Here is a 205,187-nt window from a genome sequence, read left to right on the forward strand (position 1 = left end):
TGGACCCTGGTCTTGGGAGGGGGACGGAGAGGGGAAGGAGGGGGCGGGGAGGAGGGAGGAAGAGGGGCTGGGAGGGGGAGGGGGAAGAATTGTTCCCTTTGGGTTCAGGGTCCGGGTTCCCGTCCAAGGAGAACCTGCAGGGCTCCCGTAGCTTGACTTTCCAGAAACCTCCAGAAACCTCCAGGCCCGAGCTGCAGTCTGGGAAGCTGAGGCAGCAGAGCAGGGAGGTCAGGCGCCCCCTGGCAGGCAGGGTGGCAGCGGCCGGGCCAACCCCGGGCCTGAAGGGTGTGGAGCTCAGGGCCTGCCCTCTGAGCTGATGCCACAGCGCGGGGGCAGGGGCCCTTGGGGGCCTCCCCGGGCTGCTCACCCCAGCCCAGCCCAGGCCCAGCAGGGTCACCTGGTCCTCCGACGGAACCTGAGGGAGCCTGAGGGAACCCGACACAACGCGGGGAATCCGACCCAACCTGACTGAACCCTCTGAGGAACCTGGTCCAGAGCTGGTCCAAGCTCTCCCGCCCTCCCCGGGGGCTCACGGGGGCACCAGTGAAGGTCCCCCCAGCAGGGCGGGCCCGCGTGGCCGCTGCTCTGCGGCTGGAGCTGTGTCCGGCTGTATCCGTCCACCTGCTCGGAGGGGGTCGCAGGTGGGCACCTTGGCTGTGGGTCTTGGCAGGGCGTCTGCCTGTGGGGCTCACCGTGCACCCACCTGGGGTCCCCCGCAGACGTCTCAGCCCGTCAGCTCCCGGGGTTCAGGCCGTGAGGCTCAGGGCGGCGGGCTGGTCCGGTGTATCCATCTCCCTCGGGCTGCCGCTCCGTGGGGCCTCCGGAGGAGCAGCCTCAGTTCCGGCTGCCTGCCTGGTGGGTGGAGTGCCCTGGGGGTGAATGTCGCCCCTCGCCTCCTGTTCACTTCCTGCCCAAGTACAATCTCAGCTGCTGCCCAGCCCTGCCAGGTCCCACAGGGCTGCCGCCCCTGACCTCGGGGGAGGTCGGGCGAAGGTGCAAGCTTGGGGTGCTGCACCGCACACAGGATCCCTGGAAGAGGCGTGGGGGAGGGGCGGGACAGAGGCAGCCCACCCCCACCCCCAGCAGCGCCTGGGCCCTTTCCTCGCTCTGAGCCCCAGGTGAACATTCCTGCCCCAGCATTTGGCATCTCCCTCCTCAGAGCCTGGGCTCAGCAGGACCAGAAACGCCAGGGAAGCTGCACCCAGGCAAACACCCACAGTTCAGCCCCCACTGCCCCTAGCTCCCCACAGCCACCGCCCGGGGAGGAACAGTCTCAAAGTAACACAGAGGGAGCTTTGCTGCCTCTGAAACTTCGCTTATTTCAGCAAGAGACGGGTAATGGACGGCTTCTAACAGCAAAGCAACTCTTGAACTGAAAACCCAGGAGCCATGCCCAGAGAAGATTCCAAGGTGAGCTGGGTGGGCGTTGGCGTCTGCCCGGCCGCCTCCCCCGGGAAGAGGCGAGGGCAGCCGAACGCACCACGCTGAGCGGTCATGTTGCAGTGAGGTCCCGACACCTGCCGGTCCTCTAAGATGCCCCTGTCTCTCCCCGGGAAAGGCCCTGGCTGGCGGAGTGGAAGCTTTCAGCCAGGAGGCCTTCTGCTCCGCCCCTCCCCCATCCCCCGTGCTCCTGGGGCCCAGGCCCCCGCCTCAGGCCCTGCTCCCAGAGCGAGGCGCAGGGTAAGCATGTTTGTCCTGTCCAAATCTGCTGCTTTGTCTCGGGGAGCACTGAGCTGCTGCCCGGCATTGCTGTTGGCAGGTTGCTGCAAGAGCTCCTGGCACTGAGTGCCACAGGCAGGTGGGCAGCAGTGCTGTCTGGATGGGATGCTGAGTGGAGACTCGGGTGTCAGGTGTCTGGGTGGGCAGTTTCTGGGCCAGGTGAGAATCAGTCTACAGGATAGAGAAGGTCGCCTCTGCCCCCCACCCCACCTTGCCACTATCAGGACATCAGCCGCTCGCCCGAGGGCCACAGGACCGGGAGGTGGGCCCTGGACGCTGTGTTATGTCCTCACCCTCAGAGCCCCTGGATCTTGTGGCCTCCAGGCCTTGGGCATTCTCCTGCTCCAGTGGTGTGCCATGGGGCGTCCCGTGGCTAGCAGGCCCGGAAGACATCTCTGTCTTACAGTCCCCATCCTGGAGGACGATCGCTTCACGCCAGCCTCTCGGGGCCTGCTGTGCACCTGCTGAATAAATGAACGGTTTGTCCAGGGAGGAGGGACACAGGGATAAACTCTAGGACTGGGAACCCCACTAGGTGCAGAACAGGAAGCTCTACCGGCAGCTGCAGCAGGAGCTTGTCCACAGCATCAGCAGGATGGTCCTGGGGCAGAGGCAGGCTGGGCCCTGGGCAAGACGCTCAGGAGGCCGCAGACTCTTACTTGCCTGAGCACTTTGAAGGGAGTGGCACGGGTGGGATGAAGGGGTCCCCTAGGCCTGCTTAGCTGACGGCACTGTGAGGAGGAGGCTCAGGCTTGGAGCTTGGGAACGTGAAGGGCTCTTCAAGGAAAGAACTCAAGCCTCGCTCATCCAGGTCATGAGCTCCTGCTGGTCAGCGCCTAGGGCGCAGGGCCCCCACGTCCCAGACAACCCCCCTTGCACGGTGCAGAGTAGCCTTCCCTCTGCCTGTTTTTTTTTTGGAGATTTTTATTGGACAGTCAGAATTACAACCTGAAGGAGAAGAAAAGATCTTCCATCCACTGGTTCACTCCCCAAGAGGCCGCAACAGCTGGCCAGAACTGAGCCAATCCGAAGCTAGGAGCCAAGAGCATCTTCTGGGTCTCCCATGCAAGCACAGAGTCCAAAGGCTTTGGGCCGTCCTTGACTGCCTTCCCAGGCCACAAGCAGAGAGTTGGAAGGGAAGTGGAGTAGCCAGCATATGAACTGGTGCCTAAATGGAATCCCAGGTGTGTAAGGCAAGGACTTTAGCCACTAGGCTACCATGCTGGGCCCTTCCTTCTGCTTTTGCAAAGCTTAAACTTATGCAGAATTAAGGCTGACCTTAGCAGTGACCAGCACTGGGCATGCGTCCTACCCAGGGGCTGTGGGATCACACAGGATGTGCATGTCCCCATTTACACTGATCTGTCGGAAGCCCGGGGTCTGTGGCCCTGTGAACTTGGATCTGCCCTGAGCCTGCTGCTTCTTAGGAAAACACACAGATGGTGAAGGGCAGTGACGCCCTGGCGGTAATGGGGCGCAGGAGTGAAGACGCCACAGGGAAGTGCTCTGCCAGCCACTGGCCTCTGCCCCACACTCTTCTGTGCCCCCCTCTGCCCTGGGCTGCCGGAACATCCAGGCTGGCTCCAGTGTGGCCACCCTGACCACAGGCATGTGCTAATCCTGACAGAGACCAGCCCATGGTTAGGAAGGGCAGCCGGTGTGTCGCCAGAAGATTCCTCCAAGCAGAGAGAAGGTGCTTGCCATCTCCCAGGCCTCTCCGATGAAGTTGGGCTGTAGCATTTCTGTGTGCAGCAGCCATTTGCTCACCCTCTCAACCACAGGCATGCCAGCCTTCTGCTTCCTGCCCGCCTGCTTACCTAGGAATCTCGTGGGGGCCTGATTTGAATTGGGAACCTGGGGAGTGGGGAACCCCGCGAGGGGTCAGCAGAAAGAGACAGCTTTAGGGAAGAGGCTGCTTGCAGACAGCTGGTTGAGAAAGTGACATCTGGGCAGTCCTGGCTCTGTCAGTCAGAGGTTCAAGTCCCAGCTGCTCCACTTCTGACCCAGCTCGCTGTTTATGACCTGGGAAGGCAGCAGAGGATGGCTCAAGTGCTTGGGCCACTGCAACCGCGTGGGGGCCCAGAAGGGCTCCTGGCTCCTGGCTTGTGCCGTACCAACCCTGGCTGTTGCAGGCATTTGGTGAGGGAACCAGTGGATGAAAATCCCTCTCTCCCTCTCCAATTCTGCCTTTCAAATAAATAAAAAATAAGTCTGAAAAAAAACTGGGCCTGGCACAGTGGCCTAGCAGCTAAGGTTAAAATCCTCGCCTTGAATGTGCCAGGATCCCATATGGGCGCTGGTTCTAATCCCGGCAGCTCTATTTCCCTTCCAGCTCCCTGCCTGTGGCCCGGGAAAGCAGTCTAGGACGGCCCAAAGCCTGGGGATCCTGCACCTGCGTGGGAGACCTGGAAGAGGCTCCTGGCTTCGGATCGGCATAGCATCGGCCGTTGCGCTCACTTGGGGAGTGAATCATCGGACGGAAGATCTTTCTCTCTGTCTCTCCTCTCTGTATATCCGCCTTTTCAATAAAAAAATAATAATAAAAATAAATCTACAAAAAAAAAGAGTCAGTGCTTCCCTATGATGCTTAAAGGTCCTCCTGTCCCTTCTCAAGAACACACTGGGCCCGGCGGTGAGGCCTAGCAGCTAAAGTCCTCACCTTGAACGCACCAGGATCCCTTATGGACGCCGGTTCAAATCCCGGCAGCTCCACTTCCCATCCACCTCCCTGCTTGTGGCCTGGGAAAGCAGCTGAGGACGGCCCAAAGCCTTGGGACCTTGCACCCGTGTGGGAGACCTAGAAGAAGTTCCTGGATCCTGGCTTCGGATCGGCACAGCATCAGCTGTTGTGCTCACTTGGGGAATGAATCATTGGACAGAAGATCTTCCTCTCTGTCTCTCTTCCTCTCTATATATCTGACTTTCCAATAAATAAACAAATCTTAAAAAAAAAAAAAACTCACTGCTGGGTGGCCCAAGGGCTTTGCCTGGTGCCATTGGCAGCCAGGTCATCCAACCTGAGCCTCGCCGCCTGCAGTGACCCTAGAAGGTCAGCAAGCACAGGATTACAATTGATTGGATAGTAATTGTATGAAAACAACCGAATGGCTACCTTTTGTGTGCCTGATTGGATATCCTTTGTATGAGAACAGCTGAGTGGACGGCACGTGAATGAGAACACTTGGTGGAATACACAAGACAAAAGGAGTTCCAAACAAAAGTATGGAAACAGTTGATGGGTTTTGCTGATGAGCTCAATACTTCCTCCCGTATCCCATTGGACCCTCAGTGTATAAAGTCTGATGCCACCAATACATTTCAGCTATCGGCCATCAGTCAGGGTCCACGCATGTTATTATCGGCTCCGTGCACCAAGTCCATCGCTGCGGGACAGTGACACCCCAGGGGCTAGCCAGCCCCTCCATCTCTGAGAACCTGGCAGGCTGATGGGCCTGAGCCTTTAGACCCAAGCCCCACCCCCAGGACAAACCAACCCACCTGGCTCTGAGCACATGGTGGACTGGTGGGCCTGAGCCACCAGGCCAGGAGCCCCCCGACCCAGGAGCCTGACCCCAGGGCTAGCCAGCCCCTCTGCCTCCTCCATCTTGATTTTTATGCCCTCCTTGTCATGAAGGTCCCTTTCCCAAGTCGAAGCTGGTCAATCATGCGTATGATCCAGTTGTCCCTTGCTGCCAGTGGGATTTGACCTGGTTGTTGATCCAATTCCACGTCGGGAGGGAAGCATCTGATGACCAGGAGTCAGGGCCAAATACCCTTCCAGGCCACATTCAGCAACAGAGATTCTAGAAGAGACGGTCCTTACGCCAATGTGACCTTATGCTCACACCAACCTTAGCTTCATCTATTCTGCAGGCGTGAATCCGAGAGTGCCAGGCCAGCGTTTCCCTGCTAGCACTTGTCCTGTGTGATTCTGACAGGCAACTGGCACAAACCTCCAACAGAAATTAAAACCGATGAAAACATAACAAGTTTGTATCAGTAAACAAGGCTCAGCCGAGATTAAGTGGCGTCTTTTAAGCGCAGTTCTGAGAGAGAAGAAACCAGCACGGCTAAGAATCACAGGCTGGAATTCTCGCCCTGTCCAGCCTGCCCAGCACAAAAGGCCATCTAAGGGCTGTGGCCAGCAGCCTCCTCCTCCCCTCTCAAGATAAGCTGTAGCCTCAGGTCCCACCTCCTTGCTTCTGCACATTAAAAAGTGAAAGAGTCGGGCCTGACACTTTGATGTAGTCACACACAGCTATGGGAGGGAGGGCCTTTGCATTCCCCAAGGCCTTCCTGACTCGGCTGGAATCCAGGCCAATGCAATCACACTCAACTAGAGCGCCACTGCCGGGCAAGACAAGGACCCAGAAGGTCACTCCTCCAGGGCAGAGACCCCAGCAGGCCTTGCAGCAGCAGGGCTGGCTGCAAAGGGGCATCTTCACCCACGCCGGCACTCTGTGTGTAGTTCCAGATACACTGATGTTTTCTAACTCCATCCCGTGTGACAGCCAACTACACACGGACCCATGCGAACCAGCACACTGCCAGAGAGAAACCAGCAACCCTCCGAAAAGCCTTCCTGGGTTTGGGGGAACAGGACGGGGGAAGTCACACACTTTGATCCATACACAAGGTATCCCAAAGCACTGACAGTGACAGCAATCGCAGAAAATGGCTTTTTCTGACCAGGGCTAGCTCGCAGCCCAATAAGCAGTGAGGAGGGCAGACGGTGGGAAGGACAGGAAGGTGCTGGCGGCGGGTCAGTGTGGCACTGAGGACAGGGCAGGGCAGAGCTACAGGAATTCTGTAGGCAACCACATGCAGAATGGCAGTCAGGACTTCCCAGCCCAGCAATGCTGACACTGGAATGTTCCCCTTGGCAGACACATTCCAGAAGCCATTGGAGTCACCTGAAACGTGTTGCAATGCACTTGAGACGTCACGTGCTCTCACGGTGCACAGCAGCAGAACCAGGGCTCACCCAGGCGCTCAGATGGACGTGGGATTGGGTACCCCTAGCAATGCCAGCCCCTCCACTTTGCATATGAAGAGTTCACAGAAGGTTAGAGTGAATAACAGCACAGTAGGCCAGGTGTGGGTCCCCGGAAGCCTTGAGCCTGCGGATCTGCACAGCTGTGGGTCCCCGGAAGCCTTGAGCCTGCGGATCTGCACAGCTGTGGGTCCCCGGAAGCCTTGAGCCTGCGGATCTGCACAGCTGTGGGTCCCCGGAAGCCTTGAGCCTGAGGATCTGCACAGAGCTGCCCTGTCTGTTCTCACGCAGGGTCCCAGCGCAGCCCCAGTCAATGCCAGGAAGCACACGACATAATGGAGCAGAGAACTGGTGATTTTCAGAAATAAAATCCATCAACACGGTTCCAGTAACCTCTGCATGTCCAAAAACGCACATCGAAAAGAGGAAAGTAGGGGGTTCAACGTGGTGGCCCGAGTCACCCCTCCAGGCCCCTGAGTCTCCCTGAATCCCCCTGAGTCCCCCCTGGACTCCGGAAGCCACCAAGGACCCCGGGGACGGGGCTGAAATCTCAAAAAAGTGACCAAGAAGTCACTGTGGGGACACAGGATGCTCTCAGTTCCGTTCCCTTCAAAATGAGCGAGCTGTGAGCTGGACGGAGAGGTGGAGACGCGGCTGGCGGGGGCCCGGGGTGGGTGGGCGCGGGTTAGGCAGGACCACAGGTGACCAAGGAGAAGGAGAGGCGGCTGGGGGCGCAATGTCTTCCAGTTTCAGGCAAGCAGCTCCTTCAGGGAATCTGGAAGCAAGAAGGCATGTTTGCCAGCAGGGGAGGGGAGTGGCAGAAGGAGTGAGCAGCCCCCCAAAACAGAAACGGCTTGAGGAAATGGAGAGAACCACGAAGGTTCTCAGAGGGGCACCGGGGTGACGGCGCCTTCAGTCCAGGCTCTGGAGAAACTGACTCCAGTGCAGGAGGGCGCGGGGCTGGAAGCCGGCCATGGCTCCATACAGAAGTAACATACAGTTCAGCTTTTTGATACACAACTGGATTGCCTGCTGGAACTCACTGCGGACTTTGAACCGTGTCCAGCCCTGCAGGAAGACCTCAGCTCAGCCTCCAGAGCCGCCAATGCAGCTCGTAGCTCAGACTCAGCGCCCAGTGTCACACTGTGAGGCACTTACCTGTCAACAGATCGTGCCACAAGCCCAGAACCCCTGGCCCTGGCTGAACAAGCCACAGGAGCAGCTCCTTCAAGGCTCTGTGAGGTGCCACCCAGCCAGCACTGACCGTAGGGGGTCATGGGATGACAGTTACTGTGCATCACCCCATGTCACCGTTCAGCCTTCAGAGTTGGAGCCTGGCCAAACTCCAGGCCCTGCTACAGAGGTCGGCCCTTCCAAAACCCTGCAGACTACAGCTCCACCTCTGTACCCCAAAGTCAATGCTGCTGAAGAGGGCACCCCCCAAAAGGCTTTCCTGGAGAACGCACCCCCGGCAGTCCTGACATCCACGACTTGGTAGACGGCCTGGCTATGAAGAACTTACGAAGCAATGAGAAACAATCCACGGAACCCCTGAATATCAGCTGCAGGGGTTCAGAGCTACAGGAAGATCTGTGCGAGGGACTTCATCTCTGCTGGTTCAGCCCCCAGATGCCTGAACGGCAGGGACTGGGTCGGGGGAGCACTGCCGTGGATTTGGGCATCGCCCGTGGCCTTTGCAGGCGCAGAGCACCAATGCAGAGGGGACTCCAAGCAGGGCCCGTATGGGATGCTGGCACGGCGGGGCTGTCTTACTGCTGCGCCTCAATGGGCCCCAAATACCATCAGCCTTACTAGGCAGATTACTGATGCTCTGTGGCAAACAGAGTCTTTTTTCCAGTGTAGACAGCGGGAGGAAAGCAGGTGGAAAGAGCCTTATGTGACACAATCCTTTGAACGGCCAAGCTCTCTGGGCCTCAAGGGGACAACCGCTTCCATCTTTCCCTGCTGGGCTCCCAAACCTTATAGACCTGGTCTGGAGAAAAACAAGAGCAACAACTGCTCCCTACAACAGGCACTCCTCGCTTCTAGCAGGAAGGTCTCTGTCAACATACATGTTCTCACTTTTTAAAATGCCAGCCAACTTTTAAAGCTGAAAGAGAATGAGGTTAAAAATAGAAGGAAAACTACCATGCTCATGCAGCCTCTCCTAGGTCTCAAATCGAAACGCCAAATCTTCCTGAAGAAGCTAAAAAGTGCCCGAGCGCCCAGCCCTAGCACAGGGCCGAGGCTTCAGGGAGAGACAGCAGCCATCCAGGGGCTGGAGCACCTGCAGAAAAGGAGGCAGAGCGTGCGCCCCCTAGCGGAAGGCACAGCGCAAGGCAGGCTGGGGCGTGCAGGAGCGGGGTACCAGGAGAAGCTGGGGTGGGCGGGGCCCTGGCACCTGGTGGCCAGCTCCTCCCGCCCAAAGAACAAAGAGTTAACTAACATGATGCTGATTTAAGAAAAAGTGAAAGCTCGAGCGGAAGGGGCGGAGGCGGCAGAACCAAGCTCGTACTCCAGGCTGAATTCCCTCTTACACAGAGTGGAGCCCCATCCTGTCTTCAGAACCCCCAAAGCCAAGCAGACTGAAGTGGAGAAGGCAGAATTCCCTCGAGGCACAGAGCTCTGTAAAGGGGCAGAGTCTCATCGACTCCCTGCCCTGAGCGCCCGCTCCCTCTCCTGGAGCCCCTGGTCCTCAGGGAAGTCCTTCTCCGGGAGCCATGGCTGTCTGGACACCTGCTGCAGAAGACGCTCCTGAAGCGGCCTGGCTGCAGGAAATGACTTAGGCAACTCCCTGGCAGACAGCGGGGCTCTGCCAGAACTGCGCCGTGCCAGTGCGGCCCAGGGGCTTCCAGTGGCTGCAGCTTCCCCTGAGACTGTTACCACAAGGTTGCAACGGGGATACCCCGGCATGGGCAGGGACGTGCCCTCGACGCCCACAGGCATTGCTCACCCCTCACAGCCATCCGCAGGAGGGCAGCTGGGAAGTTGGCTGAACCGGCAGCTATGGTCCCTCATCCCCAACCGTGCCGTGAGAAAGCTCATCTCCCGCGTTATCAGGACCCTGCAGGAGCCTGTGCCAGGCTCGTCTCCCGAACAGGCCTCCTCCCGAAGCTGCTCAGTGAGCAGCAAGACAAGGCGGCCATGGCAGGCTGGGACCCTGAGCAATGGGAAGCAGAGAGCTACCTCAGCGAGAGCCCAGGAGCCGAGAGGGATGCGAAAAGGACCGAGTCTAGATAAGTTCTATTGGCTTTGCCATAACTAGGCACCCCTCACTAGTTCGTGCCTGGTGAATCTTTCAGCTGGAGAACACTCCAGCCTCACCCCTCGGTGGTCTCGGGGCCTGCTGGCAAGAATTTCCCTGGGACTGTCAATTACCATGTCCTGTCTTGTCGACACAAGCAGAATTACCTCAGGTTTCTAGAATACACCCTTTCTTTTTTTTTTTTTTAAAGATTTATTTTTATTATTTTTTTCATTGGAAAGGCGGATATACAGAGAGGAGAGACAGAGAGGAAGATCTTCCGTCCGATGATTCACTCCCCAAGTGAGCGCAACGGGCCGATACTATGCCGGTCCGAAGCCAGGAGCCTCTTCCGGGTCTCCCACGTGGGTGCAGGGTCCCAGAGCTTTGGGCCGTCCTCGACTGCTTTCCCGGGCCACAGGCAGGGAGCTGGAAGGGAAGCGGGGCTGCCGGGATTAGAACCGGCGCCCATATGGGATCCCGGGCGTGCAAGGCGAGGACCTTTAACCACTTGCGCCACCGCGCCGGGCCCACACCCTTTCTTTACAACAGATTCCAATGTACAGCGTGAGCATCAGAGCCACTTGCCTGCTCCCGCCAGTCGGCATTCCTCCTCAGTCACTGAGACACGCTCAGGTTATGAATCACAGCTGCGGGACTTGTATTGCTAAATCCACCACATGCGTATGTATGTATGTCCCTACCTTCGCCGGGTCTTGCCCTGTGAGCGTAAATCTGGTGTGGAGGAGGACGCGGCCATTGCTTTGCAGCACAGTGACAATGATGTCCGGGTCATTTACATAACTTTTGTGTTAATTCTCACATGCCTTAAAATTAGAACATTTTTAAGGGCATACATTTCAAAGAGTTCATTTATTTTTATTGGAAGGGAAGATTTACAAAGAAAAGTAGAGGCAGAGAGAAAGTTCTTCCATATGCTGGTTTCCTTCCCAAATGGTGACAACAGCCAGAGTTCAGCTGATCCCAAGTCCCTGGCCGGGAGCTTCTGGGTCTCCCGCAGGGTGCAGGGTTCAGGCTTTGGGCCGTCCTCGGGGCCCATCCTTTGGGCCAGTAGCCCTGTTTGTTCTTTATTCCCCTGTGCGTAAAAGCCACAGGCCAGCTCCCACTGCCACCTGTGCGGTCCCATCGTCGCCCTGTAAGTCAAGACCCTCTCACTGTGAGGGTACCAGGGTTCCCCTTTCCCCTGTGGTTTCTCACTGACCTGATCCGGCACCGTCTAGAAGGCATGGCCTCCCACTGAGAACAGCCTCCGGCAGAAGCAGGCCCTTAGCCTCACTGGTTACAAAAGGGAATTTACCCATGAGACTGTGGGAACTGGAGACAAGCATCTGCAGGCAGATTTTGTGCTTACCTCTTGGGGAGTCCAAATCTTCGACTGCAGTGTCCGCTCTGCTTCTTGCTGTGCCCCCGCCCCAGGGGCGGCAGGTCTGAAGGTTCCGTTGGCTCGGTCCCTGGCACCGTCATGGGATACCCAGATGGACTTCCTCCTGTCCTACGTCTCTGTCCTGCCCTCTTTCTGCTTCTCAAGTAAAACAAGGAAAAAGGAATGTAACATCAAACGGAATAACGAAGCGGCGTCGGGGAGGACATGAAACGTGGCTTCAGCACAGCATAACGGAATGACCTGACGGTGACCATAGAAACTCCATCTGGGACCAACCAGCCCTGTGGGTGTCAGTCGAGAGGCACGGGTCACTTTGTAAGGACAACACGGACGAGTTGGGACATTCGGGAAAGAATTAAATTGTGGTGGCTGCTGTGGCTATATGGGATATGGCCGTATGGGATGCCGGTTCAAGGAGCACGCGGAGGAATAACACGCTACGTCCCAGGGTGGGACACAAATCTCTTAGTAAATAAAGAATTTGAAGACTTTAAAACAGCCAATGCTGTGAGCCCAGCCCTGTGGCCTAGCGGCTAAAGTCCTCGCCTTGAACGTGCTGGGATCCCATATGGGCGCCAGTTCTAATCCCGGCAGCCCCACTTCCCATTCAGCTCCCTGCTTGTGGCCTGGGAAAGCAATCAAGGATGGCTTTCATCGGACAGAAGATCTTCCTCTCTGTCTCTCCTCCTCTCTGTATACCTGACTTTGCAATAAAAATAAATTTTAAAAACAAACGGACAAACAAAACACCAGCCATGCTGTGTGTGATGTGGTTGGGGCTCAGATGGATAACACACGTGAGGGTGGGCTTTGCCCCTCTGAAAGACGAAGGCGCACAGCACTGTGTGTTCAGGACATTTTCACATTTTTTCTTAAATGTCATGCTGTTGCTTATCATAAAATATTTCCCAGACCCAGCATGGAGCGTTCTCCGGGCAGGACACGTGCAACAGGGCAAGGAGGACGGTGCTTCCCACTCGGCGCCAGGGCCACAGTCTGAAGCCCTAGCCCCTACCTTGGGGCCTCTGCGACTTAACGGAGGCGCCCCCCTACAAGCACCGCCAGAAGCTCGCGTGGAACGCTGCACGGCCTCCACGACGTTCCCCCTTCAGTGGCCCTCTCCGGGATGGCTCCCGCACTGGAGGGAGAGAAGGCAGCGGGGACCCCGACTAGGGAGCGGCAGGCAAACACCGCCGCCTTCCAGGACGCGGCCGGCCCGAAGAGCCACGAGACAGAAAACGAGGGTCCACGCACGAGAGGAAGCAACCCGCCACCATCACCTCCTCCCAGCAACGACCGCAAACTACAACTCCCAGCAGCCCCCGCCGCCGGCCCCAGCGCGCAGGCGCAGGGCGGAGCCTGCCGGGAGCGTCCGCCGGCGGCCGGGCGGAAGTCGGCTACCCGCTCGGCCCGGCCCTCCACACAGCCAGCCCGCCGCCCGGGCACCGGAGCCTGGCGCGCCCCGGGTGAGTGACGGCGCGCCCTGCTGGGCCTGCTGGCCCTGTGCCCTCGGCTCCTCCCGCGCGCCTCGGCCCCCGGGGAGCCTCCTCTCCCACCGGGTTGGTCAGCTCTGCCCCCTGCCCCGCGCAGGCACACAGCGCTCCGGGCACCCGGGAGTCCTCCGTCCCCTGGCCAGTGCTGGACGGCCGCCCGCCACCCCAAAACACGGGCCACCCCGCTGTGAGGAGCGTGGGCGCCCCGCTTGTGACCGGCAGGGACGCCCCTTCTGACTGGCAGGGACTCCCCTCTGACCGGCAGGGACGCCCCTCTGACCGGCAGGGACGCCCCTTCTGACCGGCAGGGACGCCCCTCTGACCGGCAGGGACGCCCCTTCTGACCGGCAGGGACGCCCCTCTGACCGGCAGGGACTCCCCTCTGATCAGCAGGCATGCCACTCCCCTCTGATCAGCAGGCATGCCACTCCCCTCTGACCGGCAGGGACTCCCCTCTGACCGGCAGGGACTCCCCTCTGACCGGCAGGGACGCCCCTCTGACCGGCAGGGACTCCCCTCTGATCAGCAGGCATGCCACTCCCCTCTGATCAGCAGGCATGCCACTCCCCTCTGACCGGCAGGGACGCCCCTTCTGACCGGCAGGGATGCCACTCCCCTCTGACCGGCAAGGAACACTTCCGTTTTCTTAGCGACACTCCTTCTCCCGCTCTCCCCCAGCCCCGGGGGTCAGCCCCCCGGCTGAGTGCCCCTGGCCCTCCCCTGACCTGTGCATGGCAGTACGTCCCCTCTGCAGCAGGCACACCTGTCTGCCCGCCCTCCTCGGAGGGCACCTTCACGCTGACAGCCCCTCAGCCCTGCAGCCTGGGCCCTTCCCACCAGGGCCTGGCTAGCCCCCTGCTGGGCGCTGCCCTGGCGGCCTCAGAGAGCCCACGTGGGTGCCCGAGCTGCTGGCTGAGGCCACACTGCCTCCCTCACCCCCACGCACACGCGGCCTGCACGCGCCAGGTGTCCTGCCTGCTGCAGCCCTGTGTCTTCAGGGTGAGGCCGCTGCATGGTCTGGGGGCAGAGTTCCTGCCCTGTGCATTGTGCCACCCTGTGAACATGGGCACGGAAGCAAACGCTGCTCTCAGGCGGTGGGCAAGCCATGCCCCTCCTCTGAGGCCTCCATCCCCTCCCTCATGCCTCGCCCCGGCAGCTTGGGGATTTCGTTTAAGCTGTCAGGCCTTGGGAGTGCCCCTTTACGGTGCACCGGGTCAGCTAGGCCAGGGGCCACAGCAGCAGCATTGGGGGCAGCCACGTGCGGAGCCCAGAACCCCCACCCACATCCCGCGTGGTGCAGGGGCCACTTGGGCCATCGTCTGATGCTTACCCAGGCCGTTAGCTGGGAGCTGCATCAGAAGTGGGGCAGCAAGGACTCAAGCCTGTGCTCATATGGTATGCTGGTGTCCCCCAGGTTAGTGACTTACCCAGCTGAGCCACGACGCTGGCGCTCCTTGCCCTGGCGCATCAGCCCCCTTCCGTGCAGGGCTGGGGACTCCCGAGGGGTCCTGGGCCTTGGGGTCCCAGCGCTCCCCGAGCAGCGGCATGGGCATGGAGTGTGGTCAGGGCAAGGCTGGTGCCCCAGTCCTGGAGCAGCTGCAGCCTGGGCAGGGAGTCAGCCACCCTCTTCGCTGGGTTGGCACTGGGGACGCAGCGCTGGCCCCACTGCCCTCGGGGCTCCCTGGGCCGTGGGTCCCAGAGAGCTCTGAGCCGAGGCCAGCAGCGGAACTGGCACGGTGGGCTTCCCTGCTGGGAAGCGGGGCCACGGGCAGGGAGTAACCTGCGAGGTGGAGAAGCCAGCTCGGCTTTCTCCCAGCGTCATCCCTCCTGGGCGGCCTGTGTGTGCACGGAGCTGAAGCCGGGGCCACGCGTGTGAGGGTGGGAGGCACAGGTGGGCAAGGAGAGACCAGAGGCTTCTGGGGTTGAAACGGCCTTGTGGTACCACCTGGCGCGGGAGCCCAGTGCCAAAGGAATGCCAGCTGAAGAGGGTTGGAGCAGGTGACAGTGAGCCCCGACCAGTGGGGTAGACGGATTGTCACATTCCTTCATTTCCAGGCATTTTTGGGGCGCACGGTGTGGTGACGTTTGGGGAGTCACTTGAGCGGGAGGGTTGCTTGGGAATCCCGCCCTGTGTGGCCTGGGTGGCCCGAGTCACGTGGCACGGCCCCGTTGTGAGCCTGAGCGCAGGCTGCCTGGCGTCCTGGCGCTGGCCGCCCCCTGGGGTGACACGGTGTCCCCGTCCTAACCCTCTGTCCTGAGTACGTGTTCCGTCACTGGCGAGGGGGCTGGGTGGCCGGTCCTGCATCTCTGCTGAGCCCCGTGTGGTCACAGGTGGCTCCACGTGGAGGAGAGCAGCGCAGGGCACCGAGGGCCCAGAGGGTACACAGGGCCAAGGACGCAGGTGCCTCTGGGGCAGGCTCTCCCATGAGACCCGGATCTGAGGGTGTCCCGCAAGCCAGCAGCGTGGTGTGGAGGGCGCCACATCTGCAGGCACGTGTTCCCTCTTCCGTGGGGTGAGAACGGGAACGGTGTCCGGTTCCGCGGTGGCGGCACTGCGTGCTGAGTTGTGCGGAGCTGCTAAGGAGGGTGGGGCCGAGGTGTCTGGGAGCAGGAACTGCCTCAGGGCTCCCTAAAACAAGTGCCTCCCGCTCCTTCCTGGCCTCTGGTGCGCCCCCTCACGCCCCCTCACGCCCCCTCACGCCCCGTGGCTCCCAGATCCAGTGTGGCCTTCTCATGTTGAGTGTGAGATCCAGTGAGGGCTTAGTGTGAGCCGGCCTGTGGGGCATGCCCTCCCCTAGCCCCTCTCCTTGGGTGCCGTCCGTGGCCCGTCCCTGCTGCGTGGGGCAGTCTGCAGGAGCAGTGGGTTTTGCCCTGCCCTTGGGGAGGAAGCAGAGTGGGTACCCTGGGGGGAGTGTGTGGGGACTGGATGGTGGCTGGGGCAGGGGAAGGGCACGCCCAGGGCTTGGAGCTGGCAGTGAGGAGCACACCTCCCCAGGTCGCTGTGGCTTCCTGCTCTGCCGGATCCTGGGAGGGAGGAGCCTCTCAGAGCCTGTTGATTCTGCCACCTGCCACATTTTCACTGCTGAAGGAAGTGGAGAAGGAGGCTGTGGTGGCTGTGTGAGGAGCCTCCCCCCAGTTGTGGGAGCCCTGTGGCAGGCTGGGATACGCCCCACAGGTAAGTGGCCTGGGTCTAGGCCTGGCCCCTGGCCTGGGGCGCTGCTGCTTCTGCCTTCCACAGTGGCCCTGCCGGTGTGTGCTTCCCAGCTGCGCTGCTGCGGGCCTCGGGAAAGGTTCCCCTGGAATGCTCAGAGTTGCCATTGTCATCGGGTCCGTAAAAGGACCAGGAACAGCACAGCCGTGAGCCTGTCCCATGCCCATGTGAGTGGGAAGGGGTGGCAGGCTGCAGAGTCTCCCCCATGTGTCTCCTGCTCACCATGGTCACCCTTCCTAGGATCTTGCCCCCGGACGATGGGGACTGGCCAGGGAGGGCTGGCAACGGGCAGCTGAGGGCCAGGAGCCGCTCCCAGGCATGTCAGCGCTGCCAGCCAGGCTTGTCCCTGGGCCAGAATGCAGGCTGTGTGGCCAATGGACTTCAATCCCAGTGCAGCCAGTGGTTGATTGCCTGGGTGCAGGGGCGGGAGGGGGGAGGCCTCAGTCAGCCCTTCCTGCCTTGCCACTTCATCCCTGCCCACCTGCACTGGCTCCTGTCTGCTGTTCACAACCCTGCCGTCACCCCAACCCCGTTTTAAAGAAGGAGCAGTTACTTACCTGAAAGATTTAGAGAGAGGAGAGACAGCAAGTGGAATCTCCCCTCTGCTTGTTTGCTCCGTCTGAAGCCGGGAGCATCTCCCAGTCTGCCGCATGGGTGCAGGGGCCCAGGCACCCGGACCATCGCCCTCTGCTTTCCCAGGACACTAGCAGGGAGCTGGATCGGAAGTGAGGCAGATGGGGCTGCAAGAAGCACGGCCATGTGGGATTGGGCACGCTGCAGGCTGTAGTTCTGACTGCTGTGCCACAGTACCAGGCTGGTGACTCCATTTTTTTTTATGGGAACATCAGGTTCTGTCAGTTTTAGGGGTGGAGCAGCCTCAAGCGAATTCATGTTACTTGCTGCAAAAGTAATTTCCTGAGATGCCAGTGGAGACCAGAAGGGAATTTTCTGGGAGGCAGGTGGAATCCTGTGTCGGTGGGTTCTGAATCCCCATCGTCCCTCAGGGGCCCTCCCTGCAGGAGCCCATGCAGGCTAGGGAAGGGAGACTTGGAGCAGGCAGTGGGGTGTGTCCTGGCTGGCTGAGGGCGGACCAGGGACAAAGGTGGCCCAGTGAGCGCCACGTCAGGAGGGTGTATGTGCTGGCGCTTGCTGTGACGAATGCCCATGTACCCTGTGGCTTGGAACCGCACCTCCTGAACCTAGTGTCCGGTTCCTGGGGCTGGGTCCTGGGGCTCAGGGCTGCACCCGCTCTCAACAAGCCAGGGGAGGGTTCACCTCTGTAACCTTTGGGGCCTCTGGGTATCCCACAGCTGTCCGCTCCGTGGTTCTGTCCTTCATATGCTGGGAGCCCACCTGGATGCTTCCCCACCCCAGGCCATTGGTCACATCTGCAGAGGCTGTGGCCCTGGCGACAGGGGACCCAGGATGGCTGTGGAGGGTGGCTGTCTAGGTCGGGAGCCCCGTGCATAGGTCTGGGTGTGCAGAACAAGGACCCCGAGGGACTCAGTCCGCAGGAGGGCAGGCCAGGCACTTGGTGAGTCTCCTGTCACAGCCCCAGGGCTGGCCACGTGGCCACAGGTTGGAGACCCCACCCTGCCAGCATGTGGAGGGAGGTGTGAGGTGGTCGTGGGCAGGGGCCTGCAGGGACGGGAGGTAACATCCTGTACCTGTGTACCCCGGGGGTTTCCACCAGCCCACAGCAAGCGCAGGCCTGTAGGCAGGTGCCTAGGGAGACTGTACGAAGGTCTCCCCCATGTGGAAGGACCTCCCCCAGAAGCTCAGGTCCGTCCCCTGAGCATCTGCCGCAGCCGGCAGCACAGCTCCATCCCACATACCTGAGGGCTGGCAGGTTTGGGTGGCAGTGTTGCTGCCGAGGGCTGGTGTTCCGTGGGCCTGTCCGGGGCTTCCAAGCCTTGGGTCTGAGAGGGCCTGGCAGAGCAGAGCCTGGCGTCCTGTGGAGTTGTGTGCGGGGAGGGCTCAGTGACAAGCCCTGTGCCACTGCCTGGCCAGGTGGCAGCAGCCCGCAGAGACCTGGAATCTCCTCTGAGGGCCCCGACAATGTGATCTGCATTCTGCCCCCACAAGAGTCTGTCTAGAAAGAGGAGGAGGGAGGCCTGCGTCCATGGGGTCTCAGGGTCCTGTATCTGCCCTCCCTGTGGACCAGAGGTCTATGTGAAGAGGGGCACCTCTGGCCACTGCAAGCCAGGCCCAGCTCCCTTGCCCAGGCTGGAGGCCCTGCAGTGTGACCACATTGCCTCCTGCTAGATACCTCTGCCAGCCAGCTTGGGAAGAGCCTTCCCACTGACCCCGGGTGGCACTTGGCCATGTCCCAGGGTCATCTGGCTCCATCCAGTGCCTCAGCAGCCACCCGAGCTGTCATACTCCGTGCCCATAGCACTATGGCTGGGACAGAGCAAGGAGCTATGGCTCCTGGCAGCCACCAGCACTGACCCTGGAGCCCGGGAAGTGGCCAGGGTGAGCCCAGGGAGCCACTCTGACCCTGCTCCCTGTAAGGGACAGGCTGCCCATGTACTCCACCAGCCTGTCTCTCTGGTGTTGAAATGTTGCAGGGTCTGGCCCTCAGGAAGCAAAGGGCCCTTCCCTGAGGCCGGGCACTGTGCTAGGAGCCAGACCCTCTGAGGTAGGCAGAGGGGAGCCAGCTGTGAGGTCCTCACCAATGCTGAGGGCTGGGAGGTGGTCAAGCAGGCCAGGCAGAGGGCCTCCTGGTGGGGGGACACTGACCCTGTCCCCACCCCCCATTTGGAGGGAGAAAGTGCCAGTTCCCACAGAGCTGTTCCCTCCCATTCGGGTGGCTGTCCTGCTGCCTGGGACCGGCCAGTTGAGGGGTTTCATGTTGAAAAACCTTCCCGCCATGCTGACTCAGAGGAAGCAGACGAGGCTAGAGCAGGGCCTAATTGAACCGTGGATGCAGTTGTCCTGGAGCCTCCCTGCTGCTGGCCAAGCCCACGGCCCGCGAGTGGCCCCAGCCCGCTGACCAGCCTGCCGTCTCCCGTGGCCCGCTGACCGCCCTGCGTCTCCCGCCATGCAGGTCCCGTGGCCTGAGCACGCTGATGCCCGTCCAGCCCGCGGAGCCCCTGCCATGGAATGACTCTATGCACTCCCTGCGGATCAGCGTGGGGGGCCTTCCTGTGCTGTTGTCCATGACCAAGGCTGCAGACCCCCGCTTCCGCCCACGCTGGAGGGTGATTCTGCCATCTGTCCTGGTTGCTGCCATCCTCTGGCTGCTCTACTCCCACCGGCCCAGCCCAGGCAGGCCCCCCGCCAGCAACGCGCACAACTGGAGGCTCGACCAGGCCCCCGTGTCCCGTTACAATGACACCTACCCCTTGTCGGCCCCGCAGAGGACGCCGGACGGGACTCGGTACCGCATTGCGGTCATTGCCGACCTGGACACAGAGTCGAGGGCCCAGGAGGAGAACACGTGGTTCAGTTACCTGAGGAAGGGGTACCTGACCTTGTCGGACAGCGGGGACAAGGTTGCCGTGGAGTGGGACAAAGAGCACGGGGTGCTGGTGTCTCACCTGGCAGAGCGGGGCCGGGGCATGGAGCTCTCGGAGCTGGTTGTCTTCAACGGGAAGCTCTACTCCGTGGACGACCGTACCGGGGTCATCTACCACATCAATGGGACCAAGGCTGTGCCTTGGGTGATCTTGGCGGACGGTGATGGCACCGTGGAGAAAGGTAACCGCCAGCCGGGCTGGCCCCACAGCTCCAGCCAGCACTGCTAGCAGCAGCCCCGACCGCCTCTTCCCACTAGGCAGCTTCTAGAAGCAGGAGCCGTTAACCATGGGCCTGCTGGAGAATATGTTCCTTCTAGAATGTTCTGTCGGTCACAGTGACCCATAAGTGGAGAGTCCTCGCTCAGCCTCCTGTGGTTACCAGAGCGTAGCAAGCAGGGCCGCCTCTCAGTGGGAGCCCGGACAGAAGGGTGTGGGGCAGTCCTAGGTCTGGGCTCCCAGGGGTCTGCTGGCCAGCCAGTGGCTTCTGTGAAGACCCCGGGAGACAGTGGACACAGTTCCTAAAGTCATATGGGGAAGGGGCGCACACTCTAGGACCCCCTCTGGGACAGGCACTCTGCATGCTGGCCTCAGGAGGCGTGGGGGTCCAGGGGGTCAGCTAGCACGGTCCCACAGGGAACCCCTGGCCTGTTCCCCAGGCGGACCCACCCCTCCCTGGAGAGTGGAAAGAGGAGAGGCCCTGCTGGCAGCCTCCCACCCCCGTCCCCCCGGCAGGATGATGGGCAGGCCTGAGGGCGTGCCGGGGGTCTCAGGTGCCCCTCTTCTCATTGCCCCAGGCTTCAAGGCTGAGTGGCTGGCTGTGAAGGACGAACACCTTTACGTGGGTGGGCTGGGCAAGGAGTGGACCACAACCACTGGGGAGGTGCTGAACGAGAACCCCGAGTGGGTGAAGGTTGTGGGCCCCAAGGGCAGTGTGGAGCACGAGAACTGGGCAGCCAGCTACAGCGCTCTCAGAGCCGCGGCCGGGATCCGACCACCAGGTGAGGCCTGGGGTGTGGAAGGGAGCAGGTCAGGCAGGTGCCTGGTGAGGCCCAAGGCGGGGGTGTGGGTCAGGCAGGTGCCTGGTGAGGCCCAGGGCGGGGGTGTGGGTCAGGCAGGTGCCTGGTGAGGCCCAGGGCGGGGGTGTGAGTGCAGGTGGGGGAGTGAGTGCAGGTGCCTGGTTCCCGTGGCCATGCCCTTTGCCTGCCTCCAAGACACGGTGCTGCCCCTTCCTTTCTGCTGAACACTACCTGTAGGCCAATGGGTCCTGTGCTCCCGTCATGCGCCCTGACCACATGGCCACTCTTCCAGCCTTCCTCAGCCAGGTCCTGGGGGATGAGGGTGCACGTTCCTGGCTGCTTCTTACTCCTCCCAGTGTCCTTGTGGGCAACATTTGGAGACCTGCTCAGCTCCCAGCCTGGCCACAAGTGGCCCGAAGTCCATCCTTCTGGCTTCAGAGGCGCCGTTCCCCTGCACATGCAGCCTGGGCTCCTTGGTCTCTGTCCCTCTGTGGACAGGAAGCCAGGGTACACACGTGTCTTGGTGGCTCCTGCAGCGCCACAAGGTGGCCAGGATGCAGGTGCTGGGGGTGAGGGCCCCAGGCACCCCGCCAGTGAGCAGGGTGGCCAGGATGCAGGTGCTGGGGGTGAGGGCCCCAGGCACCCCGCCAGTGAGCAGGGTGGCCAGGGTGCAGGTGCTGGGGGTGAAGGCCCCAGGCACCCCGCCAGTGAGCAGGGTGGCCCCTGGCAGCCCAGCGCCCTGTGTGTCCCCAGGCTACCTCCTCCACGAGTCGGCCTGCTGGAGTGACACGCTGCGCCGCTGGCTCTTCCTGCCGCGCCGGGCCAGCCAGGAGCGCTACAGCGAGAAGGCCGACGAACGCAAGGGCACCAACCTGCTGCTCAGCGCCGCCCCCGACTTCAGCGACGTGGCCGTGAGTCGCGTGGGGGACATGATCCCCACACACGGCTTCTCGTCCTTCAAGTTCATCCCCAACACTGACGACCAGATCATCGTGGCGCTCAAGTCCGAGGAGGACAGCGGCAGAGTGGCCACCTACATCATGGCCTTCACGCTGGACGGGCGCCTCTTGCTGCCCGAGACCAAGATCGGCAGCGTCAAGTATGAAGGCATAGAATTCATCTGAGGGGCACCAGGCCCTGGGTGCCCAGGTGGCTGGAGCGGCCGGGCTCGCTGGAATCTATAAACACGGACGACCCACTGCTGCTGTCTGGCTTCCTCCTGCGGCGTCTGCAGCCGGCCACCCCTCCTCCTTTCCTGCCAGCCCCCTGCCCTTTCCCCTCCCCTCTGGCCTTGGACCCCCAGCCTGCCCCCAATGCCTGGAGAGGGAGACATCTCCCCTGAAGGCCAGGCCTGGCCGCTGTGAGCACAGCTTGTGCCCGACAGAGATGGCCCTTGTGGCCGATGGATGCACAGCACCGCTGTGCCAAGCAGCCTGCGGAGTGAACCTCTTGAGGCTGTTGGACAGCTGGATTCTGCTTGATCCAGGAGGGCCCCGCGGCCATGTCCTGAGATGGCTTTCATGCCCTCCTCCTCCCACCATTGGCCTCAGAAGCCTCTCCCCCAAAAGTTCTTAGCTCAGGCAGCAGCCCCATGCTAGCCCACCACCTCCCTCTCCGTGCCAGCCCACCACCTCCCTCCTCATGCCAGCCCACCACCTCCCTCCTCATGCCAACCACCTCCTCCCTCCCTGTGCCGGCCCGCCATCTCCCTCAGTGCAGGCAGGGGATGGGGCTCTGGCCGGGCTGGGCAGAAGCGTTGGCACCCTCATGGCAGCTGCCTCACCCTGCAGTGGCGTCTGGCCTCCGACACGCCTCTTCCACCGAAGCCCCAGGGCAGGGGGCAGCGGGGAGGCAGAAGCAGCTGCTCACACAGGCTGGCTCCCTCACTGCCCACTGGGCTCTAACAAGTGTCCCTGAGGGCAGGGCTGGGTTGCCCCCCTTCTGTGGAGGCCTCTTAAGTGGGCTTACATGGGTGCTAGAGGCCCGGTCACCAGGCAGGAAGGCAGATGCTGTAGAGCAGGGCTCTTCAATGTCACCCCTTCCCGAGCAGACAGTGAAGTGCCCAAGGGGACCCTGCCTCCCTGGAGTGTTTTCCCCACTCCTCCTAGATAGGGGGGACACACCTGAGAGTGACAGTCCCCCACCCTGCCCACCTGGCCCAGCTGCCATTGGCTGAGGCCCCATGAAGAGCTGCCAAGAGGTGACCTGGGCACAAAGGAAGGATTGCTGCCCAGCTCTCCCCACAGGCCAAAGAGGCCAGAGGAGGAGTGGGGCAAGGGGCAGGCTCACACAGCTCCTCGGGGTCCTCCCCAGCTGCCACCATAGGCTTGCTGTTCAGTGTGGAAATAGAAGGCCGAAGCAAATGGGAGCAAAGTGTGACTGACATGCGGCAGGAGCCGCCCCGGGGGTGCCCACGGGAGGGTCACCACAGGACCAGGCTCAGGCATGTCTGTGCCACACCAGCTCCTCGCTGGCACACACAGAAGGGGTTAGGTCAGGTCCATGGGCCCAGGCCCTTCCGTTACGGCCACGGCACTGACACACACACACATACAGCCCTTACGTTAGGGCCATGTCTTAAGGCCGTTAGGTGTCAAGCTGGGAACAGGACAGCCTATCTGCTCCAGATCTCAACACTTTGCCATCCCAGCCTTCCACCCCCACCCCACCCTGGGCATTGGGCCAGCCAGGAAGCATGTTTGTACTAGAATGCAGCTGGGGTTGCCCTGCCCCTCACTGGGCAGTCCAAATTTGGGCCATTCCACCCTCACTCCCTGAGCCAGAGCAGGGAGGGAGAGGGGCCCCCCAGAGCCATCACAGCCAATCCCGGAGGAGACTGCTGTCAGGTGGTTTGTGGGAATCGAAAGTAAACACAGTTCCCCAGAGCATTTCCTAGAACCGCCTGAACTCACTGTACTGGGGAGGCTGCAGTCTGCACGTTAGCCACAGGAGCCAGCCCCAGCAGGTAAGGCCCCAACCTCTCCCTTGGCACCCAGGCCTCCTGACATCTCTGGCTTAGTGCAGGGACCATGGGGCTCTGTGTGTGGTTGGGCAGGTTGTTCAGAGAGGGAGCAGGAGGGGTTGGCATCAAGCCCTCAGCCCATGCCCACCGCAGAGAACACCTGTACCCAGCGGTACCATGGCACATAGCATGGTGAGATGAAACCACATAAAGGCTGCCCAGACTTCCTGTCCCCCAGAGGACAAGCAGGGCTCCCGCAGCGCTCCAGGAAGTAGCAGCAGGAGGCACCCCTTCCGGTCATCGGGCGGTGCAGAACCTCCTTGGGGTCAGGGTTCCCGGGTGCCCCATGTGAGGCCGCCAAGGCCCAGAGCAGAGTGGAGCTCGCCTGCATGGAGCTTGTGGACGCAGAAAGCTGTCCAGGGCCCGCTCCTGGCTCTGCACAGCAGGAAGAAGGGTGCCCACTCCTTGGGTAGGCCTTCTAGCCCAGCTGCCCAGCCTCCTCCTGTCCCCTACCTCCTGTCTGTGGCCACCTGTCTCTGACCACGGAACCCGCTCGTGGCCTGGGCCCTCTGTCTGGTGGGCACAGGGTCTCAGTCCCACATCCTTCTGCAGGGTCGGGGCTTCCAGCCAGACCATGTTTCTGCCGTGGCTCTTCTGGGCGTGGCTGCTGCTCGCAGGGACACGAGGTGAGCCGGGCCCCTGGAGGTCACACACTGTAGCCCTGTCCAACAGGTTTAGTCCCTCCAAGACATGGGAGCCGCTCCACCCTCTGCGTGAAGCCAGGATCAGCCAGCTCCACTGTCTGATGCATCCAGGGTGTGGGGTGATGCGGAGGTACCCGGGGCACTGGGGACAGACACAAGTGAACTGGCCAATTGTGTCAGTGTTGCAAGGCCAGCAGCCTCTGGACACAGAGGCTTACCATGATCAGGCCTTGTCTGTCCCAGAGCATCCTGAGACCTCTTCGCACAGATAACCCCAGGGTCAGGGCATCTGGTGGGCTGAGTTGGTAGGAGAGCTCTCCCACTCCAGTGCTGGGCATCTGGTTCTTCATCCCTGTCCCACCCAGGAAAGGGCGGGCGAGTCAGCCAGTGGGGGTTGGGAGGCAAGATGGAAGTCATCCTAGTCACGGACAAGGACATGGGTAGAGTGGCTGGGCAGGTGCAGCATCAAGCCGACCCTTGGGAAAGCCAAGATGGCAGAATAGGATAAGGACACGTTTAAACAGATGGAGAAATACTAGCCAGTGTGAAGCAGAGAGGGCACATGCCAGGAAATAAGAGGACAGAACAACAGCAGACGGGCACCTGGACACTGATAGATACAGGAAAGCAGCAGACACGACGGTATGGCGTTGCAGTGACACACCCCAGCAGCATTCAGCAAGCGGCGATCTGAACTGCACCAACAGCCAGAACTCCACCAGCAACAAGGTGGGAAGGGGAGTTCAGTGGGAGCATGGGAGGTGAACCCAAAGAACTGCTTGTCCTGCTGGTCTGTTTGATTTGACCAGGAGCAGAGACAGAGCAGCAGGTCCCAGAGGGATGGTGCAGGAACAGGGTGGATTTCATAGTCCAGGCCAGTGAATCAGGTACCATTTTGTGTAGGGAGATCAGGACTGTGGGTGCACTGAGCTGGGAGTGAACTCATTTCTGGCTCAATGAACTGCAATAACGTGGCATCCTACAGGTTCCACCCAAGAGAGGTCCAGGTAGCCCTCAGACCTGACGGCCAGCAGATCAAGAACTCTAGCAGTGGCACATCAGGCACCATTTTGTACGGCGTGGCAAAGAACTTAAGACTGTAGGGACAACAATGAGCGACACGTGTGCTGAGCTGGGAGCAAACTCACTGAGCTCAGTGCATTGCACTGGTGCCACAGGGAGAATGGTACTGACTGTGGCATCGTGCGTGTCAAAACAGGTCCGTGTGGCCCTCAGACCTAATAGCCAACAGGTTCTGGCAAGATCAGCACCACCAACAATGTAGTTATATAGGACACTTGGTTTTTCCCTAATCCTGGGCACTGCTCGAACCAGAAGTGGGAAAAAGGTTGTGCAGACAATGGTGCAGCCTCAGCACGGTATCGCAGGAGGTGGAGAATGGGAAGCCAGGAGCTGGGACTATGGAGACCTTGGTGGAAGTCTAGCATAAGAACCCAGACCTGAACTAGCTGGAAGGAGTGGTACAAATAACTGCAAACAAAGAGCCATATACTAACCACAATAAGTACAGTCAAGCTGTAGACCTGTGGGTGACAGCTTAGAAACCTGCCCCAAGGAGAAGAATCTGCTAAGCAGAAGTACAATGACCAAGAGCAAAAGCAGAGACAGAGGCACAATGAATATTACTGAAGACTCCCCTGCAAAGGAGCAAAACCTTTGCCAAACTCAGAGTTAACTGAGGAATACATCGAGAAAATGGGGGATACAGAATTCAAAACACTTGTTATAAAGCTTCTTATCAACCATGAGAAGCACATAAAGGTGTTCAAGGAATTTAAGGAACATGTCACACAGGAAATGAATTAAATGAAAGCTGATACATTAGAAATGAAGAATACAGTGGAGCAAAATAAAAGTACAGTGGAGGGTCTCCAAAATAGAATGAAGCAGAATAATCTAGGAACTGGAAAATATTTCCTGTCACCAGGGGGAAACAAACAAAAAGCTGGAAGCAGAGCTGAATCAGGCTAAAAAAAAAAAATATTCAAGAATTGAAAGACACTATTGCAAGGCCAAATATAAGCATTATGGGAGTCCCAGAAGGTGCAGAAAGAGAGGCTGGGTTTATAAAACATATTCAATGAAATAATAAGGGAACATTTCCCTAATCCGGAGAAAGAATTGGGAAACAACATCCAGGAGGGACACAGAACTCCCAACAGGGTTGACCAAAGGTGATCTTCACCTCGACACATGATCACCAAGCTCTCTTCAATCAAACAGAAGGAATGGATCGTTTAATGTGCGCATGGAAAAATCAACTGACATATAAAGGAATGCCAAGGAAACTCACAGGAGACCTCTCACAGGAAACTCTACAGGCCAGAAGAGAATGGAGCGACGTATTCCAGATTCTAAAAACCAAAAATTGTCGGCTCAGGATAGCATACTAGCAAAGCTTTTTTTTGTCTTTGAAAATGAAATAGAATTCTTCCACAGTAAAGAAAAGTTAAAAGAATTTGCCTCTTCCAAACCTGCCCTACAAATGGCACTTACAGATGTTCTCTTGACAGAGAAGAGGAATAGCACCCACCAAAACCAAAGGTAAATTTGAAGAACATCCCAGTAAAATGACAACAGAAGACTAAATCTATTAACAACCCATTGCTAAAATGACAGGATCAAATTACCACCTATTTGTATTAACCCTGAATGTAAATGGCCTAAACTCATCAATCAAATATCATAGATTAGTAGACTGGATTAAAAAAAACAAAACCCATTTATTTATTGCCTACAGGAGACATATCTCACCAATAAAGATTAGCAGAAACTATATCTCATGGATTTTATTTTTTTAATTTAGTTTTATTTCTTTTTTTTTAATTTATTTTATTTTTATTGGAAAGGCGGATACACAGAGAGGAAGATCTTCCGTCCGATGATTCACTCCCCAAGTGAGCGCAACGGCCGATGCTATGCCGGTCCGAAGCCAGGAGCCTCTTCCGGGTCTCCCACACGGGTGCAGGGTCCCAAAGCTTTGGGCCGTCCTTGACTGCTTTCCCAGGCCACAGGCAGGGAGCTGGAAGGGAAGTGGGGCTGCCAGGATTAGAACCTGTGCCCATATGGGATCCCGGGCGTGCAAGGCGAAGACCTTAACCACTGTGCCACTGCGCCAGGCCCAATTTAGTTTTATTTCTTCAAAACACTTTCTCATTGAATTCTTCACTGACTCACAGATCACACAGCAGCAGCATTTGCAAGAAGGTTCTTGATTTTCCTTCACATTTCTTCAGCGACACATTAGTCATTCAGTAGCACGTTATTTAACGTCATGGCGTTTTCAATTACTTCTTTTCTTCCTCTTGTTGATTTTGTTTTGTGGTTTTTATTTTAAGGCGGATATACAGTAACTGTGTGATAGACTATCATATCCAGTAGCGTGTTATTTAATTTCATGGCATTGTAAATTTCTGTTTTTCTTGCTGTTGTTGATTTTGTATTGTGGCTTTTCATTTAAGGGGATGTGTGGTAACTGTGTGATGGAGACTGTCATATCCAGATGTGAAGATACAATGCAGGATGCATTTCCACTTCCAGATCAAAGATGGACTTACAATGAAACTGTTTACTGTGTCTTGACAATAGGATGCTGGACTCTGCCATTGTCCATGCCCGCAGTGATGCACATATGCCTTTTTATGAAGAACTATACTACAGTAATAATATATTGGCACTCAATGGAAGGGAGAAACTTGGGAGGGGGTAAGGGAAATCCCCAGGGCCTATGGAAATGTATCATAAAATGATAATAATAATACAAGTAAAAAAAAAAAATCAAGCTGACCCTTGCTCTCTCTGCAGGCCAGAAGGATGGGGACATGCGGCTGGCCAACGGGGACTCGGCCAACAAAGGCCGCGTGGAAATCTTCTACCAAGGCCAGTGGGGGACCGTGTGCGACAACCTCTGGGACCTGACTGATGCCAGCGTGGTCTGCCGTGCCCTGGGGTTTGAGAATGCCACCCAGGCGCTGGGCGGAGCTGCCTTCGGGCAAGGTGGGGCCTGCTGAGCCTTCTCTCTGCCCAGCCCCGTTCCCTTCCCCCAACAACCTCTCCCTCCCCGCCCTGCAACCCTGCCAGGGCCTAGGACCCTGCTGGTGAGTGTCTCCTGGACCTGGGCCCTTCCCTCTGGCCTCTGTGTCAACCTGTGGCATTGATCTTGAAGCAGCTTCCCAGCACCCCAGGGGCGGGGATGGGGTTATGGGAAAGCAGTTTCCACTGAGGTAGTGATCGTGAGTGGGGAGTGGGTGGGAGAGCCAAGGTTTCAGTGGTGGAAGCAGGTGAGCTGGTCAGACAGCCCCGATCCATCCACCACAGGGCCAAGGGCCGAGCCTGGGCTCCCTTGTTGGCTGTGGGAGAGCCACAGCCCAGCCCATGCGTGACTGACTCCATGACTGTGCTTAGGAACACAGAACCACCTTCACAGGGCACAACATGGCTTTCTGCACTGTCCTGTGGTTTTGAAGAGTTTATTCCAAAGATATGTGACAGTGCAGAGGATCCAGCTGGCCCTTGGGGACCCTGCATCCCATCTGCACTTCCCACCCAGCTTCAGAGACAGTGAGGATGGGCCCAGAACTTGGGTTCCGGTCCCTGCAATGTGGGACTCCATGATGGAGTGGCTGGTACCTGGCTTCAGCCTGGCCCAGTCCTGGGTGCTGCTGCCACTGGGCCAATGACATGCTCTCAAGTAAGAAATAAGACAATGTTTTTAAGTCAGTTGAGCCATTGCCTGCTTCCTCTGCCATCTGTATTGATGAGCCACCGGAAGGAAGCAGGAGCCCTTGCTGGCAAGCGGCACTAAGGACCGTGTGGGACACGGGCCTCGCGCCCAGCATTCCTGGCGCCCACCCCGGGAACCGCCCCCTGACTGGTTCTACTCTGACCTTCCCATTACTGTGCCCTGGGTGGGGCCGCCTGTCCCGTGCACGTGCCCACAGGAGCCTGCCTCGAACCCCTGGTGCCCCTGTCTGCTTTGCTGTGCCAACAGGAACAGGTCCCATCATGCTGGACGAGGTCGTGTGCACGGGCACGGAGTCCTCGCTGGCGGAATGCAGATCCCTGGGCTGGCTGAGGAGCAACTGCAGACACAAGCAAGATGCCAGTGTGATCTGCACCAATGGTGCGTGGCCGTCCTCCCGCCCAGAGTGGGGCGGGGGACCCCCAGAAACAAGGGGGCGTCCGTCCCTGTGCCTGCCCCTCCCAGTACCTGCGCCCATTCTCCGACAAAGGCCGGGGAAGCTGGGGGCATTCGCGCCCATGTGCTTGCCTGCCCTTCCCTGTACCAGCCTCCTGCCCTTGGGGAGACCCGCACATGGGGAGCTCATCTGAAATAAGGCCAGGATCCCACCGAGGACATCTGAGCTGAAACCACAACTCAGCCTGTGGGACATGTCCCTGTTCCCGTGAGGTGCAGCCCCTGGGCAGCCAGCAAGCACCTTCCCTGCCCAACCCCACCCGCAGGCCGCCCTGCCGGTGTGACCCAGCCCCACGCCCTGTGGTTGTTCCTGCTGCCTGGATTGGCAGGAGGGAGTTGCAAAGGACAGGCTGTGGGGCTCGGAGGTGCTGGATATGGCGGGCGGAGCGGATTGTGGGGACAAACACACGGCTCTGCCTGCTTGGAATGGGAGTGGGGACCTGTTCTGGGGCGCAGCACCGGGTGTTTCTGGCTTGGGGTGCACCCAGCCGTGTCCTGCCCCTCCGTGTCGCCCGCTGGGAGCAGAGGTCCCCGCCCTCACGCTCGCCTCCTTCGTCCCTGCAGAGACCAGCAGTGCGCACACCCTCGACCTCTCCGGGGAACTCTCCTGGGCCCTGGGTGAGATCTTCGACAGCCAGCGGGGCTGTGACCTGTTCATCCAGGTGAGGGGGCAGGAGGAGGAGGAGCAGGCCGTGTGTGCCCACACGCTCATCCTGGCGGCCAATCCCGAGGCCCGGGCCTTGCAGCAGGAGCCGGGCAGCAACCTTACCATGAACGTGGACTCCGAGTGTTTGCCCCAAGTGCAAGACTTCCTCAGGTGAGCACTCCAGGGCACGCCCACTGGGCACAGAGTGGGCGGGGCGGGGCTGGTGGCTCAGTGCCACCTCACAGCTGTGCCCACCCCTGCACTCCGCCACGCAGCTTCCTCACGCACACCGTCACACTTGCCCTCACGCATGCGCGTGCACACACGTATGAATTGTCTTAAAAAGATCTCACATGGGAAAGCTGATGCCACAGTGCTGCAGGAACATCCCGACGGACAGTGGGGGCCCAGGAAGGCCTCACCTGTGTGCCTGCCCTCAGGTACCTGTACTCCCGAAGGATTGAGGTGACCTTGACGTCGGTCAAGTGCATGCATAAGCTGGCCTCCGCCTACGAGGCCCACCAGCTGCAAGACTTCTGCGGGCGCCTCTTCGCCAAGCTCCTCCCGCAGGACTCCTCCTTCCGAACCCCGCTGGACCTGTACGCCTACGCGCTGGCCACGAAGGACGCTGTGCTGGAGGAGCTGTGCGTGCAGTACCTCGCCTGGAACTTCGAGGCCCTGACGCAGGCCGAGGCCTGGCCCAGCGTCCCCGTCGCCCTGCTGCGGGAGCTGCTGGCCAGAAGCGAGCTGGCTGTGTCCAGCGAGCTGGCTCTGCTGCAGGCTGTGGATGCCTGGAGCCGGGAGGCAGGCTCATCCCCCGAGCAGGTGGCAGGCCTGTTGGAGGCCGTGCGCTTCCCGATGCTGCTGCCCACGGAGCTGTTCGAGCTGCGCTTCAACCTGTCGGTGTACAGCAGCCACGAGGCGCTGTTCCGCAGGAAGATGCTGCAGGCGCTGCAGTTCCACACGGTGCCCTTGAGGCTGCTGGCCCGGGACCAGGGCTTCAACCTCACCGACGAGGCCTACATGCCACGGCTGTACACCTCGGCCACCTGGAGCGCCTCGGTCTCGGCCGGCTCCCCGGTCTCGGCCGGCTCCCCGTGGGGCCGCAGGGACCCCTACCTGACCAGGGGCTATTCCCTGAGATACACTGCTGTCCACAGGCCCCCACGTATCTACAGCACCTCTTACTACCCCTCGCTGTCCTTCCAGACCCCACCGCACCCCAGCTTTCTCTTCCGGGCCAAGCTGCTCCCCTGGTCCCTCGCCTACCTCCCCAGCGTCCAGCGATGCTGGGACTTCGGCTTCTCATGCTCCGCTGAGGAGCTGCCCGTCCTGGGCCTCACCAAGGCCGGCTCCTCCGACCCCACCATTGGCTACGAGAACAAAGCCCTGACCATCTGCGGGGGGCGCCTCATAGTGGACGTCACCGACTTCCAGGACGCCAAGGCCCCCCTCCCCAGTGCAACCAGCACCAACAGCTCCCGGAGGGCCTCCCCCTTCTCCTGCCCCTCGGGGTCCTTTAGTAGCTTCAAGGCTGTCGTCCGCCCCTTCTACCTGACCAACACCACGGGCGTGCACTAGCCGGCCAGACCCCCCGCCGGGTGGGTATGGGAGTGCCACAGGTGCCCCCTGTGTCCATGCCTTCCTGCACTGCCAGTCCTGGCCACCAGGTGTCCCCGTGCCTTCACTGTGCACCTCCTCAGCTTGAAGAAAGTACTAGAAGTTTCCTGCCAGGGCTCCCCGCCCAGATCTGCAGCTGCCTGGCCCGCTTCCCCCGTCCCACCACCACCTCAGGTCCCCTTCCTGAAGTGCCCACCTCGTGGTCTCTGGGCTGAGTCAGTAAAGCCGTCCCTAGCTCTCCGCTCTTGTGTCTGCTCACTGAGCAGGGTTGGGTGTCACCGTGCTGGATGGGGGTGTGAGCTGGAGGCCTGGGAAGCTGCTGGCCGCTGGGTGCCCGCTGTGGCTGGCAGAGCAGTCTGCCCAGAGGGTGCTCCAGGGCAAGGTGAGGGAACCGGTGCCCTGGGGTCAGAGAGAAAGCAGAGAATGGGGAGTTTCCGGCCTACGGAGGGGCAGCCCCAGGCTGGGTCCCAGCCTGTGCCTGTCGGTGTCGGCGCTCAGGGTCCCACGCATGCTGCGTCTCACCGGAAAGCAGCCCTCGGAGTTCTGGCCTTCCAGGAGAGGTTTATCGGCTACACGGGACTGCAAGTCCCACTCGGCTGATGCCACGCCCCATTTCCTCTGCTAAAACAGGACCCAGGGACTGGGCCCAAGGGGAGCGGGTGACTAGGGAGGGGCGAGCGGGGGGGGGGGGGAGCCTGACCCCTTCGTCTATCTCCAGTTTTTAAAGATCTATTTTATTTTTGTGAAAGGCGGAGAGAGATCTTGCATCTGCTGTCTCACTCCACAAATGAGTGCAGCCGCCAGGGCCGGACCAGGCCGAGGCCAGGAGTGGCCGCTGAGTCCCACGGGGCACCTGGGGCATCTCCCCCTGCCTTTGCAGGCCTTCCAGCAGGAGGCTGAGATCGGAACTAGCTGATGTGAGATGAGGTTTAGGTGTGGGAGAGGAGCAACTCTTAAACGCAGGTGGAAGAACGCCTGGTGGTCAGTCAGCTCGAACCTGGGCATGGCCAGCCAAGCTTGAGGACCTAAAATGTCTGCACAGAGAGGGGTCTGTCATGCCACGGCCTCGGGCTGCCGGGGACATCTGAGTTTGTTTTCCAAGCATCAAGGTTTCCAGAAGTTTCTAGGGCTTGCAACTTTGTTTGGTAAGAAAAGTGTAAGTATGAGAGTATGTCCTTGGTGGAAAAGGTCGGAGACCAAGGACAAGCAGGAGGAAGGTCATGGGCTTTGGAAGTGAAATGCTGTGGGTGGCCGACCCAGTGGGGGCTCAGAGGCCCCCCGAAGCAGCGGGCTGGCCCTGCACTCCGTGCTGAGACACCCTGCAAGGTCGAATCTCCCCGACTCAGCCCAGAGAAGGGTTCATGTGTTTTTGTTGCTTTTTTTGTTTTTGTTGGGCCTTGACCTGGTGGTTGGAAGCTCTGAGGGTGATAAAATAATGCCCCTGGGGAATTGATATCGCCATCACGTTCAGACCACGGTGCCCGGGAATCCGAGCCGTCGCTGGGCGGGTGGGTACGGGTCATGGCCAGAGCGGAGGAGGGACCAGGCGGCGGTGTGCTTGCCCTGTCCCCTTAGCTGGGCGGGCACCTGCTGAGTATCTCATCTGTGCCTGTTGCCCATCCAGGCCTTTTCTTTGGCAAAAGTTCTGTTCACATATTTGGCCACCTCGTTCACAACAATGCAATTATTGGGGCCAGCGCTGTGGCACATCAAGCTAATCCTGTGGGCTGGCATCCTCTGTGGGCACCAGTTTGAGTCCCGGCTGCTTCACTTCTGCTCCACTCCCTGCCAATGCACCTGGGAGGCAGTGGAGGATGGCTCCAGTCCTTGGCCCTGCCCCCACCTGGGACACCTGGGTGGAGTCCTGGGCCAGCCCTGGCTGTTGCAGGTATAAATTGTTTGGGGAGCGAACCAGCAGAGGGAGGTTTTGTCTCTCCCCCCAACACTCTCTCTGTCAGATACACAGATAAATCAATCTTAAGAAACAGACCCGGACAACCCACCCTCCTTGCCGGTGTCTGGGTTTGGGTGCAGTTGAGGGGAAGGGCTGTGGAGCTGGTGACGCCTCAGCTGCAAGGAGGGGCTCCAGCGCTCCCCACCCTGAGACGTGGCCACGGTGGCACAATGATTCGCTCAGCACCCTCTGAGATGGCAGGGACCCCGGTGATGTCCTCGTGTGGCCCAGGGAGGGTGGCAGCCCTGGTCGTCATGAGTGAGGGACCAAAAACGTCTGATGTGGTGGCAGCTGCGGGGCTGACTCAGCGGGCTCGCATGACCAGCGGGCGGAAATTGCCCAATAGCAGAGCAAGTCCGCAGGCCCTCCTCCTGGCCCTGCTCAGACACAGGTGCCCACGTGTTCTCGGAGCTGGCTCGGAGAGGCTGGGGGAGGCCCTGAGGACGGGGTATGGGGACCAGTGACAACACTGGGAGCCCTGTCAGCGAAGGTCAGTTGAAGTCGTGGTCCCTGAAGCCTGTAGGGAATTCGCCTTTTGCCTCTTCCCTGGTTTCCAGCAAGGGGACCGCAAGGCCATTAGGACTCCCTGGGGACACGACTGGAGGCCCGGCAGGTGCACCTCAGTGACTCCACAATGACCAAGGTCTCCTCCCGGGAGAGGCAGGGAGCACCTCACCTGTGACCAGTGACATTGTCAACCCCTGCTCCTGGTCTTGGAACCCCTGAGCAGGGGCTGAACACAGCTCCCACCTGGACCCCACTCCCAGCCGTGGGAGACTGCTGGGAGGGGGGAGAAGGGAGTGTCAGGCTGTCCACCCCTGTCCTGGCTGCCATGGGAGGCCCTGCCTGGCTCTGCCTCGCCCCTCACAGTCCCTGCACCAGGTCCTGGCCTCCAGTCTTGCCTGCCCCTTTGGGTGTCTGGGCCTGGCTCCTGAGGGGATGGGAACTGAGTGTTGGTAGCTTCCTCAGGGGGGTGGTTCCTTGCCACAGCTCTGGGGGTCCCGCGCCTAGGTCTGGCTCCTTCTGGTGACTCTGATGGAAACACTGCTGAGGCCTCTCCCCCGGTCTCTGTGGGCCCCACCCCTCCTTAGCATCCTGGCTGCCTGTGCATGGACCCCATGTCCACCTGCAGTCACCTGGCCAGCTGCGTGAGTGTGTCTCTGTGTATCTCTGTCTCTGTGTGTGGCATGGGTCTGTGTGTGTCTCTGTGTGTTGCATGGGTCTGTGTGTGCATGTGTGTTGCATGCGCCTGTGTGTGTCTCTGTTGCATGGGCCTGTGTGTGTCTGTGTGTCTTGCATGGATCTGTGTGTGTGTCTGTGTGTGTTGCATGGGTCTGTGTGTGTCTCTGTGTGTGCATGGGTCTGTGTGTGTCTGTGTGTTGCATGGGTCTGTGTGTGTCTCTGTGTGTGCATGGGTCTGTGTGTGTCTGTGTATTGCATGGCTCTGTGTGTGTCTGTGTGTGTTGCATGGGTCTGTGTGTGTGTCTCTGTTGCATGCACCTGTGTGTGTCTCTGTTGCATGGGTCTGTGTGTGTCTGTGTGTGTTGCATGGGTCTGTGTGTGTCTGTGTGTGTTGCATGGGTCTGTGTGTGTCTGTGTGTGTTGCATGGGTCTGTGTGTGTCTGTGTGTGTTGCATGGGTCTGTGTGTGTCTGTGTGTGTTGCATGGCTGTGTGTGTGTCTATGTGTGTTGCATGGGTCCGTGTGTGTCTGTGTGTGTTGCATAGGTCTGTGTGTGTCTGTGTGTGTGTCTGTGTGTTGCATGGGCCTGTGTGTGTCTGTGTGTGTTGCATGGGTCTGTATGTGTCTCTGTGTATTGCATGGGTCTGTGTGTGTCTGTGTGTTGCATGGGTCTGTGTGTGTCTCTGTGTATTGCATGGCTCTGTGTGTGTCTCTGTGTGTGCATGGGTCTGTGTGTGTCTATGTGTGTTGCATGGGTCTGTGTGTGTGTCTGTGTGTGTTGCATGGTGTGTGTGTGTGTCTGTGTGTTGCATGGGTCTGTGTGTGTGTCTGTGTGTTGCATGGGTCTGTGTGTGTCTATGTGTGTCTGCATGGGCCTGTGTGTGTCTGTGTGTGCCTGTGTGTTGCATGGGTCTGTGTGTCTGTGTATCTGTGTGTGTGAAACATCCTTGCTTTTTCCCATACAGGGACACCTGTCACCGGATTTGTAGCTTGCTCAGGCTGTATCTGCTCAGGACACCCAATTTGGTCACATAGACAAAGAACCTAGCTCTAAGCACGGCCCAGGCACAGGTTGGCGCTGGGCACTCTGGGAGGATGTGGTCTGCCCTCTATTGGCAGGTGGGTGTTGGTGCATGTACAGACTCCTGGTGGGGGCCTGGGGCTGGCTCTTTCCTGCCACAGCCCTTGGACACCCAGAGCCACAGGTGTCTCCCACATGTCTCCCACCTGCCCCTATGGTGCCTAATCTCCCCCAGCCCTCTTCTGGCGCAGCAGTTGGCACCACGTGCCCCCACACCAAGCACCTTTCTGGTTTTCCAGGAGACAGCCCAGCAGACCCAGGCTCCCAGCCTTAACTGCAGCAAACCCCTCGTCCACGGGCCACTGCTTGGCCATGGCCACCTCCGGCTACAGGGACCAGCACCGGCTTCCATGGAAAGCCACCGGGAGCTGCCCCCGACCCAGGCCTTGGGGAGCGATGGCCAGGTCGCAGTCTTGGTGGATTACTAGGAGCCCCAGCAGGCATGTTCGTGAGACCCTGGGGCCCAGGGAGGGGGACGGTGCAGAGGCGCGTATGTACACTCTAAGAGCGGGATGGGCAGTGACGAGGTGGCAGCTGGCTGGGGCTCTGAGCTCCTATCCCCCCTTTTTGAGCAAGATCCCCTTGTGCCCCTGTCCCCACCAGGGCACCTCTTCTGTAAATGGTGGGGGACACTGCTCTTGTCTCTGGTCCCCAGGGTATCCCTAGGTGACATGCTACTGGAGCCCAGGCATGAAGACCACCAGCCACGCTCACCCGCCCCTGCCAGGGCACAGGGAGAAACAGGTGACCCACGTGGACTCTCTACCCTGCTGACCTTCCACTGGCTCCTGAGCCCACCCCAAGGCCCGGGTGTACCCCTCCCGCAAGACCCAACTCAGCCGACAGTCACACTTGAGCTGGCCAGTCCCCATCAGCTGGTGGCCTGGTCGACTACCAGCTGGTTTCACCTACGACCCCATGCAGTCCTGTGAGTCCCAACCCCCAGTGGCGACCCCACCAGGCCCCACCAGGTACCCCGGAGTTGCTGTGGAGAAGCCCAGAAGAGCCAGGTCAGTGAGAACTGACCCATGAGCCTGCCCACCAAGCCACCCCTGGAGGCACACCTGTGGCTCCCTTTTCCAGAACATTCTGCTCCCCTTCTTCTCAGGTTCCTATTCTGGGGCCTGTGCACCTGCATTTCCAAACAGCTGGCAGTCATGCTGCTGTGGACCTATGGCCACACGTAGGGGGATGGGCAGAGGCCCAGGGTCATGACCTCTGAGCTCGCATCTGCTTCCCTGGGATCCAAGTCCCTGGCCTGAGACCACAGCCCACTCCCCACCTCCTCTTAAGGGCATTGGTTCAAGTCCCACCTGCTCCACTTGCAATCCAGCTCTCTGCTGTTGTACCTCGGAAAGCAGTGGAGATGGCTCGAGTGCTTGGGCCCCTGCACCCACGTGGAAGGGAGCCACCGTGCCCTCCTGGGCATGTGTGCCCCGCCTGGCAGCCGCCCTCTAACCAGCCCGTCCCCAGGCCCTGCTAAAGTAGCTTCTTGCTTCTCGCTTCAGTCTCAGCAGACCCGCTGCGTGGGGGGCATGGCGCTCCCGCAGTAGCGTTGCCGTGGCAACGTGAAGATGGGGTGGGGGGTGGCTGGTGATGGCAACCAGGGCTGTGTGTGACCTTGCTGTGTCCTGGTCCCGAGTCCACAGTCTTTCCCAAGCCTCTGATGATGGTCACGGTCATGTTCAGATCCCAGGACAGGCCAAGGAACCCCTGCCTCCCACCTGCTAGTGCTGGAGGGACTGTGGGCCCACCCTCCCAAGTCCCCACTGCAGCTCCCCCCTCGGCTAAGCGGCCTCAGGTGGGAGACGCCCCTTTGCCTCAGGCTGGAGCTTCTCCTGCAAGTCTGTCCTGGTCCGCCCTAGGCACTCGGCCTGGGCCAGCAGGGACTTTCCCACTGTAATCCTTGCTGTTCTGGAGGTGGCTGTTGGTGGTGTCGGCATCCCACCCCAGGGTGCTAGCTCTGCTTCTAACCCAGCTCCTTGCTAATGTGCCTGGGAAAGCAGTTCAGGCCCCTGCCACCTACATGGGAGACCCAGGAGGAACTCCAGGCTCCTGTCTGCAGCCTGGCCCAGCCCTGGCTGCCTTGATCCTTTGGGGAGTGAACCAGCAAGTGCAGGGTCTCTTTCTCCTGCTCTGCCTTTCCAATAATCTGTTTAGAGGCTGAAACGCACAGTATGGGCAGGCTGCCTGGCTATGGACCTGTTTAGAGCCAGCACGATGGCTCAATGGCCACATCCTGCTCTTGCATGGATCAGCATCCCATATGAGAGCCGGTTCACATCCCGGCTGCTCCACTTCCCATCCAGCTCCCTGCTTGTGGCCTGGAGAAGCAGTAGAAAATGGCCCAAAGCCTTGGGACTCTGCACCTGCGTGGCAGACCCGGAGGAAACTTGTGGTTCCTGGTTCAGCCCTAGTTGTGGCCATTTGGGGAGTGAACCAGTGAATGGAACATCTTTTTTTCTCTGTCTCTTCTTCTCTCTGTAAATCTGACCTGCCTTTCCAATAAACATAAATAATAAGATGGCGTGGCTAGGCGTGACTGCATGCCATCAGCTCTCCTCTTGTCCCCCAGGGTGCAGCAGCAACCATACTCAGGGGACCCCGGGGTGCAGCAGCAACCATACTCAGGGGACCCCGGGGTGCAGCAGCAACCATACTCAGGGGACCCCGGGGTGCAGCAGCAACCATACTCAGGGGACCCCGGGGTGCAGCAGCAACCATACTCAGGGGACCCCGGGGTGCAGCAGCAACCATACTCGGGGGACCCCGGGGTGCAGCAGCAACCATACTCAGGGGACAGGTTCCACCGAATCCCAAGGCTGCAGCTGCCCGGGGTCGGGGGGTAGGGAGGGCTGAGTGAGAAGTTGGACCCTGCTGGCTCCAAGTACCATCACTGCCCAGGCCAGGGGAGCGGTGTGTGTGGATTCACTGCCGACCCCAGGCTGAACACCCTGCTCAGCCGACTGGGCCCTGCAGCTATGCCTGCAGGCCACGTCCATAGCCAGGCAGCCTGCCCCCACTCTGCGTTGACAATCTGGCTGGTGGGGCCAGAGTCCAAGAGGTGAGAAAATTAGCGGGTCCTTTTGAGAGCCTGGGCTGAGGGGCTGAGTGAGAAGCCCTGGGTGGGCAGCTGAGCCCGCAACAGCAGCCAGGACCACAGCCAGCGGGGGGTAGCCCCTTTGGGTGAGGGGGGCACTTGCAGTGTGTGTGTGCTGGGAGCCCTGGCAATCACTTTGTGACCTCAAGGTGACTCAGGCTGGGAAAGAAGCAGGTGGCTCCCACAGCTGATCCCACAGTGCCCAGGGTGGGTCTGGGTGCCCATCTGAGAACAGGGTTGCCACAAGGAGAGGCAGTGAGGGCAGAGGGGATTGAAAAGCTGCTGTAGCCCCTCCACCCCCCTGGCTGTGGGTCACCAAGGAGCCTGTGCCTTCTCCACCTTGCTGAGCCATCACCCTCCGCCTGACTTGCTAACCTTGAACTGTCTTCAGGCTTCCAAGGCTCGAAGTCACCTGCTCTCCCTCCCTCCCCCCTTCTGTCCCTCCCTCCTCCATCCCTCCGTCCCTCCCCCCCCCCGTCCCTCCCTCCGCCATCCCCCCTCTGTCCCTCCCTCCTCCATCCCTCCGTCCCTCCCCCCGTCCCTCCCTCCTCCATCCCCCCCCCCGTCCCTCCCTCCCCCCCTCTGTCCCTCCCTCCTCCATCCCTCCGTCCCTCCCTTTTTCCCTCCCTCCAGACAAGTGGATGAGCTGGTGGAGCCACATACCAGCATGTCACCCAGCCACAGGTCTGACGCGTGCCTCAGCATCTGCCCCAGTGTGTGACCATACACAGGAAAGCTGTGCGAAGGACAGGAACTGGGCCTTGCTGAGAGCCGCTGTGGGAGCTGGTGTGTGGGGACCCGGGCTGACCGAGACACACTGAGTGGCAGTGTTGGTTTGTGTGTGTGTTTTTTTTTTTTTTTGGTGTGTGTGTGTGTTTTAGGATTTATTTATTTATTTATTTGAAAGGCAGAATTACCAAGACAGAGGTCCTGTATCCACAGGTCCAAGCCTCAAATATGTGCAATGGTCAGGGCTGGACCAGTCTGAAGCCAGAAGTCACGTGGGGGCAGGCCCAAGCCCTTCACATCTTCCGCTGCTTTCTCAGACCATTGGCAGCGAGCTGGGCAGGAAGCAGAGCAGCCCCGGCCAGGACTATGAGCTCGTCCACCTTGTAGAGCAGGGGTCTGAAGCATACATGCCGGAGGGTGTGATGGATCCCGATGGTGGGCTCCCGTCACTGGGGGTCTTCCCCAGCTGCCCCCTCCCTCTTCCGCTCCTACTCTCAGCAGGCCTGCCCTTCCCACCCCAAGGCTCTGGTTAACTAGTTGCCTGGTCCTAGTTGGCATGACGACTTGAGCTACAAGAGCCGGTGAGGACAGGGTGCAACCAGCCACCCCGGGCTGGGGAGTAAGAGGAAGGACCCTGCCGGCAGCAGGTTGCTCCCCGTGCCCCTTGGATTCCCGGCACCTTCACGTGGGGCCTACTGTGACTGACACATCTCATCTATCTGCCCTGGGCCGGGCCCACCTGAGAAACCCCTCGGAGGGCTCAGCTCTGCCCACGCCTCTTCCTTCCTGTTGGCGGCATACTCCCTCAACTGCCAGTGCCCACAGGCTTGGAGAAGGCACTGCTCCAGGCAGAGACCCCTTGCGTCATGGCCACAATCCCCCATGGGAGGGCTGGCTGGGTGCTGGATGTTTTCCTGTCAGCACCCTTAGGCAGGAGCTAGACGAGTAAAAGCAGAGGATGGGGGTCAGGTTACACAGCCAGGGCGCAGGGAAGCCCGGGTTCCCAGCTGCACAGCTTGGGGAGACAGCGGCCAGAGCAAGTGACCACTGACCACCCTCCCTGCACGCCCTGCACCTGCGCCGGTAAAGGTCGCCACGAGCATCGGACGTGCCTGGAGGCAGTGTCGTCACTCAACCAGCACTCCTGACAGCTGCCTTTCAAAGAACACTAAAGTGAGTACATTGCTTTTGAATGACCAGGAGAAGGTTCTTGCAATCTTGATGACTGGTGACTACTTCAGGGGAACCAAACACGGGCTGTGGCCACGCGGCACTGGCCGGCCGGGCCCATGACGTTTGAGCTGCTGGCGGGCCGTTCTCTCCCACGTTGCGTAATCAAATGCCTTCCCTGTTGCCAGGAACAGAATACCCAGCCAGAGCTGGACCACCCCAGGCCCTGAGCTGGAGAGGCGGAGACGGCAGTGACAAGGAAGGGGCCGGGAGCCCCCTCCCCACGGCCCTGCCCAACCGCGCTCCCTGCCCCCCTCCCATCCCCAGCCCCTGGTCAGCCCAGAACCTCAGTCTGAGTAATGAGGGCTCCTCGGCGGGCATGTGTGTTTCCAATCACGCGGCTCCTCAGTGAGTCACTGCCCAGGGCCGCCGCCGGCTCCAGGCATGCCCCTCACCTTCAGCCGTGCCCTGTGGCCAGCCGCCTCCCAGCGCGACCGTCTGAAGGGCCACCCGCCCTTTCCTGGACACCTCAGGCACCGACCCCACCCTCGACTCCTGGAGTGCAACCTCGTGGGCACCTGTCCCCTGTCGCGGCGCCCGTCACACTGGGTCTGTCTGCCCTGACAAGGGGCCGTTGGTGCTGCAGGAGGGCACATCCCCAGACCCACCCAGGCCTGGCACAAGGCTGCTGCCCGCCGGGTACACACCTGCTGTAACAATGCTGGAGGCCTCAGCCATGAAGCCCCGGGCGAGGAAGCTTACATGACCACTGACACGAGGCCACCTGTGTGCAGCCTGGGCGACTCCACACAGCCCTGGCTGGGCCCCCTTCCCACAGTGCCGAGGCTGCCTGGGGCCTGGGTGGCGGGACTTGAGGTTAGGTGTCAGTTTGGTGGAGCAGGCACGCTGGGGGTGCAGAGCTGGGACACCTGGGGGGTGGGAGGGAGGTGGGACCGAGCTCATGGCTGGGACATGCTGTCCCTCCTGCCACCCTGCCACAGGTCAGCAGCACAGGTGGCGTGACTGTGACGGGTACCCCTATAGGCTGCGTCCCCCTCCCAGACTGGCCTGTGCTGCCCCAGGGGGCTTTATGGTCAGATGGGGGACTGAGCAGTGACCAGGGTCGCACATAGCAGAACAGGCCCAGTGTGGCTTGGGGTGGGCCCTGTGAGTGGCCCTCTTGCCCTGCACTCAGAGTTGGGACGTCCCGGGGAGATCTGGGTGCCAACGGTGCCCATGGCTGGGCTGGGAGGCGTGGGGGCGGGCAGCGGGTGGGCCACATGAAAAATTCCTGACATGGCGTGGAAACGCAAGCTCGCTTCTCCTGGGGCTGTCATCGTCATCTCTGGACCCTGGCTGCAGGGTTGCCACCCTCCCAGCCTAGCCCCCCACCCCGGGGGGCAGGCGGCAGCCGGGACTGAGTCAGAGCAGGGGTTGGAGGTGGGGCTTGGCTCTGGAGGTGCCGCTGGCCGCAGGGCTGACGTCACTGGATGCTCCAGCATCCCCAGAGAGGCGAGCGGGAGGGTAGGGCAGGGGAGGAGAGACTGGAAAGCAAGAAGAAAAACAGGGCGAGGCAGGGCCGGGCCTGCTGGAGGAGGCCGCTGGGAAACTGGAGCCTCCCAGCCAGGCTTCCAGCACCGAGAACCTGAAAGCCCCAAGAAAGCTGGGTTACTGGCTCCACTTACTGGACCCAGGCCCCGGCCCGCCCAGGAAAGGAAGCACATGACCAAATGGCCAGGGGCGGGGAGGGAGAGTGTGGGCATGAGGAAGTCCGGAGCTGCCGTCACTGTGGGGCATCTCCCACAGTCAGCATGCCCTAGGAAGGGCTCTGCAGGAAGGGCCCCAGCGTGGCAGGAGCCTGTCTCCCCGACCCCCACCCCCACGCAGCCGCACTCCTGGGAGGAGGGAGAGGGTCCCAGCCTGGGCTGGCTCCAGAGGGACCCGGAGGCTGAGTCAAGCCAGGGACACAAGGTTGTGAAATCCTGGTGGTACCCCATATAGCTCCTGGGGCTCCTTCCTGCCTCACCTTCTCTCTCTGCACTCCCTGAAGACCTGGTGGTGACAATCAGGGTGCAGGAAGGTCACTGAGGGACCACAGGCAGGTTTGCACAGAGGGCACCTGCCCGCAGGTGGAGGGGAGGAGGTGGAGAGAGACAGCAGACTGGGGCACAGAGCCCAGCAGGGGACACGAAGGGATGTGGGGTCACCCGCAGGCAAGGCCTGCCAAGAAGTGCCCATCTGCCACAGGGTTGTTAGCTCAGGCGGAGCTCACTGTGGCTCTCCTCCCCAGACATGCCCACGGCCGTGGTGGCCGTCACCTTGGTCCTCCTCTGCCCAGAGGTGCCCAGCGTCCAGTGGGTGGGGTCCTGGCTCCCACTGGCTCTCTCTTGGGGTATGCACCCCTGTCCCATGTGACTGCGGCTCATTCACTTGTCCACTTTTAGGGGTGCCTGTCTCCTGCTCCTCCCAGCCCAGAGGTGCCAGAGGTTCCTCTCGGCCATCAGCTCTCAGCCCGTGGGCATTCTCAGTGGGCAAAAAGATGCCCCTGGCAGGCCTGGCGCAGTGGCTAAACCCTTGCCTTGTATGCGTCAGGATCCCATATGGGCATCAGTATGTATCCTAGTCACCCCGCTTCCCATCCAGCTCCCTGCCTGTGGCCTGGGAAAGCAGTCGAGGATGGATTAAAGCCTTGTGACTCTGCACCCGCATGGGAGACCCGGAAGAGCTCCTGGATCCTGGCTCTGGATCAGCTCAGTTCTGGCCATTGTGGCCACTTGGGGAAAGAACCAGAAGATGTAAGATCCTTCTCTCTGTGTATCTGCCTTTCTAATCCAAATAAATAAATATTTTTTTTTAAAAAAGATGCCCTGGCACATGTGGGCAGTGCCCAGAGTGGCTCATCATGAAGTGGCTGGCCCACACGTCCATTGTGCCAGGACAAAGCTGAATGGCATGCCCTTCCTTCCACATACACCCTGCCCACTGCCAGCCTGCCCTGTGTCTCCGGACTGGGCACGCTGGAGACAGACAGCAAGGCTGGCCCTGCAGAACTTCACAGTGTCCTGCATGTCGGGGGCTGCTGTGATGCCCATCACCCACGGGAGGGCCTGGTCCTCTGGAAACTGCCGGAAGCAGCATGGGCGAAGGCTGGAGAGGAGGGTGGACATAGCCCGGCCCAGGTCACTGCACCCGGTCCAGCCCAGGACGTGTGTATGGCTGCCTGCCCCAGGTGGGGCCTGCTGGAGATTGGGCCACAGGCACCGCACTGCACATGTCCTTCCCCCACCGAGCAGGTGCCCACAGTCTCTCAAGTGTGTCCTGGGAGTCTCTGAGGGTTGGCGCCCTCGCCTTGGGGCCATCACTGCTGCCTCGCAGGGTCCACAGAGGCAGGAAGCCGGCCACCGGAGCTGGGGGTCAAGCTCAGGAGGCAGGCATCTTTAAAAAGTGGTGCTCATAATGTGTTTTTCCTTTAAAAAATTTTTTTGAAAGGCAGAATCCCAGGGCGATGGGAGAAGGGAGAGAGAGAGAAAAGCAGATACCTGCCACCCACTGAATGACTCCCCAGATCGCCACCACACCTGGGGCGGGGCCAGACCAAAGCCAGGGGCCAGCTACCCCAGGCTCCCTGTGGCAGGGACCCAGCTACTGGGGGAGCGCAGCACCTCAAGTGGGGTTAGCACCCTGATACGGGGTGCAGGCACCCCGGCGGCCGCCCCTGGGTGCAGGAGTCCCGTCCTGGGGCTAAACCTGTGCTGGGGGGATGATTCAGATGAGGGACGCCCTGACGCAGGGGGGGTGCGGTGCGGTGTGGAGGCATCCCCGCCAGGTGCCCGGTCGCCAGGTGCACTGGCCCTGCTGGCTCCCTCCCTGGCTCCCTCCTTGGCCCCCGTAGCTGCCCTAAGGCACGTCGACATGCTTGGTCACTAGGTGTGCCACCGCCTGGTCTTGAGTCAGCGGCTGCAGAGCAGACAGACTGACTGTCCACTCGGGGAACTTCAGTGACATGCTGTTCCACTTGTGTAAGAAAGAGGAAAAGACGTGAGAATGTTCCGGATAGCTTTCTGAATCAACAGTGCCTTATGGACAAGCACCACTTAGCAAACAACATTTCACAAACTGGCAAAGGTGACTCTGGACTTGGGTGGGGGCTGGGGACACCTCCTGTCTTCCTTGCTGTCCCCCACCCCGCTGCTGCCCTGCAAAGCACATGCTCACCGTGTCCGCATTCGGCCTCGTAGCTCCTTGCTGGCTTCCACCTCCACCGAGTCCTCCCACAGCTGGAGCAGGCTGAAGGACGGACGTGGGCAGGATAGGCTTGGCTGGACCATGAGGGCCACACCTTGAAGCTCCTGCGCCTTTCCTGGAATAATCGACTGCTCTGAGCAAAGCCCTGGGTTCCCACATTTGCTGGCCAGGAGAGGTTGACCAGATGGCTCCCGCATGGCACCTGGGCGCACTCCAGCCCTCCTGTTGGCTGGGCAATGGCCTGTTGCTATAAAACCCAGTTTTGTTCACAATAACCACACCCCTCATGCCCCCTGGCCCAGCTCGCTCACGATCCTAAGGCCTTTGCTTTCCTGTTAACTTTCACCGAGGTCAGCAGCCCGTAGTGGGCACACGAAGGGGGCGGCGAGGAATGCACCCCAGGCACATGGCCCTGGCTCCGCAGAAAGCCCGGCCTGCGGGGAGCCAGCCAGCTGGGGCCGAAGGGTGGTGGCTGGGCCGCCCGCCGCCCTGGGGGGCACAGTGCCCACGCCGCGGGCCAGGCCGGGGTCTGCGCGGGTGCGGGCCTCGCGCGCCGGGCCGCGGTGCCAGGCGGTGCGGGAAGCCCACCCCCCAGCCCCCGGACGTGCCAGGCCCGGCGCAACAAAAGCCCGGGCTCCGGGGGAGGGAGGGCGCGCGAGGCGCGGGAGGCGCGGGAGGAGGGGGCCGCGGGCAGCGCCCGGAGCCGGCATTGGCCGCCGGCCACCGGGGGGAGGAGCGCGGCCGCCTCGCCGCGCTATAAAACGGCCGCCGCGGCCCGCGCCCGCAGCAAGCGCGTCCCGAGAAGGCCGGGCCGGCGCTCGCTCGCCGCCGCCCCCACCCCTCCTCCGCCGCCTCCCGGTCGCCGCGGCCCCCGCGCCCCGCCCTCGTCGCCCCCGAGACAAAGAGAAGAGAAAGTTTGCGCGGTGAGTGCGGCGGGGAGCGGGGTGTGCCCGGCGGGAGGGGCCCGCCTCGCCCCCGGCCCGGGCGCCCGGGGCGGAGCGCGCAGCCTGAGCCCCCCGCCCGTCCGCCCTCCCCAGCCCGCCGGCCCGAGGAGCCCGGACACCAGGCGGCGCGGCCCAGCCCCCGCCGAGCCCCCCGGCCCGCCATGGGCGCCGCGGCCCGCAGCCTGCGGCTCGCGCTCGGCCTCCTGCTGCTGGGGACGCTGCCTCGCCCGGCCGACGCCTGCAGCTGCTCGCCGGTGCACCCGCAACAGGCGTTTTGCAATGCGGACGTAGGTAAGGAGCGCGGCGCCCGCGTCCCCGCGCCCCCCGGGGGGCTGCGCAGGCCTCCCGGCTCTCGGCCAGCCGCCGCTGGGGAGGCCCCGGCCCCTCTCCCCGCCGCTCCCCGCTCCTGCTGGGGTCCCGCGAGCGGACGCCCGGCGCGCACGGGCCGCCCCCGCCCGCTCTCCCGGGATGCTTCTCTCAACCTCAAAATTCCACCGAAATTCCGCCGCGTCCCCGGCCCCAGCCAGGGGAGCCAGGGAGCTGCTTGGGGTTTTGGCAGGCGGGGCGCCCTGGGATGCCAGCGCTGGGGGGCGGAGACGGTGGGGGACGCGGCGGCGCCGCGGGGTGGGGGTGGGCGGGAGTCCGGGGACTCCGGGAGAAACTTCCCGCAGGTGCTGCCCGGGGCTGGGTGGGAAGAGCGCTGGGGCCAGTGTGTTTGGGGGCTCCCTGCGCGCCCAGCGCCGGAGCGAAGCCCCCCACCCCCACCCCGACTCCAGGCCCAGGGCCTGCTCCGTGCCCCGGTCCCCACCCTCGCAGGGCTTGGGCAGAACCGGGCACCCCTGGGTGGCTTGGCTGCGTGGACTGCGTTTTAAGGGTGGCCACAGCAGGGGACACGTGAGGCTGGCCAGCTGCCCAGCTGTTGGTCGGGTACCCGCGGGGCTCCTGGCCCCAGAGGAGGGGCTGGCTGGGGAAGGAGGGTGAAGCCCTGTTTCTGGGTGTGACCCCAGCAAGGGGAGGCCCCGGTGGGGAAGGGGCAGCCCGCGTGTCCTGGGGTGGGAGCAGACAGGTTTGCCTTTAACCTCTCAGCCCCAGCCCCTGCTGGGAGGTTGCCCCTGCCAAAGCCAGGCTGGGCCCCCTCACCAGCCTCTTCCCTGTCGCTGTGCCCTCCCAGGAGCGCCCCACTGTGCCAAGGGCCTTGGAGCTGGGGTGTTCTCAGGGCTGCTGCGTTAGGGCGTGGTGGGTGCTAGCAGACGACTTTTCACAAAACCCACCTCGGAGCAGTCAAGGACTTTTCACTTGTTTGGCTTCGATGCTCAGTGAGACTTGGGGGGAGGGCCTGGGGGGCCGCGGGAGCCATGGTGGCTGGGGTCTGGTGTCACCTGGAGGGTCGGGGGTCTAGGCCCTCGGAGAGGCTGGGGTCGAGAGAGCTCATGTTTGGTCCTGGGGCTGAGCAGAGGGTCCCGGGCCTTGGGGCCCAGCTGTGGAATTGGGGAGGAAAGAAGGGGTTGGCAGGCAGCTGCCTGTGCCCTGGGTTTGGATCAAAGGCGGCTGGGGCGTGCCACTTGGGCCCCTTCTTGCCTGGTACCTGGCACGGTTTCCAAACGGTTACGTCTACGTTGCTGGAGAGCCACACCTCTGAGGGGGTCCCACTACAGATCTGGGGGCTGCCTGAGATGTGCTGGGCGTGGGAGATTCCCGTGCTCTGGGGGGTCAGCCCTCCTGCAGGATGACCAGGTCTTGCTTTGATAAGCTGAACAAAGACTGCACTCCTACCTAAGGTCATGGTCATGGTGCAGGTGGGTGGGGGTGGGAGGAGCAAATAGCAGGTCCTGCATGGGCAGTGGCGTCTACGTGGTTCTCACGGGTGAGGTGCAGGGTGCCTGCTAACCCCCCACTGGTGCTTGATGAACACCCGAGCGGGTCTGGCTGAGACCCCGACTTTGCCAGCCTTGCAGGGGTTAGGTGTGGCCGGGACCGGAACCCAGATGCCCTTTCCGGGGGCAGACAAGGGCTGGCTGATGAGGTGATGGGACACGTGACCACCTCTAGCCTCAGCTGGATTCTCGTCTGGCACCCGCACCCCAGCACCTGCCAGGATCGAACGGAAATCGACAGAATTCCCGAGGTGGTTGTGGATGACAGGTGGCCTTAGATGGCTGGGCCCAGCAGCGAAGGGTCGGGACCCTCCCAGCAAGTGGCAGGGGTTAGGTGTCTGGATGGGCTGCTGTCCCCTGAAGGAGCCCTTGCCCGCCTCCCCAGGCTGGTCATCTGGCCCTCAGCAGCCCTGGGGGCGGAGCTCAGAGGATTGGGGAATCTGGAATCAAGGTCTCCTGGGTCCAGGGGCTCACATCCATCCTCTGGACCTGGGGGCAATGCCTGAAGCCACATTGTTGTCATGCAGAAAGTGCTGGCCCAAACCCTCTGGCACCAGCTAGAGAGGTGCTGTACCCGCCCTTCTGACAGCAAGGCCTGGGGGCTGGTCACAGGCTGGCTTCTAGAGCCCATGGGCCCAGGGCAGGCATGCTTCCACCCAGGCCTGGCTTGTGGACCTGTGCCTCATGGCTGTGTCCCAGGCAGAGCCGGTCACCCTGTCTGCTTGCTGCAGTCTAGAGGCCGTGATGGGCCTGGGTCTCGGCCTTGTCCCTCCTCATTCTCAGGTCCAGCTTGTCTGTCTCAGCAGAGACCAGATGCCCGGCCCTGCCCCTGGGGTTGGGAGGGGAGCCCCAGAGACCGACGCTGGGCAGCATAAGTGATGCGAGCCTGTGTAGACAGTGAGGTGTGAGGTGGGCTTGACAACCCGGTCAGGGTGAGAGGTGCCCTGCAGACTGCCCAGCCACGACCAGTGTGGCGTAAAGTCAGGCCCATCGTGATTTGGCAGATCTTCTACGGCCATACTTTCCAAATCAGTCAGATTTAAAGGATGGCGTATGTCCAAGGGAGAGGTCAGGAGTTAGGGTCCCTTGGCAGTTGGGAGGGGCACTGGGCTCCCTGGCTCGGTCTGGGGCAAGGCAGGGACTGGAGCCTGGGCTGCTGGCAGCTGCCCAGACTGGGAACAGGATGGACATGCAGTGGAGGAGTGCTGGCCGGTGCTGCCCTTCCAGCTCTGTGCATGTGCACCCACACATGTACACACGTGCCCACGCAGGTATGCACCCTTTCCTGTCTGCCCTGAGGATGGCACAGGCCTAGGGCCCCCCTCGGGCTGTTGGGCTCTGCAGTGCCGTAGGTAGGTGTGTGGCCGTGCTCCGCAGCCCGGATTGGCCCCCTCCTGCCAGCCTGTCACTGCGGGGTCGCCCGATGAGTTCAAGTGTGTGGAGAATGGTGCTGGTGTGCTGGTGACTCTTGGTCGGTTGGGAGGTCTCATGTGATGCCCAGGGGTCCAGATGGGGGTGCTCCTGGGTTCTAGACTGGCTGGGGTGTGGGGCATGCCACAGGCTCCGGGTCCTTCCCGGAGATTGGCTTTCTCCGTCCCTGGGTTCTGCTGCCCCAGCCGCTGGTGCAGCCCTGCTGCGTGCTGCCAGGACCAGGATCCTGAGGCTCAGATGGAGATTTGAGAAACTGAGGTTGGGAGGGGGACATTCCCTAGAGTGGGTGGGGACGGGCACAGTGTCTCTGAGCCCGTGACTTGTCAGTGGCAGGGCTGGGCGTGTGCAGGTACTTTCCATAGAAGTGAGAGCGCAGAACAGGCCCAAGAAGGCGGCTGGGGTCAGGGGACCCAGCAGGGGCCAGTGAGGACCTAATGTCCCCATTGCAGCTTGTCACATGGTGTCTGCATTCCATGCTTGGAGCTGAGGCCAGCTGCCCAAGCTGTTCCAGCTGTGACCGACAACAGGAACTGCCCGTGGGAGGGGTGCTGACAGGCAGATGCCGCCTGGAGCCTGGGGGTGGGCGCTGGCACCTGGACGGGTCTCAGGTGATGCTGGCGTCCGTGTTGGCACACAGAGCGGGTGCCTGGCTGTGGAGTTGCAGTGTGGACTGTGAACTGCTTCCCTTGCAGCTGCCCCACGCATGGCTGCACACTGGGGTTGCTGGCTCAGCCAAGGCCTGCTGCTTTCCTGCTCGGCCTCTGAGTAAGCATTGTGGAGGCTGTGGGCACTCAGGAGTCCGAGGGACAAGGGACCTCCAGACCTGAAGCAGCCGGGAGCATCCGTTCGCAGGGCGTGAGCCTGGCTTCGTGGTGGTGCTCCCTTGGGGCCCTGACCCCTGTGGTCCCTGGAGCCTGGTCCTGGCACTGGAAGGGGACGCCCACATGGCCCGTCTTGATGAATGGCCTTAGCCAGCTGCAGGTGGAGTGGCTCCCTGGCTAGGCGTGCCAGGGTAACTTCTGCTGAGGTCCAGCTGTGCCCGTCGCCCCACAAGGCAGGTTGGGCAAGGACTCGCTCTGAAAGGCTAGTGGAGGTATGTTGTGTCCAGATGGGTCTCGTGCTCACCGCGTGGGGCGTGAGCAGCTCTGGCGTGTGTGTGCACACACGTGTCCGTGCGTGTGTTGACGGACAGGGGCCCGGGCTTCCGTTGGAGTCTGGAAGGGGCGGGTGCTGCGTTTGAAGAGGAGTCTGTGTGGGCTTCGTGTCCTCTGTCTTGGCTGGAGCAGCCTTGAGCCGCGCTGTCCTCAGTCCTTCACCGTCGCCTTGCCTGTCACTGTGATGAGGGCCGCCATGGGGACAGAGGCTGTTGTGTCCTGCTGGCAGGGCTCAGGGAGAACGCCCGGAGATCCGGAAGGCTCTGTGCACCCTCTGCCTCATGCACCTGTTGGAGGTTGGGACCACAGCTCTCCTGGCCTGGGTGGACCATGTCCCTCACCAGAAGGAAGGGCCCGACCTCTGGGGCCCTTAGCTCGCTGCTTAAAAAAAGAAAAATTATTTTGTTTGCTTTTTGAAAAATGTTTTGTATCTTTGTTGACGTTTTAAAAAAAAGGTTTATTTTGGGCCAACTTTGCAGTGTGGCTTGTTTGATTCCCAGCTGCTCCACTTCCTGTCCAGATCCCTGCTCAGCACCCAGGATAGGCAGTGCAGGCTGGGCCAAGTGCTTGGGCCCTGCAGCCGCAGGGAGATCCGGAAGAAGTCCTGGCTTCAGTGTTGCCCAGGCTTGGCTGTTGCGTTCTCTGCTGCTCTTACATACATACATATATACATATATATAATTGGAAAGTCCGATTTACAGAGAGGAGGACAGAGAAAGATCTTCCATCCTCTGGTTCAATCCCTAAGTGGCCACAGTGGCTGGAGCTGTGCTGATCTGAAGCTAGGAACCAGGAACTTCTTCTGGGTTTCCAAGCAGGTGCAGGGTCCCAAGGCTTTGGGCTGTCCTTGACTGCTTTACTACGCCACAAGCAGGGAGCTGGATGGGAAGTGGAGCAGCCGGGATACGAATCGGCACCTATATGGGATCCTGGTGGCAAAGACTTTCTTTTTAAAGACTTTACTTATTTTTAAGGCAGAATGATAGAAAGAGAGATTGAGATCCTCCATCTGCTGGTTCAGTCTGTGGCCGTGCTGGGTCAAAGGCAGGAGTGTGGAACCCCGTCTGGTCTGCTCCATGATTGGCAGGGACCCAGGTCCCTAGGCCGTCCTCTGCCACCCTGCCAGGTGCGCTGGCGGGGAGCTTGGGGTGCCGGGTTGCGGTGCTGCCTGCTTTTCGTGGGATGTGTGTGTCTGGGGAGTCTGCACAGTCCCGTGTTGGGCATGGGGTCTCTGTTGAGCTCTGCTGGACTGTGGCAGTGATCCAGGGCAGGAAGTCCCAGCTGACCACAGGACATGTGTGCCGAGCTTGGCGGAAGCCACAGGAAGGGCCGAGTCAGCAGGAATGGGGCTGTGCCACGGCCTGGCGTGTGTGTGCTGGCCCGTGACTGCGCGGCAGCCCTGGCTGTGCAACGCCCAGCCCCGGTGATGGGAGGTGGTCTCTTACCCACCACCCTGGGCCTTGCTGCTGTTAACGTCGGTTCATTCTGTTCTTGCGCCCATTTTCCAGATGAACAAATGGAGATGCCAGGTGGTTAAGTTACCTGCCAGAGGTGTGTGATTAGGAAATACGGCACAGAGCAGTGTCTAGAGGCTCGCTCGTTCCCAGGCTACCATGGAGCAGGTGGCCCTGGGAGCGGGCTAGCCCTTGGTGGGTGGCGCTGGAGCTGCCCGGGGTGGGGACGCAGCCCAGGGCAGCAGTGTTAACTTCGGCCTTGCCCCGAGTGCTGCGGACGAACCATGCCGATGTCACAGCGGTGGCTGTGGGCGCCATGCCGATGACGGTGGCTGTGGGTGCCATGCCGATGTCACGGCAGTGGCTGTGGGCGCCGTGCTGATGTCACAGCGGTGGCTGTGGGCGCCATGCCGATGACGGTGGCTGTGGGTGCCATGCCCATGTCACAGTGGTGGCTGTGGGCGTGTGGGTGCCATGCCGATGGTGGTGGCGCTGCCACAGTGTCAGGTGGAGGATATGATTGAGGCTGATTTTTCATTTTTTCTCACGTGTGCTATTTTTCTAGATGTTTCTGTGATCATATGCAGGTGTGTGGCTATTTAAATGGTATTCAGTGGGGCGGGGTGGGTAGAGGTGAGGTGCACGCATCTACTGGTGTAGCTGGGATCGAATCCCAGCTCTGGCTAGCCTGAGAGGCCACAGGGATGGCTGTGCGGTGGCACATCCCGGGGACCTGAGGGACATCGTGTCTGCAGGGACAGGGTCTGCCCTGGGACCTTGGCCCTTTGTGTTGTGGTATGGAGATGCTGGCGGGGCTCCCTGCAGTCCCTGGTAGATGTGACACAGCAGGCTGGGGCTGGAACAGCCCCTGCCACCGCTCCGAGTTAGAATCCACTTCAGTAAGGACAGATGTATGGATAAACACGGGGAGGCACTGGGGGAGACGCCTGTGCCTGCGGGGCCTGTGGCATGTGCCCTGTGCCTCTGTCTGCACTCCTCTGGCCAGCAAGTAACACTGGCTGGAGCCAGGGCTGGGAGACCCTGGAGGAGACGCGCTGTGGTCCGGAAGCTGGGAGGGAGCAGCTGCAGTCATGGGCAGAGAGCTGTTCTCTGGGTGCAGGCTTGCCCCTTGCCGTCGCCCTCACTGCCCTGCTGCGACCCTGCCCGGCCTGCCTGCCTGCCCTGTGCTCCTAAACTCAGGCCTACAGCCCAGACGCAGAGCTGTGGAAATGTGGCTCAGTGTTCAGAGCTGTCCAGGCCAGGGCACGTGAGGCAGGTGCCATCCGCCCTCCACACCTGTGGGGCTCAAGCTAGGATCATCCAAGGTGGATCAAAAAGATCTTTGGAAAAATGGCATCTGTCTGTCCTGAGAGCTGATCCGGTCCTTGCTGTGGTCCCTGAGCCAGTGTCGAGAGCGTGTTGATGCTGCACCGGGGGCTCAGAGTGGTTATAGTCCCCAAGAGGGAGTGTGCTGCGCCATGACCACCGTGCCACGTGAGACAATCCCACACTGCACCTGCAGGGGCTTAAAGCCAGCTCCCTGCAGAAACTGGGGGGCGGCAGTGTGGGTCAGAGGGACACCCCCCAGGGGCGGCAGTGCTGGCTCACACCCCCCAGGGGCGGCAGTGTGGGCTCAGAGGGACACCCCCCCCCGGGCAGCAGTGGGTACTCACACCCCCCCAGGGGCGGCAGTGGGGGCTCAGAGGGACACCCCCCACGGGCGACAGTGCGGGCTCAGAGGGACACGGCTTCTCTGGGGCGGCTGTCCGGGCTGGACTGTGTGTGCAGGGCATTGGTCAGGCTGTGCCGATGGCCTCTTTGCCCCCACCGCCCCCCTGCTAGGCTGCCGGCCCAGCTCCTTGCCGGGGTTTCCTGCTGTGGTCTTCCTAGCTGTGGGCCCTCCCTCCTCGGGGTTCCCTGGAGCAGGGGGATCCTGGCGTGGGGGTGGACACTGTGGGCATCACTCATCGTCGCCTGTTGAGCCACGGCCCGCAGGGTACAGGAACAAAGCTGTGGTCTCTGCTCTGTGTGTGCCTGTATAGGCAGCTGTACCCGCACGTAGGGACATGGGGGGCAAAGTGGACACCTCAGATGCCGAGATTTCATATGGGCTGTGGCTGCGGTCCTGGCTGCTCCACTACCCACCCTGGGAAAGCAGCAGAGGACGGCCCACGTGCTCTGGCCTCTGCACCCCTGTGGGAGACCCCGAAGAAACTTCTGGTCTTGGCCTGGCCCAGCCGTGCCCGTAGTAGCCACTTGGGAAGTGACCCTGGTTTTCAAATACAAGTAAATCTTAAAAACAGACAAAGCACATATTGCCTGGGGCTTGTCAGTGCCAAGGGGCTTAACCTCACTCCTTACTCATGGGGACCCTGTCCGACAAGGTCAGCCATGGAGTTCCACTGCAGGACCGGAGGAGGCTGCTCCCGACCGGGGTCCCTGGACGCAGGCAGGGAGGGCTTCGTAGCTGCGGGCCAAGTCCTTCTGTCCTGTTTAGTTGGAAGACTTGTGGGTCACTGGTGGCTTGGCCCTGGGTGCTGTGCTCTGCTAACACCTGTGTTGGCAGGTGTGAGCCAGCGAGGAGGACTTGGAGAATAAATCTCTTTGATCTGGTGTTCTTGTCCCCCTCCCCCGGGATGTAATTAGGTACACGTGTGAGGCATTAGTCACGGGCCATTCATCTCGGCCCTGCTTCTCTGGAGGGGGAGGCGGCTTCAGCCTGCTCTTGCATTTGCAACAAGTTAGCAACCCTGGTTTCTTGGGCTTCCCCTGTGGCACTGTGTAGGCCAATTCTCTTTTTTAAAGATTTGTGTTACTTTTATTGGAAAATCAGATATACAGAGAGGAGGAGAGACAGAGAGGAAGATCTGCTGTCTGTTCATTCATTCACTCCCCAAGTGGCCGCAACGGCTGGAGCTGTGCGATCCAAAGTCAGGAGCCAGGAGCTTCTGGGTCTCCCACGCGGGTGCAGGGTCCCAAGGCTTTGGGCCGTCCTCCACTGCTTTCCCAGGCCACAGGCAGGGAGCTGGATGGGAAGCGGGGCTGCCGGGATTAGAACCGGTGCCCAGGATGAGATCCCAGCACCAGAGAAGGAGTTTTAGGCTGGTACGCCACAGCACTAGCCTCAAATATGTGGCTTAAGTGTTTATTTTCATCTATTTGACAGGTGGAGAGAGATTGATTGTCCGTCCACTGACACACCCCCAGATACTGGCAGTGGCTGGGCTCAGGCCAGGCCAAAGCCAGGAGACTGGAACGAACTCCATTTGGGTTCCCGCCAGGAGCCCTCCTTGTCTGCTGCCTCCCAGGGTGTTAGCACCAGAGGTGGGACTTGAACTGGGCACCCAGCTGTGGGCTGTGGGAGCCCCATGCCCACCCTAGGACTCACGGGAGTTGGCTGCCTACAGACCAGACCCTGCGGGCCTGGCTGCATCCTACTGGCTTTGCTCATGTGAATTAGCAGTGGGGCAGAGCTGAGTGTGGCAGCTCTGCAGGAGGAAGTGTGGGGGCCATGGCCAGCCGAGGCGTCCTGTTGCCCGGAGGTCGAGGACCGGAGAGGCTCTGGGCCTTGGGGATGGCCCACATGGAGGATGTGGACTTGAGACTTGGCATCTGCCTGTGGGGCCGTGCTGGTCGGTAGAAGCAGTGGCTGTGGGTGGATACGTGCCGCCTGCACCCTGGGGAGCTGGTGATGTGGCTGTGGTCCAGAGACCCAGGGCAGCGGGGGTTAGGGCTTCAAGTTGAGGGTCAGAGAGAGAAGGCTGCCTCCTCTCTTGCAGCCACACCGATTGGCTTCAGCTCAGGCTGTTCTTTGCCCATCCCTGGGGACACCTCCACCCTGGGGGCACTCTCCACCCTGGGGACACCTCCACCCAGGGGGCACCTCCACCCTGGGGATACCTCCACCCTGGGGCACTCTCCACCCCTGGGGACACCTCCACCCTGGGGCACCCTCCACCCTGGGGGCACCCTCCACCCTGGGGACACTCTCCACCCAGGGGGCACCTCCACCCTGGGGGCACCCTCCACCCAGGGGGCACCCTCCACCCTGGGGCACCCTCCACCCTGGGGGCACCCTCCACCCTGGGGGCACCCTCCACCCGGGGGCACTCTCCACCCTGGGGCACCCTCCACCCAGGGGGCACCCTCCACCCTGGGGCACCCTCCACCCAGGGGGCACCCTCCACCCTGGGGCACCCTCCACCCTGGGGCACCCTCCACCCTGGGGGCACCCTCCACCCAGGGGGCGCCTGGCCCCGGATAGCTGGGCGGTGGCTTTACTGTCCCAAGGGCCAGAAAGGATGACGCCCCAGTGAGTGGGTGGGAGTGTCCAGTGGCTCCCAAGGCCCCTCTCTGCTCAGCCATCCCGACTTCCTTCCTTGTACGGTCAGCCACATCCGTGCTGTTCACTTTCTCCTTGCGACCTGTCAACCAGGGCTGGCGGGAGCTCTGTCGTATTTCCCAGACTGAATGTTCCTGCTGGCAGTCAGGCCTGCAGGGCAGTGAGGCTGCCTCTTCCTCTGCACCTGGCTACGACTTGGCTCCATGGAAACAGAAGCACCGGCCTGGGCCCAGGACGATGCTCTCCCTGGTGCAGGAGGGGCGGTGGGGAGCACTTGTGGGGTGGGGGAGAGCTGTCACACTGCGTGACCCCCGTTTCCTTTTGAGGTTCTGCGGCAGCCGCCTGGCTGCCATTTGAGCCTTGGCCTGACCGTGGGCCCGCTGGCTGGCTGCTGGCCGTGACCCTGCCCCTGCCATGATGTCACAGCCCAGTGGCTCTGCCGTTGCCATGGCCACGCTGGTCACAGTTAGGCAGCAGGGGCAGGTGCTGGGCTTCAGGTGAAGGGAGGGGCAGGGAGATCCCGGCTGCCGTGGTCAGTGGACCCCTGAGGCCCCGGTGGGGGCACCTGGCGTGTCTTGGGGAGGGGGGACTCTTTCCCTCCCCCCTCTGGGGGTACAGTGACATTGCTAAGGAGGTCCTTGGGGCCTCTAGACTGACCCTGCCCCACGGGCTCCCTGCAGGGAGTTTGTTCTGAAAGGGCAGGGGGCACTGACTTGGAGGAGGAGGGGTTGGAGGTGGGAGGGCTGCTGGAATAGGAGCCCCTGGCCTGGGCAGGGCCTGGGCATGTCCTGGTGAGCCCCCTGCTGGGCCGGCAGGACCCTTGCTCTGTGTTTGAGGCCAGTCTGCTCCAGTGTGTGTGTGTGTGGGGGGGGCGTGCCGCTGGGCAGCACATGTGGTTCTGATGGTTGTTCTGTCTGGGCGTGGCTCGCACGCCTCCAGGGATGGGCGTCTGCTGCCTGCCCCATGATTTCAAGACAGCCCGGCAGAGAGCGCTTCCCGCCAGCGGGCCCACCTCTGCCCCCCTGTAATGTGTGCTCCGCGGTCTAGCGCGGTCATCCCGAGACACACACAGTAAGTACCCCCACCCAGCCTGCTGCTGCCGGGAGGAGCCCTGACCCCCTGGCGGTGGGGACTGAGCGTCGCCAGCCCCACTCTACAGATGAGCAAACTGAGGCTGCCTGAGTCACAGAGGTCGCGGTTAGGCCAAGGGCAGCCTGCCCTCGGTCACACTGTTGGTTATTTCCCTTCACTACCACGCCAGCCTGACCTAGACTTCCTCTTTAAAAAAAGAAAGAAAAAGTATATTTGAAAGTTACAGGGAAGGAGAGAGAGGAAGAGAGAGAGGTTTCCATCTGTTGGTTCATTCTCTTGATGACCCCTGTGGCCAGGGCAAGGCTGGACTGAAACCAGACACTTCCTGTGGGGCTCCCCTGGGGGTGCGGGGCCGAGCGCTGGGGCCAGCCTCTGCTGCTTTCCCAGGTGCCTTAGCAGGGAGCTGGGTGGGGAGTGGGGCAGCCGGGACTTGAGCTGGTGTCCATAGGGAATGGCACACCACAGTCAGTAGCTCTACCTGCTGTCACGGCACCAGGTCTTGCTCTAGACTTTTCCGTGCCCTATAAACCTCCTTACCCCACCCGCCCCGGGGCTCCTCGGCTGAAGCCGGCCCTTCTCTGGGCAGTCCTGGAGCACGCTGTCCCGCACTGCATCGTACCTGTGTGGGGGTCTCATGTGTGAGGGGGCCTGGTCCCTGTCTTGCTGAGTCCTCCTCTCCGGTGGTGGTCTCACCGTGACCCTGGCCGTCCCCCAGACAGCGTCTGCCCACGAGCCCCGTGAACATGGGACCTGCCGTCCCTTGCTGCCGCCTTCCTTGGCTGAACTCTGGGACCCCGTGTGAGCTGGAGAAGCCGCTGTCGGGCCTGGCCCCGTGTGTGAGGGATGCCCTGACTTGGCACCCTAGAAAGGGCCAGGGCTTCAGAGGGAGAAACCCCAGCTGCTGCTCTCTGGAGCCCCGTGTCCCCACACTGCCATTTCTGTGTTGTTTTTAGAAGAGTTTGTTTTATTTACTTGAAGGAGTTAGAGAAAGCTCCCACCCCCTGGTTCAGTCCCCAGAGTGAGTGGCCCGAGCTCGGAGCCAGGGGCTTCATCCGGGTCTCCCACATGGGTGCACTCGGGCCGTCCCATGGTGGGCATGGTGGCGGCTGACCCCACCACTGCTGGAGGGCTGCAGCGCCAGCTCTGTGACTGCCTGCCTCTTGGAGTGGGGTGCAGCAGGCCACCATCCCCAGCTCCCCCCAGACCTGGGGTGAGCCGGTGAGCCCCAGTCTGTGGGGTCCTGGGAGGCATGTGTGATGTTTAGACTGCAGCTCCATCCAGTGCACCTGAGTGGGCAGCCTCACGGTGCTGATACCAGTGAGAGAGCCGAGTGCTGGCCTCATCAGCCCAAGGGTGTGGTTTTCTTGGTTGGGACTGGACAGTGAGTTCTCCAGGCCCCTCCTGCAGCCTCCAGCTGTCATGCTCATTGTCCTCAGGCTGTATTGGGCCTGTGTCGGGCGTCCTTGGCCCCGGCCACCCAGACGCCGTGGGATGGCCTTTAATGGGGGAGGGGGCCCCAGAGCTGGCTGGGGGCCCTGACGCGTTCCTGTCTTACGTGGATGGGAGCCCTGCCCAGGAGACGCTGGCTGTAGCCGCCCAGTGTGTGTGAGAGAGGGAATGGTCCCAGTGTCCGCTCGATGCTGAGGGGACCCAGTGCTGAGGCCGCACGGGTGCCCTGCCCCCTGCCTTCTGCAGGGCTCCTGTTGGCACTGTGGTTGGTGGTGGCCAGCACAAGCAGTCCTTGGCTCGGGGAGGGCACAAGGGGCAGAGGACCCTGGCATTAGAGATGCCTGGGTGGGCGGGAGGGCCTTAGGAGCTCCGGGACTTGGCCTGTCCAGCAGGCTTCCAGGGAGCAGTGGTGGAAACCCATAAAGAGAGGTCCCTTGGCCAGTGTCCCGCCCAGGGCTCCAGCAGTCTGTCTTGGAAAGGTCCCCTCTGGGAAACGTCCCAGGAGCCTGCAGTGCTGCCTCTGCTCCGAGGGTGACCTGCTCCCAGGGTGACCTGTGCCAGAAGCGCCTGAGGCCACGTGGGTGTCAGAACTGTGAGCTGACTGTGGGTTTCCTGGGCTTTCTGCTCCCAAGTTCTCTGTCCAGGCGTCATCTGTTTTTATCTGTGAGTTTCCAGAAAGCTCCATGTTGTGGTTCTGTGGCGGGCGTAGCCCTGGGTCGTCGGGAGCTGGAGGGCTGCTGCAGGATCCGCTGGTGTTCACAGAGGGTTAAGGCAAGCGTGAGCTCATGGCTGCAGGTGTAGACGACAAGGGAGAAGGCTGGTGGGAGCCTGTGGCTGCAGGCGTGAGCCCCATGGTGGCAGGTGCAGGTGACTGGACCTTGGGTACATTCCTGCCAGCTGTCTTCCAAGCCAGACAGAGGGTCCTGCTTGAGAACCTGGACCCTCCCACCTACTAGACGCCCTTGTGGCCAGCTGTTCCACTGGGGGGAACATCTTAAGTCTTAATTTTGGGCACCCAGGAGCTTGAGCCCAGCTCCCCAGGGGCTCATGCCCTGCCACTCCTGCTTCTGTGTGTGTGTGTGGATGCAAACATCTTAGGGATGTAGACGCAGGGTGGAGGTCCTGGTCGCTTGGCGGGCCCAGGTCTACCTCTCCAAGGCTGCTCTGTGTTCCCCAGCCGCTGCACATGCCGACATGCCCGCTGGCCTCAGAGCCCTCCACCTCCTTGCCCAGCACCTGTCACCGTCCCCTCTCGTGCGATTGGAGCCGTGCATGTGGACATCCGACACATCTTGTAGCCTCCGTGGGCCTTTCCCCAGTGGCGGCTTTCTCTGTGCTGTCGTGGCATTGGCTCCCTCCTCTGGTGGGATGTGTGTGCCAACCTTGGCACTCGTTGTGACAGGAGGAACGGTGGCTCTGTCTAGCCTGGTTGTGAGACGGCACTCCTGGTATGCTAACGCAGTTTAGTTCTGGCCACTTGCCAGCTGCCCGTTTCTTTGCTGGTCTGTGCCTTTGTGTTTCCTAAGCATCGGTAGTTTCCAGCTTTGCATTGATGTCTGTTTTCCAGGACGAGGGGCTGGACCCCTGTATGTCTAGTGTTCTCCGGCCGCCTCCCACTTTGGTGCGAGTTCTGTCACTGTGTGACAAGCCCAGTTCCCCACCCCCGCCCCGCCCCAGTCCCGGGACATCACAGTGAGAGGCAGACGGCACAGGTTGCCGATCGCTCTGAGTGAGGTTCTGTGAGTGGTCTGGTTGGCACAGGGGGCAGTCACCTACCTCCAGCGGACTCAGCAGAGAGCAGCACAGGCAAGCCAGGGCTGTTAGGCACCGTGGTCCACCCAGGACAGAGGAATGGTCTCTGCTGTTTGCCAGGTGTCTCCCTGCCTCAGTTCCCCCATCTGTACAGTTGCGGGTGATGGTAGCTGTGTGACCTCACAGGGTTACTGTGATGCTGGTGCCTTGGAGGGCTTGGGGAGCAGCCTGTGCAGCTCGCCTGGGCCATGGTAAGGACACAGAACTACAACACGTAGGTCATCCCTGTAGAAGAGAAGGGCAGGGCAGTGACAGGTGCCTGATGTGGGCCCACGTTCATGTATACATAGACACGCATGCAGAAACAGATGCTCACGTGCCGTGACATACACTGACATGCATGCACAGCTCACGTGCCGTGTGCACGCACAGACACGCACAGATGCTCACATGCCGTGTGCACACACTGACATGCATGCACAGCTCACGTGCTGTGTGCACACACAGACACACATGCAGACAGAGATAGGCACATCCTTTAGGTAGTTCCCTCCCGCTGCCTGAGATCTGCCTCCAGGTGCTGCTCTTCTGCAGCTCCCTTGCCCAGCATCCTTGGGTGGGATTCTCAGGGCCGGCAGTGTCCAGGGGCTGTACTGTGTGTCGCAGGATGCTGGCAGGATCTCTGCCCCCACCACCCTGGAGCACCCCCTCTGCAGACCTCACCAGGAGGCTCCAGCAAGGCCTGTGCAGACTGTTCAATAGCCACTGCCTGCTGGGTCCCCTTCAGGGGGAGGTGGAACAGACCCTGCAGGCGGGATTCGGGCCGCACCGGAAGCCCGTGCGCCGTCAGGATGCCCTGGGAAGCCTTGTCCGTCCTTCCATCCCCACAGGTTTGCCGTGAGACAGTCTGGATCCCTTGGGGCCCCCCGAAAGCTTCTGCTTCCAGCTGCTACCACCTGCCCCGGCCAACAGAGCTCGCACACATGCAGAGAGACGGGGAGCAAGTTGCTCAGCCGAGCCCTGCCACCACCGAGCCCGTCCCAGACACTGACGCTGATGCCTCGCTCTCGTGGCAGAATCGCACGTTGCTGCCGGCCAGAGAAAAAGGTGCTGGGATCCAGCAGCTGCAGCGCCTGGCCGAAGAGCTGAGGGTACTGTGGCAAGATGTGGCGCCCCAGCAGGCCTGGGACCCAGAGTGGCTGCACTGGGCACAGCTGCCGGGCAGGGCGGGAGGGCCGATGGAGGGAGATGCAGGTGATGCTGTCGAGTCAGTCTGGCGGGGAGCCCCGAGACCCCCGAGGGCCAAGAAACATAAAGCCGACCTCAGAGAAGCCAAGCCCCCCAAGCCGCGGAGCTGGCACCCCAAGTCCCAGAAGAAATCGCTGGGCTCAGAGAAGCTGCAATGCCCCCCATCCCCGGGCCTCCCAGAGAAGAATAAAGGGAAGCGGGCGCCTGCAAACAGGAGCAGCAGCAGCCGCCGCTCGGGGGACCCCCGAGGGAGCAGAGGGCTGACCCGGGAGAGGCCGCACCTGGTCTTGACGCCTGTGGGTGAATTTTGGCATCAGGAAGAAGGGGAGAAAGGCCTGGCTCGCGAGGGTCGGAGGCAGCCGGGAAGGGGCTCCACTTGCCAGGAAAGCAGCTGCCATGGTCCCAGTGCGGCTGCCAAGACCACGGATGTCGCCCAGCTGGGCCCGGCCGACACCACCTGTGAGAGCGAGGCTGCTGCTGAGCCCCAGGCATTGCCTTGCGGGCATGGTGCCAAGAACAGGTGCCAGCGAGAGCTGCAGTGTGCCCTGGAGGCATTGTCTCTGACAAACCAGAAGCTGAAAGAACACCTCAGTCTACACCTGGAGCCCAGGAGGCCCGAGGTGGACCAGGACCCCGGCAGTGCAGAGCAGGGCTTCTCAGAGCTGCCAGAGTCACCAGCCGGACAGGAAAGGACTGTCCCCACTGAAGCAGTGCCTGCCGGGGAGTCCTCGCCTGTGCTGTTCCAAACCAACAAGTCCCACCCGACAGCTAAGCCCGCAGCAGCCCAGGATGAGAGTCAGACCTCGGCTCCCGGGGTGGACCCGGAGCCTGGCCCACCGGCCCTGCCAGCAGATAACTGCGCTCACCTGCACCTTCCGGAACAGACGGACAGGGGCGGCTGGCCAGCTCTGAGGCAGAGGCTGAAGTCGGACACAGAGCAGAGGAGGCAGAAGGCATTGCTGGGGCAAACCAAGCACCCAGACATGAGCTTGGAAATCCACTACATGGCAGAGCTGGAGGAGGAGAGGCGGGAGCGGAGGCGGGCGCTGCTGGCACACCTCAAGTCCTCCCCCAGCTCGGCCTCGGCCAAGGAGAAAGAGCGCAGGGTCCCATCCCCGCTGGACAGCAGCGTGCTGGACGAGGAGCTGCAGAGCCAGCTCATCCGCGACTTGCAGCAGCAGATCCTAGAGCAGAGCAAGCTGCACAAGCAGTTTCTTGATCAAGCCAGGAAACGTTTGCAGGAGTTTCAGAAAGTGTGTTAGAGGGAGTCCCCCGTGACAAATACACTGCCGGCTGCTGCCATGCCGGGAGCGGCACCTGTGTGTCTGTGCGTGCTGTCCTCTTTAAGACCCCAAGGTCCTGTTGACACTGACCGTACCCCAATACTTGCTCAGGGTGTCCCATCCGGGAAGGCTTCCTGCATGAAAGCGGGAACCCGAGTGGGGTCTGAGGGGAGGGTCCTGCCCGCGCACCCCACGGCTGAGTCCGTTTTCCTGTGCCCAGGGACCGGCTGCGTTCGGCCGAGAAGCCCCGCACGGAGGCGCGTGCAAGGTAGACGGGCACAGTGTCCAGAGATAACATCATTTGTTGCTGAGCTGCTGGCCGAGCTGGGGGCTGAAGGATGGAACTGAAACCGCTGAGCCGTTCAAACCAAAAAGCCAACACCCCCCCAGACACACACACAAAATCTCTCTCTTTCCACTGGAAAGGCAGATTTACAGACAGAGATCTTACTGGTTCACTCCCCAAATGGCCACGGTGGCTGGAGTCGAGCCAGTCCGAGGCCAGGAGCTTCTTCTGAGTCTGCCATGCAGGTGCAGGCTCCCAAGGCCTTGGCCCATCCTCTACTGCTTCCCTAGGCCTTTAGCAGGGAGCTGGATTAGAAGTGGAGCAGCTGGGGCCGTATGGGATGCTGGTACTTGCAGGCAGACTAGCTAGTTGTGCCATCATGCCAGCCCTACTGTTTAATGAAGAGGGTGAGGGACAACATCCATCCACTGGTTCACTCCCCAAATGGCCCTGGTCACTAGGGCTGGGTCACGCTGAAGCCAGGAGCCACATGTTCCATCCGGATCTCCCGTGTGGGTTGGGCGGGGGGACCCAGGCACTTGAGCCATCCTCTGCTGACTTCTTGGAAAACGGAGTGGTTGGCCTCAGGCTGGCCCTGCCCTATGAGATGCAGGCGTTATATGATGGCCAGCCCTTCCTCCCCCCATTGTTTAACAGTACGTCATACTTAATGTGCTCTGAAGATGTGCTTATTTGAAAGGTGCCAGAGAGAGAGATCTTCTGTCCACTGGCTCACTGTCCAAAGGAGCACAGCAGCTGGGGCAGGGCCATGTCAGAGCCAGCCTGAGACAGCGTCCAGGGGCGCAAGCATTTAGGTCATCCTCTGCTGCTCTCCCAGCTGTGTGAGCAGGGAGCTGGATCGGAAGTGGAGCAGGGCCTCGGGGGCTGCCAGCATTGCAGGTGGTAGCCCAGTGTGCTATGCTACAATGTTAGTCTCTTAATGTGTTCTGACAAGTTTAAACTTTTGAGAGAGCAGCAGAAAGCCCACCTGCTTGGGGTGTTCCTCTGGGGCTGGCAGGTGGAGGTGAGACCTTGGGCTGTAGCTTCTCCCCCCGCCCCACAGTTCTCCTGGGAGGTCAGAGCTGCTCTGAACTTGGAGAGGGGTCCTAGAAAGTGGGTGTGGCTGAGGCCCCAGTAGCCGCTCTGTGGGCAAAGCAGGTGGTGGATGGGCCAGTCCTTGGCCACGGCTTGCTTGGTCCTAAAGTAGGACACTTCCTGGGCCTCCCTCCCGTCTCCCCATGCCCTCCAAGCCTGGTGGATCCCCGTCCTTGGAGATGGCCCACAGGCATCACTGACAAAAGATCCGCCTTGGTTACCTGGTGGTGTAGAAGCCGCGATGGTGGACCAAGGGGCTACCACCCAGCCCAGGATCTGGGATAGCTGCCAAGAGTGGCTGCTGCCCACTGTGCCCACCCCTCTCCTGGCCCAGCCACTGCTTAGACACACACCTGCTGCTCTTGGGGCTGCTCCTGCCCGCGCTGTTACCGCACAGGTGCTCAGCTTGGCTGGCTGTGCTTGGCTGGAGTCGCAGCAAGCTGCTGTGAAGCATCTCCCGAGCTCTGGGCACACCCTGTGGCCTCCAGGGTTCCCCTCCGTCATTGCATGGCTACTCTCCAAGCTGCCTGCCGGTGTGCCAGCTTCTGTACCCATGACACGTGGGGAAGCAGGTCGGTTGGCACCAGTGCTGTTGTGGCTTCATCCGAGGTCCTGGCACCAATGCTTTTCTTGAATTTTGAAATTGTTTTTGACAGATTCACAGAGGAGGAGACAGAGACGTTCTCCACCTGCTGGCTCACTCCCCAAACGGCCGCCGTGGCCAGAGCTGGGCCAGTTTGAAGCCGGGAGTTTCCTGTGGCTCTCCCATTGGAACCCAAGCACCTGGGCTGCCTCTACTGCTTTCCCTGGCCAGTAGCAGGGAGCTGGATTGGAAGTAGAGCACCCAGGACTCAAACTGGTGCCCCTATGGGATTCTGGCACCACAGCACAGGCCCAGAGAAAGTGCTTTTGGAAGCATCGGGGAGCATGCTGGGCTTCCACCATGGTCCCTTTAATCCCTTGGAAAGTTTGGACCTCTGCCTGTGGCATCTCTCCTGGATAAACACGTGCACCGTCTAGCTGCTGCACTGAGCAGTGCCCACGAGAGCCGTGGGACCGGCACTCTGGGGCACCATGCGTAATTAGTGCATGCAGCACCGTGGCTGGTAAGTCCACGGCCTGGCGCACCTGGCTGGATGCAGACCTCAGCGTCCCACCGGGCAGTGCACCCTCCACTTTCATCCGCAGCCTCAGCGAGCAGCCTCCCACCCTCATCTGGGCCTCGGTGGCACCTGCGGCTTTCCCGTGGTTGGGGAGATGAATGGGGCCGCCTCCTAGCACCTGTTCCCAGAATGCTGTGGGTTAGGGCTGCCCTGCCATCTCATGGCGTGGCTGTGGGTGAGCAGCGCGTGTACCACGTGGTGGAGAGCTCTGTCTCCAGGTCCAGCTGCCTGCTGAGGCACGCCCTGGCTCTATCTCCAGGCCCAGCTGCCTGCTGAGGCACGCCCTGGCTCTGTCTCCAGGCCCAGCTGCCTGCTGAGGCACGCTCTGGCTCTGTCTCCAGGTCCAGCTGCCGGCTGAGGCACGCCCTGGGAGGCAGCAGGTGACGACGGCTCGTGTCCTTGGCTCCCTGCCACCCACAGGGGAGACCTGGATGGAGCTCCCAGCTCCTGGCTGGTGCCCAGCCCAGCCCTGGCAGCTGGCGGGCTTTTGTGCAGTAAGCCAGCAGATGTAAACCATTCTCTTGTGCTTCCTCTCTCAGAATCACCAGGTCTAGGGAGCCCTGCTGTTCTTCCCAGGCCAGAAGACCGGGTGTGGCGCTGTCATGTCCCCTGCACCTGCCTGGTGCCTCGCTAGAGCTGCAGCATGGCCTTTGCTTAGGGGGCCTTGAGTGTTTGTGGGGTCTCTGGGGTTAGAGCTGGGGCTGTGGCAGGATGCGTGGTGTGTGGCTGGTCACAGTGCCCGTTTTCAGCGGGGCCTCTGTTGTTGCATGGCTGGTCACGGTTCCCATTTTCAGCGGGGCCTCTGTTGTTGCGTGGCTGGTCACGGTTCCCGTTTTCAGCGGGGCCTCTGTTGCGTGGCTGGTCACGGTTCCCGTTTTCAGCGGGGCCTCTGTGGCTGTGTGGTGCAGGCAAGGTAGGTTTGCCCTTGGTCACCCGTGAGCCGCACCCCGGTGGAGGCTGTCTCTCCCCTGTTGGGGTTGCACCTACATAGCCCCTGGCAACCAGGCCAGGCCCCCAGCACCTCCCTCTCCCCGAGGAAGCCGAAGTGGGGCGGACCAGCTGCTTGCCCAGGCCGACAGTGCGAGCGATGGCACTGCTCCCAGGACCCCACTTCCCTATAGGTAGATGCAGGTGACTCCTTTGTCAGGTGTCATGGGGACCTTCTGGCCCCAGAAGCCCGAGGGGCTCGGCTAGCTGTGCCTCCGTTTCTCTGCTCCCAGCCGGACCGCTGCCCTGCCTACCCCTTAGCCTCCCTTCCAGGCACCTCGCAGCTGTTTCCAGGAGACCAAAAACCCCACCCATGGTTGTAACACAGGCTCTGTGCCTGACCCACTGAGCTCCTCCTAAGCTGGCTGAGCTCACTTGTGCCCAGACTCTGGCATGTCTCTGTCACCATCCTCATGCTGGGCACGAGGGCACAGAGGCAGGCACACTTCCCAGGCCTGCCAGCACCTGCCTGGTCTCCCTCTGCCCATTCTGAAGGACAGGCCCCACAGCTGGGGGCTTGGGGTCCAGCCTGGATTCGTGCTGCACCCTCACCCATACAGCAGCAGGTGGTACCACCTGGCAGGGCAGGCAGCCCTTGGAGATTGGCCCAGGCGCTATGGGTGGAGGCAGGGAGGACCCTGACTCTCGGTGGCTGTCAAGCCTGCCAGTCCTGCGGACAGAGCCCTGTGCCTACCTGCCTCCATGCTGCCTCTCTGCTCTGTGGGTCCGCGGGGTTGGGGAGCCTCCGTGGCTGAGCTGATGGTGCACAGATCACCTTGTTCGTTCAGAAAGTTTGTGGGGGGCAGGGAAGGGGACATGGTGTCCGCTGTGCGCACTGCCGGGGTCAGCTTTGACAGCCAGCGTGGGGAAGGCCTGCCACGGCTGTCTGGCAGGTGCATCGCAGGTACAGCTACCAGCGGGCTGCTATTGGTGCAGATATGGCCCCCCTGCTCTGGGGTTTGGCCACCGCGTCATCCCTCTTCCAGCTCTGAGCTGGCCAGTGTGCCCGTGCGTGCCTGCAGGACCTTGGAGGCAGCACAGGACTCAGAGCCCACCAGAGCCCCTGGCTTCCACCACGCTGTTTGTGTCACCCAGAGAAGTAAGTGGCTGGTTTGGCTCAGCCATGAGGGTCCCAGGGCTCTGGCCGTCCCTGCTGGCCAGGCCTGAAGCAAGGGCTACGCAGCCCACAGCCCCTCCAGGCTCCCTCCACCTTGCGCCTGGCTCTTGCCACAGCCAGGCCTGGGGCTCAGGGGGCTGCGCTTGGCTCCTCGTGGGGTCTTGGCGGGGAAAGTGCAGCGCCCGCAGTTCCTTCCACAAAGCCGCACTGTTCTGGCCAAGCCTTCCCCAGAGCCCTGGGCATTTTTTGCAAATGAGTCAGCAGCACGTGAGAGGGGAGGGCCCAGCCTGAGGCCCTGATGGGAAGGCAGGAGGAAAAAGGGGGGACAGGGGTCGTCTGGGGCTGCATGGGAGGGTGGGGTGCAGTGAGGGAGGCAGAGGGTACTGCACTCCGAGGCGAGGAACAGGAAATGGGGATGGGAGGGCGGTCTCCATGGAGACAGGCACCCAGTGGCCACAGCTCACGTGGATGCACTGGGATCCAGGGCTCTGCTAGGCAGGCACGGCACGGGTGCCAGGCTCGTGGTGGTGGTGGGGGTTGGCTGTGTCCCCTCATCTTGCTGTGTGCCCTGTCCCCTTCTTAACCCTGCTCCCCCAGCCTCAAATAACCTGCCCTGAGCTGGGTGCCTCTTTCCCGACCCGTCCTCCTCCGGCCTGAGCCCCAAGTTGGCCGCTCCCCAACAGATACCGCCCTTCCCGCCACAGTGAGTTCCCCCACACCCGTAAGGCAGTGGCTGACTTCTGGGGTAAGGGGAGCTTTAGAGGACCCCCAGAGAGGGCGTGGTGGGAGAGAGAGGCAAGCCAGGTCCCCGCCCACCACTGCAGGGCTGTTTTTAATTACCCCGCTACAGCCCCCATTTTCCCTTCATTTCCCTAAAAGGAGCGAACTTGGGAGATTGCTCCACGGCTGAGCGAGAGGGGCTGGCGTGGAGGGGCTGGGCAGCCTGGGACGCCTGAGCTGACAAGTGGGGCTGGTCCCCTGCACTGATGCCGTCACCTCAAGGGGGGCTCCCGGTGGTCTTCCCTGTCCCCTGGGAGCCCAGGTGGTCAGTTACCTGCGACAACTGAGGCCCCATAGACCAGGGCTGGAGGAGCATCCCTCTACCCTGGCCGTCACAAGGCACACACGAGGGGCTCTGTGGACCCATGTCCCTGGCTGCTGTGGGCAAGTGAATGGGCCACCCCTCCCCTTCCAGAGGGTTTTGTGGGTGGCTGGGGTAGAGACACCCCAGGTCCATTGGCCAGAAAAGCTGGTGCTATGACCAGGTCAGAATTCAAAGGTCAGCTGACCTTGGCTGAGTCGTCCTTGTGGCCCACGGCAGAAGCAGGATGCAGTCATGGGTGTCGCTGGCTGTCACGTGAGGGTGGGGCGGCAGGATTCCTGGTGCTCCCCAGATCTACAGACACGGGACCTTGTGTTTCTGAGCGGGCCGGGGCATCCAGCACAGCTCAGAGTCTGCAAGTTCGTCCCTGGCAGAAAGTAGAGAAAAAACTGGCTCTGAATCCCCTGGGACGTCTGCTGTGTGACCTGCCAGGGGCCAGGACAGGTGTGTACAGCTACAGCTGTGGTATTGCACGTACGTGTGTGTGCACGCATCTGGGAGCTGCCAGGCCCCCTGCGGAGCTGGTACGTGTGACCCTCCACGCGGCAGCTGCTGCTGGGTGCCTTCCGCACGTTCCTCTGGGGTGGCCCTGGGGGCCACAGTCTGAGTGCCCAATGGGAGCTGTTCCGGTCAGCTCGGGGCAGCCAGGCCTGTGTGTGGGAGCTGGGAGCGGGGTTTAGTCACGGGGGATCTGCTGCCAACACAGTGTGTGGGGGCTGCGCTCTGAGCAGGGACCCCGTTTCTAGCAGCCCCTTCCTGGGCGCCTCGCTGCACGCAGTCCTGGGCAGCTGTGGCCAGTCTGGCCTCTTCTGCCTCCCCCAGGCAGCCACATGCAGCACAGCCCAACTTCTGGCTCGCCCTCTGCCACCACTGTTTTTTCCACTGCCCCCTGCCCCCCACCTCCCAGCCCGTCCTGGTCCCGTTCTGGCTGAGCCGACTCTGGCTGTTTGTGCAGGGGCCCTGGCCGGGGGGGAAGTGACTTCACGTGGCCCTGGGCCGAGGGGTGCGGCAGGGCCCTGTGGTTGCGTGTGCTTTGAATGTGGTCCACGGCTGCGCCTTCCAGTAGCCAGCGTCTGCAGTGGGTCACCCTTGATCTCAAACCCAGATGGTGTGTGAACAGAGGAAAGGAAGAAAAACAGCACTAGGTCTGCCTAGGGAGAGGCCGGGGGTACAGAGCCGGCTCTCCGTCAAGGCCCTGGGGCGCGGTCAGCCCTCTGAGCTGGGCCTTTTCAGCAAACAGGTGTGGACTCCTTGGCTTTACCCCCACCGCCACCAAATTCTTTGGGTTCTTTGCGTCCATCCCTCTTCCCTGGGGTGGGCCTCCGGGTCCACCAGGAGGGTCTGGGGGTTGCTTCAGGGGAACCCTCTGCCTTGTCCTGCCTGCCCATTGCTTGCCCTCCCCATGCCCTGCCCTGCCCTCCCACCTATGGCCTGCCCTCCCCCTTCCCTGTCCTCCCACCTGTGGTCTGCCTTCCCACCCATGGCCTGCCCTCTGCCTGCCCTGCCCTCCCACCCATGGCCTGCCATGCCCCTGCCCGTGCCCTCCGCCCGTGGCCTGCCCTCGCCTGCCCCCTGCCTGGAAGAACAGGTCACCCTGCAAGGCCAGCTGTCACAGGAGCCTCTCCCAGGCAGGACCTCCGGGAGCAGGTGCAGGGGTGTCTGTGAGGACAGAGCTGTGCCCCTCCAGGCCCACAGAGGGGTGCTGCCGGCTGCCGCTTTGCCTCCCCCACATCCCGCTTCCTCTCTCCTGTTGCAAATTCAGGGAGGAGGTTCTCACCCGGGATGGAAAGAAATCCGGAAGAATCTGAGTCCGAGGCCCAGGGCTGGGGCAGCACAGTTGGAAATGAGGGCTCCCTGCGCCCCCCTTCTCCCTGCAAGCATCTGGCCAGCTTCCTTCCACATCATAAAACTTACTTGTTTATTTGGCCAGTTAGGGAATCTTCCATCCTCAGATGGCCACAGCTGCCACTGCTGGGGCAGGCCGAAGCCAGGTGCCTCGTCTGGATCTCCCACCTGGGCACAGGGACTGCCCGTCCCGGTTGGGGAGCTGAGTTGGAAGCGGAGGAGCTGGTCCACTAAGCAGTGCCCACTTGGGATTCTGGCAGAGGGCAGCTTTACCCACACTGCTTCGGTGCTGGTTGCAGTGCCAGTTAATGGAGTTACTTTTGTTTTTCAATTTTTGTTTATGGGAGAGAGAAGCGGATAAAGAGAGCCCCCTGGCCTGGTTTACCCTTGGCTGCCTGGAACCCGGGCCGGGTGCAACCCAGGTCTGCCGTGTGGGGTCAGGGACCCCGGTATCTAATATGAACCGCTGCTCCCCAGGGTCTGTCAGCAGGGGGCTGACATGGCACCAAGCCAGGGGCCTAATGTGCAATGCTCACATGCCCTTAGCTTCCAGTCTTGACCCTTGACTAACCAGACTGTTTGGAAGGCAGGATTACAGAGAGGGAGAGATGCAGCTCTCCCATTGGCTGGTTCACACCCCCCCCAAAGGCTTCAGTGATCCTAGCTGGCCCAGCCTGAAGCCAGGAGCCAGGAGTTGCTTCAGGGTCTCCCAAGCGCTTGGGCTGCTCTGCGGCTTCCCCGGTGTTTAGTGGGGGGCTGGATGGGATGTGCAGCAGTGGTGGCATCGCAGGCGGTATAACCCACTGAGCCACAACCCTGACCCAGCCAGGTACTACTTTTCCAACCATTCAAAAGAGGAAAGTTTTCAGGCCCAGCATGGTAGCCTAGTGGCTAAAATCCTCGCCTGGCACACGCTGGGATCCCATATGGGCACCGGTTCTAATCCCAGCCTCCTTGCTTCCCATCCAGCTCCCTGCCTGTGGCCTGGGAAAGCAGTCGAGGACGGCCCAGGGCCTTGGGACCCTGCACCCACGTGGGAGAGCTGGGAGAGGCTCCTGGCTCCTGGTTTCAGATCAGATCAGCTCCGGCCACTGTGGCCGCTTGGGGAGTGAATCAGCAGACGGATCTTCTTCTCTGTCTCTCCTCCTCTCTGTATATCTGACTTTCCAATAAAATAAGTTAAAAAATGAAAAGGAAAGGTGACCCTGGGAAGTCAGTCTGGGCTGCTGCGGGTGGGGGAGGGCGTCTGTACGATGCGCTCACCAAGGAGTAGGCACGTGGCCCACGGCACCCCCAGCTGCCCTGCACTGCGCCTTCGTTCCATCGTCCTGAATAGAACACGCCGTGTATCGGGCACCGTGCGGCGTGAGCCCTGATCACCCCGGCCCTCGGCCCCGAGGCTGCCTCTGTTCTGAGCTGGCCGCGGGCTCTGTCCCTTCACCACCTTGGCAAAGGGAGGTGTCTAACCTGCCCGGGGACCCTCAGGGCGTTCGGGGTGAGGGCGGCCATGCATGTCCCTTGGATTTGCTTTCTGGTCCCTGAAGTGTAGAATCTAATGGCAAACTTCGGGTCATGGCTCCTTCTAAAACTTGTTTCCCAGGAGCTCTGTCGGCTTCTTTTGGGGTTGCTGTCCTGGCTACAGGAAGAAGACGTTCATGGCAGGATTAATCCGGAGATGGGGGTGGTTGGGGACCTGCTCTGTGGGCGCAAAGCCCTTGATTCTTGAGGTTAGGGGGCACCAACCCCAGAAACATCCCTGCGCCACCCACATGCGGGATAAGGACTGGAAGCTTGGGCCACTCATGTTTCAGCTCAACAGAGGAAGGGAGTGGGCCTGGGCTCTGCTGGGGACTGCGGGTGCGTGGGACCCGGGCCTGGGCTCTGCTGGGGACTGCGGGCGAGTGGGACCCGGGCCTGGGCTCTGCTGGGGACTGCGGGCGCGTGGGACCCGGGCCTGGGCTCTGCTGGGGACTGCGGGCGCGTGGGACCCGGGCCTGGGCTCAGCCGGGGGCTGCGGGCAAGGCTGGAGTCTAGGTGAGGGAGGAAGTGCCCTGGCATGGTTTGCTGCATATCTGAGCTGGGTGCCGGCGGGCAAGGAGAGAAGCTCCTTGGCACCTGGCACTGCCTGCTCCTCTCCACGCCCACGGGACACTTGCTTGTGACCCAGTGCCTCCAGAATGTTGCAGAACAAAGCTTTTTAAAAGCCATTAAGACAGGCCATGCCACTAGCCCGACCCAGGGGGAGGGCCCGGCCTGAGTAACAGCATGAAGCGCTGACCCTGCACTGTCAGGGCCCCAGGGGTGGCACACGCGGCCGGTGTAATTGCCAGTAGAAAGCTTATTGCAGATCTTTCGTCACCTGCTTGTCTCTGCTGCTGTGGGCTCCTTCACTGGCGTCTGTCCTTCCATTCCTCTGGCTACAGCTGCGACGCGGTGCGTGTCGTAGGTCCACCTGTGCCCCATCAGTCCAGGCTCCATCCCTGTCGTGCGCCTGGTACTGAGAGGCACTGCTGTGAAAAGTCACATGTGGGGTGCCTGAGGACAAGGAGCCCGGGCCTTGAGGAAGCCCCTCTGCCTGCAGTCTGCAGAGCCTGTTTGCCGAGAGGCCTGGGGTCAGGGGGCTCCCTGACCTGGTGAGCAGGTGGCGGCCCACTCGCTTGGGTGGAGCCCTGTGCTCTAGCTGCCGGCCCCACACTGTGGCTGGTCAGCACACGAGCCAGGTCTGGGGACCCCCGGGGCCGAGTCCCTCCCATGGGAGGATCTTGGTCAGGCCCTGTCTGGGTGGGGTCATGGTGCCCATCCAGCTCCTCCTGCAGGCCTGAACGCCCCGCCGCCGCCCTGGGGCCGGGAGGATCTTTCCAGAAGTGTCTCCACTGCATGTCTTCTGTGTTGTAGTGATCAGGGCCAAAGCGGTCAGCGAGAAGGAGGTGGACTCTGGGAATGACATCTACGGCAATCCCATCAAGAGGATCCAGTATGAGATCAAGCAGATCAAGGTGAGCCCATGTCCGGCTGGGGCGGCGTGCCGGGGGCTGCCCCGCGGGGCAGTGGCTGATGAAACTGGCCGCAGGACCAGCCCAGCCCGGGGCAGCGGGCGGCTCCTACCGCGGAGCAGTCGTGGCACGGTGTTAAGTCAGGAGGGGTGGACCGTGGAAGGCCCTGTCCCCTTGGGGAGACGGGAAACAGGAAGTAGAGGGCTGTGCCATGACCTCATCTGGGATTGCCAAAGGGGCAGAGAGGATGTTGTGTGTGGGCGTGGGTGGAGTGGAGCTGCTTGGTCACGGTCACAAACTTACAGATGAACTTGCCCCACCTGGGTGTGCTCGTGGAGACTCTGGGAAAACAGGACTAAGAGGCCCCTCCCAGGGCTCCCTTAAGGGAAGGAAGCCCTCTGTAGGCCACTCGGAGCCCCTTTCCGCAGGGGACGGGATCACGTCCCATCAGGGCTCCTGGGACGGTAGGGGCTTGCCCCTGTGTGGCAGCGGACTCATGGGGAGACACTGGTCCCCAAGTTCAGTAGCAACCCAGAGGTGGATGGTGTGGGGGCATCAGGCAGAACACAGACCCCAGACTCACCCTTAAGGAGTGATGTCGTCTGCTAGCCTGCCGGGCTGGCATGGGCCTGGGTCCTCCTTCCGCTCGGCTGTCTTGGGGTGTTGTGGGTGGGAGTGGCATTGGCCGCTGGGCAGCTGGCCTTCAGCCGTCTTCTCTTTGTTTCTGCAGATGTTCAAGGGGCCTGACAAAGACATCGAGTTCATCTACACGGCCCCCTCCTCGGCCGTGTGCGGCGTGTCGCTGGACATGGGCGGCAAGAAGGAGTACCTCATTGCAGGTGGGTGTGGGCAGCGACTTTCCCCAGGGCCCTGTTGGGGACACATAGCTAGCCTGCAGCCACGGCTTGGCTCCTGGCCCCACTGTGACACCGGGAAGGAAGATGGGGACCTCGCCTGCCCGGGAAACCCATCCACAGGGCTGTGGGTGTTGGCCACCCTCTTAGCGGGCAGCTGCTGCGGCCATGGCTGGGAAGGGGCGCTGTGTGCACACAGTCACGTGGTCATGGTTCCTGGGTTCTCGGGGCTTCCTGGAGTGAAGGTCAGGGCGGGCCTGGGGGCCTCTTGGGAAGCTGTACAGATAAGTCTCTGAAGGAGCTATGCCATTTTTGCATTTCCAGTTTCTATTGTTCTTTCAACAAGAAGAATGTACTCAGATGGAGAGATGGGTGGGGGCCTGAGAGCAAGGACGGAGGTCTAGTGGGGTACCCAGCAGGTGCACCTGGGAGCCAGCCGCCTCCCGTTCCCAGGATGCCCACACTGCCCTCTAGAGGCCTGTGGTCAAACTGCAGCGCCACGGGAACTCAGAGAGGGGCTGGGGGCCCATTTGCAGAGACGCCCTTGCCGCTTGTGGCTCCCTAGAGATTGTAAAATCCCCTGATGGCCAGACTGAACCCCAGAACAATTCAAGTAGACGCTCAGGCTGCAGCCTTCACTCTCCCTCGGGAGTCCAGCATACAGCCAGGGGGCTAAGCCAGTGTCTCTGGGGAACTGTCCCTCTAGGTAGAGGAAGACCTCGCAGAGCTGGCCCCTAGCTGGTCAGCGCATGTCTGGGAGGCCTGGCCCCCAGGCACGTGCGCCCAAGAGCTGGGTAGTGTCCAGCAGTCAGGAGCCATGTTACCAGGGACCCCAAGGTGTGTGGCTCAAGCTGCTGCCTCCGTTACACTTCCCCAGGGAGCCCCAGGATGCCTGAGGTCCCAGGCCTGGGCACGGTAGGGCCATGGACGGGCCCATGCGTGGCCTTTGTCTGGCTTGCTGGGGAGGAGTGTGCCTTGCCAGCAGCAGGGAGACGCCTGTGTCCCGACGGAGTGCCATGACTCCTGAGGGTGGAGAGCCTGGAGACGCGGGCTGCCCGATTCCTGAGGTGGAGAGCCGGGAGACGCGGGCTGCCGGGCCGCTCTCAGGTGGCCGTTTTTGCTCTTGAGGGCACTGAGTGACTGCACCAGAGGGGTACCACGTCCACGCAGACCTCAGGACCGGTTTGCACCGAGAGGGGTTTTACATGCCATGCGTTTCCGTTTCTGCTGTCAGCCAGGAAGACGTGTGAGATTGCTAAACGGCACTTGTAGGCATTTCAGCTGCCCTTCAACAAATCACAGGGACCTTTCGCAGTGTGTGCTCTGTAGGGAATCTGCTTAGCGTGCCATGCCAGGCATCCCGTGTAGGTGACAAACAGCTGGAGTCCTGGCTACTGTAACTGCTGACCCAGCGCCCTGCTGGTGCCCCTGGGAGGGCAACAGATGGTGGTCCACGCGCCAGGGGCCCTCTTACCCACATCGGAGACCCAGAAGAAGCTCCTGGCCCAGTCATTGTGGCCATGGAGGGAGTTGAAATAGCAAATGCAGGACCTGTCTCTCTCTCTCTGCAACTCTGCCTTTCAAATAAATCAATCCTCAAATAGCGACAATAATGACGATGTACTCAGTGCTGCCTAACTACCAATTTCCAGAGATTGCCAGTGCCTGTCCGCCCCCCCAGCTCCTGGCAGTGCCCCCCGTGCCGTGCCCCACCTGTCCCCCCAGCTCCTGGCAGTGCCCCCATGTCTCACCCTCCCACCTGTCCCCCCAGCTCCTGGCAGTGCCCCCTGTGCCATGCCCCACCTGTCCCCCCAGCTCCTGGCAGTGCCCCTCGTGCCTCACCCTCCCACCTGCTGCATGTCCCAGCTCTGGTACCTGCCTAGCTGCTGTCCTGTACTAGGACACTTGACTTGGGTGCACCTGCCAGGGCACAGTGACAGGAGTGTCTGCCTTGCAAGGTTGGGGTGAGGATGAGAACAGGGGCCCCCCGAGATGTTGGGCTCCCTGGTCACAGATGCCTGCTGGCTGAGACCGTCTTATTGATTTGCAAGGCGGAGTTACAGTGAGGGAGGGACAGCTCTGACCCCCTCTCTGCTGGTTCACTCCCCCGATGGCTTCATCGGCTGGAGCCGGGCCAGGCTGAAGCTAGGAACCAGGAGCTCCAGCCAGCTGGGTTTCCCATGTGGTTTGCAGGGACCCAAGCACTTGGGCCAGCCTCCACTGCTTCCCCAGGCGCATTGGTCCAGCTTCCCTTGAAGGCACAGCTGGGTGGGCCAGAAGCAGATGCTGCAGCCCTCCTGGAGCCAGAGCCAGCATGCCAGCCTGCTCAGCCCTCTCCCCACGTGCGGCCCTGGCCCTGTGGCACTGCGTCCAGGAAATGCTGCAGGCTGGGGCGTGGTCGTCTTTCTCAGATCAGGAATAAACATACAAGCATCCTTGGTTACGCATTTTAATTAGTCCTTGTTTTTTCCATCTCCAAACTCAGGCTCTGTTTTTTCTTTTTTTTTAAGCAGGATGTTGTAACAGATGCTTTGGCCTGCGTGTCCAACTGCGTTTTCATCACACACACAATGGACTAGTTTTGTAAAGATTGTTTATCTGAAAGGCAGAGTTACAGAGAGGAGAGGGAGAGAGATGTTCTGTCTGCTCGCTCAGTCTGCAGACAGGCCACCAGCACCCGGGACTAGGCCCGGCTGACACAGGCCACTGCGCCACCCTGCTCTTCCATGCGTGTGCCAGGCAGCGGTGGCTTAACCCATTGTGCCACAGCACTGCTTCCCAAAGTGGGTCCTCTCAGGGCTCCCAGTGGCTGCACCGCTCCTTATCAGGGGGCGCCGAGGGGGTATGCAGTGTGTCACCAGCCCTTCCTGCCTTCCCCTGCCTTCTTGGAAAGCTGGGGCTGGCTATAAGAGGCCCAGCAGGAAACACTGACCAGGGCAGGCACCTGTTCCTGCTGCCGAGGGACTTGGAGTAATTAGTCCTGCCATGCAGGGAGCTGGTTACCGAGGCCTGCAGCCCCCGCCGTTCCTGCTTCGGATCTGCTGCAGAAGCGAAGTGCTTCAGAGAGGCGGCAGAGAGGGGTGTCGGTGCTGGGCCCGTGGTAAGAATGTCCAGCCTGGGCCCAGATTCGAGTCCCCAGGCCCCTGCTTTGGATCCCTTCTGCTGGTGTTCTTGGGAATGCAGCAGGGCTTCGGCCTCCGCCCCGCCTGTGGAAGAGGCCCGGCTGGGAGTCTAGGCCGCTGGCTTGGGTGTAGCCCAGCCTCTCGCTGTTAGGGGCGCCTGGGGCATGAACCGTGGAGCAAAGATGAGTCTCTTGGTTCCAGTCTCACTTCTCAGCAACGAACAAGTGGTCAGGCCCGCAGGCTGGCCGGAGCTCAGGCTCAGCGCCTTGAGCCGCGATACGCTCTGTCCGCAGGCAAAGCCGAGGGTGACGGCAAGATGCACGTCACGCTGTGTGACTTCATCGTGCCCTGGGACTCGCTGAGCACGACGCAGAAGAAGAGCCTGAACCACAGGTACCAGATGGGCTGCGAGTGCAAGGTGAGTGGACGCCGACTGCCGGGACTCTGCCTCGGCCCCGCCAGCTTCGCTTCTGCTCCCTGATGCTGCCGGCCCCTCTCCAGGGAGCCTGTGGTCCCCAGATTGTCCTGAGTGCACGTCTACCGAGGAACGCAGGGAAAGTGTTCAGAGCTGCTCATGCAGCCCAGAAGCTTCTAGAAGCCTTCAAGGAAGGGAAATTCTGAGAGCAAGGGACATTGGTCTCATGGCCTCGTGACAGCCACCTAGGCGTTGTGCTGTCCACAACATTCTAGAAGTTTCCAAGCATGGGTCCACGTAACTGCCGCACAGCACCACGGGAGGGGCCGCAGGGTCGGGTGTCCTTTCCCAGCCTGAGTCCCCTGGAAGGTCACCCGCAGCAGCAGTGGCCGCAGTGGCCGCGACCAGCCCCTTTGCATGACCCTGCCACGCTCTCCCCATTGCCAAGATAGCACCGCCACTCACCTTGGAGCCTGCGCTGCAGGATGAGCTGGGGCTCTGCCTGGGAGGGGCACTGCGGTTGCACACTGGCACAGCAGGTGAAGCCCCCCACTCCCTGCTGATGTGCCTGCTAGGCAGTAGGCGATGGTTCAGGTGCCAGGGCCTCCTCCCAGCTGAGGGAGACCTGGCTTCAGGCTGGCCTGGCGCTGGCTGTCATGGAGGCGTGGTTATCTGTGCAGCTGCCTGCCTTCCTCTGTCACTCTGCTTTTCAAATAAGTAAACCAATCTGAGGAAGAAAGCAAAACTGTGTCTAGTGGGGCCCAGGCGGCCTACCGTGAGTGCTGGGAGGTTGGCTCAGAGCAGGTGCGGGAGGTGAGGCGGGGAGGGTCCAGCGGGGGGATGCAGGCCGTCCGACTAAGGCCGCCCGCCGGTGTCCCCCGCAGATCACGCGCTGCCCCATGACCCCGTGCTACATCTCCTCGCCGGACGAGTGCCTCTGGATGGACTGGGTCACGGAGAAGAACATTAACGGGCACCAGGCCAAGTTCTTCGCTTGCATCAAGAGGAGCGACGGCTCCTGTGCGTGGTACCGCGGGGCGGCGCCCCCCAAGCAGGAGTTCCTGGATATCGAGGACCCGTAGGCCGCCGCCGCCACCAGCACCCCACGGCCAAGGGCGAAACCACCAAGGGTGCAGCTCAATACCCCTTCCTGGAAACAGCATGAATAAAACTGTCACCCACGCGGGCCCACATCAGCGTGCTTCTGCCCCCACCCCGCTCCTTGCCACGTGCCTGAGCCTCTGGAGGCACGGCTGGGTGCTCCTCCCACCTGCCCGACTGCCCGCCCGGCCTGCTGGCTCCGGGCGCAGGCAGGGGGCAGTCATGGACTCCCGGAGTTTCCCCCGCCCAGGCCCACGCCAAGCAGGTGGCGCTTTGGGGCGTCTTCCCAGCCTGGAAGCACACTTGTTGCGGAAACGTCCGAGGGCCTCTGTGAGACTGGTAGCAGGCCTACCGGGTCCCTCGTCCTCTGCAGCAGCCGGCCCTCTGACCCAGGGAGCCCCTGCCCCCTGCGCGTCACCCCATTACCCTAGTGTCTTCCTGACTCCTCGGCACCTGTGGCCGCCCCGGTTTTGGGGGCGGCCCTGCAGCCGTGGTTAATCCTATGAGTTCACAGGTCCTGGGTTTGTCGTGGAAGTAGATGCCCTTTCAAACCACATGCAGCGTCAGCCAGATCCTCCTGTTCCTGTCCTCTCGGTTCCCACAGCCGGCATCTGGGAGGCCCCGGGCTTGCTTGTGGCTGGCTCCAGGGGCTGGCTGTGCCCGCACAGCTGCAGTAGAGCGGGGGTATCGTGTGCGGGTCTCTGCAGGCGGGTCATGTCCCACATGGGGAGGGGAGCCTGGTGGCGGGGACACCGAGGCCTGACTTACGTGACGCTTCTGTGGGGATGAGCTCTCTGTGCCTGTGTAAGCCGCTCACGGGGATGCCGCCTCTGGCTCTGTTCCTGGCATTGCCAAGATGACGTAGTTTGAGTACATCTGCGGGGGACTGACTTGCTTTCTGGTGCCAAGAACGGGGGTTAACACAGCAGAGCATGCTCAGTGACAGGAAGGTCCGTCTTTTCCCCTCCCACCCACGTTGTAGAGAAAGTGTCCCAAGGACACGGGTGTGCTCAGAGTGGCCATGCCCACGCACACACGTACGTGCAGATCATGAGCCCGAAGCCTGGCAGCCTGCGTGTGGCCCGTCCACCGATGCTTTCCAAGTTGCCATCTTCCTGGCTGTCCCATTCTGCAGTGACCCCACCCTTGGGCCAGCTCAGCACAGTTCGGGAGGACTCCCCTGTCCAAGGCCGACTGGAAGGCCCCCGGCTCCAGCCCTACCCGAAGGTGTGTCTGTCTGCGTAGGGTCTCAGTGGACCACTCGCTGGGATTCCTATGTGGGTCGCACAGCCACCCTGTCTTCTTCGTGTATGGTGACATCCCGTGTGGCCTGGGTCCCTGCTTCTGCCGAGTTGGGGTTGGTTTCTGGCGTCCGTGCTGCTCCCTGCCGTCTCGTCGCCCTGGGTTAGGTGTTCGCCTTTGCACTTTCAAAGGAGCAGGGCGTGGCGCTGGAGCTGGTCTGGGCCGGCAGGTCCTGCTTTCTGTAATTCCCTCTCCCGCCTCCCTCCCCACCACTGTCTCTGGTTCCAATTATTTCAAAGTAAAGCTTTGGAGAAGTTGGCTTTCAAAGATGGCCTTGATGTCCGATCCATGCACATTGAGCTTCTGACCATGCTGAATGCTGAGCAGACCAAAAACAGCCAGAAAGCTCAGCAGGGGGAAGCAGCCGCGGCAGCCCGACCCATGCTGCGTGACTTGGTGGCGGCCACGCTGCCCGTGTACCTGTTGCTGCAGCTGGATCTCCATCTGGCGCTGTTTAATTTAAATGTTATGTCCTAAGCACTGCTCCGTTCCCATCACGCAGACAACATGTTTAAAATGAAGTTTACATTGTAGCTACGTTCAGCTCTTTGCTCGATAAGTATTAAGACCTCTGGGACTTGCTGCCGTAATTTAAAGTGATGTTGGTGTTGGGGAGCAGTGGGTTGAGGCTGGAATACCAAGTGCTGGGAATGCGTGCACGAGCCGACTCTGCATGTCTCTGCCGCTTTGTATCATTCTGTGATCGCTCAGTCAATGGATAATAAACAATGTTATCAGAGAACGCTGGCTCTCTGTGTGGCTGTATCTGGCCCCAGGCTGGGGGAGAAGCACCAGCAGAGGGACCCCTCCCGGAAGAGGCCAGCATGGGGTGCAGATGCGAATGTGGCTTCCTTCAGTGGGCACAGGTGGCACTGTTGGTTTGGACCCCCTTGGGTCATTCAGCTTTAAAGATCTATTTATCTGAAATCTGGAGTCAGAGAGCTCTTCCACCCACTGCTTCATTTCCCAAGTGGCTGGGCCAGGCAGAAGCCATGTGGGTGCTAGGGCCTAAGTGCCTGGTGCCAACTTGTGCAGTTTTCCCGGGAGCTTCAGAAGTGGAGGAGTCAGGATTGAAGCAGCACCTCCACGGGATGCCGGCGTTGCAGGTGTATGCCAGAACCAGGCCCCAGGCTCCACTTTTATGAAGGGGGTTTTAACACACAGGGTAAGCGGCCGCGTTCACTCTCCTGGCACAGCCCCACCCCTCCATCCTGACCATGGCAGGAAAAACTGCATGCATGTTTCATCTGTAAGTATTTTAGCACACGTGTCTAAAGAGTAAGAACTATTTTTAAGAACACTTTTTTTTTTTAATGGCAAAGTTGGATATACAGAAGAGGAGACACAGATCTTTTGTCCACTGGTTCAGTCCCCAAGTGGCCATAACAGCTGGAGCTGAGCCAAACCAAAGCCTGGAGCCTAGAGCCTCCTCTGGGTCTCCCACATGGGTGCAGGTCCCAAGGCTTTGAGCCACTCTCTACCGCTTTCCCAGGCCAGAAGATGGGAAACAGGGCAGCTGAGACACAAACCAGTGCCCATATAGGATCCTGGTACGTTCAAGGCGAGGACTTTGGCTGCTAGGCTACCGTGCCGGGCCCCAAGAACACTTTTAAAATACCTTCACTGTACCTTAAGAACTTAGAATCAACCCATTCATGTCACCGACTGATATCATATGGCGTCACGTGTGTCTGTGTCACACAAGTGTTCTTAATGGCTTAGTGATTTGAGGCAGGATCCAAGTAGGAGCCCCGCTTTGCAACGGGTTCATGCAGGACAAGCACCCCCATCCTAAAGCTTGGGGCTGATGCTGTGGCTAGCACACACCATCGGGACGCCCACTTCCTGTGCCCCGGCTCTGGCTGCTCTGCTTCTGGTCCTCATTCCTGCTACCACACCTGCAGGGCACAAGATGGGGGCCAAAGTGCCGGCCCCCTGCCACCATGTGGGGGACCTGGCCGGTCTCCGGCCCCTGGCTCCAGTGCAGGCTCCTGCAGGCATGTGGGGGGTGAGTCAGCAGAAGGGAGCTCAGTTCACCTTTACAAGTTAGTGAAAACAAAGCTTTAAAAACAAGTCAGCATCCACAGGCATCCTGGGTTATAGCGTTCACACCAGACCTCGAGGGTGACTCTGTGCTTCCTGTAAGTTACCAGCAATGCCGTGCAGCGTAACCTTCAGGCTGCCTGAAGGACGCGTGGCAAGGGCGACACGGGGAAGCTTCATGTTCAGATTCAGATCCCGTCCCCAAGGCTGTCTCATTAGGTGACTGACACACAGACCTGAGCACTGCCAGCACCAGGCGTGTGGGCCGAGGGCGACTCCATCTGTTCGTCTCTCTCGTCTCTTAGCAGACTGCTACTCTCATGGTTGGGAGGGAAGCTTCCAGTCTCTGTGCCCACCAGGGTCCCACAGTCATCACTGCTGGTTGACCCCAGAGGGGGAGCCAGGCCAAGGGGGCTCCCCCAGACAGCACCACAGCCTTTCCGTCTTGAACATTCTGAGAAAAGCCGAGGGGACGACGGCAGACATCCTGGCTTACTGGCTTCCACGCAGCCGGACACGCCCTGAGACACTGCGCTGCCCATGTGAAGGTCCGGGAACTGGACCTGCAACCAGAGCAGGCCTTGAAGTCACAAGGGCAAGGGGAACAGGGTCCAGGGAGCGCTACCACCTAGCGGCAGGCAGGAAGGGGTCCAGGAGCCTTCTCAGGGCGCTGGGAGCCCAGGTGAAGGGTTATTATCTGTTCCGTGCACCAAGTCCACCACTGCAGGACAGCGGACAAGTGTCCAAACAGTGACTTTAACCCTGGACCCTCCTACAGTGAGCCTCGCAGGGTATGGTACTCTGGGGGTGGTACTGTGGCACAGCACGGACAGCTGCCACCAGTATTCCATATGGGGGTCAGTTCCAGACCAGCTGTTCCATTTCTGATGCTTGTGGCCTGGGAAAGCAGTGGAGGACGGCCCAAAGCCTTGGGACCCTGCACCCGCATCGGAGACCCGCAGGAAGCTCCTGGCTTCATCCTGGATCAGATCTGGGGTGTAAACCAGCAGGTGGAAGAGTTCTCCTTCAAATAACTAAAAAAAAAAAAGTTGCACTGCCTGATGTGCCTGGTCATCGAACGCCGACAAGGACTGTGAGAGCCCAGAAAACACAGCAGTAGGAACCAGGGCAGGCTCTGACCAGCTGCGGGACGCCGCAGCCCCGCCAGGACCCACAACCGCGCACGGGGAGCGTGGGGCCCGCAGCGCGTGGCGCACCATCAGCTTCTGCACGGAAGCCGCCATCTTGTAGCTCCCGACCGGGCGCCGACCCGGAAGTGCGGCGCATCACGTGCTCTGCGGCGACTCAGGGCGCGTGGGCCTGGGCGCTGCGTCTGGCGTCACCGCGTAGGCTGCTGGCTGTGACGTCGAGGCTCGTTCGCCCCGCCTCCTAAAAGGCTCCTGGGACCTCTGGGCGCGAGCGCGGCGCGGTGGCCGAGCGCGGCCCCTTTAAGCGCGGCTGTGACACGTGTGTGAGGCGCCGGAGGCCCGGATGGTGCGCGTGCGGAGCTGCGAGCCGGAGAGAGGCCAGCGCCGCGCGGCTGCCGCGGCCCCCGCGGGGATCCTGGGTAGGCCGGGGTCGGGGACGCGGGGCGCGGGCGGGCCGGGAGGCCTGGGGGCGCTTGGCGCGGGGCCGCGGGGCGCGGGCCGGGCGGCTCAGGAACCTCAGGAGTTCGTGCCGAGCCGGGCGCGCTGTCGTCACACAGGGACCCTGGGATGCCGGGGACGGGGTGCACTTTGGGGTGCCCGGGACGGGGGGCGCCCCGGGGAGGCCTGGGGTGGTCAAGGACAGGGGGCGCCCGGGGAGGCCTGGGGTGGACAGGGACGGGGGCGCCCGGGGAGGCCTGGACAGGATGCGCCTTTGGGTACCCTGGATGGGGTGCGCTCTGGGGAGTCCTTGGGGTACCCGGGACGTGGTGCGCGCCCGGGAGGCCTGGGGGGGACAGGAACGGGTTGTGCCCGGGCGAGGCTTTGGGGTGCCCGGGACGGGATGCGCCCCCGGGAGGCCTGGGGTGCCCTGGACAGGATGCGCCTTGGGGTACCCTGGATCGGGTGCGCTCTGGGGAGTCCTTGGGATACCCGGGACGTGGTGCGCCCCTGGGAGGCCTGGGGGGACAGGAACGGGTTGTGCCCGGGCGAGACCTTGGGGTGCCCGGGACGGGATGCGACCCGGGGAGGCCTGGAGTGGGTAGGGACGGGGTGCGCCCTGGGGAGTCCTTGGGTGCCCGGGACGGGAGGCGCCCCCGGGAGGCCTGGGGTGGATAGGGAATGATAGATGGGGAGGGCAGCTGGGCCCCGAGTGTGGTGTCCCATGTGGATGGCCGAGGATGGGCGCTGCTCCATCGCCTTCCCAGGTGGCCTTGGCAGGCAGCAGACGGATGGGAAGCTGGGATGTGGATCCTGGTCTCACCCCCTGCCAGCGCACCCCAAAAGCACTGCTCGCAGTGCAGTGTGGGAAGGTGGCGGTTAATGAGAGAATCCTACGGCTTTCAGGTAACAATTGGGCAACCCTGTTGCCTCTGCTGAGTGGTTACTTTCCGTTAGTTGGTGGAATGGAAACATTAGGTGCTGCACACTGGTTGCTCCTAGGAAATGAGACTTGGGCAAGAGTTGACTAGCAGGTGGTACCCCGATTTCATGATGTCTCCCCGGTGAGGGCACGGGTGTCCATGGTGAAGTCCGAGGCCTGTTGGTGCTGCTGGTTCTCCAGGCCCACCCTGACCCCACAGCCTGGGTGATGAGGAGGCCTTCCCCGAGGTGATGGGCTGGCGGTCACTGCACAGTGCTGCAGGTGGCGGAGAACCACCAGCTTGGCCACATGGCCTAGGGGAGCGGCAGGGCCCGCAGCCTCAGCCCATCTGCAGCGGCTGGCCCACAGGGGTGTTGGGCTGGGGAGAGCGTTTAGGTACTTTCCCAGGAGAGGCGTTTCCTTGCTGTGATTGCAGGGGCTGGGCCTGCCATTTGGGGTGTTGGGGGTGAGCGTACTGGTGGCTGCCTGTTTGGGGTGTCAGGGTGAGCGTGCTGGTGGCTGCCTGTCATTTGGGGTGTTGGGGGTGAGCGTGCTGGTGGCTGCCTGTCATTTGGGGTGTCGGGGGTGAGTGTGCTGGTGGCTGCCTGTTTGGGGTGTTGGAGGGTGAGGGTGCCGGTGGCCTGCCCTGGGATCCTGGGCTGGGACTCCAACTCTGCCTCCTGCCTTCAGCTTCCTGCAGTGTAGACCAGCGGATGACCCAGCAATGGCCAAGTATTGGGCTCCTGCAGCCCTTATGAGAGCCCTGGGTCGGGCCCCTGGCTGTGACGCAAGCCCAACCTGGTCTGTCTGCTGCTTTGAAGGTTTATTTTCAAGTCGGAGTTGCAGGGAGATTGAGGGAAGTCTTCCTTCCACTGTTGCACTCCACAGATGGCCTCCATGGCCAAAGCCAGAAGTCAGGAGCTTCATCCAGGTCTCCCATGTAGATGCAGGGGCCCAGGGACTTGAGCCATCTGCTGTTGCTTTCCCAGGCACATTGGCAGGGAGCTGGGTGGGAAGTGGAGCAGTGGTGGTACTGCAGGCAGTGGTTTAATGCACTGTGCCACAACACCAGTCTCATCTTGTAAATAAATGAATTCGTGAAACCCAGAGAATGTCTGCGCCTCTGTTGAAGAGTGGTACTGACTGATTTGCATGGAGAACAGGCAGGACTTGTGTCTGCCAGCCTCATTGTCCACAGCTAAAGCTGGAGCTGGGGGCTCAGGCCCCACGGACGTGACCAGAGGCCAGTAACTCAGCCGCCACCTTGTAGGGGATGCCAGGGCTGCAGCTGGCTGCTGGTCAGGGTGCTGGCTCCGGGACTGGGCCCTGAGCCGTCTCAGGGTTGCTGAGCTGTTGCAGCTGAGACCTGGCGGGTGGGGCAGAAGGCGGTGACGGGAGGTTCTGTGTGCCCGCAGGAGACTGTCCTTGTGGCATTTTCCATGCATTCGCACCTGGGCACCAGCTGGGAGCTGGAGTTGGGCTCTGCCCAGCTGTCCCTCCTCTCCCTGCCTTTTGAGCTCTATTGGTCCTGTTCTCTAGGAGAAGAAGTTGAGACCTAGAGAGTAATGGCCTTGGCCTTGAATATACAGTGTAAGGGCGTGGTGGGGACATCCCTCAGCCTGGGACCCCCCCCCCCCGCTGTTGCCTTGCCCCGTTCTCCCCCTCTGCCTCCTCATGTTTAAGTTCATGCCTACACCGTCAGAGGAGGAGAAGGCAGGGGAGTGGGTGGCAGAGCGGGTGGCGCGCTGGAAGGTGCCCTTATGAGGCCGGCCAGGCTGGCGCTCCTGAGCGTCCGCCCTGTGTATGCTTTCTTTCTTTTTTATGTATTTACTTGTGAGAGAAAGAGAGAAGGAGAAACAGAGAAAGGTCTCCTGTCTGCTGGTTCATTCCCCAGATGGCCACAGCAGCCAGAGGTTCAGTCCTCAGGTGACCGCGGGGAGTGGGGCTGGGCCAGGCCCACGCCTGGAGCTGGATGCTGCTCCCAGGTCCCCCATGTGGGGTCACCGTCCGAGGCCTTCCTAGGTACGTCAGCGGGGAGTGAATCACAGTGGGTCAGCTGGGGCTTGAACTGGTGCCCGTGTGGGTGCCGGCGCTGTAGGTGGCAGCTTTACCTGTTACACTACATCGCCAGCCCTTGGTGTGTGCTTCGTAGTTACACAGGCCTGGAGCCAGCGCCAGGACTCAGTGGGCTAACCCTGCACCTGCAGGCACTGGCATCCCACGTGGGTGCTGGCTTGTGGCCTAGGCAAGCGCTGGAGGATGACTCCTCAGGACCCTGGACCCTCCTGGGAGACTCAGGGGTGCTCTTGGCCCCTGGCTGTGGGTCAGCTTACCCTCGGCTGTCGAGGAATGAGCTAGAAGGTTGTTGTGTATGTTTCTGCTCTCGAAATCTGTTTTTGCAATGAAAGTAAAAAAACGTTTTAAAGAAAAAAAGTTCCTGCAGGCCTGTTAACAGCCCGCTGCGTGGGCTCGGTATCCACGTGTGAGCTGTGGTCTTCCCCATGTGCGGTGGCTGGAGTGCCAGGCTGGCTTGCGTGTGCGTTATGTGACCGCATGGGCCTGTGTGCGTGTGAGAATTAGTGCTGCCCTATTTTTGAGTAATCCTGAGTGCACACCGTCTGGCCAGAGCCTTGCTGAGTGTCTGCTGTGGGCCGTGGAGCCTGGGGGCCCACTCGAGTGGCGGACTCCCTGCTCTGCACTCCCCGGGTCCTGCTGGCTGACCCCGGCAGGCCCGTGCAGCGCCGAGGTAGCTGACTGGGCCCTGACGCCCGGGGCCCTCTGTCCCCACAGTGATGCACCATGCCGATAGTTGATAAGCTGCGGGAAGCCCTGAAGCCTGGCCGGAAGGAGCCGGCCGGCGATGGGGAGCTGGCCAGGCTGCTGGCCACCTCCGCCAGGAAGGTCCTGCTGCAGAGGATCGAGTTTGAGCCGGCCGCCCGGAGCTTCTCCTACCAGCTGGACTCCCTGAAGAGCAAGTATGTGTTACTGAACGCCAGGACCGAGGGAGACGGCCGCCCCAAGAGTGGAGAGGAGCCCCCAGCCGGGAGAGCCGGTACGGAATGACGCGTGGGCGGGGGCGAGGATCCCACCTGCAGGCGGGCCTGTGCCGTGTGCTCGGAGGAATTCCCAGGCAGCTGACGCCCCCTCCGGCTGGGTGCTCTAGGATCCCAGGCGCCACGGGCCCTGTCACCCACAGGAGGCCCTGGGTGCCACGCCCCAGCAGTCCAGGCCAACTGCGGGCTCCTGGGGAACAGCCTGAGCGGTTGCGTGCCGGGCCTCAGGATCCCTGTCTGTCCTGGGCCTTCCTCAGGCAGCGAGCATGTGTTTGAGGATGGCAGTGACGGGGTGCCAGCCCCCCAGAAAGTGCTCTTCCCCACGGAGCGGCTGTCCTTGCGGTGGGAGCGCGTCTTCCGCGTGGGCGCCGGCCTGCACAACCTGGGCAACACCTGCTTCCTGAACTCCACCGTGCAGTGCTTGACCTACACGCCGCCGCTGGCCAACTACCTGCTCTCCCAGGAGCATGCGCGCAGCTGTGAGTGAGCTGGGGCTCGGGGGCCGAGTGGGGGTCAGGGGACCGAGTGGGGCTCGGGGACAGAGTGGGCCCTGCTGCAGGGGGCCGAGTGGGGCTCGGGGACAGAGTGGGGCTCCGGAGGCCGAGTGGTTCCTGCTGCAGGGGCCTGCGCTCTCCGCACTTGCTGACCTGAGTAGCCACACAGAAAGCAGGGTTTCCCAAGATCCCTCTGACATACGGGAACTTGGTGATTCTCTGTTGTTGCAGCCGTGGCTTCCACGGAGATGTGGGCCATGCCCAGGGTAACCGTAGGAGCACTGAGGGCCAGTGAAGTGCAGGCACTGGGGCTCTGGGTGGAATCGGGGCACGGGCTAGTGGCGAGTCTGACCCTGGCAGTCTTACGCCTGGCGTAGCTGTGGCCATTCTAGACACGATGCTGGGAGGCTCTGTGAGCCGCCGGGTGCGTCTTCCTGGGAAGGTGGTCCCGTGAGGATGCCCAGTCAGCACCTGGCCTTGGCAGGGGTGCTGTGCCGTGGGGGGGCGCCAAGCTCTCTGAGTGCACAGTCACACTGGGCATGTAGCTCACTGGTTGTGTCTGTGTTAATAAAGCGAAGGAGAGAAGTCACCCGACCCAGATTCATGACTCCAGAGCTCTCAGGGCAGGAGTGGGAATGGGAGAGACCAGGGAAGGTGCCGTGTTGGGGATCCCAGGGGCAGCAGCGGCAGGTATGTGGGGGTATTCCTCGCAGAAAGCACAGCCGTGAGCAGCGCGCCTCGATCTGCCTGCCTTGCCCAGCCACACGCAGCAGGCCATCTGCAGGCTTGGTGAGGGGAAGCAGTGACACGGGAGGGGCGACAGCCGCCTTCCTGGGGGATGTGGTGTCCGGGAGGTGAGTGCTCGCCACTCTGCTGTGCCGAGGCCATGCCCTCTGGGTGATTCTCAGCTGTGTGGAAGAGCACTGGGGAGCAGGGGCCCAGCTGCCTGGTGGGATCCCCACGGCCCACGCTGGAGCGCCTGGGGCAAGGTCCTGGCTCCACTTCCGGCCCTACTGCTGCCTAGGGTGTCCTGGGACTCAGACCTTCAGCCCCACCTGCCCCGCGGGAGCCCCACGTGGAGCTCCTGGCTCCTGGCTCAGGCCAGCCGCGCGGAGCTCCTGGCTCCTGGCTCAGGCCAGCCGTGCGGAGCTCCTGGCTCCTGGCTCCTGGCTCCTGGCTCCTGGCTCAGGCCAGCCCCGCCCCAGCTGCCCGTGTTTGAGGAATGAGTCAGTGCAATCTGTTGCTCTGTCATTTTGAGGTGAAAATAATAAACCTTGGTAGAAAGATTAAATGAATGAAGTTTCTGTAGGGAGGAAAAGGCTTGAAGCATGCGCTAAGGCTCTGAGGCGACAGGCTGCAGTGCCGTGGCCACGCTCTGGCCTGCTCTGCGTGGGCTCAGCCGTGGCCACGCTCTGGCCTGCTCTGCGTGGGCTCAGCCGTGGCCACGCTCTGGCCTGCTCTGTGTGGGCTCAGCCGTGGCCACGCTCTGGCCTGCTCTGTGTGGGCTCAGCCGTGGCCATGCTCTGGCCTGCTCTGCGTGGGCTCAGCCGTGGCCACGCTCTGGCCTGCTCTGCGTGGGCTGACCCACAGCTTGTGGGCATGTGTTCAGGGTTGTGGTGTTGCACTGTGGATTTTCACACAATCCAGTACTTATTTATGTAATGTAAAGGATTTTTAAATCTCTGAGCATCTTACTTGTATATCTTTGATCCCAACTTTTTTTTTTTAAAGATTTATTTTATTTTTATCGGAAAGGCAGATATACAGAGAGGAGAGACAGAGAGGAAGATCTTCCATCCGATGTTTCACTCCCCAAGTGAGTGCGACGGCCAATACTATGCCGACCCGGAGCCAGGAGCCTCTTCTGGGTCTCCCATGCGGATGCAGGGTCCTAAGGCTTTGGGCCGTCCTCTGCTGCTTTCCCGGGCCACAGGCAGGGAACTGGATGGGAAGCGGGGCCGCTGGGATTAGAACTGGTGCCCATATGGGATCCCGGGCGTGCAAGGCGAGGACCTTAACCACTGCGCCACTGTGCCGGGCCCCAATTTTTTTTAAAGATTTATTTTTATTGGAAAGGCAGATATACAGAAAGGAGGAAAGACATAGAGGAAGATCTTCCATCTGATGCTTCACTACCCAAGTGGCCGCAACAGCTGGAGCTGAGCCTATCTGAAGCCAGGAGCCAGGATCCTCTCCCAGGTCTCCCACGTGGGTGCAGGGTCCCAAGGCTTTGAGCCATCCTCGACTGCTTTCCCAGACCACAAGGGATGGGAAGTGGGACCACTGGGATTAGAACTGGCACCTATACGGGATCCTGGCTTTCAAGGCGAGAACTTTAACCAATACGCTATTGCACTGAGTCCTGATCTAATTTTTTAAAAATATTTATTTGAAAGGGAAGCAGAGGGCAGGAGACACAGGTTTTTCTATCCACTGACTCACTGCCCCCATGGCTCCCGAGCAAGGAGTCAGGAACTCCATCTGGGTCTCCCACGTGGCTGCAGGGCTCAAGCCTTTGGCTCATCCTCTGATCCCTTCACAGCCTGCACGGGTGCTCGGGTGGGCAGGAAGCTGGATGAGAAGCAGAGCAGCCCGGCCCCAGCCTGGTCCTGGCAGCCGTGGCCCAGGCCCCTGTTGCCCCTCAGCTACCTAGAGCTTACGATGCTTCTCCAAGAAACGTGGGTCGGGGTCTTCTTGTCCTTGGGGTGGGAGACTTTCAACAAGCGCGAAGGAAAGCTTGATGAAGTCAACCGTGTGAAGCTGAAGGACTTCGGTTTAGTCAGTGTTCAGGTTCTCTAAGCAAGGACAGGAGAAGGGAGTCGTTGGAACGTAAGCCGCTAGCACTCCGGCTGAGGGGCCGTGTGTGGCACCGCAGGCCAAGCTGCAGCTCGAAGTGCGGCATCCCTCTGGGCCGGCTCCTGTCTGCTGCTGCAGCCTGGCCCTGCTTGGGCTCTTGGCCTGTGAGGAGTGAACCAGGTAAAGGAATGCCTCTGTCTCTGGCTTTGAAATAAGCAAACCATTCAGAAAGAAAGGAAAGAAAATGGCTCAGTTCCGGCCGTCGCAGGCCGCTTGGGGAGGGAATCAGAGGACGGGACATCTTCCTCTCTGTCCTCTCTGTGTATCGGACTTTCCAACAAAATTACATAAATAAATCTTAAAAAAACAAAGCAAAACAGAAGCCTTATTTGCACCGACCTGGGATCACCTGGCACGTATTCTACTTACACGTAGGTTATAGATGGCTGTCGCGTTGCCCCACCTGTGTCACCTTGTGCTGGCCCGGCTGTTGAGATGCTCTGCCCCCGTGGGGTGCGTGGCCCAGCTTCAGCACCAGCCCCTGGCCAGTACAGGGAGCTGGACGCCAGCCCTGGCCTCACCCAGCTGGCTGTGTGCGAGCAAGAGATGTGAGTCACCCACTGCCTTTCAAGTAAACAAATAATTTAAATATGTGTCTGAAAAATAAATTTGCATAGAAAAGACAAAGATCATTTAAACATGAAAAAAGTAATGGTAATTGTTATTTAAACAAAAAAACGTTTTTTTCTTTATTTGTTTTTATTGGAAAGCCAGATTTACAGAGGAGAGACAAAGATCTTTCATCTGCTGATTCGCTCCCCACGTGACTGCAACAGCCAGAACTGATCCGAAGCCAGGAACTTTTTCTGGGTCTCCCACGCGGGTGCAGGGTCCCCAGGCTTTGGGCCGTCCTGCACTGCTCTCCCGGGCCACAGGCAGGGAGCTGGATGGGAAGTGGGGCTGCTGGGATACAAACTAGCACCCATATGGGATCCCGGCACATGCAAGGACTTTAGTCACTAGGCTACCATGGTGGGCCCCGTGATGTAGTTTTATTTATTATTTTTTCTTGCAGGATGTAGTTTTTAACACGAGTTTTGCATTTACAATGTGTAGTAGCTTTGAAGGTAGAAATGTAATAGGTCGGGAAAAATGCCCCACAACAAGCAAGTTGCTTCATAGACCTGGGTTTGTGAACCAAATATTAGTGCCCCCGGGGTTGCTGGCCCTTTGCTGGCTGGGTGTGCACAGAGCAGGTGCTGGTCCCCTGCTGTGCCAAAGCAGTGTGTCTTGGGAGCTAGCAGAGGTGGGAACGTTCAAGGCCCAACATAGGGGCTGTGGGAGAGCCTGCCGACTGAGCGCCTCCTGTCGAGGGCAGAGGGCGTCCTGCCCAGCCTTGTTCAGTGACCCATGGGAAGCGGGGCACTGCCAGTTAGAGCACTGAGTGGGATGCAGTGCCAGGCTCTCAGGGTGCCCTCTTTATCCTGCTGACAGTGCCCACCCCTTCCCTGCAGGCCACCAGGGCGGCTTCTGCATGCTGTGTGTCATGCAGAACCACATCGTGCAGGCCTTCGCCAACAGCGGCAACGCCATCAAGCCCGTCTCCTTCATCCGAGACCTGAAAAGTAAGGCTGCGCGTGCCCCAGCGCCCTGGGGAGCCGATGGGAACGGGCGCAGGGCAGGTGGGAGGGCCGAGGCAGTGAAGGATGGCTCAGGCTTCCTGTGGGTGCGCGGGGTGGGGCAGTGTGAGCCTGGCCATCAGTGCCTGCGTAGCCCGGAGCCTGGCACCCTGTGGCTCGGAGGACGGTGCCATTGGTTTCTGGTCCTGTGTTCAGCCGCAGTGCTAAGAGGTGAGCGCGGCTCGTGGCGGAGCCTGCTGGTGCTCGGAAAGCCAGCTCTTCTGGGCATTTGGTATCCTTGCTGGCTAGCGTGCCCTTCCATGACACGGGGAGGCAGGAGAAGACCAGGGCCTTGGCAGCTGGTGCTCCAGAGGCACAGCGCTTGGGGAGTGCTTGGGTCCCTTGCTCTCCCTTTGAAGGGGCTCCTGTGTGACTGCATCAGCCGGGACTTGCCGAGCCCTCACCCCTCTCTCCTCTCTGTCAGAGATTGCCCGGCACTTCCGCTTCGGGAACCAGGAGGATGCGCACGAGTTTCTCCGCTACACCATTGATGCCATGCAGAAAGCCTGCTTGAATGGCTGTGCCAAGTATGTGCTGCCCCGACCCGCCAGGGACTGCCCGTGCTGCTGCCCCGACCCGCCGGGGACGGCCCATGCTGCTGCTGCCCCGACCCGCCGGGGACGGCCCGTGCTGCTGCTGCCCCGACCCGCCGGGGACGGCCCGTGCTGCTGCTGCCCGACTCTGGCACACGGGCACAGCTCATGCCTGACCTGTGGCAGGGAGGGCCGTGGAGGCCACGGCGCAGCAGCCCTCTGAGCTGAGCTGGGACAGGGTTGAGCAAATCTCTTTAGGTGTTTCACTGCTGCCCTGAGCCCCCAGTTGTGAAGGTTACCTGGGGGGCAGTATTGCGGCATGGCCGGGTAAGCCTCCCCTGTGAGGCCAGCACCCCGTCAGCCCTCACTGACATGGCAGGCCCTCGGCCTGTTCCTGGCTGCTCTCTCCAGCTTGGCCCAGCCCAACCACTGTAGCCATTTAGGGAGCGAACCCAGAGATACAAGGCCTTGCCTTCCCTTCTGTGTCACTCTCCCTTTCAAATCAGTACATCTTTGAGTAATCACTTTGTGGGGTGAGCATTTGAGGTAGCAGTTAGAATGTGGGCTGCCGCCCCCTGCGTCTGCGTGTCGGGGTTCATGTCCCGGGGCTGACTGCAGCCAGCTTCCTGCCGAGGCTCGTCCTGCAAGCAGCAGCTTGTGGCTCGAGTGCCAGTGCCGGGCAGAGGTCAGCTGGACAAACTTCCCAACATCCTAACCTCAAATTTTTGCCACTTGCTTTTATGTTCTTTTAGAAGCTTAATTCCTATCACCTGAGCCAGGCGTCCTCCTGTGTCCCCGTGGGCCGCAGGGACCCGAGTGCTTCGGCCGTCACCTGCTATCCCCTGATCGCACATTGTCAGGAAGCTAGCTCGGAAGTGAAGGAACCGGTCCCTGATGGCCACTGGGACATGGGCTGGGCTGTCCCACTGTGCCTCACGCCCACCTGGGCTCTGCCTTCGGGGGTCCCTGGTCTCCCTCCCCATGGGAGCTGGCTTCTCTGAGGTGCTGTTTCCCTCACTGTCAGTTGGCCACCCGTTTCAGCCACGGCGGCCCTGGACCATCTCCGCCTGGGGAGGAGTGCGTAGGCTGGTGCTCGGTGGCCCTGCGACAGCCACTGGTCTCGGCCCTGGTGACCTGTAGGGCCAGGGCGCCCCCTCTCGCAGCACGTGCATACCCCTCAGTGGGCTTTTTTCAGATCCCCTAGCTCCTGTTTGTCTGGTCTCAAGTGTGACTGACTGCCTTGTCCCTTTGGGGTCTCTGCTCCTCAGCCCCCAGCGGTCCATGTGTGATTCAGGTGCCCTGGTCTGTGCTGAGCCTCACTGCCCAGCACCCCCAGCTCTGGGGTGGAGAAACCTCGTGCCAGGAGCGCTCCCTGGTTCCGGTGACAAGGAATGTGCCACAGTCGACCCTGGGGCTCGAAGATGCCTTTTCAGGCTTGATGCTGTTGACCTTGTATGAGCGATGTGGATAGGACACGAGGGGAGCTGACCAGTCGTCCCCGCTTTGATGAGGCTGCTCCGCAGGCTGAGCCCTGCAGATGGCACCACTTGGTACCCGTGAGGAGTCGCGGTGGGGGGAGCTGGCGAGCAGGGCCCACAGGCCTGTGTCAGGGCATGGGCTTCATGGCTGGTGCCAAGACACCAAAGCCAATGGGAGTTACGTCTGGGGTCTCATGTCCATAGGGTAAACTGGGCCAGCACAGGGCAGCAGGGGAGCCAGGAGCAGAGCCCAGATACAGGGCATGGTATTCCTGGGACATTGGCACGAGGAGCCAGCCCTAGGAAGATTTGTGCCATAAGACTTTGGGGAGCCCGGGCCCGACCCCAAAGATAAGGGTGCCACATGCTGACAGGGAGGCATATGGCCCTGCCACATCCCAACTCCAGCCCTCAGCAGCCGGGAGGCCCAGCCGTGTGGTGGCTGTGTGGGAAGCAGAGCTGAGGGCAACCAGCTTGGGCCCTGAACCTGGAGGGTGAGGGAGCCCAAGGCATGCTCCAGGTGCCAGCGTGGTCGGTGCGAGGTGCCCAGCCGAGAGGCATGGGATAGGCAGAGCATTGGAGAGGTTTGAAGCAGCTGCTATGGGTGTGGAGGCCGGGAACCCTGAGAGTGGGGAGTGGGTGGTGGCCGGCTTGTAGGTATGAGACTTGTAGGCCGGCTTGTAGGTTTCTGTGGATCATGCTAAACTAATGGTGCCCTCTTCAAGGCCATGTGCTTCTTTTCAGACTGGACCGTCAAACCCAGGCCACCACCTTGGTCCACCAGATCTTCGGCGGGTATCTGAGATCGCGAGGTGCGTGGAGCTGTCTTCTCCAGCTCTTCCTGGTGGAGTGGGAGCCATGACCCTGGGCACTCTGGGGACTCTGCCAGTGGGTGTGCTGCTGCTGTACACACCTGGCCAGGTGTTAGAGGGCCTGGGCTGCCTCTGTGGTGCCTGCCTGCCAGGGCTCCGAGTGGACAGGGCACTCTCCTAAGCTGGTTTGGGGAAGTTTTGCTCACGTGCTTCTCTCCTGCTTGGCTGCCTGACCTGTGGCCCTTGCCCCATAGCTGAGAGCCCGGGCCTGCTGTGTGCAGAGCAGGGCGGCAGTGGTGTCTCTGGGGACCCTCACTGTGGATGCTGGAGTCTCCAGGGTAGTGAGGAGGTCTCCTGGGCAGAAGGCCGCTTGAGGGCTGTCCTGGCATTGGGGGTTGGGGTGAGGGGCAGGGCTCCCCTGTGCCCACCTGCCCACTGTCCGCCTGTCCTGTTTCAGTGAAGTGCTCGCAGTGCAAGAGCGTCTCGGACACCTATGACCCCTACCTGGACATAGCGCTGGAGATTCGGGTACGGCCGGCGTGGGGAGCGGCGTGGAGGGAGGCCAGAGCCCAGCAGGGAGAGGCGAGCCTGACTGGAGGGGCAGGGCCCATGGTCAGCCACCCCAGAACAGATGCTGTCAGTGTAGTGGGGTTGGACTCGGCCTTCTGCCTCAGCCTCTTTTACTCAAATACAGCTAAAATAGAGTCTGCATCCCGAGGCACAGGCAGTGACTGAATCGTCACGTGGGGCTGTCCTTGTAGCTCTCAGGGCAGCTTGGTTGCCCTTGGCTCTGGGGTGGCGTCTTGGTTGCCCTCTGGACCTTGCCAGGGCTTGGGGCAGCAGACCAGGCCCGGTCGTGGGCGTGGTGGACGGGATGGCTCACGGGGTGAGCCTCATGTGGTGTGTTCCTCGTCCCTAGAGGAGGGCTGTGGCTGGTACCCTGTTCCCTTGGGGCCGCCAGTAGGTCCATTTCCATGTTAGTGACTGTGTCTCGCGTCAGCCCTCCTGCTGATGGCGTGTTCCCATTCATTTTGCCCTCAGCAAGCTGCAAATATTGTGCGGGCTCTGGAGCTCTTTGTGAAGCCGGATGTCCTGAGTGGAGAGAATGCCTACATGTGCGCCAAGTAAGTCTCGCTGTACTCTGGTCCAAGTGGACTCTTCCAGAAGTCATCCACCTGCTGGCCGTCATGGCCTCTCCTGCCTTTGAGTGACCACTGCTCGTGCTGCCCGAGTGACCCATGGCGTGTTACCACGTGTCTCTGTTCACACAGTGTGGCTGTGGGCCTGCTGGCTCACGGTGCCCCAACTTGGGAAGCAGGGTGCTGTGGTGACCCTGTACCCAGGGCTCTGGGCGGTGTTGCACGAGGCACGGCCTAGGGCAGGTGAGGTGGTCCTGTGGGCGAGTGGTTTCCTGTTGCAGCAGATGCTAACTCCTCGTCCTCCTGAGGGGCAGAGCCTCTGGGTCTAGGTCCCCTTAAAGCCGTGACCCTGGAGGGGTGTCAGCTTCTCTGAGCCCACCAGTCAGTGCCTTCCCTCCTGAAAGCCGTTCCCGTCAGGGCAGAATCTGCCCGCTCTGCCCCCAGCGTCCCCCTGGACCTGCCTTACTGCAGCTTTCCCTGCACTGTCCTCCTACTGGCACCTCCTGGCCACGTTCCTCCCGTTCTTGCGCCAGCTCTCTGCTAACTGCCCGTCGCAGCCTTGCGCTGCCTACAGCAGGGGTGGTGTTTAAGCTTTGGGACGCAGCAGGCGCAGAGCTCAGGCCTGGCGCATGCTGACCGCAGTCCCCTCGCAGGTGCAAGAGGAAGGTGCCGGCCAGCAAGCGTTTCAGCATCCACAGGACGTCCAACGTGCTCACGCTCTCTCTGAAGCGCTTCGCCAACTCCAGCGGCGGCAAGATCACCAAGGTGTGCACTGGCCGCTGGGCTGTCCGCGCTGCCCGCTGGGCTGCCCGGGGGACAGTCCCTCGGTGTGTCCTTGTATTCCCCAGGCTCGGGGGCCTCTGTGGAGGCTGAAGCAGGTGCCGTTGCCACGCAGTGGCTTTTTGTGGGGTATAGAAGAAAAATCTGTATTTTTTGTAGCGGGTGTGTTTCATAAGTCTACAGCTCTCTCGTTTTTTAAAGATTTACTGGGACCAGCGTTTTGGCTTAGTGGATTAAACTGTTGCCTGGGAAACTGGCGTCCCATGTGGGAGCTGGTTTGATCCTAGCTGCTCTGCTAGCTCCCTGGGCATGCCAGGAGCGCAGCAGAGGACGGCGCATGTGCTTGAGGCCCTGCACCCGCACAGGGGGCGCGGGTGAAGTCCTGCCTGCTGCCCGTGGCCTGGCCCAGCCCTGGCCATTGTGGCTGCTTGGGGATTGAACTAGCGTAGAGATCTCTTTTCTGTAACTTGGCCTTTTTTTTTTCCCCCAAGATTTATTTATTTTTATTGGAAAGGCAGTTATACAGAGAGGAGGAGAGACAGAGAGGAAGATCTTCCATCTGATGGTTCACTCCCCAAGCAGCTGCAATGGCTAGAGCCGAGCCAGTCTGAAGCCAGGAGCCAGGAGCTTCTTCCGGGTCTCCCACACGGGTGCAGGGTCCCAAGGCTTTGGGCCATCCTCGACTGCTTTCCCAGGCCACAGGCAGGGTGCTGGATGGGAAGCAGGCCTGCCAGAATTAGAACTGGTGCCCATATGGGATCCTGGCGCCTTCAAGGCGAGGACTTTATCCCCTAAGCTACCATGCCAGGCCCAGAAAAAAGTTTTAAAAAATGTTTTCCTACAAAAAAAAAAAATCGTCAGTTTTTACCACAGATAGATTCTAGCATAACCTCTGTTCCAATCTAGCTTATTAAGAATTTAGCTCCCTGGCTTGTGGGGGTGGCATGGCAGGTCCAGCCTCTTCGTGTGTCCACTGGGTCATGCTTCCCGTCCGGCTGCCCACCAGCGTGCCAGGAAAGGCAGCAGGTAGTGGCACGCCATCCCAGCCGGGGCTTGATCTCTAACTCTGCCTTGACTGAGCGTACACGCAGCTCGTGGCCCCGGCTGTGCTTGGCAGCGTCGTCTGTGCCGAAAGCGTGCTGCTTTGCCCTCCCTGCTGTGAGGGGCCATTGGGGAGTGGGCTCCGCGGCTCCTCTCGGCCCCAGGGACAGCTGGGGAGAGTCAGAGCCCCTGCAGGTGCTGAAAGGGTCGAAGTGAGAGCAGGTAGCCAGATGGGCCAGTGGGGTGGTTTGGGGCAAGATGCCCTCCTCGCCTCACTGTGGCACCACCAGTAGGAGCTTTGCTGCTCCAGGCATGCCGTGTGGCTCTTCCATGGGACTGACAGGCCTTTGTGTCCCTCTGTCTTCTGGACAGGATGTCGGCTACCCAGAGTTCCTGAACATCCGTCCCTACATGTCCCAGAGTAGCGGCGAGCCTGTCACCTATGGGCTCTATGCTGTCCTGGTCCACTCAGGCTACAGCTGCCATGCAGGCCACTACTACTGCTACGTGAAGGTGAGGCGCATGCTGGCTGCCCAGCTGCCGGGCTCCACTGGGCCCACTATGGGCCAGAGCTGGCCCCTGCAGGGCGAGGGCTGGTGTCCTGCTGGGTCCACGACGGGCCAGAGCTGGCCCCTGCAGGGCGAGGGCTGGTGTCCTGCTGGGTCCACGACGGGCCAGAGCTGGTCTCTACAGGGCGAGGGCTGGTGTCTTGGAGTATGAGCAGGTTCTGCCCATCGTCGTCACGTGACGGGCTGAGAACGAGCCTCATAGGCGGTTCGGCGTCTGTGGTTGCGAAGTCTGAGATGCAGCCAGGCGCCCTCCCAGGGTTCTTGTGCTGGAGGAAGTGTGGTGAAGGAAGCTGCTGGGCCCACCAGAATGCCTCTAGCAGGGGTAGTTCTCGCGAGCTGGGGCCCCAGGAGGGAGCCAGGGCTGATGTGTGACTTTGGAGGCCAGCCTAAGACATGTGCGCCCAGCAGGAAGGCGTCAGCGGTTTGATGAGACCCGGTGCAGGTCAGCAATTCCCCCGGACAGGGCGGCTGCGCCTGCTTGCTGACCATTCTGCTTCCGTCCGCCCTGTGCTATGCAGGCAAGCAATGGACAGTGGTACCAGATGAATGACTCCCTGGTGCATTCCAGCAACGTCAAGGTGGCCCTCAACCAGCAGGCCTACGTGCTCTTCTACCTGCGGTGAGAGGCCCACGTCTGCTCTCTGTCCTCATGCAACTGGGGGGCCTCGGGAGGGCAGGCCTTGGGGGCTGCCTCCTCCTCTGACCCCAGGCCCAGGCAGGGCCGACGCGGGGAGCTCCTCCTGGCTGTTGGTCAGGTATGCTCGTTCCTGCCATGCGTGGGGGCTGCCCAAGCGTGGCAGCGTTGCCCCACATTGGCAGTGTCACTTCTGTGGGCCCCGCGCTCCCCCCATGTGGCAGTTTTCCTTAGGGGCGTTGGGAAGCCACAGCGGATTTTCTGGAGGGGCAGCCACCCTCCTGCAGGCTGCAAACCGTGACACCCAGGGCGGCAACACGGGGATCCCTGGCATGGCGGGCCCTTTCGACTCCTGGTGACGCAGGGGAGAGTGGGGAGGCTGGGCGGCTGCTTTCCACCTGGGCCTGCCGCGCCTGTTCCGCTTGGCTGAGAATTTGCTCTTTCTTCCTGGGACAGAATCCCCAGCTCTAAGAGAAGTCCTGAGGGCCCCATCTCCCGCACAAGCTCCGCCTTCCCTGGCCGCCCTGCTGGGACTCCAGACCCCTCCAGGAAGAGCTTGAGCCATGGGACCATGCACTCGCCGCTGCCAGGCAAGGTACTGCTGAGGGTACATAGCAGCCCTGGCTATGGCTTCGCCACCAAGCCTCCTGGGGGCTGCCGGAATTGGGCCAGGCACTTGGGGCCCTGTCCTGTGAGGCCTTTGAGGTCAGTCATATGAGGCATTAGGTTCTGTTGCAGGCTCCCCGTCCAGGTGGGCATTAGAGCATGTGCCGAGGCCCTCGGGGGCTCTGCACTGGGGGGGTCACACTGTGGCAGTGTGCTCATGTCCCTGGCCGTTGGGAATGCAGTGACCAGTGGGAAGGGGGTGCAGCTGTGCTGCTTACTGGACAGGGTCTTGGAGCTGCAGTCACGGGTGACAGGTTGGTTTTGGGGGCGGGTACTGTGGCTGTGCCAGCCGGTGACTCTCAGGCCAGGTAACGCAGGCCCATGGGTGTGCTGCAGAGGACAGAACCCACAGATGCAGGCTGTCCTTCCCGGGCATGTGGCCTGTGTTCCTGGAGCATGGAATAAAGTTAAACTAGTGGTTGCCTAAGAACGTGTTGATTGGCGTTGGCAAGAACAGTGATGGGTATGGCCAGTGAGCGTCCACATGGCTGCAGCATCCGAGTGTTGGCATCTGGGACTGGCCGCACCAGGTGAACATGTGCTCATTTGTAATTCCCAGCTAGTCTGTGCTGGCCAAGGTGGCCGCAGAGGAGCAAGGCCTGGGGAAGGAGGAGGCTTGTGTAGTGAGAGCTAGAGGCTCAGGGATCAGGCCCCACAATGCCAAAGCATCAAGTGTGGATTACTGGGGTCTCCAAGCCGATGCGCCAGGTCGCCAGACTCGAGACAAGCCTTGGACTGGTGGGGTTCCACCACAGGGGCCCCTCAGTGAACCCCATGGCCAGGACCAGCTCTCCATGGCAGCAGAAGTAGCTGTGTGGTCTTGCTGAGTGGAATGGTGCCCTTGGTCATCGCTTCATTGGTGACTAAAAGCACAGAAGTCACGTGGTGTCTACCCCCGTGACCTTAACTCCCTCTGATCAGCTCCCAGCCTTCCCCCGTGAGAGTGACCGGAGGAGTGCAGGTTCTGTTGGGAGTTGGGTCTCGTTGCCTACTTCCCGTGGCTTCTGTGAGTCTGTGTGGCCGTCCCTGGTTGGCTGAGTGGCTGAGGTGCCTCCTGGGAAGGCAGGCACCTGCCCAGGCCCGTGGGCCTCTGGGCTGAAAGGACAGCTTTGCTACCCGCCCCGGCGGCCCTCCCCCCAGTGGAGGCCGACTGTACCATGGCTGACTCTGGGCTCCGCCGGAAGCAGGGGGCGGCTTCGTGCAGCGAGGTGGGGTGCCGTGTGGCTCACGTACGTTCATAATCCAACATACAGTCACACAGACCACTTTTAAGTACAGTCGGTCATGAATATTGTAGTGTGAAAAAAATTGGCTGAACTAAAATTTAAAGTTCTTTTCCATAGACTTATAAATAGAAAAGGAATAGTGGGAACTTTAGAAACATTTGCAGCATTGTGGCATGGAGAGAGTTCATTCAGTGACTGTTTCCGAGGTGTGTACCCAGGACATGAATGTCACACTGATGGCAGCCCACAGGAGAGTCAGATGGTGACATTTGCTTTATAAAAGAAATCCTGTTGCTGTTAAAAGTGGAGGAGAGATACACCTAGGCATCAGAGCTGATGGTACATTGGGATCCTGCTGTTGCTACTTCCGGGCAGTGGCCTAGGGTTGTCAGCTTGCTGGTGCCCCCTGGCCGGGTGGAGAGGGTGAGGTGCCTGGCACTGCGGGGAGCCGGCCTCAAGGGTGCTGTCCCCACGGCAGGGCTCTGAGAGCAGCCAGAACCTGGCGAGCCTGGGAACGTGAGGGCCAAGCCGGCGACATGCAGACCCACGGTAGCCACGTGCTGTGGGGGGTGTATTCCACTGGAAGTCCTTCATGCCGATCTTGGTGGAAAGGCACTGCTTTCGCTGTCAGGGGCGTCCCTGAGGACACACCCTGCCTGCTCTTTTGTAGCCCAGGGCTGCTCACAGGAGGCGCGGGGTCCACACCGTGTGTCCAGAGCCAGGCCTGCGGCTGTGTGTGGGGCTGGGGCCGTGTGGTGCCCGTCCTGCGGGTTCTCATGGGGGTTCCTGTTTACTTTCCTTAAGCGACATGACTCTTTGCTGGGGAAGAAGCCGCAGGCTGCGGAAGAGCTGGGTGTGCCTGTCTCCCGGAATGGCTCCATTCTGGGCCTGAAGACGCCGAATGGACATGGCCCTCCGAAGCTGCCCCCGGGGACCCCGTCCCCCAGACTCCCCCAAACCCCCACGCACATGCCCACTGTCCTCGATGAGCCTGGGAAGGTGAAGATGCCGGCCCCCCTGCAGGATCCCTCCCCCTCCCCCAAAGCTTCTCAGGGCTTTCCTGGCACCAGCACCTCGAATGGCAGCAAGTGTGGGGCCCCTGGAGGCCGCGGACAGGGCTCCTGGGACCGTGGAGTCACCGCCCTCTCTACCTCACCTGAGCTGGCTGAAGCCACTGCCAATGGGCATGGGCCCAAGAGGCGTGATGGGTATGCTGACCTCAGCAGTTGCAGCCCCAAGCGTTCCAGCAGCAGCGACTCTGCCCAGGCGCCCCAGACCCCGAAGAGCGGAGCTGCCCGCCTCTGTGACTCTCAGGAAACAAACTGTCCAGCCAGTGGCCACGCCAAAGTGCCATCAGCTGGAGCGGACCCCAAGGTGGCAAGGCTCAAGTCCCCCGAGCCCGCCAGCACCACGTCTCCTCCGCCAGCCAAGAAGCCCGCCCTGTCTGCTGAGAAGGTGGGTGTGTGCGGCAGCAGGCGCCTTTGATCGGCGGGTCTGAGCGTAGTGTGGGTATGGGGCAGGCATGGAGGGGCACCACGTGCTGTGCGAGGCTTCCTTAGGCTGCAGGCTGTGAGCCCCGTGCTGCCCGCAGCTGCAGAAGCCCTGGGTGTGGGCTCCAGGTCCCCGGTTGCTGAGGACAGGAGGCTGAGCTGCCCCCGCAGGGCTGGGTGCTGGGACTGTGTCCCTCGCGGGGCGGGGGTGGGCTTGCGTGGTGTGGGCTCCAGGTCCCCAGGTCCCCGGGTCGCTGAGGGCGGGAGGCTGAGCTGCCCCCGCAGGGCTGGGTGCTGGGAATGTGTCCCTCGTGGGGCGGGGGCGGGCTTGCGTGGTTTTTGTTTAAATTTCCTTCCTTTTTTCCTTTTTGTTTCTAATCAAAAACACTTCTGATTCTTCTTCTACCACCCCCTCCTCTGTCCCTCCATCCTCCCTCTGGGTTCCCTCTGTTGTTTGTGTTGTTTCCCCTCTTCACTCACGGGAACCTTTCTTAGACCACCAAGTTTCTGTTTATGTCAATAACTGCAGGCCAGCTCCCTGCGGAGGGCGACCCGCAGTGAGCCGCGTTCACCTCTGCCCTCGCCATTCTCCGACCTCACCTACCCCATGACAGCCACTCCCCGGGCCAAGGCCTCCACCTGGCCTGTCAGCCAGCCCAGGTAAGCCTGGCCGGGCCCGTGTCGGCGGCTCCTGCCCGCGGGTGTGTGCACAGGCCTGCGGGAGAGCTGGACGCGGGCCGGCCTGGGGCGTTGCCAGGCCCCGTGTGGTGAAGGCATGTCTGCTGCTCAGTAGCCGTCGGGCCTTTGCAGCCAGGTGCTGTGTGGGTTTCAGTGGGTCTGCCAGTTCTGCACAGCACCTCACCAGGCATGGACAGTGCTTCCCGAGAGGATGGTGGGGACTCCAGAAAGGCCCCTGTGGGCTGGGCTGATGGCACAGTGCACAGCACGGCCCTGGGCCCCAGCCCCACGGAGCACCCTGTCTGGGTTGCTGGCTCGCTGCCTCGGGGCTTTCTGAAGCTTCCCTGCTGAAGTGCAGCTGCAAGGGGCGCTGCCATCTGCTTGGTGTGCATGGCGAGAGGAGAGCGCATCTTGCCACTGGCAGCAGCACAGACGGCAGACTTCGCTCCGGCACTTGTGCCTTGGGCACCCTCCTTTCCGTTCTGCCTCTGTGAGACTCTGCCTGCATGGCCGGAGGGCAGTGCCCGTGGTGTCCCCACGAGCCCAGGTCTTGCTCTCACATACTCGGGCACATACCTGTTCACCGAGCATGTGTCTGGGCACGGTGGGTCCTTAGGCACCGGAGGTGTGTCGGGTAGCTTTACCTTGCTTCTTTTTGTCATGTGACCTGTAAGAAAAATTGGAGAAAACAGTGACTGGCACAGTAGTTGCATTGGCCTAGCCGTCGTGGTGCACGTGGCTTGGTGATGGTATGGGCCCTCTGGCTGCTGGCACCCAGTGCGGGTAGGCCGGCAGTGCCCTGCCGTGGAGAGCTGCTCCTGTCACTGGGAGGAGCTCATTTCCCGTGACTGAGCCCACTCGGGGCTTGGTTCACTCGGATCACAGACCTGCCGCTTTCTGTCAGCCTCTTTCTCCAACATGCGTGTCATTCATGTACATCTGAGAATTACAGGGGAAACGGGAACCCCTAAAGCTTGCGGGCAGAAGGGTGGGGTGAGGGTGGGCGGGAGGAGAGCGGGTCTGCCTCCGGAGCAGCCACCCCACGCCTGGCTCTCCCCGCAGGGCCGTGTCTCCTGCTCCCCCGTCATCCTGCCGCGCGAAGCCACCTGGCAGCCCGCACTCCACGTCGCTCCACAGCCCCCAGCCCCCACGGGGCTGCTCCCCCGCCTCCAGCTCCCTGCCTCAGGTCAACGGGGGCGCCGTGGCCCCTTCACACCAGCTGCTTGAGGCCACCAGAGCCCCCCAGAGCTCCTCCAAAAAGAGGAGAAGGACCTGCGGGGAGACCCTCGGGGGTTCAGGCCCAGACGCGCCGCTGACAAGGCCCCTCGAGGCGGAGGCTGCAGTGCCTCGCAGGAAGAAGAAAAGGAGAAAGAGAAAGCCACTTGAGGATGCAAGCACAGCCATCGGGCAGGCCAGGGTTCTGGAGGGCAGGGAGGGCCCGGCGGAGCTGCCAGCTAGTCCACTGGAAGCAGCGGGCACGAGGTCTGAGGTGAACGGCCAGCAGGGAGGACACGGCCTGGGTGGCCAGCGCAGCCGCAAGAGGAAGAAGAAGGAAGCAGATCGGCCTGGCAGGGCAGACAGCCTCGCCCTGGGCACCCCCCAGCACAGGTAAGGCGGGTGCGTCACACCCATGCCCGAGTCCCGTGTGGGCATGGTCTGGATCTTGTAAGGTGTGGTGCCAGTGCACCAGGGGCACGTGTGTGTTGGCCATACACCAGCTTGTCCATGACCCCAGACGGCAGGACTTTGTGTGTCCATGGAGCATTACAGCATGTGTGGGGTGGTCAGCAGCCCACTCATCCTTGGGGCCGTGTTTAGCGGCAGTGGTTTCCACAGTTAGTGGCCCAAGTCAGAGCCAGGCGTTTGGCGCCCAGACCGAGTCAGTGGAGTCCCTTGACATTGACATCAGGTTCCAGCCTCCGACTCCGGCTTCCTGCCAGTGCAGCCCCGGAGAGTTCCCCACTGACCTCAGGCTGGCCCGCCCTGGCTGTGGCAGGTGTTTGGGGGGGTGGCATCAGCTGACGGGAGCTTGTCAGTCATGTGAGGTGAGATCCCGATCGTGCTAGCCATCTGTCGTCGGTGCCCGTTCTCTGCTCAAGGGCCATCCCTTGCCTTTGCTTTCCAGCCACGGTGAGCCTGGGCCCAGGGCTGTGTCTCCCAGGAGGAAGAAGAGAAGGCAGGAGTCAGAGCAGGAGGCCGAAGAGGCGAAGCGTCCACAAGACCAGGGGGGTGCGCACCCCCGTGACACCACGGTCCCTGGGCGGAGCCATTCCTTGGCACTCGTGAATGGGCAACTTCCTGGGGACTCCACAGGCGCACCCCTGGGTAAGCAGGGGACAAGAGCCACGGGAGTACAAAATCCAGGGATTATTCCTGCCTCCCACCCCGGGGTACCAGCCCCCCTGCCCAGAGAGGGGACATGGCACACAGGAGCTGCAGGCTGCCCCACTCTGTCCCTGCCCTGGCATGCCTCGCAGAGTTCTGCCTGGGTCTGCTCCCAGCACTTGCCTTGCTAGCGGCTTCCGCTGGCTGGGAGCTGGGCTTGACTGCCTCAGGCCCCAGCTCGGAGGCTGCAGACTGCAGAGGTTTCTTTGTCCAGCAGGCACAGTGCCTGAGTGAGGCCTGCCCTGCGGTCTGGCAACCACTTGCCTCGGTGCACTGGAGCAAGCAGGACTTGATTGTGTCCAGCAGATGACTGGAGCAGTGTGTCACTGGGTGACTTCTCACTCAGGGTGATGCCTCTGTCCGCCGTGTGGAGCGTGGCTGCTGGGGGGCCAGCGTGGCCTGTGGAGGAGCAGCTGCTGGTGCATGGGTGCAGGGGTGGCTCTAGGCTGTACCCGGGTGCTTGTCTGCCACGCGTGCAAGGGGCAGCCCAGGCCCTCAGGCCCCATCCCTTTGAGCCTCGCAGCCGAGGCTGAGTGGACCAGCTGTCCTATGGGCTGCAGTGGGGGCAGCAACCCCGTCTGCTCCATCCAGGCTGAGGGAGGGCAGATGGGAGGGAGGGCACAGACCAGGTCAGGGTGGTGGGCAGGGGGGTGAGGTCCTTCCGGAAGGTGCACCTCCCACGGGCAGAGGACTGTCTCAGAGACTGTTTCTAGAAACTGCTGAGGGGGCACGCGAGTTCAGGGGTCCCTGTGCACCTGTGGTTTGTACTCTGGGTGGGGCTCAGGAATGAGTCCGTGGTGGCAGCAGAAGTGACACCATGCTGTTCCCTCTCCAAGGGGCAGAGGAGACCCCTTAGAGCTTGGCCTGTTTCCCCTCCACAGCCCAAAGCCAGCCCTGCTGGCCGCAGCGTCCCGTCTGTCTCGGCAGGTGCTGGCCAGGACCCTGCTCTTCAAAAAGTAGGAGCAAGGCCCTGGAGCTGAGCCGGGATGAGCCCCTGCCGGTGTCTGGGGGACTGTCACCGTTATGTCTGGGTGCAAGCTAAGTGTTTCTTGGCTTCTCTGGTTCCAGGGCTGGGACAGGCTCCTCCGGTCTGTAGGAACAGAGAGGACAAACCCGACGCGCTGCAGGAGCTGCTGCGATACTCTTCAGATAAAGCTTACGGGAAGAAAGGTGTGGCTCTGGGGAGGGCGCGGTGTGCCAGGTGTCGGTGCTGGATTGGGCCTTGCCCGGCATCCGTGGTGGGAAGAGGAGTCGCGTGCCTGTGCTCTGTGCTCTGGGCGAGCCCAGGACAATGGTGTGAGGACGCACACCCGGCGTGGCTGTGCATCGCTCATGCCTCCGGGCGGGTCTGGGGCAAAGCCCTCATGTGCTCATACTTCCGCTCCCAGCAGGGCCATCCTGAGTGTGAGCCATCTGTGGGGGCCAGAGCTTTGCTTCCCACGTGGGGACAGGGCACTGGCTTGGTGGTGCACAGGCCACCGGGCAGGTGCCCCAGGACTGCCCTGCTCACGTGGCCTCCTTGCCTCTTGCCGCCCATGGCGGGTCGTTTTCCCTGGATAATTGAGTGCCAAGGAAGAAGGCGGGCTGGCCGATTCACCCTTGCCTAGAAGGCAGCGCTGGTTTCTGAGAGCAGCCCCGGTGCGTGCTGACGCCCGACGTCTTTCTTGCAGTGCTGACATGGGACGGGGAAGTGTCCGCCGTCAGTAAGGATGCTGCTGAAGACAGCCGGCTGGCGCGGGCCCGGAGCGTGCTCGACGACTGGGATGAGCAGTTCGACCGTGGGAAGGTGTGCTCACAGCCAGGGACCCAAGGGCTGGGCGGCAGACCTGGGCTGGCGGGAGACGGACCAGGCTGCGGGTCCCTCCTGTCCCTGCCTGGCAGCACCCTGCCGTGAGCGCCTGGGCAAGGCGGTGACACTCGGTCACTTCCAGGTTGTTGGTGAAGGGGGAGCAGGCGGGTTGTCGGTCACTTCCGGGTTGTTGGTGGGTCTGTTGCCACACCGGTGCTGGAAGCACTCACTTATGGTTCTCGGTGTAGGAGAAGAAGGTGAAAAAGTTCAAGAGAGAGAAAAGGAATTTCAACGCCTTCCAGAAACTTCAGAGCAGATGGAACTTCTGGTCGGCGACACATCCTGCCAAGGCTGCCAGCCTCAGCTATCGCCGCTGACTTGGCCTCTGCCAGAGGAGGTCAGTATGGAGGCGAGTGTGTGGACACTCAGGCCAGTCCCGGAGGGGCTGTGGGAGCTCGAGGTCTCCTCCGTGGGACCACTGTGCCCTGCCCGCAGCCTCCCGAGCCGGAGAAAGGAGACACTTCCGGTGGACTGGCCATCTGGGTCTGAAGAGTGGCCGTCTGTGGCGTCTGCTGTCCGTTGCCTCCTGGCCGCCGCACAGCGCACCTGCTCCTGGGAACAGTGCTGGCACCGCTGCACAGGCAGCCCGAGTGGGAGGCCTGGCACCTGCTCGGCGCCGTGCGAGGAACCCCCAGGGTGGCGTTGAGCGAAGTGTGAGTGTGGATCATCGTGGTTGTGGACAGTGTCCTGGTCCGCTGAGAGCCCACAGGCCCTCCTGCGCTGCCTGGAGCCGCCTCCGTTCCTCCTCGCTTCCCTCCCATCCCCGTTGGGGCCTGCACATCTGCCTGTCTTACCCGTCTGCCTTCAGAGGAGGAGCTGGAGGCAACCCCGCCGCTGCCTCCCCTCCAGCCGCTGGGCGGCCCGTGCCAAGCTTCAGCTGCCTGTCCTGGCGTGGAACTCCAGACGGTTGGAGGGCACGTGGCCGCTGGTGGGGAGCCCCGCGACACTGACTCGCACGCTTAGCCAGGCTGCTTCTCCTGGGGTGACTGCTGGAGCTCCCCCCGCAGCCGCAGTGGGCCACGGCCTGTAGCAAGGCTGTGATCTGGGCTAGAATTTGCTGCCTGTTCGACTCCTTAATAGAAAACATTTACTTTGACCAGATGCGTGGCTTCTATTAGCATCGTTTTCTTTCGCTGATATGCAAGTACTGGCTTTGCTCAATTTTGTGAGTGCTTTTGGATTAGGTGATTGTTAACTCAAGGAGAGAACTTTTTTTATCCTGCTCAAGCTGTGCCTGCAGACTTGTCATTGAATAAATACGGGATCCTGAGGGGAAAAACAAACGCGGCCTGGTGCTAGCAGGTACACAGACAACCTTGATGTCACCCCTCCTGGTCCGCGTGGTCTCTTCCTCAAGGACCCCCGGGCGTGGTGGCTCTGTTCCCCCGGGGGCCCAGGCTGGCCCTGGCAAGGAGGCGCGCTTCCTGACATGCAGGGCGCTTGTCGCTTCTTGCTGTTTGTGTGTCTCTTAGCTGCGGTGAGAGAGCCAGGGCCGAGCTGTGTGAGCTGTTGGCACCCACGGCCTGCCCTGCCGGCATTCTGACTGGCGTGCCCGCCCATGGCGGCTGTTGTCTCTGCAGGCCCAGACTCGGCCTCCTCTGTGGCTCACCTCCGACTGCGTTTCTCCACTAGGTGGGCCCCGTAAAGCCGTCTCCTCACTCACAGCCGTTGTCTCGGGCCGTGGGGAGCAGTGACCTCCAGAGGGGGCGGGGCAGCAAGCCACAAGGGCAAGGCCAGGCCTGCAGAGGGTGGCCTGGGTGGTCTGGGTGGCACCTGCTTGGTGTTGGCATCCCGGCCCCGCCCAGTGTGAGTAGCTTCACTCACCTCCCCTTTCTTTTTTTCTTCTTTCAGATTGATTTATTTTTATTGGAAAGGCAGGTTTACAGTGAGGAGGAGAGACAAAAAGATCTTCCATCCGCTGATTCACTCCCCAAGTGGCTGCAATGTCTGGAGCTGAGCCAATACGAAGCCAGGAGCCTTTTCTGGGTCTCACACACGGGTGCAGGGTCCCAAGGCTTTGGGCCATTCTTGACTGCTTTCCCAGGCCACAGGCAGGGAGCTGGATGGGAAGTGGAGCTGCCAGAATTAGAACTGGCACCATATGGGATCCCAGTGCGTTCAAGGTGAGGACTTTAGCCTCTAGGCTACTGTGCTGGGCCCTCATGAGTTCTTTTACCCATTACCCCAGAAAGCATCCCAGACTGTTGCTTATGGGCACATGGCTGCACTCTGAGGTCCTGGCCAGCAGCAAGTGGATGTCCCCAGCTCCTGCAGGGACCTCTCCCTGCACCTCCTGTGCAGGCTGCTCTGTGCCCCAGGAGGCAGCCAATGATGACCTGCGTGCAGTTCCTGGCTCCGGCCTCGCCCAGCTGGGCTGTTGTGGCCGTGTGGCAGGTGGAAGGTCTCTGTGTGACTCTAGTTAAAACAAGCTGCTTTAGAAAGGAGGGGAACAGGACCCGGTGTGGTGGCTCAATTGGCTAATCTTCCCTTGCATGCGCCAGGATCCCACATGGGCACCAGTTAATGTCCCAGCTGCCCTACTTCCCTTCCAGCTCCCTGCTTGTGGCCTGGGAAGGCAGTCGAGGGCAGCCGAAAGCCTTGGGACCCTGCACCCTTGTGGGAGTCCCAGAAAACACTCTTGGGGGCCCGGTGGCGTGGCTTAGCGGCTAAAGTCCTCGCCTTGAATACGCCGGGATCCATATGGGCCGGTTCTAATCCCGGCAGCTCCACTTCCCATCCGGCTCGCAGAAAACACTCTTGGCTGTGGCTTTGGACTGGCTCAGCTCCGGCCGTCATGTCCATTTGGGAAGTGAACCGGTGGAGGAAGATCGTTCTCCCCTCTGTCTTGTCTGTGTTATCTGGGTTTGACTCTGGAATTGCTTCGCCCCACTGCGAGTGCTTCAGCTAAGTGTTGTGGTTGGCTTTGTCTCAGGGGTCCTGCAGGCCCTGCGACCGCCAAAGTGGGCGGTAACAGTGCCTTTCTGCGGCGGAAACACCGGAGACAAAGTGGCAGTGAAGAAGGTGCATGTTGTCTAGGCTAAGGGGGCAGGCAGAGGGCGGTCCCGACAGCCCAGCCACAGGTGTCTGGCCGATGGAGGCATGTCACCTGTTTCAGCCAGACTTTTGGAATGAGGACAGGAGAGTCAGAACAAGTGTGGCCCAAACCAAAGGCGGGTGCTCGCTGGGGCGTGTGCAGGGTGAGCGTGGGCTGGGCTCCGGTGGCAGGGGCAGGGGCTAGTCACCAGGTAGGTAGGTGGCAACATGGGCCAGACCCCTGTCATTCCCCTGCCCTTGGATGTATGTTTGGGTCGATGCATGATGATGCCATGCAGGTGTGGTCTCAGGTGGAGCCGTGCTTCACGGCGTGGGGCCGTGAGGAGGGTGTGGTGACTGCGGCAGGGACCTGAGTGGAAGAAGGGCAGCAGGAGTGGCCCTGTGTGTGGACCATGTCATCCGGTAGAGGCAAATGGGCAGGATGGTCGGTGGATAATTGACAGTTGAGAGCTTGGTAAGGTCCAGTGTGCTCTGTAACCACCTGAGGCTGGCTGCCGTGGGGAACTGAGGCGGACAGGCCGGTGGGCTGGCAGGAAGCGCCCACAGGCTGCGAGGTGGCAGGAGCCACAGGGCTTGCCGGGCGTGTCTGTCGGTGCTTTCAGGACTGAGGGCTGATGGACGGTCCCAGGGGAAGCGTGCGATGACGTCGGGTGGTGGCAGAGGGGCAGGTAGTGGGGGTGGATTTCTGAGGGGTCGAGGACAAAATTCAGGGTGAGCCAGTTGACTGGCAGGTCGCCCCGCACAGGGAGCCCCTGATGGCTTCCTGTGCATTCTGTCGGATGATTCCCGAGTGGGGAATGTAGCCACAGCCCAGCAGGTCTGCTCCCGCCATGGTGTCCAGCACATATCCATTCCTCGGCGTGCCCCTGACACGTCTGTGGCTCAGGCTCAAGTCTGTTCCATCTTCTCCCGATTTCTCTGATCCTTCCCAGTCCAGGGGCCCCACCATCCATCTGCCGGCGGAGCTCGGAAGCGGGGGACACACGTCCCTCTTGCTCCTGCACACACAGCAACTGTGAAACGCTGGTCTGCCCTTCCCTCCCTCACAGCCTGGCCCTCAGCCGGGCTCCCCGTCCTTTCTCTCCAGGCTGCTTCTGTGGTCTCCCACCCTCCTGGCCCCTCTTCCAGTGACAAGCTCTGGAGAAACCCTGATGGGTCATGCCAGGCAGCCGCTGTCCTGCCTGCGGCATAGATCGCTCAGTCTCCCGTTTATCCATCCACACCCTCACCGCCGCGCACCGCTGCCGAGCCCTCTGGGCAGCGTAACCGCCTGGCCTCTGCCAGCCGTGGGAAGCTGCCCTGGGGTGGAGGCATCCGGCCCCCGCGGTGTCTGAGGGCCACTGGCTGCTGGCTGCTGGCAGCCTGTGCCACGAGTGATGACCATGGGCGCTGCTTGTCTGGCCAGCCTGTGGCGCCGCCAGCCGGATCCCGACAGGACCCTGGCAGAACCCTTCTCGCCGCAGCCTCCACGGCAGCTGCTCCCATGGCGTGGGCGTTGTCCTGAGTGACCTCGGTGACCAGGCCCAGCGCAAACCTAAGTAAAAGTAGTCATCAGATTTAGAAACATAACTTTATTCCCCTTTTATTCATTTTTAAAGATATATCTGTTTTTATTGGAAAGGCAGATAATACACTCCTCAAGTGGCCACAATGACGAAGTGAGCCAGTCCGAAGCAGCAGCCAGGGGTGTCTGGGGTCTCCCACATGGGCATGAGCTCCTTGTCATTTTTGCCCTGTCTTGACTTCCCCCCACCTGCTCTGCCCGGGACCCTGGTGGACTTGCTGCTATGTGAAGGACTCTGTCCATGGTGCAGGCTCTCGGCTCTGAGGCAGCTTCTAGCCACCGTAGAACATTTTTAACAGCGAGTGCAGGGGCTGGCACTGTGGCCTTGCATCTTAAGCCACAGGCTGCGATGCTGGCATCCCACAAGGACATCAGCTGGAGTTCCAGCTGCTCCCTGATGATGTCCCTGGGAAAGCAGAGGGGATGGTCCAAGTGCTTGGTCCCCTGCGCTCATCTAGGAGCCCTGGAGTTCCAGGCTATTGGCTTTGGTCTGCAACTCCAGCCCTGGCCATTGTGACAACTTAGGGAATGAACTGGAGAATAGAAAGGCTTTTGCTGTAACTCTGCCTTTCAAATAAATAAACCTTTAAAACAAAAATATGGGATCTGGGGTCTGACACAGTGGCACAGCAAGCTAATACTCCATGTATAGTGTTGATAATCCATATAGACACGGAAATGAGTGCCGGCAGCTCCTGCTTCCCTTCCAGCTCCCTGCTTGTGGCCTGGGAAAGCAGTGGAGGACGGCCCAAGGCCTTGGGACCCTGCACCCGCGTGGGAGACCCGGAAGAAGCTCCTGGTTCCCATTTCAGACAGGCCCAGCTCTGGTCATTGCAGATGAAAAACTCTCTAACTTTCAAGCAAAACAAAATCACGTCTTGAACAAACAAGGAAAATACCCCCACAGAATGGAAATAACAAATATCTGCTGTGAAATGTGCAGGGACTGTGGGTACTTCCTGTCACCCAGGGGTGTCCCAGTGGCCGCATGCTTCTTCCTTGTCCCCCGTTGGGAGTCGGTCATGCACAGCACCGCTGCGGGGTCAGGAATGACTGTCTTGCCTGGGGGGCCAGCACCCCGGCCTCCTGACCGTCTGCTCCTCCCTCTGTCCCTGCCGCTGCTTCCGGAAGTTCCCGGTTGATTCACCTCAGGGTGCCTTCCCTGGTGGGAACCTGAGCTGCCGCCGCCTCCTGTGGCCAGTTGTCCCCCTACCCCGGCCCAGAGCAGCTGGTGAGAGCTGGATAGAATCAGGTTCCCTTGCACACAGGCCTCACGTATAGAGGCAGCTGCGGATGTCAGCAGATCCAGTCGGGAGATTTGAACTCGGTTCGCTGCCCCGCCCAGGCACTGTGAGCAATGCCTGCTGCCTCCCTGAAGCCCAACACTGGGGACTTGGCGCCGGCCGCTGGGACTTTCTGTTCCTGGGGGAAGGGGAGAGTTGGGGGAGGGGCTATACCCAGCCTCCTAACCACCTCCAGCCCAGGGTCCCAGTGTGGCGTTTGCTGCAAGGCTTCAGAAACACTGTCGGTCACCAGTCCAAGGAAGAGGAAACGCCTCCAGGGTCCACTGGCTGACAGGGGCGACCTCAGAGTCTCCATTCGCCCAGGTATTTGCTGTCGTTGTTTGGCTGGGGAAGTTGTCCAGTTTGTTCTGTCCTTCCTCTGCTGTGGTACAGATGTGCTCTGCAGGCCCCAGTGGGCTGCCGTGCGCGAGGTCAGCCAACTTCTCACGGGGTGGCTGTTGCAACGTCACCCTCTCGGCTTGCTGTCCGGGAGGTGGCAGGGCTCGCGCAGGCCTTGGACAGGCCCAGCAGATCTGTCTTCTCTCGCCAAGCAGGAACCCACGGCTCCCTGCCCCTCCTGCGTCCCCTGGCAACAGCCTGCAGCTGGCCCGGGGTCGGGGGACCCTTGTTGGGTGGCGGTGGTTCACTCCGTGCTGGGAGCTGTAGAGGGTGTCCTGATTTCTTCATTTTGTTGTTTCTTTTACTTTTCCTCTCTCTCTCTCTTTTTTTTTTTGTTAAAGATTTATTTATTTTTATTACAAAGTCAGATATACAGGGAGGCGGACAGACAGAGAGGAAGATCTTCCATCCGATGATTTACTCCCCAAGTGACCACAACGGCCTGTGCTGCGCCGATCCAAAGCCAGGAGCCAGGAACCTCTTCTGGGTCTCCCACACGGGTGCAGGGTCCCAGAGCTTTGGGCCGTCCTCGACTGCTTTCCCAGGCCACAAGCAGGGAGCTGGATGGGAAGTGGAGCAGCGTGGATTAGAACCTGTGCCCATATGGGATCCCAGGCGTGTTCAAGGTGAGGACTTCAGCTGCTAGGCCACGCCACCGGGCCCCTTTTCTTGTTTTTAAAAATATTTATTCATATTTGTGAAGGGAGAAGAGAGAGAAGAGAATACATGTGCTTCCCAAATGCAACAGACGGCAGGAGCAGGCAGGAGCAGGGCTAGAAGCCGGGGCTAGGACTTCATGCCAGGTCCCTATGGGTGGCCCACATGTGCCTGCTGCAGGCTTTGTCATTGCCTTCCAGCCCCTGGATGTGGCACAGGATCCCTAAGAGCCGCTCCCATGGAGGCCCACAGCTAACAGCACTGACCCTAGACAACGTGCCTTGGAATGCCAACCTCCAAATGTAACGCAGTCACATCACACTTAAGTGTGTAATATTTGTATCAATCAGCAGACAACTTGACCTGGTCTACTGGAAGGTGCTATTACAGTGGGGATTAAAAGACAGCCAGGGGGCCTGGAGCCGTGGCCTAGCAGCTAAAGTCCTCGCCTTGAACACCAGGATCCCATATGGGTGCCAGTTCTAATCCTGGCAGCCATGCTTCCCATGCAGCTCCCTGCTTGTGGCCTGGGAAAGCAGCCGAGGACGGCCCAGGGCCTTGGGACCCTGCACCTGTGTGGGAGACCCAGAGGAAGTCCCTGGCTGGCCGTTGTGGTCACTTGGGGAGTGAATCAGCGGACGGAAGATCTTCTCTACTCTGTGTATATCTGACTTTGCAATAAAAATAAATAAATCTTTGAAAAGAAAAAAAAAAGTCAGCCAGGGCAGGGCAGACTGCCATAGCTAATTCAGCCAAGGCACTGCTTCAGGTGGGGCACCGGCGCTTCTGGGGTTTCTACTTCTCTTGTAGGTTGGTCTGTGTTGGCATAGCACCAACTACAGCATCCCATGTAGCCACGGTTTTGAGTCCTGGCTGCTCCACTCTGCATCCGGCTCCAAGCCAAGGTGCTTGGGGAAACAAGAGGACGGCCCAAAGCTGTGGGACCCTGGGCTCGCGTGGGAGACGCAGAAGCTCCTGGCTTCTGGCCTTGGACCGGCTCAGCTCCAGCCATTGGAGCCACTTGGGGAATGAACCAGCAAATCAGAGATCCTTCTTTGTAAAAATAAAAAAAGAACCGACACCCCCGGGAACCCCTGGGGTTCAGGTGGCAGTAGCACAGCTCTGGGCTTCCCCCAAAGTTCCCGCGGTCACAGGGTTGCTTCCTCGTGGCGTTCTCCTGCCGCCGGGCCTGCAGCGGGGTGCCCTCGGTGTTGCTGGGGTCCCTGGGCTCCAGGCCGTGGGTGGGCTCAGCAAGGGCCAGCGCACTGGTCCGCCCCGGGCAGGGCGCAGCGTGGGCACCTGAGTCAGGGCTGCCGCCATGCAGAGCTGCCAGGAGTTCAGAGGCGACAGGCACAAGCCACAGGGCACTCTGCACGGCCTCTGGCCTGCCCTGCCCTTCAGTGGCCGGACGTGACCTTGGGCCCCTGTGCGCGCCACACCCGCGCGGACAGGCGCGTCCTCCCGAAACCCGAAACCCGCCCGGTTCCGGGGCCGGGGGAGGCTCCGGTGATCCCGCGGGCGCAGGCGCAAAACCGGGGGCGTGGCCTCCGTGGATGGGCGTGGCCTGGGTGAGCCCTTGGACCCAGGCGTGAAACTAGGAGGTAGGGCGTGCGCAGGCGCAAGGCCCGAAGGCGTTGCGTGCCGGGGGCGTGGCTGTCCTGAGTTGGGGAAGTGGGCGGGGCTTTACGAGCGAGCACGTGTGCGCAGCCGCGAAGCCGGGAGGTGGCACTTGACGGGGACGTGGCTGTTCTGTCAGGGAGGGTAGGCGTGGTCTAGGGGAACGAGTGCGCGTGCGCAGGCACAAACGCTGAGGAGGCGCGTGCCGGGGGCGTGGTCATCATGGGTGGGCGTGGCCTGGGTGCGTGCGCCGGCGACGACCAGAGCAGCGGCGCGTGCCGGCCTTGGGTCTGTGCGCGCGTGCGCGCGGCACGGGGGGCGGGGCCCGGAGCCGGCTGAGGCGTGCGGCGGCGGCGGGCGGCGGGACACCGAGACACCGAGACACCGAGACACCGAGCTGCCGGACACCGGGCCCCGGGCCGCTGGACACGGAGCTGCCGGACACCGGGCACCGGGCCGCTGGACACGGAGCTGCCGGACACCGGGCCCCGGGCTGCTGGGCACGGAGCAGCCGGACACCGGGCCCCGGGCCGCGGGACACGGAGCTGCCGGACACCGGGCCGCACCGGGACGCCCAGCCGGCAGCATGGAGGAGGACGACACCTATGGTCAGTGCAGCCGCCCCTGGCGCCTGGTGGCACGTGTGGGCCGTGCGCGGCGGTGCGGGACGCCGGGCTCCGGGCGCTGGCCCTCGGCAGGCCGGGGCGGCCGAGAGTCGCTGGAGGACGGGGCTTGGGGCGCCCTCGGGGCCGGCCAGGGGGGTGCGCCCCGGTCCGGTGCTTTGTTCGGTTGGGCAGGCTCCTGCTGTCCCTCAAAGTAGTTGTGAAGCGGCCGGGGTTGCCGGAGGTTGTCGGCGAGGCTTTAGTTCATTTATTAGCCTTTTGCTTCAGGACCGGAACAGGTGGCGAGCTTTTGCCGACTGGGCGGCAGGTGCAAACACAGCGGGACGGAGGGTTGCCGAGGGGGCCCGAGCCCCGGCCGGCCCCTTGGATGGTCGGAGCCGGCCCTGCGGCGCTGCGCTGGCCACCTGTCACAGGGTCATGAGTGACTGGCCTGGCTGGCCCTTGGCGCGCGGGCTCCCTGCGCGTGTGCAGGGTGATGGCCCCTTCTGTGGCTGTGCGTGCCTGCTGGCTGGCCTGGAGGACCACTGCTGCATGAGCCCCCCGCTCTGCCTGCGGTGCTTCGTGCTGTTTTCCCTGCCCCTTGTCGGGGTCCCCGCATGCCCCATCCTCTTGCTCCCTGGCCAGCCAGGGTGCTTTCGGGGACCAGCGGCTTCTGAGGTGGTATCCCCTTTACCGCCTGGCCCGGCCTGCCTTCCCCTTGGGAGGGGGTCCCTGGGCTGCTCTGACGGACCCGCCACAGCGGGTGATCTGCAGGCCTGTGCTCCCCTCTCCCTCGAGGAGGGTGGGCTCGCCGGGGCTTAAGGCTGTGCCAGGTTGGGGAGCCGGTGTAGGAAGTGAGAAGTTTGTTCTCCTTTACACAGGAATAATTATAAACATCTGTGTTGAAAGAACCAGGAAGTGCTAGTTCAAGGAGAGTGTGCTGGCAGGGCCATCCCACAGGAAGTGCCTGCCCGGGTGGGGCGGGCTGAGGAAGCAGGACTCACTCGCGTGGGTTAAACCTGTGGGGGCACTATGTAAAAAACCCCAAAACAAACAAAAAACCCCGAACGTCCTCGTGTTAGTGGGGTTTGTCCCTCACCCAGGGGTTCGTGAGATCCGAGGGGTCTGCCTCGGACACTGGCCGCTGCCCCAGCATCGTTTCTGTAAGAGAGACACGTTGTGGTTTCCAGGCTGCGCAGCTTGGGGAGCAGGGACTGGAGAGGATGCATGTCTGTCCGTGCTGTGTGCTCTGCTTCCTGCTGAGGGAGTCGGCTTCCTTTAGCACAGAGAATCTGTTAGGAGTTCCCAAGGTCTTCAGATGGAGGGAAAGTTACTTCTTACAAACGTGCCTGCCGGATGGCCTGAGCTGCTGGTCCTTTCCGTTCCTCCGCCGGCGCCAGAGTCTCTATTCCGCTTCCAGACTGGCTGTGTGACCCAGCAGGGCAGGAACTGACATAGGGATCTGCTTCAGCAGCGTGAGGAACTTCGGCTGGTGCAGGAAGACACGCACAGTGCACACCTGAGGCACGCGAGGAGGGGCTGCTAGGGCCAGGGGCCCAGAAAGAAACCCCTGCCGTGCCTTCCCCGCCCCGTGCCTTCCGCTGGAGGCCTTTGGGCATCCTTGACTCTGTGATGGGGACCGTCCTGTGTGTGTGTGCCATCTAGAGCTGCCGTCATTGCAGGGCCGGGGCCCAGGGGCCTGGCGAGGGCAGTGTGTGGGCAGAAAGGGCAGTGGGCACGGCCTGGGGTGCGGCACCGCGTGTTCTTTATGATTTTGGACGGAGGGAGGGCTGGTCGTACTGGACCGGGGACTGGGGGAGCTGCGTGTGGTTACTGTGAAGGCTGAGCAGGAAAAATCACTTGTAAACTTAGTTTTCTTTGAGACTTTTGGAATTGGTGTGTTTATGGAAAGCTTGAGTTTTTTATTTTGCTTTGTTTTTTGTTTTTTTTTTTTTAGATTTATTTTTATTATTTTTTTTTTATTGGAAAGGCGGATATACAGAGAGGAGAGAGAGAGAGGAAGATCTTCCGTCCGATGATTCACTCCCCAAGTGAGCGCAACGGGCCGATACTATGCCGATCCGAAGCCAGGAGCCTCTTCCGGGTCTCCCACACGGGTGCAGGGTCCCAAAGCTTTGGGCCGTCCTCGACTGCCTTCCCGGGCCACAGGCAGGGAGCTGGAAGGGAAGTGGGGCTGCCGGGATTAGAACCAGTGCCCATATGGGATCCCGGGCGTGCGAGGCGAGGACCTTTAACCACTTGCGCCACCGCGCCGGGCCCTAGTTTTTTGTTTTTTAAAGACTTATTTACATATGGAGAAAGATCTTCCATCTGCTGGTTCACTTCCTCATGGCCACAAGCAGGAAGCTGAGCTGGTGTGAAACCAGGAGCCACGAGCTCCCACGCAGGCGCAAGGTCCCAAGGACTTGAATTATCCACTGCTTTCCCATGCCAGAGTGGGGAATTGGGTGGGAAGTGGAGCTGCTGGGACTTGAACAGGCGCCTTTAGATTCCGGTGCTGTAGGGGAGGGTTGGATGCTGGCCCTGCTGCTTGCCTGTCCTCTCCCACCCCCGCCCCCAGCGGCTTGCACTGGCATCCATATGGAATTTCCAACACGACAGAGGATGGGTGGTGTATCAACACTGGCCCCTGGCAAGTGTTTATTCCTCGTTCCTCTATAAATACTGACGTGACTGGCTGTGTTCGTTTTCCTCTTGGTAGCCCACTACATCGTCGGCAGATCACTGCTCAGGACGCTGTGAGATCCCTACCCAGTTCTCGGTTGCAAGGGGAAGAGGAGGGAGCTGGATGGGAAGTAGGGCAGCAGGAATGGGATCCAGTGCCTGTGGGATGCTGCGAGGTGAGAGATGTGCCAGTGGCGTTGGGTCTTCACCAGACAGCACCAGAATCACCTGCTTGGACAAAGTTGCTGACCTCGCAGTGCGCTTTGGACAGTCACGCCTGGGACGCAGCGTCCACCCCTGCCCTGGTGCTGCAGGAGAGATGGGCTTTGGCATCGCTGTGCCCCCAGAGCACGTGTGGTGCCCAGGTTGCAGGGAGGAGGGAGGCAGTTCCTGGCACGAGGGAGTGGGGGTGACTTGGGCTTTCTCTTGAGCCCTTCCTCCCAAACAGAGAAAGAGAAGCTTTTCCTCTGCGTGTGTGCCGTGCTGGTCCTTCTGCGTACTCTCCCACAGGCCGTGGCTGCCTGGGTGATTGGCTTTTGTGAGAAAGGACACGGTCTAAGGGCTTTCTTAGAGAATCTGGGACCTCAGGTAGCCATGATGGTACCCTGCAGAGCCTCTGAGGTGGTCCCGGGTGGTCCTGGGTGGGCCGTGAGGGGTAAGCAGCCTGGGAGATCTTGATCTGTGGTTCCCCTGTATACAGCTTAGCTGGTTCTGCATGGACCAGTGTCAGGGCAAGTGGGCCACCCATGAGGGTTAGTGCGTGAAAGCGTCTGTTTTTAAGGTAACTTAATGGTCACAAGGTAGTGCTTCGTTACACTCAGTGAGTACTAGCTAGGCTGGAAAGAGGCTTACAGAGAATATTTGTGTGTTATATACAGGCGATTTTATAGAGGTTAATGGCTTTCTTACTTAGACTTTGTTTATTGGAAAGAGATTTCTTACTGTACTGGTTTGGCCCTTCTGCCAGTGGGCAAAACTGGGCTGCATGGGCGGATGGCAGGAGCCAGGAAGGCCTTCCCAGTCATGCCCCTGGCTGCTTTCCCAGGAGTGTTAGCAGGGATGAGGAGATGGCCTCAGTTCAGGGGTGAGCAGCACATGTGGTGGGTCACTTGTAGGATGTGGGGAACAGATCTGTGGGTGTACTGCTGGCTGGCCGCACAAAGGTTGAAAAGCCTTTGGCAAGGGAGCTGTGTGACTGTGGAGTCCTCCCTCCCTCCAGTGGAGTCCTCCCTCCTGTTGAGTCCTCCCTCCCTCCTGTTGAGTCCTCCCTCCCTCCCTCCCTCCAGTGGAGTCCTCCCTCCAGTGGAGTCCTCCCTCCAGTGGAGTCCTCCCTCCTTCCCTCCCTCCCTCCCTCCCTCCCTCCAGTGGAGTCCTCCCTCCAGTGGAGTCCTCCCTCCTGTTGAGTCCTCCCTCCCTCCCTCCCTCCCTCCAGTGGAGTCCTCCCTCCTTCCCTCCCTCCCTCCCTCCAGTGGAGTCCTCCCTCCCTCCTTCCCTCCCTCCCTCCCTTCTTCCCTCCCTCCAGTGGAGTCCTCCCTCCCTTCCTCCCTCCCTCCCTCCAGTGGAGTCCTCCCTCCAGTAAAGTTCTCCCTCCCTCCCTCCCTCCCTCCCTCCCTCCCTTCTTCCCTCCCTCCAGTGGAGTCCTCCCTCCCTTCCTCCCTCCCTCCCTCCAGTGGAGTCCTCCCTCCAGTAAAGTTCTCCCTCCCTTCTTCCCTCCCTCCCCTCCCCTCCCTCGCTCCAGTGGAGTCCTCCCTCCTTGCACTCGCCCCACCCTTGCCTGAAGGTGAGCATCTTGGAGAGTGTAGCTTCTGGGGCAGGTGCTGGCCGGAGCCTTGTGGCCCTGCACCCTGCCTGCGCTCTCCTGCAGTTGTGTGAGAAGGCGGAGAGCTGCTCAGGAATGCCCAGAGGTGAGCGCACATCGGGGAGGCTGCCGCTCCTGCAGTGCTGCTCCTGCCTGCCCCGACTCCCGGAAGGCACGCTGCAGGCAGGGTGGCTCACCATCTCCTGCGATGTGACGTCATGTCTTCCTGTGGAGTGAGGTGGCTGTCACTGAGTCCTGAAGGAAGGGTTGGGCTCACACCTTCCTGAGCAGAGTATGTCTGTCTTTTCCACCTCTTTTTTTCTTAAGGCTTGAAGAAGCTTCCATTTCAGAAGCCCGCCCTTTGATGGTGTGTCCAGTCTGCTTGTCATCAGCGATGCAGGGTGTGGATGATGGCCATTCACAAAAAAGGCCTCGGGGTCTGGTGTGGTAGCTTGGTGGCTGTAGTCCTGGCCTTGAATGTTCCGGGATCCCATATGGGTGCTGGATCATATCCTGGCTGCCCCACTTCCCATCCAGCTCCCTGCTTGTGGCCTGGGAAAGCAGTCTTGGGACCCTGCACCCACATGGGAGACTTGCAAGAAGCTCCTGGCATTGGATCGGCTCAGCTCTGGCCATTGCGGCCACTTGGGCAGTGAGTCAGTGGATTGAAGATCCTTCTGTCTCTTCTCTGTATATCTGAGTTTCCAATAAAAATCAATAAATCTTAAAAGAAAATAAATGTCCTTCTCATAGTGTCTCATAAGCTTGGTTCCCACGGTTTTGTAGCTGCTCAGTTGGTGAGCACTGGTGAGCACCCCGCACTGCGTGCTCCCTGTCCTGGGTGCTTGCGGGTGAGCTGGTAGGAGCGTGTCAGAGAGGATGTGGCGAGTATTGCGAGTATTGCGTGAGGAGAGCAGTGCTGGACGAAGCTGGGCCAGGTGGGGAGTCCCCGGAGGAAGTGGCCTGTGGGCTGGTGTTGAAAAGAGGCAGAGGGGACGGATAGCGGTGGGACGTGTGAGGTCAGTTTGTCCCTCTGGGGTACTGCAGGTGTTTCTGTGGGCCTGGAGGTTGGGGTGTGAGGTGGGAGGAGGCCGAGAGAGGCTGGGGGGAGAGAGAGGGGCCGGGCCGGGGAGGGAGAGGGGCCGGGCCGGGGAGGGAGAGAGGCCGGGCCGGGGAGGGTGCTGCTGTTCCGGCTTCCCTGGATCACAAAGAGTCACCAGGGGTTTGAAGGGGTGTTTCCTGGTGCTGACTTTGCGTCTCAGGAAAGTTTCTCTGACTTGGGTGTTCACCTTCGCAGTGGAGCAACCCTTAGGGAGTTGTTGCCACCTGGCAGGGGAGAAGGCCAGCTTATTGAGAGTGGGACAGGAGAGGCAGCTGCCAGGGCCACGTGGGATCTGGGTCCTGGTGCCTGGGAGGGTGTAGCTGCTAGGGGCTGAAGGAGCCCTCGTGCAGTGTGTGCCAGGCCCCTGGCCCTGGCCTGCTGCTCTCCCCTGAGAGTGTCTGGCTGTGGGTGTAGAAGTTCAGTCTGCGTGTCCCATGGGGTGTTGTGGGCCTGTTGGGACCGTTGGTCCTGCAGGGCTTGTCAGGGCCACGTGGCTGGGACCCTGCACGCACCTGCAGGTGTCTGGCAAGATGCCATCTTTGTCATATTGCCGTGGAAGAGCACGCAGAGGAGGACGTCTGATAGAGACCAGGAAGTCTGTGCATGTAATATTCAGCCAGCTTCAGATGGCAAGAGAGGGGCAGGAGGCGGCAGAGGGAGGACGGAGAGAGGGGCAGGAGGACGGAGAGGGGCAGGCGGCGGCAGAGGGAGGACGGAGAGAGGGGGGCAGGAGGACGGAGAGGGGCAGGCGGCGGCAGAGGGAGGACGGAGAGAGGGGGGCAGGAGGACGGAGAGGGGCAGGAGGACGGAGAGAGGGGGGCAGGAGGACGGAGAGGGGCAGGAGGACGGAGAGGACGGAGAGGGGCAGGCGGCGGCAGAGGGAGGACGGAGAGAGGGGGCAGGAGGATGGAGAGAGGACGGAGAGAGGGGGGCAGGAGGACGGAGAGGACGGAGAGAGGACGGAGAGGACGGAGAGGGGCAGGCGGCGGCAGAGGGAGGAGGGTTCTGGTTTTCAGTGGGCGGTCCTTTGAGATGGCCGCTTGACCTTGGTGCAGCTGTGGAAATCCCCGTGCCCAGTCCTGTGCAGGGCAGCGTCCCAGCAGGAGAGCGCTCACTTCTCACTTTGCTTGTCGGTTTGTGCGCAGCAGCTGCGGCATGTGTGTTGAGAGAAGGGTCGGGGTGGGGGGAGGGGGAGAGAGAGAGAGAGCACGCAGCGAGAGATCGCCTATGTGCTCATCGCTCCCCGGATGCCCGCGATGGCAGGTCCAAAGCCAGGAGCTTCTAGGTGCCCCTGTGGGTGCAGAAACCAGTATTGCAGGCCAGCTGCTTAACGTGCTGTGTCGTGAGGGCCCAGCTACTCTGCCTTTTGGTCTAGCTTGCCATTGGTGCCTACGCTGAGAGGAAGAGATGGCTCAAGTACTGTGCCTTGCTATAGTTGGATACTTTCATGGTTGAACCTGTCTTACTGGTTATTAAACAGTTGACGCTGAAAGAACCATTGTTAATCTTTGGATCAAGATTTGAAGAGTTGGGGTCAGTGTGGTTGTGTGGTGGGTTAAGCTGCTGCCTGTGACACTGGTGTCCTGCGTGGGTGCTGATTTGAGTCTTGGTTGTTCCACTTCCCATCAGCTCCCTGCCCCTGAGCCTGGGAAGGCAGGGAAAGATGCCCAAGATACCAGCACAGGACACCGGGGTATAGGGTCTGGCCCTGCCCTGGCCGTTGCAGCCACGTGGGGAGAAGCAGGGGATGCAAGATATTCTTTCTCTCTCTGCCTTGTTTCTCCTCCTCCTCTCTGTTACTCTTGCTTTCAAATAAATAAGTAAATAAATCTTTTTAAATACCCCAGGTGTTTGCAGGCAGGCAGCTTCCCTGTCTCATAGAAGTTGTAGTTGGAGGTGCAGGTTCCTCCAGGGCCTCTGCTACCGGGAGATGTGGGTGGATCCAGAGCCAGGCGGGTTCTGTCGCCAGGCGCCCAGAGCACTTGGGAAGTCCCGGTAGCTAGGTAGCTAGGGGCAGGTGGGCATGGTGGCCCTGCTGCCCACACACGCCTGGGCGGAGCCTGCCTCCTGGTGTCCTGACCGTCTCACCTCTGTCCCTCACTGGAGCACTTTAACGGGCCACCAGTACAGCAGCCCCAACTGCACTGCCAGCCTGGGGAGCTTGTGTCTGGCCAGGGGCGAGGCCGCTGCTTGCTGGACTGGTGAGGACTGGTCAGGACTGGAGGCTCATGCTGCCCAGGGTGCTGAGTCTGCAGTCAGGCAGTTGGCAGCCAGGCTGTGCGCCGGCTCCCGGGGCTGCAGACATGGGTCCTTGATCACCGCCTCCCTGTTGTTCATATGGCTGCTCTCTGCAGGGCCAGGGCCGAGGCTGTGGGTTTTGTTTTAAAGATTTATTTACTTTTTCTTGGAAAGGCAGATTTACAGAGAGAAGGAGAGACAGCAAGATCTTTCGTCCACTCGTTCCCTCCCCAAGTGACTGCAATGGCCAGAGCTGAGCCAATCTGAAGCCAGGAACTTCTGGGTCTCCCATGCAGGTGCAGGCTCCCAAGGCTTTGGGCCGTCCTTCCCTGCTTTCCTAGACCACAAGCAGGGAGCTGGATGGGAAGTAGAGCAGCTGGGATTAGAACCTGAGCCCATATGGGATCGTGGCTCGTGGAAGGTAAGCATTTATCCTCTGGGGTACCGCGCCGGGCCTGGCTGTGGTCACAGGGCCCTTGTCTGCTTCGCTGGGGACACCAGTGTTGGCCTGTGCTGCCGCCTGCCCTGCCCCTGTTTCTGCTCCTGCTGGACCGCCACTCTTGGCAGGACAGTAGCCTGGCATCACTGTGGATTGGACGGAGCGTTGGGAGTCCTTCTGGTTGTCTGGCCGGGAGCCGGTGCCCCATGGCCTGAGGAGCCCTGACAGACTTCCGGTCGTTTTCCTGTGAATCAGAAGCTTGCATGCAGGTTCCTACTGTCTCAAAAGAAACAGGAACTCCGCTTAGACTTTTTAAATTTCTTTTTTCCTCCCCTCTCCGCCCTCCCCCTCTGCTCCGCCCTCCCCCTCCCCCTCCCCCCTCCTCCCTCCCCTCTCCTCCTGCCCCTCCTCCCCCTCCTCAGGTTGTTGGGCGATCTTTCTCACATGGCCTCCCTCGGACTTGCATCTCCCTCATGTGCTCTTTATTTTTCTTGTGTGTTTCTTATGTTTTACTTAAGGAAAGGCGGAGAGGAGATGGAGAACTCCCATCCGCTCTCCTCAGGGACCATCCAGCTGGGCTAGCCCAGGTGAAGCCAGGAGCCAGGAGTCCTGAGACTCCCACGGGGTGGCCTGGACCCAACTACACAGGGAGTTCCCTGCCGTGTGCCAGGGTTGACGTTAGTGGGAGGTTGGCATTGGGGTGGGTTGGGCCTTGAAGCCTGTGCTAGCGCCGTGTGCCCTCGCGCAGCTCTGCCCTGGGTGTGCCCGGCGAGGGCAGGCAGTTAAAGCTTGCAGCCGCTGTGTGTGCCTGACCCGAGGCGGGGTGGCGCTTACCCCTCCTGCGGCAGGGCACGGCGATGGCCTGGGGCCACGGGCCTGGGGCCATGGGCCTGGACAGGAAGCCGCGGCGGGGACCCTGGCGGCTTGGCATGGTGTGTGTGACTGCTTTCCCAGTCAGCAAACTTTTCTTTGTTTCTTTTTTACCTTGCTGTCTGGAGGTTGTGCTAACTTGCACTCTAAGCAGCTCTTAAGAATGGAGGTCCAAGTTTCTGGATAAGTACCGTCGTGGCGTCATTCTTGTCTCTGCGCTTGGTCTCCCGTTTTCGTCTTTGTTTGTTTTAAAAGTTTATTTATCTGGAAGGTGGAGTGACAGAGTGACAGATCTCCCATCTGCTGATGCATTCCCAGACGGCCGAGAAGCCGGGGCCGGGCCAACGCCAGGAGCCTGGAGCTTCCTCCAGGTCTCTCACGGGGCCAGAGGGTCTGGCCCAAGTAGCGTCTTTGTCCACTGCTTTCCCAGGTGTGTGGAGGTGCAGCAGCCCCAGGCTTTGAAATGACCCCGTGACAGCTGCCGGGGTCGCTGTGGCAGTTTAACCTGGTGCACCACAGTGCTGTCTTGGGAGAGACCTTTGGTTTTTTTTTTTTTTTTCCAAACGGATCCCAAGTTCCTTGTATAATGATATTATTATTGTTTTTTAAAGATTTATTCATTTTTATTGGGAAGGCAGATTCATAGAAGACAAGACAGACAGGAAGATCTTCCTATCCACTGATTCACTCCCCAAGTGACTGCAGCAGTCAGAGCTGAGGCAGTCTGGAGCCAGGAGCCACGAGCCTGTTCCGGGTCTCCCATGCAGGTTCAGGTCCCAAGGCTTTGTGCTGTCCTTGACTGCTTTCCCAGGCCATAAGCAGGGAGCTGGAAGTGGACAAAAATGGGTACCCATATGGGATCCCAGTGCATGCAAGATGAGGACTTTAGCCACCAGGCTACCACGCTGGGCCTGGATATCTACTTTAAATTAAAAAAAAAATCAGTTGATAGAGAGAAAACTATATAGGTATAGTTGCTTTGTGCAGTGTCTTCTAAGATAGAGAAAACTATATAGGTGATTTTACGTAGGTAAAATCACTTCAGATTTATATTCTTTAAAGGTTATTATTATTTTTTTATTTGAAAGGCAAAGAGACAACTACTCTGTTTTCTGCCTCATTCCCCAAATGCCTGTGCCAGTTGCAGCGAAGTTGGGGCCAGGAGCATGTGACGCGTGTGCCATCCAGCCTGGCTGGAGGCAGAGGCAGGCACCAGGCGTTCCTTCAGCGTGTCTCAAGGGGCCACCTGCCCTGCACACGGCCTCGTCTCATTTATGAGGAAAAGCTGAATCTGTAAACACTTATTTGGGCGTCAGAGACAGGCGCTCCTGCCTGCTGCTCCCAGGAAGGAGTGAGGCTGGAGACCTGAGCAGTCCCGTCTCCCCCGTGGCAGCAGGACCCACGGGTGTTGACTCCGCTCCCGCCCAAGGCACGCGTTTGCACAGGTCTGAAATTGGGAGGACAGATGGACTCAAACCAAGGCACTAGGAGGACAGGGTGACAGAGAGGGACACACGGATCTTCCACCTGCCGGCTCATGTGAGAATGGCTGCATTCAGGCATGGCTGAAGCTGGGAGCCCAGAGCTCTACCAGGGACCCCCGACCAGGCACCTGTTAGCAGGGAGCTGGGCAGGAGGGCAGTGCCCTGATACCCGCTGTGGGCGTCCTAACTACTAGTTTAATGGCCATAGTGCCATTTCCCCAAAGTGGTATTTTTTTCCCAGTTATTTGAAGATTGTTATCAGTAAATTTGGATCACGGTGCTGTTTTTAATGTGACATCTACATACTGACCTTGGGTAAATCTGAAAAATATTTATTTTTGCTGGGTTGCTGCAGTCACACCATGAACTGGGATCCTCTAGGGAAAGATGTAGAAATGGATGAATGAATGCACAAATACAAACACACAGACGGACATGTTTTTGGCCAGGTCAGAGATCGTTTCCTTCCTGTCCTGTGCTGTCCCCAGTGCAAGGGGCCGCGTGTGTCCTGACAGCGGCAGGCGCCGGCTGAGGGCCTGTCTCCGTCTGTCACCTGGGCAATCCCGCAGCTTTGCTTTAGGCCACTCCGAGTTCCCCTTAGACAGTTGCGAGTTTCAAACAGGATTTTAAGGAGAGGCTCAACAAATCAAAGAAGAAAAAGAACAGAAAAACCTTTCACGTTTATTATAGCTATAAAGTTTGTCTACCTCCTAGTTCTTCAGGTGTGTTTGTGGTTTTCTGTGTTGTTGGCTTGAAGAAACCTCGTTCCTTGGTGCTGCTGCTGTTGCTATGCAGCCGGATGGCGCCAGCCTCAGAGCCCTGTGTGTGCAGTGGGGAGGCACCGACCACAGAGGCCACCTGGCAGGCACGGGTGTTTCCGGGCGCAGGAGACCCTTGGCCTGTCCGGGGGCCGAGCTGCTTTGCGCAGTGTCTTCCAAGTAAACTGCAGCCTCCCCGGAGGCAGCTGGTGTGTTTTCTAAGTAGAGCCGTCCAGCCGGTGTGCTGTACCGTTCCTACTCTGCTTGTGGGCAAACTAGAAAGAAAATAGTGTGGACATTTTCGACGAAGTAGAGAAGAGCACGTTAGGCCTCCAAGAGCCGTCCCCGCAAGCACATGGGGTTCCACGTGTATTACCACACATTTACCTGTCAGGGTTCTTTCTGGAAAATGTAGGATGTAGGATGCTTTTATAGCTTGATCTTTAAAACAAACAAACAAATAAAAATCATTGCTATTGAAATTCGCAGATGTGCCAGGTTATGTGGCATCCGTAGCGAAGGAGCGACACCAACAGACGGCCACGTAGCAAGCAAGGGAGCCTGCCCCGAGTCTCAGTGACCCGGTGGGCTCAGTGGTGACTCTGGGTGTACCAGGTTGGTGTGTGGCTAAGGAACCGGAGACCAGGGATGCAGTGCCTTGGGCAGCAGGCAGCAGGCCAGCCAGGGCTCTTTCTTGGGAAGGAGCTTGTCTGCTTTCGGTCGCTGGCTGCAGGAAGGCGGTCAGCGCTTGCAGGGTGGCCTGCTCTGCGCCTGCGTGCAGGGTGGCCCGGTCAGCGCTTGCAGGGTAGCCTGCTCTGCGCCTGCGTGCAGGGGCTCGGGGGGCCAGTGCCGTGTGATATAGATACTCCGTAGTTCAGTTAGTCATTTCTTTTAAAATACATTTTTAAAAATTTACTATTTTCATTGGATCCTCTGTAAAGGTAGATTTACAGAAACAAGGAGAGACAGAAAGATTTTCCATCTGCTGGCTCAGTCCCCAAGTGGCTACAAAGGCCAGAGCTGAGCCGATCTGAAGCCAGGAGCCAGGAGCTTCTTCCGAGTTCCCATATGGCATAGGGTCCCAAACACTTGGGCCATCTTCCACTGCTTTCCCAGGCCCCAAGAAGGGATGGGAAGTGGAGCAGCCGGGATACAGACCAGTGTCCACATGGTTCGCGCTTGCAGGTGGAAGATAAGCCATTTGAGCCCCCATGCTGAACGTGGCTGGGAAAGCAGTGGCAGATGCTCAGCTGCTTGGGCCCCTGATCCTTGGGGGCTTGTTGGTTTGGCCCAGCTATCTCTATCTCTGTAACCCCGGCTTTCATATAAATAAATCTTTTTGAAAAATCAGCCTTCACATGTAAAAGAAGCTTCCATGTGGGTCAACTGACAGAAACGCCGCTCTAGTTTCGTAGGAGTCTGGCTCTGTGTGTCGTCTACGGCCATACCACCCTGAACGCGCCTGATCCAGGAGTCTGGCTCTGTGTGTCGTCTGCGGCCATACCACCCTGAACGCGCCTGATCTAGGAGTCTGGCTCTGGGCGGTTCCCTGGGAGCAGTGGTTTGTTGGTCACCAATCCAGTATGCGTGGTGACTCGGCGGGACAGAGCTGCTGCGCGGGATGACGGCGGCCAGGCACGCCCCATGGCCCTTCAGTATGGGTTAGTCAGTAAATTACATAAAATATCCAACGCTTCATTAAAGCTTGGCTATGTCGGCCCACACGGTGGCCTAGCAGCTAAAGTCCTGGCCTTGAACATGCCAGGGTCCCATGTGGGTGCCTGGTTCTAATCCCGGCAGCTCCGCTTCCCATCCTGCTCCCTGCCTGTGGCCTGGGAAAGCAGTCGAGAACGGCCCAAAGCCTTGGGACCCTGCACCCGCGTGGGAGACCTGGAAGAGGTTCCTGGTTCCTGGCTTCAGATCAGCACAGCACTTGCCATTGCGGCCACTTGGGGAGTGACTCATCGGATGGAAGATCTTCCTCTCTGTCTGTCCGCCTCCCTGTATATCTGACTTTGTAATAAAATAAATCTAAAAAAATATATATTAAAAAAAAAAAAAGAAAGAAAGAAAGCCTTCTCAGAAATAGCTTGTTTGTGCAGACTTATTGTGGTGGCATTATGTTGTTACCTGGGGGTTGGGGGTGTGTGTGCCTGTGTGTGTTGTTACCCTTTGTGTGTGTGTATTTCTTCCCCGTACTGGGAAACGAGGAGGTGGCTGTTTCACTAACACATCCAGGAGGGCTTTGGCCAGGCTGGCCTGTGTGCTGCCCGCCACCTTCCTGCCGGGACAGGACCTGGGTGTGGTGTCACTCTCAGCCTTGTTGTCCTGTGACGGTGTCAGCTGAGTGGAAGGATGGGTGGGGTGGCCCAGTTTTGTAACTTGGCCTTGTGGTTTCACAGAGAGCAGAGCGCCCTGTAATTAGGACAGCAGCAGGAGAGCAGGGGCGCCGGAAGGGGTGGGGCTTGTGCGGCAGACGCTGCCCCGCTGTGTTTACCCGGGCTTGTCCTGGAACTAAGTTTCCATAAGTGGGCTTGAATTTCACGATGTGCTCATCAGCTGTCTATTTAGTGAAGGCTGGAATTTTTTTTTTAAAGATTTATTTTTATTATTTTTTTATTGGAAAGGCGGATACACAGAGAGGAGAGACAGAGAGGAAGATCTTCCGTCCGATGAGTCACTCCCCAAGTGAGCGCAACGGGCCGATGCTATGCTGATCCGAAGCCAGAAGCCTCTTCTGGGTCTCCCACACGGGTGCAGGGTCCCAAAGCTTTGGGCCGTCCTCTGCTGCTTTCCCGGGCCACAGGCAGGGAGCTGGAAGGGAAGTGGGGCTGCCGGGATTAGAACCGGCGCCCATATGGGATCCCAGGCGTGAAGGTGAGGACCTTAACCACTTGCGCCACCGCGCCGGGCCCGAAGGCTGGAATTTTTAGAAAAGATTTATTTATTCTTATTGCAAAGGCATATTTACAGAGAAAAGAAGAAACAGAAAAAGATTTTTCCATCCACTGGTTCACTCCACAAGTGGCCACATGGCCGAAGCAGGTCTCCCACGTGGGTGTAGGGTCCCAAGACTTTGGGCCATCTTCCACTGCTTTCCCAGGCCACAAGCAGGGAGCTGGATGGGAAGCAGGGCCATCGGGACTAGAACCAGTGCCCATATGGGATCCTGGCGCATTCAAGGCCAGGACTTTAGCCAGTATGCTATCATGCTGGGCCCTAAATATTTGAAAGGCGGAGTTGCAGATAGAGAAGGTGGGCACCTTAGAGAGAGGTCTTGGTCCATGGGTTTAGCGCCAGTGGCTGCAGCAGCTGGAGCAGGGCCAGTCTGAAGCCAGCATCTAGGAGCTTCTGGGTCTCCCATAGAGGTGCATGGGCCCAAGCACTTACTTTAGAAGGCCATTAGCAGGGAGCTGGCTTGGAAATAGAGCAGCTGGGACGCAAAGTGACGTCTGTGTAGGATGGCAGTGCTGTAGGCGTAAGCTTGACTCGCTACACTGTGGTGCCAACCCCAGGATAGGATCCTGATTTCTGAATCCATTCTCTATTGAAAGGTTCTTGTCACGGTGGACATGTGGCCCTGCCTTGGTTCAGATGTCTGTGTAGCACACACGTCAGTGTGCTTGGTCGGCTCCCAGCTGTGGGGTTCCAAATTGAGCTTGGTGCTGCCGGAGGCACCAGGAAGTGAGAGTGGGTGTTCAGGTAGGCAGGCTCCTGGCCCGAGTTCCCGGCTCCCAGTGTGGGTCCTGACCGCGGTGGGCATCGGAGAGAACAGCACACGGATGCTCTTTGTGCTGCTCCTTTCTTGATTTCTAAAGAAAAATGGATTCCGGGAGCACAGAGGACATAGTTGCGCTCAGGCCTGGGATAGGGAAAGTACAGAATGAACCTGAAAAATCTTGCAGTGCCAGGAAAGGTCGAAGGAGCCAGCCTGGGTAAGCATACACCTGTGACTGACACTGAAGCTAGGGGCAAGAAAGAAAGAAAAAACCAGAACAAACGAGATACCTTGGCTGGGTGACGTGGCCTAGCGGCTAAAGTCCTCACCTTGAAAGCGCCGGGATCCCATATGGGCACCGGTTCTAATCCCAGCAGCTCCGCTTCCCATCCAGCTCCCTGCTTGTGGCCTGGGAAAGCAGTGGAGGACAGTCCAAAGCCTTGGGACCCTGCACCCGCGTGGGAGACCTGGAAGAGGTTCCTGGCTCCTGGCTTTAGATCGTCATAGCATCGGCCATTGCGGCCACTTGGGGAGTGACTCATCGGATGGAAGATCTTCCTCTCTGTCTTTCCTCCTCTCTGTATGTCTGACTTCCCAATAAATAAATAAATCTTAAAAAAAAAAAAAGGTGCCTGTGTCTGCGGAGGGGCGGTTGCCTTGTGGTGTGGTGAACCCGCAGGCCGCTTCACACAGAGCTTCAGTTAGCAGCTCCAGTAGAAGGGTCCCGATGAGCACCATGTAGCCTGGCCCCTTTTGGGTCCGATTCTTGGCCTAGTCAGGGGAAAACCTCAGATGGGTGATACAAAGTGATACAAAGTGAGGACCGTGCTGCAGGATAACTGACCACAGCTGGCCAGCTGTGGCAAGTCCATGAGGAATTCTTGGGGATTGCAAGTGACCACTGCACACTAGGTGAGTCGCGGTGGCACCGGGTCCTGGCAGAAGCTGGCCTCCTTCCTGGTGTCATGTCCAAGTGACAGTCCTTGTTTCCATAATTGTGCTGTGACCGCAGAGATGGTGACGCAGGGGAAGTTGGGTGTAGAGTACATGGAAACTTAGCTTTTTTGCAAGTCTGAAATTATTCAAAATGAAAGTTAAAATCACGCCCACCTTGATTTGCAGCGCCATTCACCTTGTCCCAGTGTCCGGATGCGTTTCCCCACGGCCAGGCAGACCTGCTTGGCCGATGGCCCAGGCAGTGGAGCGTGGCAGCCTGAGGGGGGGAAGTGGTCACAGGGTGCCCACGCGGAGTCAAAGGTAGGCGTATAAAGAGCCAAAGCAGAGAAAACTTTATGTTCTTATAAAGACACATTAAATGGAAAAAATTACTTGTAAAAAATGCATTTTGGTTAATCTTTGCTCTGTTGGGGGTGGCCCTCCTGTCAGCCATGTAGGGGTCTGCTTGATGGGAGTCCAGCCCCAGGTGGCCGTGGTCCTCCCAGAGTCCAGCCCCAGGTGGCCGTGGTCCTCCCAGAGTCCAGCCCCAGGTGGCCGTGGTCCTCCCGGAGTCCAGCCCCAGGTGGCCGTGGTCCTCCCAGATAACAGCAAACAGGAAGAATGGGATTTACCCTTAAGGGAAAGGCTGCTGTTGGCTCACATTTGTGTGTGTGTGTTTTCTAATGAAATTTATTTATTTTGCTTGAAAGAGTTACAGAGAGAAGAGAGGGAGACACAGAGAGATCTTCTGTCCGCTGGTTTAGTCCCCAGTGGCTGCAGTGGCCACAGCTGGGCCTGTCCACAGCCATTAGGAACCAGGAGCTATTTCCGGGTCTCCCACGTGGGTGCAGGGTCCCAGGCACTTAGCTGTCCTCCACTGCTTTCCCAGGCTGTTAACAGGGCGCTGAATTGGAGTGGAGCAGTGGAGCCATGCCCAGATGGGAAGCTGGCGCCACAGGCGAAAGATTGGCCAGCTACGCCCCGTGCCGTCCTCACTGCTGTGGGGTCTGTGAGCTTGTTTCAGTAGATAGAAGCTCGCTGTGTAGGTATTTTTACTGTTAGGAAACCGTACTTGAAGACTTCCCAGCTTTTCTTGTCTACCTGGTTTCTGAGGAAGGCCTGTGGAGGTGGGGGAAGATAGAGGGTCCTGAAGCCGTGGAGAAAGGCTGGCCTGGCAGGTCCCGTGGGCTGCCACGCCTTTTGAGGTGTGTCCTCGGCTTGCTTCATCCTGGCACGGAGGTGGTGAGGTTTGAGGTCGTGCCTGTTCTCTGGCGTTTTCTGTGGAAGCAGTTCTAGGCTTTTCAGAGTTGCCCAGTTGGCCCTCCGCGGGGAGCCGCTGTTCTTCAGGGCTGTGAGCCCGTGGCTGAGGCCTGCCCATCCTCTTATCTTTGGATCTGCGTTTTCTGGATCTGTTGTTCACAGAGGCTGTGTTCTAGGTCCTTGTCTGGGCTGGGAAGCCAGTGTGCTGTCCAGCCGGAACAAGTGACTGCCTTTGGCAGAGAAGTGGGCTGGACTGCGGCTCTGCTGGCCAGAGCTGTGGAGGAGTGGGCCGTTGCTCCAGAGTGCGGCTCTGCGGTCATCTCTGGACTGTGGGTCCATGCAGGGGTGACGTGGGTGAGGGTGGGGAGCTGGCAGAGCCCGTCAGGCCTGTCTGCTCTCTTCCCCGTGCCTCTGCTCCCAGGGTTGACCTTCAGTGTGTTCAAGGTTATGACTGTAGTGCAATGTTCAAGGAGGTACACATTTCCTCCTGAATACCAGGTAATGCCATGGGGGGCCAAGTCACCCCATTCCCTCTGGGTCAGAACACCCACTCCAGCCCAGCGGCACGAGTCCGGAGTGTCTAGGGCCCTCGGAGCCGAATCTTGGCAGACCCTATGGTGATATGTGTTCACGCTGCTGCCCGCCCTCCGACAGATGGTCCTGTTTGGAGGGAGGCACTATGTTGTCTCCACTCATTCATTCAAGACAGTGAGCTGCCATTCACTGGCTCAGGCCCCAAGTGACCCCAGTGGTCGGATCTGGGCGGACCAAAAGAGGTGCCAGACACTCGACCCGCGTCTCGCGTGTGGCCGGCAGACACTCGACCCGCGTCTCGCGTGTGGCCGGCAGACACTCGACCCGCGTCTCGCGTGTGGCCGGCAGACACTCGACCCGCGTCTCGCGTGTGGCCGGCAGACACTCGACCCGCGTCTCGCGTGTGGCCGGCAGACACTCGACCCGCGTCTCGCGTGTGGCCGGCAGACACTCGACCCGCGTCTCGCGTGTGGCCGGCAGACACTCGACCCGCGTCTCGCGTGTGGCCGGCAGACACTCGACCCGCGTCTCGCGTGTGGCCGGCAGACACTCGACCCGCGTCTCGCGTGTGGCCGGCAGACACTCGACCCGCGTCTCGCGTGTGGCCGGCAGACACTCGACCCGCGTCTCGCGTGTGGCCGGCAGACACTCGACCCGCGTCTCGCGTGTGGCCGGCAGACACTCGACCCGCGTCTCGCGTGTGGCCGGCAGACACTCGACCCGCGTCTCGCGTGTGGCCGGCAGACACTCGACCCGCGTCTCGCGTGTGGCCGGCAGACACTCGACCCGCGTCTCGCGTGTGGCTGCCGGAGACCCAGCTGCTTGAGGCATCTCCTGCTCCCTGCTGCTGACGCATCAGCAGGAAGTTGGAGTTGGAGCAGAGCTGGGAATTGGACCTGGAGGCTGCAGCTGGAATGTGGGCATCTGTGTGGTCAGCGTGGGCAGAGATTTCTTCTCTTTACCTCCATAGTCCCAGCCCTAGCCAAGGTGCTTAGTTAGGATCCGCTGGTTCATTCCCTAAGTGGCCACAATGGCCGAAGCTGAGCCGGTCGGAAGTCAGGAGCCAGGAACTTTTTCCAGGTCTCCCACGTGGGTGCAGGGTCCCAAGGCTTTGGGCCGTCCTGGACTGCTTTCCCAGGCCACAGGCAGGGAGCTGGATGGGAAGTGGGGCCGGTGGGATATGAACTGACATCCAGGTGCATGCAAGGCGAGGACTTTAGCCGCTAGGTTACCACTTCAGGCCCTCAATCTATACTTTAAAAAAACAAAAATTATGAGAGACTGACATCATGGTATAGTGGGTAAAGCTGCTGCCTGTGGTGGCTGGCATCACATGTGGGTGCTGGTTCATGTCCCAGCTGCTTCACCTCCAATCCAGCTCCCTGTTAATGTGCCTGGGAAAGCAGCAGAGGACGGTCCAAATGCTTGGGCCCCTTCAGTGACATGGGATTCTTGGCTGGAGCTCGTGACATCAACCTGCTCATTTGGTAAGTGTCCCAGTGGATTGGAGATCTCTCTCTGTCCCTCCTTCGCTCTGTAAGTCTGCCTTTGAAGCATTCATAAAAGCTTTTCTAAAAATATTATTATAAGTGTGCTTCCGAATGCCAGCTAGGAAGCACGCAGGTGTTCTAAGTGTCTAAGACTCTTTCAGATTGAAAGAAACCAAATCTCAGGGTGCCAGACTCATCCTGGTGACCCCTCACAGTTCATCCTGGGAGACAGTGGGGTGTCCTGGTGACCCCTCACAGTTCATCCTGGGAGACAGTGGGGTGTGGGTGGCCTGCATGCAGTCCCCGTGGGCTCTGGCACTGACTCTCCCTGGCATAAGGAACTTTGTCATCTGATCCTGTAGATCCTCTCTGCCCCACGTGCTGGTATAGCAGGAAGTGGGGAAAGAGGCAGGCACGCCTCGAGTCTGCCGGATTCTAGAGAAGGAATGCCTGAGTTACAGACTCAGGGTCAGGTCAGGCCACCCGCAGGTGGACTCAGTGAGCAGGATGGCTGCCAGCCCTTTTGGCAATCCCTGCCTTTGCCAGCAGGGGTCAGCACTGATTGTGTTCACCAACAGCTTTACTTCAGAGGGTGTTTTAACTATTATAGCAATCCTCCCTTCCTTCTTCCCTGCTTTCCTTCCCTCCTTTTTAAAAAGATTTATTTATTTTTATTGGAAAACCAGATTTACAGAGAGAGGAGAGACAGATCTTCCATCCACTGGTTCACTCCCAAAGTGGCCACAACAGTTGGAGCTGAGCCAATCAGATGCCAGGAGTTCCTCCAGGTCTTCCTGGAGGATCCTAAGGCTTTGGGCCGTCCTCGACTGCTTTCCCAGGCCACAAGCAGTGAGCTGGATGGGAAGTGGAGCAGCCAGACATGAACCGGCACCCACAGGGATCCCAGCGCATGCAAGTTGAGGACTTTAGCCACTAGGCTACCATGCTGGGCCCTGTAGCAGCCACTTTCAAGAATAGTTTGAACTTTGCCTCAACTTCAGGTTTAATTTTTTAAAAAAGATTTATTTTTATTGAATAGTCAGATATACAGAGAGGAAGAGAGACAGAGAGGAAGATCTTCCATCTAATGATTCACTTGCCAAGTGGCCGCAACAGCTGTAGCTGAGTCTATCCGAAGACAGGATCCCAGAGCCTCTTCTGGGTCTCCCCCGTGGGTCCAGGCCCAAGGCTTTGGGCCATCCTCAACTGCTTTCCCAGGCCACAAGCAGGAAGCTGGATGGGATTTGGGGCCGCCAGGATGAGATCAGGCACCCATATGGGATCTGGGCGTGTTCAAGGCCAGGGCCATAGCCATTACGCTGTTACGCCCGGCCCGCTCTAATTTTTTAAGGGTTTATTTGAAAGGCAGAACTAGAGACCCTCCATCCTCCGGTTCTCAGATGTCTAGCAACAGCCGGCTGGGCCAGGCACCTGGGGCCTCTGCATTCCTCGCCATGGGTGGAAGGATCCAAGGACTCAGGCATTCCCCACTGCCTGCCAGGCTCCTCAGCAGGAGAGGCAGGCCCTGAGCTGGCATGCTGGCATGGGGAGCGGTGCGTGCCACGACGCCGGCCTGGGGCCCTGCACACAGACTGCTCAGGTGCTGCTCTGTGAGTGCTGGACCAGGGCTGTCCCCCCACACGCACCTGAACGCAAGGCTGCTGTTCAAACTTCATGGCAGTAAAAGAGGCATTGGGATGCTTTGTTCTTCACATGGAAAAGAAGTCAGCCCTTGGAAAGCAGTATGCCGTTCTTACTAGTTTTCCTTGCTTGCAAAAGTGAATGGCTCACAGGAAAGGTTGGGACGAATCCGGTTGTGGACCTACAACAGCAGCAGGTTTAGCCTTCTTGTTTATGGGATTTGTGGTGAGGCGCATGCTGAGGGACCGGCTCGCAGAGCACAGGTTTGGGGGAATAACATAGCTTGCGTTCCACGTATTTCCTCTGTGTTCAAGTCTACCACCGCCTAAGCGGTGCCATTTGTTGCCTGTAAGGAAAGGAGTGCAAATCCACATTTCCCAGGTCACCCAAACAGAAATAGCCTTTTGAAAAACTTTTGGTGCTATTTGCAGGTGTCCAGGAGCCTTGTGGCACGCTCCTTCCCGTCACCCACCCACAGATGCACTTGGGGCATTCCAGGATGCCCGCTTGCCTGCCCAGAGCGCTCTGCCAGCAGCGTGTCGGGAGAGGTGGAAGTGCGCACGGGAATCTTCCAGGGACTCAGCCCAGGTTCCAGAAGGTTCTGGGGTCCCCAAGAGCTCTGAGAATGGGACCAGAGTGCGAGGAGGGGCATGGCTAACCCTAGGCCTGGGGCACAGAGGTCCTAGTGGGTGTCCCGCCTGGAGATCTCCCTCGGGCAGGCAGCACATTCTGGATTCTGGCTTGGTCCTGGCCCAGCCCTGGCTGTTGTGGCCATCTGGGGAGTGAACCAGTGGATGGAAGTTGGCTCTCCAAGACCTTGACAGAAATTAAATAAATCTTTTAAAAAATAATATCCAGAGGCTAAGAATGAGTTCTTGCAAATTTATATAGAAATCAAACCTTCAATGGAAAATTTGGAGGATAAATTAGAGAGCGAGCGTGGGACCCTGCTGAGGAACACGGGGCGTGGGAGCTGAGAGCGAGCGTAGGACCCTGCTGAGGAACACGGGGCGTGGGACCCTGCTGAGGAACATGGGACGTGGGAGCTGAGAGTGAGTGTGGGACCCTGCTGAGGAACACGGGGCGTGGGAGCTGAGAGCGAGTGTGGGACCCTACTGAGGAACACGGGGCGTGGGACCCTGCTGAGGAACACGGGACGTGGGAGCTGAGAGCGAGTGTGGGACCCTGCTGAGGAACACGGGGCGTGGGAGCTGAGAGCGAGCGTAGGACCCTGCTGAGGAACACGGGACGTGGGAGCTGAGAGCGAGCGTAGGACCCTACTGAGGAACACGGGGCGTGGGACCCTGCTGAGGAACACGGGGCGTGGGAGCTGAGAGCGAGTGTGGGACCCTGCTGAGGAACACGGGGCGTGGGACCCTGCTGAGCTCTGACTGGTTGCCGGCTGTGGTCAGGGAGAGGCTTGTCCTGGGGCAGCTTACTGTGTATTTTGACCCTGCTGAGGACAGAGATAAGTCTTAACACTCCTCACATGGAGAACAGGTACAAAGCGGGCACCTGCCGTTCTGGGGAGAATGAATTGAGAATTCTGTACCCAATGAGAGGTACAGGTGTCTGCAGGTGTGCGCTTACCAGCAGCAGCAGCCACGTCTGCCCCTCCTCGTCTCTGATAGTTAGGGAGCATCAGCGGGTCACCCGGAAGACATGGAGCCCAAGACGCAGGAGCCAGCCATGCACAAGGGGGAAGGCAGATCCCGGGGCTGTGAAGGCACCCAAAGGTGCGAGGCAGACAGTGTCGGGCTGTGGGGCTGCAGGAGGGCTGCCTCAGGCAGCGTGGGGGTGGCACATCAGGCCCAATGAGAAAACTCATCTTCACGTTAGTCACAGGACATTGTGTAGGTCAGCTTGAGCAGTGTTGATGGGAGACACTAAGTATTAACTTAACCAAAACCAGGTTTGTCCTCACACTTTGTGTGTGTGTGTGTGTGTGTGTGTGTGAGAGACGGGCTAAGGGCAGCTGTTCCTCATGTCCCACACTAAGCAGTTTGTGTGTGTGTGAGTGTGTGTGTGAGTGTGTGAGTGTGTGTGTGAGTGTGTGTGTGTGTGAGAGAGAGAGAGAGAGAGACGGGCTGAGGGCAGCTGTTCCTCATGTCCCACACTAAGCAGTTCTGTGTGTGTGTGAGTGTGTGTGTGTGTGTGTGTGTGTGAGAGAGAGAGACGGGCTGAGGGCAGCTGTTCCTCATGTCCCACACTAAGCAGTTTGTGTGTGTGTGAGTGTGTGTGTGAGTGTGTGAGTGTGTGTGTGAGTGTGTGTGTGTGTGAGAGAGAGAGAGAGAGAGACGGGCTGAGGGCAGCTGTTCCTCATGTCCCACACTAAGCAGTTCTGTGTGTGTGTGAGTGTGTGTGTGTGTGTGTGTGTGTGTGTGTGTGTGTGTGTGTGTGTGTGAGAGAGACGGGCTGAGGGCAGCTGTTCCTCATGTCCCACACTAAGCAGTTCTTGTTCTAATTAAAGGCTGGAGACGCGCAGCCTGCATGTGCGATTCAGGAACAGGAGGTAATTAGCACGAGGAGCAGGCTTGCACCTCTGGAACTGGAAGGAACCTGTTTACCTGAAGTGTGTGTGTGCTTAATGAAGAAAGAATGAAACAAACCAAGCAAACTTGAGCACAGGGAGGAAGCTGGAGAGGCAGGGGTCGCCGCCAATGTTCAACAGGTGCTGGGGGCTTCCCTGGGCGGCCGGGGGGCGCTGTGCCCACGCTGTCTGGGGGCTTCCTGGGCGGCTGGGGGGCGCTGTGCCCGTGCTGTCTGGGGGCTTCCTGGCTGGCCGGGGGGCGCTGTTCCCTCTCTGTAGGGGGACCGGGGGCTCATGGGCTCAGGCCGCCATGGCAGAGTGGGCAGATGCTACCCCGGGGTGGCACCTGTGGGGTGACTGTCACAGCGTGCAGGTGGTCCAAGTCCTGGGCTCGCCCCAGCCCTCGGGTGGAGTGTGCAGATATTTAGTGTATGTTCTCTCAGGCTTGCTTTATTAAAGGAAAAATACCTTACAGTCTGTGTTTTTATTGCATGATTGTTTCCACCTGACAATATAAGGCATCTTTCAGTTGCCACAGAAATTGATCTGTAACTCTCCCCAGTGACTTAAGTGCCAAGGAATATTTGTAACTAATTCTTGGAAGGACACAATAGGCATTTCTGAGTCGCTGGGAAGCAGAAGGGTACTATGAGCGTGCCCCTTTCTCCCCTGGGTGGCACATGTGTTTGGTAGTAATCCTCGCTGAGCACGGAGCCGACAAGGCCAGCCCCTGCGAGGCTAGCTGGTGGATGGAAGTGCTAACTTTGGAAACTAGTGTTGTAGTGTGTATCATGGGCCTTAGGGTAGTTTATAGCTTTTTAAACAGAAATTTGATTTGAGAGGTAGAGAAAGAGAGAAAGCCCTCGTCTCAGGTTCACCCCTCAAGTGAGGCTGAGTCGGACCTTCAAGCCAAGTGGCACAAAACCACCTGTGGCCTCCCAGGGTCTTCCCTTAGAAGGGAGCTGGACTCGGGGCCTGAGCTGGGAGTTGGGCGCGGGTGCTCTGGAGGGGGCCACGGCGTCTGGACCGCCAGCCCAGACGCGCTCTCCAGCTTGTCTCTGATGGGAGCCGAGCAGAGGCCACGTCCGCTGTCCAGCTGCAGGGTCCTTTCTTGGCCTCCCTTTCTGACAGTGGGAAGCCGTGTCCTGGCTTGGGACCGTGCCAGGTGCTTCCCTTCCCTGCTTGCCTCCCCTTCCCGCCCTGCTGTCCGATGGAGGCAGCACACTCTGGGTGGCGCTTGGAGGGCTAGCTGCACCCAGCCTGGTCGCTCAGCCAGTGCTCTGCCTAGGTGGCCTCTGTGCAGCTGCTGGCCAGGGCCGGTGAGGGCCACCCTGGGGCTGCTGGCCAGGGCCTGTGATCTTTCTTTCTCTACTTACTTGAAGGGCAGTCACAGTGTGCTGGGGTCTGTGCAGTGGGTGTGGAAGACAGGAAGGTGTGAAGAGAACTGTTCCATTGCAGGCAAGGCTGCAGGAATTTCTTGTTGGTTGGCTAGGCCTGGTGGATGTCTCTGCATCCACCTGAAGGCGTTTCTAATCCCTTGCATGGACACCGCACAGCCCCGCTGAGTTTGTCATCTAGTTAGGCATTGTCTGCCTCTGCGGAGTTGGTCTTTCCTATCAGTGTGAGCCTGGAAGTTGATGCTGGCAAAGGAGCCTTTTACTCTTCATGCCGCCCCTGTCTCGGCTGCCCCCACTGACCATCCTCGGACTTTAGGTTCCCGCCTTTTTGTGGTGCATTTCCTCCCTTAACTGATTCAAGATTCAGTTGTAGAATGAGGATTGTACTAGGAGTGTGTTACTGGTCGATATGCAGTGCCTGTTGAGAACTTCCTGACAGCAGCGTCAGGATGGATGACATCCTGCTTTAAGGTGAAACAAACAAAAGAATTGGAAACACCCACTTGACCATGATGGAAAAAGTCAGCCAGAGCTCGTGAGGACTTCTGTATAAATGAAGCAGACAGCTTCACATTGTCTGTTATGATCCTGGAATTGTAGTGGTCCTTTTCTCTCCTCTTTATGCCTAGTCCACGCACCCGTCTCGAGCTCCGAACTCGGCTCAAGTTGGACTCTGGCAACAGTGCAGCAGGGCAAGGCCAGAACCAGGGGCTGGAGCTCCATTCGGGCCCAGGCGCTCTGGTGTCTTTCATGGCTGGGGAGCATGTGCAGGAGCTGAGTGAGCAGGGACACAGCCGGGACCTCGCCAGGGCTCAGGTCAAGCTGTGGCTGAGCCCACTGCAGCACCGCGTCTGTGCCGGCTCCTTCCAGCTCCTTCCAGCTCCTTCCAGCTCCTTCCGGTCCTTGGAGCGTGCCTGCGTCTCTTGAGATTAACACCAGTACAGATATTATGCTTCAGAAAAAAATCAAACTTTCCCCAGAATATTACATAAATATTCATGCAAATTTTCTTCTATTATCATTTAAGTCATTTCATGTTTATATTCTTATTTTATCTGTCATTGGAGAAGTGAGGTAGAGTAAAGGACAAATTTAAAAGACACAGAATGTCTTTGGTGGAAACTCTGCACTGAAGCCTTAGCATCTAATGGGTGACTTGAGGACCCGGGAGTGAAGTGGTCCTGGATGTGGCTTCATACTATGGAGATTGCAGCTTCGCTGGCGGCCAGAACAGAAACTGACCTGAGACTCGGCTGGCTGTGAGGGTCTCCCAGCATCCATGGGGACCGGGAGAAGTGGGGGTGGGGCAGGGGACAGCCCGTCGCTCTTAGGGGCAGCTCCATTTTGCTGGCCCAGGCTGGCACGCTTGGCACCATCCTCCTCCCCCTCTCACGTCTCGTGGGGATGGTCAGCACAGCCTTGGCACTGCCTCACAAGTGAGTGAAGTGAAAGCTGGTCCCTCCTCAGCTGGCTCCCTCATCGCTCACCGGAGCCCTGGTGTCACCCACTCCTCGGGGCTCCAGAGCCCTAATAGGCCAGCCCGCCGACCCCCTCCCTCCGTGCCCCGTTCACCCTCACAGCAGGTTGGAGGGCCTGCCTGCCCGCCTGCCCACCAGCCCCCTCCCTCCGTGCCCCGTTCACCCTCACAGCAGGTCGGAGGGCCTGCCTGCCCGCCTGCCCGCCTGCCCACCAGCCTGCTAGCCCCCTCCCTCGGTGCCCCATTCACCCTTACAGCAGGTCGGAGGGCCTCCCTGCCCGCCTGCCCAGCCTGCCAGCCCCTTCCCTCAACCCCCGTTGTTCTGTTCTGGCTGCACTGGCCTTGCCACAGCTGAGTCCCTCACACTTCCCTACGACTTGCCATTTGACCTGCTGCAGGTTTTGCTAGCCCCCCTCCACCCCTCCACCCCTCCACCCCCGTGCCCCGCAGTTGGAGCGGAAGGGCTATGTGTGTGGGTGCTGTTGCCTGGCACCTCACGTGGTTAGTGTGTTTATAGGGTGAAAGAAATGAAGTAATGATTGTAGAATGTTACTAACCCAGTCGGCTGTGTTACTAACTTACAGAATGGTTAACTGTATTGGCCTGTTGCCAGTTCCCATGCAGGCGTCCCTTCCCCAAGGGTCTGGGTTCGAGTCCTGGCTCTGGCTCCCTGCCAGTGCACACCTTGGCAGGTAGCAGGGACCACTCAGGCAGTGAGGGTCCTGCTTTGAGTTTTTGGTCCGCAGCGTTGGCCTTGTTGGGCCACACTGTGGGCTGTGATGGGGAGAAGCAGCAGGTAGGAGCACATGCCCACACTCCTGGGCAGCTTAAAGCGGTGACAGCAGTTACAGGATAACAACAACTCAGACAGGGGAGGAGACTGAAGTTAGAATAAGGGGCAGATCACAAGAGAACACCTGCAGGAGTGACGCGCAGGGTCTGTAATGTACATAAACAAGGACTCCACGAATGGAGGGAGCCCCTGAAACGTGGGGCAGAGGGGGCGTCACTGGTCTCCCTGCTGCACCTGCAGGAGCTGGGCTTGGTGCTCTGGCGAAGCAGCTGGCACCTAGATTCCCACGGAAAGCTCCAAGTCCTCAGGCGTCCTGACTCAATCCTTGGATTTCGGTTCTAGAGAAACACCGCACCCTGGACAGCAGGCTGAGAACAGGAGTGGCCAGACTTCCTCAAAGTTATGGTCGCCATCCACGAGCCAGCCTTGGCTGATTGGAGTCATTCACCTTCGGCTTGCATTGAAGCGGGGGCGGGCGTGCACCGGGATTCCTTGTGGCTGAGATTGGAAAGAACAGCGTGTGTGTGGGTCTGAGGCACTGAACGCCCATGCGGTGCCTCTGTAAGATAAAGTGGCTTTCCAAGTGTGTTAGACGTATGTGTGCAAGAGGTGTGGCAAAGCCACTGCTCCCTGCACGCGTGTCAGTGCATCAGTCCTACCTCACAGAGAACCTGGCTAACTGGGCGGCTCCGGCTTCCCGCGGGGAGACTGTAGGTGCAGGGAGCAAAGAGTGGGTACCCAGGCAAGCCCTGGAACCTCTGGGTGGCAGTGACAAGGGGTGTGGGCTTTCAGAGTTAGATGAGTTAGGTTGTTGACATGCTGGCTACTAAGCAAACCCTTGGGCAGGGCCACCTGCAGGAGCTGGGCACTGGGCACTGGGCACTGCCCCTTGCGCTTGCTCCTTGGGAGAGTGAGGAGTTACAGCAGCACAGCCAACTGTGTCTCCTTCCAGAAATCTTGCTGCTAGGATTGTTTTGTATGGAGTTAATGAAATAGGTGTGCCACATGCAAGTGAGTGTGAGACCCTCGGAAGAAGCAGAACCATTACAAGGCTGGGGATTGCTTGAGCGTGACCTGCTGAGATGCCCAGGCACAGTGCGTGGGACAGTGTGTGAGACGAGGCCACCTGAGGCAGCGTGTGTCTGGAGCATGGAGCAGGCCTGCTCAGACACACACTCCTCACATGGGACAGGCTTAGCTATTGATTCTTTATCAGTGTCTTCTAATATTCAACAAGGAGCATGTATTATGCATGTAATAAGATTGTCCAGGAAAGTCTTCTATCTTACATGTTAGAAGTTGGAATAACATTGAACTTGGTGGCAGCTCTTCCTTGGCCCTCATCCTGCGTGGCCCTGGCTGTGCTCTGTCAGAGTCTCCTGGAAAGTGTGCTGTTGTCTCGTTGTGAGAGAGCTCGGAGATCCCGAGAAGTGGGGAGGCAAAGGGAACCAGAGCCAGCGCCACCCACCCTGGGGTTGACCCCCTCAAAGGCTGCTTCCAGCAAGGATGTGGTTAACTGACTCGCCAGGTGCTGGGGCCGCCGACTTCCTGCATGGGTGGCAGCCTGCCTGGGCGTGGCCTCCTCCGGGGCTGCAGGCTGATTGGCCCAATCTTGTGACCGCCTGTTCCCCTCTGAGTCCAGGAAGCAGCTAGGAGCCTGAGTAGCCGGCTGGGCAGTACCACGGTGTCGTGGCCCTGCTCAGACGCGGAAGGACTCGGAGGCAAGATGGTCCTCCAGATGGAAGAGGAGCAGCAGCCAGGTGAGCCCAGCCCCTGGTGGGGACTGTCGGCACGAGCAAGCCATGGGTGTTGGCCATCTGGATCGGAATGGGAGCCGTGGACAGTTGTGCTGGGTTTCAGGGGTCAGAGTTAAGGGGTCACCTAGACTCATTTCCCTCACTACCATGTGGAGTGTGTGTGAGGTTGTGCACCCCACAGAGTGGGTAAGCATCACAGGGCCTGTGGAAGTGGGTGTGGGGTGAGTCAGGTGGCACACCCGCTTTCACGCCACGTCCTCTCTGGACCTGCTGACTCCGGAGGCCCGCCATGGGCGTCTTGTGGAAGGGCACGGCGTCCTCCTTGATGGGTTTGTTTGACAAGCGCTCCGGGGAGGGACGGTGCTGGAGGCAGGGCTCAGGGTCCTGGCCGGGCCCCGTGAACGGTCCTGGGTTTCTTTGGGGAGAGGTACTAAGGGAAAAGACTTGGCTCACGTGTGCGCGCGTGCGTGCTAGAGGTTCAGGGAAAGCTTGGGGCTTCCTTTATCTCCACACCCCTGCTGCACAGGGCAGCCATGAGTACTGGGGACAGCTGCGTGGCTGCTGGATCCCAGGGACCCTGAGCCCGCCCCAGGGGCTGTGTGTCCTGTGAGGCTGCTCTGCGTGTGCAGTGGCGTTCAGTGGCGTCAGACGGGTGCAGTGGGTGTGTGCTGGCTCGTACCAAGGAGTGCAGGGTGGCCTGAGCTTAGGGACGCAGGAGGCTACATTTCAGGATGGATTCCGTGCAAGTTATAGTGAAGTGTGGGGCTCCCTTGGCTCGCTGTGGTGTCTTAGCCCACCTCGGAGGGCAGAGCCCCGCTGATGGGGTCTTTGAGGAGGACTTTGGAAGAAGACACCTGTCCCCACATTGGAACAGGGACGGCAGGGAGAGGCAGGTCAGAGCCAGCTGCCCTCGTGGAAGGTGAGTCCAGGCTAGCTGGGGTTTGTGGTTCCTGGGAGTAGGAGAGGACGGTGTCGGGCACAGCGGGAGCAGCGGGTCTGAGCCTGTGCTGGCTCGGCCCATTCTGGCCCCTGGCTGCCCTGCTGCTGCCCAGCTGCCCACTGCTAGTCTTCCCAGGCAAGCCTGCTTCAGACCCCGGCGGAGGCGTGCCAGCTCAGAGGGCTCCTGTGCTGGCGCCTGTACTCTGCCACAGCGCAGGCCGGGGGTGAGGGGCTTTTTGAGAGCCAAGCCCACCCCCTCACTGGTGTTTTATTGGGGCAGTAGGGAGGGTGATGCTGCCCTTTTCACCACTGCTAGGTTGACTCCTGTGGGTATTTCAGAATAGCATTTAGGCAGATGCGAAAGTGAGGCAACAGGGGGTTTCCTCTGGAGGGCCCCTAAGGTCCCAGAAGGCCGGGTCAGGTGTCCCCAGGCGTGGCTCCCGAGCGGCCTTTGCTCATTCAGCTCCACTCAGCAAAGGGCGAGTGGGGGTTTGGAAAACATTCTCTGACGTCATCAGATCATCTCAGATCCTTAACTCTTTTTTCTTTTTAAACATTTTTGGACCCGGCGCGGTGGCGCAAGTGGTTAAGGTCCTCGCCTAGCACGCTCGGGATCCCATATGGGCGCCGGTTCTAATCCCGGCAGCCCCGCTTCCCTTCCAGCTCCCCCCCTGTGGCCTGGGAAAGCAGTCGAGGACGGCCCAATAAAAAAAAATAATAAAGATTTATTTTTATTATTATTTTTTTTATTGGAAAGGTGGATATACAGAGAGGAGAGACAGAGAGGAAGATCTTCCGTCCGATGATTCACTCCCCAAGTGAGCGCAACAGGCCGATACTATGCCAATCCGAAGCCAGGAGCCTCTTCTGGGTCTCCCACGCGGGTGCAGGGTCCCAAAGCTTTGGGCCGTCCTCCACTGCTTTCCCAGGCCACAGGCAGGGAGGGCCGCCGGGACAGAACCGGCGCCCACATGGGTTCCCCGGCGTGCAAAGCGAGGACCTTTAACCACTGCGCCACCGCGCCGGGCCCGAGATCCTTAACTCTTAATTGAACGTGTTGCTTGTTGCCTCCCTTGGTGTCTGGCGCATGCACGGTCATGTTTTATTTTAGTCTCATGCACATTATGTGAGAGTTAAATGGAGTAGACGACCGGCACTGTTTGCTGAAGTAACAGACACAGTTGATGATACGATTCGATGGGCTCCGGGATCTCTCTTACTCCCTGCCCAAATCCCTCCCCCCCATCGACTTCCCATATATTATAACAGTATAGTCCTTGTGCAGTTGTAAGTCTGTCATTCTGCTATTTAAGTGTGTCCTGACATTACTAATGCGGACAACGGCAGACAGTCTAACATCCTGTTGTCAGGATTCGGAGTCCGTGTTTCTCTGGAGGTAGAGATGCTTCCTGCATGTATCCTCACGTCTGGAAGGGACAGTCTCCATGACACAGTTACTGTACTTCCCCTTCAATGAAAACCGGGTTCTTTCACTCTCACACCTGCTCTTTTTGCCATGGTTTGCTGACTGTCCAGTGTGGCCCTTACCAAGCCAACCCTGGTACTAGCCCACTCCGGAGTGCCCATCACCGCAGCCGCTGGTACTTCTCAGGCACGTTTCTATGTGCCAGCCCACTCCAGGTTGCCCGTGACCCCAGCCCCCTTCACTTCTCAGGCACCTTTGTGTGTGCCAGTGCCTCTGCTTCTCCCTGTGGGGAACCTTGTCGAGGCTGGGCCCCATGGCTGCTGTGCCCCGACGGAGCAAGGCCTGGAGCTGTCCACGCCCCAAGCCGAGGCTGTACCAGGGCAGGCGTGCAGCAAGTGCTGAGCTGACGTGAAGCTGTGGCCCCGCCAGTGGCCCGGGTGTGAGGTGGATCCCACCACAGCCTCCCGGATCATGCACACATATTGTATCTTGTACCTCCTCTGGAGGGACCAGTGTGTGATCAAGTGTGTGTGTGAAATAGCGTTCTGTGTAGGAGAATGAGCCAGTATTAAGTCTAGCACCACTCGAGTTGGCCGTTGGGTGCACAGGGCGCGCTGGGTGCCGTTGGTGCTCCCGCTGCCTCTCCTGCCCCTTGCTGCCTGCCAGCCTTGTGCCTCGCTAGCCCTGGGCTGGGCGAGCGACCCGGGCCTAGGTGTTAGCAGGAAGGCGTGAGAGATGAGGTGTTTCTGATCCTCATGGAGCAAGTCTGTGTTTTGCAGAATCAGAACCGGTTGCGTCTTTGTTGTTGCTCAGGAGTGTGCTGGGAGTGCCTGGAGAGGCAGCGCGAAGAAGGCTGCTCGGAGGGAGACCCTGTGGGCTGCAATGTCAGACTTCCCGTGGAGAAGGCACGCGCGTGGGCTCGTGCAGGAGTCTGGAACAACCAGTTCCTCTTCTTTTTAAAATGTATTTATTGGGCCTGGCGGTGTGGCCTAGTGGCTAAAATGCTCACCTTGAACACACCAGGATCCCATATGGGTGCCGGTTCTATTCCCGGCAGCCCCACTTCCTATCCAGCTCCCTGCTTGTGGCCTGGGAAGGCAGTCGAGGACGGCCCAAAGCCTGGGGACCCTGTACCTACATGAGAGACCTGAAGGAGGTTCCTGGTTCCCGGCTTCGAATCGGCTCAGCACCGGCTGTTGCGCTCACTTGGGGAGTGAATCATCGGACGGAAGATCTTCCTCTCTGTCTCTCCTCCTCTCTGTATATCTGAGAGAGCTTCATCCTGGCTCTCGCGGGGCACTGGGGCCTGAGCAATGGGCCGCCTTCTGCTGCTGCCAGTCTGCTAGCAGGGAGCTGGGTCTGAAGTGGAGCAGCTGGCACACAAGCTGGCCCCTGTAGGGATGTTTGCGTTCCTGGTGGAGCTGTGCCCTCTTCCGCCAGCGCTGGCCCTGGTGAGGCAGCAGAACCTTGGGTTCAGTCAGCACCTGTTGGCTGAAGCTTTCTCTGCTCTTCCAGATGCCACTGTTGTTGTGTCTTTTTTTTTTTTTCCCTAAATTTATTTAAGAGGGAGAGAGAGAGAAGAGAGAGGCCTCTGTGTGCTGGTTCACTCCCCACATGGCTGCAGTGAAGGGGCTGGGCCAGGCTGGAGCCAGGCGAGCCTCTGCGCGGTTACAGGGACCCACGAGCCTGGCCCTTCACTGCTGCTTCAGGCACATGAACTGAAGTGGGGCAGCAGGGTCTCCACTGGTGCTCTCCCGGTGGCGGCTTAACTCACTCTTACCACCACACTGGCCTTCCCGTTGGTTTTTGATTGTGGAACATCCAAGTGCAAGCCTGTCTATGGATGTGGTTAGGGTTTGAAAGGTGACCAGTAGAATTCTCTAGAAGCAGTATTATTAGAACAGACAGTATTACAGGTTCTAGCAGTCCAGGTGTGGGTGTTAGGGCTCTAGGGGGGCCTGCAGAGTAACCCCCTGAGGTGGGGCAGGAGCAGCCCCGGGCACAGGAGATGCTCCAGTTCCCTGAGGCTTGGGAAGTCAAAGGTGGGAGCATCGTGTCCGTCCCCTCTCCTTTAGGTCCTGCCTGCCATCCTAAAGCCGGCTGCTGGCACTCACAGTGTCTGTGTGGCCCCTGCTCTGGGTTCCCCCTGCAGCCCCGCTGAGATCACCGTCTCAGAAACACCCCTGCGGCCTCTTCACTTCCTGGAGAACCGCAGCTTTGGGAAGGTCCTGCTGGGTGGAGCTGTGGGGGCAGTGTGCTCACTGTGAGGGCCGGCAAGGGCATCAGTTTTGCTGCAGTGCAGCCGGGTCAGCTCCCAGGGAACAGCCGTTGCTGGGGCCTGCGTTTTGGTGTAGTGGGCCACACTGCTGCGCGGGATCCTCGTCCACAGTGCAGGTCTGAGTCCCATCTGCCATGTTAGTGTGCCTGGGAAGGCAGCAGGCCCTGCGGTCCATGGGGGATACCAGCTGGGGTTTCTGTCTCCTGGCTTGGTCCTGCTCCAGCCCAGTTAGTTGTGGCCTGTCCAGGGGCATCAGTTAACGGGAGGTCAGTCTCTCTCCTCTGACTACAAGAGCAAGTGGGTTAAGCCTCTGTCACCACATTCCTTGTGAGCACTGATTGCAGTCCTGGCTGCTCCACTTCAGTCCAGCTCCCAGCTGGCATGCCTGGGAAAGTGCTGGAAGGTGGCTCAGGCCCCTGAGCCCCTGCACACATGTGGGAGACCTGGAGGAAACTCTTGGCTACTGGCTTTGAACTGGTCCTACTCTCGCCATTTGTGGCCACTTGGGGAATAACTCACAGGTGGAAGATTCTGTCCTCTTTGTTAACACTGCCTTTCAAATAAAAAATAATATTAATGCTTATATTTAAAAAGGACTACAGATCTAAAATAATAATAATAATAATAATAAAAGGAGGACCCATCATGGTAGCCTAGTGGCTAAGGTCCCTACTTTGCATATGCCTGGATTTCATATGGGCACTGGTTTGTATCCTGGCTATTCCACTTCCCATCCAGCTCCCTGCTTGGCGCCTGGGAAAGCAGTGGAGGGTGTGCAAAACCTTGAGACCCTGCACCCGCGTGGGAGACCCAGAAGAGGCTCCTGGCTCTTGGCTTTGGATTGGCTCAGCTCTGGCTGTTTCAGCTACTTGGTTAGTGAACCAAAAGGCAGAAGATTTCTCTCTCCTTCTCTCTGTAAATTTGCCTTTACAATAAATAAATAAATAAGTAAACAAATCTTCAGAAAAATGAAAAGGAAGAAAGTTAAAGGGAGATCTGTCCCCTAATTAACTCCCCAAGCGGTCCTGGTGGCTGGGGCTGAGCCAGGCTGAAGCCAGGAGCGGAAAGCTGCGTCCAGGTCTCCCTTGCTGGTGGTGAGACCCACACGCTGGGGCGATCTGCGTCCCCAGGCTGTGAGCAGGGAGCTGGCTGGGATGCGGCCAGCCAGGTTTCTAATTCTCCCCAAAATGTGCTGCTGCCATCTCAAGTGGTGGCTTTATGCGTTATACCACAACACCCATTCCAAATAAATACATCTTTTTAAAACTACGTATATTTTTTAAATTGGAAAGGCAGATATACAAAGAGAAGGAGAAACAGAGAAAGATTTCCTGGCTGCTGGTTCACTCTCCAAGTGACTGCAACAGCTGGAGCTGACTTGATTCAAAGCTGGGAGCCAGAAGCTTCTTCCGGGTCTCCCACGCGGGTGTAGGTCCCCAGGCTTCGGGCCATTCTCGACTGCTTTCCCAGGCCACAAGCAAGGAGCTGGATGGGAAGCGGGCCTGCTGGGATCCGGTGCGTGCAAGGCGAGGATTTAGTCACTAGGCTGTCATGCCAGGCCCATAAATAAACCTTACAATTTTGAAGGCTTCAATATTCCTGGAGGGTCAGAACTGAGCAGTGACGCTGGTGTGCTGGTGTGAGGTGCGTGTGTTGCTGGTGGCCTTGGCGATTTCACCTGACCGCCTCCTCGTACTCTGAGTCAGCAGGCGCAGGGCCCAGCACACTAGGCACAGTGGACGTCCTGAGCTCTGCAGGTGACTGCCTTGTGGACACTCGCCCAGCAGTCTCCTCCTTCCTGAAAATCACTGTGCTGCGTGTCCCGTGGCTCGGCAGCCCGGAAGCCCAGCTTCTGAAGCCTGCACAGGGCTGCGTCCGCCTGCCTGGAGGCGGCTGCTTCGGAATCGCTGTGCTGTCCGGGTCACGGTCCCTTGCCCTCTGCTTGCTGATGAATAGGCAGGATTCTGGGTTGCCAAGGTCAGAGGTGCAGTCTAGTGAGGACTCGTGGCAGGGTGGGCGTGCTTGGGGGGCAGGATGGATCTCTGGGGGTCTCTTCCACCAGTCTGGGGCACTGGTCTCGGCTGGTGCTAGTGACCGGTGGCCGTCTCGTGTTCCCGCTCCCGGACACTGGACTCAGACCTTGTGTTGCCTGTTGGGCAGACCGCTAGTGGCAGAAGAGGAAGACCGAGAACCCTCTGCTCTCTCTCTCCCCAGAGCCCGCCTCACACTAGGAGGCCTCGAAGCCCCATGCAGCGCCCTCCCTCTGTGTCAGGCTGTCTCATGATTGGGGCTTAAGGCAACCAAAGATAACCTCTAAGCAAGTAGCTTTTGTACTTCAGAATGTTGGGAGTTTGCTCCTTGGGTACATGCATAAGTGTAAATTAAGCGTCCAACTCTGGGCCAGCATTGTGTGGCGGGTTAAACTGCCACCTGTGCCACCAGCATCCCATGTAGGTGCTGACGAGTCCCAGCTCCTCCCCCTGAGGTGGAGCTCTGTTACGTGCTGGGAAACGAGCAGCATGGTCCAAGTGCCTGGGCCCCTGGGCCCGTGTGGGAGGCTGCTGAGCTCCTGGCTCCGACTGCCCGGCTCAGCCCTGGCTGTTGTGACCCCTCGGGGAGTGAGCCAGCAGACGGAAGCTGTCACTCTGTCTCTGCCTTTCTTTCTGTAACTCTGCCTTCCAAATAAATGAAATGAGTCCTTAAGAAGAAAAATATTTACAATAATTAAATTCTTTTTTTTGTTGTTTTGTTTTTTCGTTTGTTTTTTTTGGGGGGGGTTTGTTGTTGTTGTTTTTGCTTTTTATTTTACAATGATTAAATTCTTTGTTTTTAAAGATTTATTTTTATTATTTTGTTTATTGGAAAGGCAGATATACAGAGAGGAGAGACAGAGAGGAAGATCTTCCGTCCGATGATTCACTCCCCAAGTGAGTGCAACGGCCGATGCTATGCTGATCCGAAGCCAGGAGCCTCTTCTGGGTCTCCCACGCGGGTGCAGGGTCCCAAGGCTTTGGGCCGTCCTCGACTGCTCTCCCGGGCCACAGGCAGGCAGCTGGAAGGGAAGCGGGGCTGCCGGGATAGAACCGGCGCCCATATGGGATCCCGGGTGTGCAAGGCGAGGACCTTAACCACTTGTGCCATCGCGCCGGGCCCAAGATCCTTAAATTCTTAAGAAGTTGTGGTCTAGTGGCTAAAGTCCTTGCCTTGAACGCACTGGGATCCCATACGGACACCAGTAGGGCCTACTGTGTGTGTCATCAGGCTCTGATTTTTTGCCAGATCAATAGAAAATAGTATGTTATTTATATTTTAATCTTTACACTCAGAAATTTAGTGAATTTAAGCATATTTCCTCCTCATTTTGTAGCTGTGATATAACTGGAGAGTAACCGTTCTTCCTGTGTAGGCGTCTTTGGCCTGTTTCCACGGCCAGCGCTCAATCTTTGTGTCTCTGATTTGTCATCCAAGGCATTTACCTTTTGCCTTCTAGAGTTTTGATGTCTGTTTTAAAGGCTTTGACTTCCATGCATCAGGTTGGCCCTATCCTCCAGGACTGTGAGTGTGTCAGCCCGTGCTTCCTCTAGGATGCTGTGGGCTGTACGGCGGAATGTTTGGCCAGCCAGGTGGTCTTGTGCTGTGGCTGAGGTGGACACCGCTGTTACCCCGGCCAGCTTGGCAGGGCTGTGTCCCAGTGCTGTCTGCTTGCTGACTGCAAGTGCGAATCCGCCTCTGTTCTCCGAGGTGCCGTGCTGTCCTGGAAGCTGTAGTCTGGCCCCTCGCGTTCACCTCTGCCCTTCTTAGCGCCGTGTCCCGCCATGGTGTGCCTGTGGCCTCTCACTGGGCGCCAGGCTTCCTGTGTCAGCCTCATCTCTCCTGGCACAGGGGTACCTGCCTGTGTTGGGGATAGAATAGGGGTCTCCCAGGAGACTGAGGACACCTCAGATGTGGGCAAATGCTGATGGGAGGAGAGACCCCCGTGAGCCTCCAGGGCCTCGGGAGCTGGGGTGCCCTCTCATGTCCCCTCAGCTGCTGAGAGGGTCTGGGGACAAAGGTGCTGCTCTGGCACATCTAGGGAGAGCAGCTCAGCCTATGGTGCTGCGTGTGATGGCCTCTGCTCTGACACCGTTCTCAGGAGACACACTGGCACCTTGCTCACTGTGGGCCAGCTGTGGCCATGTGGCCCCGTTGCCTGAGCTTGCCCATAACCAGAAAGTTGGTACCCTGCCATACCTTTGGCTTCTCTCCCTTTTCTGGAACTTTTCCTGGACCCAGGGCAGCTCGATGAGCTCCACATCTGTTTTTAGGAGTCAGTTTTCTCTGCATTGGAGTGGGAACAGCAGCTACCTCGACTCAGGGGTCCCTGGGACCTCAGGGCGGGGGCAGGTGGGTGCTGTCCGTTCCTCTCTGTGCCTCACCGTGGAAGCGAGGAAGCACTTGAGGCTGCAGCTGTGCGGATGGATGGGGACGTGCCTCAGGTTGGAGGAGTGAAGACGGTCAGAGCGCGCAGGCTTCCTTCTCGGGGCACACAGAGAGAGGGCGTTGAGGGTCCCAAGACTGGGCTGCACGTGTGTTCCGCTGGGGTGCTTTGGGCCTGTGCTCAGGTCACTTGTGTCCCAAGGGCCTTCTGAGCAGTGCCAGGGTCAGCAGGTTGGCAGCGGGGAGTAGAGGCACACTCATTTACTCCTGCGCCTCATCTGCTCAAGTTGAAGACGTGGAGTGGCTGCACATTCCCGGGCTGCGTGTCAGAAGTCCCTCTGTTTGCAGCTGTCCCCGGCCGAGGCAGAGTGCTGAGGTGGGAGGCAGCTGTTGTGTTTGGAGAACTAGTTTTGGATGCAGACCAGACCGGAGTTAAAGCCTTAGCCATGAGTAGGAACTGAAAACACTTCCTTTCTCCCACTGCCAAGTCCGAGTTTTTAGCACATTGGACAGACCTCCTGTGTCCCTGTTGCTTTCACTTGGCTGCCGCTGAAAGTCTTCTGGACCTGTTCTTCCCGAGGCGCCTCCCTACCGCCACTCGTCCCGGAAGTACTTCTTTGTTTAGCTCACCCCAGCTCGGCAGCAGAATCGAATCCAGCTGTGTCAGTCAGCCCAAGCCACCACACTCACCCTGGATTCCCTCCCCACCTTCCCACCTGCGTGCCCCTTCCGCAGCCTCTTTCCTGGCACACCTCAGGCCCCAGAGTGCTGGGTGCCCCCTCCTGCCTGGAGTCCCCTCTGACCCTGCGTACGCTCTTCTCTGTAGCAGCTTGTCTCTGGTTTCCACTGGGGACTGAAAGAAGTGTGCCAACCCATGAGCTCTTTGAAGGTCCAAGTCGTGGCTTGTCCACGTTCAGTCTTCCATGGGAACTATGATAGGGACTGCTTGTTGCTGAATTATATCTGAGATAATCTCATTTTCTCTGGTAGGATTCCTGCTCTGTGACCAGCCCTTATGTCCGATTGTGTCTGATTACCGTGATGGTGTAGCCTTGAGTGGTCGGTGATTTGTTTTAGCCAGTGTCTTCTTCAGTTACGAGGTGTCCGACAGCAGGCCTTGGTTTGCAGTGTTTGTCTTCTTATCTACTTGCTTCTCAGACCCCTTGGTGGTGTGAGCAGGCCTGGGGTTCAGCTGGCTCCCGTGCACAGGCACGTGTGGCTGCAAGGGTGCTGCATGCTTGGAGGAGGCAGAGGCGTGGCAAGCCCCGCAGGCTGTGCTGGGGTCTGCAGGGGATGGCATGCTGGCAGAGCTGTGGTGAGCCCCGTGCGCTGCGCTGAGGTCTGTAGGGGGGTGACACCTGCTGGGCTCCTGTGATCCTTGGAGAGTGTGTGTGTTTGTGTGAAAAACTAGAGAGGTTGCCTTAAAATGGGTTATAGCCCCCTGTCAAGTGCTGTAAGAATATTTACCGTGAAGCTATCATTGCTGAAATAGCTGAAATTTAATTTTAAACCTGAATGGAATCTTGGGAAAAGGAGGGTGTAGAGCCAAGTGTTGGATTGCATGATATGAGCAAATTCAGGAAGGCAGCATGGTCTGGGAAGGACTTTGGTGGTGACTAATGCATGTCTCCTCTGTGAGAAGCCGGACTCAGTGGAGAGGGAGCCTCTGGCCAGAGACCCTGTGGAGGGCAGGCGTCTGGAGCAGAGCCCGAGCCGCCCTGTGGAACCCCCGCATCCGTGTCGGAGGGTCTCGGCCTTAGGAGGATGGGTGCCCAGGGACCAGGGCTCCTGCCACCTCCCTCTTTGGAATTCCTGCTTCCTGGTTGTGGGCAGGTAGGGGAGTGAACTGGAAGGTAGAAAATTCTCTCCCTAGGCCTTAGAGATGAATAAATGAATAAATCTTTTTTAAAACAACCACGATGTTCAAGTTTATTAAGCAAATTTTAGCAAGTTTTATAAAATGTTTAACTTCCATCAATTTAAGGTTTATCTCTCTACTAAATATTGCCTACATCTGAACTTTCAAATCCATTCACACCTGTTGAATCGACTCCACGGTGTCAGTTTCCTCTTGCAAATTTCCCTTTAGCTGCGCTGGCATTTCCTGTGTTTCTGATGAGCACGGTGGAAGCGGCCCAGACTGGGTAAGGATCACTGAGCGCTGTCACCTGCAAGCACCCTCTGTCGGCCTCTTCCTTTGTCCTGTTCTGCTCCGTGATCTCGTGCAGCCAGACCAGGATCTGGGCTACGATTGCTGCTTGGCAGTGACCGCTCAGCACTGACTTTCATCTCCTCAGAGTGGCCACTGGCTTGGGACTCAACAAGAACTTTTTTTTTAATTGCAAAGTCAGAAATACAGAGAGGAGGTGAGAGAGGAAGATCTTCCATCCAATGATTCACTCCCCAAGTGAGCACAATGGCTGGTGCTATGTCCATCTGAAGCCAGGAGCCAGGAACTTCCTCAGGTCTCCCACGCGGGTGCAGGGTCCCAAGGCTTTGGGCCATCCTGGACTGCTTTCCCAGGCCACAAGCAAGGAGCTGGATGGGAAGTGGAGCTGCTGGGATTAGAACTGGTGTCCATATGGCATCCAGGCACTTTCAAGGCAAGGACTTTAGCAGCTAGGCCACCACCCTGGGCCCAAAACTTTTTTTTTTTTCTAAATAAGAAAACAAAACTAAGATAGGCTGAGCTTGAGCAGCTCTGTGGGTGGGAGGAGGGTGTCCGTGGGGGAGGAGGGTGTGTGGGGGAGGAGGGTGGACCAGCAGATGGAAGATATTTCTCTTTTCATCTCTCTCTCCCTCTGTAGCTCTTTGAAATAAAAGTCTTTTTAAAATTAATTTATCTTATTTTGTTTATTTGAGAGAGCAACAGAGAGAGGAGACAGAGAAAGATCTTCCATCTGCTGTATCACTTCCCGAATGGTTGCAGTGGCCAGGGCTGGGCCAGGGTGAAGCCAGGAGTTTCAGCTGGGCCTCCCATGTGGGTCAAGGTGCCCAAACTCTTCAGCCATTGAGCTTCCTGCACATGAGCCAGGGCACAAATGGGTGCCCACATGGGATGCAGGTACACAGGTGGTGACATTACCTGCTGGCCACAGTGCTGGCCCTTTAAAAAATATATGTTCCCCCCCCCACCGCCCCTTGGCTGAATCCTGGTCTTGCATCCTCGGTGCCCACACCGGGATCCCATATGGGCACTGGTTCCGGGTCCTGGCTGCTCTACTTCCCATCCAGCTCCCTGCTTCTGGCTTGGGAAAGAGCAGAAGACAGCCCAGAGACTTGGGACCTGCACCTGCTTCTGGCTTTGGATTGGCTCAGCTCTGACTGTCGTGGTCCACTTGGGCAGTGAACTAGTGGACAGAAGATCTTTCTTTGTCTCTCCTCTCTGTAAATCTGCCTTTACAATAAAAAAAAATTTTTTTAATCTTGAAAGAAGAAAGAAGGAAGAAAGTGAAAGAGAAAATTGATACCCTTTTGCAGTGTAAAACAACATTCCATAAATAATTTTAGAGTTTGTTTTTCATAACCTTAGTATGATTCTTTTAAATAAGTATTATGACTTTGACGCTAAAGTAAAATTGCTCATATTTTGGCTTTCTCTTAAACACATCTGCTGGGATGCAGGCCCATTTATTTGGGTCAGACCTGGCAGCAGTGCCACAGCCGTGAAGACATCTGTCCACATGGCCCAGCTGCTGGATCCCCAGGGAGGGTGGAACATGGCCATGTTAGCATGGAATGGAGCTGGCTGATGAGCGACGGTCCCCTTTCTTCTGTCCTTTCCTGGTGGCAGAGATTGGAGAGGGGAGAGGGGAAGGCCTGGGGGGCTTCAGGGAAGTGTGCTGTGCCCAGGTGGGGGTGGGCCCCAAGCGGGGACCCTGCCCTGCCCAGGTGGGGGTGGGCCCTGAGCGGGGACCCTGCTCTATGCAGTGGTGCCATTTTACTTTTCTATCCTGGCTTATTTTGTACTTAAAAAAATCCACTGAACAACAAGAACAACAAAAACCTATGTCTGTCAGAATGGCCATCATTAGAAAAACAGAAAGTGACAAATGCTGGTGAGGATGGGGAGAGGGGGCCGTTAATACAGCTACTGTGGAGAGCAGTATGGAGGTTCCTTACCCCAGGATTGGGTGTGCACCCCTAAAGGAAGTGAGAGCCGCCTGTCCGGGAGATGCGGGCACCCCCTTGTCCATCGCAGCACTGTTCTGTAACCCGGAGACAGAACCAGCCTCGGTGTCTGTCGGTGTAGGTGGCGTATGGCCACATGGGGCATTTCTTAGAAATACAAAAAGCAATTTCAAATGAGAGACGGACAGAGTGCACATATGCTTCCGGCTGGTTCAGTGCCCTTGTGTGTGCCCAGCAGCGGCCAGCGCTGTCCTAGGGCTCTGGCTTGTTTTCCCATAGGGGTGGCAGGACCTCCGCCTCATGGACCAGCCCTGGCTTCGTAGGATCCAGAGCTGGGACCACCTACTTGGATGTGGGACGTGCCCTGAGCTGCCAGGCTAAATGCCCACCCTGCACGTGGAGAATCATTCAGCCATGAAGACGCATGCAAGCTTGTCTATGGCAGCGTGGGTGGAGGTTGAGGACATGGTGTCAAGTCAAATGGCCCAACTGCAGAGCAGGGCTACTGTGTGTTCTCTGCTGTGGAAGCAAGGCGTGCCCATGACTTCTCAGACAGGCGCTGGGGGTCGGGGAAGGGAGGGAGGGAGCCCGATGTGGGGGGGTCGGGCCGTCATTAGCATGGGCGCCTGGTCTGCTCAGATGTCAGTTTATTCCATAACTCAGAGGGAGGTATGGGAGAGGGGCCTGAAGTCCACTACCCAGAGAATGGGGGGGAAGTTCCTTACATGGGGTCCTGTCATACTGCCTGAATATGGGCAGTCATTGTAGGTGAACAAAAAGGAGGGCAGCCCCGCCCCCTCTGCGTCTCCTTGTTGAAGGCAGCGCTCGTGGGGTGCTCCCTGTCCCGTCCATACGGGGTTGGGAGCTGAAGGCAGCGCTCGTGGGGTGCTCCCCGTCCCGTCCACACGGGGCTGAGAGCTGAAGGCAGCGCTCGTGGGGTGCTCCCCGTCCCGTCCACACGGGGCCCCAGGCCCAGGGCACTGAGGTCTCAGCTTGCCTGCTGAACTCGTGCTGAGGACTGTCACTCCTGTGGTGTCTGAGAGCAGGTGTTGGGCAGCAGCAGTTTTCCTGTCTCACATTGTCCCTGGACCAACTTGCTGACCCTAACGGTGTCGGGAGGAGCCACCACAGCAGGCGCTGGGAGCGTCCAGGAGAGTGGCCTGGACAGACACTCCCTCCTGACCCCTTCAGGATGACGTTGGAACCTCCTGGTCAGCGCTGCCCTGCCCGATGATCTGGGCAGAGCCCGGGAAGGCCGGGGGCTGTGCCTGTAGGGACAGAACCTCCACCTTGGTAAGAAGCGGGTGCCTCAGGAAGGGTTAACATCTCCCAGCGAAAGCAGCACCGGGCTCTGCCAGTGCAGCCTGTGAGCCAGCGCTAGCTGGCGATGCCTCCCCTCCCCCAGGAGGCCGGGAATCGGGGGTGGTAGGAGGGGCCGCTGTGATTGCATTCATGGAAATGAGCCTGCGAGGAGCAGCACGCCCCGGGTGTCAGCCGCGGCCCTGCGCTCCCCTCTCCGGGTCCACGCCAGCCCTCCCCGCCAGCCGCTGCTCGTCTCCACTCGCACGGTGCTCCACTCGGCCTTTGTCTCCTCCGGACGCCTCCTGTGCCCTTGCGTGCTGGCACACACGCACTGTCCGAGCTCCCGGGAGCCTGGGCCTGCGGGCTCCCCAGGCAGAGCCACCATGGCCTCTGACGTGGAGAGCTGCGACCGGCCGAGGCTTTGATGTTGCTGCCCAGGGCTTGCCAGGACACTGGGGCCTCAGGAGAGGGGTAAGAGGCCGGAGGATGGTGTGCGAGTTGCCTGCCTGCAGCTGCCAGCTACTGGAGCTGGGGTGAGCGGCATCTCTGCATGTGTGTGGCCTGCGTTGCTCGGCGTCTGCTCGGTCCTCTAGGGCACTGCTGCGGTGCCTGCTGGTGTGGGCACAGGTACTCGGGCTGAGACGAGGCCCGGCTTTGGTGAGGTTCAAAATGGGATCGCATAAAGCAGAGGGAGAATTCCCGGGCAGTCCTGCCCTCTCTGGATGTGCCCGGCCAGGCGTCCTTGTTTACTTATTCAGCCTTGGAGCCCTTCCTGGGCCCGGGGAGCGCTCTGTCCAGCAGTACACTGCGGTCTCATCCGATCTGAGAGAGGATGTGTGAGAGCCAGAAAAATGGAGTGTTTGTGGAGGATCGGCGTGAGGGTAAAGTGGGGGAGAACTGACTTCCGAAAACTCCAACCCGGCCTCTGTTTTAGACACAGGAGTGTGGTGGCCAGGCGCAGCGGCCAGGCGCGGGGCGTGGCCCTGCATCTCCTGTCCCTGCTGGAGGGGGAACGGTCGCAGACAGCGGGCTGCCCTTCCAGGCCTTGCCCTGGAGCTGGGAAGCCTCGTGCTCATCATCTCACCGCGGGGTGCTTGTTGAGTGTCCACAGTCCCGTGACCTTTGGGAAAAAAAGCAAACACAAGCCATGAATGGCAATAGATTCAGGTCTGAGCACCGCGGGGGCAGGTGCCACCAGGGGGAGGGTCTGCAAAGGATTGTGGGCTAGTTTTTAAAATGCTCTTATGGAGAGCAGAGATTAGCGGTGCCAAATTTGTGGCCTAAAATTTTGTGACTTAGTTTCTGTTACTGCATTGAAATTTGACCTCATGATATGCAAAGTTGAGTCTTGCAGATCTAGGGTTTTTTAGATAGAATATGTGTATGATAAGTTGGTAAAATTCTTTCCTTTTATGGAATCATTTATGGGAACTTTTTAATATTGGTTCTCTTGACAGAGAAGGTCTGTGCTAATGACAGGACCCTCACCTCCCCGTGGGGTGGGGTCCTGATGCCCAAGGTCACAGAGTGACAACCCGGGCAACCCTGGGCTGCAGCGCCTGGTTCGTGGGGGCTGAGTGAGTAGGCAGCTGGTGGGGAGATGGCTGTGCAGCTGGGATGAGGAGCAGTCTGTGTGCAGTGTGGAGTGTGCCAGGATGGTCTTTCACTGGAGAGAAAGGTCATTGTGAGAAACTGGGTTTCAGCGATCCTGTCGGCACCTCTCCTCCGCTGGCCGGGGGCTCCCTCCATCCTGGGGCGCGTGACCTCTCAGATCCTGTGCAGCGCGGAGGTGAGGCACTTTAAAGTGCTCTGGACAACGTTGCATCCTCCTTCCTCAGGCGAGGACGAGGGAAGCAGGGCGAGAAGTTAGACGATTGCTATGAAACTTGTGATTAATTGTGGTACAGCACCTAGAGCATTGCATAACGGCCTTAGTGATTACAAGGGTCGCGTTCAGTGGTGTCGAATGCTCACACTGCTGTGCAGTCAGGGCTCCAGAATGGTTTCATCTTGCAGAACCGAAACTGAGTCCCCGTTCACCATGCCCCTTCTGCCTCGCTGGCCCTCCGTGCCTGTGTGTGACTGTGACTGTGGCCCCACAGTGGGATCCTGCCAAGCTCCCCCTGCTGTCATTGGCTTACTCCACGCAGTGCATGTCCCCAGGGTTCACCCGTGGTGACACGTGTCCTGGCTTCCTGCCGAGGGCAGAAGTGGAGCAGGGACCGTTCTGGGTTTAGCACGCTAGGGAGGAAGGGTCCCACTGTCTCAGCACTGATACTTCGCTGAAGGTGGCCGGGAGAGGTCCCCGGTGGAGCCCCCAAATCATCGTCAGGGTTTGTCTTGGGTGTCTGTCCCGTGGCTCTGTGAGCACCTGCCGCCCCCCTGGGGCTTCCTGTCCACACGACACAGGGAATTGTGTGAAGGCTCTTGGCGAGGCACCTGTGGCTGTGGCCTTGTCCGCAGCGCTTGCTGTCTCTCTGCCCCGCTGCGGTGTTCGTGCTGTGTCACCCTGCTCTGCCTCACTGAGCATTTCATGTGACAGAAGCTTCTCGAGTTCCCCCTGAGTGTAAGTGCTGTAGTGGAGGCTCCTGGAGCATCCTGCTCAGAAGGACCCTGACTTGCACTGTCTGCTCTGGGGAGCTGACAGGTAAGTCACCTGCCCGAGGTCATAGAGCTGTATGTGCCCAGTGGCAGCTCCTGACCCCTTCTAGAAAGTGCATGCGGAGCCCTCTCTCCCTGAGGACTTCCTGACGTCACAGCCCCGCATGGAGAGACCAGCTCTGCCTGCAGTAAATGTGTGTTGCCTCACTGGTGACAGAGCTGCAGAGACGAAAGAGCCGTACAAAGGTGTCTTGGCATGCACGGGGCACCCCCTTGTGCCAGCTGTCCTATTTCCCCCGCCTTCATTTAGTCCTCACACTTACACACACAGCAGAGAGCAGCTCTGTGTACAGCAGGCTGGAACCAAGCCCCAAGGAGTCAGCAGTGCGCTGGCCATGGCGTGGGCTCCCATGTTCTTTCTAGTATTCTGAAGTTGTAGAAGTTGTAAGTTGGGCCTAGTGCGGTAACCTAGCGGTTAAAGTCCTCACTATGCACTTGCCAGGATCCCATATACATGCTGGTTCTAATCCTGATGGCTGAACTTCCCATCCAGCTCCCTGCTTGTGTCCTGGGAAAGCAGTCAAGGATGGCCCAAAGCTTTGGGACCCTGCACCCACATGGGAGACGTGGAAGAAGTTCCTGGCTCCTGGCTTCGGATCGGCTCAGATCCAGCCATCGTCTCTCTTTTTGTCTCTCCTCCCCTCTGTGTATCTGACTGTGTAATAAAAATATATATATTTTTAAAGCTGTAAGTCACCAGGTAGTGTACACACATCCCTGCAGAGAGGAGAGGGTCAGCTGCCAACAGGGGCTCAGCCTGCCCGGCCTGGGCCCTGGGCGGACTGTCCCGGAGGAGGGAGGGTGGCAGTGTCTGCACTCGTGCCCCTCAGGGGGGAAGTGCTGCTTCTGAATAGCCACTTGTCCCCAGAGCATCCTCCATGGCGACAGGGAGAGCGGTCCTGGGGCTGGGTGTGTGTGAGCGAGGGAGCCTTCAGGCCTGTGTGGCAGCAGCCCCAGGACTGGTTTGGAGCTGGAGTGATGTGCATGGGTGCGCTGGGGCTTGGCTCAGGCATTACTCGTGGGTCCCACAGATGGGACAAGGCGGCCCTTTCTGTTGTTGGACCACCTGCTGGCCTGCTGTCTTTGCTGGTTTCATTCGACTGTTTCTTCATTGAGAGGCACGTGCTGCAAGGAGCGTGCAGCAATGGAAGGCAGGTGGTGGCAGAGTGACCCCAGAGCCTGTCTTGGATACTGCCTCCCGCACCTGCAGGGCCTTAGCAGAGCATGGCCCATTTGTGCAGCGGCTGCTGAGTCTCTGCCGAAGGGGGCTGTGTTTGCAGTGACACCCCATGGGGCATCTCTGGGTGCAGGCTGGGACGAGCTGAGGGGCTGGCAGGGCTGCAGCCCGGAGCCCGCTGTGGGCTCATGTAGTGTCCCCTGCCCCTTTAAGGCATTCTCCTTTGTGCACACTGCCTGGAACCCATTTCAGCTCTGGGCTTCTGCCATTGTTAGAATCTGCAAAGCAACATTTAAATAAATAAATGAAAGCTTTCCTTGTGTGGCTTTTCTGTTCACAGCTGAGCACAGTGCCCTGCTTATTTCTGTCCCCTTAATCTTTGGTTAAATTGGAACCTTGGAAAGAAAGGGTGAGGGGCTGACACTGGACCAGCCCCTGCCTGCCTGCTGGACAGCTTGCAAATTAACCTCTGTGGGACCTTCCAGCCTGGGCCGGGTGCTGGGCCAGCTTCCTCTCCGATCAGCTCCGTTGTGTTTAGGTTGGTGGCAAGGACAGCCTGCTGTCCTTCCCAGTGGCCGTTCTTAAAGAGAAAAGGGCTTAGTGCCTCCCTGGCACCTAGGCATGGCTGCAGCATGAGGCAGTATGTGTGTGTATGGAGGGTGCTTGGCCATCTGGCCCCATCGGGTGAGCTGCTGCTGCAGCTGACTCTGGCTTCCAGGCTGGGAAGGCAGCGTGTGCCGACGGCCTTCTCAGCTCCCTGGGCCTGGTGCCGTGGGGCCTGGTGCCGTTGGTTTTCCCAGCTCCCTGGGCCTGGTGCCGTGGGGCCTGGCGCCGTGGGGCCTGGCACCGTGGGTCTGGTGCCGTGGGGCCCTGTGCTGTGGGGCCTGGTGCCGTGGGGCCCTGTGCCGTGGGGCCTAGTCCCGTTGGCCTTCCCAGCTCCCTGGGCCTGGTGCCGTCGGCCTTCCCAGCTCCCTGGGCCTGGTGCTGTGGGGCCTGGCGCCGTGGGTCTGGTGCCGTGGCCTGGTGCCGTGGGGCCCTGTGCCGTGGCCTGGTGCCGTGGGCTGGCCCCTCTGTGACCTCCGGCGTCTGTGAGGCAGTCCCACCTCTTGCTTCCTGAGATGTGATTATTGCCGATTCTTCATGCAGCGAAAAGTGAAATGCAGTGTTTTGTCTTTGGATTTTTTCCCCCTTATAAGCAACCTAAGAATGAAGATTTAAATTTAAGATGTGGTATTGCACTGATAAATTTATGGAGAAGAAATTAAATGTTAAAATGTTTGATTTTTCCTTCACCTCAGAGTCAAGTTTCACTAGAGACCTGAGACTATGTAGCATTTTCCCCCAGGTTCTTAACATGTTCAGAAAAAAGTGAAGCAGCAATTATGTAAGGTGACAAAGCAGAAGACAGGGAAGTAACCTAGAAATCCTGTGTTCAGGGGACTGGGTCAGAATGAATCCCAGTCATCTCAGTGCGGTCGGCTAGCCCCGCCTGCGCTCCGAGTGTGTGTGTGTGTGTGTGTGTGTGTGTGTGTGTGTGTGTGTGTGTTTCAAGCAAGTCTTGGGGCTCACCCGCCCCCCTCCCAAGCAAGTCTTGGGGCTCCCCCGCCCCCCTCCCGAGCGAGTCTTGGGGCGCCCCTGTCTGGTCCCGAGCGAGTCTTGGGCCCCCCCGCCCCTGTCCCGAGCGAGTCTTGGGGCGCCCCTGTCTGGTCCCGAGCGAGTCTTGGGCCCCCCCGCCCCTGTCTGGTCCCGAGCGAGTCTTGGGGCTCCCCCGCCCCCCTCCCAAGCGAGTCTTGGCCCCCCCGCCCCCGTCTGGTCCCGAGCGAGTCTTGGGCTCCCCCGCCCCTGTCTGGTCCCGAGCGAGCCGTCCCGGGCCCCTTGCGGCCCTGTCTGTGCTGGGTGCTGGCTCTCGTGTCAAAGTCAAGCTCCCCCGACACAGTGGCCTCTGTTCATCCTTTCTTCTTCATCTCTGGTACTTTGTCACCATCTTTTGTTGGTACATCCCTCTCCACTTTGCCCTCTTCTCCACTCCAAGTTCATAGCAAATAGCTTTTCTTTTTAACCTGGGTTAGTCTTTCATACATCGTCTACAGGGTAGAGCTTGGCAAGCAGCAAACGGTACTGGAGAGCTGTGGCCACGGCCTGCCCTGCTGTGTGCTCTCCGAGCGCTGCCCAGCACCCCACGGTCTGCTGATGCTGCAAGTGACTGGTGTCACGCCTTCCATGGGGTCCTTCAGCTTTGTTCCCAAGTGAGGGGAGAGCGAGTGGTGCTCGTCTCACACCCCTGTAGCAGCTGTCCCCTTGCTGGGCTGGCCTGAGGGGACTGCCACCCTCGGGTGCCCCGTTGAGCCCTCTTCCCTGTCTGTGGCTTCCCTCTCCTCAGCCAGCTCCTTTCTGGCTGTCACCAGGTCGGAGGACATGGCTGCAGGAGGTTGAGGCTGCCCTCCACACTGGCCGTGGTGGCGTGGGTTGTCTCCAGCCCAGACTCCTCCCTCCTTGGGGGGCTCACACTGGCAGGGAGGTCTGGGGGTCTCTGACTTAGGGGTCTTCCAGCCCTTTAGTTCTGTGTTCTACAGGAATGCCTTTGTTGTTTAGTTCTCTTTCTGTTTCTGAAACTTGTTTAATTTTTGAGCAAGTGTTCTTGCTGTCTTACTGTATCTTTTTCAGTTTCCTATTCTTTAACAGTTGTCTTTTCTTCCTTAATAGCCTGTTTTGTACCAGCTGGGTCTTTTGGTTTCCTGTCTTAATTTTTCTTGCTCACACTGAGTCTGGTTAGAGCACCAGTACCCAGTGCTGGTGCTTCGCTGGCCTGAGTTTGCTCTGCAGGTCTCTGGCATGCTCAGCCCGGGCAGTGTTCTAGAAGGGTTAGCCCTTGGCCTTTGCCTCTCGGTGCTGTGCTGCCTGTGGCCCGTGCCCCCATGTTGTTCTGTGGGCATGTGGATTCTTTCTTTGCCCCGTCTCTTTTAAAAACAATATCCTGGATGCTGGAGGACTGCATATATATTTTGAATTTACCATACAAAAATTAGATTGCAATCTTGTACATGTGTGAATACTAACCCAGAGTGGCTTAGTGCTTAGATTGTGAAAGGAAGGCAACTACCGGTTTCTATCTTAGAATGATTAGAAAAGAAATAAGAAGGTTTTCCAGGCGGCAGCGGTGCTGAGCGCGGGGTTTGTTCCCAGTGGTCCTCCTCTCCCGTTGAGCTTCCGTGTGGTCTTGCCTCTGCTTGGTAAACACTTGTCTCAGTCTGGGTGAGGCTAGCTCGGGACCTCCCACGTCTCATCCCCATGGTTGGGGGCCTCGTGACCCCTGTGGCTTCACCGAGGTTTCACTTCTGGGACCTCAGGGAATCTGTTTCTTCTCCATGCTGTTCTGGAGCAGGTGTGGTGTGTTTGCTGTGAGGACAGCTGGCTGGCCAGGAGGTTTGGCTTTTTCCTGGAGCACACTGTATTCTCAGAGATGCTGTTGGAGCCCGTTCCTGTGGAGCGGGGTGATCTTCTGGAATCTGCAGGGTGGCTGCCTCTGTCAGCCTTAAAGTAGGGGAACTAGGGGCAAGCGTGGTGATGTAGCAGTGTAATCTTCTGCCTGCTCCATCTGCATCCCACATGGGCACTGGTTCATGTCCCGGCTGCTCCACTTCTTTTCCATCTCCCTGCTTGTGACCTGGGAAAGCAGCAGAGGACACCTGAAATCCTTGGAACCCTGCACCCGCATGGGAGACCCGGAAGAAGCTTCTGGCTCCTGGCTTCAGATCGGCTCGGCTCTGGCCATTGTGACATTTGGGGAGTGAGCGAGCAGATAAAGACCGTTCTCCCTCCGTCTCTCCTTTTCTCTGTAAATCTGCATTTTAAATAAAAAATAAGTGAATAAATCTTTTTTTACAGCAGAACATTTTCAGGCCACAGGACTTAAGGCACTAGGTGGGCTGTTCCATCAGTTTAGTGGGCTGCAGCTGCTTTTAAGAGAGCGACTTGTGATACTGCAGAATGTACCATCCGCGAGGCGGAGCTTGACCCTAGTGCAGACACGTGTCTGCTTGTGGCTGATGGAGAAGCTCAGAAGACATTTTCCAGAGAAGGATGAATGCAGTGGAGGGAAGAGGCACAGATGGGGCTGGTGTGGCGGTGGAGCCGGTTAAGCCTCCAGTTGTAACACAGCATTCCATGGGGGGCCAGGTGTCCTGCTGCTCCTTGCTGATGGCCTGGGAAAGCAGTGGAAGATGACCCAAGTGCTTGGCCTCCTGCCAGCCACGTGGGAGACTGAAGGAAGGTCCAGGCTCCTGTGCCTGGCCCAGCCCTGGCCATCGTGGCCATCTGGGCAGCAAGTGATTCAGCAGATGGAAGATCTGTCTGTCTCTCTTCCTTACTCTGTAATTCTGTCTTTTGAATAAATTAAAAAATTTTTAAAGAGATATGTGTTGGAGCCAGCACTGTGGCAGAGTTGGTTGAGCCACCACCTGTTATGCCATTAGCCAGTGCCAGTTCATGTCCCAGCTGTCCTCCTTCTGATCCTGTAATCCCTGACATACCTGGGCCCAAGTCCTGGGGTGCCTGCCACCCAAAGTGGGGTGAATACAGCTCCTGGGCCAGCCAGGGCCAGCTCCAGACGTGGGGAGTGAGCCAGCAGGTGGGAGAGCCTCTGTTCCCCTCTCTTTGTGGGTGTTGCGGGGCAGCAGGGTAGACCAGTGTGGGGACAGTGACACCTGTGCAGACACCCTGGGCCTGCCTGCCGGACGCTCTGCTCCCAGCCTGGGGCCTGAGGGAATGTCCCTGGTGCCAGCGGCTTCTGTCTCACCTTCTCTGTCACTCTGCCTTTAAAATAAGTAAGTACATGAGAGGAAGGTGATGCCTAGTCCTCACTGTGGCCTGTGGTCTCTCGAGCTTTCCTGAGTGACTTTTGTGAACTGTCCTGGGGCAGTGGCTTAGGTCCAGTGTAGCAGAGAGCGGGTCTGGCGTCCTGGCTGTTGGGATGGTCATTAGAACACTGTGTTATGACTGCTAAATGTGATTAAAGAGATCTGCTCTTTTTGGAGAAAATCTGTATTTTGTACATTTAATATGTCTCAAACTTGGATGTCTCATTTCCCTGTCACTCACCATAGCCACAGTCCCTACGTGCAAACATCTACCCAGAGGCCCGAGGGACCAACTGCTTTGCTCTGCTGTGGAGCGAGCAGAGGCCAGCGCTGGCATGTTTCTGCTGAGCCCTGGCAGGATCCTGGGTGTGCAGGCGCCACCTCCCCTTCTCTCCCCTCTCCCCTGCTCTCCCCTTCTCTCCCCTTCTCTCCCCGTCTCTCCCCTGCTCTCCCCTGCTCTCCCCTTCTCTCCCCTTCTCTCCCCTGCTTTCCCCTGCTCTCCCCTGCTCTCCCCGTCTCTCCCCTGCTCTCCCCGTCTCTCCCCTGCTCTCCCCTGCTCTCCCCTGCTCTCCCCTGCTCTCCCCTGCTCTCCCCTGCTCTCCCCGTCTCTCCCCTGCTCTCCCCTGCTCTCCCCGTCTCTCCCCGTCTCTCCCCTGCTCTCCCCGTCTCTCCCATGCTCTCCCCTTCTCTCCCTGTCTCTCCCCTGCTCTCCCCTGCTCTCCCCTGCTCTCCCCATCTCTCCCCTGCTCTCCCCTGCTCTCCCCTTCTCTCCCCGTCTCTCCCCTTCTCTCCCCTGCTCTCCCCTTCTCTCCCCTGCTCTCCCCTTCTCTCCCCATCTCTCTCCTTTTCTCCCCTGCTCTCCCATGCTCTCCCCTGCTCTCCCCTGCTCTCCCCTTCTCTCCCCTGCTCTCTCCTACTCTCCCCTGCGCTCCCCTCCCACAGTGTCAGTTACCCCAAGGAACTTGGTGGAGGAGTCCGGGGATAAGGAGTTTTGGATGGGGTGATGTAATGAAGTCTCAGCTGTGCCTCTTGGACCTTACTGTTTGGGAATCTTCCATCCGTGACCTTGTGAGAAGGAACAGGACCTGACGTTGTTTGTGCAGGAGTCAGAGCGCAGGCTGTGCTGAGAGCTTCCATCCGCTGGGAGAGGCGTTCCGTCAGGGTGTGTGGAGGACCGCGTCTGTAGCTTGGTATGCCCATGGAAGAGGGTACTGCACTCTGCTTTGTGTCTTTGCTACGGCAGCCCTGTGTGGCCCAGAGTGACCTGTTGCGGTGTCCAGTTGTGTTGGAGCTGAGATTCAAACTGGCGTGCTGGTGCCAGGGCTCATTCCTGCTCACTGGGCCATCTGGGAGGGCACCTGTCTGGGTCTGGGGAGGCAGGGGTGGTGAGAGCTGTGACCTGGGCAGTCAGTAACTTGGTTGTGGTCACGGTGCATTTACAGACACCACTGTCCAGAAGGGCAGAAGGATGTGCAGTAGCCCTTGTCTCTGGAGTTCGCGTCATGTTCTGCTTCGGTGGATATGCTGTGGTTGTCACTTGATGATCAGAGAGGCACAGGAGGGCCCTGCACGGATGGACTCCCTGAATGCCCGCTGCGGACAGGGCCAGATCCAGGAACACCATCCAGGTGTCACGTGGGTGACAAGAGCCCAGTGGCTTCTAGCCTTTCCTGAGCTGGCAGCTGAAGGCAGACATTCCATAGTGGGGTGGGGGCATCTTAAAGCCCCCTCCTCCATTGGTCCTTTAGCTCCTTCATACCATCGCATGCCAAAAGTGGCCCCAAAGTGCTTAGTCTGGTTCCTTCTGGGGGTCCTGGACCCCTTCCCCATGGACATGCGTGGATGGTCAGCTTTATGAGGTGGTGCCGTTCCGTCACTGCTCGCCGGAGGCGGGAGTAAGGCCTGGGGAGAGGGCTGTGCCGTGGGGGCTCCTGGTGTGAGGCGTTCAGACACCAGCTGTCACCTGGGGGACCCTTCCTCCGAGCTCTCTGTGGGCTAAGGCTCCTGCCTATCGCCTGGGGAGAGCTGGTTGTTTCTGAGAGCGGCCCCCCAATGCTGGATGCCGTTGTCCCTCCACGGCCCCACATTGTACCCCAGTGCTGTGCTGTGTGCGGCCTGAGTAACGTCCGCGTCTCTCGTAGTGCCCGCTGACCTGACTGCAGAGGAGCGGCACGAGCTGGAGAACATCCGGCGGAGAAAGCAGGAGCTGCTGGCCGACATTCAGGTCAGGGGGCCTGGGTGCTGGGGGTCGGGGGCCTGGGTGCTGGGGGACGGAGGGCCTGGGTGCTGGGGGACGGGGGCCTGAGTGCTGGGGGACGGAGGGCCTGGGTGCTGGGGGATGGGGGCCTGAGTGCTGGAGGGACGGAGGGCCTGGGTGCTGGGGGACGGGGGCCTGGGTGCTGGGGGACGGGGGCCTGGGTGCTGGAGGGACGGGGGCCTGGGTGCTGGGGGACGGGGGCCTGGGTGCTGGGGGACGGGGGCCTGGGTGCTGGAGGGACGGGGGCCTGAGTGCTGGGGGACGGGGGCCTGGGTGCTGGGGGACGGAGGGCCTGGGTGCTGGGGGACGGGGGCCTGAGTGCTGGGGGGCGGGGGGCCTGGGTGCTGGGGGACGGGGGCCTGAGTGCTGGAGGGACGGAGGGCCTGGGTGCTGGGGGACGGGGGCCTGGGTGCTGGGGGACGGGGGCCTGGGTGCTGGAGGGATGGGGGCCTGGGTGCTGGAGGGACGGGGGCCTGGGTGCTGGAGGGACGGGGGCCTGGGTGCTGGGGGACGGGGGGCCTGAGTGCTGGAGGGACGGGGGGCCTGGGTGCTGGAGGGACGGGGGGCCTGGGTGCTGGGGGACGGAGGGCCTGGGTGCTGGAGGACGGGGGCCTGGGTGCTGGAGGGACGGGGGCCTGGGTGCTGGGGGACGGAGGGCCTGGGTGCTGGGGGACGGGGGCCTGGGTGCTGGAGGGACGGGGGGCCTGGGTGCTGGAGGGACGGAGGGCCTGGGTGCTGGGGGTCGGGGGCCTGGGTGCTGGAGGACGGGGGCCTGGGTGCTGGGGGTCGGGGGCCTGGGTGCTGGAGGACGGGGGCCTGGGTGCTGGGGGACGGGGGCCTGGGTGCTGGAGGACGGGGGCCTGGGTGCTGGAGGGACGGGTGGCCTGGGTGCTGGAGGACGGGGGCCTGGGTGCTGGGGGTCGGGGGCCTGGGTGCTGGAGGACGGGGGCCTGGGTGCTGGGGGACGGGGGCCTGGGTGCTGGAGGACGGGGGCCTGGGTGCTGGAGGGACGGGGGGCCTGGGTGCTGGAGGACGGGGGCCTGGCTGAGGCCTCAGGACTCTGTGTGTGGGTGTGGGGGGATGGAGGGCATGACCGAGGCCTCAGCGCTGTGTGTGTGGGTGCTGGGTGGACCAGGAGGCAGTGTAGACGGAGGGCATGGCCAAAGCCTCAGGGCTGTGTATATCTGGGTGCTGGGGGACAGAGGGCAGTGTAGACGGAGGGCATGACCGAGGCCTCAGGGCTGTGTGTGTGTGGGTGCTGGAGGACGGAGGGCATGGCTGAGGTCTCAGGGCTGTGTGTTTTGGTTGGGTGGGAGGTAGTGGGCAGTATAGACAGAAGGAGTGGCCGTGGCCTTAGGGCTGTCTTCAGGGTGGTGGGACCTGTGGGCAGTGTAGGCCTGGGAGTGGCCGTGGCCTCCCTGGCCAGGGAACAGAGCATCCTGCAGCCCAGTGCAGTCAGTCTGCAGGGCCAGAGGGAGCCCCGTGTCTGCCATGTCTTGAGCCATGTTTCTGTCGCTGTGTGTCCTGGGCTGGGCACACGCAGCTGGAGCTTCAGCGAGGGCGAGGTGCAGGGCCATGCCCAGTCACTCCCTGGCCTGGAGATTTGGGGGCTGTGGCTCTGAGCTCTAGGCTGTTTACGAAGTGAGGACGGAAGCGCCCTCTCTGGGGCTTGCCTGGCCGGGCGGGCGGGAGGGACTTGGTGTGTCTGCTGTTGCACTGACCTCATCCTGAGGAAGTCTGTCACTCTAGGATTTAGTAAGTTACAGATTTGTTCCAGAACATGCTGTCGAAACAGCCATTTTTCAGGGCACTCAGCATTTTCCATATGGTCTTGTGTCCTTAAGAATGTCTGCCCTAGACTCTTGGAGGTTGGGAGCTGGACCTCCGTTCCCCTGGAGTGCTCACCGCTTTGTAGGATCTGGGTATTTGCTGAATAGATGAGTTTTCCTAATTTGCTTATTTGGATGTTCTTTTGTCTGGGTTGGTTTGGTTGGAGGGAGTTATGCAAGATTTCAGCGGTTTTTCTTTGGTCTGCGACTTGCTCGGTGGTCACTCTGGGCTGTCTCCCTCGCAGAGGCTGAAGGATGAGATAGCGGAAGTGGCTAATGAGATCGAACACCTCGGGTCCACAGAGGAGAGGTGAGTGCCCCCGCCACCTGGATCTGGCCGTGCTGTGCTGCCCCAGGACCCAAGGAAGGCTTGGACTGTAGGCTTCAGAGGCCCCGCACCGCTCGCTCACGGCGTTGGTGTGGATGGCGGGTTCTTGCTGGTCCTGGGCCCAGCGTGCTTCCTCCTTTGTGGAGAGGGAGGATTGAACCACAGTTCAGTTCCCACCTGGATGGCATGCCATGCCATGCTCCCCACAGCACACTCAGGGGGGTGAATGCTGGGGACTGTGTGTTTCCAGACTGCCGAGACATCTGTGACTTTGAGATTTCACTTTGGAATGGGGTTCCCAGACCAGTTTTAACTAGTTCTGAGCTTGTCAGCTGTTTCTGGTTCACTCTGTGTCTGTGCTTTGTTCAGCCTTAGTCTTCCTGTCTGGCTTCACAGCCCGTCACATTTGTTGCCGTAATCCTGGGCTGGTGCTGCCCTGGGGCTCATGGGGCTGTGGCACTCCCGGCTCTGTGCCGTCAACTGCTGCCTGGCGCCCAGGCTCTGATTCGCCACTTAAAAATCATTTCTCAGAAAGAAATGGATACATTTAAAGTAGATGCCCTTATACAAGACCGATGTTAAAAGATACAACTGGGAGAAAATGTGTGTGTGTGTCAGAGATAAGACTTGTGTCCAGTATCGCATGTAATTCAACAATGCCACCCCCATTCAAACCTCAGAACAGAAAGGCTTGAGCAGAAGCAGCTATGTGTGTGGCAGACACAGGGTTACAGCATTTACGTGACTCACATGCCATGGAACTGAGTGCCAGTCACCTGGCATCGTGCTGCCGAGAGCACCCATAGGTGCTGTGCACTTCGGGATGCTGCTGTGACAGGTGCCCCCGTGGCCAGGTGGCAGCTAGGACCTCAGTTCTGGTCTCCTGCTGTCACTTGCACCATCATTTACTGCCAGCTGGAGTAAGGAGCCAGAGCCAGGCAGTGGACATGTTGTAAAACTGTGATTATGATATTTGCACAACTTGGCAAACTTACTAAAAATCACTCAAATTACATTTAAAATCCATACATTAAATGATAGTTAAATATACCTTGATAACTTTTTTCTTAAAAGTTTTAAAAAGATTTGTGTATTTTTATTGGAAAGGCAGATATACAGAGAGGAGGAGGAGAGACAGAGAGGAAGACCTTCAATCCACTGATTCACTCCCCAAGTGGCTGCAATGGCCAGAGCTGAGCCGATCCAAAGCCAGGAGCCCGGAGCCTCTTCCAGGTCTCCCATGCGGGTGCAGGGTCCCAAGGCTTTGGGCCGACCTCCACTGCTTTCCCAGGCCACAAGCAGGGATCTGGATGGGAAGAGGGGCTGCTGGGATTAGAACCCGTGCCCATATGGGATCTGGGCATTTTCGAGGCGAGGACTTTAGCCACCAGTTTACAGCACCAGGCCCTTTTTCTTAATTTTGTTGTTGCTTAAAAAAGAAAAAACAAAACTGTAAGAAAAAAAAAGTGAGTATGGAGCTGAGGTCAGGGCTTGACCAAATTGTGCCTGTTGATTAAAGAAAAATCCAATTGGATCGAGCTGTGGCACACAGAAAGCCACTGCTTGGGACACAGTCATTCCGTGAGAGTGCTGGCTTCAGTTCGAGCTCCCGCTCCTGCACCTGGGAAGGCAGGCAATGAGGGACCCAGTGCTCCTGGCCCAGGCCTGGCTGTTTTTAGGCATTTGGGGAGTGATAACAGTGGATAGGAGATTTCTCTCTCTCTCATTTCAAATAAATACATCTTTGTTAAAAAGAAAAAAAGGTCTCTGGGAACCAGGCTAGGCCCGTGGGACTGTATGCCCGAGGACTAACGGTTGTGGTGGTTGTTCTACAGGAAAAACATGCAGAGGAACAAACAGGTGGCCATGGGCAGGAAGAAGTTTAACATGGACCCTAAGAAGGTATGTGGGAAGGAAGTGACAGAAGCTCGAGGCTTCCGCAGTGGGACTTCCCGTGGCGCTGCTGCAGACCCCAGACAGGCTCTTCCCAGGCAGCATCCCGTGAGAAGCCCTGCCTCCAGACCCGGGGCACAGCGGTTTGTGACATCCTGTTGGCCCTTTCCAGGGGATCCAGTTCCTGATAGAGAGCGACCTGCTCAAGAACTCCTGTGAGGACCTGGCGCAGTTCCTGTACAAGGGAGAAGGGCTCAACAAGACGGCCATCGGTGACTACCTGGGGGAGAGGTACGGCTGGGGGCTCGCGGGCTGGGGGCTCGCGGGCTGGGGGCTCGTGGGCTGGGGGTGGGACAGCGAGAAAGCAGCTGCGCATGCCGGGTTCTTAGGAGGCAGCTGGCAATTTTCATTGTCATTTGAAAGAGAGAGATCACCCATCCTCTGATTCACTGACCATGCCTGTGCTGCCTGAGGCTGGGCCAGGCCAAGCTGGGAGCCCAGCACCCAATCTGGTGGGGGAGAGTTGCTTATTTATGTATTTACGTAAGATTTACTTGTTTTTATTGGAAAGTCAGATTTACAGAAAGAAAGATCTATCCACTGGTTCACTCAGCTGGAGTTGAGCCGATCTGAAGCCAGGAACCTCTTCCAGGTCTCCCGTACAAGTGCAGGGTCCCAAGGCTTTGGCCCGTCCCCGACTGCTTTCCCACGCCACAGGCAGGGAGCTGGATGGGAAGCAGGGCTGCCGGGACAGGAACCGGAGTGTGTGTTAGCGGGGAGCTGAGGTCAGAAGTGGAGCCAGGATGGGCCCCAGCTCTCTGAGAATGGTGCAGCTACCATGCAGAGCCTTCCTTGAGAAGTGTGTGCCCTGCACCACAGTTCTCCATCTGCGGGCTCGTCTAGCCAGGCTGTGCCCACAGTGCTCCGTCTGCGGGCTCGTCTAGCCAGGCTGTGCCCACAGTGTGTGGATGGCTGTGGCCTGGGTCCTTGGCACCCAGGTCTGACCTGCGTTGTCCTCCGAACTGGCTGTTTCTTGCAGAGATGAGTTTAACATTCAGGTCCTTCATGCCTTTGTGGAGTTACACGAGTTCACAGACCTCAACTTGGTCCAGGCTCTTCGGTGAGTAAGTTCCGTCTGCCCCGTCCATGTGTCCGTCCTGGCTGCCATTTGGTCGGAATTGTATCTTGGGGAACTGTTTTAAATATCTCGCACTGTTAGGAGGAAAGCCGTGGATTTACAGATGCCTGGAAGGGATTGGCTGGTCCAGGGCAGTTAAATTACAAAATCCCACAGCTCGCTCTCTTACGCTTTGGAAATGAATGAAAACTCAAATTGTGACATCTTTTTTAATCTTCAACTTAGAAAACCTTTTGTGTTACCTTTCATCATAAAAATAAAAATGTAAACTTTAATTTTTAAGAAGACTGAGTTGATTGCCTCATGTCATTTCTTTTTTAAAGATTTATTTATTTTTATGGAAAGGCAGATATACAGAGAGGAAGAAAGAGACAGAGATCTTCCATCTGTGGATTCACTCCCCAAGTGGCCGCAACGGCCAGAGCTGGACCAATCCAAAGCCAGGAGCATCTTCTGGGTCTCCCACACTGGTGCAGGGTCCCAAGGCCTTGGGCCGTCTTCAACTACTTTCCCAAGCAGGGAGCTGAATGGGAAGTGGAGCAGCCAGGATTCCAGCCAGGGCCCACGTGGGATCCCACATGCAAGGCGAGGACTTTAGCTACTAGGCCTTGGTGCCGGGCCCCGCCTTGTGTTTCTATGTGTTCACAGCTGTGCAGGGCAGTGGGAACACTGACTCTGTGCCGCTGCTTCCAGAGCTTTCTGTTGGCCACGGCCTCTTCGATTGAAGTGAGAATGCTGTGATCACCACTCCGCCTTGTTTTCTAGATATTGGAGTTTGTTTAAAGTCAGCATAGCTAAATATTTCAGTCCTGTGTGCTATTCAGCCATTCTTTTTCCCTGTTTTCATGATTTACATTTGGTGATGTTGTCTGTGATGTGGGTGGGGACTTGGGGAAGCAGAGTTAGGACGGACGTCCAGCGGCTCTCCTGTCGCCTGGGAAGTTCTCAGATCCGGTCCTCTCCACGCAGGCAGTTCCTGTGGAGCTTCCGGCTCCCTGGGGAAGCACAGAAGATCGACCGTATGATGGAGGCCTTTGCCCAGCGCTACTGCCAGTGCAACCCTGGCGTGTTCCAGTCCACAGGTGAGTGGGTGGGCACTCACGTGAGTCCTCTCGCATCCAGGCATCACAGTGTTTGTGATAGAGTGTTAGGAGTAACTGCAAAGCCCAGCAGAGGGCACCAGGGCAGCAGGACTGGCACTGCCACGCTGTTACAGAGAACCTGTGCCTTGGGACAGTGAGGTTGGCAGAAGCACACCTGTGTCTGCTTCCATGCTGCGGCGTGCCGCGGGAGGAGCAGCGTGGGCTGAGTTGTTCCTCGACCGCAGCGTGCTTTGTGGACGATGGTGCTCCTGCAGGTCTCCTGCCACGTGTGACAGTCTCTGTGGCCTGACGTTCTCTGTTCTCGCGGGCACAACCCAGGGTGGCCTGCTGCTCAGTCACTGCTCCGGAGCTCAGCCGCTGGTTCCTGCCGCGCAGGGCCGCTCCCTGCTCCTCTGGGCCCAGCGCCCACAGCTCCCCGGGTCCTGTCTCCCCTGCAGACACCTGCTACGTGCTTTCCTTTGCCATCATCATGCTGAACACCAGCCTGCACAACCCCAACGTCAAGGATAAGCCTACGGTGGAGAGGTTCATTGCCATGAACCGGGGCATCAACGACGGGGGCGACCTTCCCGAAGAGCTGCTCAGGGTCAGTCCAGCACCATGGGCTTCGTGTCAGTCAGGGCGTGCTGGGAACGCCGGGGATGGCAGTGTGGCAGCTGTCCAGGCTCTGTGCTCCCATTCATCCAGCGAGCTGTCGGAAGGGGAAAGTGGTTGGGAGGGCTTGCGCAGGAGGCAGGCTGCCTTCTTTCCTTTCTGACTTGCCTGTCAGCAATCATTGTTCATGTTGTCACTGGGGCTGCAGGAAAACAGACCCGCAGGTTCTGTGCCTGGTCTCAGAGGCCGGCAGGGCCTGTGGCTCCCTGCAGCATGCGCTCAGTGCTTGCAGAAGGATGAAGAGAAAGGGGAGGAAGAAAAGGCATTACTAGAATCAGAAACAGGCAGTGTCATCTTTTACTCCAGAATCTGTATGAGAGCATAAAAAATGAACCCTTTAAAATCCCCGAGGATGACGGCAACGACCTTACCCACACGTTCTTCAACCCAGACCGAGAAGGCTGGCTGCTGAAGCTTGGTGAGTCATCTGGGAGGGAGGCAGGGGCTGCTGCAGAAGCTGGGGGACAGCCGTGTGGGCGGCACGGGCTCCGAGTTCTGTTCCAGCAGAAATAAAGTGATCGGCAGGCATTGTCCCTGTGGGACACAGACCGCTGGGCACAGGCAGGCCCTCAAATGACCGCCCGCTCGTGTCTGGTTGTCTCAAGGCAGTTCCTTGAGAACACAGCCCATTCCTCTTTCCTGCCCCGTGACCAGTGGGAGGGAGCCTGGCCATGTCCATCCTGCTGCTCCCATCACCCAGACTGGCCCCAGCGCTGCTGCCTCCTGCCCGGCGCATCATGACCCGCTCTGCCCTCCGCGTCTGCTCCCCGCCACAGGCAGTGCATGGCAACCTAGAGCCTGGCTGAGCCCCCCACCGCACTCCTCCTCGAGCAGCAGTGCGGCCCTCCTCTGCAGCCCAGTGATTTTGTTCATTCTGACACATGCTCCCTCGAGCTGTAGGACCGAGTCACCAGGGGAAAGCCATCACCTCGTGGTGGCCACGTGTGCCTGTTGCATTCATTGTTCAGCTAGAGCGCTAGACCCGGGACGTAATGGTGTCCACTGCCTGAGCCTCTCGGAGTATAGTTTCCTCTTCATGCTCAGGCGAGTTGGGTGCCACCGTAATACAGTGCTACAGCAGTGCCCCTCACCCATCTCGGCTCACGGTGCAGTGGGGTCTCTGGTTTCTGAGCTGCCAAGACAGCCATTGACATGTTCTGTCAATAGTGCATCCCCAGTACTTACATATCATGACTTAATTCATAATTCAGTTCCCCTTAAGGCAGCACTTTTACTAATGGGAGCTTTCACTTTCCTCTGATTGGCTGACATCTTGTTTATCTGTGGCCCAGGAGCATCCTGGACGTTAGGGTTCTGAAGTTCCTGGCCACAGGCAGCCCTGCGGGAAGACTTCCGGTGTGTCCGACTTTGGGTTTACTTCCCTCCTAGTGAGATTTGTGTAAATGCTGCTGCTGAGTACGCCCCGACAGTGCAGATGCTAACACTGGGACAGGACCCAGGGTGACGTGCAGATGCGTGACATGTGCCATGTTGCTGAAAACAGAACTGAGCGACCTTGGGGATTCTTCCAGATTGCGTATTACTTTTTCTAACCCTCCGCCAACCCCTTCTGAACCCTGACTGTCATGTTCTCGTTGTGGCACATGTGGTCACTCCTGCGTGTGTGGCCTGCAGAAGGCCGGGCTGCCGGCTGTCACAGCTGTGCGTACACGTCTGTGTGCAGGAAGCCGTACAGCTGTGTACTCTGTGCACACACGTGTGTGTGTTTGTGGGCTGGTGTGTACATTCTTACACACACTCTAAAATTACAGAGACCAAAGTAATCTTTCGTCTCTCTGCTCTAGATTCTAAATAGCCTGATACATGTTGGCTTTGTCAACCTGGTTTGTGGCGTCAGTGGGGCTCCAGCCTTGCCTCTGGCAGGTGGGATGTGGTGGAGGGGAGTGCGTGCCGCCCCCCACTCAGTGGCAGCCGAGTCAGTGCCTCAGTAGGGCTCCCGGCTTCAGCGCCCAGCAAGAAAGGCAGGAATGAGACTGACTTGTTGCACTTGAAGATTGAGGAACTGGGTTTAATTTCTTTGTTTTAATTTTCTTTTCTCCCTCATTTGTATGTTCCCTGATTTTGGCTCTCCTTTTCCTTGCCCCAACTCCAGGAGGTATGTAACCCCAGCCTGCTCGCTCGCTCGGCCCAGGCCACTGTCATTGCTGCAGCGTTTCCTCTTATTTCGTTCTCTTTTGGTTTATTTGTTTTCAGTTGCTGGCGGGAGTGTCGATGCTGCTTCTGACTGACCGCACAGTCCCTGGGGAACCGGTCAGGACAGGGGCGTGGAGCCGCTTCCACGGCTGGCCACTCTGGAGGAGCACACTGGGCAGCGGGCGGGCAGGGGCTGGGCTGCTAGCGCAGCTGGGAAAGCCTGCCTCGCCAGTTCCCTTGGAATTATCGGCCGCACGTGCTGTTTGTTGAATTCAAATTGATACCCACAATCCAAGCTGACTCGAGGCAGTTTGTGCATGTCAGCACCGGGGCTTGAACACCAAGCCAGGAGCGCCTCGGCATGTCTTCCTGTGCGTGGGGAAGGGAAATGGTGTCCCCTAACCCCGGACGGGTGGCAAGTGAAGTTGAAAAAATCCCCAAACCAGAAAACCCCACGGCAACCTCCTGCCACAGCTCCCTGGCTGCTGGGGCCTCCCAGGGCCTCGCTCTCAGGGTTTGGGCGTCTTCCCTCCAGGTCCTGATTTAGCAGGGAACATGTTGATCCGGATAGCTCCTTGTGTTTATGCCTAAGCATGACTGGAGCAGATCTGTACCCGGGAGTAGTCCCAAGCACGGGTCTTTGTTCACAGACTCAGTCTGGGGGCTTGACCCTGGGGTGCTAAGCAACCATGGGGGCTGCGGCCTGCGGGGAGGTGGTCCTGGGAGTTCCCCAGGGACTGTCCTTGGCCGACATTGACTTGTTCGCTTGTGCTGTGTGTGTTTCCCTGCCACGCAGAGATGTGGCCACAGAGCCTCGCAGCAGAGTGCTCGGAGACGCGGCAGGTTGCCCGCCCCAAGCCGTGCCCAGCTGGCGTCCTCCCGCACAGGCATTCCTGGCTTTGCCTTCGCTCTTTGGTTCCTTTCCATCTCGTTCCTTTTGCCATCTAACAAGCCTTTCCATGATCCCCTGCGTGCTTAGGGTCTCCCAGGGGAGTGTGCTGTGATGGCAGGGCCAGCCCTGCAGAGGGGCCGGCAGCTCTTAGACCTGGAGCAGAGGAGAGGGTCCTTGAAGTACAGCTGTCTGCCCGCTGGCTCCACCCGTGTTCCTGCTCTCCTGCCTCCTCCTAGTTCCTCCAAGCCTGTCCTATTTCCCATGCATGCCAGATCATCCGTTTTGGGATTGTTCTTGACTCCTGCTATGTCAGCTTTATGGGCCAGTGGCATGGGCTTGCCTGTGGCAACCCTGTGTCATAACCAAAATCCGTATCATTTACTCTGGGAAATCGATGGTCAGCCGCTTATACTCCTAAAGTTTAGGCGCCCCCACAGAACTAGAACAGCAAAGAAGTCCAGTGGTGCTTATGCCTTGCTGGGCCCTGTACTGGGTGATTTTTCTCTGTGACGTGGGTGGCATACCCCTTACGCAGATAGGTCCTGGCAACTGGGCCTTGCCCCTGAAAACTCACTTTGCTTTGTGAACCGTGTGTGCTGAGGCCAAGGGGAAAGCATGAGATGAGGCTCCCACTACAGTTGCACCCCAGTCCTCCCTTTTGGGGAATTGCACAAGGGTTGCTCTCTGCAGCTCAGTCTCAGCCAGGAAGCAAGGCGCTGTGGTGCGTGAACAGCTTGCAGAGCGTGGCAGGCCCTCAGCTCGGCCTGGCTCATGCTCAGGCAGGTTTTGCTTGATTTGGGCAAAGGGCAGGAAAGGCTCAAGTCAGGGCTGGAGGGCAGGTGTGGCTCCCTCAGAGGTCCCGTCCCTGGTTGTTCCCGCCTGCGGATTCTCCTCCGCTGTTTCCATTGAGAAATGGTGCAGAGGACCGCGGGAGGCCCCTGGGCCTGTGGCATGCCGCTTGGTCCCGTGCCACCTCTAGTAAGCTATGAGTCCAGACCTGTGGAGACTCAATGCTGACCTCTGGGGACAGCTGGGGACAGTCACTGGGCTTTCCCCAGGCTCTGGAAGGTCCCATTTACAGGCTGGCTGGGGCTGCAGGAGGGAGGCAGAGGGAGGGCAGAGCACTAGGGCGTGCTTCCGTGTTGCGAGGCACTGGGGCTTGGGTTGCGCAGGGCTCACAGGCTTTCCCCTCCCATCTCCTCCTTCCTGGACGCCCAGGCCTGTGGTCAGCAGCAGTGGGGCTGCCCCAGGGCCGAGCCAGCCCTCTCTTTCCTTTGCTCACCTCCACCCCACGGCCTTTAGCAGATGCCTCTCTAGCCCATGGCAGATTTGCATTAATCATGACTACCTCTGGGCTTCTCTTCCCGTCCTGCTGTCCTGACACCTCCTCCAGGCTGTCACTTGGACACGCTTGCTCTGCCTGTGCCCGTAGACACTCACCCTGCGACAGATGCTTCTGTTTGGCCGTGTCTTGTTAGCCATGTCAGTTTCGCCATGGTCTCTGTGTTGCCCTGTTGCCCTGCCCCGCCCCCCCGAGAAGAGCTCCGTGTCCTGGGTGGGACTTGCCTGCTGTCTCTTGTCGACTGTGCGTGCGTCTCTCCTTGCTGTGCAGGTGGCAGAGTAAAGACTTGGAAAAGGCGCTGGTTCATCCTGACGGACAACTGCCTCTACTACTTTGAGTACACCACGGTGAGCACGTGCTGGGAGGCCTGGGGGTTGGGGCAGGCCTCAGCCACTGTTGCAGGAGGCCTGGGGGATATAGTCAGGCTCATCTTTTTGATCTTGGGGGGGCGGTCTAGTTGAAGCCAAGTGGAAAGGACTCGTGTGGATTCTGAGGATCCCTTCTTTTTTTTTTTTTTTTGTAAAGGTTTATTTATTTTTATTGTAAAGTCAGATATACAGAGAGGAGGAGACACAGAGAGGAAGATCTTCCGTCCAATGATTCACTCCCCAAGTGACCACAATGGCCGGTGCTGCGCCAATCCAAAGCCAGGAACTGGGAACCTCTTCCAGGTCTCCCACATGGGTGCAGGGTCCCAAGGCTTTGGGCTGTCCTCCACTGCTTTCCCAGGCCACAAGCAGGGAGCTGGATGGGAAGCGGAGCTGCCGGGATTAGAACCGGCGCCCATATGGGATCCCAGCGCGTTCAAGGTGAGGACTTTAGCTGCTAGACCACGCCACCAGGCCCCTGAGGATCCCTTCTAAGGAGGCCGTGGACTGCCCTGCCTCAGCAGACGGTGCCAAGAAGCAGCACATAGCCCAGAGGGAACAGTGGTGCTCAGCCCAGGAGGAGGTGGCACCTCAGGAATGGGCCCACTGCCTGGCCGAGCGTGTGTCCTGCTCAAAGGGAGCTGGAAAGAAGGCGGAAACATCGAGGGGTTTACTAACTCATCAAGAGCCCAATGGGTGCAATGTACCACAGGAAGGAAGGGAAATGAGGAAAGTTAATTTAAGATTATCTAGAATTTTAAATGCTTTTTTCTTTTACTTATTTGAAAGAGATTTTTCCATTTGGTGACTCACGCCCATTGCAGGTGGCTGAAATGGACAGGACTGGGCCAGGCTGGAGCCAAGAGCCAGGAGTTTCATCTAGTCTCGCTTGTGGGTGGCAGGGGCATCTTCCTCTGCGTTCCCCAGGCCATTAGCAGGGAGCTGGGGCACCACCCGGCACGCGTGTGGGACGTGGGTGGCAGAGGCCACAGCGCTGCCTGCTGTGTCACAGCACTGGCCCCCAAGCTTACGCTTTCCACAGTTGTGTAGGCTTTGTTGTTCTTCAGTGATGGAAGACTTAAAGCTGCAGGTCTGTGCAATGATACCCTGTGAGAAAGAAATTCACACATGTCTGGAGCAGCCCTCACGTGGGCATCCACAGACCCAGCTGTTCACGCTGGTGCTCCCCGGGCTCCCGTGCTGGTAACTTGAGGCTCTGCCATTTCCATATCTTCTCACTGCTCTGGGAGCAGAACGGTGGTGCCGCAGCGGCCTTGGCCATTCTTGCTTTGCTTCACCAGCCAGGTCTTTGAGAGTAAAAGTCATTGAAATCACTGGGAAAATTAAGATTTCAAAGTGTCTGTTGCATGTAGAGGACTTAGGCAAAAAAATCTATATCTTGGCCCTGTTTGTATAAACTTGCTGCAGGCCAGGACAGAGGAATACGCCTTGACTGTGGCTGCTCTCGGTCACGTGGTGGGCTTGCACACTTTGTCATACGGCACCATGGGTGGTCGCTTCTCACGAGCTGTGATGGTGTGTCACCAAGGGACTTCTGATCAGGAACTAAACTCCATCCTCCATCCATCCTCCATCCATCCTCCATCCATCCTCCATCCATCCTCCACCCATCCATCCTCCATCCATCCTCCATCCATCCTCCACCCATCCATCCTCCATCCATCCTCCATCCATCCTCCACCCATCCATCCTCCATCCTCCATCCATCCTCCATCCATCCTCCATCCATCCTCCACCCATCCATCCTCCATCCATCCTCCATCCATCCTCCATCCTCCATCCATCCTCCATCCATCCTCCATCCATCCATCCTCCATCCATCCTCCATCCATCCATCCTCCATCCATCCTCCACCCATCCATCCTCCATCCTCCATCCTCCATCCATCCTCCATCCATCCTCCATCCATCCTCCATCCTCCATCCATCCCCCATCCTCCATCCATCCTCCATCCATCCTCCATCCTCCATCCTCCATCCGTCCTCCATCCATCCTCCACCCATCCATCCTCCATCCATCCTCCATCCATCCTCCATCCTCCATCCATCCTCCATCCATCCTCCATCCATCCTCCACCCATCCATCCTCCATCCATCCTCCATCCATCCTCCATCCTCCATCCATCCTCCATCCATCCTCCATCCATCCATCCTCCATCCATCCTCCACCCATCCATCCTCCATCCTCCATCCTCCATCCATCCTCCATCCATCCTCCATCCATCCTCCATCCATCCTCCATCCTCCATCCATCCTCCATCCATCCTCCATCCATCCTCCATCCATCCTCCATCCTCCATCCATCCTCCATCCATCCTCCATCCATCCTCCATCTTCCATCCATCCTCCATCCTCCATCCATCCTCCATCCATCCTCCATCCATCCTCCATCCTCCATCCATCCTCCATCCTCCATCCATCCTCCATCCTCCATCCATCCTCCATCCTCCATCCATCCTCCATCCTCCATCCATCCTCCATCCTCCATCCATCCTCCATCCTCCATCCATCCTCCATCCTCCATCCATCCTCCATCCATCCTCCATCCTCCATCCATCCTCCATCCATCCCCCATCCTCCATCCATCCTCCATCCTCCATCCATCCTCCATCCATCCTCCATCCTCCCAGTCTCTGTAAGAAAAAAGTAAACGAAGTCTACTACTAGGTAGAACTGGGTGATGTGGGGAAAACCCCCAGCTTAGGCATTTGAGTGGGAACACAGCAAACACCGTGTCCTCGGGGTTGGGTGCACCCTGTCCATGGGACAGCCACAAGCTAGCAGAGAGCAAGGGGGTGGCTCCCAGGGATTCTGCCTCTACCCACAATCCCTCATGAGACTGCAGAAAATGCTAGAACATGAGACATCAGCCCCTTGCCTCAGGAGACTAGTTAGAGGAGTGTAAATGTGCCCGAGAGTCAAGTGAAGGGAAACAAGGCCTCATGGGCCCCAGGACCTGGATGGCCATGAGGGTTAAGCTTCAGATAGCAAGGACACAAGGCCCAAATATATGTTTAAAATAACATCCTAAGTGTGGAAGCACAACATTAACAAATAAACGATGGTAAGGGGTAAGGAAAAACAGCTGACAGTCTGCTTCGTGTCCTGAGCCGGTCACAGGGCCTGCAGAGTTAGAGGAGAGCCAATGGGAACAGAGGGCACAGGTGACCCAGCCCGGGGTGACAGGGCTTGACACGCTTGCCCTGGGCCTGGCTCTGCACATCTGCAGGGCATAGCTGCCCTGAGCTCGGAACAGCGTCTTTGAGGAGCAGGTCATCTTCAGCAGTTTCTGGCGTCACAGACCAGGGGAAGGGTGGCCAGGGCACTGGATCCAGCCATGTCATCCTCTGAGGAGGAAGGTGTGGACAGTAGCGTCCCCGCACCGTCTCCCCTGAAGACCCTGTGGGACAGGAAGGTGAACTCACAAAGACCCAGGATGGGAAGAGTCCCCGGGCAAGCTCACACAGCAGCTGCTCCCTGCGGTACAGCGCACTGAGGCTCGGACAGGCGCTCCCAGCTTGACCCAGTGCTGCAGCCCAGGCCGGCATGGAAGCTGCGCCGTGAAAGCGAACTGAGCAGCCAGGCAGAGGAGGGATGGCCTCTCGCCTGTCACACTGGACGCATATAGCACGCTTTGTTTCTTTAAACGAGTGACTAAAACTTCTTTCAGCCGTGCAGACACTCCTTGGTTGTTTCAAAGTGTGAACAAGGTTAATTTGGGAATTCCTCCAAGTTCCAAGCTTAGGTTTGTTTCTTTCCTGCAGTTGCTCTTTTGGGGTAACAGAGAGGTTCCAGCTCTGCATTCTCTCCTGTCATTACCTGTTTCCAGTGATGAGTAGTTGCTGTGCTTATAAAAGCAGCGTCCGTCATTCTTATAAACGAGCCAGAGATGTCTGCTCTGTGGCATGGACGCTGCTGAGGGTCCTGGGCCTCTGGGTGCCACTGTCAGTCAGTGGTCCTCACTGCAGGCTGTGGCGGACCGCTGGCCCAGAGCCATGTCATAGCCAGTGGTGTAAGAGGCCCGGTGGGAGTGGCAGTGGGGTGTCTGGCAGTCTCCCCAAAGTGATAAGAAGTGTCTCCTTATCATCAGTGTCCCCTGCAGCGTGAAAGGCTGCCAGGCTCATGGTGAATTCGCCTCCTTGGAAAGTTCCAAATTGTACCAGCTCTTGCCCTGCCCACCTGCCACTCCACTCCTTGGGGCTTGGGCTCTGGGTACTCCTAGCAACAAGAATGAGGAAAGTGGAGCAAGAACCAGAGGACAGGCTAGAAGGTGTTCAGTGGACAGGCCTGCGCTCTGTCTCTGAGCGCGAGCCCCTCGAGCCCCCAAGCCTAAAGCTGTGGCTCCTGGCTCCTTCCCGGCAGGGTGATCCACTGACGGCTGGGAGCGTCACACCCGGCAGGATATGGGCGTGCAGGTGGTGGAGGTGCTCTGCCAGGGTAGACAGAGAGAGGAAAGTGCATCCCCTCAGCTCTCAGGACACATCTGGCAGGCCTGGGATAGCCACGGGAGCGCAGGACGAAGCACGAGGAAGCTGTCTGCTGGGGGCTGCAAGGCACAAGCTCGCACAGCCCAGTCTGTTCCGTCCCTTGGGACCCGAGGCCGGCCACTGAGCCTGGAGCAGATGAGCGGCCAGGAGCCCCTGGGGGAGGGAGGATGTCCCTGCAGCCCTGTGAGGTGAACTCAGAGCTGGCAGGGTGCAGCTGTGAAACGGGAACAGAACCCAGAACAAAGAAAATCTCCCAGAAGCATACAAAGGCAGCAAGCTGGAGACCGGTACAGGAAGGACTTGTGTAAAGTGGAACTGGTACACAGCAACCAGCCAGTTCCAGACAGGGCTGAGAGTGCAGGGCAAGCAGATCTTGATGAGATGCTTTCTCTGTGACCTGCCAAAAATAGAGCCGCACCAAGTGTACCCCTGGGGTATCCTGAACCGGAGATGCCAAGTGAGACAGGCCCAGGGTCCCAGGCTGGTGGGGTCACCGCTCTGCAGCTACACCCCAGCCAGTTACGAGACCCACATGGGAACACTACCAGACAGCCACTTCCCTGAGGGGCTGCCGCCCACCCGACCTTCCTGAGGGCACGGGTGGAGGAGGTGCTCCACCAGGGTGGATGGAGAGAGGAAAGAGCTCCCTGTGTGGGGAAGGCTGGGCCACAGCGTGTGGCAGTCAGCCGCTCCGGAGGCCCTGCAAGGAGTGGGATGCCCACCCTGTGGTGCATGTGGGTGGTGAGGAAGCTCTTCTTTGGCAAAGAAAACACATGTGGCACAGTCTGAAAAGGCAGAGGGATGCTGCCAGGCTCTGAGGGGGGTGCGTGCATGCAGGCTGCGGGTGGGGGAGCCGAGGCCCCTCAGATAACACGCCAAGCCTGTGCATGCTGTGGCAGCCAGGGGGCGCCCCCTGCGGTTGTCGCTGCCGGACGTGCTGTGCTGAGGCTGACTTCTGTGGGCCCGGGTTAGTCTGATGATGCCTGGGGGGGGCCTTGGCTGCTGGTGCCTTGCTGGTGGTCCCTTTGCTCATGGTGCGGCCCCAGGGAGGCCCTGGGGATGAAGGGAGATGTGTGGTTGTGTCGGGCACCTTTCTGGTGTCCAGGTGGGATTGTCAAGAGGGTGGTGACCCTTTGGCATGGTCTGGCTGCGGACAGTAGGGGTGTGCTGTCAAGGGCGGGTGGGAGAAGTGGCCCAGGCATTCCCACCTGAGGCCACCACAGTCATTGCCGGCTACTCTCTCGTGGGCATCTGCTGTGTGTTGTACCGACAGCAGCCACAGGCCTGTTTAGGACTTGAGGGGCTGGCCCTCGAGCTGCCTGGAACTGGCTCCGTGGGAGCAGCTGGAGCGCCAGAGTGCATTGGGGTGAGCCGGCTCCTCTGCTTCTACCCTACAGGATAAGGAGCCGCGTGGCATCATTCCCCTGGAGAACCTGAGTATCCGTGAGGTGGAGGATTCCAAGAAACCAGTGAGTATCGGCGAGGTGGAAGACCCCAAGAAACCGTCTGGGGGTGGGCGGGGTTTTGTGAGATTTCAAGGGTTTTTGTAGAAAAGACACACCCTGAAATTGGCAGGTTCTGCAGTGCCTTCAGTTCCGCCTCTCTTTCTTTCTTGACTACTATGGCTTTGGCCTTCTGTGGCATCCCTTCCTGCTGCGCTGAGAGGTACCTTGTCCGTCTGTGACTGCGACTGCGTGTGAAGCGCCCCCACTGCTCTGCGTGATGGGTGTCGGCCCCTGCCGCTGCTCCCCTGAGCGCCCCCGCTGGGCAGGTCAGCAGCTCTCTGAGGTCACTTTGCCCTTCTCGTCCTCAGAATTGCTTTGAGCTTTATATCCCTGACAACAAGGACCAGGTCATCAAGGCCTGTAAGACGGAGGCCGACGGCCGCGTGGTGGAAGGCAACCACACCGTCTACCGGATCTCCGCACCGACGCCGGAGGAGAAGGAAGAGTGGATCAAGTGCATTAAGTAAGTGGGCGGCTGGGTCTGGGGTCGGCTCCACGGCCCCACCGAGGGCCCGCTCCCGGCTTGGCTCTCCGGGGAGTCGTCTGCTCAGGTGCCCCTGGCGATGTCAGGAGACCTGTGGGCTTGTGGACATAGTAGCATTTAAAAAAATATATTTATTATTTATTTTTATTTGAAAGGCAGAAATACAGAGAGAAGGAGAGACAGAGAGACATCCGCTGGTTCACTCCCCAAGCGGCTGCAATGGCCAGATCTGATCCAAGCTAAAGCCAGGAGCCTCTTGCAGGTCTCCCACTCAGGTGCAGGGTTTCAATGCTCTGGGCCGTGCTCAACTGCTTTCCTGGGCCACAGCCAGGGAGCTGGACGGGAAGTAGAGCTGCCAAAATATGAACTGGCACCCATATAGGATCCCGGCGTGTACGAGGCCACCACTCCAACCCCCATGTAGCATTTTTAAGAGAGCATCCCTGGTCTGGGTCTCCCAAGCGCCATCCTAGATCCAGAGTGGGAACGGGGGATGAGCTGCCAGCAGGGACTGTCCGTGGCACAGAAGCGCCTCCCCTGGTGATGGTCAGGTGCAGGGAGTCATGCTTTCTGGTTAGTTTGTGTCATGAGGCCCCGTGTTCCCTTTGTAGACAGGGACACTAAGGCCAGGGAGGTTCGGTGTGGAGGGCTAGGGCGAAGCCTCTCTGATCTGCCCCTGTGCTGGTGGGAAGGCGAGGGCCCAGGAAGTGGGCCTTCCCACGGTCCCTCATGCATCCAAGGCTTGACTCCTCATTCCTAGCTGCCCCACCCCCAGGGCAGACGAGCGAGGTTGCTCCTGGAGATGGAGACACCCTGGCATGGCAGGAGCTTTTGGCAGCTCCCCGGGGCCCCAGGGCGGGCCTCCTTGCACCTGCCTTGGCGGCCTCCCCTCCCCGCCAGCGAGTGCCACAGGGGCTGTGGACACTGTGCGTACCCCCTTCCCAACTCCCAGATGAGTCCAGGTAGTCTAGTGTTCTCATCCACAAGCCCAGTTCCTGTTCCTGCCCAGACCCACGAGCACTAATCAGCTCCTGAGCCCACGACAAGTGGGTAGACAGACATCTAATCACATGTCCCTCTGTGGTTTTCCTTTTTAAAAAATGTATTTACTTTTACTTTTAGTGATGATTGCATAGTTGATAGGGCAGGAAGTGTTGAGGATTCGGGGAAGGGGGGTGGGGCCATCATTTCCAAGTTTTCTTTCTCTTCCTCATGTGTTTTGGGGAAGGGGCGACAGGAGAGGGACGCTGTACCCAGCCCCCCAACCTCCTCATCACCCAGAGATGGGGAACGGCCACCCTCTGTCATCCGGGGTCCTGATGTGGCACATGCTCTGAGGGTTCAGTAGTTCTGAAATGCTGTCGATCTTGCTGATCCAAGGATAAGGAAATTTTGCAAGGTCCCGTGGCTGACATAGCCCACTCGAGTCTCTATTTGCCCAGATATTTGTTGCCGATGCTTGGCTGGGGCAGTTGAGCAATTTGTCTTGCTCTCCTTCCTCTGCTGTGGTACCAGATGTTCTCTTCAGGCCCCAGTGGACTGCCATACCCTCTGTGTCCACGTGGGCATGCCGTCCACTGCTCTGAGCCACTGACGAGGCCCGGTTCTGACGCACACACTCCACGGTCCGTCCGCAGATCCTGCAATTCTCCCCGTGGTTGGCGGTCTGAGTCCAGCAGTTCAGTTGGGGGGATCCCCAAAGAAACCTCACTGAGGTGATCCCAGACCTGACTGTTGTTAGTGTGCTTGATAGTATGGCGTCTGGCTCGGTCCACCATGCGCATTTGCCTGTGCACACTCTGAGGGTTGCAATTGCTGGATTATTTTTTAAAAAAAGAAGAGGAGGAGGAGGAGAAAAAAGGCAATTGCGGTTTTGTTGTCTCCAGCCCCATTTCTTACACAACTAGTGGATGCTGTGATCCAGCCCAACCCGCTTAGCCCTCACATACATCAGCGGGAAATACAGTCCAGTGAGAGTGACCCCTGGTAACCCCTGCTAGGCCCGCCCCCAGCCATGGTTCCTGTGCATGCCGGTATGTGCGCCAGGCTTGTGCAGTCTGTCTCACATTCCATTCAGCTCTCGTACACATCAGTGAGTGTTGGAGCTTAGTTCAACCCAACCGACCTCATGATCCAGCCCACACCGTGCTGGCAGGTGCCACTCTGTCTAGCCATGCCTGCCCCAGCTCTGATTCTCACCAGTGGGAGCTGGAGCCTATCCAAGAGGTGCCTGCAGGTCCCTACTGGGCTCACTCCCAGCTCTGGAGTTTGCACTCTCTAGATGGTTCTGCGGTTCAGCTTGACAGGACTTGCACCAGGCCCCGCACTAGCCAGCCCAACCAGCCTGCACCAGTCGATAGCCCCCCGTCCTAGCCCTCCAAACCATTTGGTCCCAGCCCCTTGCTTGCCTGCAAGTTCAGTGGCCTTGCAGTGGAAGTCCGTCAGCAGTCATTCCTCCCCTGTGACATACTGCCTCAGCAGTCCCCCGTCCCACACATGCCCTCCGCTCTTCCCTGGGCAGCCTGCCCCCCTCCTCTGCTGTGGTATCTGCAGTGGACTGCCATGTCCTCATGTGTATCTCTGTGTGCCATCCACTGCTTCATCTCAGCCACTGAGGAGGCTCAGAGCTTCAAGAACAGTAGCTTTGTCAATGCACTTCCCTCAGAGGTCTTTCCTCACCTGGACATGAACCCCCAGGTCTCCTGAAAGCCCACACCCTGAACCCCCGTGGATGTGTCACTGTGTGGCCCAGGGTCTTCACCCTGCACCATTGATGCCCCAGGCCAGTTCCCACTACACACACGGGCCTAGATGACCCAGGTTGCGCCCGGCCCCTTCTGGGGCTCATGGGCTCGGTTCCCACTACACACGTGGGCCTAGACAACCCAGGACATGCCTCTCCCTGGGCTCGTGGACCAGCTCCCACTGCATGTGCGGGCCAAAACTCGCTGTGGGTGTTACTCCTGGGGGCATTGTGGGCAAAGTGAGGATTGACAATGTGGCCTTGGCGGGTATCAAGTGTGACGGGTGCTGGGCGCAGCCTTGCCCTCTGACTGCCCTCTGTCTCCCCGTCCCCCAGAGCCGCCATCAGCAGGGACCCTTTCTACGAGATGCTCGCGGCCCGGAAGAAGAAGGTCTCCTCCACAAAGAGACACTGAGCCTGGCTCCCCGCAGGCTGCAGGGACGGACCCCTGTCAGCGGCTCTGCCAACAGGTCTGACGGCAGAACGGCGCCTTCGTGCCCGCACTGTCAGCACATCTCCTTGAGTTGCCACACGATGAGTAAGAGGGAAAGAGGACCAGCCACAGGCAATACAAATCTGTTTTTTCTTTCAAACACGGAGTGCTGCTGAGGGGTGCACCAGCCCATCTGGGGGCACCTCCCAGCTCCCAGGGTGGTCACGCAGGCATCTCCTGGGCCCAGGGAGGGCCACACTGCTCCCCTGTGCTGGACGAGCTGCCCCGAGTTAAACGCTGCCAGCTCCTTGGGTGAGGGCACCAGAGGGCTGGGGGGCGGGGGGCGGCCTGGGAAGCCTGTCAGGCCGCATGCCAAGTGCCTGTGGGCACTGTGGAGGGGAGCGAGCCCAAGACCTGCAAGTGAGGTTTCCCTGGGCTGGAAAGGAGATGGGCGCTTCGCTGAGCTCAATACCTAGTGACCGGAACTGAGGAAGGTGGTCCCCGCAGAGGCCCCGCCTTGGCCCCACACCGGTCCTCGTTTTAGAGGAAGGAGTGGCGCATAGCTTTTTCTGCCTCAGCACTGGCCCTGACCGGACCACTCCAGATGGACTTTGCGGTGGGCCCAGCAGAGCAAGCAGGCCATGAAAGTGAGAAGGTTGCCCCGCATGCCCACCCCTCCTGCCCGGTCTGGCGCTGCGCAGCAGCCTCCTGCCTTCTCTCAGGGACTCTCCAGGGCAGCGCCTGCATGTAGCCAAGGCCAGCTTGCTGCCCAGGTAGAGCAGGTGGCTGGCCGGCTGGCACGGCATGCCCCTCCTTGCATCCTGGAACCTGGGCCGTGCCGAGCGCTGCCTTGAGGCAGGTGGAGGAGCAAGGCCAGCGTGAGGCCGAGCACCCAGGCTCCTCAAAGCCCTCTAGGCGCAGAAGACCAGGCTGGAGGGGGGCAGGGCACATTAGAGTAGCTCGCTTCTGCACTTCCCGTCTTCCTGGAGGGCCTCAGGTGGCTGGCGCTGGAGCCGGTGGGGGTTGGGTTCGGTGCGGCGGCTTGCAGCCTGTCCCGGAGCCCAGTGCGCTGGACAGGCCCCTGCAGCAGTATTAGCCTGTTTATCAGAGCTGTAAATAGTCTATGTATAGTTTTTCGCCTTTTAGATTATTTTGTATTTGTTTAAAAAAAAGTTTGTCAAAATATAAAGAAATGACTGAAAGCTGTCTGACAGGGTTTCTAAGAAATTCTAATTATTCCAATCGTTTCTGTTTGTTTTTTCGCCTTGTAAATTAGCGCCAAGGAAGTGCAGCAAATAAACTCTGGGTCTGCCCACACCACCTGTGCTGTGTGCTGTGAGTGTGTCTTTGTGTATGTATGCTGTGTATGTACTGTGTGTGCTGTGTGTGTATGCATGTGTGTGTGCTGTGAGTGAATGTGTGTGTATGCGTGTGTCTATGCGTGTGTGTGTATGCGTGTGTGTGTGCTGAGTGAATGTGAGTGTGTGTGTGTTGTGTGTGAATGTGTGTGTATGTATGCTGTGTGTGTTGTGTGTGCTCTGTGTGTGTGCTGTGTGTGTGTGAGTGTGTGTGTTCTCTCACTGTGTGCGTGGGGGGGCATCTCCGGGTTGGAGGGCACTGCTCGGGCTCGCCCCAGGGCTGGGGGCAAGGAGGGGCTCTCATCCCCTGGGCACAGCGGCAAAGGTGTTTGCTCTGGTTTTGACTTTTGCTTTTTAAAGAAGAAGCGTTCCATTTGAAGAAATGGCCACCCTTCAGTGTAATTGTTTTATTAGCACTATTGTCAGTTTCTTCATGGCCACGGAAGGGCCTGGGGACGCAGCACAGCGAGGACAGGGCGGCTGGGCCTCTGCTCAGGAGTCCTCTCAGCTGCTGTTCGTGGAAACTGACCATATGGAAGCCTTGATGCTAAAAGCCCAAACAAAACTTCCAGAAGAAAACAGTGTGGTGTCTACAGCCTTGGATTAGCATTGAGTTTTTCGGGCAGTCAGTAAGTGAGCAGGTTTCATGAGATTAAGAACGCGTGTGCCCTGGGAGACTCTGCCTGCTGTCCCTGACCCCGTCTGCCCCCTCCAGACTCCGGCCGGAGTTCAGCTACCCCTGCAGGAGGACCGAGGAGGCACCTGGGTGGACACATGATGCTCTGCTGCTCGTGGTTCCCTCTGCCACGCCAGGATGCAACAGGAAGGTCCTTGCCAGGTCCTGGCACCCAGAAAGCAATTTGGTGAGCCGGTAAATTACTGTCTTGTAGATCACCACCTGGCTTCTGTATCCTGTGACTACAGCAAGACTGTTGAGACAAGTGCCCAAAAGCGTTGGAGTTGCCCTGGGGTAGGTGATGGGTGGAGGCAGGGAGAATGTGGAGGGAGGGTAGACCAGATGCTGCCCGGTGCCAGCCTCCTGTCAGCAGCTCCAGGCTTTCTGCCCATTCCTGTCTAGGCACTTCCCGACTTGCTCAGGTTCCCCTCCCTCCACCTGGGTGGTCACCAGGCCCCCCAAGTGCCATGTGTGACCTTGGCTGCACCTGCTCCCCCAATGCCCAGGACTGTGGCCTGTCCCAGTGACTCCTGCTACAACAACTGCTTCTCTATCCAAAAGGGCTTAGGGGCTTGCTGGTGTGCACTCACACCCGGTTGGTAGCACACACATACGAATCCGCATGCAAACGCGAGCTGCCATGCACATCGGCCTCCCATGCACGCATACGTGTGCTTGTGGGTACATTGAGACACCCATACCAGTGTGCTGCACGCACTGTGTATACACCCAGAGGTATGTGTACACAGGTACTTTTAAATTTGGAGAGGACAAAGATCTACTGACTCACTCCCCAAATGGCCTCAATAGCCAGAGCTGAAGCAATCAGGAGCCAGGAGCCTCTTCCGGGTCTCCCGCACAGGTGCAGGGTCCCAAGGCTTTGGGCCGTCCTCGACTGCCTTCCCAGGCCACAGGCAGGGAGCTGGATGGGAAGTGGAGCTGCTGGGATTAGAACCGGCGCCCATATGGGATCCCCACACATTCAAGGCGAGGACTTCAGCTGCTAGGCCACGCCGCCGGGCCCATGGAATCTTTTTCAAGTTGATTGAAATGGATGTTACAGGGCCCAGTGTGATAGGGAAAGCTCCCGGCTTCAGATTAGCTCAGCTCTGACCATTGCGGCCACTTGGGGAGTGAACTAGGGGATAGAGGATCTTTTTTTTCTCTCCTTTTCTCTGTAAATCTGACTTTTCAATTAAAAAAAAAACCCTCAAAGAAAGATAAATGTTTAAAAGGCTATACATGGTTTCTCAGGTTTTGTTTTTGCACTAAATAAAAATCTTAGTACCATTTTTCTGTGTACTAGAGATGCAGAGCGGGAGGGGTGCCCATCGCAGAGCGGGAGGGGTGCCCTGTCACAGCAGCCCTGCCTGGAGCTGTGACTTCATCGACTGGCCACTCTGGTAGCCACTACAGCGGCAGCATCCTCTGCCCACTGAGTGGTAAATCTGCCCACACCCAGCCATTTTCTAGGAGGTTGAATTCAGTGTAATAACATGTGTTCTGTGCCACAATGGCAAACAGGCCTAGACACGAGTGAGCCAGGGGGATCAAGTTCCTCCTCGTAGGTCCGGTCCGTTCACGTCCCACAGCGTGACATTTCATGAAATTTACTCATCTCTCAGCCCAGGTCTTTGTACACATTCAGGCACGTGAATCCATTTGCCTGGCTCTCGTCCTCACTTAAAATTCTGCTTCCTGTTTTCTGGGCCAAGGTAATTAAGAAACATGTAGTCAGGAGCCAGGCGTTAATACATGCAGCTTTGCTGGGCTCTGTGCCCCAGGATCTCCATTCGTCACCCCTGACCTCCAGCTCTCCTGTCCTGGGCCACCACTCCCAGGAAGTGCATGCCAGTGCCCGGCTAAATATGGATGCTCAGCGTGCACCTAATCCAGGCCTGGCCCTGGAGTGCAGCATCTGCACGGTCATGGCCAACTCGCCTACCATTTGGTTCCATTCCTCCACCCCTGCACGGCGTCTTCCTAGCGCCCTGTGCCCAGCCACTCACCAACTGTGGGAAAATCACGCGGCCAGCTTGCCTTCCTGCAGCCGTCTCCACTTTTCCAGGTCTGTGTCATAGCGCTGTCCTCAGCCAGCAGAGCCTCAGTGGGACCCAGCGAGGCCCCTGGGTGTGGGCCCAACACTGCGTGTGCCTGGCTCAGCAGCACCTCAGTGGGACTTGCTTTGCTTGGCGTTCACTCTCCCAGTCACTCAGGTCGGGACTTCGTGGCTTCCTAGGGCTGGGTCTGTGTCCATTGGGTCCCCTCCACCCTTGGGCTGCCGTGAGTGTGGGCATGTACTCTGTCGTGGGCGCCACAGTGCTCTCACTGGAGTTTCACATGCAGAAATGACTTCCCGGGGGGAGAGCCCCCGGCCGCACCTGCAGCCCCTGCACAGGCACTCTAAGCAGCTCACGGAAAAGGGAATTGTTAAAATAGCAAACGTAAACCTTGTTTCCAGCACAAACTGCTGAGCTCCAGACGCATGTGTGAGGTGATCTCGGCCATGCAGGTCTTGCTGGAAGAGCTGGGAGTCCTGGGAATTTAACCCCCGTCACACAGTCCTTTCCACACAAACTGAAGGAGAACGTATGCCCACTCGGGAAACCGCGTCGGGTCTGTGCCGTTAGTGCCTGGCGATTTCCCACTGCAACTCTCAGCCACAGCCCTCGTGGGATGCCTAAAGCTCTCACGGGCAACTTGCAGGGAAGCTCCACTTAGCCGGATTAGCTGTCTGGGATGCTCTGCTAAGATGGTGGTAGTGGGGTTCTCCCACCCCAGCGTCACCGAGTTGGCAGTAAGATGACCCCACGCATCTCCAGGGACCTGCACCTCGACCCGCACTCCCGGCAGCCGTTGCTTGTACCACACTGGGTGTCCAGGGTGAGACTGCTAAAGCCACATCCTGCCACCTGCCAGCGACTCTTGAGAAATGCCTCCAGGTCTCAAGCCCATGTGTCAGAAAAACCACACCGAGAAGCTCTGGCCCCTTGCCCGGTGTGGGCACCGTGGTTGTGGTTTTAGAAATCGCCCATTGGACAACGAGCTGTGGCACTTCAATCTTTCCATTGGCGCTTATAAATGAAGCCAGCTGAGACGCCCATGACGTCGGCCACTGCACCTGCAGCTGGCCATCAGTCTTTCTGGCCAGGACACACCGATAGGAACATCCTCCTCAACCTCGATGTGCTCCTGGCATGGCAGTGCCCCCTCGCCCTCAAATCCAGCTGCCACCCCATCAGCTTGGTGCACAGCTGAAGCAAACGGAAGGCGGGTTGTCCTCCTCCAGTCATAGCGCAGCTCTGAAAGGCACGTGTCGCACACCGTCATTTGCATCCCCACCTTACCACTGAGCAGTGGCCACACGGCTGTTCCTCTGGCCCAAGAGGTGAGAAATTAGGCTCACTTCCCGCTGACTTCCTGCTGGACACTCTCATACCACTTCGTCTAAAGCTGGTGTGCTGCTTAGGACCCTGAGGGCGGTCGCTGGTCATGGGTCTCCATGGCACTCAGTAGGCAGGCTCTGCATCCGGCTCATCTTGTTGCATGTGTGCTGCCCTCCTGTGCCCTTCCTGTGCTGGCAGCCCAAGGCCCCAGGGCCCCTGCCGGTGGTTCTGGGGAGGTAGGGGTGCAGGGAGAGGCACCCCCGCTGCAGCCACAGGGATATTCTCCGTGCTTTACAGAGCAAGGACAGTGCAGAGGTGGAGCCACTCCCGGCCTCAGGCCTGTTCCTGGCTATTTGTCCTGGAACCCTGCCAGTTGCTTGCTCACTCTACCTACGAGCCTGCAGGGGGCAGTGCCAGCTTCTTTCTTCCCCCTTGTTCCTTCTGGGGGTGGGCACGGGAGTGGGGGTGGGAGCCTGACATGATAGGTTTTAGATTTCCTGCTTGGATATTGCTCGGCACATGCTGGCAAGGGGCCCTGCCAGAGCTGAGAGACTGTGTGCCTCAAGGCTATTTATTTCATTCTCCAAGCTGTTCCCTTTAGCAGGGTGTGTGTGTGTAGGGCACGTGTATGTAGTGCCATGCGTTCGGGCGCTGGAGACCCAAGGCGAGGGCAGCCAAGTTAGAGCAGAGCCGGGTTGGTGCAATGGCCAGGCTGGGGCAGAGCCGGGCCCAGGGCAGAGCCGGGTTGGTGCAATGGCCAGGCTGGAGCAGAGCCGGGTTGGTGCAATGGCCAGGCTGGGGCAGAGCTGGGCTGGGGCAGAGCCGGGTTGGTGCAATGGCCAGGCTGGGGCAGAGCCGGGTTGGTGTAATGGCCAGGCTGGGGCAGAGCCGGGTTGGTGCAATGGCTAGGCTGGGGCAGAGCCAGGTTGGTGTAATGGCCAGGCTGGGGCAGAGCTGGGTTGGTGCAATGGCCAGGCTGGGGCAGAGCCGGGCCCAGGGCAGAGCCGGGTTGGTGCATGACCAGGCTGGGGCAGAGCTGGGCCCAGGACAGAGCCAGGTTAGAACAGCTGTGCGTGCAGAAAGCCCATGAAACCACTTACTTCCTGAGATCCCCAGCAGGTGCTCGTGAAGGATGTTTCTGGGTGAGTGGGTGGCCCCTGGGGGAAGGTTTCACGTTTTCCAAATGGCTGCATGACCCCAAGTGTCTTTGCATGTGCCAAACAGAGCATGCCAGAGTTGCAGTATGCCTGGTGAGGGGCCAGCCTCCTGCCCTGAGCTCCTGAAGCTGTGCTGGCCCCTAGGGGGCAACCTCACTGCCCTCCCATGGGGCATGAGCCCTATGAGGACCTATCCCTGCTGGTTGGACTTCAGCGCTCACACCTCTGGGTGACCACATCGCCGGCCTTGGCTGGCCCCTCCCTGTCGCTGCACGGAGCTGCTGAAGGCAGACTTGACTCCTGGCTGCCCAAACACAGCCGCTTGCCAGCAGCTGGGTGCTAAGGGTTCCCAGGGCTGGGACAGAAGGGACACGCCAAGGGGCTCAGCCTCAGGCCCTGGCTTTCTTTAGTGGCGGCCTGCACTCAACATGGCCATCTGGCTATGCATGTCACCCTGGCCCGCGGTCTTGGCCTGAAACCCCATCCTGGGGATGCAGCCCCTGGAAGTCTCCAAGGCCTGGGAGCCCAGCTTCTGGGCGCTGTCCCCTAGGCTCCCTTGCGTTGGTGGTTCCTCCTTTTAGATACCAGCATTTATGTTGTCATAGCAACAGCTCAAAATAGAGAACACCAAACATTGGCGTTGAAGGATGCGACATCCCCTGACAGGTGACCTGTCTTGCCTCACTGTGGGTCCCGAGGATCGCTGCCCCAGCACCCAGCCTGCTGTCCAGAGCATCTGTCTGTTTTTGTTAAAGATTTATCTTATTTGAAAGTCAGATATACAGAGAGGAAGCGCTTCTGTCCATTGATTCACTCAAGTGGCCGCAATGGCTGGAGCTGCGCCGATCCGGAACCAGGAGCCAGGCATGTCTTCTGGGTCTCCCACGTGGGTGCAGGGTCCCAAGGCGTTGGTCCATCCTCCACTGCTTTCCCAGGCCACAAGCAAGGAGCTGGATGGGAAGCGGGGCCGTAAAGCTGCTGGAACTAGAACTGGTGCCCAAAGGGGTCTTGGTGCGTACAAGGCGGGGACTTTAGCCGCTAGGCTCTCTCACCAGGCCCAGAGTGCCTGTCTTTAATGGACTTTTTACTCTAATTACTAATCTGATAGGTTCTAAGAATAGTTCTTTCTGGACTGCAGACTACAAAATCAGGACGCTTCCAGTGAAGGCTGCCCACATTGAAGGCCCAAGGCCATGCATGCCTGCGTCCAGTCCCTGGGGTCCTCACGGTGACACCCAGCCCTGCTGCGCCGGGCATGGGGGTGACCCACGGGACATCTGCTCGTCACCTCACTGCTGGAGCCCATCCCAGGACTTGCCCGTGAGCAGCCTGGGTTGGGCTTGGGCTGGCAAGCACATCACGCAGGCTCTTTCTGTGTGCGTAGAAAGTGGGTGGACTGGGAGTCTGATGCAGAATGACCCAAAGAAAGACCTTTCAAAGCTGCTGTGGCGGGCGGCGAGGGGCGCATCGTGGCTCTGCCACTGGGAGGACACTCTGACAGCGGAACCTCCGGGCATGGACTGGAAGACGGTGAGGGATGCAGAAACCATACCAGGTCGCTCTCCGCCACAGCCAACGCAGGAGCCTCTCCTTAGTTCCCCCGCAAGCCCTGTCTCCGGCACTGAGCGCGAGGACCACAAAGGGTTCCTGTTACAGGTTCACAGCCTCGTGGATCGCGGGTCCTCCCAAGTTGGTACAGGCTGTCCTCACGACCCATCTCACTTTCTGAGGCACAGTTACTACGGGACTTAAAGGCTGAGTGCAAAAGTGGTGACCTCAGACCGGAAGGAGAGGAGTGACTTTGTGTCTCACGGTGATGTCTCACGCATGTTGACTGCACATGTAAGCACATCCGTGGAATGGGCGCTGTGACTGTGGGGTCAAGGAATGCTTTCTGGAATCCAGGTGGAGAAGATGCAGTTTTGAAAGAACCTGCAGTCCCGTGGGCAGGTGGAGTCCCAGGGAGCTAGGGGCATCTATAATGCCAGGGGCCCCATCTTGCCCAAAATGCTCCCCTAAATGCAGTGACAGGCCAAGGGGTGGAGTCAGAAGTCGGCTGACTCCTGGGGCCAGCGCTCTGTGACTGTGGCCGCTCAACTCCAGGCCTATTGGCGTCTAAAATCAGACAAGACTGGAGGGCCTTGCCTTCAGCCCCTGGGGACTGCACTGGCCTCCCCCGTCCAAGAGGGGCAGTTTCAGGCTCCGGCAGCAGGCGACACAGGGCTACGCTTCGTGGGGGCAAGGTGATGCAGACTGAATGCCACCTCAGTGGCCGCGGCTTTGGCCCTGGCGCCCTGGCAGAGCCAAGATGGGTCCCAAAGCAGAGGGGCCAGCTGCAGGGGTCGGCGAGGCTGCCTGGCCCCGGCGAAGACTCTGGGGGCTGCCACCTGCTGTAGGAGGCAGAGGCTTTCACATTCAGCCCTGCCCAGGCCAAGACGCTCTGCCCTCGGAGGTGAGCCCAGAAGGGCTTAGCCTGAGCAGCCCTGAGGCTGTGTGCAAGACCAAACTAGACCTTCCCTGACAAGGAACGGAGGAAACTCAAAACGGATCGGCTACCCTTGAAAAGGACACAGCCAAAGCCAGACTGCTTGCAGTGGATGACCCTGCACTGCAACGTACGATCAAACACAACCCGACGGGCAAACGGAAAAAGGCAAGCCACCATCAAGACCGGCAGGTGAGCGCAGACCCCACGCTGACCTGAGAGACCAGCGGGCGGATTGTGGGTATGCACCCACTGAGCAGTTATCATGAGCATGGGTGACAAATCAGCGGGGTAAGGAAAGGAAGACTTCCCAACACTGCAGCCAGAACAACTTAGACAAGTGGAACATGCAGACAGGTCTTCCAGCCTGCAGCGGGTGGGGTCGCTCAGGCACAGGACGTCATGACCAGCCAACAGGTGCTCGGCAGATGGAGCCCCACGCCCCGGCCGCCAGCAGGGGAGGTGGCTGTGGGGCAGCCGGGTGGAGGGCCCAGTCCAATCCGGGCTGTCTCCTCAGGGCCCCGACCTCCATAGGCCGAGCTCTGCCTGCCTGCCCCGGCCACCTTCAGGAGCCTGGAGGCTTGGATGGGGACCACGTAGGGGATCTGGGAAGTGACGTGGGAGCTGACCAAGGTCTGGAAGGTGACTGTGGAGAAAGGTCATTGTCTTTCTAGGCACTGTGCTGATGGCACACCCCCTGCTGGGCTTTCCAAGTTTCTTCCCCGCAAGGGCGGACAGCGCGGCTCCCAGGTGGCGGACAGCACGGCTCCCAGGTGCCAGAGGCCAGCGGCTCATCACCTGCAGCTGGCTGAGCCGGGTCGAGGTGACCGTGGCCTTCACGTTCCCCAGTGCTCTGCATTTGCCAACACCTGGCAGTCAACAACCTCCCCCAGGCCCAGAACAGGGCCTTTTCTGCATCTGTGAAGGGAGTGACAGATTTATTTTTTAAGATTTATTTTTATTTGAAAGGCAGATTTGCAGAGAAGAGACAGAGAAAGATCTCCCATCTGCTGGTTTACTTCCCAAGTGGCCACAACAGCCAGAGCTGAGCCCATCTGAAGCCAGGAGCCAGGAGCTTCCTCCAGGGCCCCATGCACATCTTCTGTATTCCCAGTTGTATTAAGAGGGAGTGGATAGGAAGTGGAGCAGCGGGGACTTGAACTGGTGCCCATGTGAGCTGCTGGCATTGCAGACAGTTGTTCAGCCTGCTGTGCCATGCCGGGGGGAGGAATTTTCAGTCCTTAAGCTGAGCCAGAAGCTGAGTGATGTGTCATGAAGAGCTGCGGTGCTGCACGCCTGTCTGCCTGCCCCAAACACCTCTCAGCTGAGCAGCTGGCTGTGGGCGGTGACCAGGCTGTCACCTCCCTGGGAGATGGCAATCCACAGGCACGTTGGGTGTCCCCACCGAGAGATGTAGTGGGTTCTTCAGATCCGCAGATTCAGTCCATCCCCAATCCTTCCTGGGGGAGATGTTCCTATACTGGCCTTCATTCCTACCACATCCCCACGCGGTCACAGCTCCCGGCGGACAGTCACGTTGCACTCACTCGCGCGCAGTAACTGCGCTGATTGAAAGAAGATGCATGCTAAATGCCAAAATTGGTGTTTTCTTTCTTTCTTTGTGAGAGCCAATGGCTTCCTCAGATGCTGGAGAAGGTCAGGGCCGGGCCCCCAAGCCGGGCGTCCCAGGCCAAAGCCGGGGGCCGGGCCCCCAAGCCGGGCGTCCCAGGCCAAAGCCAGGGACTGAACCCCCAAGCCGGGCGTCCCAGGCCAAAGCCGGGGGCCGGGCCCCCAAGCCGGGTGTCCCAGCAAAGCCAGGGGCTGAGTTCCCAAGCCGGGCGTCCCAGGCTTAGCTTACACACTGTTGCAATGTTTCTCACCCTTGGTCTGGTTTTTGCAGCATGGGGAGGGGGTGCCCATCTTGGCCTTTCTCCAGCTGCAAGCAATCTGTGAAATGAGACTGGGAAGCTGAGATCTGGCCCACACCCCAGGGCGCTGCGCGGGGCTGGCGAGAGCCTGCTGTGCAGCGTCCACCGGATCATGTGTCTGCCATGTCTTTCTCAGGCCTCTCCCTGAATGACTGCCTTGTCCCTCCAGGAGAGCAGTTAGGTGGGCTCTGTCTGCTAGGGGAGGTCGCCTTGGGGGCAGCGAGTGGGAGCGTGAGAACGGCTTAGCCATGGCGTCCTCCTCGGCCTCAAACCAGCAGAGACAAAAAGCCCTGCCAGGTGAGGCCGGCTACATCCCGGGGCCGCTTCGCACGTGGTGCCAGGTTTGCTGCATTGCCAATCTGGGTTCCGCAGGCTTCACTGCTGTTGATGATTGGGTTGTAACTCTGTTACAGGAACTCAGGGAAACCAGGACGAGGAGCAGAACCACCACAGAGGCGTGGAGGCCAGCACCGTGGCAAGCAGAAGGTGAGTGCACACAGGCCACGCTGGCATCTCAGACCACGGTCCCACTGCTCTGCCTGTGGGCCAGCCCCTTCCACAGATGGCCCACGTAGGTCCCTGCCACGCATGTGGGAGACCCAGCCCAGCCGGGCTGGCCATCTGGGGAGGGGGCCTCCCTTCTGCTTTTCACATAAATCAAATAGTTTTTCTTTGATATGTATTTATCTTTATTGTAAAGTCAGATATACAGAGAGGAGGAGAGACAGAGAGGAAGACCTTCAGTCCGATGATTCACTCTCCAAGTGACTGTAACAGCTGGAGCTGAGCTGATTTGAAGCTAGGAGCCAGGCGCCTCCTCTCCCACAC

The 205,187-nt window shown here is 59.3% G+C and overlaps 6 protein-coding genes across 13 annotated transcripts; all 6 read left to right on the forward strand.

Moving 5' to 3' along the window:
* Positions 1–12,748: 12,748 nt before the first annotated feature.
* On the forward strand, positions 12,749–22,046 carry CANT1 (calcium activated nucleotidase 1). 2 transcript variants are annotated; one of them, XM_040989830.1, is made up of 4 exons: positions 12,749–12,827; positions 19,115–19,767; positions 20,276–20,584; positions 21,356–22,046. In XM_040989830.1, exons 2-4 carry the CDS (start codon positions 19,137–19,139, stop codon positions 21,724–21,726), a joined length of 1,311 nt encoding a protein of 436 aa, XP_040845764.1. In that variant the 5' UTR covers positions 12,749–12,827; positions 19,115–19,136; the 3' UTR covers positions 21,727–22,046. The 2 variants fall into 2 exon arrangements, with proteins under 2 accessions (XP_040845764.1, XP_040845765.1); XM_040989831.1 differs by lacking the exon at positions 12,749–12,827 and adding an exon at positions 15,432–16,029 and having other exon boundaries at positions 20,381–20,584.
* Positions 22,047–23,465: 1,419 nt separating this feature from the next.
* Positions 23,466–31,993, forward strand: LOC121162651 (galectin 3 binding protein). Its single transcript, XM_040989832.1, has 6 exons — positions 23,466–23,567; positions 24,177–24,250; positions 28,094–28,285; positions 29,280–29,411; positions 30,051–30,303; positions 30,573–31,993. The coding sequence occupies exons 2-6, from the start codon at positions 24,199–24,201 to the stop codon at positions 31,711–31,713; spliced, it is 1,770 nt and encodes a 589-aa protein (XP_040845766.1). The 5' UTR covers positions 23,466–23,567; positions 24,177–24,198; the 3' UTR covers positions 31,714–31,993.
* Positions 31,994–46,231: 14,238 nt separating this feature from the next.
* On the forward strand, positions 46,232–79,662 carry TIMP2 (TIMP metallopeptidase inhibitor 2). Of its 3 annotated transcripts, XM_040989834.1 has the most exons (5): positions 46,232–46,447; positions 73,726–73,826; positions 74,554–74,662; positions 78,093–78,217; positions 79,099–79,662. In XM_040989834.1, exons 1-5 carry the CDS (start codon positions 46,318–46,320, stop codon positions 79,294–79,296), a joined length of 663 nt encoding a protein of 220 aa, XP_040845768.1. In that variant the 5' UTR covers positions 46,232–46,317; the 3' UTR covers positions 79,297–79,662. The 3 variants fall into 3 exon arrangements, with proteins under 3 accessions (XP_040845768.1, XP_040845769.1, XP_040845770.1); XM_040989835.1 differs by lacking the exons at positions 46,232–46,447; positions 73,726–73,826 and adding an exon at positions 73,953–74,223; XM_040989836.1 differs by lacking the exons at positions 46,232–46,447; positions 73,726–73,826 and adding an exon at positions 73,955–74,208.
* Positions 59,263–63,653, forward strand: CEP295NL (CEP295 N-terminal like). The gene has a single exon (XM_040989833.1). The coding sequence runs from the start codon at positions 61,556–61,558 to the stop codon at positions 63,212–63,214; it is 1,659 nt and encodes a 552-aa protein (XP_040845767.1). The 5' UTR covers positions 59,263–61,555; the 3' UTR covers positions 63,215–63,653.
* Positions 79,663–84,178: 4,516 nt separating the features above from the next.
* Positions 84,179–109,729, forward strand: USP36 (ubiquitin specific peptidase 36). 2 transcript variants are annotated; one of them, XM_040989839.1, is made up of 20 exons: positions 84,179–84,227; positions 87,959–88,220; positions 88,479–88,700; positions 93,026–93,136; positions 93,615–93,717; positions 95,946–96,013; positions 96,471–96,541; positions 97,055–97,137; positions 97,806–97,917; positions 99,346–99,486; positions 100,061–100,161; positions 100,633–100,771; positions 102,873–103,523; positions 104,088–104,218; positions 105,299–105,844; positions 106,362–106,561; positions 107,690–107,791; positions 108,292–108,407; positions 108,659–108,807; positions 108,906–109,729. In XM_040989839.1, exons 2-19 carry the CDS (start codon positions 87,968–87,970, stop codon positions 108,785–108,787), a joined length of 3,279 nt encoding a protein of 1,092 aa, XP_040845773.1. In that variant the 5' UTR covers positions 84,179–84,227; positions 87,959–87,967; the 3' UTR covers positions 108,788–108,807; positions 108,906–109,729. The 2 variants fall into 2 exon arrangements, with proteins under 2 accessions (XP_040845773.1, XP_040845772.1); XM_040989838.1 differs by having other exon boundaries at positions 108,659–109,729.
* Positions 109,730–117,435: 7,706 nt separating this feature from the next.
* On the forward strand, positions 117,436–194,297 carry CYTH1 (cytohesin 1). Of its 4 annotated transcripts, XM_040989841.1 has the most exons (14): positions 144,245–146,556; positions 171,881–171,963; positions 174,071–174,135; positions 175,989–176,055; positions 176,219–176,337; positions 177,086–177,166; positions 178,154–178,266; positions 178,725–178,873; positions 179,248–179,359; positions 181,055–181,057; positions 183,600–183,676; positions 189,602–189,673; positions 190,018–190,172; positions 193,273–194,297. In XM_040989841.1, exons 1-14 carry the CDS (start codon positions 146,523–146,525, stop codon positions 193,349–193,351), a joined length of 1,209 nt encoding a protein of 402 aa, XP_040845775.1. In that variant the 5' UTR covers positions 144,245–146,522; the 3' UTR covers positions 193,352–194,297. The 4 variants fall into 4 exon arrangements, 2 of the variants coding, with proteins under 2 accessions (XP_040845775.1, XP_040845774.1); XM_040989840.1 differs by lacking the exon at positions 181,055–181,057 and having other exon boundaries at positions 144,246–146,556; XR_005884821.1 differs by lacking the exons at positions 144,245–146,556; positions 189,602–189,673; positions 190,018–190,172; positions 193,273–194,297 and adding an exon at positions 117,436–117,652 and having other exon boundaries at positions 179,718–181,057; positions 183,600–183,677.
* The last annotated feature ends 10,890 nt before the right edge of the window (positions 194,298–205,187 follow it).

This window comes from Ochotona curzoniae, unplaced genomic scaffold (genome assembly GCF_017591425.1).
Source record: "Ochotona curzoniae isolate NIBS_2020 unplaced genomic scaffold, NIBS_Ocur_1.0 contig_523, whole genome shotgun sequence".
NCBI classification, from domain to species: Eukaryota; Metazoa; Chordata; class Mammalia; order Lagomorpha; family Ochotonidae; genus Ochotona; species Ochotona curzoniae.

Coding starts and splice junctions, on each gene's coding strand:
- CANT1 (XM_040989830.1), top strand. CDS start 19,137: ATGCCCGTCCAGCCCGCGGAGCCCCTGCCATGGAATGACTCTATGCAC. Junction 19,768..20,275: donor TGATGGCACCGTGGAGAAAG/GTAACCGCCAGC, acceptor GAGTGGAAAGAG/GAGAGGCCCTGCTGGCAGCC. Junction 20,585..21,355: donor GGCCGGGATCCGACCACCAG/GTGAGGCCTGGG, acceptor GTGTGTCCCCAG/GCTACCTCCTCCACGAGTCG.
- LOC121162651 (XM_040989832.1), top strand. CDS start 24,199: ATGTTTCTGCCGTGGCTCTTCTGGGCGTGGCTGCTGCTCGCAGGGACA. Junction 24,251..28,093: donor GCTGCTCGCAGGGACACGAG/GTGAGCCGGGCC, acceptor CTCTCTCTGCAG/GCCAGAAGGATGGGGACATG. Junction 28,286..29,279: donor CGGAGCTGCCTTCGGGCAAG/GTGGGGCCTGCT, acceptor CTGTGCCAACAG/GAACAGGTCCCATCATGCTG.
- TIMP2 (XM_040989834.1), top strand. CDS start 46,318: ATGGGCGCCGCGGCCCGCAGCCTGCGGCTCGCGCTCGGCCTCCTGCTG. Junction 73,827..74,553: donor ATGAGATCAAGCAGATCAAG/GTGAGCCCATGT, acceptor TTGTTTCTGCAG/ATGTTCAAGGGGCCTGACAA. Junction 78,218..79,098: donor AGATGGGCTGCGAGTGCAAG/GTGAGTGGACGC, acceptor TGTCCCCCGCAG/ATCACGCGCTGCCCCATGAC.
- CEP295NL (XM_040989833.1), top strand. CDS start 61,556: ATGCCCTGGGAAGCCTTGTCCGTCCTTCCATCCCCACAGGTTTGCCGT.
- USP36 (XM_040989838.1), top strand. CDS start 87,968: ATGCCGATAGTTGATAAGCTGCGGGAAGCCCTGAAGCCTGGCCGGAAG. Junction 88,221..88,478: donor GCCCCCAGCCGGGAGAGCCG/GTACGGAATGAC, acceptor GGCCTTCCTCAG/GCAGCGAGCATGTGTTTGAG. Junction 99,487..100,060: donor ACTACTACTGCTACGTGAAG/GTGAGGCGCATG, acceptor TGTGCTATGCAG/GCAAGCAATGGACAGTGGTA.
- CYTH1 (XM_040989841.1), top strand. CDS start 146,523: ATGGTCCTCCAGATGGAAGAGGAGCAGCAGCCAG. Junction 178,874..179,247: donor TTCCCGAAGAGCTGCTCAGG/GTCAGTCCAGCA, acceptor CTTTTACTCCAG/AATCTGTATGAGAGCATAAA. Junction 190,173..193,272: donor GAGTGGATCAAGTGCATTAA/GTAAGTGGGCGG, acceptor CCCGTCCCCCAG/AGCCGCCATCAGCAGGGACC.